This window comes from Polypterus senegalus, chromosome 5 (assembly GCF_016835505.1).
Source record: "Polypterus senegalus isolate Bchr_013 chromosome 5, ASM1683550v1, whole genome shotgun sequence".
Taxonomy (NCBI): Eukaryota; Metazoa; Chordata; class Cladistia; order Polypteriformes; family Polypteridae; genus Polypterus; species Polypterus senegalus.
Window position 1 is genome coordinate 100207062 of NC_053158.1, and position 288358 is coordinate 100495419.

Consider the following 288358-nt stretch of genomic DNA (forward strand, 5'->3'; position numbering starts at 1 on the left):
CTTTATTTTTAAGATTTTTCCACTCAGGACACCAAATACATTCATGCCAGTATTTCTTAAGTACGAGTAGTCTGTGTTTGCTGTATTTAAAATGTAATGCATTCTCCTTTTCATTTATTACTGGTTAGTGTCATAAATGTGAATGCCTTTATTAATTCTTCTTGTTTTTGGGATGATTACTATTAAAACTTATTATTGCTCTCTTTTTTCTGTTGTAATAATTTCTTATTGTCACCTTTCATGGGCGCCATAGCTAGCAAAGCTGACTGTATGCATGCAATATCATCTGATAGTTATGAACACAAAGAAATTATTAAGGCTTGTTTCGGAAAAGAACATTTGTGAGAACTTTAAGTGACAATTAGGGCCTGGTGATATTGACTTAAACTGATATTGCAATAAATTTGACCCAAAATGTGCTGTTAGGTTATTTCTTGATATGCTCTTAAAACAATCTAGAGAATGAAATCAGCTCCATGTAGATATTTTTCAGACAATAATATTATGAAATATTTGAGAAGAAAATGTTTATTTTTTTCAAAATGTAACAATTTCATGAACAAATGTGCCTCACGGAAACAATTAAAAAAACTAATATTTTCGTTGGTTGTATTGCATTCAACACCTTGGCTGCTTTGCCAGTATCTGTGTCACTATTACCTCAGTAAATGTTGCTTTCTATGTTTTTGTATGACTATTTTTATATAAGGAAAGACAAAACTCTTGTTTAATTATCATGCTTATCACAGACATTATTAATACGTGTATATATTGTGACTGGTCTTCCGGCTCGGTGGCTCCTTTGCTCTGTATTCCTACAACATGAACATTGATACTTTCTTAGCTGTGAGCTGACTTTCTGTGAAATAGTAAACCAATGGCAAAAAACACTGCTGCCCTTCGAAAACTCTCTCCTGAACAGTACACAAACACCCTCTTAACCAGCCTTTTGCTGGAGCTTTGCTCTCCTACTGTGTGGCATACTTAAGAACATTTACAAGACTGAGCCCTGACCAGTTCAATTACACACTCTTCTGTCTTCTCTCCCCAGAGACTGTGTCTGCCCCAGCTGCGCTTCTGTGCAATTGAACCTGCTCGACAAAGAAGATTTTCTGTTCTTTTAAGCTGAAGGGTGGAGATAGAGCTGAACATTTGCCTGTTGCTACTTGTGCGCTTGTGTGCCGAAAATAAACTCTTGTTGAATAAACTCTTCCATCTGTTCTTGACTGTTCAGCAATAAAGTCTGATCTTCCTGTTTCCTGTGCAACTTTATGAGCCAAGCTCGACAATATTGGTATTATATATTGTTAGAAAGAAGACAGAAACACATAAAGGTTTGGGGCAAATAGGGTCAAACCTTGTGTAACTGAAAGAAAAAGAAGCGCATTGTACAAATGGTATTAGCAGAAAACGTCTTTCTATTTACAAGTCTAAATATTGACTTCTTAACCTAGCTTCCACTACTTTGTCCCATAACTTCATGCTGTGGCTCATCAATTTTATCCCCCTGTAATTATTACAGTCCTGCACATCGCACTTATTCTTAAATATCGGCACCAGTACAATCCACTCCTCAGGCATTCTCTCAATTTCCAAGATTCCATTAAACAATCTGGTTAAAAACTCACTGCCATCACTCCTAAACACCTCCATGCTTCCACAAGTATGTCATCTGGACCAACAGGCCTTTCCATTTTTCATCCTCTTCATAGCTGTCCTTACTTCCTCCTTGCTAATCCATTGCACTTCCTGATTCACTATATCCATATCATCCAGGCACTTCTCTTTCCCGTTATCTTCATTCATCAACTTCTCAAAGTACTCTTTCCATCTGCTCAACACACTCTCCTTGCTCATGAGTACGTTTCCATCTTTATCCTTTATCACCCTGTCTAGTCTATCGGTACAGGTCCTTTTCTCCCTCCTTAGTGTCCAACCTCTCATACAACTCATCATACGCCATTTCTTTGGCTTTCGCCACCTCTATCTTCACCTTGCACCTTATCTCGTTGTACTCTTGTCTAAGTTCTGCATCTCTCTGACTATCCCAATTATTCTTTGCCATCCTCTTACTCTGTATACTCTCCTGTACTTCCCCATTCCATTACCAGGTTTCCTTTTCCTCCTTCCTCTGTCCAGATGTCACGCCAAGCACCCTTCTTGCTATCACCCTTACTACATCTGCTGTAGTTACCCAACTGTCTGGTAACTCTTCACTACCACCCAGTGCCTGTCTCACCTTCTCCCTAAACTCAAGCTTGCAGTCTTCCTTTTTCAACTTCCACCATTTGATCCTTGGCTCTGCCCTTACTCTCTTCCTTTTCTTGATCTCCAATGTCATTCTACAGACCACCATCCTATGCTGCTTAACTACACTTTCCCCTGCCACCACTTTGCAGTCTTCAATCTCCTTCAGATTGAATCTTCTTCAGAGGATGTAATCTACCTGTGTGCATCTTACTGCTCTCTTGTACATCACCCTATGTTCCTCCCTCTTCTTAAAATACGTATTAACCACAGCCATGTCCATCCTTTTGGCAAAATCCACTGTCATCTGACCTTCTTCATTCCTCTCTTTGACACCATACTTATCCATCACCTCCTCATCTCCTCTGTTCCCTTCATCAACATGTCCATTGAAATCTGCTCCAATCACCACTTTCTATTCCTTGGGTACACTGTTCATCACTTCATCCAACTCACTCCAAAAATATTCTCATCCATCACACACCCTACTTGCGGGACATATGCACTGATAACATTCATCATCAGACGTCCAGTTTCCAGCTTCATAATCATTACTCTGTCTGACACTCTTTTCACCTTCAAAACACTTGACATAGTATTCCTTCAGAATAACCCCTACCCCATTTCTCCTCCCATTCACACCATGATAGAACAATTTGAAACCCCCTCCAATCCACCTGGACTTACTCCCCTTCCATTTAGTCTCTTGCACGCATAACATATCAACTTTCGTTCTCTCCATCATATCTGCTAACTCTCTCCCCTTACCAGTCATACTGCCAACATTCAAAGTTCCTACCCTCATTTCCACTTTCTTTACCTTCCTCCTCTCCTCCTGCCTCTGGACACGCCCCCAACCCCCCCATCTTCTTTTCCTTCTCCGGCCAACAGTAGGCCAATTTCTGCCAGCACCCTGTTGGCTAACAGTACTGGTGACAGTCATTATTAATCTGGGACTCAACCAATCCTGTATGGAAATTTGGATTGCTGTCCGCATATTGATTTGACAAATTTTTACATCAAATGCCTTTCCTGACGTAACCCTCCCTATTTATCCGGGCTTGGGACCGGCAGAAAGAAACAGTGGTTTGTGCATCCCCTGTGGGTGGGTTATTTTAAGGTACAAATTAAAGAATTGAAATTGCATTTTGAAATATAGTAAAGTGGCTGTTATCTCTTTCCTCCTGCTGCTTGTCTGCTCATACACTATGCAACAGAAAATTTTATAGAACTTTGCCTAGCAGAGACTCACTTTGCGAGGTGGTTCCGCAAGTGCCTAGATGGCTCCTTCTTATGCAGTAATGTATTTAAACTTTAGATCTCAGGTTCTTAACCCAGGGGGTCCGCGAGGGTCAGATAAAAACTAACATTTACATTCATTATACAGTCCGGTACTGTTGATTTAGAGTAGATGTAGTAGTAATAGTAGTAATGGTAGTAGAAAACGTAGTTGTAGTACAGGTAGATCTGTTTTAAGTTTCACATTATAATGAGTGGCCATTACTTTTTGCATAAAAAGGAATATTTTTTTGATTGTTTACTTTAAAGTTTACTAATACTTTGTGGATGTAATATATGGATGAGACAATCAAATCTTGATAATTAAAGTACATTATATTCACTGCATGCAAAGTTGTGTTTATGTGAATATTTCTGGGAATTGGGTTCCATAGCTTTCATCAGATTCTTAAAGGGGTCCATCACTCAAAATAGGTTAAGAATCACTGCTTTCACTTCCATTCCAGGTAAATGCAAACCATTTCCAAAGAGCTGAGCTAGAACTACTCAATTTATTTCAAACTCTTTCTTTTCTGATCCTTGCTCCATTGTTTGTTTTTCTCCCTGTCTTTATTTTCACCAGGCAATATGGGCGGAGTTGATACTATCCTGTTTAGAAAGAGCGGTGGAAATTGTATGGGTTTAATTTAACTAGCGGGAGAAGTTGTTTAAAATCAAAACTTCTAAACATTGCAATATTGACTTTTGCATATTGATTATTCTTAAATGCAGAATTGAATTGGAAAATTCAATATATTGCCTAGCCCTAATGCCAGTTAGTCCTTGGCATTAGGACTTGGCATTGGAATTGCTTCTGATTTGGTCAGACCTATCTAAGTATTGAGAACATCACTGTACCAACTCCTACTTGTTAAAAGATTCCTCTTTTGACCTAAATTTGGATGAAAAAGTATTTTGGTAGACTTCAGTTAGTGGAAAGCTGCAATTTCATATGTATTTTAATGTTAATTTGTTGCTTTCAATTTTGTGGATTAAACAAAAAAAAAGTCAAGCTGTTTGTTCATAATCTGTTGCAACCGTACTAAAAAAAGATAAATTAAGTATTGTTCATTCTTTCAATAGGACACTTTAACATAAAATCACTAAAAAGTACACAGCACTCTCAATAGCTAATGTCCTCTTTTCTTCTCAAAAGGGCACTGAAAAGGTTGCCATGTTAGGTCATAGACATGCACATGCACATTACTTTCAAGGGAAAAATTCATAAAATATATTAGACAGTAGTGACTGAATTTTTCAGAAGAGCTGCAAAGAACAGGTACCAAATGCTTTGAAAAGCTAAATTCTTTGACAAAGTTTCTTTATGCAGTTTCAGCATTTTAAAATGACTGCTGCATTGTTTTATGTGCTAACATGAGTGGGGTGCTTTACACAGTTTTATTTTTGTAACCTGTTTCTTGTTATTTTCCGGCATAGAGACAACATACTAGAATGATAATGTGGATCTGTGTGGTAAATTAGAAAATAAATCTGATGTTGAGTAGTAGTTACACTTAAGCTTTATGTGACTTTAGCACAACACATTTCATAATTGTAGGGATTACATATTATTATATATTTTAAGAGAATGATGTGTAATGCCAATTGAAAAGATATATTCCTGAAATAAATACCATAGCCTAATTTAATCCTAAACTTGTTTAACTTTGTTTTTCAATTATTACAAATGAAAGTGTAACCTGTCATTTAAAGATAACAACCATCTTTTTTGCCTCATGAATCACTCTAGAAGAATACTCAAAAATACAGTAATTAACTGTTTTTAAAATTTGCATGTTAGTTTCTGTACTTTGGAGTATGGTAACATTTTTGATTTATAATTCAAAATACATGGTCATCACCACATTCTAGTGTCTGTTTCTGTATGTACCCCACTCCTCAATTGGTGATATCCTTTAACATACAGGTCAAATTCCATTACAACAAATTTTCAGGGACCTAAAAAAATATTTTTTATGATTTCATTTGTTGTAATGAAAATTTTGTAGTAATCAGATTCTATATTTGTCGCTATAGTGCTTTGTTTAACTTGTGTCCAGGCACTTGTAATCATTTCAATAGCTTCTTTCATGTTAATTTTCATCTCTTCCTGTCTACAAGTTATGCTGATAAGAATTTTTCTCAGCTTTTCCTTTGCGATAATACATTTTCAGGGTGCGAATGATGCCCAAATCCAATGGCTGAAGCACTGTAATTGGGTGGGGGGAACTCAACTCGAACATTATCTAAATGTAGAAGCATGCTGTGAGCAGCACAGTTATCAATCAGAAGCAGAATCTTCCATTTCTTCTTCTTCATATTATGAGGTTTCTGAACTCTTTTTAGAGCGCCGCAGAAGCAAATCTGAGCTGATCACAGTCGCAATATCGTCGATGGGTGATGCAAGGAATATTATATATGCATGGAACAGTATTATTTGGCCAGTAACCTGGCCACGACCCTGCCTGACTGCTGTGTCTGTGTACAGGAGATTTGTAGATCAATAAATAACTGTGCTGTTCCTGTTTCAAGCTGAATAAAGCTGGTTTTGCTAAAATACTGAGACTCAGCATCATGTTTTGGGGTGTAAGACAGTGATTCACGCTTCACAATATCCTTGTCAAGTTGTCGCTGGCAGTTTCGCAAAATGTCTTGATTCATTCAAACTAGTTTGCTTTATACTCACAGGGAAGGAATGTAACATGCTTAAAACACCGAGAACTGCTCGACTTGCCAATGATGAGAGGAATAACTTGTGATAATAAGGCAACACAGACATCATAAAGATTTGGGGCAGCCACCCGTATATTGTTTTCCCGGCTGCAAAAGTTAAGTTTATGAAGCACAATGTGCATAAAACAGAGTACAAACCAGAACTGATCATTACAGACAAAGATGGAGGCTTTAAAGGCCAGTAAGGGAAGTGACGTCATCAAAAGGGTTGGCATCGGAAGTGATGTCTTCTGGTCCGGAAGTGACGTCAGCAAAGTGACCAGCACCGGGAGTGATGTCTTCTGGTCCGGAAGTGACATCAGCAAAGGGGCCAGCACTGGAAGTGATATCTTCTGAGGCACCGAAACTTTCCAGGATTTCCCGGAAAAGGTCTGTAGGGAACTGAAAAAGACAGTCAGCGCACTCCACCACCCCCTGGTCGGCTGTTTTATTACAACTAGCCGACCCGTGGTGTAGCATACGCCGCATACTTATTCATTGATTGGTGAACACTTCCTGAAAGACACAGTTGTCCAAATGGGGTGGGTTTGAGGATACGACTGTGAAGTGAATGAAAAGATGGAACTCTGGAGAGAGCAACATACAATTGTTCGTGACTGAAAACTGGTTTTGGCAGATAGAGGCATATCTTTTGAAAGTTTGGTCCTGTGCCTTATTAATTGTCATTGCAAAGGCTAATCTAACAGGAAATTGTCTCCGTGTAACAGTAAAAGGCAAATTTGAATCTGATGGGGTCAGGGAAATCTGGGGAATAAGGACAGTTTCTGAGGTAGGAGCTGTGATAGTTTTACACTCCAGTAAATTGCGGTGAATGCTGGTAACAGTCAGTCTAGTGCCATTACAGAGACCTCTTGCTGGCATGGGGTTTCTGAGAAGCATGACGACTGAACCAATTTTAATTTTGAGTTTATGCAGAGGCATGCCAGTGGGAGTAAGACTGTTAAGAAATTCTTCAGGGAATGAAAGTTGATCTGCGGGATCGTCTGTGACGATGGAGTCAACGCTGGTGAAAGTTACTTCGTTGGTAGGGATAAATTTCAGTACTTGTTCATTAAGGTGGAGTGAGTCTTCGTTGGTGATGCTTAATATAGCTCGCGTATTGAGTTGTTCCGGAGTGACAGTTGAAAAGTCAATGTCGCCATATCGTTGTTGAATGGGATCAGAATTAAAAGGAAAACAATGTGAAGGTAATGTTACAGCTGTTCCGTTTTTCCCATCTCCAAAATCGAGGAGCCATTTTGCGAAATGCTGTTCATGAGGAAGAGCCCTCATATTTGTCATCAGTGTAAGTACATGCATGTGACGTCACAAAGGTTGCTTGTTAATGCAACTGGCGACAGTAAGTGTTCGGGAGCCACGCATAATGACGGGGAATATTTGTCAGAAATCTCCACCCAATAGTATTGTTTTCCCTCCAAATGGCTGTGTGTCACCCGTGAAGTCACGTAATAACCTGTCAACTGCCTGGAATGCGTATGCATGTGTCATTGGCGCCTCATCCCATATTATCAATTTGGATTGCAGAAGATGTTGAGCGTGCAGCGAGGTAGGTTTGTTCCACATGTTGCAGGTGGAAGTAGTAGTCAACTTCAACAGTATTTTAAAAATGGAATGTGCAGCTATTCCTGTAGATGCTATGGTTGTAGGAATGTCTCCCCTAGCTCTGATGGTATGAACCAGGGTTTTGTAGACAAATGTTTTCCCTGTTCCTGCAGGACCATCTAAGAAGATGCATGTTTGTCGCAGATGGGAATTGCTGTACGCAGCATGTAAACATGTGTTTGGTGAGGTGTTAGGGGCAGGCACATGAGCAGGCAGTGCACATGCCTCGAGAGCGAGGGTGGGTGCGGGAGGAGGGTTAGAGTTGGAGGATGGGGCTCCGTCGTGTGTACCCCATGGTTGTGCTTCCCATGGTTGGGTGACTTGGTCAATTATATATATAGATTACTCAGGCCCTTTAGTTGTCTCCTCCTACGTGTGTGACAAACTGCATTTTTGACTACTTCAAATGCAGCAGTTCACACACGTTTGCGCTGAAGCCCAAGGTTTGCAACCCGATATTTTTCTTCTATTTTTGCTTGCTTTTCAAGAAAGTTGACAATGTCGATGGTGAAATTCCGAATTCAATGGAAACGTCTTTTTTCTTTTTGCCAGAATCGAGAATCACAAAAAGTCAAGTTTTTTTTTTCTAATGTGAACTGTTGTCATTTTTTCGTGTCTCCCATTTCTATAGGAGGTTCACAATGAGTTAAATTTGTTGACGAGCAATAAGCAAAAGGTATCACTGAAAACCACAGGAAACAAAAAAAGGCAAAAAAAAAAAAACCCAGTATGAGAAAAGTTTGAAGAAAGAAAAAGTTATAATGTCTTTGTTCAGGGATTGTTGTGCACAACTGAGCTGCGACCACAGAACAAACTGCTCTGTGAATGATTCATTCAGGCATTTCAAAGTCTTTTGGGCACTGTTGTAATGAAAGTATCTGCTGAATGTATTTCGTAGTAACAAGATTTTTATAGACTCTGTCTTATGGGGAAACTGTCCGGACCATAAAATATTTCATTGCAATGAAAATTTAGTTGTAAAGATATTTGTTGTAACAAATTTTGACCTGTGTATAAAGTTATTGTCTAAAGTTAATTTATATGGGTATAGTGTACCTGAGTCTCAGTTACTCCATTGCAGAATTAATAAATTTGTGGTGGAACAAACTGAATTAAGGTTAAGGCTTGGTCTTGAATAAAATTCGTTTTTTTCTGTCTCAGTGTTCTCACCATTGTTTAGATTTAGTCCTGACAGGTCTTGAGCACCCTTAGATTCAGTCTTGAATCAATCTCAAACCTGTTGTGGTCTTGGACTCGACAAAAGAAAACACACTTTCAGAATGGTGGTAGTTTAACAAATGTACAATCCCCTGCAGTTTCCAAAAAGTCTCAAAAGTAAAAAACAAACTTTAAAACTGATGACCTAATACAAGCAGCTCAGTCCGTGCCTGATATAAGAATGTGAACAAGCACAGATAAAGTATTGAGACAATGTAATGATCCCAGTATAAAAGGCAGTCAGAAAATAAAGTATAAAATCAAAGTAAGTATTGTTGTTATGATGTGAGATGATCTACATCTGGCTCCTCGATGGTGTCAGAACCGGCTTTTACTTGGGAGGACAGGAAGGGGCAGGTTTAGCTAGTCAGGAACCAGAAGTGATGTCATTAGGGGCATGGCCTTCATTTGCTGCTTCTGAGGAGAAAAGGCATAAAGCAACAGTGCCAGCCTCTGGTCCCCCTGAACCGTCAGGTCATGTCTTTGAGAAAGTGCATCGGAGTTGGAGTGGAGAGAACTGCAGCAATGTAAGACTTTAAATTTAAATGGCTGGAGGCTCAAAAACCATCTAGTGACTCTATGATTCAACTCTTTAAAAGTGCATGGTCAGTGGCAAGAGTGAACTCACAACCAAGAAGATAGTACCTCAGCCAATGTATAGCCCATTTAATCGCCAGTGCTTCTCTTTCCATAGCAACATACCTGGTTTGCTTGTCCAAACGATTCTAGCTCAGCAACATACAGGTGCCAATCATAAAATTAGAATATCATGACAAAGTTGTTTTATTTCGGTAATTCCATTCAAAAAGTGAAACTTGGATATTAGATTCATTCATTACACATAGACTGATGTATTTCAAATGTTTTTATCTTTTGATTTTGATGATTATAACTGACAACTAATGAAAGTCCCAAATTCAGTATCTCGGAAAATTAGAATATTGTGAAAAGGTTCAATATTGAAGACACCTGGTGCCACACTAATTAACTCAAAACACCTGCAAAAGCCTTTAAATGGTCTCTCAGTCTAGTTCTGTAGGCTACACAATCATGGGGAAGACTGCTGACTTGACAGTTGTCCAAAAGACAACCATTCACACCTTGCAAAAGGAGGGCAAGACACAAAAGATCATTGCTAAAGAGGCTGGCTGTTCACAGAGCTCTGTGTCTAAGCACATTAATAAAGAGGCAAAGGGAGGGACAAGATGTGGTAGAAAAAAGTGTACAAGCAATAGGGATAACTGCACCCTGGAGAGGACTGTGAAACAAAACCCATTCAAAATTGTGGGGGAGATTCACAAAGAGTGGACTGCAGCTGGAGTCAGTGCTTCAAGAACCACCACGCACAGACGTATGCATGACATGGGTTTCAGCTGTCGCATTCCTTATGTCAAGCCACTCTTGAACAAAAGACAGCGTCAGAAGCGTCTCGCCTAGGCTAAAGACAAAAAGGACTGGACTGCTGCTGAGTGGTCCAAAGTTATGTTCTCTGATGAAAGTAAATTTTGCATTTCCTTTGGAAATCAAGGTCCCAGAGTCTGGAGGAAGAGAGGAGAGGCACAGAATCCACGTTGCTTGAGGTCCAGTGTAAAGTTTCCACAGTCAGTGATGGTTTGGGGTGCCATGTCATCTGCTGGTGTTGGTCCATTGTGTTTTCTGAGGTCCAAGGTCAACACAGCCATCTACCAGGAAGTTTTAGAGCACTTCATGCTTCCTGCTGCTGATGATTTTTATGGAGATGCAGATTTCATTTTCCAACAGGACTTGGTACCTGCACAAAGTGACAAAACTACCAGTACCTGGTTTAAGGATCATGGTATCCCTGTTCTTGATTGGCCAGCAAACTCGCCTGACCTTAACCTCATAGAAAATATATGGGGTATTGTGAAGAGGAAGATGCAATACGCCAGACCTAACAATTCAGAAGAGCTGAAGGCCATTATCAGAGCAACATGAGCTCTCATATCACCTGAGCAGTGCCACAGACTGATTGACTCCATGCCACGCCGCATTGCTGCAGTAATCCTGGCCAAAGGAGCCCCAACTAAATATTGAGTGCTGTACATGCTCATACTTTTCATGTTCATACCTTTCAGTTGGCCAAAATTTCTAAAAATCCTTTTTTTGCATTGGACTTAATTGATATTCTAATTTTCCGAGATACTGAATTTGGGACTTTCATTAGTTGTCAGTTATAATCATCAAAATTAAAAGAAATAAACATTTGAAACACATCAGTCTATGTGTAATGAATGAATCTAATATACAAGTTTAACTTTTTTAATGGAATTACTGAAATAAATCAACTTTGTCATGATATTCAAATTTTATGACCGGCACCTGTAATGTAGTGTTCTAGACCATCTACACTCTGTTTCAGCAAACCACGAAGACCTGTGTTTGAAGAATCTATCTGAACAATGAAAGGCAGAGAAAAATTAGCAGCCAACAAGATAGGTGCAGAAGTAAAGGCCTGTCTCATGTCACAAAATGCAGTTTCAGTGAGGTCAGCCAAGGGCAGAGCCCTCTTGTAAAAGTGAGGTACAAACTGGTTTACCTGATTACTCCTGAAAGGCTTGAACTTACCACTTGGTTCACAGATAGAGCCAGTTAAGTATAGCATTAAGCTTGGTACACCATAGACCAGAGATGAGCAAAATTCTTCCTGAAGGGCCATAGTGGCTGTAGGTTTTTGTTCCAACCCAGTTGCTTAATTAGAAATCAATCCTTGCCAATCTCAGTCCTTATTTAATTTCATGGCATGTTAATACATTAACTCTGCCATTTCAGGTAATTCGCATATCCTTGATTTTTTATTCCTTTCTAAGGATTTTATAAAAATGATTTGAAGTCCAAAATAAGCAATTACGGTTCAAAATCTTAATGAGTGAGAAAACTACAATGAAGTAGAAGTCTCACTTGAGCAATAAGTGTTTCTTATTAAGCAATTGGGTTGGAACAAAAACCTTCAGCCACTGTGGCCCTCCAGGAACAACTTTGCCCAACCCTGCCATAGACGGACCATACCACCTCCTACTTACAGCCTAAATACTTGGCTACAAACAATCTGAAATGGCACTTTTTTGGATTAATTTGAAGCCCTGCATTACATCACTGTGAGAAGTAAAGCCTGAACATGCTGCCTATGTTCTTCCTATTTACTGGAATAGATAGATAGATAGATAGATAGATAGATAGATAGATAGATAGATAGATAGATAGATAGATAGATAGATAGATAGATAGATAGATAGATATTTTATTAATCCCAAGGGGAAATTCACATACTCCAGCAGCAGCATACTGATACAGAACAATATTAAATTAAAGAGTGATAACAATGAAGGTATAACAAACGGACAATAATTTTTGTACAGTATAATATTAACGTTTAGCCCCCCCCCCAGGGGTGAAATTGAAGAGTCGCATAGTGTGGGGGAGGAACAATCTCCTCAGTATGTCAGTGCAGCAGGACAATTACTGCAGTCTGTTGCTGAAGCTGCTCCTCTGTCTGGAGATGATCCTGTTCAGTGGATGCAGTAGATTTTCCATTATTGACAGGAGCCTGCTCAGTTCCCATCGCTCTGCCACTGATGTCAAAATGTCCAGCTCCGTGTCTACAATAGTGCCTGCCTTCCTCACCAGTTTGTCCAGGTGTCAGGCATCCCTCTTCTTTATGCTGCCTCCCCATCACACCACCGCGTAGAAGAGGGTGCTCATCACAACCGTCTGATAGAACATCGGCAGCATCTTATTGAAGATGTTGAAGAACGGCAACCTTCTAAGGAAGTATAGTCGGCTCTGTCCTTTCTTACACAGAGCATCAGTATTGGCAGTCCAGTCCAATTTATCATCCAGCTGCACTCCCAGGTATTTATAGGTCTGCACCCTCTGCTCACAGTCACCTCTGATGATCACAGGGTCCATGAGGGGCCTGGGCCTCCTAAAATCCATCACCAGCTCCTTGGTTTTGCTGGTGTTCAGTTGTAGGTGGTTTGAGTTGCACCATTTAACAAAGTCCTTGATTAGTTTCCTATACTCCTCCTGCCCACTCCTGATGCAGCCCATGATAGCAGTGACGTCTGCAAACTTTTCCACGTGGCAGGACTCCAAGTTGTATTGGAAGTCCAATGTATAGAGGCTGAACAGGAACGGAGAAAGTACAGTCCCCTGCGGCGCTCCTGTGTTGCTGACCACAATGTCAGACCTACAGTTCCCGAGATGCACATACTGAGGTTTGTCTTTAAGATAGATGTTATCCAGGTAGGCGGCACTATATGCGTTGTGAGGTTATAGCACTCTGTTCACCAGACATTGAAAGGTAGCTGTTGTCCTGTATAACCAGAATGGGAGGACAGGATACTGCCAGTGAACACTAGGGGTGCAAAATGCATGTTTTCCTCAGTAGGTTCTGTGGCAATACACTTTTGTCTTGATGATGGAGGTCAAATATCATGCCTTTCCGAACTGCTCATGGAGTTCGTCCACTATCAGCATCAGATACATATTGAAGCAGGAAACTTGATTAAGCAAACGGAAATCACTGCAAAAGCACCAGCTGCTGTCAAGCTTTGGAACCAATATAAATGGACTGGTCCAGGTACTAAAACTTTCCTCGATCACTACTAGTTTTGCTTGACTTCATTTTCCACTTCTGTGCCATTTACTTCTGGGAGTCTATACGTGTGTTCTTGGATGAATACTCCCGGGTCAATAATGATATCATGCTCAATCAGAGAGATCCTACCTGTTTTTCATTAACCACTTATGGGATGGACAGGATGGCTTTTTTGAGCACCCATCATTGTTTGAGTGTCGAATTGGATCCGAAAGGTTGTTTTTGAGAACAAAGTAAGAAAGCGGTTGACTGGTTGTAGGGACTGGCTGCCTGTTCCTTCCATAGTTTCAACAGATTTATATGATAAATGCATTTGACAGATCGACAAATGTTTTGTTTAACTATATACTCAACCGGCCCCTTTTGCTCTTTTATTTTGTAAGAGCTTGCCAATAAGCCAGTAATTTGAAATGAGAAGTGGGTATCAGCACCATGACACAATATCAGGGAGCAAACTCACAAAGCATCATGCCATGGTTATAACTTCTGGCTTGTGCTGATTTTGCATGCTCCATATTAGATTTTAGTATGAATCTAATTTTTCCAATTGTATTGCATAACTGTGTGATATACAGTATTCTAGGATATTTATGGGTGGGAGTACCCCACTTTTCCATCCTTCCTTTAGTATATCCAATAAACCCCGGGGTTGTCACCCATATAATAATTCAAACATTGAAAAACCAATTAAGGCTTGTGGGACTTCCCAGTATGCAAATACCATTAAGGGTAGCAACTGATCCCTGTTCCTACCATCCTCAACAACCACCTTACAAAGTATTTGTTTGAGTGTCCGATTAAACCGTTTGAGGATGATACACTGAGGTCTTAAGGTGCTTGATATTGAGTTGTTTGGCAACCTCCCTGTATATCTCCAAGGTAAAAGGCGTCCATTGATCTGTTAACTCTTTTAAGGCTAATTTTGTTTTTTGTTTCTTTTCTCCCAGGGCTGAATATTTTTGCAAAAACTAACTTTTTTTAAAAAAAAGAACACAAAGAAATTGTTTAACATATCAAATCAACACAAAATATTTACTTTTGACAAATGTTACTGTCTTGCATGTTGTACGAGCCTGCATACCATATGATTTCACATACATATCACATACATGTTACACATTAAAGTCCTGCAAAGTATGATATTGCTCAAAGCAGCCAATTGCATGTATTGCCACATTGCACTGCTTACAATATGTGTTGCACTGGTGTTTCCTTTTCAATTGTCTGTTGCTGCACTTTCTCACATATATTGTTAGTGTGTACTGTAGAGAGACAAGTCATCCATTTGACATCATGCCATACCACTGCCACCAAGTTTTCTACCCGCATGAAAACCGTATTGTCACCTCTTTTCATCTTCATCATGTCTGGCTTTAACTGTGAAGGCATGTGTCTCCTGTTCACCCTCACTGTGCCACAAGATACAATTTGCTTCTGCTCTTTTAGCTCCATGAACAATTCTGGTCATGTATAAAAATTGTCCATGTACACAACATGACCCAAATGTTCATAGCCCTAAAGCAGCTCCACACAAACTGACTTGTCAAGGGATAGTTCTCTCTTTGAAAGACATACTTTCCTGTAAATGTAATTACTTTCAGGCAGAAACCAGTGTTTGCTTCTGCCAGTACAAAATCCTTTATACCATACTTTATGGGCTTGTCTGGCATATATTGGCAAACATGTAAATAAACATGTGTAGGGTGCAGCAAATGATGTCCGTCTGTCTGTGTCCGGGTCAAGGTTCACAGTGGCGTAGTTGGCAGGATGCTCCGTCTGGTGCAAGACGGGGACCTGCAGTGAAAGAATATTTTTCTGTGGATGGCCCGGCGCAGCAGCGGACCCCACACACCCGCCGCGCGCGAGTGCGCGGCACAACCCCGCGGAAGCGTTCACCCCACGGACCACCACTGGTCCGCAGAATGGCCATGTTCCTCGAGTGCGGAGGAAGGAGAACGGGCTTTGCCAGAGTGCAGCGGGCTCCGAGAGTCACGCTGTCGGGAAAGACGGCCGGGCCGGCGTTGCGCAGAAGGCCACAACGAGGCAGGGGCCTCGAAGTGACAGGATCCGGGAGGTGAGTGCCCTGCCCTGCAGTAATCAGCCCTTCTGGGTCAAGCTTACCTTATTTCCCACAGGCAGGGACGATCCAGATCCGTGTCCGTGGCAGGAGCACGCCGGTCCACAGGCTGTCGGCAGCGTGAGGGAGGCACGCCACCACACCTGGAGAAGGGGAGATAAGATGGCCGCGGACTGGAAGTCCCACCCGCTGACAGGCACGGGATTGGCCGGTGTGTCTTGTGTGCCCGCCAATGACTGTACAGAGGCGGGACCAAGGAATGTCAGTCTCGTGCCTGGAAGAGACCCAATTGGGCCAGAGGGAGTGGCCCACAGGAGGCAGATGACGAGTGCGGCTGATGGACAGGTAAGCCCACCGACGTCTGTCTCCCTGTTCTCGCTGGTGGCTCTGCGCGAGCTGAAGGAGTCCCTTCGGCCCGCAGAGTCACCTTTATTACAGGTGCTACATGCTGTCTCCGTCGAGTTGGAGAGGCTGAAGGGGAAGGCGGTCGCGTCATCGGAGACGCCGTTTGGTACGGAGGAACAGCGCGACGCTGGAGCCTTTGGCCGGGAGAGTATGGCGGGGAAGATGAGTGTTGCCCTCCCCGTACAGCATGAGGGAGGATTTGCCGAAAATGGCCGTGACATTAATAAGAATGATCGGCATCAAGTAGGCAATCCTCCAACAGCGGACACGGCGGTGCAGGCTGCACACGAAGTGAGGAGAGTGAGATCGCATGGGCTGGCAGGACAGGGGCTGATGAATGCCCTGGGTCCTAGTGCCCTGTGCTCCAAGCCCGCGGCAGTCTCCTGTCGCTCTGCAGGGACGCAGACAGGGCTGGATTTGAGCTTTCACCATGCTCAGACCCAGACCGTCAGAACGTCCAAGAGGAAAAGGAGGAACCTAGGGGTGAATGCCGGTTCCTCCAATAGGATGGGACATGTCGCTGGGTGTGCACGTCCAGTGAAGGGCCGTCCTCTGCGGAGGCAGAGGGAAACCCCTGGGCAGGTGGAGAAGCCGCCTGTGAGAGCTATCCTGCCAAGGATAACCGAACGGGCATGGGACCTGTGGCGGAGGAGCTGAACACGCAAGTCGCGGGCTGTCGGTATGGGGGGAGAGCACTGCCGGTACAGAGACCGGTGGGACGCTCGGTGTGGGTGTCCAGGCAGTGCTTCTGGCCCTCCCTTTTGTCTTTTTGTAAATCATTGGGAACCTGCCTTCCTGCAATGGGCTGCTCCAGGAGAGAACTCTCCACCAGAGATCTGATGGTGCCCCAGCTGGCGGGGACTGTGGAGGCGAGAGCGATGCAGACCAGAAGGGCGCGTCAGCCTCGGAAGGGGTGCTAAAATGGGGCGTCCCAGGGTGCTGTGATGGACCCTGGGTACGTAGTAGGACCCACTCCGGGGACATGCTGCCCTCTCGGGATGTGTCGCTCAGACCGACATATCTTCGCTGGCAGTGGGGCTCTGTCGCAGGTGGCTGGGGGTGGAGCTCAGCCGGGATGCCCAGGAGGACCGGAGGAGGGATTGTACCTCCTCCAGACCGCGAGGGGGCAACTGTCCTGGTTGTATTGGGGGCCACGGGTAGAGGGCTTGGAAGCCCAACCCTGTAGGGGCCCGTGGCCACCGCCAGGCAGCGCCCCGGTGCCTGAAGAAACCAGGAGCCCAGCACTTCCGCCACACCAGGAAGTGCTGGGGGGAAGAAGACAGGGGACACCAGGGGGAGGGCTTCCAGGTGCGCAGCCGGCACTTCCGCCACACTGTGTGTGTCTGCGTTGGAATGCCGGGAAACAGCTGGAGCCCATCTGGGTTCCTATATAAGGGGCCGCCTCCCTTCATTCAGGAGCAGAAGTCGGGTGGAAGAAGGACGGAGCTGGAGAGAGGACTAGAGGCGGCCAGGAGAAAGGCAGTTGGACTGTGAGGCCTGGACTTTGGGGGATCGGTGCTGGAGGCACTGGGTTGTGCACTAATTGAACTTGTAAATATAGTGTAAATAAACGTGTGTTGGGTGCAGCAAACGATGTCCGTTTGTCTGTGTCCGGGTCAAGGTTCACAACATGTTGATTCCACAATGTCAAGCAGGGGCTGAACTTTATACATGGGGTTATAGTCTGGCTCACCCCTTGGGATATGCTTCTGGTTATCACAGAAGTGAATAAAGCTTTACAGTAGCATGTACCTATCAGGTGGCATAACCTGTCCAAAGCCACCAGGGGACAAAGCACATTTGGACCAATGCTTCCTGAAGTTATCTCGCCAGTCTAGTCCCATCTCTATTTGTAATGTCACAAAACCAAATCTCGTCTTTTGTTTTGGGTTTCCACTTTGAAAAATGAGAATGCGGTGCAAGTGCAGCCTGCGATTCAAAAAATTGCTCTGCATACCTGTTTGTCTCGTCTGACAGTAGCTGAAAAGCAGCTTCAGGAGAGAGCAGCCTGAAGTAGTCCAGCGGCTGGTAATCTGTCGTGTTGAACAGCAAGCCATGCTGTCTTGTGAAGTCCGGTAGCCAGTTTGGCTCCCACGGATCAAGGTCTGGGTATTCCTCCCACACGAACCTTGCCTTAGGTCCGTCAGCTTTGTGAATGCACTCAGCTGGCAGCCGATCAGCTGGGGTGGCATTGCTGGTGTCTGATCAGCTGATGCCAGTTCCTCACTCTCTTGCTCGATCTCCTGATCACTGTCAACAAAATCAATTTCTGAAAAATCAGAGTCTGACTTAGCGATAATGCTCACAACTTCGTCTGCTGAGTATTTTTTTTCTGCACTTGATTCGCACCCTTGTGAGATGGCGATGCCATCTTGCCTTTGTTTACATTTCATAACTCACGCACACGCAAGGATTAGAGTCAATGAGTCTAACATTCCTCCAAGCAGAGAGGGAATGCCTGTCATGTAACAGTGAGTTTTGTCGCTCTTAACAGCTGATTGTCTCTCTCTCCATGGATGTCGACTTTTGTTGACATGCGCCCTCAACCACTCCTGTCAACAAAAGTCAACATCCGCCCTAAAAGAGTTAAGACCTCCTTAGGGATGCCAACCCATGTGAAGACCCCTACCAGTTCCTTTGTGATGTTTTTGGAATTGACTTGTCTTGGGGGGGAGCCTCTGGGTATTGTAAGGCCAATTGTATGTACACCCCAACCTGCTCGAAAGGAATGTCTATTAAAAAGATGGTAATTAGAGGAGCACGATCCTTTCTAGGAAACTGTAGCAGTTGACATTGTAGACAAGAAATACATTGATTCCCACCCAATAAAAGCAAAGCTTTATTCTTTCAAGCATCTCATCAGTGCTATAATGACCGTCCAGGATATGCGTGTGAGCTAGCTTACAGATCTGACGTTGGTAAGGCCTGGACACTAGCAGAAGTAATCTTACCTCACACTCATGTTCTGACACATGATAAAATAAATCACTTTCCGGCACCGTGGAGCCTAGGTAGCATAAGATGCGTGGTATGTTGTCCGTTAACTAGAACTACTGCATTTTTGGTAAACATCAGTGAGTCATCACTTTACTGCACTCTTTTAAAAGAGGCTGGTGTTTGCCTAAATTGAAACTGAAGTTAAGAAAGGGGATCTGATGTGACCTCCCTGGGTAGATTTATAGACAACATCAGCTCTCTCATGGCCTCCCTTAGGGCATCAGAGCGGGTCAGCATAATGTCACTCTCGTCATACTGGATGCCCATGTTATCCTACTCTTGAACCAGCATTGTATACGGTATGGAGACAACTTAAGATATAGGTTCACCATCTATTACTAGGCCCATTCAGTCACCTGGGGCCTCATGTATGAATGTTGTGTACGTTGAAAAATTTTACGTACGCCCATTTCCAAGCTCACATCGCGATGTATAAAAACTAAACTTGGTGTAAAAGCAAAGGCACACTTTCATGCCAGCTAAATCCTTGGCGTACACAAGTTCTCCGCTCGGTTTTGCAAACTGGCAGCACCCAGAGTCAAAGCAATGCTATTGTTCCAGTGTGGTTTCCCTTTCTTTTTCAGATCCACATCCCTGACGCCGCTGTATCAAATACACTGAAATTAATCTCATATTGCTTATTAGTTTAAGGCATCTGATTGTAATTAACCTGTGACAATATAATGGTCCATGGAATGGCCAAATTATTCAAAATACCATAACTGCTTTAGTGTTGTTACTCTCACTGCACCACTCAGAGTATTTATCCTACTGTATCTGAGTGTGGAATTGCAGCTCTACAGAAGCTGGTCAGAAAGAGAATTACCGGTATATAGCATCAAACACACGCTGCCTCAGCCATGCACACAGTCTATTTGAACACTCCCATACAGCAAACGCTCCAGAGCCTTTCCTGTAGGGACCTCGCGGTTCAGAAACAGTTTCATCCCAAGAACTATAAAGGCACTCAATCAGTTCATCAAGTGCTCCTTTTAGAACTGTTTGTACTTATAAGTACAATTACCTCACTGTAAACTTGTGATACAGTTATAATATTGCACAACCTGAGCCACTTTATAAAGATTGTATTTACATATGATGACAATATCATTTTTAATATGAAATGCAGCAAAATATGTTTATTACATTGTACAGATAAAATTTTAGCATCATTTAAATAATCTATATCGTTTATAATTAAACATGTGATGACACGGTGTCGCATTGATAGTGACAAGCTGGCGCTCCGCACAGGGATTGTTCCTGCCTTGTGCTGTATTCTTGCTGGGATTGGCGTGACATTGGATGGACAGATGGACAGAATAATTAAACATGTGCTATGAAGATATTTGAATGGTCCTTAAAAGTTTTGAAGAATCAACGTTCTAAGCTTACAGATGGCTTGACATCTATTACATAGCTGATTGTGTGGCGATTAGTTACTTGGAGAAAGAAAAGGAGGGACAGGAATTTGGGGTTAGTACGTTTGAAAGAGACAGTACTGCTGCAATAAATTATTTCATCAAAGGTTGCGCACGGCGCAACAAGCATCTCGTGGGAGGCAGGAACAATCTCTGGAGTGGGCGCCAGTTATTCACTATCACTGCACCACTGTGTTCCCATGTTTAATACATGCTTTAATTCCTATAATTATGAAAATGATATCAAGCAAACATATCAGTATTTAAATTATTCAGAGATTGGATTGGATTCTGTGTCCTGTTGGAGGAAGAGAAAGCCCGTTTTAAGAATCATGTAGTGATTCACACACACAGAGCACATAGAAGAAAGCATAGAATACAAAGCATTTAATTTGCTACTTTATGGTATTTGAGAAACTAGTAAATTAAATGATTTTAAGATGAAGTTTATGATGTTCTACTTTAATGACAAAAAATAAACTGCGTGATTATAATGGAAATTTTGAGATAAAATTGACATTTGAAGCTTTTTTTCCCCACTGTGTACCTATATTTTTCTTCTTTTCTCTGTACCCTAAGAAGCTTCCACATGACACTCAGACTCCTTTTCACAGTGACTTCTGATATCTGACAACTTCTCTTTTATTTCGGGCACTGTGTGACTTTGTGAACTTGAGCTTTCGAGTTTCTCCGACACTCTATGTCTCTCGATCAACTTCCTTTTGTTGTTTATACCACTGTTTAAACCAACAAATAATATGTTTTTCCTTGCCTCCACTTGGTATTTGCTGAAATTCTTCTATTTTCCCCCGTGCTTTTGCCATTGTCTTATCACAGAATGCTGAACTTAAGGGCTAGTTATATTGATTTGCATATTCAAAGAGGTGTAATTCTGGGAGGAGATGGGGTGGGGACTCAGAAGCATGCACATACATTACTTTTCACACTGACCTGGATTTATATAGTGGAAGAATGTGAAAATTGGCGTACACGTATATTTATGCATCTGGATTATTTTGTGCTTATGCACATTTCCGCTGTTGTCCATATGCCATGTTTTACTGTGAATTCTACGCACAGCGTTATACATGAGGCCCCAGATGTGTTTAGTGCTTCTCGCATTTAATTTGAGACCAGTCCTGCTACAGTATAACTGGATAAGGAGAATTATGCATAATTGCAGCCCTCAAAGAATGTTTTTGCCTAAGAAAGTGGTTATACAGGAAGTAGACCTGTACCATCCAGTTTACCCATCGATACAAGTTAGACTGGTCTTTCTGGTCATCCACAGCACAAAACGGCAAGTTATAATTAAAACGTTACTCCAGGAATCAAACAGTGCTGTAACTTTATGCCCATTTACCACCACCACCACCACAACTGTATGGAAGGGACAAGGGGTTAGTGAGAGCACAATACTTTCCTCCTCGTGCCCAGCTGCAGTCCATTGGTTCATCAAGGTGAGGACAGTTGGGTACAGTTTGATCCAGTTCACTACACTTATAACAACAAAGACTTGTGTTTTCTTTTTTGGTTTACTCCTAGGTCCATGTTGTGATGGGTTGGCTGTGTTTTAGTGCCATATCCCATCAGGGGCTTAGGATGATCAGCAGGCTTGCTTTGGTTTCCACGAGACTCTCCATATTTTTCCAGGCCTGTCTATTGGCAGGTTGGGTGAGAAATTCAGGGAGGGCATTTACCAGGAAGTCATATGTTATAATATCCATAATCTTTTAGAAGTTATTGATTTCTGGCTTCAGCCACTGGCACATATTCTACCAAAGATCGAATGCATGGGAGCATGACGTTCACTCTGGGTTAAAATCTCACTCCAAATTGCCTCGGCTGCTGATTCATAATCTTCATCTAGCTCTAAGATAGGGATGGAGCTGGTTTTCACTAGGGAGGACAGGAAGAGGAGGGAACTATGGAATTTATAGTTAATATATGATAATAATAATTTGTTCATATACATTGTGGCCCCCGGCCGGGCTTGTGCCTCCTCCAGACCGCGAGGGGGCGTCCGTCCTGGTTCTGTTAGGAGCCACGGGTCGAGGGCATGGAAGCCCTACCCTGTAGGGGCCCGTGGTCACCGCCAGGCGGCGCCCCGATGCTGGTTCATCCCGTGTGGCCCTCGGCCGAGGATGGAGCCCGGCCAGGACGCCTTAGAGGACCAGAGGAGGGCGTGTGCCTCCTCCAGACTGAGTGGGCGTCCGTCCCGGTTATGCAGGGGCCTCGGTAGGGGCTTTGAAGCCCAGCCCTGTAGGGACCCGTGGCCACCGCCAGGCGGCGCCCCAGTGCCTAATTGTCCCGGGAGCCCGGCACTTCCGCCACACCAGGAAGTGCCGGGGGGAAGACGACTGGGGAGACATGGACGGCTTCCGGGTGCGCAGCCGGCACTTCCGCCACACAGGGGTGTGGCCACCGTTAAGTGCCGGGAAGCAGCTGGAGCCCATCCGGCTCCCCATAAAAGGGGCCGCCTCCCTCCAGTCAGCGGTGGAAGTCGGGAGGCAGAAGGACTGAACTGGAGAGAGAGGACGGGAGGCGGCCAGGAAGGCGGCCAGGAAGGCACAAGAAACTGTGGGCCCTGGACTTTGGGGAATTCGGTGCAAGAGGCACTGGGGTTGTGAGTGCACGTGTTATTGGACTTGTATATATTGTAAATAGTGAATAAACAGTGTGTGGGTGCAAAACATGTCGTCCGTCTGTCTGTGCTGGGGCCAACGTTCACAACATATATACACTCACCTAAAGGATTATTAGGAACACCATACTAATACAGTGTTTGACCCCCTTTCGCCTTCAGAACTGCCTTAATTCTACGTTGCACTGATTCAACAAGGTGCTGAAAGCATTCTTTAGAAATGTTGGCCCATATTGATAGGATAGCATCTTGCAGTTGATGGAAATTTGTGGGATGCACATCCAGGGCACGAAGCTCCCGTTCCACCACATCCCAAAGATGCTCTATTGGGTTGAGATCTGGTGACTGTGGGGGCCATTTTAATACAGTGAACTCATTGTCATGTTCAAGAAACCAATTTGAAATGATTCGAGCTTTGTGACATGGTGCATTATCCTGCTGGAAGTAGCCATCAGAGGATGGGTACATGGTGGTCATGAAGAGATGGACATGGTCAGAAACAATGCTCAGGTAGCCTGTGGCATTTAAATGATGCCCAATTGGCACTAAGGGGCCTAAAGTGTGCCAAGAAAACATCCCCCACACCATTACACCACCACCACCAGCCTGCACAGTGGTAACAAGGCATGATGGATCCATGTTCTCATTCTGTTTACGCCAAATTATGACTCTACCATTTGAATGTCTCAACAGAAATCGAGACTCATCAGACCAGGCAACATTTTTCCAGTCTTCAACTGTCCAATTTTGGTGAGCTCTGTCTTGTATTTATTTACCAGGAGGCATTCGTTTGTCGCTTTCTCGTTTATTAAGAATGCAGTGAAACAGTATACAACTCCATGTGCTCCTTTGCGCACATGCCACCTAACAGTCCCGACCCAGTTTTGCTGGTGCCTGCAACTAGAAATATACCTCAGTGAGGCCCCCTAGCGGGTGGATGATATAACACATTACCCAGTATACAATACCCTGACAAGCTTGTGCAAATTGTAGCCTCTTTTTCCTATTTGTAGTGGAGATGAGTGGTACCCGGTGGGGTCTTCTGCTGTTGTAGCCCATCCGCCTCAAGGGTGTGCGGGTTGTGGCTTCACAAATGCTTTACTGCATACCTCGGTTGTAATGAGTGGCTATTTCAGTCAAAGTTGCACTTCTATCAGCATGAATCAGTCGGCCCATTCTCCTATGACCTCTAGCATCAACAAGGCATTTTCGCCCACAGGACTGCCGCATACTGGATGTTTTTCCCTTTTCACACCCCACATCCCAGAAACTGAGCAGATTGTGAAATACTCAGACCGGCCCGTCTGGCTCCAACAACCATGCCACGCTCAAAATTGCTTAAATCACCTTTCTTTCCCATTCTGACATTCAGTTTGGAGTTCAGGAGATTGTCTTGACCAGGACCACAACTCCTAAATGCATTGAAGCAACTGCCATGTGATTGGTTGATTAGATAATTGCATTAATGAGAAATTGAGCAGGTGTTCCTAATAATCCTTTAGGTGAGTGTATATAAATGAAGCCGTAACAGAGTGAATTATTAAACATAAGGAAAAGGACTGACGGTAACACAAGGGTTAACTAAATGTAGCTTAAAGCTTAAGCGCATGAGGTTTTCCTCATCTTAAAGAAACCACCAACTTGATTTTCCAAGGTTAGAATGTGCTAAGATCAATACGAGAATCAGTAGAAAACCCTTATCAAAGGTGTTGTTCAGATTAATGGGAGAGTTGACAGAGTCAGAAAACACTGTTAGTTAATTGGGTGTGGTAATAAAGTCCTTTATATTAAGATTCAGATGTTGTGATGTATTAGATGAGGTAATAGTAATAGAAAAGTATACAAGCAGATGAATTGTTTAATTGAATGCTCACTTCATGAGCTGAGACATTTGTGTATACTCTATGAAAATAAAAAAAAAAAGTTTTTATTTTCTTCAGGACTCTGTGACTGCCTTCTTTGAAGACAGAGAAACATTTTTTCCATGACAGAACCAGAAGTGATATCATTAGGGGTGTAACTTTTCATCACCGCTTCTGTAGAGAGAGGAAGAAAAAAGACATTAGGCAACAGCACCAACCCCTGGCTGGGAATGTAATTATATTTATATGAACCTTTAAATTGTCTAAGTATAAGTGTGTGACACAGAATTTTCTATTTTGTGTACAGTTCACAGATCTTGTGGTTCAGCTGCCCTGCAGTTCAACAGTGCTGAAGAAGACAACTTTGAATTCTTTTATTTTCCAGAAACACACGACTGGAGTCAAATGAGTGAAGATGTTTATCACATACAGAGTATTTCATTTTTTATTGACTACAGTATATCACAATTCCAGTGGGTCAGAAGTTTACTTATACTTTGTTGATATTTGGTAGCATTGCCTTTACATTGTTTAGCATAAGCCAAATATTTTGGGTAGCCTTCCAAAAGCTTCTTACAATAAGTTGCTTTAATTTTGTCTCTCCAGACAGAACTGGTGTAGCTGCAACTGGTTCATAGGCCTCCTTGCTTGCACCTACTTTTTCAGTTCTGCCCACGAATTTTCAGTTGGATTGAGGATAGGACTTTGTGATAGCCAAGCCAACACCTTGACCTTGTTGTCCTTAATTAAGCCATTTTGCCATAACTTTGGAGGAATGCTTGGGGTCAATATCCATTAGGAAGCCCCAGGTGAATGGATTACAATCCTGACCAAGAAAAAGGAATTTTTCTTTCCTGGAAAGGAAGTTCTAGATGGATGGACAGGCATTTCGACCAGATGCATCCTGTCTCGGAGAACAACCCTGTCAGGGTGTGCCACCAGAGGGAGCTATAAGAACGGTGCACACTTCGAAAGAGGTTCTGCCAGACCTGGAAGTATGGCCAGGCTGTAGTCATCTGACACCAGAAGCACTCTCGAGTACTGAGATAAAAGGAGCCATCGAGCCTCATCCAGGTGAGCCAGAGTCGGGTGGAAGGTGGACAAAGCTTGTCTGGAGGAGAGACGGAGGAGTTATTATGGAAGAAAATCTATTGGAGGTGAATGAAAATCTGTATGAGGTATTGGATTTAAATAAGCCACTTTATTGAGGTCTTTTGACAGAGTGATTGCATTTGTGTTCAGGGTTTGAGGAACTGCAATGCGCTGTAGTGTTCATATTCGAGATAAGAATTGTTTTACTGTGGATATATGTGTCCTTCGCTGTTGTTTTGCGATTGATTTGCACTTTTTGTGCCAATGTGCGTTTTTCTTTAGGATACAGAATGAGTCTTCTTCCATAGTGGTATGATGACTATGTGGTCCCATGGTGTTTATACTTGTGTATATTTTACAGATGAAGGCATAACCTTCAGGCATTTGGAAATTGTTCCCAAGAATGAACCAGATTTGTGGAGGCCCACAATTTTTTTTCTGAGTCCTTGGCTGATTTCTTTTGATTTTCGCATTATGTCAAGCAAAGAGACAGTGAGTTTGATGGTAAGCCTTAATGTACATCCACATATATCACTGGACATAGAATTCATAACACTGAAGTGCAGACCTTTCTATCTGCAAAGGGAATTTACAGTTGTGTTCCTCATCATGGCTTATATCGCTCAACAGGCTAATTTCAAGCTTTGGTTGGCTAAACTACACAAGGCTACGAACTGTCTGCAAAAAATTCCTCCACACAGTGTGTATATCTTAGAAAGCAATTTTATTCACTCCAGCCTTAAAACTGTCCTCCAAAATTTTATCAGTTCCTTGATTCCCCAAACAGGGGGATAGTACACTGGATCACATATACTGTAATGTACCTCAGTTGCATCAGAAAAGCAAAGAGCATTTGTAAAGATCCAACCCACCCCGGCCATAGCATTTTTACTCCTCTGCACTCTGGCAGGCACTTCAGAGACCTGCATGCCTGCATTACCAGGCTGAAGAACAGCTTTCACCCCAAAGCAATCAGCCTATTAAATGCACAGCGATCACTGCTCTTTCTATAACAGAAACCACCAATGGATTGAGCTGAACATCTGCATCAACCACACATAGACACATACGTATATATGACCCATGTGGAACTCATGGCCATTACATTGACTGTAATGTTCACTGTGACTTCATTTATTATTTACCTGTTTATGCTTACACAGTTATCTTTACTTTTACTCTATGTATACTGTTAATCGTAACTGTGCTTCTCATATTTTAACGTATACTTTTAAATTTGTGCTTCTTGTACAGTAATGTCTGCTCATATATAACTTTAGCTAAGGCATCTATAGTCTTGCTCCAAACAATATTTCATTGTATTGTCCAGTGACAATAAAGGTATCTTACATCTTACATCATCATTTTAATTCCAGGTAGGATAATTGACAGATTGTCAGATTGTCTAATTGCCTAAATTCTTGAAATCATTTTCTGGAATTTTCCAAACTGTTTAAAGGCACAGTTAACAAAGTGTATGTAAACATGTGACCCAGTGGAAATATGATATAGTCAGTAAAAAGCGAAATAACCTGTCTATGAACATTGTAGGAAAATATACTTTATCCTTGCACAAAGTAGATGTGTTAAATTATATAAAATCTGTGGAGGGGTTATTAAGTGAGTTTTAAAGAATTCATCCTAAGTGTATAGTAAACTTCTGACTTCAACTGTAAATCTAGGAATGTGCATATATACCTTTCATATCCAGCTAAGATATAAAACAAACATAGTATGCAAAGGAAATCAGACATTATTTATGATTTTTAACATCCAGCTGTTCATTATCAAAACTTGTTCATTTTAGACAAAACTCTGTCCCTTGTCATTGTATGTATGATGTATGAACTTTCTACCCATGTCTTCCAGTTCTTCCAGTTTTCAACGCACAATCCGCAAAAATGTGTGGTGGGTTAATCTGCAACTATAAATTAACCTGTGCAAGTGTGAGTGTCAGTGTTTACGTCTGTATGTATGTACTGTACACCCTGAGATGGACAGGTGATCTGTCCAGGATTGGTCCATGCCATGTGGTCAGTTTACCAGAACAGATAAAGCACCCTGACGTTTACCAAGGTTGGTATGAAAATGTTAAGTTACTTTCATAATTTTTACTAAGTGAAAGGCTACCTACCCTATAGTAAAGAGAAAACTCAATACTGGCCCACATTGATTCTAAAGATTTCCCTATTTAACTTGTGGTACTCTATTTCAAACAGTTGAAATTCAACCCACCATTGCTCATTTGAATGCATATCTGGTGACTGGTAACACAAATGAATTAAAGTAATATTCCTTTTATGTTCCTAAAATCTTTTTTCTAGTAATATCTTTGGCTTTGAGTTAGGTGGGTACACCTGCTATTATGGAAGCTTCACCTTGTAACCCACAGGCCCTAAATCAGCCCCAGAATCCTTGATTCAGGTAACAAACTAAACAAAGCCATAATGATTTAGTTATTTAGTGAAGTCTAGGAAAGCCAATATCAACACCTTGATAAACCATTCAGAATCCACCGCAGCTAAAAATAAACTACATGTTTAAAGATAGAAACTATGAAGTCTATTACAAAAGGAGAAAATGTATACATTATGTCACATGAACCACAAATACTGGTGCATAAAAATACTAAATAAAGAAGAAGGGAAAAAATACATGAAGTGTAACTACGAGTTACGTATGCAGACAGACTACAAAACAATGATGCTGAATTGGAGAGGAAGATAAACATCCAGCAAATCCCAAGATAGACAAGTGAAAAGTCGTATCAGTAATCCTCTATGGCGTACTCTCAGAGTCACCCCTGCACTGTGGGTGGGGCCCATGGTCAGGTGACTGATGAGGGTTTGTAGACCTCCACAATTCAGTGGCTCCGCTGGGTAGCCCATTGGATTGCATATTTTGTTGCTTGGTTTAATTGACTTAAATTCAGATAACTCCTTCCACACTCTAGTCTTAAACATGTGACACTGTGTAACATCACTAATGTATAATGGAAAGCAACAACCTCATCAACAGAACAGAACTCTGCAGCCTGATTCTTCAGATTACATAATTGACGGTCATCTATTGTGATAGTTTTCGATTAATGAGTAGACAGATCAAGTAAACACCAGTAAGGAGCACAGAAAAGAAAAAAAAGAATGCATGAAGAAGCAACTTTTGCTGCATCTGCAGGTGTTTTTAGAAATCTAAACTTGTCAAACTTCCAGTAAGCTAGCTAACACTATATCAATTGCCACTACACTAAAGCTAGAGGTTTGCTGGAGTAATGGAATAGTATTATGTGTAATAGTTTTGACATTAAGTGTTTAACAAATATCTGATATTACAGTACCCAGCTGACACATGGTTGAGGATTATTTATTACCGCCATATATATGTTTTAAAGGCTGGTAACGTTAGTTGGCATTTGAAGTGCTCTGAGTGTTATAGCATTGATAACATATTTGTAAATTTCACACAGGTGGCTCTTTGACTTACTAGTTAGTTAATGACTGAATTGTGGGAAAGCACCAGGCAAGGAACTCTTTTTTTTTTTTTTTTTATTAATTTTATTACAATCCATACAAAGCAATCAAGATTTTACAAAAAGAAAAATTGAGTTAAGAACAGATCGATCCCCACCCCTGAGAGAGAGAGCAAGCCAAATAACGTTAAATTTAAGGCTTGTAAACATACCTAATTTAAAAAGTCTCTGTGCTTTATGAACTTATTTTAAAATATTACTGATTAGATCCTGCCATGTTTTGAAAAAGGTCTGTACAGATCCTCTAACTGAGTATTTGATTTTTTCCAATTTCAAATAATATAACACATCGGTTTCCCACTGACTTAAAAGAGGAGAGTTTGGATTCTTCCAGTTTATCAGAATGAGTCTGCGTGCCAACAGTGTAGTGATTGCAATCACGATTTGTTTGTCTTTCTCCACTTTAAACCCTCTGGAAGAACCCCAAACACAGCTGTTAATGGGTTAGGGGGGATTGTGAGTCCAAGGCTGTCTGACAGGTAATTAAAATTTTTGTCCAGAATAATGTTAATTTGGTGCAGGCCCAGAACATGTGACCTGTTGAGGCTGGGACTTGGTTGCAACGTTCGCAGGTTGGATCATGTCCTGGAAACATTTTGGAGAGTTTTAGTCGAGACAGATGTGCTTGATATATAATTTTGAGTTGTATAATTGTATGCTTTGAGCATATGGAGCTTGAGTGAATTCTCTGCATTGCTACTTTCCACTCCTTTTCTGATATATTAATTGAGAGATCTTTTTCCCAGTGTCCTCTTGGATCTTTGAAAGGAGGGATTGTAAAAGGATTTTATATATTGTAGAGATGGAGTCTAACTCCTTGAAATTGAGCAATAATTTTTCCAGCATGGTTGAGGGTGCAAGATGAGGAAAATCTGGAAGGTTCTGTTTAACAAAGTTCCTGATTTGAAGATAGTGAAAGAAATGTGTAGCTGGAATGTTAAATTTGGAATGTAATTTTCATAGGATGCAAAGACCTTGTCTATATAAAGATCTCTAAGCAAGTTAATTCCCAAATTTTTCCAGATATTAAAACTGCATATGTTTGTGAAGGTTGAAAGAGGTGGTTCTCTTGCAGAGGTGCCACAGATAGAAGCTTCTCCGTCTTAAAATGCTTTCTACATTGGTTCCAGATTCTAAGTGAGTGGAGCACAATTGGGTTATTAGTGTATTGCGATAGCGTGTGTTTATTGGAGCACAGAGCAAGGAATACAAAGAAGTACTGCAAGATTTTACTTCTATTGCGGTCCAAGCCTGTGTATGTTCTTCTATTTGTGTCCAGGTTCTTATCGCCTGTATATTTGCTGCCCAGTAATAAAACTGGAAGTTAGGTAGAGCCATGCCACCTTCTGCCTTTTGTCTTTGTAGGGTCGCTCTTTTGATGCGTGGATGTTTTGAATTCCAAATAAATGAGGTTATTGTTGAATCTAATTGCTTAAAGAATGATTTATTAATGTATATTGGGATGTTTTGAAATAAAAAAAGGAGCTTAGGAAGAATATTCATCTTAACAGTGTTAATTCTTCCAGCTAGTGTGAGATGAAGGGTTGACCATCTATGCAAGTCTTGTTTAATTATTTCCATGCAGAGTGCGAAATTTTGTTGATAAAGAGCTTTATGTTTACGTGTGATGTTTACCCCGAGGTATTTAAACTGTTCTGCAATGATAAAAGGTAGGGTGTCTAATCTAATATTATATGCTTGAGAATTCACTGGAAAGAGTACACTTTTATTCAGATTAATTCTGAGACCAGAGATCTTTTGAAATTCTGTGAGTGCTGCTAAGACTGCAGGCACAGAATTTTCTGGGTCCGATATATACAGTACCATGTCATCTGCATATAAGGAGATTTTCTGTTCCAGTCCTTCTCTGATAATCCCCTTTATCTGATATAGTTGGTGAGTATATTACATTAAACAGGCGTTGAAGATTTGAAGATAAGTGTCTGCCCCTAATAAATCCAGTTTGGTCTTGTGATATTACAGAGGGGAGCACTTTCTCCATCCTTCTGGCTATGATTTTAGAGAGTATTTTAACGTCATTATTCAGAAGTGAAATTGGTCTGTATGATGCACATTGTAATAAGTCCTTATTTTGTTTTGGAAAGACAGTGATTAGTGCTTGGCGAAAGGTTTGTGGAAGAGATTGGTTATCTCTGGCTTCTGTAAATGTTGCTAATAGGAGGGAGCTAGCTGAGCGGAGAATTTCTTGTAAAACTCTGCAGGGTAGCCATCAGGGCCTGCTGCTTTTCCGCCTTGGAGTGACTTTATAGCATCTAGTAATTCTGATAACGCCAGAGGTTTATCAAGTTCCTCCACACTAATAGCGTCTATTTGTGGTATCTGTAATGTATCCAGAAATGCATTAGATTGTGTATTGTCTTCTTTAAACTCAGTAGTATATAGGGATTTATAGTAGTCTCTGAAAGTGTGCATTATATTTTTGTGTTCGATGATTTTATCTCCATTAGTGTTAGTAATTACCGAGATTGCATTGCACTTCTTGCTTGTGAATTTGTTGAGCTAAAAGCTTATTAGCTTTCTCTCCATGTTCATAGTAATGATGTCTGGATTTGTAAATTAGTTGTTCAGTTTCTTTAGTTGTCAAGAGGTTTAATTCTGAATGTAGAGCCTGCCTCCTCCTATGTAGAGTCTCGCTTGGTAGTCTGGCGTGTTCTTCATCTATTTTAGTAATTTCGCTTTTTATCTCTGCTACTTTCTTGGCTTCGGATTTATTTCTGTGGGAAAGATATGAGATAATCTGTCCTCTTAAGAAGGCCTTAAGAGTTTCCCAGAGTATTCCTGCAGAGATCTCGGGGATGTATTTGTCTCTAGAAAGAATTTGATTTGTTTGGATATAAATTCAGTACAATTCTCGTCAGCTAATAGAAGCGGGTTGAGGCCCATCTGCGTGGTGAGTGTGTGGGGCTTAGTAATTTTAACTCCAAGATCATAGGTGCATGGTCAGAAATAACAATAGCATCATATTTGCAAGATTTAATCTTAGGCAAGAAGTTATTGTCTATAAAGAAGTAATCAATCCTTGAGTAGCAATGATGTACTGGTGAGTAGAAAGAATATGTTCTTGAATTTGGGTTTAAAAACCTCCAGGGATCTGATAAGTTGTGATCAGTTATAAACTTTGTAATTATCTTTGCAGTGTTAGATACTGTTCCCCCTGTGGAGGAAGTCCTATCTAAAAGTGGATTTAAAACACAATTAAAGTCCCCAGCCATTATAACTTTATGAGTGTTCAGATTGGGAATGGATGCAAATAAATTTTGTATAAATTCCTTATCATCAACATTAGGTGCATAAACATTTATCAAAATCATTTTACAGTTAGATAAGTCTCCCATGACCATTACATATCTCCCTTCAGGATCCAGTACTACATCTGATGCTACAAATGGTACTGTTCTATGTATGAGAATTCCCACACCTCTAGTTTTCTTCGTAAAACTAGAATGGAACATTTGGCCAGTCCAGTCTTTTGCAGCCGGAACTGATCCTTGCTTAGTAAGTGGGTTTCCTGTAAAAATACTATTTTAGCATTTAGACCTGTTAGGTGAGAGAGTACTTTCTTTCTCTTTAATTCGTGATTCAGGCCTTTAACATTCCAGCTTACGAAGTTAACTGTCCCATCATGGAGACACTGATTCTGAGTTTTTGATGTCATTTTATAGTCTTAACTGGAAGTGAGACATCTTTTGGTCTTAATTTCCTATTTCCGCTAGAGTTGTTGCCATATAGCTTATTATTATGTTGGTAGTAATAATTATAAAGATTGTGAGGATAGATTAGGTATAGATCAGGCCTGCTCTCTTCCTCTCAGGCAAGGAACTCTAACTTTCAAAAAGAACTGCTCAGATGAATTTCAGTTATTGGTTAATTTGATTGGCAACTAACATTACTGATTTAGTTAATGCCTTATTGCTATCTGCTGTCATTGGAAGGACAAAATGATGTATACATAAATTCTTAAGCATACATGTTAATTTTTTAAATATCAAAGTATTCAGCTTCATTTTGAGCCTATATTTACTGTATTAAGTAAGTTTATTAAGCAGGTTCAGTAGTAGTAATAGTAGTAGTAGTTTTAATTTTATTATTATTATTTAGTATTTTTTACAGTAGTAGTAGTTCTTGTATTTTATATTATTATCATTATTATTATTATTATTATAATTATTATTAGTAATAATAGTATTAGTAGTAGTAAGATTAGTGGTGGTAATAAAATAGTTTTTGTTATTGTTGTATCATGTCACAAGTGATACTGTTGGCTATATTATGTAACAACGAGTAACAGCATATTGATCACCTGGACCATTATTATTATTATTATTATTATTAGTAGTAGTAGTAGTAGTAGTATTAGTAGTAGTAGTAATAGTAGTGGTGGTAGTAAAATAGTTTTTGTTATTGTTGTATCATGTCACAAGTGGTACTGTTGGCAATCAAATAACAAAGAGTAACAGCATATTGATAACCTAGACTATTATTATTATTATCATTAGTAGTAGCAGTAGTAATATTGCTAATTAAGCCTTCATTAATAAAGAAAACAAATCAACTGGTATATCATTGCCATTAAATACCATTGGTTCCCTCCAGATTGCATGAGCAATCTGCAAACTTAAGATCATGAAGACTTACATGAGGTCATAAGAACATAAAGCAGCTTGGCTATTTTTAGCATCAACTCAGACCTCACACATAGAAGATGTCTTATGATGAAATTATAGATGACTTTGCCCTTCAGAAAATGTAGATGTGAGCTATTTTGATATGCAACATAGAGACTGAAAAAACACCTAAACATTTAAATTCAAATTTAGATTATTTTAAGTTATAGTTACGATTGTGATGTGTGCTTCGTTGTTTATTGTTTTTTATTTATATGTTTATTGTTCAAATTAAAACTGTTATAAAAAAATACTAATGTACTGGATTCAGGGAGGGTTGAGGTCAGTGGGGGCAAAACATTTTGCTAGGAGCGGCACTGCATACTGTACTGTAGACTTTAGGGGTAGATGTTCATGCCTTGATAAGACACTGCTGAATATACAATTCTTCACTGTATGCTCCGTTCCTTTCTCTGTCAGCTCTCCAATAAAACAAATGATACCTGCTGGGTATATACATAGGACCTTTTATATGACATATCCTTTACACAAACTTTCAAATGATAATGAAAACGTTAACAACAGGATCAACAACAGTACTGAGATATCATAAGGCATTTATTTGCTGCTTTACTTATTTAAAAAAGAGGTGTAACATGCATCACAAAAACAAACTTTCAGTGTTACACAACCAGACTGTATTGTTGACACATTGTAGATTCAATATTTTTGTTATTTCCACATCCTCCTATCAGTATGATTTACCAGAAACAGGGATTAATTGGTGCAGTAGCTAATTTCTTAGCATTATTTAGGTCAAAGCAAAAGCAGTTTTTGTTTTTCCCCAACATTGCTATTTGTGGCTGGAGACAGGTGTTGATATCAAATACAGTAGGCATTTCTGACATATGACAGCTGTGTGGTTCTTCATTGTCAATCAATAAATAATGACAGACAGGATTGTTACAGTAGGTTATATGATCAGTGAAAGAGTCTCCTCACCCTATCCTTATCTCCTAATAGCCGCGGAAACTACTTTTATGTGCTATATTGCCAATCACCTTCTCTTTTGGTTGTATGCTATTGGAAAGTGTTGTCTGAGCAGCTGAATTGTTTGCTTTCTCTCCATGTGCTAATCTAGAGGTTACTAACTTCAGATAAATCATTACTAAGGAAGGCTCAAGACCAGTCCAGTACAGCCAAAGCTGCTTGAGCCTGACATCAGTACAGAAAAAAGTCAGCAATGCCAAGTGATCAGTGGCCACCATTTAGATGGATCCCAAGAGAGGACTCCTGTCTTTGTGAATTCTAGGTCCATGGCCAAAGAATTTGATGGAAAACTGTGGAGTTCACTACATTTATGATGGGATGGGAAGAACTGATATAGCTGTTTGAAGTCCTGTCATATGATAAATCCTTCCCAGATCATCCAGTTTTTTTTTGTTTGTTTTTTGAAATTTTATTTATTTTATTGCAATCATTCCATACAAATCAATCAATTTTTACAAAAAGTAGCAAATCGACCTTCACCCCTGAGAGAGACAGCAAGGCCAACAGAGTAAAACTTAAGACTTGTAAACATACCTAAATTGATGAGTTTGATAAGCCAACAGAGATGAATGGAGAAGACAAAGAAATACAGAAATAATTGCTTCCTCTGTGTTTTAAGAGCTTATTCTAAAATATTACTGATTAGATCCTGCCATGTTTTGAAAAATAATATATACAGATCTTCTGAGTATTTGATTTTTTCCAATTTCAAGTAGTATAAAACATCGGCTTCCCACTGACTTACAAGAGAAGAGTTAGGATTCTTCCAGTTTAGCAAAATAAGTCTGTGTGCCAAAAGTGTGAATGCAATCACAGTTTGTTTGCCCTTCTCCGCTTTAAGCCCATCTGGAAGAACACCAAACACAGCTGTTAATGGATTAGGAGGGATTGTGACACCAAGGCTGTCGGAAAGGTAATTAAAAATTTTGGTCCAAAATGATGTTAATTTGGTGCAGGACCAAAACATGTGACCCAGTGAGGCCGGGACTTGATTGCAGCATTCGCAGGTTGGATCTTGCCCTGGAAACATTTTGGAGAGTTTTAGGCGAGACAGATGTGCTCGATTTATAATTTAGAGTTGTATAATTGTATGCTTTGCGCATATGGAGCTCGAGTGAATTCTCTGCATTGCTATTTTCAACTCCTTTTCTGATATATTAATTGAGAGATCTTTTTCCCAGTGTCCTCTTGGATCTTTGAAGGGGAGGGAATGTAAAATAATTTTATATATTGCAGAGATGGTGTGTGAGTCCTTGAAACTGAGCAATATTTTTTCCAGCATGGACGAGGGTGCAAGATGAGGAAAATAGTGCAGGTTCTTTTTAACAGTTCCAAGTATGAGTGAGTGAAGCACAATTGGGTTATTACTATACTGCCGATAACTTGCATTTATTGGGGCACAGAGCAGGGAATATAAAAAAGTACTGCAGGATTTTAGTTCTATTGCGGACTAAGGGCCTCATGCATAAATGGTGCGTACGCACAGAAATGTTGCATAAGAATGTTTCCACATTCAAATCTCGATGTATAAAAACTACTCTTGGCATAAAGCCACGCACTTTTCCCTGGTACCTCATACTTTGTCGTACGCAAGTTCTCCGCTCGGTTTTGCAGACTGGCAGCACCCAGCGTCAAAGCAGTGCTACTGTTCCTGTGTGGTTAGTCTTTATTTTATTGACATGGCTTTATAAATACACTGAAACTAACTGCATATTGTTTATTAGTGTAATACATCTGATTGTAATTAACTTGTAACAATATAATGGTCCAGGGAATAGCCATAGTATTCCAAATACCATAACTGCTTTAGCGTTGTTACTCTCACTGCCACCTTCTTCTTCTTCTTTTAGCTGCTCCCGTTAGAAGTTGCCACAGCAGATCATGTTTTTCCATATTACTCTCACTGCACCACTCTGAGTATTTATATCACTGTATCTGAGTGGGGGGAATCACAGCAGCAGCTGATCAGAAAGAGAATTATCGGTATACAGTATCAATCACATGCTGTCTCAGCCACGGCAAAACGTTTCAAAGCCTTTCCTGTACGGACCTCGCGGTTCAGAAACAGTTTAATCCCAAAAACTTTAAACACACTCAATCAATTGCTCCTTGTAGAACTGTTTGTACTTATAAGTACAATCATCCCACTGTAAATTTGCACTATTTATAATATTACACAACCTGAGCCACTTTATAAAGCACGCATTTACATATGATGACAATATCATTTTTAAGATGAAGTGCAGCAAAATATGTTTATTATATTATACAGATAAAACTTTAACTTCATTTAAATAATCTATATTCTTCACTGGGACTGGCGTGAAGGATGGATAAATTAAAGATGTACTACGAAGATATAGTATTTCAATATTCCTTTAACGTTTTGAAGAGTCTGAGCTTTAAGCTTACAGATTGCTTAATGTCTATTACAGAGCTGATTGTGTGGCGATCGGTTACTTGGGGAAAGAGAAGCAAGGACTGCAGAGGCGGCCATGTGAATATATATTGAATATAAAACAGAAAGAGAAAATAACAACACAGCTAAAAACGCAGCGGGAAATTTCGACAAAAGTTAAACGCATGTGTCATGAGCACGAGGTGGCTATGCAGTGTCCGCAACGGACGTGGCCATCCACCGTGCATAAGATACCATATTGAATTGGCGGGCAAAGAGGCCACCGATTCTTTCTCTGCCAAGGAACGCCACAAGCTTAGAGCCACCCATGAGTACTGCTGCAATAAATAATTTCATCGAAGGTTGTGCACAATCACTGCTCCATGAAACCCATGTTTAATAACATGCTTTAACTCCTATCATCATGAAAATGATATCACGTATACATCTCAGTATTTTAGTTATTCAGAGAGCTGTAATATCATGAATGTAATGGATTCTGTGTCCAGCCGGAGGAAGAGAGCCAGTTTAAGAAACAAGTAGTGATTCACACACATAGAGCACATAGAAGATCACATACAAAACAAAGCATTTAACATGCTACTTTAATTACGATGTGATTTGAGAAACTGCCTAATTAAACGATTTCAAGATGAAGTTTATGATGTTCTACTTTAATGACAAAATAAACAACATGATAAAAGTGGAAATTTCGAGACTGAAGTTAATATTTTGTGCTTTTTCCCCACTGTGTGCCTTTTTTTTCTCTGTACCCTAATAAGCTTTCATATGACACTCAGACGGTGGACTACGACTCGCGTTTTCAAGGCGACTTTGATATCTGACAACTTCATTTTAATTTCTGGCACTGTGCGACTTTGTGAATGTGAGCTTTCAAGTTTCTCCAACACGCTATGTCACTCGATTAACTTCCTTTTGTTGATTATACCACGGTTTAAATAAATAAATAGTATGTTTTTCCTTTGCCTCCACTTGGTATTCACTGAAATTCTTATATTTTCACCATGCTTTTCCCATTGTCTTTTCACAGAAGGCTGAGCTTAAGGGCAATTAATATTGATTTGCATATTCAAAGAAGCGTAATTCTGCGAGGAGTTGGGGCGGACAGAAGTCGTGTGCATGAGCGTTACTTTTCACTCTGACTGGGATTTATGGACCGGAAGAACGCGGAAGTTGGAGTACGCATACATTCCTGCATCTTGATTTTTCTGTGCGTAAGCACATTTCGGCTTTTGTGCTTACATCATGTTATAGTGTGAATTCTCCGCATGGTTTTATGCATGAGGCCCCAGGCCTGTGTATGTTCTTCTATTTGTGTCCAGGTTTTTATAGCTTGTATGTTTGCTGCTCAGTAATAAAACTGGAAGTTAGGTAGTGCCATGCCACCTTCTGCCTTTTGTCTTTGTAGGGTCGCTCTTTGGCTACGTGAATGTTTTAAGTTCCAAATAAATGAGGTTATTGCTGAATCTAATTGCTTAAAAAATTATTCATTGATGTATACTGGAATGTTTTGAAATAAATAAAATCAACCCACTTCTATTAGCAGACAAGAATTGTACAGAATTTATATCCAAACAAATCAGTATCTTCCTAGAGACAAATACATCCTCAGAGATTTCTGCAGGAATACTCTGGGAAACTCTTAAGGCCTTCTTAAGAAGACAGATTATTTCATATCTTTCCAACAGAAATAAATTAGAAACCAAGAAAGTATCAGAGCTAAGAAGCGAAATTACTAGAATAGATGAAGAACACGCCAGGCTTCCAAGCGAGGCTCTACATAGAAAAAGGCAGGCTCTGCATTCAGAACTAAACCTCTTGACAACTAAAGAAACTGAAAAACTAATTTATAAATCCAGACATCATTACTATGAACACGGAGAGAAAGCTAATAAGCTTTTAGCTCAACAAATTCACAAGCAAGAAGTCCGCAACGCAATCCCTGTAATCACCAACACAAACGGACACAAAATTATCGACCACAGAAATATAATGCACACATTTAGAGACTACAATAAATCCTTATATTCTACTGAGTTTAAAGAAGATAACACAATCTAATGCATTTCTGGATACATTACAGATACCACAAATAGATACTTTTAGTGCGGAGGAACTCGATAAATGTCTGGCATTATCAGAATTACTAGATGCTATAAAGTCACTTCAAGGCGGGAAAGCAGTAGGCCCTGATGGCTACCCTGCAGAATTTTATAAGAAATTCTCCACTCAGCTAGCTGCCCTCCTATTAGCAACATTTACAGAAGCCATAGACAATCAAACTCTTCCTCAAACTTTTCGCCAAGCATTAATCACAGTTTTTCCTAAACAAAATAAGGACTTATTACAATGTGCATCATAGAGACCAATTTCACTTTTGAATAATGATGCTCAAATTCTCTCAAAAATCATATCTAGAAGGATGGAGAAAGTGCTCCCTTCGGTAATATCACAAGATCAAACTGGGTTTATCAAGGGTCGACACTTATCTTCAAGTCTTTGATGTCTATTTAATGTAATATACTCACCAACTAAGTCAAACACCCTAGAAATATTATCATTGGATGCAGAAAAAGCATTTGACATGATTGAATGGAAATAACTTTTTACTACATTAGAGAAATTTGGGTTTGGCCCGAACATTTGTGCATGGATCAAACTACTGTATACCAATCCAGAAGCTTCAATTTGTAACAACATTTGTTCAGACGACTTTAAACTAGAACGCCCCTTGTCACGCTGCTGTTTGCAATCGCCATTGAACCACTGGCAATACACTGTTGAAATGCTGATCAGATAAAGGGGATTATTAGAGAGGGACTGGAACAGAAAATTTCTCTCTATGCAGATGCTATGGTACTGTATATATCAGGCCCACAAAATTCTGTGCCTGCAGTCTTAACACCACTTACAGAATTTTAAACGATTTCTGGTCTCAGAATTAATCTGAATAAAAGTGTACTCTTTCTAGTGAATTCTCAATCATATAATATAAGATTAGACACCATACCTTTTATCATTGCAGATCAGTTTAAATACCTTGGGGTAAACATCACAAGTAAACATAAATCTCTTTATCAACAAAATTTCGCCGTCTGCATGGGAAAAATTAAGCAAGACTTGCATAGATGGTCAACCCTTCATCTCACTCTAGCTGGAAGAATTAACACTGTTAAGATTAATATTCTTCCTAAGCTCCTTTTTTATTTCCGATCATCCAGTTCTGTTCTACTGACATTACCATAGAACCAACATGCAGTATGAGATGAGGGATGGCCATCTGAAAGAACTAATGTAGCAGTTTGACGTCCTGCAATATGATAAATCCTTCCTAAATCCTCCAGTTCTACTGACATATCCATAGAGACAACATGCAGTGTAGGATGAGGGACGGTCACCCAGCCTCTATTGTGTGAACTACAAAACAAAAATTAGAAAACAACCTTCTTGACAAAATGGCTAAGCAAAACTGATGAGCCCAAATTTACCAGAGTGTTGAATTTTAACCTCTGTCTAAAAGTGTTTAAGAATGGTGAACAAAATACTAGTGTACATACATTAAGACATGAATGGTTGTAGGAAATTGCTGCTTTGGAAGGATTCAAGGAGAGAGTGCAATATTTCATTACTGGTATCTACAGGGAAACATTTATATTTTTGTTTTTTAATGGCAGAAAGATAGAATTGATTCAGATAAGGACTGGATATGCAGTACCATTACTCTCTGGTGTAAGGAAAAGTGGGCACTTCCCACTGCCAGTTTAACACAAGGCCTGTTACGACAGCAGATTTAACATGGATGCAGAAATCCAGCAGCAGCATCCCCACCTACATTCTTGAGTGAATGGCTGAACGCTGTACTTCATCTGAAACAAAGGAGTAGATCAGTGTTGATCTGATGCCTTTGCTGTGACTCCTTCAGTCAAAAAGGCAGACGTGTAATTTAGGTTTATGATGAACTGAATTCTACCAGGATGTGATCCTATAGGTAGGTACTGGTTCTATAACTGGAAATTACTTTGATCCAATCACCAGAGGTTACTCCTTCCATCAAAACTATCTGCATTCATCTGTCTATTTTGTTTAGGGGAGCCAAAAAGCTGACAAAGTTCTCTCTGAAAGCTGGGGACCTGAAAGATGATGATCTCTTGTAGTTCTAAGATCCACTCTTCCAAGCCAAGTTCTTTGCAAGCAACTGAACTTTGTCTGAGTAGACTGAAAAAAAAAAACTGCAGAGGACAATAGCAAAGAGCCTAACAGCGAACTGAGAAAGGCATCATCACTCCATCACACGATGAACAAAGTAGCATATAACAAAGACAAAGAACAGTCCTCTGCTAGAACCCGGGGTAACAAAAGCAACAATTCCACATAACATTGAACATCATCCTTAAATACTTGGTATCTTAACATTGTTTAACTGTGCTAAGATAAATTAGACCTCTAAATAGCCAGTAACCAGGTAGCTGCCTTTGTGTTACAGTATATGTTTATCTGTTTCATCTGTTTTGTGTCCAGTCCTTCATTTCAATATATATTGTTACCACAAGGGGACACTAATGAGCCCCAAACCAAGGGCAATAATAATGCCCAAGCACAATTCTGGGTTCAAATAAAAGACTTTTATTCACTTTCAACGCCTTCTGTACACAAACACCAGCCCAATACACAAATACGAATTTCTCCTTCCTCTGCCAGTTGATTGTTGCCCAAGCACCCTAAGAGGCTTCAATGAATATTAACTACATGGATAGCTTTAAGCTTGTTTCCCTTTTCACATATTGGTTTTAAAGTTGGTTTAAATTTTTTTAATTTTCTGTAATTATTTTTTTTTAAATATAATGAGAAGCCAGTCTGCTCCAATTAGAAGCTGTTATAGCTCAAATGTATGATTGTGAATTTTATTGAAGTTTCAAACAACTGGGGAATTTTGTTTAATAAAGAAAAGCACTGAACATTCTGTATAAAAACAGCAAGGTCAGCATTATCTGTTATTTTACTCATTGTGTTTTAGTTAAGCCATTTGTATTTTTGTTTTGTTAGCCATGTCACTGCAGTAGGCCATGCTTGTTTTTTTTTTTTTAGAAGTGAATCTCATTTTTCCCGGAAGATCAAAGTTACTCCCTCCTGTTTTACAACCAACACAAGGGCACTAAAGCTTATTATTCCTTTCCTCTCTCTTTCTCTGTCTCTTCCGCATGCTCTAATGTAAATACTAATCATTCTTGCTACTGAATATGGCTTTCAATCTCTAAATATTCTGCTTTGTTTGAACAAATTATGAATGTAACAAAAATGTATGAAAGTTTAAAATACCATGACGGAGATTAATAATCAGATGCATTAGAAAATATGTGCTGTCATCTATATATTAATCAGCTAAGTGAAAGAGAACAAAAGACCTGTTCTAGTTTTGGCAAAACATTTAAAATAAGTGTCTGAATTTCATGATTAACTAAACGCAAATGGATTAAATATGATATAATATTCAATTAGGAATTCATAATCAATACACCTCTATATCATTCGCATGTAGTGATGCTATTTTTTAAACACCTTCAACCCTTAATTCAAGGTTATATCCTGGGCAATAACCTGGGATAAAAGAAATATGTGAATGAGGAGCTCTTGGAAACATGTGACGGTCTATTTTTACAAACTGATTTAGTAGTTAAATATTATTACCGGAATGAGTAAAGCTGATGTATATTTTATGCATATCTCTCAGAGTAATGCACATAAGAATTTTAATCAGATATTGGGTGAATCTGTTTGACTGCCTTGCCAAATGCCTTCATTTCCCAACAATGCCGGTGACAAAGTGATTGATTTAGTAATATTGTGCACTTTTTCTTGGACTAAGTCACAGCTGTACAGTTTCAAGGTAATGCTCTGTACTCTGTAATGAACTGATCATGAATTGATCAACTAAATTATGGATTAAGCTATCCATTATAAAAACATACCCATTCCAATTCAGAAGCTATGGCCTTAAGCACAGTCAATACCAAATTATGAAAGGTTCTCACACTGCTTGCTCACACCCACCTCACCCAATTATGGATCCATGAGAGCTAGTGAATGCCCCAGAAGCACCAGCTGCAAAGCTGAAATCAGAATTGAATAATGTTTGATCTATTACAGACCAAAGATGCTCTAATATGCATTCAAACTAATATCAATAAACTGACATTATTTAATAAAACATGTATAGTACATCATTGGCATATGGGTGTAAAACTGCAATACTGTAACATAAACTCAAAATCCAAGTTGACAATGACAGGGCCAGTCTGCTGGAGCTGTGAGGTGGCAGCACTAACCATTGAGCCAGCCTACGAGAAATATTTTGACAAATCAACATCTTATTGTATTAGAAGCTAGAGTATTTAGTTTCATTGGTTCCCACTTTTTGCAAAGTGATGCCAGAGATAGCCCATGTCTCTTTGTTATGGCATTTCTTTCTTTACAAAAATTCTTGAACTTTCGTTTGTAGCAATATTTTCCTATTATTTTTTATTACCATATTTAAGTTAAATAATAGAGTATGTTTTGCACATGCGGTAGGAAGAGCAAATACAGTTAGGTACAATACATTAGATAACTATCTTGATTCTCCTGGGAACACTATAATACGTATCTGCTAGAAATGATGGATATATTCATACACATCATATACTAAAACTTAAATATTTCAAATTAACTGGTCAGATGGTCTGTAATTTCATGCTGTTTCCCAGTTCTTGCCCGTCCATGCAATCTGTTCCCAGGCTAACATTCTGGTGGCTTTTAACCACCCACCTCTTCACACAATACCAAACTGTTTATACTTTTTCTCATTTAGTCTCCAGTCTCATCATCCCTGAAATAACTGTACTTTTGTTAATGTTACTAGCTTGCTAAATGAGCCTGGCATGTACGGCGGAACTGAATGTCTTGCACTAAAACAAAAAATGTTATTCTTGATTGCCTGCTAGAATTGCACTGTATCATAATTTTTACAACATAGTATTGTTGCTGTTGTTAATAATAGTAATAACAATAAAAATGATTAGAATAAGAATAACATGGTGGACTACCAAATTAGCTTCAGCTCTAGCAAGCCCTGAACTAGATTAGGAAAATTGAAGGGACTGATGGGCTACAATAATGGTAACACTTTAGAACAGATGCTTTAAGAACTTGCTGTACAAACAACATTTGTTAAGGTCTTGGTACAAAGCATTAACTGACTAATAGATGCACCTTCATATTTCCTATTCTAAAGTGTTAAATTGATAAAAGTAATATTAAGAAGAATAGATTATTATTATTATTATCTATTCATCTTCTTCTTTTCCTTCTTATTGTGATCAGCACAGCTATATCATATATTTCCGACTTCCTAGTTTGCAGTTTTTGTATTCAGTGTGCACACTAGTTTTCTCCATATACTTGGTTTCCTTTCTACATCTTGGTGATTTGTGTGTTAGATTCATCAGTATGTCAAAATTCCTCCACTAGAAATATAGGAATCTGTGTGAATGAATTTCGTAATGATGTTTCACTGAGATGTTGATGATCAACCAGAATGAGCTTCATCAGTTACACTTGTTCTTCCCACTTTAAACCTTTATATCCATTTATAAACGTTTTGTTCAGTGATGCTGTTTCATTTCTGTACTGAGCCAACATCATTTGGTGAATTTCAGTAGGGTTCACTCCCTCTGATCAAAGAAGTCTCACTATGGTGTGTTGTTCAACAATGGTGAAATTCCACAGTGGGTCGTCCATCTTCATTTGACTTCAACTAGACTATTGGCAGAGCATGGTGTGTACCCATAAGCCATTGTGAACATGCTGTACGGCATCAGCTTCTATCCGTTGCGGTTACAGCTTCATGTTCAAATTGCTTTTACTTTTTGATTTATCCACATATCGATAAAAAATTCACACTCTGAAATACAATCTATGTAAACAAAATGGATTATTATTATTATTACTATTATTATTATTAAATAACAACTTACTGCAATTGACACAAACTGTTATTGTTGTTTAAGGTTGTCTTATTTAGAAAGATATTAAATATTGCATACAATATTGTACATATTGTACTATCAAACTTCCTTTAAAGTGGTAAATTAACTTTGTATAATGCTGTGGAAACATATTTTATGTTGCTCCTGTTATGAGAAGTCAAGCAAAATGACACTTTTTATTGGCTAACTAAAAAGATTACAATATGAAAGCTTTCAAGGTACCTCAGGCCCGTTCTTCAACATTTTGTCAAGCACTCCTGGGATGTTTCACTTCTGCTCCAAGATGTTTTCCATAAGAAGACTGTAATGCTCTCATGGCGTTCAGTGAAGTCCAATAGCATTAGAAATGGCTTTGTAACTCTTGCTAGACTAACAAATTTTAACAACTACTTTCTAGTTACTTTAGGAATTTCCTGATTGTGGCATTTTGTGTTTGTTGAATGTTTATGCTGGAAACTTGACTGTGTTAGCAGGGTCAGACTAGAAAAGGTTTATGTTGAGCGGGGCTAGCTTCAATCACATCTGGCTTTGTCCAAATCAACTGACTCTAATTACACATTTAATTTGATTGATATAACTATGGGTAATTGCAATATATTCAGTGTCAGTTAGTATAATTCATTAAATAATAAATATATTAAAAAGTAGATATTTGCTAACTCAGGTGCCCTTTGTCTAATACTAGATTTTGGTTGAAGACCTGCAGACATTCAAAGTTAAAATTTTACATTAATAATCAGGAATGGAGTAAATACTTTACACAGCACATGCAAAACACATGAATGGGACACTGGTCATTTTAATACAAGAACAATTTAAGGGAATGTTCAAAAGTGACACAGAGGGTGTTATAGCCTGCATTTGTACCATGGTCCATTAACCTGTGAGGAACCTATGGTAAACACTGTAGCAACTTTCTGCTTTGAATATTTCTAATAGTATTAAAAATGTAAGATTTGCATTTATTGGCAGAGATAAATGGTATACAGATGAAGAACACCTGCTTCTTATTGAATTTTATAGCTCACATATGGGTTATTTTTCAGTGGATAAAACCTCTCATCTATCTATCTATCTATCTATCTATCTATCTATCTATCTATCTATCTATCTATCTATCTATCTATCTATCTATCTATCGGTAATAAATAGTTTAACTTGTTATGCTAAAGATGACAGCTATATTGTTAGCAAAGAGTAAAGCATAACGGTATGAGCCAAGCTGTTGAGATATGCTTATAAAAACATATAGTCATTGCAGTAACTGATATTAAATAAGTACCTAAAAGTTTAGGATGAAGTGAAAAGATTTGGTGATGCACACAATGAGTTTCGGCCTTCTTTTCTACAGTGCAGGCAAGATATAATTACCAATTGTATCAGTACATAATTGACTAGGAGTTTTTAACATTAAAAAAATCAAATGTTTTAGTGAGATTGAATGGTGTGGAAATTAACAAGTTGTGATGGGCCTGGCTAACTGTAGTGCTGCAGACAAGAGGAAAAGTAAACAGTAGGACATACAGTAGTGCAAAATTTCTCACGCAAGGCCCATGAGTAGCGACATCCATCAACGATTCATCACTCACATTACACTAATAGGGCTTACCAGTAGTTATCATTTTAAATCGTTAAGTCACCAATAATTTGGGAAATGATCAGGTATATAAATTAGAATCAACTGCTACTCGGTTTCATGAAATCAGTAATAATATCAGTCTTTCATTATTTAATAGCAGATGGTATTACATATTTGCTTGAACACACTGATATTTCCTAAAAAGATAATATTTTTATGTGAAAATTTGACTAGTCAGAAGAAATGCTATCTGGGAATCTCATGCATTTTTCATTTTCATTTTACTCAGATTTTGTGAAGGGTTTCCGTTTCCCATGCAAACATCTAATACTGGATGCATGTGCTACATGACCTGCTGGCCGTTGGCCAGGAGAAAGCGGAACGATCGTAACAGTCAAACAAATAAGTTCAGGTTTGTGGCCTCTTTTATGCTCTCAAAAGTTAGTAGGTGATGTACTGAATGCTAGTGATGATCTCAAGTTTTTCCCAGCTTGCATTAAAGAAAAGCAATCTTTTGGGTTTCTATCACATAGCAAGAAAGAGCTCCACAGGAGATGGGGTGCATTTGGGCTCCCTGCCTTTATCTCGAGTACATTTTGACAGCTCCCTAGAGAGAAGGAGTGTGATTCCTGGCACCAATAGGCTAATTCAATTTTCTTCAGCTGCAATTGCCTTGTCAGAATATTCATGAGGTGGGGAATGAGTACCGGTGCCACAGGCATACAGTGCCGGCAGTTAGAGGAAAGGAGCAATCAAAGACAGGACTTCTTCTGTGCTAAAGGAGTGGGTTTCTTCTTCAGAGGCAGTAAAAAAGCTTGTCTCTATTCTTGTGAAGCCCTGATCTTGTCTATACTGTAGCAGCAGTGGCAGAGCAGGCAGTGTGCATGTGTATTCTCGATTTCTTTTGTATTTTGATCATTTTTCCTGCTACTTTTTTCATTTTTGTGGGCTTACTTATTACTTTTATAGAGCAGTGTTTAATACACACTGTGTATTATTTAACTGCTCTTTACAACTCAGCTGCTTTTTTGGAGGATGGAGTGACACAAACTTTTCTGAAATCAAAATGATAAGAGGAAAACAAGGCAAGAAAATTGCAGCACATCAGTAAAAGTAAGTGTACTGTATTCATTTTACAGGCCTAAGTAATTGATTACCAGTGTGAATGAGGTTTTTTAAGTGAACTGAAAATATACTTCATGCAGCAAGAGTATTTCTGCATTAAATTAATTTTGTTTTTTTCTCAGTTTTTGCCTTGCTACCGATCATGCAGAATATTTTCATATAGGCTTAAACCTTTCATCAGCTGTTCCAAAAAAGTGATCCTTATTATGGTGACATTAAACATTAATGGTCTTATCTAATGAATGTTGAAAAGCAGGTCTTTATACAGCCATGAGGTGTGTGAAGTGCTTATGGCTTCTTATATAATGATACAAGTTGCATTCTTAATCTGTCTCCTTCATCTGTAAAATGAGTTGTGCTTGGTCATTGTTAAATTAATAAAAAAAACTTTTTATTTTTAGTTTAATGTTTATGATCTGGTTGCATCCAGGCTTTTTCAGTGTGCCAAGTTGTTGTATGTAAGTTTCAGCTTGAAAAACCTGAGGTATTTTTCTATTACTTATTTCTCCTTTCTGGTACTTGTGACTTGTGGATACTTTTATACTGTGTATATTCTTATACTAAAAGCCTTATTACAATTTATTATTATTTTGTTTTTATTTGACAATATGTAATTGATTAAACAGCTTTGGTTTGGCTAAGTAATTAACATATTTGCTATATTTTCATATTCTGCACATGAACATACCCCACATTTATTTCAGATTAATAAAGATGGTTGTTAAAGTATACTCTGTGACTCCTAGGGCTGTCAGTAAGGAAAAAGTAAGTTGATCTCAGGCTTTCTGCTCTCTGCATTTATACATCACCCCTAATCAATACATGCAACAGCCTAGGTAGTGAAAAACTAGCTATTTGTACAATTATCAAATGCCACGTACTTGGGAACAGAAAAGAGTTTTTTCACAGTGAAATTAGAGAAAGGGTCCGTCTGCTGGCAACCTACACAGTAACCAAGGCAGCTGACAAGAACAAAAGCCAACAGGGACACTGTTATTTCTATTTTTCACCCTTTGAATCATACAGCCTCTGCCAACCACTGTTTTGAACAGTGGATAAAGATTTCATTGTGTGTTAGTGTGACTAGAATTATTAAGCATCTATTTGTACAGTCTCCAGGGGACTATCTTTAACCAGTTTCTGTGTTGTTGGGGACTGGGCAAATGAGGATTGTTCACTGTAAAACTGACATGATGTCTTGGGAAAAGAAATGGTCCTCAAAAAGTAAAAAAGGAAATGAAGGAAGTAATAATAAGAAAAAAAATAACAATGAAATGTTAAACTTAAAGATTTTTCTTTCTCATCAAAATGAACTGCTTTGTTTGACAACTTTCATAGGCACAGAGGCTACTGGAATATTACAGTACTTGCTTGGATTTGCTAGTTTCCGGAAAACAAGTGTCACACCATGATCCCAGGGTTTATGCAATGAGAGTAACTGGATATTTAATAAATATCTCAGCAAAATATTTCTTCTCAAACATTTGTGAACAGGCAACAGCTTTAGGTAACGGGGGTAAATTCAGGGTGCATTAAGGCTAATGTACCAGACATTTCTGTACTAGCTACACCTGCAAAAGACCAACTTTATCACTTTATCCTCAGGAAACCATCAGACAGCTGAAGAGCTTTGTCATTAAATAATGGACTGCATAACTGATGGGAATCCTTCCAAATGAGGGTGTCTTTGTCTCTCTCACTCTCTCTCTTGCTGTCGCTCTCTTTTGCTTTTTCTCACTCTATGATTTGTTCCAAAAATGAATGTGTTACGTGCTTAGAATGTAATAGCTCTACTTATCAGAGTAATTCTCCTTGCTAGGCTCTATCTATCTATCTATCTATCTATCTATCTATCTATCTATCTATCTATCTATCTATCTATCTATCTATCTATCTATCTATCTATCTATAATTTTTTGTAACAATTGCTTTTGCATATAAATCCAATGAATCAGTGTTTATTTTCTGTATCTCCTTTTTAAATTCATCAAAATAAGAAAGTATAATAAATGCAGAATATAAATTTATTAAAACAAATTAAATACATTAATATTCTTAACTAGTATAAAATATTAATATCTAGCTTTCCTATATACTACTCTATATATATATGTATCTGATATTCATATTATGAAAAACAAATTAAATGATAAATTGAGAAAATGAATTGCTCATCTTAAGCTATATACATCACTATATGTCATTAATTTTCTAATATGAGAAGCATGATGTATCTGTGAACTAATACACATGTATACATTATACATGCACACACACAAAATATTTTTCTAGACAACTGCACTCCATTTTGTTGATAAAACCTCCTGTTATCTATCTATCTATCTATCTATCTATCTATCTATCTATCTATCTATCTATCTATCTATCTATCTATCTATCTATCTATCTTGTGCCATTTATTAAATTTGGCAATTTGCATTGCAACTTTAAAAACTTCTTCACAGAGTTTTAGGGTGTCACAGCATTACAACCACGCATGAATGGGACACTGGTCAGTTGTAGGATGCACCCACACTTTAATACAAGAACAATTTAAGGGAAGGTTCAAAAGTGACCCAGAGGGTGTTATAGCCTGCATTTGTACCATGGTCCATTGACCTGTGAGGAACCTATGGTAAACACTGTAGCAGCTTTCTGCTTTGAATATTTCTAATAGTATTAAAAAATGTAAGATTTACGTTTATTGGCAGAGATAAATGGTATACAGATGAAGAACACCTGTTTCTTATTGAATTTTACAGCTCACAAAGGGGTTTTTGGGTGAAGTGAGCTATCCCATTTAATGATGGTCATTAACAGATTTAGTACCTTGTGCTGACTGGATTGACATTTTTATATGTTTAGTTCCTCTGCTGGTTGTCGACCAATAGCTACTTCCTGATTCTAGGCTGTTGTAAATAGTGGAAGGACAAGAAAAGACATTAGTGTAGGAAGAGCTTGAGTGAAGTCCCGTGTCTTTTGGTTGATCAAGGTCTTTTTAGTTGAGGACAAAAGTGGAGAAGAGTTAGGCTGCATTGTAACTCTTAACTGCTTCCTCTATACACCTTTTACATCAGATCATGGAAAAACAGACGCTGCTTGCACATGTATATCTGAAATGGACTAACACCAATTTAGGGCATGTTTCCTGTTAATGGTTAGTTCCTGTCTTTAGCTGCAAGGATTGGCTCCAGCATCCTATAACCCTAAACTGGATAATATGGTACATGATACATTGCATAAAAGACTAATAATTAATCAACAGAATATTAATATTTAGCTTACTCATTTGATACTTTGCTTTTGGATTTTGATAGCTAATTAATGGTTTACAAATTCTACTTTTGTTTTTTAAATATAGTTTCTGATTTGTATTTCTATATTGACTTTTCAGATTGTACTTATTTTCTGCTCTTCACCTGTAGGCAGATGTTCATCAGTGTTTTGCACTGACTTGTTTAAAAAATGTATATTCTGATGTTAGAGCTACTACTTCACATGCTATATGCTTGTATATGTATTCACTGTCTGCACTAAAAATTTGATCATGTGCTTTAATTCCTGGACCACGCTTCCAGGTTACAAATCCATTATCAAATTATGGTCACTTAGGTAACAGAGCATAATGATCAGTTAGAAATTAATTCCAATTGATTTTCCCAGACTTACTTCTTGGCAGTATTTTAGCAAGCCATAACAGAACCAGTTTTTGAAAATAAACCTGGATGTAAACATGATGCATTTCTCAAAGCCAAAAAAATCTCTTTTAAAGAAGATAGAGACTAAAAAAGAGAGTGTGAGGGCTCTACTAGCTAAATCCTCTCATTTATTGTCATGCATCCTGGCTCTCCTCACACTTCATTAGCTTTCACTAGGAACTCAGGAGATGTCATGTAACAACAACACTAATGATGTTTAAGCAAGCACAAGCCTAGAATTTCAAACAGGATTTCTAATTATGTTACCCAATTGGCCCTGTTCCTGCTTTGGAGATGCTGCAAATGTTGTACTTATAAGAAGTACCCTTGTCTTCCTAAAGAAAGGGTTAGTTTGAGACCAGTGCCTTATTTATGCAGCAGATTTTTAAGGGATTTGTACTGCAATAAAAATCTTGAATATATTTTTCAAAATCTGCTTTGTGAATTAGGATTACATTATAAAACATATAAAGTGCCTATGTACTATAAGCAATATTCTATAATTCTTCATAATAGACTAACCCGTTGTTTCACATGTGATATGCTTACTGTATGTCAAGCGCATTCATTCTTATTAAGGTAAATTAAGAAAAAAGTATACAAGCTAACATTCTTTAAATATAAATATAAAATCCTCAAAAGTTTCTTATAAGTTATAATAATTTAATTCATGTATTGAATAAAAAGAGGGATAATCCAGATGTTTTGAGCCTGAAACATAAAAGCAGTATTCTATGATGCCTTCTTATTAATTGGCTACAGATTAGCTAAAGTGTTGTAAATATGTGAATTACAAGCTTCTAGCATTTGTGGTTTATAGTTTACATTTCTTGTTTCAAACATTGAAAATCACAAAAATGTGCTAACAATGGCATATGTGGGGATACATGTTAACTTGTCCATAATGAATTTCCTATGCTTTATTATTCTCTAGCATTATAAATTCAATTATAGCAATGATATTATATCATTCTTTATATAGTATATTGTATAGTGTATATATTGGGCACAAACCTGATTTGGATCAAGCTCTGAAAATTAACAGGTGGACCTGTAATAGTAAAAATTGTGGAAGAAGCACTGAAACTTCAGACAAACAGCAGAAAAGACCAACATTTCAGGCAGTTAAGTGCTCTGAGCCTGTATTAGTTGGAGAAAACTATATAAGAGTAATGAGATATATAAGATGGCAGCTTGAAAGTATCTCATGACGGTGTAGTGAATATTTAAATTGTAATATTCATATTGCTAGAACAGCAAACACACTTAGCAAAGATGGCAAAGTTTAAAAAAGCAAAACAACTTTTGTATTTTTAATCTTAGCCTTTTTCCAGACTTGTAGGATTTTGTATGATTTCTTTGTCTATGAAGATGGAAAGGTTGTTTTGAGGGGATGCTGCTTGCTTTTTTGTCCAGTTTCTGATTTATCATGTTAGAATGGCTAACTTTAAAGCTGATTAGTTAAGGGCAGGATGGCACAGTACTGCAGTGGTAGCCCTGCTGCCACATATCAGGGAGACTGGAGTTGGAGTCCTAGGTGCTCCCTGCATGGAGTTTGAATGTTCTTCCCATGCCCACATGGGTTTTCTCTGGGTGATTCCTGCCTCAGTCCAAATACATTCAGGTTAAGTGAACTGATGTTGTTCAATCAGCCCTAGTGTGTGTTTGTGTGTGAGTTTGTACACTCTGAAGTAGACTGGCACCCTATCCAGGTGTTGTTCCTGCCTTGAGCCTGATACTTGCAAGATCAGACTCCAGCTTCCCCCATGACTCTGCTCAGGATAAGCGGGTTTGTAAAATGGACAGATGAAATGAGAGAAAATGACTGTCCTGTCACCTGAAATTAACACCATTTTGCTAGTCAAAATAAGGAGAATATCACCTTAAAATGGTCACATCTCTAAATGTCATCTTATTATAAATAGACTAACCTTTGCAGAAGATCGTGCTTAGTGTGGAGTCAAGATGTTTATTTGCTACCTGCTTTTTTAACATGGTTGTTTCTGCTATTCTCTTTTGAAATGTGGCAAATAGGGCTTTGCCCAATGTGTAGTTTGTCCTCCATAAATTTCCTGTGTTTATTCGTGAATGGTAAATTCAAGATCTGCACTTGTCCATTAACACTATGAAGATTTTCCTCTAATGACCTACGTAGTGTGTTAATGTACAGTTTCACAACTATGATGCATTCAGGAGCATGAAAAGATCTTTTTATAGACTGAAAGAGAGTTTTTTTCACTATATGTATTCACTCATAGTTCAAACACAACATCTCTACATGTACCAATCCACTTCCTGAATCCACTTTCAATACAAAGACATGGGAAGCTGTAGCTTATTCCAACATTTGTCACAAGCCAAGAACCAATCCTGACAGGGCCTAAGTTTAAAGAGAACAAATGGTAAAAGATAATTTTAAGTGAACTAAATGCATCTATACAAACAGACAAAATTAAAAAAAATAATAAACAGTTGAATTGCTTCAGCTGTTTTAGAAAAGTGTAACGATACTTTACAAAATAAAGACATTTTATTTACAGTACATGATTCAAGATCACTAATTTTTTTATACAATTATTTTAAGTACATGTAATTTAGGACTTGACAAGAAAACTATACGTCAGTACACAAACACAGTATTTTCTATAGTATTTCACTGTAAATTTCAGTACCAAAGCTTCCTACATGTACAGAAAAGGTCTATCACGCCTACACTCCCTGATTTCTAATCTATTTCAATTAAGTGATGTCAAACCCAATGAAGTAAAAGACATTTTAACACTAATATACTGTATAGATACACAAATATATGCAAGGAATGAGCAATAACCTATCTATCTATCTATCTATCTATCTATCTATCTATCTATCTATCTATCTATCTATCTATCTATCTATCTATCTATCTATCTATGAAAATCAAGGACATCCTTTAGTGGAGGCTCACCATAGCATGTCTGCTTAATTTTAACAGAACAGGTTCTCTTATTACTTAGATTTATTCACATATAGTAGCTAGTAAACATTTCAATCTCACCAATGAGCACTCAGATAAAAGGTACATTCTACCAATACCTCTCTGACTTTAAAAAACATCCAAAAGTCATTAAAAGACTTGTCTGAATTTCTTGTAAACTCTTTCTATGTAAACTGCTATCAAAAAACAAAACAAAGCTAAATGATACACATGATCTCGTTTTCTAATTTGAATGTGCTGGTGTAAATGTACAGTGAATCAAAATAGAGTATAATAAATGTAAAATGTAAATGTATTAAAACAAATTCTTCTTCTTTTTTCGGCTCCTCCCGTTAGGGGTTGCCACAGCGGATCATCTTCTTCCATATCTTTCTGTCCTCTGCATCTTGTTCTCTTATACCCATCACCTGCATGTCCTTTCTCACCACATCCATAAAACCTTCGTTTACACCTTTCTCTTTTCCTCTTCCTTGGAAGCTCTATCCTTAGCATCCTTCTCCCAATATACCCAGCATCTCTCCTCTGCACATGTCCAAACCAACGCAATCTTTCCTCTCTGAATTTGTCTCCCAACCGTCCAATTTGAACTGACCCCCTAATGTACTCATTTCTAATCCTATGCATCCTCGTCACACCCAGTGCAAATCTTAGCATCTTTAACTCTGCTTCCTCCAGCTCTGTCTCCTGCTTTCTGGTCAGTGCCACTGTCTCCAACCCATATTACATAGCCTGTCACTACCGTCCTGTAGACCTTCCCTTTCACTCTTGCTGATACCCGTCTGTCACAAATTACTGCTAACACTCTTCTCCACCCATTCCACCCTGCCAGCATTCTCCCCTTCACCTCTCTTCCACAATCACCCATTACTCTGTACTGTTGATCCCAAATATTTAAACTCATCCACCTTCACCAACTCTACTCCCTACATCCTCACCATTCGACTGACCTCCCTCTCATTTACACACATGTATTCTGTCTTGTTCCTACTGACCTTCATTCCTCTCCTATCCAGAGCATATCTCCACCTCTCCAGGGTCTCCTCAACCTGCTCCCTACTATCGCTACAGATCACAATGTCATCAGCAAACATCATAGTCTACGGGGACTCCTGTCAAATATCATCTGTCAACCTGTCCATCACCATTGCAAATAAGAAAGGGCTCAGAGCTGATCCTTGATGTAATCCCACCTCCACATTAAATGCATCCATCGCTCCTTTCGCAGACCTCACCACTGTCACACTTCCCTCGTACATATCCTTTTCAACTCTTATGTAATTCTGTGCCACTCCTGACTTCCTCATACAATTCCACAGCTCCTCTTGAGGCACTCTGTCATATGCTGTCTCCAGGTCCACAATGCAACTCTTTCTGGCCCTCTCTAAACTTCTCCATCAACTTCCTCAGAGCAAACATTGTATCTGTGGGTGCGCTTTCTTGGCACGAAACCATACTGCTGCCCACTAATTATCACCTCACTTCTTAACGTAGCTTCCACTACTCTTTCCCATAACTTCATGCTGCGGCTCATCAATTTTATTCCCCTGTAGACACTGCAGTCCTGCACATCCCTCTTATTCTTAAATATCGGCACTAGTACACTTCTTCTCCACTCCTCAGGCATCTTCTGACTTTCCAAGATTCCATTAAACAATGTGGTTAAAAACTCTACTGCCATCTCTCCTAAACACCTCCATGCTTCCATAGGTACAGTATGTCATCTGGACCAACGGCCTTTCCATTTTTCATCCTCTTCATAGCTGTCCTTACTTCCTCCTTGCTAATCTGTTGCACTTCCTGATTCACTATCTCCACATCATCCAACCTCTTCTCTCTCTCGTTCTCTTCATTCACCAACCTCTCAAAGTACTCTTTCCATCTGCTCAACACACTCTCCTCAATTGTGAGTACGTTTCCATCTTTATCCTTTATCACCCTAACCTGCTGCACATCTTTCCCAGCTCGGTCCCTCTGTCTAGCCAATTGATACCTGCCCTTTTCTCCCTCCTTAGTGTCCAACCTCTCATGCAACTCATCATACGCCTTTTCTTTAGCCTTCGCCACCTCTCTCTTCACCTTGTGCCTTACCTATGTTCCTCCCTCTTCTTAAAATATGTATTCACCACAGTCATGTCCATCCTTTTGGCAAAATCCACTATCCTCTGACCTTCTTCATTCCTCTCTTTGACACCATACCTACTCATCACCTTCTCGTCTACACTGTTCCCTTCACCAACATGCCCATTGAAATCCACTCCAATCACCACTTTCTGTACCTTGGGTACACTGTTCATCACTTAATCCAACTCACTCCAAAAATCTTCTTTCTCACCCATTGCACACCCAACTTGTGGTGCATATGCACTAACAACATTCATCATCACACCTCCAATTTCCAGCTTCATAATCATTGCTCTGACTGACACTCTTTTCACCTCCAAAACTCTCTTGACATACTGTTCCTTCAGAATAACTCCTATCCCATTTTTCCTCCCATCCATACCATGATAGACCAATCTGAATCCACCTCCAATCCACCTGGACTTACTCCCCTTCCATTTAGTCACTTGCACACACAATATATCAACCTTCCTTCTTTCCATCATATCTGCTAACTCTCTCAGCTTACTAGTCATACTGTCAACATTCAAAGTTCCTACCCTCAGTTCCACTCTCTTTACTTTCCTCCTCTCCTCCTGCCTCTGGACAAATCTCCACCCTCTTCTTCTCCTTCTTCTTCTTCGGCCAAAGGTAGCCCAATTTCCACCAGCACCCTGTTGGCTAACAGTACTGGTGGCGGTCGTTGTTAACCAGGGGCTCAACCGATCCGGTATGGAAATTTATATTGTTGTCCACATATTGATTTGGCAAATTTTTACTCCAGATGCCCTTCCTGATGTAACCCTAACTATTTATCAGGGCTTGGGACCGGCACAAAGAAACACACTGGTTTGTGCATTCCCTGTGGCTGGGTTAAATGTATTAAAACAAATTAAATACATTAATATACTTAACTAGTATAAAATATTAATATCTAGCTTTCCTATATACTATATATATTTCTGGTATTCATAGTATGAAAAACCAATTAAATGATAAAATTGAGAAAATGAATTGCTCACTGAACTGATGCACATGTGATTATTGGTGCTTTTATGTTGTACATAATAATAATATAATATATAATAATAGTGTTGTATATAAAATGTGAGTTTTTCTGTTTTGTCTTTCAAAGCTCATCTTAAGTTATATACATTACTGTATGTTATTCATTTTCTAAAATGAGAAGCATGATGTATGTATGAACTAATACACATGTATACATTATACATACACACACAAAATATTTTTCTAGACAACTGTACTCCATATTGTTTATAAAACCTCCTAACAGCTTTTAGGGACACAGGATAAACACCTATTGTAGCTAGGAATCTATGAGTTAAAATTAGTACTAACTGTAATATCTATCTATCTATCTATCTATCTATCTATCTATCTATCTATCTATCTATCTATCTATCTATCTATCTATCTATCTATCTCCATTTATTAAAGTTGACAGTCTGCATTGCAACTTTAAGAACATCTTCACAGAGTTTCAGGGTGTCACAACATCACAAGACTGAAACCACACACTGGTCGGGATGCACTCACACTTTAATAATACAGGAACAATTTAAGGGAATGTTCAAAAGTCACACAGGGGGTGTTTTAGCCTGCATTTGTACCATGATCCTTTAACCTGTGAGGAACCTATGGTAAACACTATAGCAAATGTCTGCTTTAGATATTGCTAATTGTATTCAAAATGTAAGATTTGCAGATGTATAGATTGGCAGAGATAAATGTAAGATTGTAAATGTAAGATAAATGTAAGATTGGCAGAGATAAACGGTATACAGATGAAGAACACCTGCTTCTTATGAATTTTTCCGTGGATTGGTTGTGGTCTCATAATGTATGTGAGGAAAAAACAAGTTGCTTCAAAATTTAAAAAAATAAAAATGCAACACAGCCTGTGTTCAAACATTAGAACTGCTGATCCTGCCAGGTAATGACAAGCCCTGAGGTTTGTTTCAAAAAATATTTTTTGTCTTTTGCAAGCAGTTTATATAAAACAATTTTAATGTCCATGCATGTGAAGCACACACTGCTGCAGTTTAAAACATAAACAAATATGAATATAACTTGAAATTAATTCAAAAAAGAAACAAAGAAATTGCCTCATAAAACATTCTGCACATGAAACAGGTAATTGTGCCGTTCATCTGTGAGGATAAAAATTGCATCCCAGAATGATGTTTACAGCAGGGTGGACGCATTGCCAAAAGGCAGAAAGTAAACAGGCCCAGAAGCCTGCTGGGTTTGAGATGAAGCCTGTCTGCTCAGCTGTCAATGGGATCTGGTGTTTGTTTAATGGTAAAGTCAACATCTGGCCAGACATGGGTAAACATCCTGAATTTGCTTCCATGGTGAGCATCTTGTTTTTATTTTGAAGAGTTGCATTTGTGTTGTTAAAACCTGCTCGTTGAATTCTAAACGTTCATAAATAATGTAAAAAAGAATTGTAAAAATAAAATAAAATCCAATGAAGCAAGTCAGGATTATATTTATATTAGATTGATCATCCCTGTAAGAATTATATAAAGTTTGATGTGGTTAGCACCCATTTCAAGCTTCAGGGCTAATTGGCCACATTTATAAGATGAAAAAAGAAAACTACCAAGACAGAGAAGCAAACTGAAGGAACACAACATGCTGTAAAATCTTGTCTCTTAAATAAGTGTGGGTTCAAAAGTTTGCACAATACTAACATTTACCATTAAGAGGAAATGTTTAATTACAGTATACTACTTTTCAATAAACAGCAGCCCAGCCTGCTTTGGATGAACATGAGAATACTTATAAAAACATATAATACAAATGAATTCATTAGTTTACAGTGCTATGATGACTGGCTGGCTTAGATAGATAGATAGATAGATAGATAGATAGATAGATAGATAGATAGATAGATAGATAGATAGATAGATAGATAGATAGATAGATAGATAGATAGATAGATAGTATTAATTTCTGCAAACTGAACTGTGTATTTGTCTCATTATCACATGTCTTATGCTACTGATACTGCTACTGACCTGGTAGAAAATAGATGATGGCTAAAATGTAATAAAGAGATCACATTAACAATCTCTTTGTGTAAATTAGTTGTTAGCTTTGTGTACTCCGAACCCCCCCAATTGGTCCAGCAATTATATAAGCTCTTGGGTGGATACTGTCGTTTGCATCACAGATCAATACACATTTTCAATAGTTCATATTAAATTGCTTTCCACTTCTTTCATTTTCAGTCTCCAACACTCATTAAGCATTGTCACAATATGCTTTTATAAAATCATTTTAATTATCCTCAAAAATGCCAAAGAATTACACAAAAGAATAAAAATAATGATTATAGAGTAGTCATAATGAGACATTTTAAAGGCTTATTGTCGAAGGTATGAAGGAGCTCAAGTAGCGTTTCTTGACACACTTCTGCTGAATAATTCATTGCCTAAATAGTATTAAAAGATAGTGTGCCAGAGACATGATCTGCAGCCTTTCATGTTGTTATTTTTTATTGCTTGGTTAGAGATTATTATTTACTCTTCATTTCTTTATTTTTTGAGTGTCTGATTCAATGATTTATTCAGTGACTTTGTCTTTTGCATCCATTACTCAACAATGATGTTTTTTCTGATCGTGTGTGCACATGCAGAAGCACCTCACATTGAAATATTTTGTGTAAGATCAAATCTAGACTTTTTAAAAGAAAAATCTTATGTTTAAAAAGAGACTATTCTAGAGATAAATTAAGATAATTTAAGGAAATTGACAAAAACAGGCCTACTGACTATATGGTTTGTTTACCATTTTAATTTTGGAAAATGACTATCGCAATTTAGTCTTAGGACCCTTGTTTATATACTGTATATGACTGGGATTTTATTTGATATCTAAACTATAATCTATACTCACAAATAAATAATACTATTCGAAAATGACACCACCAGTCAAATAAGCGATCTTGTTTTGTATAGCACTCTATATGTATTCTACAACAGAAAAACAGAAACTTGAACAAAATCACAACCCAGATACTCGCCCACTAAACTCAGTTATCATCACCACCAATACTACTCTTTTATGAGTAAAAAACAAATTCTAAAATCTGTGTACATGCAGGGCTTTATTGGAAATGGACCCAAAAAACAAAGACATGCAGGGAAAGTGGGTACAGAAGGTCTTTACGGCAGAAAGAATAGCGCTGGAGCGGCCACTGGAGGGGGCTGCCCTTTTGCTTTTGGAGAGAGGAAATAAAAACACAGTATCTCTAATTGACTCTGACAGTTGACTCGCTGTCAGTCTTAATGATTGCACAATCTTACTGGAAAAGAAGAGATTGTCATGTAAGCGTGAATACTTACAAAGTGAAAACTATATCAAAAACACAACAGTCTAACTGTGTTGCCAGGCAATTCCAAACAATTCTCAATAATGACTGAAAGCTTTGCTATACAAAATAAATTCTGTCCAACTTAACTCATGTTTCTGTGAAAACTCCTGGGAACCTGCTTGCCCTTTGCATACAAGATGGTCCACTTAGTTATCTTTTGGGCTATATTAGATGACTTTTGCTATTTTTGTGCATACCCAGTATTTGCAAAGAATAAAAATAGCCTGGGAAAGAGAGCAAGCAAAGAAACTGTCAGAAGTGATTTAAGACCTAGCAACTTCTTCATTACCTCAAACATCTCTTTTATGATCAGTAAAGCTCACCAAAGTGACTAGTTACATCTGTAGGCCAAACACGAATTATGTACAGTTTGCCAAAACCAACAAGAATTATTTGTTTCTTACTTTGTGTACTGTATAGAAATCATGCATGCACATGCATATGCAAAAGAAATCAGTTAGCATCTGAAAAAATGAACAAAAAAGGACAGTTGGTGCGTTTTATTTGTATGCAAAACAGCTTTTGTAAAATGAAACTGGAGGTTTAGCACATCTTAAGTCACTCGCAAGAAAAACATTGAGGGGGTCTGTTCAGTAGGGGTTGAATATTGTGCCAATGTGCATATATTAAAGCTTTTGAAACTAAATGGAACATTTCTCCAAAAGGCAAATATACTGTTAAGCATTGCAGTTTATTAAGTTTGCATTTATTGCTACTATAGAGAAGCAAATACTTATTTGTGTTATTTAGTAATTATTGTGGCTAATTATTAAGAGTTCTGAATAACAACCCTTTTATGAAACATACTGCATGTAAATTTTGAAAACTTTAGCAATAAATTTGAAATGCACAATGCATCAACCTGGAAAGAAGATAACTAAATTACCACTAGCAATACCTTTCATTAATAGTTGACTAGTTTTAAAGGTCCTTAAGTGTGTGGGTTTCAGTTTTTAGATCAGTTAACACTTTACTTTAGGTAATGCAAAAATGCATGTAATGCATGTATCAATGCCTTAACAAAGGCTTCTTTTGGTCTTGATAACACTTATAAATCATTAGTAGATGTGTTTTTCATTTCTGCAGTGTGGCATATTGACGTGATGGTAAAATGACTTGTTAATATGAAGGATTTATGGGTCTTATACCACTTCCTCTTTGGGCCGCTCCTGTTAGAAATTGCCCCAGTGGATCATTTGTTTTCATATCTTCCTGTGGTCTGCATCATGCTCTGTCATATCCACCACTTTCATGTCCTCTCTCACCACATCCATAAACCTCCTCTTAGGCCTTCCTCTTTTCCTATTGCCTGGCAGCTACATCCCTAGTATCCATCTCCCAATATACCCAGCACCTCTCCCTTTCCTCTCTACCCTTTCCTCTGCACATGTCCAAACCAACACAATCAATCTCACCTCTCTAACTTTGTCTCCAAAATGTTCAGCTTGAGCTGATCTTCTAATATATTATTCTATTCCTCATCATGTTCATCACACCTAATTCAAATCTTAACATCTTTAACTCTGCCACCTGTTTCTTCCATATATACTCTACACTGTTGATCCAAACTATTTAAACTCATCCACCTTTGCCAACTCTGCTCCCAGCATCCTCACCATTCCTTTGGCCTCCCTCTCATTCACACCCATGTATTCTGTCTTGTTCCTACTGATCTTCATTCCTCTTCTCTCTAAAGCATATCTCCACCTCTCCAGTGTCTCCTGAACCTGCTCCCTACTCTTGTTACAGATTGCAATGTCATCTGCAAACATCATAGAGTACCGTCTAATCTCCTCTGACAACTTGTCCATCACCATTGCAAATAAGAAAGGGCTCAGAGCTGATCCTTGATGTAATCCCACCTCCACATTAAATGCATCCATCGCTCCTATCGCAGACCTCACCACTGTCACACTTCCCTCGTACATATCCTTTTCAACTCTTATGTAATTCTGTGCCACTCCCGACTTCCTCATACAATTCCACAGCTCCTCTTGAGGCACTCTGTCATATGCTGTCTTCAGGTCCACAATGCAACTCTTTCTGGCCTTCTCTAAACTTCTCCATCAACTTCCTCAGAGCAAACATTGTAAAAGGGCTCGAAGCCAATCTCTGATGTAATTCCACTTCAACTTTAAATGCATCTGTCACTCCTACTGCAGATCTCACCACTGTCACATTCCCTTGTACATATCCTGTACCACTCTTACATACTTTTCTGCCGCTCCCAACTTCCTTATATAATGCCACAACTCTTCTCTAGGCACCTAGTCATATTCTTTCTCTAGGTCCACAAAGACGCAACACTACTCCTGCTGGCCTTCAACAACCTCAGAGCAAACATTACATCTGTAATGTTCTTTTCCAGCATGAAATCATACTGCTGCTCACTAATCACCACCTTCCTTCTTAAACTAGTTTCTACTACTATTTCCCATAACTTCATTCTGTGGCTCATCAATTTTATCCCTCTGCAGTTACTACAGTTCACACTTATTCTTAAAAATTGGTACCAGTACACTTCTTCTCCACTCCTCAGGCATCCTCTCACTTTCCAAGATTGCATTGAACAATCTGGTTAAAAACTCTATTGCCATCTCTCCTAAACACCCATAGTTATGTCATCTGGACCAACAGCCTTCCCATTCTTCATCTTCATCATATTATGTCCTTACTTCCTCCTTGCTAATCTCTTGAACTTACTGGTTCACTATCTCTACATCATCCAACCTTCTGTCTCTCATTCTCTTCATTCCTCAACCACGCAAAGTACTCTTTCCATCTGCTCAACACACTCACCTCACTTGTGAGTACATTTCCTTCATTATCCTTTATCAACCTAACCTGCTCCTGATCTTTCCCATCTTGGTCCCTCTGTCTAGTCAAATGGTACAAGTCCTTTCCTCCCTCCTTAGTGTCCAATCTCTCATACAATTATATCATACACCTTTTCTTTGAGTCTGCCACCTCTATATTCAGCTTACGCCTTATCTCTTTGTATTCTTGTCTACTTTCTTCATCTTTCTGACTATCCCACTTCTTCTTCACCAATCTCTTCCTCTGTATACTCTCCTGTACTTCCCAATTCAACCACCAGGTTTCCTTCTTCCTCTGTCCAGATATCACAACAAGCACCCTTCTTGCTGTCTCCCTTACCACTTCTGCTACAGTTGCCCAACTATCTGGTAACACTTCACTGCCACCCAGTGCTTGTCTTACCACAATCCTGACCTCCACCTTACAGTCTTCCTTTTTCAACTTCCACCATTTGATCCTTGGCTCTACCCTCACTCTCCTTCTCTTTTTGATCTCCAGCATCATCCTACAGACCACCATCCTATGCTGTCTAACTAAACTTTCTCCTGCCACAACTTTGCAGTCTCCAATCTCATTCAGACTGACCCATCTGCACAGGATACAATTCACCTGTATGTATCTTCCTCCACTTTAGTATGTCACCCTGTGTTTCTCCCTTTCCTTAAAAGATGTATTCACCAAAGCCATGTTCATCATTTTCACAAAAACCACTACCATCTGACTTTCTTTATTCCTCTTCTTGAAACCAAAACTACCTCATCACCTCCTCATTTCTTCTGTTCCCTTCACCAACATGTCCATTTAAATACACTCCAATCAATATTCATTCTCCCTTGGGTACACTCTCCACCACTTCATCCAACTCACTCCAGAAATCTTTCTCATGCATCTCACACCCAACTTGCAGGGCATATGCAGTATTCATCATCACATCTTCAGTTTCCAGCTTCATAATCAACACTGTATCCAACACTCTTTTCACCTCCAAAATAATTTTAACATATTGTTCCTTCAGGATAACACTTATCTCATTTCACCCACACCATGGTAGAATAATTTGAACCCACCTCTGATACACCTGGCCTTACTCCCCTTCCATCTGGTCTCTTGCACACACAATATATCAATCTTCCATCTCTCCATCATATTGGCTTACCAGTTATACTGTCAACATTCAAAGTCCCTACCCTCACTTCCACTCTCCTAACCTTCCTCCTCTTCTTCTGCCTCTGGACACGCCTTCTACATCTTCTCCTTCAGCCAACAATAGTCAAATTTCCCCAACCACCCTGCTGGCTAACAGTACTGGCATTGGCCATGTTAACTCGGGCCTCTTTTGATCCAGTATGGAAACCGCTACTGTTTTCTGCATATTGATCTGGCAAAATTTTACACCAGATTCTCTTCCTGACATAACCCCCTGACATATCCTGACTTAGGACCTGCATGAAGAAACACACTGGTTTGTGCATCCCTGTGGCTGAATTATTCACAGTACTATATATGTAATAGTAAGAGAAATGTGTCTCAGTTAATCCACTTCAGAACCCTCCAAAGGAAAGCTTTGTTAGTAGGTCAAATTACAGAGATGAATAAACATTTTATTGATGCTTTGTAGGTGTTATGAAGACCCAAAGAAGTGTTTGTTAAAGTCTTGTTAAATAATAGTAAATGAGTAATAGATGCATTTTTGTAGTACCTAAACTAAAGTGTTACCTTTAGATCAATCACTGCAAATCTAATCACACCCATCAATCAATCATATCCCTCAAACCTCCCTGTCCCTTGATCTACCCTCTTAACCTCCACTAGATTCTAAGGGCTATAATTCTTCAGTAAGCTCCGGGATGTAATTTTCTTTCAACTCTTCACATGAAGCTTTACGTGACAACTCATTGATCACAATGGCTCGATAAGTACATGGCAGCTTGTCAGTTAAATAGAAAAAAGTAGTGACTTCTAAACTTTCTTCATGGCAACAAATAACTGAAGAAGATGATATAAAAACTAGAACTTCATTTTGTTGTTGTTTCATATAGATATTTCTAATGGTATACATCTACACATTGACTTTTTTAAGGATTGGTCAAGTATCTTTGAAAGACAGTATAAATTTGTATTGTTTTCTTTTAAAATTATGTCTTGGACCAAACCTAGAGATTACAAACTGTCAAAGTGAGTATTACAAATTCCAGTATAACAGTGCAAACCTATTATCTGTTAAATATTGCACAAGCTGGGAGTAAATTGAACTCTTTTTGGGTACAAGTACACTGAAGTCACTTAAAGCAATTTAACAGAAAACAGTACTCTTTTAGCTATTTAATATCAGCTTCCATCTTTCCACTTGCTACAGAAAGCTTCATGAGTTAAAATTTGATTTGTGATTAGGCATTTCTAATTCAAAGAAATGGATATGCTGTCAAGAGGTGTTTTGCCTGAAGAGGTAAACATAAGAAATTGTACAAATAAAAGCAGTCCAATTAGTCCAGGCTTCTGCAGGTAGGCTTACAGATTTATTAAATAATCTTGGTATCGTATTCATTAACATCAATTGCATGACATAGTTCTGTAATTCACATTTTCATGATAGGTTCTTTCTTATTTCTATCTTGAACTATTTCTGTCATTCACACCATAGCAGACTTTCATCTTCAAAAATTTGGCCAAAAGCTTCACAAGCTGTTTGCCTTTGGTCATACCCCCAAATGTTGTTTGCTTTGGCCATACCTCCAAATGTTGTTTGCTTTGGTGATAGAGTCTTCTGGCAGTCACTTCAGCTGTTTTCATTTTTTGCTTATTTATTTAAATGTGGCTCATTGTGTTTCATCATTCCTTACTCACTTAGTCTTTCTTGTTGCATTTTTATTTTTGAAATATTTTCATTTGCTTACTGTGTCAAATTGTCTTTATGCCTTTTGATTTTGACAACATGTTTCAGTTTCACTGTGATGGGCTGGAACCCTGCCCAGGGTTTGTTTCCTGCCTTGCACCCTGTGTTGGCTGGGACTGGCTCAAGCAGACCCCCGTGACCATGTAGTTAGGATATAGCGGGATGGATAATGGATGGATGGATGGGTTTCAGTTTCACACCTTGCTGGTGTTTGTGACTCATTTTTGACTTGTTTTTTAACTGATCACCTACAGCCTCTTTCTCCTCTGCACGTCAATATCACTAATTTCGATATGCATGTTAGTGAAATCACATCTTGGCTGTTTAGCCTTCATAAGGTGTGTGACTGAAAAGGAAAGACCATGCTGCACATATAAGACGGAAAGGAGGAAACAAAGCTTGAGGAGATGAATGAAGTGAAAACCCCAGTAGCCAATTTAAGGTCAGCAAATAAACATAATATGGATAAAAGTGGCCATATAGGAGAAAAAAAGGAATACCCAGAGGAAATCCCACATTAACAACATACAAACTCCTCACAGACAAAGATCTGATGTGGGATTTGAACCCAGGACACTGGACCTGTGAAATAGCAATGCTAGCCATTGTGCTTCCATGTACCCTAGTAACAATATGCTATACACAATATATGTGTATAATTCTTGTTGATAATTATTTCAAACAGCTGCCATTTGTACTGTTAAGTATATTTTTTTCAGGTTTGCCTTCTCATTGTGAATGTTTTGCATTGTTGAAAGTCTACTTTCTATTCTGGCAGAACATAAGGACATGAAAATAGAAACCCTTTCGAAAAACAAATCAATTTATATCATGAAGAAGCAATTAACTCCTGCCTTTTAAATGTCAATCAGCAATGACATTCATGTCTATATTTAAAATTAAATCTATGTTCATTGCAAATTACATTAATTTTAATCAGATTGGTGTTCCATATTTATCCGTACCTGCTGTAGATTCACATTTCTCACAGATTGCAGAAGACTGATGAAAATACAAATTTAATTTCTGGAAGTTTTCAAATAATAACTCTTTATGTGGTCTTGGAACCGACTGCAACACGGTGCAAGTGATATGAGACTCACACTACCTCAGTAAATGAAATTGCCAGCTTTATAGAAAGTAGGCCTTGAATTGTTTACTTTCACCTAAAGCGAAGCTTGTCTTGTCTTATTTTTACATATGTTAATTTATATTTACAAAATGAATAAAGAAATTAAATAAATGGTGATATTTCTATGCAAATCTATAACATTTGTCTATAAGAGAAACATAAATACCCAGTTCAAGAAGATAAATCTGAAGAGGTCCTAATGTTCTATTCAGAACTCTAGAGTACTTTAGGCGTATCTTACAGCTTTCAATGATACAGTGTATTCTTCATAAGAAGACTGGAGTTCAAGAAGGAATGTTGTTAAATTTCTACACCCACTCACAATTGAGTCTAAACTATAATAACATAATAAAGTAACTGCTCGATATTGTCAGGATTACACAAATAATGATTCATTTTTATTATCTGATCTATCATTTTTCTTTTATTTCGGCACTATCATATTGTTGCTATTTTGTGTAATTATTTCATAATATTTGCTGCCATTTAGTGTATTTATTTTATCAAGGTTTGGGTCTCTATAATGCTCCTTGGTAGTCTGGCACATGACCCATATCCTGTCTGACCCACGATATTATGATGGTCGTGCTATAAAGGTTTCTTCCATTTTTTTTCAAAACCCTACAAGGGTTTTTTTTGGAAGTTTTTTCTTGTCTTCTTAGAGAGTCAAGGCTGGAGAGCTGTCAAGAGGCAAAGCCTGTTAAAGCCCATTGCGGCACTTCTTGTGTGATTTTGGACTATACAAAAAATAAATTGTATTGTATTGTATCGTATCGTATTGTATAAAAGATGTCCGTGTGCATTAAACAGCATCCAAAATTTGTAGAGAAATAAAGGAAAGATTTCCTTGTAATGGCATTGATTTTTAGCACTCTTCTTGTTAGGAAATTTATGGTTTCAATTTCAGTTTTGTGTTTCAGTTCAAATTTACCACTATCCCACAAACTTCACACTGGATTCCATCTTACCTTGTTTTGACTTTGTTAATATATTTAACTAACTTTTTGTAATTATTTTAAAATCTCTGACAATTAAGTTAAAGTTTCAATTAGGATTTGTGTAAAAACCTAAAAATCATCTTAAATAGGTGGGATTACTGGGTTCCCTGGAGTGGTTACATGAAGAAGCTCTAACCTAATTGAGGTGGGATTATGTCAGTGGTAGACATGCAGTGGAAGATATAAAAAGTAGCTCAAAAAATTAAGGGAACACGTAATCATCAGAGTCTAACACCAAGTCAGTTAAACTTCAGGGATATCAATCTGTCCAATTAGGAAGCATAAGCAATTGTGAATCAATGTCACCTGATTTGGTGCAAATGAAAGTGACAACAGATGCCACTTGAGGGGGAACAGCAAGACAACCCACCAAAAAAAGAATGATTTTGCAGGTGATGATTAAGTGTTCCCTTAATTTTTTTGAGCAGTATATACATCTTCCACTGTCTGGGGTGAAATAAAGTGTAGGCAAGGTCACTAAATAAACTTCTCTGTAGCAAATCCAAAAGCTAAAGCACTAACTTGATAAAGAGCATTAGCCAGTAAATAATGTTCCTAAATGCAAAATATTTCAGAATGAAATATAGCTAATGGTCTTCCCCTGTACAAATGGGGAATATTTGAAAAGCTTTGCAATGATAGGTTTATTGGTAAGGAATTACGTACTAGACAATCACACAAAATTAATATTTCTCTGTTTATGTTTCAATATTATGTTCTATGATTATTTTGCACATTTGTATTCACTGTAATTATTACATAATTTGTCCGCAGATGTGGAAATGCACTTGCTAAAAAATACTGAAACAATCTGTTTATTCCTAACTATTGTGGAGGAGAGCCTTTATTGTCATTATGGCCCACTGCAAACAGACAGTCTATTGATTAAAATCACTCGCAATCTATCCTGAAATTAACTAAATTGCTCTCTCCTTACACTTCCTGTCTAATTCTTCTCTAGTTTTTCATTTTGTTAGTGTCCTTCTCACTACTGGTTTCAGGAGGTGATGCCTGCAGCCAATTCAGGTTGAAAAGGTGGTCCACCTTGTGCCACCACAAAACGATTTGCTGTGTTTTACAGCACAGTCTCAAGAGCATGGAGGAGATACGAGGAGACAAGCCATTAAACAAGGAGAGCTGGACAGGGCTAAGGAAGGGTATCAATCCAGCAGCAGGACCATTATCTGCTCCTTTGTGTTAGGAGGAAATGGAGGAGCTCTGCCAGAGGCCTAGAAAATTACCTCTAGCTGTCTACTGCTGTGCAGGATTCTAACCAAGCCATCAAAAACAGACTCCATGAGGGCCCATCATCCTCTAGCAGGACCTGTGCTTACACCCCATCATCGTGCAGCTCGATTGTTACTGGCCAGAGAAGGCACAATTGGTAGGTCTGCCATTGGTGCCCCGTTCTCTTCACAAATGAGAACAGGATCACATTGAGCCACATGTGACAGATGTGAAAGAGTCTGGAGATGCTGTGTTGAACGTTATGCAGCCCTGAACATTATCCAGCATGTTCGGTTTGGCAGTGGGTCAGTGAAGGTCTGGGGATGCATACCTTGGAGTGTTGTATAGACCTCCACATGATAAGCTATGGTACCCTGACTGAAGTTAGTTACTGGGATGAAATCCTCAGAGTCATTGTCAGACCTTATGCTGGTGCAGTGGGCTCTGGGTTCCTCCTGGTCTAGGACAATGCCAGGCCTTATGTAGCCAAAATGTGTTGGAAGCTCCTTGATGAATAAGGCATTGATGCCATTGACCAGCCTGCACGTTCCCCAGACCTGAACCCAATTGAAAACCCCTGGGACATTATGTATCAGTGCGTCTGACACCACCAAGTAGTGTCTCAGACTGTCCAGGTGCTCACTAATGCCCTGATCCAGGTCTGGGAGGTTGGGAGGTAATCACCCAGAACACATCTGCTGTCTCATTAGGAGCATGCCCAGACAGTGTCAGGAGTGCATATGGGCACATGAGGACTATACACTATACTGAGTCACATTATAAGTTGCTGTATTGAAATTCATGCTAGCTGGATCAGCCTGTGATTTGAATTTTTTACTTTGATTTTCAGTGTGATGTTGAATCCAGCCCTCAAGGGTTTGGTCATTTTGGTTTCCATTTACCATTGTTACATCATTTTGTTCTCATCTAATTACACTGGATTACTCAGTAACGATTTTCCACTTGAAAATTTCATTCATCGAGATTCAAAGTGTGATTTAAGTGTTCCCATTTTTTTTTTGAGCAGTGACTACACACTACATTAAAACCACTGTTAAATGAATTATGTTTTTTAGGGTTTCCTTCTAACTTTTTTTGAGATTTAAAGATTTTGCTTTTCTAAATGTGATGTACACAAGCCTAGTTTTGAGTTTCAGGACCAGACTTACTTTGTACTTTAAGGTCCTCTTGCAGTTTTTAGGCCTGTTTTTGAATTTGTGTTTCAAAAGTTCATGAGCATGAAAATTAAAATAACAATGACAACATTTCTACAGTAAATTTTCACACAAACAGTGAAGCTCAATGTGCTTTGAAAATGTCAAAGAAGTAGTTAAATGTAAAGGAAAACAAATTAAAATAAAAAAAATAAATAATGCACACTTACAGAGAGATGAATTAGACAAACAGATTCCTTAAATATAGAATTGTTTTTATTAAGTCTCTACATGACAATAGTAATCTCTTTAGAAAATAACAATTTGCAGAACATTAGTTGTTTTAAATTTTGTAAACATCACCCAGGAATTATTTTCATATTTTTTGATATGTAGTGTTCAGCAAAAGCTCAGTATGAGTGAAAATTGTATTCATCACTATTACCATCTTTGTCCATCCTCTGTTAGTTTTATTAAATATAGCATAACATGAATATTACCTATTAAAAATGCTTGTTCCACATCGCAAAATAAATTCCCAAAATTTTAGTTGATAAAGTCTTATCTATCTTTGAGACAAAATGTTACCTTCAACAGGTAACATATATACAGTATAGATATCCAGTGCCACTACTTCACAGATCCAGTGTCCTGGTTTGAATTCTGCACCTTGTCAGTGTCTATGTGTAGTTTTGTACATTGTCACAGGGTCAGCATTGGTTTCCCTTTAAATATTGTGATTTTCTTCCCATACTCCATAAATGTGCATGTTAGGTTAATTAGTGATTCTAAAGTGGCCCTGTGCAAGTGGGTACTGCAATAAGAAAGATCCATCAAGGACTAGATCCTCCTAATCCTAGATACTGCTGGGAGAATTTTCAGCCTTGATTAACCTAAACTGGATCAAGTTGGTCTGAGAATGTTATGGTCATTTGTTAGAAACTATCAATTGGTCTTTTATCACTATAATGAATTATTATGTTAGCTATCCTGATACTATTATGAGTTGTATACTGATTAATACTTTTCTGGAATGAAAACTAGAAGATGCACGTTCAAACTAAATGGACCCAGTTTCTCTACTTTTGCCATGAAGCATATTAATGCATACATTTTAATATGAAAAAAAAAAGTGAAATCTGAATAACAGCATTTTAAATCTTGCAAAGTTATGTATCACTTTTCACTTTGAATATTACACCAAAGGGCATTAACAAAGAGTATACAATTGTTCAAAAATGTTCAAGGAGGCATGAGTTAAGTGATTTTATTTCAGTGTTTATTTTAATTATAGGATGTCGTAAGTACAGTGTATCAAACAGAGGAGCTTCTTAATGTAAAATCCTGCACAATGGAGCTGGAAATTAAAATTGTACATATTACTGTTATCATATTTATGTTCACCCTGGAATTAATGAAGTCATCATTCATTGTAATTTGGATGGCATAAAGTATAATTTTTTTAATGTAGAGTACTGCTACTGTACAAAATTTGCAATCTGATCTCCATTGTACTGGACATCAACATTATTATTAAAGTTCTGACTTTTTTATTTTATGACCCTTACCTCTGCCTGCCTGAAGAATAGGAGGGAAAAAAACTACATTTATGAATTATAAATGCTTGGTAGGAAATTGCTTAAAAATGAATCGAGTATTACTTTGGATGTGCTTATCTAAAAAATGTTATTTTGGCAAAGTTCTAGGCTACATCAATATTTCTCTCTTGAGTGCTTAAGCTGGTCAGTTCTGGATTAATTAGGTTTTTGAGGCTCAGAAAGAAGACATTTATGTAAAAAATTACAATAGTGTCCTCATATTAATAATTAAATCTCACTGCAGATATATTTTAAAAGTAGTAGATATACATACATATTTTTATCAAGGATGGCTCATATATTAAAATCCAATTAAAATTCTACATAATTGAATCACTTGGCATTGACAGGTAAAATCCTTAATAATAAGATATTATGTAAAACACCTTATCCAATACTTGTAGTTACTACTTTTCAAATTCTTGAGTTATACGAGGCAAAGAAAAAAAAGAGGCTCCAAAGCAGCTGGTAATCTTCCGCAGAGGAACACCTCCACAGCTATATAAGCTATTTAAAAATTTGGACTTCATGTTTGTATGGCTTTTGTCAAATAAATCCAATTTCCTCCCACAGAAAAGACAAGCTAATAGTTTAATTAGGAAGTGTAGGTGTGAGTGTGATTGTGCTTTATGATGTAGTAGAACCCTATGCCAAATTTGTTACCTACCTTATACCTGCTTTTGCCAGAAAACTTCTTATTAATTTGGGCATGAGTTTCCATTACATACTGTATTAACTCTAAATGAAACTCAGCCGTGCTAAAATGAACGTTCTGATGTGAGATCAAAAACTTCTATTATAAATACAATTTTAATCAATTAGGATAGCTGCTTAAACTTTAGCAGTTCAGTTCTGTCTTCATAGGTTGACTGGTCAGAGTTAACCTGTTTTGCCAAGTCAATAATTTCATCAGGAAACATAAATTGATTGTGAACATATATAGTGACCAATTGTTCATAGTTTTCATTCTCTGGGGGTGAATCAGCCATAGAGAAAAGACATTTTCAAACAGCTTTAAAGTTTACCCGTACAGCTGCACTCAATAGCACGTAAGTCATACATGGCTTTAAAGCGAGCTCACTTACCCAGTATTTTGTTCAGTCTCCCATGCAGACAGCCTGCAGCTCCGCTTCTGCCTCCCTTCAACTGAATATGTCCAAGGAAGACACCTTTGAGTTCTTTTAATCTAAAGGAACCGCCGATGGAGCAAAACAACTAAGAAGTTGTCAAGTTTGCTGTGTGTTTGAATAAGGCTCCAATACTGAATAAATCTACCATACTCTTTCATCAAGTGACAGAATAAAAGTCTCTTTGCCCAGTTTTCTCCTAGCTTTGTTTTGTGCAACTCAGAGGCCTAAATGCAGCAATACTGATTTATATCCTTGGGCCTTAAAGTATAGAGGAGCCATATTATTTAAGAAGATTCCATGCTATGCTACCAGCAGTTATTTTCTTGCACATCAAGCACTAGAAATTATAATCCTAAAAGTAAAAGCATTCAATTCATTCCTTGGGCAGCCTTAATGTGCAGCCTGTAAGTGTCATAGCTGTTTGAAATAAGTTAAAGTAAAACCCTATTCGGTGTTAGCATTTTATTGTCAACCTATGGCTATGGTAAAATAAAAAAAGTTATATTATCAAATAATACAAAGAACACATGACACATGTTTTGCCCTATTTGGGGCTCATCAGGTGTATGTACCTTACCTTCCCCTTGCGATGAGCGAAACTCGGACATCAGCACCTGAGGCAGAGACTCTGACATTGCACCATGTCTGCTGGTTTGCTTACTTGACAGAGTGTAGATTGGAATATTATATCCATAGGTCGGATCACAATCTGATTATTTGGGTGATAACCTACCAGGTAAGGGGAAGCAAAGGAGCGCACAATTAGGGAAAAACACGTGTTGTGTACTCTTTGTATTATCTGGCAGCTACAGTATAACATGTCTATAATCTGCTTCTCACAATGGAGAGGGCTTGGCAGTTTTTGCCGACTAGCCGACCATCCACAAGTTTTACCTGGTAGGTAATGACCCAAATAATCAGAATGTAATAAGACCTTTGGATATATACACATTGCATTTCTTATACAGTATACTGTATATACACACATTGCATTTCTTTTCAACAGATGGAATTAAGAGAGCTTACACTAATTCTGACTTTTTGATTATTTATATTTCATATTAATATTGTTTCTGTATAAAGACAATATTTTGCATAAAGAATCTGAGATCGATGCCTATCAGTTCTACCAAGCCAGTGCTTGCAGTATGAGTTAGATTATAATGAATGCATGGATGCTTCACAGGTTTCATGTTCCTTTCATGTTTTCCTCTGTTTTGTTCAGATCCTTCCTACAAGAAATTGAACTCCCCATAAAATGTAAGCATTAATAGTTAATGGAAAGAGATACCAAAGGACAATACAGTCTGTGGCGGCCTTTGTTGGTGATCACTCTTACATTTACCTTTTCAAAAATGCCATGGAGCAAGCTTTAACTATGTCATCTTGTGTTGGCAAAAATTGCTCTCTGAAAGGAGCTTTATTCACACATCACTGACTTATTAGAATATGTCAGCCATATTAAAAAAAAAGCATCTATTTATTTTTTTAACCACTGAAACTAACCACACTTTCTTTTGGTGTGTGAAAAAATCTTATTCTTGCATCAAAATTTAAACATTAATACATTGCTTTATATTGTAATTGATTGGACTATAGTCTTACTGATTTATAATTTATATATCATTACTCATCTCTCTGTCCATTATCTAAACCAGCTTTCTCCACAACAGGGAACAACAGGGCAATTTTTCACAGTATTTCGCTCAAGGCAGGACCAATTATACAAAAGACATGAGTGCACATCATAGCACATTTATGCATACATCTTGAATCATACTTTAAAATTGTACTTTCACTAGCATTTGAGAATATTTATGTTAATTTTTTTGTAAATTAACAAAAAGGTGTAATGAAGTAACTAATGAACTAAATGAATAATTTTTATTTGCACATATTCTTTGAAATATTTTATACGAATACGTAGTCATGATGGTACTGGAGCCTATTCTGTCCACATACATTCAAAATCAACAAAAACAGTCACCATGCTGTGATTTCACCCCTGGCATATTTGTACCAGTACCAGTTTGATTAATCATTTTGTAAAAGACATTGCAGTGATATTTACAAGATATGCTTCTATTTAGAAAGTAAAGTTCTTAAAACTTTACTGGGACAGAGCTGGATAAAATATACACAGTTCCCAAATGCAGTAGTTTGCAAATGAGAAAAATATGCCAAGTACTCAAATTCTGTTTTTGCAGTACTGTAAATGCACTTTCAGAAATGTGAGCCTGATGGGAAGGGGGCTGAGGGGTGTAAACTACACGCAACATTTAAGAGACTCAGATGTTCAGAACATGCCGTTCTCAAACCACCCTAAGCCAATTCAGGGTTAAAGTTAACTAGGGGAAGCACTGAGCTTACTCTCTAATTCAGACAGAACTAGTTTGGAATCAACAATTAACTTAACCTCCCTGTATATTTGAGATCCATGAGGCACTTTCACTAAGCACTGTGGCCCCTCAGCACTAAATCATTTTTTTGTCTTTTCATTTGCCATGTACTAATGAGAAGAACAATGAAATGCTGGCATTTAAAACTATGGTCAAAAGTTATCTGCCTTCTTTCCTACACAACAACATTTCCAGTAGAGATTGTGTGTGGTTAAACGTTTAATGTGAAGCTGGAAACATTGCTGGATGGAATTAAACATCATGTACATGCAAATTTGAGTGTTAAACAACTAGTAATTAGCTGACTTCTTGCAAAACCTAAACATCTCCTATATGGCTTGCTTTGCCTGGTGTCACTTTGCTTCTATATTAATGAGCTGATAGCTGCAATGTTTGTTGCTCCTCATCTTCCCTTTTTAACTTTCCAGGCTAGTATCCTTGCCTCTATCTCTTCTTATTAATTTATTAAGCTATTGTGCACTGTGGCTTCTTTAACCCCCATGATTAAATTCTAGAACATTTCTAGAATTATATCCGGGGTCATGGTGGCGTCATGGTGGCCTTAATAAAGCCTCGGCAGGTTACAATGCCCTGTTGACTCAGTTGCATTTCACAACTGATCGTTTTTCTTTTTTTTTTTATTAAAAAGGATCTGGAGCACATTATTTCTCTAATAGACGGAATGCTACTCTATAAATTAAAGAAGACGCAGTAGTTCCTGAGTTTCTGTAATGCCATCTGTTAGATAAGAATGACAGTCTACCCTTGACCAGATGAACAACGTACACTAACTCCAGGGCACTGAGCACTTCAGACAATATACGCTGCCAGCTACAGTTCTGTTGGGTTCTTGCTGCTTCATTTGCCTCATAATCCATATTATCCATTACAAGAACTTTATAATATAAAAAAGGACAGGACTGGGTCTGAATTAAACACTAAATGATAATCGCTGGCAAGTCTAACAGCTCACAGATCTCTGTGTGCTCTATAAGGAAATCCATTCTCCCTAATATCACTCATTTATCTTCTGCTCCAGATTGTGAGAATATAAATCTCAGTGGAGATCAGATCAAACATTAATATTAACTTGCTTCTAAAACTACATTTTATTTTATTAAAACTCTGAACCAAGGTTTTATTTGCAAAGATAAAACTGATAATAAAAAAGGCTGTTGATTTAGTTCTTTTTTCTCTTTTTTACTTTGTAACACTTGAACATTTCAGGCTTGCACGTTAAAAGGAATAACATGGATCATCTTCAGATTTTAATTGAGAAATATTGTTGTGGGTCAGAGCAATTCTGGATATTCCAAATTGCATAGCTGCTGAACTGGTGAAATTCATAAAGCAATGATACTTAATTGTAATTATACAGTATGTATCATGGCTAATCCTGAAAAACTGCACCCAATAAACCAATCAGATAAAAATGATAATGATAGTAAAGACAACTCAACAATCTATGCTTGACTTTTGTTGGAGGCAAAATTAAAGAGAATGATGGAAAATGTAAATGAAACAATGAAACAAAATATACCGGTGGGCTCCTACTGCTCCTTCCTGTCAAAAGGAATTTAATTACTTAAAGGATGTTTAAATATTAACAATGTTATTAAATGAGACAGGGTTACATGTACCTATCATCATGCACTATGCTTTATTGTTTAAGCTATCAATATTTTATTGGCAGGCAAGCAAGGGAGAGTTGTACTTTTTTACTTCTTGAGAAATTAACCTCATAGTCAGTTCAAAGAAGATTCATAATTAAAGAAAAACCTTTGCATTTTTTAAACTTGCCTTCTGTTGCTTTTCTTAAAAGAAATGCTTCACATTTTCAAATGGTTGGATATAATTATAATTTAAGCTCTAATTGTTTTTAATAAACTGTAAAAACCATGACTCTGTTTGGTTTGTGCTGTAGTATTATCTTAGAAAGCTGGTAGCCAGCTGTATATTAACATGTGCTGATGCTTCTCTAACAAGGAGCTTAAATAAGCACATTTTATTAAAAGGCCTTGTGAGGGTACTGAAAAATTTAACAGACTGAGTTTTATGTGGATGTTATCTTGTGTCAGATATTTAGTGTACAGCATAGACGAAACTTAGCCAACTAATAGTGGCTTTTAGTTATTAAAACGGGGCCGATGAAAACATACAATAGAATGGATGAGTGCATAACCACGGTTTCTGTAGTATATGTTAGAAATAGATGATTTATGAATTTCACAGGCTTGGAAACACTATTCTTCTTTAATAATTACATTAGCAGTTATTAATTCTTTCAATGCTGGCTTTTTTCTTTAGAAAAACATGCGTTTTGTGAAACCCATAAAAATTCTTTCTTTGCTAATCAAATTGCGCAAACCATAGATAGATAGATAGATAGATACTTTATCAATCCCAAGGGGAAATTCACAACATACAAGTTTCTCTGAGCTTGTACGAATATTCTCTACACTTTATATATGATAACTTTGAACTGTATAAAGTCAGTTGTGTGCATTGGTAAGTCACACTTTTTGCAATATGTTGCCCTGCTGGTGCTGTTCTTTGACTGTTACTACAAACTAAACTACATTGTCTTGCTCATATTTCATGTGCATAGATGGCTGGAAATGACATTCAGTTAGTCTGCTTCTTGGCAAGGGAGAGTAATGGAGAGTATTTGATACCATGCTGTAAGGTGAATGACTGTTGTCTCAAATCTCCGTTTATGTAGTGGTCTTTGCTGCCAACTAGTGGAAAAAACCAAGCAATCCACCGTTGGCAACTTTTGTCCGCATTTCGAAACAGCTGCAGCCTGCCTTGAAGGAGTTAAGGATATAAAAATGCACAAACATCAAATACCTTGATTTAGGGTTTACAATTCAATCTGTATTCATACATCCTTGCCCATTATTGTAGTAATTAAAAAAACAAATCATAATATTCTCAAACAGAAGATGTGTGTTATATGGTTTCATTTGATCTGGATTTTTCTATTAGAGGTCTACTTGACGTCTCCAGTTACTGTTTCTGACCAGTTTTTTGGCCAGGGCTGAGAACACTGCAAAATAATTAAATAAACAAAAATAAAATGGGCAGCAAAATATGAGTGGTCACAGCAATTTGTGGGTTTTGTTGCAATCTTTGATTTTGATCTCTTCATGTTTTCAACACTGAAGACAGCTTCAGAATTGGTGTTTGCCCAACTGCTGCCATTTTATTTTAAAACAAAAGCAGAGATAGACTGTTAATCCATATCTCTATCTCTGGCAAATCATGAGAAGTTGATGTTTTATTAAAATCCTCTATCTCCTTCATGGAACATAAGTCTTTAACAAAAAGATTTCCATCACTGTGTACCATCTTGAGCTAGATGTTAGACTTCATCCCAAGAGTAGCCTAACTTGACTAATTCCCAGTGGACGTCTCAGCACCAGGCACTATTGGGCTTTCTTGGTTTAAATTATAGTGGAATGTCATCTAACTTTGGGACAGCTTGGGAATGCATGATGGATTTAGTTTCATGATGTAGCTAAACTAGCAGTGCCTGCGTATCTCCTGTACAAAGCTCTAATTATTGTTCTTTAACAGACATTGATGTTGCAGGCTAATATATTTGAAGATGTTATTTCTTTGATGTGCACCCTTTTTTTTACATTCTTCTGGATTTGAATGCTGTCCTAAAGGAAAGCACAAGGTATTTGTTGATATGTCCCTCCTTTCCAGTAGTCACAATGTCAGTTTTTTCATGGCAGTACAACAAATGTTTGTGAGTTCTACCTTCTACCTTTGCTATTACCATAGTACATCTCAGTCCTAATAGAGAGAAGGACAAAAAAATGACAACAAAAATATCTGACTCAGAATTATGAATGCATAATAAATTTTGTTCTTAAAATCAACAATCTACAAAGAAAACCAGGGCACAGCAAGCTCACCAACCTAGTTATTTGAACTGACATGGGAGGAATTAGAGCAGGATAATGAGTTGGACCAACATAACTAATTTCAATGACTAACAAACCATTGGTACTGGTATTCCTTTCTGTAATTTGTGCAACAAATTAAATCAAGCCATGATTATACACCAAACTGACAGTCCCTGAAATTTTGCCACAAATCACCTTAGATATATTCAAATTGTTGAAGTTGGTTTAAACTTTGACATAACAAGCACAGTGACACACATGGACTGGAGAAGACACAAAAGGACAACAAGAAATGTAGCATAGCATGGGACTGAGCTTATAATGCATGTTCTTGCCCTATGTTGTGTATTAGAATTAAAAGTAAACCTTTCAATGTGATCAATTAAGTTGCCTTAAGTTCATGAGTTGCCACAGATTCTGTATCATTTTCCATTTGAAACGAAAAAATAAATAAAATAAACTCTCTATGAAGGATTATCAATCAATTAATCTTAAATAAAAATATGCTATGTGTGTAAAGCGTGCCAAGAAAAGAGTCTCACTTTGAGCATTCCAACCCAGCACTCTAAGACATGTTAAACTAATTATGAAACTGAATATAAAACCTGCTGAATAAATATGATAGATGATCACTGTCATATAATCTAACTTCAAATGGAAAATAAAGCAAAAATTCATGTGATGATCAATTACTCCTTTTCAATTCTTATTTCTCCTTATTTGACAGATGACTAATGTTTAGCACAGCTGTCTAACAACCCATATGCGTATGGGCAGAATTCTGGGTATAAAATAAAAAGTGCATTTTTTTCACAATATGTTTTGATTTAAAGTGTTGTTTCATTTAAATGATAACGAACAAGTACAATTCTAGCTCATATTATTACCATTTATTTGCTCATATTTTTAAATGACAGGAAGGCCAAGTTGAAATACTTTCTTAGCTTGATAACATAGTTTGTTAGAATAAAATGTTAAAGTGTAAGATAACTTTTCAAAGAAAATTACAGAGATGCCTAAAAAATATATAATATTAATTAATATTGTAAACTAAATACAATACCTATAAAAAGTCTTCAAACTCCTTATATGTTTTCACATTTTCTTTTATACAACATTGAATAAAAATGGATTTCACTATCTTTTTTTGGCACTGATCAACAGAAACTCAACTCTTTAATATCAAAGTGAAAACTTATCTACAAAGTGGTTAATTCTAAATGTAAAACACAAAATAACAATTGCACAAGACAAAAGACAACTCCAAACATCTTTGAAGAGTGGATTGAAATTGCACAAGTCAGGGGATAGATATAAGGAAATATCTGAGTCACTGAATATTATGTAGAATCCAGTGAAATCAGTCATTAAAAGATGGAAGGAATATACCATAGCGGTGAATCTGCCTAGAGCAAGCCATTCACAAAAAATCGGGAGTTGTCTCCCATAGACCTTCTCGTATACTCAGATATTGGGATGGGTATTTGAGGAGCAAACCGCAAGGCAATGATTATATTTTCATATTATGTACATTAATGAACCATCAACAATAAATCAAATCAAATTATTATAAGAGTAATAAATTGGACTCTGCAGCAGCATGAATAAAAGGTAAAGTACCACTTCAGTTAAAGAAAATAACCCAAAAGTTGATAGACATCTATGTTTTATACCTAATACTTGTATCCACAATTTGGTTGACCTAAGTGAAAGTGTACTCAGGTTATTATGTTTACATACACGCACACACACAGACAGAAACAAAAACATAATTCCAAAAATTGTATTTTTGAACTCAGGAGGTCTAAAACGTCGAGATTCATCAAAATCTTGAAAAGGAATTTTTGGAGGATTCCAATACTCTCCCTATAGTTCATAAACGAGTAAGTCGGGAAGGTCTAAAACATCGAGATTCATCAAATTCTCGACATCAAATCTTTGGACGATTACCATATTTTCCCTATACTTCATATACGAGAAAGTCTAAGTCTAAATCTAAGTGATCATGCAAAAAGAAGACTAGTGAGGGAGACCACCAAAAGACTTAAATTTTAAGGAGTTGCAAGCTACTGTGGATGAGATTTTGCACACTGTGCATATAACAACTGTTGCCCAGGTGCTTCACCACTGTTAAAGAAGCACATGGCATCTGTGGTAGTTTTGCCTCGCCACTGACAGACGCAGACACAATGTTCCAAAAACACACACTTTTAATTATAAAAGTCCAGCACACAACACAGTGCCCCTGCACCAAACACCTTTCTTCCCATCCTTTTCTTTCCCTTCCGGACTTCTCCTACCACCTTTCCACTTCTACTCCCAAGCTTTGCCTTCTTCCTCCCGACTCGGCTCTCTCCGTTGGATGAGGCAACCTCTTTTATAATCACCCAGATGTGCTCTAGGTGCTTTCTGATGATTTTCTAGCGGCACTTCCTGGTGTGGCGGAAGTGCCGCATGGGCAACCGGAAGCACTCCGGGTGTCCCTGGAATCTCTTCAGCCAGCACTTCCGGGTGTGGCAGAAGTGCTGACACCCAGGGCTTCACAATCCTCCGGGCGACCCCCTGGGGTTGAGCTTCCATGCTCCGTTCCCATGGTCCCCATACAGACCAGGGTGGCCACCCTCTAGTGGCCCAGGGGAGGTATAATTCCTCTCCTGGTCCTTCTAGGTGTCCTGGCCAGTAATGGGTCCTGGCCGTCCGCCACATATCTAAGCTACAGATTGCCAAAAAGTACATGAGAGACTCTGAAGTAACCCGGTAGAAGGTTCTATGAGACCAAAATTGAGTTTTTTTGGCCATCAGACTGAACATCATACTTGGTTTAGGCCAAACACTGCACATTATAAAAAAAACACACCATCTCCACTGTGAAGCATGGTGGTGGCTTTATTGTGCTGTAGGGTTGTTTTTCTACAGCAGGCCCTCGAAGCTTGTGAGAGTAGGGGGTAAAATTAATGCAGCAAAAAAAGGGAAATCCTGAAGTAAAACCTAATACAGTCTGTATGAAACCTGTGCCTGTTTTCCTGCAAGACAGCAACCGAAGGCATAAAGCCAAAGCTACCTGAGGAATGTATTAAAAACAACAATGTTAATGTCCTGGAGTAGCTGAGTCAGAGTCCAGATCTCAATGCAATAGAGAATTTGTGGCTGGACTTGAAAAATGGCTGTTTACTCACAACCTCCATGAAATCTGATAGAGCTTGAGCAGTTTCGCAAAGGTAAGTGGTGAAAACGTTCAGTGTCCAGATGTTCAACATTGATAGTGACCTGTGCACACAGCCTCAAGGCCGACATGGGTAACAAAGGTGAATTGCTTAAATACTTTATGTCGTGTTTTATGTTTGTAATTAGCTTAGACCACTTTGTAGATAGCTGTTTTTACTTTCACGTTTAAGAGTAGTTTTCTGTTTATCATTGTTAAAAGAGGCAAATTAAATCCACTGTGATTCAACATGGTGTAGCTGTATTACAAAAATTGTGTTAATTTTAAATTACCAGTCCGGGTGATGGTCCGTGGTGCTGTGCTGAAAGGTTGAACAGTTATTTTGATTTCTGGGCCCTCCAGTAGGAAAGGCATCCTGTTGAGAAAATGGTATTTAATTCTGAACTTCAAATAAGGTCATACAGCACTTTGTAGAATACTTTCCAGATATTTTATAGTGAGATACAAGTTGTTGTTGTTTTTTTTTAATTAATCTACAAAGTATAGTAGATTTCTGTGGAATTAAATGGTCCAATGTACCGCTGAGTTATTATGGACCAGTACCATATCACATTCCTCTTTGTCTCTTCATTTTACTTAAGTTTCTTTTGAATTGAAAAGATCTCATTCTGTTTTAACACCACCACCACAACATAAATGCACATTAGATTCTTAATATATTTTGATGAAATCCCTTTTATTTTTTTGCAATTCACACAACATTAGTCTTTGTATTTTGGTTTTATTTAAGCAAATATTCTAATAGACTTGTAGGATATCTGCATAAAAAGTGTTTGTCATGCTGATTAAGTTTAGAGCTTAAAAAAATCAAGTCAGAAAAAAAAGTTTGTAACAAATTTCATCGGAAAAGGTTTTTAAATTTCCTTACAACATAGGAAGCAAAAGTTTATTCTGATAGGTAAGACTGGAAATAATAATAATGTCAATCTAACATTAGACAAACTTATGTGCACACTAATGCACATCTATACAGGACCACTTTAGAGTTGCCAATTAATGTAGCACACGTTTTTGAAATGTGGAAGAATATCTGGGAACCCCAAGAAAATATATAAAAACACAGCAGGATTTTTCAAACTCCACAAGTGACACAGCTAAAGGCTGAACCCAGACCTCCAAAACCTATATAGGTAAACAATTCAACCAGATTCACTACTCTACCCTATTCATAGATAATGCAATTACATTAACTTACTTGTGCCATGATTAATTGGATACATGTTTTTCATTGATAACTTAAGATTGTTTTACTTAGTTTAAAGAAACATGGTGAATCAATTTCAGCATATACATGCTGAGTATTTACTGTATTTCTTTTTAAAGCAGCAGGTGACTGTCACACTTATTAAGCATCCCCCAGGAGACTTAATATGGCAATGGCTTTGATCAAAAGTGTTTTTTTGTTTAAACCTCATTTTAGAAGTGTTATTGATTCTGCTGGGATCATTCTTTGTGAAACTTTTATTATACTCAACTGATCATCAGCCAGCTTGAGGATCAAAAAAAAATAAAAAATCAAACATGCATTATATTGAGAATGTTAACCCAAAATGACAAACATTGTTAAAAAGTGAAAAGGGAAAGATTAGAGCCTTGTTCAAAAATAGCTGAGGCTCACAGGCTCATATACTGCAATTAATCTCCCAGTGTCTGCTTCTGTGTGGATAATTAAATTTCCACCCTCAGTCTCTGTCCTGTACTGTTAATACACATAATTAATTTCTCTATTTTGAAGTCAGAATGTTCTTGGTTGATTAATGCTTTAAGAGTAGTGGTGGATAAACACAATAATTTTTCTTTGTACTTTATAAATATATATAAATGGTGAGAAAACAAACAAATACAGAAACAGGGTTTGGAGCACATCAATGACCCCATATAATGAAAATAAATGAAAGCAAAATGATCCTTATTACAAGGGCAAAAAATACATCTTTTTAGACTAGAGCCCAATACAGAACTAATTTAAAATAGTCAGACTTCCGGTTATATGGATTCCAGACAGGAAGAGGCAGGTCCAAAAAGAGCAGACAATGGAAGTGACGTCAGCAGTGGAATGGCCATTTATCTTCTGTTCTGTAGAGGGAGGAAAAGAGAAAGCATTAGAATAAAGTGCTAACTCCTGGTTCAGTGGGTAATCAATATCACCAGAGCTCTTAATCTGCTTTCCAAGCACAAGTGTGACTATATATATATATATATATATATATACTGTGTAATATATATACCTATATATATATATATATATATATATATATATATATATATATATATATATATATATATATATATATATATTGTGAGCTGGTGGGCTGATCGCTCCCCAAGAAGATACAGACACCCCTGGGAAAACCACAACCCCTGAAAAACAGACTACCCTCACATTGCTCCTTACTTTCTCACTTGCGCTATAACACATAATACAAGCCTCGCGTGGTACTCCGCTAACTTAAAAGCCTTGTGCAACGCCTGTCAGTTTTGGAATTGATTGTTTGCTTTATCTCTCTCTCTCTCTCTGACATTCTCTGCTTCTAGTGGAACTGTCACCTGACTTGTCATGGAGCACGTTTAAGCTTTTGAAAAAGAAACAAATGTTTGTTTGCAGTGTTTGAATAAAATTCCTGTTTTCTACAACCATCTGTGTCTCTGTGCAAATCTGTGACCCAAGCGTGACTATATATATATATATATATATATATATATATATATATATATATATATATATATATATATATATATATATATATATATATACTGTATATATATATCTATATATATATATATATATCAGCAGGTTAATGTGGCATGACACTTGTATTTACATAACTACACCCTGTACATTAGCACTGATGACTCTTTCATGCATTTTTCCTTTTCTCTAAACACATTTACAAGAGGAAATGCTCTTTTAGTGCATCTAAAAAGGGAATTCCTGGCTAACCCAAACAAAAATATTTGTTAATTGTCATAGAATTTAATAGTGGTGACTCACCACTTGAAAATTCCCCTTGCACGTCATTGTTCCTAGTTATTTCTGACCTCCCACATCAAAAAGATGTTGCTATTATTAGAGTTTCTCAGTGAATCTGTGAGGAGTGTCAAAGGTTTTATTTAATTTGTCCTATAATATTGTCAATAATAAAAAGACAAGGACTAGAAAAATCACATTGCCTTTTGGAATGGAAGATCTCTCCTAATTAAAGCTTGTTCAGCTGACTTTTTCTGTATTTCATATATCATTAGCCCATTCTTAAATACTGTGTTCTTTTTATAATATAGTGAAATGAGTAGCTAGAATGTATTATATGAAACATACCACTTTTCCCCTTTGAATGCAAACTTTACTTTAGTTAATTGCAATAAAAACATTCAAATCTATTAGTTCTGCTTCTGATAAAAAAGTAGACCATAAAAAATTCACAATCCAAACAGGGATCTGTGCTGCAATGTTAAACTGGAGTGTAGTGATGACAGTGTTATATTAAATATAATGTTAGCTCAAGTGTATCTATTTATACACACCCATACACACACAAAAACATAAACAGTATGTTCAAATGTATATACAGTACTGAGCAAAAATCAAAAGCATTTTAGGTAGGTCACATAAATATTTGTCTTAGGTAGTTAGTTTATGTTTTCTGGAGTAGTTTGTCACTAGAAATGAGCATATTTTAGAATATCAAACATTCCTAAAGCAAAAATGGGAAGCAAGACAGAAACTTACAAAGTAATGGACCATTTTCCAGTTAAAATCATGAGATTGTTGTAGGCATAGAGCCCAGTGCTTGATTAAGCAAATCTAACAAACAGATGCTAATGATCAATGACATCATCTGTAGGTAGACACCAAAGTGATTAACTAAAAGAGAAACAGCTGTGTAGAGAAAATAAAACTGGGCAAAGGACAACTGTACTAACAAGGTGAGGCTACTGTTGATGTAGCATTTTAACCTGCAAATTTCACACCATTGCAAAAGTGAGCATAATGAGAAGACACAAGTTGGTCACCCTGAATCATCACGGTCTATCTCAAGCACAAATTTTGTAGAAAATTGATGCTTCCAGATGTGCTGCTCAAGTTCTTCTCCATAAACTCAAAAATGGGTAAAGCAGAGGAGTAGAAACGCAGTGGTTGTCCATGGAAACTGGGCACAGCAAATGAGAAATACATCAGCCTTACTCTCCTTCAAAATTAGAAGATGTCCATTAATGCTTTTAACTAAGAACTTGAGAAGCTACCAGGATTTTGGTTCATCCATCTACAATCTGCAGACATCTTCATGGAAGAGCAATGACCAAAAAGCCATTTCTCTGAGGTGGAAATAAATCCAAACAATTCACCTACACACAAAAACACAAGCACTGTGATGAAGAAAAATGGTAGCAGGTACTCTGGACACACAAGTCAAAATTTGAAATGTGTGACTCTAAGAGCCAGAGAACAGAACATGGATGAATGACTGTGGACAAAAGTGAAGCATGGTGGAGGCTACCTGCATGTTTGGAGACTGCATTTCCACAAGCGTAGTTGGTGATTTGATCAAAATTGGTGGCCAGATTCTTGTTCATCTGGCAATACCATAAGGAAGGCAGCTGACCAGTCATAACTTCATTTAGCAGCTTGTAAATGCACCCAAGCACACAACTAAAATCGTAAAAAGCTATCTGCAGTGAAAAGAGGAACAGACCATCCTTCAGCACATGCTTATTGCCCCACAGAGCCCTGATATCAATATCAAGAGCCCTAATTTCAATACTAATGTGCCAGAATGGCATTACTCGCTGAGACAGAAGGGGCTAAAGGGGCTTGGAATGGCCAAACACACAAGAGTACCTTCAGAAACTGCATGCAAGTGAACCTAACAGAACTGCTGATGTTTATATGGCAAAGGGTGGTCACACCAAATATTGATTTGATTGATGTTTTTTTGGTTACTGCACTTTCTATTTTTGAGAATATCTTCCCTTTACAGCATTTGCCTGAGAATTGCGCAAGTATAAATGCAAAACTGTTGCATGAGCATTTTTAAAGCAAATACATTTTTTTATGTAAAGTTGGTGCAAAGCAATACAAGCATTGTGTATTAATATACCTCATTCACTGTGAAGCAATACTGATACTTGTTTTCATGCAGTTAGTTTGTAGTGTTTTGCTTTGCTTGTTCACAAAATCCATTTCCCAGAAAATATCTTCTACTTCCATGCACAGTACCTAACTTTTTAAAAATGTGAGTTATTTCATGAAATATCTATTTTGTGAAATGACTGAAAATGTCCAATAAGGCTTCCGACAATGGATGTTTAACACTTTCAGTTGTTATTCTATTACTCTAGCTCCAAGGGCTAATGGGAAGGTGTTCTTTAAGGTTTATAGAATATTTTGGGACCATTTGAAACCTGAACATTTTAACATTGATGAGAACTTTCTTAAAATCACTTAATCTAATTTAAGGTAGTGGCAGATAGCAGAAGATCCTGCAATGCATTAAACACCTCTGAACCGGTCATTGCAAAACCCAGTCACGCATACACCTTTTTTTGGAATCGTGCATATGCCACACAGCTTGTTGGCAAACTACTAATGCAGTAGGAAAGAAGTCATGCTCATTCTTGTTTTGTGTGTCTGGTTACATTTTTGTGATGATAATTATTTAAAGTTATGTTTATCTGCTTGAGTGTGGTGTGATATTTGATTATATTGCCACTTGCATCGAGACTCAATATATAAGTAATCCCTAAAAAGTAATCACTTTATCTTTTCTATAACTAAGCAATTGCCAAAACAGACTGTTAGGAAGTGTGGATTCTTTCAATGTCTGCACTTTAAGAATGGACTATGACTGATTAGGATGGGGTTCATACATTTTAAAATAGTGGGAAATAAAAAATTGCTGTTAAGTTGTAATCGTTTTAGTTAGCCAATAATATGTGTCATTTTGCTTGACTTTTCACTACATTTGTAATAGCTAACACGGTACAACACCCTAGTACTACATGTTTACATCAAGATAAGATTGTGAGCAATATGTTTGGACAGTGACACCATTTATAGCTGGGATGGAGAAGGGGGATGTCTCCTACAATCCCCCATTATTTCTACCTGTTTTTCAGGTTATGCAGGTCCAGGTTGAATGCACACCAACTAGTCAGCCAATCTACCTCTATTTGATATAAGCACCATTTGTGATAATCAAATTGTGATGGTGTTATTGTCAAACTTTAATAATGTTACAGGCTGATCAATGAAAGAACAGTTTTGGTAAACTCTGCAGTCCTATTAGAATGGATTTTTTTTGCTATCATTATATATTTTATATGGAGGTGAAAATAGCATGTAATATAGATAGATAAGGCCTCACATATACATTGAATAGCCTACAATCAATGGATCCTGATTTGTAGTCAATGTAGTGTACAATTTCACTTTTTTTATTAAACCCGTTATATAGATATCGACATGACAGGTTCATTACAAATTTGTACTTTAAAACATTCCTACTACAGTACTTGTAAATGGAAAGTTTGTTATATCTCAAAAGAAAACAGGAAATGTGATTTTATGTTGGTGTAATAATATCTTAAAGGTAATCTGTGCATATAATGTTGTTTGTGATCTGTGTAATAAGTGAGCCTACCTCTTTAAGAAAAAACAGAAGATGTGTTTTACGTCAGTGTATTAACTCCTTAAAAGTAATGTCTTTGCGTATGTGAGTTTTGTGTAGTACAGTAAGAATGCTGCATAATTTGAAGCCAGAAGAGAGAGAGTAAAAAAATACCTGTTATGGCATCCATTTGAGCAACAGAGCATTAACAAGCAATTTGACAGATAAAGAGGTGTACCTGTGTGCACAATTAATTATTAATTTATATGTTATTTGTTAATAAAGAATGTTTCACTCTAAAAGGTATAAATGAATGCTTTGCGCCGGTAGCTATTGAAACCATCTGAATTTTTAACTATAATCTGACATACATTTTTGACCCTACCACCCACTCCTGTATCCAAATTCATATATGCCCAGCTTAATCACCACCTTGAACAGTTAAGATTGACATATGGATGGGTGCCACTTTTGTACTTGTTCTTAAAGATTACATAGTACATGTACTCTTTCATTTACAGTGGGTACGGAAAGTATTCAGACCCCCTTCAATCTTTCACTCTTTGTTATATTGCAGCCATTTGCTAAAATCATTTAAATTAATGTTTTTCCTCATTAATGTACACACAGAACACCATATTGACAGACAAAAAAAAAATAATTTTTGAAATTGTTGCAGATTTATTAAAAAAGAAAAACTGAAATATCACATGGTCCTAAGTATTCAGACCCTTTGCTCAGTATTTAGTAGAAGCACCCTTTTGAGCTAATATAGCCATGAGTCTTCTTGGGAAAGATGCAACAAGTTTTTCACACCTGGATTTGGGGATCCTCTGCCATTCCTCCTTGCAGATCACACACTGAGGAGAGGCAAGACACATGACAGCCCACATGGAGTTTGCTAAAAGACACCTGAAGGACTCTGAAATGGTGAGAAATAAGAGTCTCTGGTCTGATGAGACCAAGATAGAACTTTTTGGCCTTAATTCTAAGCGGTATGTGTGGAAACAACCAAGCACTGCTCATCACTTTTCCAATACAGTCCCCACAGTGAAGCATGGCGGTGGCAGCATCATGCTGTGGGGGTGTTTTTCAGCTGCAGGGATAGGACGACAGGTTGCAATCGAGGGAAAGATGAATGCGGCCAAGTACAGGGATATCCTGGACAAAAACCTTCTCCAGAGTACTAAGGACCTCAGACTGGGCCGAAGGTTTACCTTCCAACAAGACAATGACCCTAAGCACACAGCTAAAATAGCGAAGGAGTGGCTTCACAACAACTCTGTGACTGTTCTTGAATGGCCCAGCCAGAGCCCTGACTTAAACCCAATTGAGCATCTCTGGAGAGACCTAAAAATGGCTGTCCACCAACGTTTACCCTCCAACCTGACAGAACTGGAGAGGATCTCCAAATCCAGGTGTGAAAAACTTGTTGCATCTTTCCCAAGAAGACTCATGGCTGTATTAGCTCAAAAGGGTGCTTCTACTAAATACTGAGCAAAGGGTCTGAATACTTAGGACCATGTGATATTTCAGTTTTTCTTTTTTAATAAATCTGCAACAATTTCAAAAATTCTTTTTTGTGTCTGTCAATATGGGGTGCTGTGTGTACATTAATGAGGAAAAACATTAATTTAAATGATTTTAGCAAATGGCTGCAATATAACAAAGAGTGAAAAATTGAAGGGGGTCGGAATACTTTCCGTACCCACTGTATATAGGTTACTGGTGCCTGTTTTTTTGTGCTTTGTATATTATTTTTCTGTTCCTGTTATATGTTTTGTTATACTACATATACATTATATGTATATATATATATATATATATATATATATCATAGAGGTCGTATATACTGTATATGTACTGTATATATAGTGGTCGTCCAAGGGAAAGACAGTCTCAGCAGAATCAATGTTAGGGCGTTGTTCGAATGATAGAGGAGCTATAAATAAATGGGGGGAAAGGTTTAAAGATTTTTTACACACTGAAAAGGAAAGAAGGTAAAAGACACAATGCTTCATTAGGTGTGCAGCTGAAAAGAAAATAGTAGGCACCATATATAGGATGGAAAAGAGGAAACAAAGTCAGTGTGGATTAAAGAAGTGAGAGGTGAGAGTAGGTGTTAAAAAGCTGCCATTAGAGAGAATAAATGAAGAGATTACAAAGTTAGTCTGTCATGACCTGACGCAGTATGTGAACAGAGGCCGAAAATTAGCCTAACTTCTTCTGAATTTCTTTGGAAAGTGTCTATGAAGCCCTTCGAAGGGACAGAAACAGAAAGATCAGTGTGGTCATGATCAAGGGATGTGGAGTGATTAACAGTAAACTTCGTAAGGACTTTCATCTTAACAGCTTGAACATACTCCCTGAAACAGTCTTCGAGCCATCTCCTTGTTTTACTTATGTAGATATATATTTCCAGTAAATAAAACTAAACTCAATGGTTTAATAGCTGTGTGAATTTGTCACTGTGGCCCATTTTTCTTGTGCACATTTATCGCCACACATTTCTTAGTGTGGTTTGTCATTTGTCTTTCTACCTGAAATTCACACTATAACAAACAAAACACATTTCAATCTGCACAGTACAATATTCCAGAAGGTGTATTCCAGAATATTCCAGAAAAATCTGAAAATGTGTTTCAGAATCTTTGCTGCTTGCCCAAAAACATCTGAAATCCAACACCCTAGTGTAGCAGGCTATTGCTGCATAGTTCATAAAAGCTTGTATGACTCTTTAGAACCTTTGGCGTAGGCATTTCAACCCCAGTGCATTAACCTTCATGAAAATTAAATGAATCTTGTGGTGCCTACCTTCCAAATTTTATCTTGATGTCTACCCTTAAGACCCAGTATTTAAAGTAAGATTTAATACTCGCTTCTTCCTTTCGACATTTGATACTACCTTGTCTATTTGTCATATTTTTCTGTGCCTTAATATGCTTACATGTTGGCATTTCTTTAATTTCATTATCTATTTTTTGTGTTATTTAATTAATTGTAAATTTTGACCTTAATTTCTTGGCAAACTGGCAAATTTCTGAAATAAAAGCAACCCTACTGTTAGCTTTCCAGCAGAAAAGTCTATCCTTGAAATTCTCAAGCTTTCATTTCACATGTCCCTGGCGGGTGCCACTGTGTCCTTAGGAACTTCCTTAGCTTAACCCCTTTGACTTTGTTTGTAAATATACTGTTATTTTTAATTAACTTAAAAATCAAAAAGTAATATTTTCTCTGTGTACCATGAATACTCTTCATCGTTTGGTGTGCCAGCCATGTTTTAAATCTGTATCTGATCAAAATAAACTGTACCCTTCAGGCAAATAGAGATATAATGCATGCCAGTCTAGCTTGGGGCCAATTTCAAGCATGTTTATAACAATTTTACATTACAATGTAGTATTTGCAAGCAATGCTTAAGTTATCAAGTATTAAGTCTTATGTGCGATTTTTATTTTTAGTACTAAAATAATGTAATGCTCACGTGTTAACATAGGTTAAAGCAATGTGCATAATTGTTGTTGAATGCTTAGACATAATCACGTTTAAAACAGGAAATAACACACTATATGTGGTAAGACAAGACACAGGAATCATTGACACTTAGCATTTACTGTATGTATGCATTTAATATCTTCGTAGATAGTGAGTCATCAAGGGTGATTTCTTCAGATCTTTAAAAAGTAATTATTTTCGCGTGTACAGTGAAATTCTTATTAAAATATTTACTTTAATTCTTAGAACATGCAGCACTTCACCACTCTCTGGCACCAAGATTAGTCAGTAAAACTACCTTACGCAAACGTTTTTTGTCTTCCTTTACCTGAAAAATCTCAGAACAGATTTATCATTACCAATACAAGTTATATCTAACAGATAGTATTTGGATTACAGAGGAAAACGTACATAACTAAGACGAGACTCCACACAGGAATCCCCATCAAGTCTATGAATTCCTTCTTTTGAGTATTAAGCATGCTACATCATGAAGCATAGTTTGAAAAATTTGCTAGAATATGTCATGGAGCAAAATTTTGAAAATTGAGCAATAAAATAAGAGGAAAGGAAATTAAATCTATACAGATTCACATGTGAGCCTTGTGCTCATCTTATAAATAAACGTCTCTGTGTCTGTCCAGTCTGGAAGTGAGAGGTGGAGTCTGGGTAAGGGCTCCGCCTCCGAGGAGACAGAAAACTTGCTTAGCTGCTAATAACTTAAACGAGGCCAGCATGTCAGCAAAACGAAACCTTACACGAAAGACAAAGTCTCTTATCCGCTAATTTCGACAAAATGGTATCCCTTTACTTTTGCTACGGCTGCTAATACACAAGCGATGCGAACACGTCAGTAAAATGAATCTTCCTAGGATAGAGATGCCCAGAGTAATTCCTTTCAATTACCTGACATCTCTGCATTTTCATTTTTTTTCTGACGATTTTAGTCCTTTCTAGGACTCCGGGCTTTTTACAGCATGGGCTTACACAGCTAGTATCTTTATATCTGCTGATCATTTGACAGCAATCCATCAAATGCATTTAAAGATATTAAGTATAGCATAAAAAGGCTGCCAATTATTCATTCTGTAAATAAAATTACTTTTTAATGTCAGTTGAAGCTGGTCCAAGAAGTCTTTTTGCTCAGGCTATTATGTAGTCACTAAACTAACAACTAATCTGATTAATCTTTATTCAGTAAAAAGTATGTCATCCATACCAATATGAACACAACTTCTTTAGATGCGGTATTAAACATTTTAGTCCAAAAAGAGGCCAAGCACTTCAAAGACGTATTCCTATCAGTGTGTTCTCTAGCAAAGTATGAATGTGTTGGAGTTAAAGTTACTTTACGTTTACTAGAGGAATGATTATGTCACAGAGGATGTTAGTAAAAATTCTTAAGCTGTTGGTTTGAACCAGAGATAATTTGGGTGCTGCAATAAAAAAAATGTATCTTCATAGCCAACTTGACCTATATGTTTTAGTCGAGTGAGAAACAATGAGGAATACAACACAATACAATACAATACAGTTTATTTTTGTATAGCCCAAAATCACACAGGAAGTGCGGCAATGGGCTTTAACAGGCCCTGCCTTTTGACAGCCCCCCAGCCTTGACTCTCTGAAAAGACAAGGAAAAACTCCCAATAAAAACCTTGTAGGGAAAAATGGAAGAAACCTCGGGAAAGGCAGTTCAAAGAGAGACCCCTTTCCAGGTAGGTTGGGCGAGCAGTGGGTGTCAAAAGTAGGGGGTCAATACAATACAATATACACAACAGAACAATTCCTTAAGACAGCATAATAATAAAAATTTTAGAAGTACGGTTTAACAGTAGATGATATGACATAATTAGGTTTGGATATTTTTAGAGTCCTGGAGACCTCATCCATCTAGCTGCCTCCCCATTTGGCCATGCCACGGCTGAAACGTTGCTCCGATGAAAGGACCCCTCTTTCCCATGATTCCTGTGATCCTCCATCAGGGATGACTTTACCATAGGCAGGCAAACAACTTGGCAGGTGGGCCGTGGCACCAATTGCCACATTTGGGTACCGAGAAAAGAAACTGAATAGGTGAGGGTTAGTATCCAATTATAACTATCATGTTATTTATGTTTTAGTGCTAATGACTAACAACAGAGATGCAGTATGTACAGTTAATCAGCAGCTCTAGTCAGGATATGCTAAACTGAAGTAGTGAGTCTTCAGCCGGGATTTAAAGGCTGAGACTGAAGGGGCATCTCTTATGGAAGCAGGAAGACCATTCCACAGTTTAGGGGCCCTGTAACTAAAAGCTCGACCTCCCACTGTTATTTTATTAATCCTTGGAATCCTAAGCAGACCGGCATCTTGAGATCTTAATGTGCGCTCAGGTTTGTAAGTCATGATAAGTTCAGACAAGTAAGCCGGACCTTGGCCATTTAATGCTTTATATGTTAAAAGGAGGAATAGTCGAGTGATAAATGTTACAGCGCCAACCCGGTCGTCCCCATTTAATTAAATACAAACCTAAAGCGAAACAGGCTCTCAGTGGCGCAAAATAGAAATCAAAATGAGGAAAATAAAGAGTCATCAGGCTTGATAATAAGGTTCTTTGTAGTCACAATATAGGAGGTCTGTCTTGCGGTTTGCTCTATTCACAGGGTGATGCCTTCTTCCGGCGACCCCGTGATTTATAGGTGGGGACTAGAAGGGGCAAAGTCAGTTGCCCTCACTTGGTGTCTTCTCAGCACTGAGAAGGGAATAGAAGAGGACATGATTAGCGCTAGAGCCCCCACTCAGTGTTGTTAAGTACCACAAATAAGGGTGAGCCACTGACACACATGCAAGACAATTTACAGCAGAAAAGATTTCCTTACAACCCCAGTAAAAATTAAATGGGATACAAAATAAGTGTAGAAAAATACAGTAGGCATGGTATTCAGAGAAAGGGATCTTATCAAGTGGCAAGCAAACAGTGAATAGCTTTAGTAGTGTACAGTATTATAATTATTCATCATGTATAATGTTACATTAGAATTGTTGATCTGTGCAGCACTGCACACATTTAATAAGAACATAAAGAACCAAAAGGGCAATAGTTGACTGTTTAACTCAATTGTCTTGTCAATTTATTACTGATCCACTTATACTCCATTTTCCATAACTACAATTGTACTTTAAATTTAGAAAAAGGTTCAAATAGTTAACCTAGAAAACCAGAAGCAATAACATTCCCTGCAGTTAGAGGAATTTCTCTTCATGCATTTTCTAAACTAATAATGTTAAAAGTTCTTACATAGTTACTGTAGGGCCTGTCACTTTTTATAATACAAACAGGAAAATCTTGTACAACATTAAAGCCATATCTTTTTCATGAAATGGGAAGGCAATCCAGAGTTTCTGAATCCCAAGGTAAGTTTCAGAGCCTCAGTCCTTTGAGTCATTATAGGTATGAGAAATGAACAAACATCTTATGAAAGTCTGCCATTGTGCACCTGTGACATGATAGCATTTCTATGTCAGGCTTCATGATGAAGTAAGACAGCCACACATTTACCGTGGATCATTTGCTCTGACACAGCTGTTGATCTTGGGGATTACTGTTACTGATGTAAAAAAAAAAGCAACAGAAGTACAGTAGCTTCAGGCATTAGTAGAAGACAGCACTGGGAAATCTTTTTTTGTTGCTCAAGCTTTTTTTGATATATTTTTTAAGACAGTCTCTTTTTCTAAAAAACCAGAGAGGTAAATGTAGGTCATGTAGTGTATCATATCAATTTTTGGCTACTGAAGGTACAGATAATTATGCATGTTACAAGAAGTAGGTTATGTAGCTTTGGCAATTGGTGAATATTATACTGTATCCAACTCTATGATCTAAAAACTCTGTATTATGCAGTTGTATAAAGAACTATTTTGAACCTTCCAATACTCAACATTATGATACTGTTGATAGTTGTTTTTTTAAAAAAATCTTAATGTAAAGTGTAACATGGCAGTACGACTGCAATGTTAATGGCTGATTGTAGCAATCTGTGTGTTGGCACACAAGTAAGAATTGTATTTTACTTTGCTATGTCTAGGTGACAATAAACTTGAGATTCAATCCATCTACTGTTTTGCAAAACTGATACTAAAATTCACTTCGCAGGCAATTTCACAATTGTGAAGCACGCTAAATTTTTTTTTAGAGATTTTAAAGGTTTCATGGAGCAGATAACAAGAAATAATACTCTGTAAAACCTTGTCCACACTTCTGTGTTATCCTGAGTACTTTTCTGAAGTTGTGTAATTCATGTTAACCATTGCACATCTGTCAAATCAATTCTCTTATCCCTGTCATTCACATCATCACCGTTGAGCACAGTATTTTTTTAAAAAATGCAACATGCTGCACATTTTCCACATGAAGACACAATAAAACACCCCATTGTGAACATTCCTGTGTTTTCTCTGCAGGAAGCCACTGACCCCAGCCCTGCCACACTGTACCGTTAACAATCAACCACCCCAATTCATGTTTTTTGTCTTCGTCAGAACAGCCAAAGAAACACAAAATGGTCTGTTTGAGCTTCAAGTTTCTTTTCTGTTTCCTATGCATGAATAACACATCTGATGGCACAACAACATGTAACAGGAAATGAGCCCTGTGATTTTTTTTTTCTCCCAAAAGATCTTTATTTAAATACTAGGGGGTTGACCCCGCTCGCTTTGCTCGTCAACTCCCCAAACCCCCGACTTCGTTATGCTCCAGCCACTTTGCGTCTCTGCCTCTCGCATTTTGAAGTGTGGGCTGAACGCACGCTAAGGAGATGCAGTCGCTCCTCTGAAACCCCTCTTAAATGGTGATACAATGGGAAACAAATACAGTTTTTTTTTACCTCCTCTTTGCTCGATCAGCTGCTGGCTTACTGCTGATGCTGCCGTGCCACATGATCTGCATCTCGCACGACACTTCGAACATTTAAAAACCTGTACAGCAGCTGCCCTACTCTTTGTCTTTTATTTCCGGCCCTGGGCGTGGTTAAATCTCTTGGCACAAAGACTTATCTAGCAGGATGTGAGTTCTTGATATTTTTTAGTTTATAATTTTAAAACGGAATAAGAATCTGAAAATCTAACAATATCACATTAAAGTTTGATAAATTATAGATTAAACATATACTGTATATGTAGGTTTTAAAATAAGCCTAATTTAAAGCATGACAAAAAACGTGACATAAAAACATCACATAAAATCATTGCACTTTTAGGCTTAGGATTTTATACATACAGACAGACATATAGACTAAATGACAGACGGCCACATGCATGTAAACACTTCTTGACTAGAACTAAATGCCTTTCATCTCAATGGCGTAAATGTAGCTGGACATGAAACATAATTTATTTCACAATTTTTACTTCACTTGCTTGTGTTACTTCAAAAAATGCCACTTTGAAATGCATGTATCCCAAGTACAAATAGCAAGTAATATAAGGAAATTTAAATGATAAATAAATATTAAAACTAAGACTAGAGTATACTATAATACAATTTGAATACTCTTTTTTAATTTAATTGTGCATTATCTCAATAAATTATAAACTGCCAAAAATACTTTGCAGTTTATGCAAAAATATGTACAGATTTATTTTGAATTTTTTATAGAAAAACCACAAAATACAATGTTTACTGATCTGGGTGTCACTACCCTAGTTGTTTTTATCTGTTCTAAACCTAACATATTAAGGTTACTTGCAAGTTAACTCACTTTATTCACCCATTTTCAATTTGGGGTAGATACACTCATGTGCTGAGTGCCTCTGCAACTCTGAGAGCAACATTTAGAGGTAATAATAATGAACAACAATGCAGGTCCTTGTATTACAAATTGTCTGCAGTGCAATTTCACAATACTCTTATAATCTAAACTCTGATGAATTGTCAAAGACACATTAGGGTGTAATACTATGGTTCTATGTGGTTAAATAACTCAGAGATTGTAAGTATATACTAATGTTGCCTACTCATTTCTAGTCCTCCATAAAAAGCAGGAAAAGAAAAATTAAGAAAAGACAAAAATGAGCCTTTTGGTTGTAGTAAGTAGAAACACAAAAATCAAAAAACAACAAATTATAGTCGATTTACCAACAGATCATGGTGCTATCTTGAAGAAGAAAAACAAATGAGATGAATGGCAATCTTAAACTTGCTTTAATTACCCGACCCAGCATGACCATTGTGTCAAGATTTACGTAACTTATTTTGTGCCATTTGCTTTTATTTATTTTTGACTTTCTTGTTTGGACATCATTATTGGTTCCACTTTGTGATACCCATCATTAAAATCCCACCCATCTATAGAGCCCGCACTGTATGTGACATTTGGGCAGCTGTATTACCATAAGGTCATCTCATGTGTTTAGTTTCTGTTCTTTTTGCTGTTTTTTTTTTTTTTTAATTTAAGATCTCATTCAAAAATTGTTTGGTTTTTATGAAAAACTCAGATTTAGCTCATGGTTTATTTTATTGCTACCTTATATTCAGATTCTGCCTGACTTTTCTGGATCTTTCAAAGAAAAACAAAAAGACATTCTTCACTCTGTTTCTTTTTTTCCCTATTTCTTTTTACCCTTTTCCAGAGTAGTATGCAGTGCAACCACTTTCTTATTTAATATTTTATATATATATATATATATATATATATATATATATATATATATATATATATATATATATATATATATATATATATATATATATTGAACTTAGATAAACTAGGGAGAATGAGGACACACAACAAGGTTGGGTGAAAAATCTGCAAAGTGCTTTTATTCCGTGCAATGTTCAAACAATAAATAAAGTGTGGTGCATTCTGCCTTAAATAAATAATCCTTGATAAAAAGTGTTCTTTGTGAAAGTTAAAATCACATTAAATAATCCAAAAATGGTTAAGATGAGAATTTTAAATTAACAGTTAGGACCTGTTCAGCCCCAGTGCCTGTTTCCATCACTATGACTCCTCTGCTCAACCTTCAAGGCCTGCTTAGCAGCAGGAGACTCCTTCCAGCAAGTGCAGTCTACCATTAACTAGTTCTTGTCCCCATCGCCATCCCTCAGCATCTGCAGGGACCCTGCAAGGATTCCTCCTCCCTTCTCCCAAAATTGTTCCTCGGCACCTATGAGACCTTTTGGAGTGGTTGTGAGGTCCTGCTCCCTGGATGTTTAGCAGAAGAGACCCTACACCCAGAGCATTACTGTTTTGCATGGGGCACCGTGCCTTTTCCCAACAGCACCAGCTCTGCCTTGATCCTGCAGTACATCTTTCCTCGCCTTTAATTTTGCCTCTAGCTTTCTTTCTTACTCTTCTTGAATATCTTCTCGTTTCCTCCTCTCTATTCTACTCAAGCTCCTTTTATCCAACCCATGGAACATCAATGAGGAAACCAGCCGGGCTGATTGTACCTTTACTTGCAAGCACAACCAGCCAATTTCCTTAAAATGTTTCTGGAGTCTACACCCACAGAGCCTAAGCTGCACTGTTTTTATTTAAAAACTTACACACTGCCACAGACCCCTTACTTACTTCATTACAGGATCCTGCCTCATATGCACTGCTTCTCTTCTAGCCTCTGTGACACTGGAAGTTGGTTAAAGAATAAATAAATGGATGGGAAAATACATTTAAGTACTAACCAGTGTGGAAAACTTGTTATCAAAAAATTTTATCAGGCTGAAGGACTACACATTTCTCTAAGGGACTACTTAGGCTCTGTGGAACTGTGTTACTTTATTCTTATTGATTTTAACTTATTTAATTAAAGTGCACTGAATAATTATGTAACCAACCAAGAACAAATTCTACAGAGAAATGAAATCCTGTAACATACTATTGGGAGAGAGCCAAGTGTAACAGAAGAAGCAAATAGGATCAACTTTATATGTGTTCCTTTGCATCAATCAAATGTACATTACAGTACTTCTACATACTGTACATGCCTGCAAGCTGGCTGAGAAAGAGGAGATTTAAGTCTTTTTTCATAGAAGCTGTAAAAGTGTTGTTTTACAGTGGTGATAATATAGTAAATTTGTTACAAATATAGTGGGAGTATGTGACATTTTGAAACACAGTGCTTTAGATAAATATAAAGATAAATAGATAGGGGGATACTTGGCTCTTTACAGAAGCTCTTTAAATAAGTAAATAACCACACACGTTGGTCTCAACACACACACCAGAAAATCTATAAAGCAAAAAAATGAAAAAGAAAAATATCTTTTGACTTGGCTGTCACAATCACAGTGAGGCATTATCTTCTTATATAATACGCTACCGTGGCTTTCCACTTGTCTGTCCAGGATTTTAAATCACCTGTAGCTCACAAAATGTTTGAACTATTGACCTGAAGTTTGGCACACATATACCACGTGACCCCTACTGTCCGCTTTCCGGGTGATGATTTTTATTACTTTTTTATTTTTATTTTATTTTATTGTAGAATCAACTCTTGGCAGTGCACAGCAGGGCGGTCGTGCGGCGCGTGCATACAGGTGCTGATCTTATTCCTACTACCTTCACTTCCTCTTCCTCTTCATATCTTAAATCATTCTTGAGACAGATTGAACACTTAAGTGACAGCTTAAGAGAAAAATTAAGAAAAACGTACTGAGAAATTACAACACAAAAACTGAGTTATTCAGTTTTAACACAGAAAGATGCTGATGAAAGAAGAGAAGAAGTGGCCCGCTAGAGTGGAGAAAACAAGAGCTGCTCAGGAAGCAGCAAGTGCATCAACCTTTGAGCAAATGAATGCTAAACGTACAGAGAAAGAGTATGAAAATTATAAATCAAGTGTATTCACTGTACGTTATCTAGCAGTATGTCGTTACTGGTGGATTCATAATGCTGTTGGTATAAAGGACCCACAGTAGCATTTCCTGACACACTGCTGCTGAATAATTTGCAGTGTGTCACAGAGAGAATGTGGAACATTGTTCATAATGGCACTCAGTTTTGTTTTAATTCTCTCCTTTGCTACTACCTCCAGGGAGTCCAGAGGGCCTCTCTTGAAGTGATGTTACCAGTCTAGCACACCACAGCATAGAAAATCGCACTGGCCATCAGAGAGTTATAGAAGATGTGAAAGATGGCATTTTCCACATTAAAGTGACCTAATGAAAAGGACCATGCTCTGCTCTTTGTGATATAGTTCCTCTGTGTTCCGAGACCAGTCCAACCTGTCATTAATGTGTACCCCCAAGTACTTGTAGGAGTGCATAACCTCTACATGCACTCTCTGAATAGACTGGACATAGAGGCTCATTGGTGCGGTCAAAGTTAATAACCAGTTCCTTTGTTTTGCTGATGTTGCAGATGATTCTCTTTGCACCAAGAAAAAAAACCCTATACTCTGTCTCATTCTCTTTATCAATACATCCCTAAGTACAGAATCATTTGAGAATTTCTATAAGTCATGACCTGGTGTTATTTTTATAGTCCGAGGTGTACAGCATGAAGAGAAAAGGAGAGAGGACTGTTCTTCATGTTGCTTACATCCATTTCAGAAACACAGTCATTGAGTCTAACAAATTGTAGTCTGCCCAACAGATAGTTCATGATCCAGGAAACCATAGGCTCATCCACCTGCATATCTCCGAGCTTACCCCTTAACAGGGACGGCTTGATGATATTGAAGATGCTGGAGAAATCTAAAGTGTACTCCTCACAGTGATGTCAGCTTTGTCCGGGTGAGAACATGCTTTGTGGAGCAGAAAGATAATCCTCCATTCCAGTTTTTCTCCAATAAGCAAACTTTAGTGGGTCCAGGTAGTCTACCAGAAGACGACTAATATAATCTAGGAACAGTCTCTCAAAGGTCATCATGATGTGAGGTGTGAGTGCCACTAGTCTGTAGTCATTAGATGAAGAAGTGCCTACCTTTTTCTTTACTTGCCTGAATTACTTACAAAAGCCCACAACAGCTAATAGCCTTCCTGAACCAAACAGAATGTGTATTACTAGACTCATTCTTTACTTTGAAATGTACTGGTTGGTCATTTGTGATGATGTCTCACAGCTATATTTTATAGTCACTGTCTGTACAGAGATCACAGATTTGCTAGGTGTCCTAGCATTATATTCATGTTCACTGGTTTCCTCCTACATCACTAAGACTTGTGTTTTATTTTTTGTTTTGGTGACTATAAATTGACTCTAAATTGATTATAAATGAGCGTAAATGTGTGATTGCACCATCCAAAACAGACTGTGTTCTTCTTTTTCTGGTTTTTAAATGCATTGTCATAGGAAAGACTTTATGCATATACTTAGAGAATGCCAGCCCAAGAGATTTTTTAAATTTGTCTTCATATTCAATGTTTGGATATGGAGCAAATAAATTACACTTAAGCTTTTTTTTTATCATTTTTAAAATACATTTATTTTACCTAAATTGGTGCTTTATAAGCCAGTGGTACTTATACAAGTTATGATAGTAGTTTGTAGCAGAAGTGATATACTAAAGAAAGACTCTAATTCATCCAGGCTTTTAAAAGTTAATAATTTATTATTATTAAACCCACACTATGAGCTAAGAGTGAGTGATGTTTAAAATACATATTTTGTTTATATAGCTTAATAAATCCCATTCCATTTCAGACAGTGAGTTGCTTTTGAGATCTGCTTTTGTCTGCCAAAATAATTATAAATTGCTGTTGCACTTGATATGAATTATAATTGTCTTGCCAAGAACAATTGCATGTGTTACTGACAAGTCTCATAAAAGATTGTCCTTTGTTCTTACTTTATCTTTATTAGAAGTGTATGCAATAATTACTGCTTACTTATTTTCTTTTTTAAAAGATTTCTTTTTCTTTATTAAAATAATTTTCTTATCAACACATGGGATGGGTTGATGCAATGATTAGTGCTGCTGCATTTGGTGAATTCTCCATATTGTATGCCATGACTGGTTACATTTCTCTATGATTTTGAAATTGGGATTAAAGGATTCTTCAAAAGAATAAAGGGATCTATATGCAGAAGAATGTTTTTTGTAGTAGTAGTAGTAGCAGTAGTAGTACTATGGTCATGTATACTGAGTACATATAAATTCTTAATTTGCATGGTAGGACCAACGGGTGGCCTGTTGGCAAAGTGGCATTCGTATCCTGAGTGCTCCAAGCTTGGAGTTTGTATGTTATCTCTGTGTGGTTTTTATCCAGCTGCTCCAGTTTCCTTCCACAGTTCAAAGTTAGGTGAATAGCAAGTTAGGTGAACTGGCGATAGTAGATTTCCTGCAAAAAGAGATATGTCCTAAAATATATGGCATAAACGTGTACAGTAAACTGCTTGGTTAGTTCAGTTACTTTGACTTCATGTTGATGCAAATGCTTCTAATACTGTCATGTTTCTATCATTGGTTGGCTTTGTAGCCATGGTAGATATTTCTGTTGTGTATCTGGCTAAAAAGAATCTTTGTAATTCTTTAAAAATTAAATCTAACAGCACATATTGCTGCTAACACTGTAATCCCTGCTGCCCTAATGCATACATAAACAATTAGTGGCATCTATTTTAAGATTATTCTGTTTATAATTTTCCATTTTTCTCACAGTTCAACCTCCAGTCATCCCATTGTTCTGCATCCTAGAGATGAACACTCCAAACTCTTAAAATCTTAATGAAATTCACAAAAAAAGGATATACTTTTGGTTAGTTCTTTACCATGTTTGGCTTGATTTTTCATACAAAAGAAAGAAAATTTGTTCCCTCACATTTTTATGCAATCGTTTTTCTCAACCCACTGAATTAAAGCTGAAAGTCTGCACTTCAACTGCATCTGAGTTGTTTCATTTAAAATTCATTATGGTAATGTACAGAACCAAAATTAGAAAAAAGTTGTCTCTTTCCAAATATTTATGGACCTAACTGTAGTAGATTTCATTTATAGAATTTGAGGTAAGGAAGTTCTGCTTAGTAATCATGGAATCAGAGAGTGGTGATTTGTTGCATGTTGATCAGCAGACGTAAGTAAGAATTTCACTGTACTCTGTGTAACAATAATGACCTTGTAAACACTGTAAACCAATATTTAACCATAAGAAGTGGCACATGGCAAATTATTAGGTTAATATGCTTCTAATATATCTCAACCATATACAAGACATTGTACCACAAGATGACTCTATTTATATTTAATGCAATGTCTTTTCATTTTTTAAATCTAATTCAGTTATTAATACAAGGTGGATATTGCAGAAAACTATTGCATGAATCCCTTATATGTACTCTGTACTTATTACTGGAATGAAACAATCCCTTTTGGTGTTTTCTGTGCCTTGTATAGATAAAATGAATTGCTACAGATTGTACATCAGATGACGAGAATGAGTCAGAATAAATATAAGACAGAAAGAGGCCTCTGCTTAAGAAAGATGCCTGCCATATTGCTTCAAGCTAGTATCTAATGTGTGTGCCTAAATAGGAGAATGTGAAAGATGGCAACAAGTGCAGTTATAGCTTTACTTGACAGGTAAAGTAAAAAAATAATTCAATGTATCTTAACACGGATTCCACTGCCCTAATCTCAGATAAATTTTGACATACTGTAAAAGTGAGTCAAAGTAATGCATCTACTTTATTAAGCCATAAAGCCCTATTTCTTAGTGGACTGTGCCTTCAATGACTGAAATAATTCCTTTTTGAAAAGAATATGTTTCATGAGTGATGTTTTTAATGACAGCACAATCTGATCTAAAAGGAAAGGCAGGCAGTATGAGGCAACATACTGTACAGTGTGGAAAGAGTTCAAGAAGAGGAAAAGCACAGAGCTGAGATGAATAGAAGCAAATTGAGTAGTGATGTAATTACTGAGCTGCAGTTCTAGCTGACTCTGCAATTACACAATTACGTATTAATGCAAAGAGTCTTTTGCAGAGGCACTTTTGCTCCCATTGAGTCCAGTATTGCTTAATGTAATATTCAATTCTGTTGTTTATTATTTATCACCAGAGTATATATTCTCAAAGTATACTGAACATATTCCTTAATTCTTAATATGTGAGACTGAAATTTTGACTTTCTCCTAGTGCCTGTATGGATTGTCTTTTCACAATCATAGTGACATGCATGTTAGGTTGAATTCTAAATTTGCCTTTTGTGTCAGTGTGTGTGCGTGTTTGTGTGTAGCTGATTGCATATTTTCCTGGTGGCAAAAAAGAAAGAAAATATAAAAGGAGAAAAACAAATGTTCTCTCTCTGACATATTTTTAACCCTTGTTCCATGCACACTAGTGTGTCAATTCCAAGCAATGGTTGATATTGACAAATTGCTTAAATATATTTGGAGTTATGAAGAACAGGAGCCAAAAAGCAAGGAGCTGAAACAGAAAAAGATTGAAAAGAGTTTGTTTGGGCCATCACCTTCGTAACTGTGTAAAAATCAGCAAACCAGAAAATTGTGACACAACCTCCAAATCCTTTCCTACTGCTACCATACAATCAGCACTCACAAAGCTTAAAAAATGCTGGGCAGCAATATTTTACAAGAGAAGACATTTCATGTGATAGTGGCAAGGAACACAGAGAGGAGAACAACATTAGCTAAAGGAACCTATGGTAGAAAGCATTTATTTCTCGAGTGTGAAGTCAGTTAGATTTTCATTTCTAGTCTTATACATAAATGTCTACACTTGGAAGTGTGTGTGTTTGTCTGTACGGCTTGGATGTGCAAGGCTACAGCATAAAGCTCAAAGAGCCAGCAAGCCGCTAATACACAAGCGAGGCGAGCACATTGGCAAAATGAAACCTGCGAGGAGAGAGAAACTCACTTACCTGCTGATAGACAACGAAGGCGAGCACGTCCTCAAAATGAAACCGCCGAATCTGCATTTCAAATTTTCTGGATATTTCAATACTTTCTAGGAGCCCGGGCTTTTTAAAGCACAGGCTTACACAGCTAGTAATTATACAGCATCATAGACCTGAAGGTTTAACATTATTCTATGTTAAATTCAATAATCACATTGCCTTTATTCCCAGAACATGTGCAGAGGTTTGATGAACAATACAATAAAGCAGAGTTTTTTAAACGATGGGACCATTTTGGGTCACGAGACATTTCTAATTGGGTCACACCAAGTAAAGAATTACACACTTCTCATTAAGGTCAATGACAAAGAATTGTGAGCGGCACATGCATGGCTGAAACAAACTCCCTGTGGACGTAATTCAGTAGCATTTCTCCAAAGGGGACATCCCCCATGCACGACGAATGGTGTCAGTTTTCAAAGGGGGTGGTGAGGGGACACCCCCACCCACCCTTTGGGAAGTTTGGAGGAATGGGTCATGAAAACAAACAATAGTAAAAATGGGAGCACAGGAAAAACAGTTTAAGAACCACTGCAAAAAAGGGGTTTATATGTCATGGCCCTATCAACTAGGTCCCAAATAAATATACTTTACAATATATATATATATACAGTACATATATAAGATGTGTTCACCTAAGATTTTGAACTAAACTAAACCAAATTAACTTTGATGGTTTCAAACTATGCTGTCAGAAACTGATGTTGTTTGATCATTTTACTGCAGTTTAGTGCTGTTTGTCCTGTTTATTTCCTTAGACGTTTTTCATCGTAAGAAGATGACAACATCATCTCGCTCACTACTGATGATATTTTGTGATGAATAAGTTATTACTATGCATGTCCTTGAACATGAAATCACAGGTGGCAGGTAATGAGTTTTCTTGTACTTTTTCCCTTCACCATGATGTGTTGAAATTCAAGAGTTTACCTATCATTTTTGACCTTGGCATGCTTCTAATTATGTCTCATTATTTGCTTTAAGTAATTGATTAGATAGTTTTTTTCTCAATTTTGATTAGTTAATAGGCTGCCTTACTTCTTCTTCTCAATAAATAACCATTTATTACAGTTTTATTTTCCATTCACTAGATCATATTATTTTCTAATAATAGCCTCTCAAGATATAAATGAAATACACCCAATTCATCATCACACAGCTTTGGAGTTCTTTTGGAGCCTTCAGCTGAACCTCACAGGCATAGTCACCATTTTCCTAGTACCATAGCACTACAATCTCATACAGTGTTCTTATTATATATTATAAGCTTGACAATCATTGAGCAGGCAAACATATAGAAGAGAAAAAGGACCATTGTTGACTAAGTGAGCTTCAGTTTTTCTAACTTGTAATCGTTAAACAGCACCACAGTATATTAAAAAAGGAGAATTGTTTTAGAGAGTAGACGATGCCTACCTTTGATGGTAAAAAAATCACATTATTGCCACATGTATTTATTACAATCATCTTTAGCAATGGTTATTATTAATATTGAATACTGGATTGAAAGGGGGTCCTGGCAAAATAAATTTTAATTTTTACATGTCATGAAAGATTAAAGTTGTTATTGTCATTGTTTGCTGTCAACAGTATGATCAGGTTCAGTATGTAATGTAATCAGATACTATATCACCTAAAGCCACTTTTTATAGCTTTGGCTTTTATTAGCTCACTTCAAAAAATGATATGCCATCTTTGGTCACGTCTGACGGAAAATGTGCCACAATTACTCTTCATGCAGCTGTGGGCAGTGTCTGGATTGTGTGACACTCGTTTTTGTTCCATTTTTTTTATATTCTTACCATTATGACATTATGACAACAGTGTCATTGTGTGTGTGTCATTTTCTGGGGGGAGAACCTCCATTTTATGTTTTTGCTTAAATGGGTGCCACTATTTTGTGTGTTTGTTAACTATGATGCTCTTTGTTGCTAAACATGTGAAGCGCATCCTGTATGATCTGTGACAACGCTACTGTAAGTAATGACTTAGTGACAGCTTTTGTGTTTTTGACCAATCTGTTTCATTTTGAATCCTGGTTGAATCTCTGGTTTAGTTTAATAAATACAACTAACCAACCCGCGGCGTACCATACGCCGCATAATCAGACCGATTTTTTAATGATTTTTAAGCACAGGGAGAAAATTAACATTTGAAAAATCAGTAATGTAATAAATCAGCAAGAAAAGCAACATTGTAACAATGCACGGAACGAACCAACACACAATCAACCCTCATCGCGCCTTCTCCTGCCAGACGGAGGGATGCGAGTGCACTGTGCTCAGGCGCGGAGTGTGGAACGGCAGGAGAGGAGAAGGATGTCCACTCAGCTCCATCCGTCATGCTAGTCTGCTGATTTCTCATTCAGTATGCACTGCCCGCTCATGTGCCCACCTCCAACTCGTCACTGGACTCGCGGTCGTCTTTACACAGTCCAGATGCACCTGTGACTCACGTAAACGTTTCATTGCTCTGTGTGGTTTTGGCTGCTTTTCTATATATAATCCACCAAGACATCCGACCACGGTAATCGCGAGGTGGGAGGGGGGTGTGTATAAAGGGTAGGGACGCAACCAGTGGGAGTGTATGAGTCGCACTTAGTGGGAATTCCACGGTTTGCAGCCCGAATGGGGTTCAATGGCTTACCCACGCCTCTCTGCGCCTGGTAGACACACGCGCAATCTCATGCATAATTATTAATTGAATGCTAAACACTTCTGGAAAGACACAGTTATCTAAAACGGGTTGGTGTGAGAATACAATAGTAAGTGAATGAAAAGATGGAACTCTGGAGAGAGCAAAATACAACACAATAGTGAACCCGCGGCATAACAAACGCCGCATAATTATTTATTGATGGTTGAACACATCTGGAAAGACACAGTTGTCTAAAAAGGGAGGGTTCGAGGATACAACAGGAAGTGAATGAAAAGATGGAACTCTGGAGAGAGCAACATATAATTGTCCGTGAGTGAAGAAGACGCATGTTTCTCGCGGATGCGAATTGCTGTATGTAGCGTGTAAAACAGTTTGCTATGGTGCACGCAGTCATGCGTCATAACCGAAAACTCGGTTTTTAAAGACTGCTTACTTCATTGTGTTTTAACCTCAGTTGTAAAGGATTGTGTTAAGGATCCCATGCGATACCCCTCGCAAACCGTTTTACACGCTACATATGGCGATTCACCTCCGCGAGAAACATGCCTCTATTAACAGTCAATGTGGCTCCGAGGTGCCAGGATTTGGTGGATGTGGCTCCTTCCTGCATGCACCATAGGTGTCTTACTTGTTGTCAGTGAATCTACGCCCCTTCCGGCGTGCTTTCCATGGTTGTCTTTCCTTAGTGAATTATATATATAGATATTAATAAAACCACTTGATGTGTACTTGAAATTTTATGATACAGAATGGATCATCCAAGGGACTTGTAAATAAATGAAAAATGAAAATGAATTTTGCTTTAAGGAAAAACCAAAAGAATAGTCTTAATCCCAATTGGGATTTGAATACCAACAAGACATACTTGTATTCATATTAATCTCTTTTTTTCTTTTTGGGTAAGGATTGAATGGTGAGTATTTTTTGACTGATTCTGAAGCATACTTGTATTTAATGTACTATTATTATTTGTTTGATTGAGGTTATCCATCCTGTGGTAATGATTTGTTTTCAAATAAAGGGAAAAAAGACACAATCATCAAAACGGAACCAGAAACCAAACTCATTATTCCAGAAAAAAGAAAAGTCAAAAGGTTCACTGGCTAAAAAGCCATTCTATAACTATGTTCTAATTCTCTGCTTACCAAGGTGTTTTTTTTTTGGACACCAGCATTAGTGCCTACCACTTTTTATAATGACAGCATAATGACATAACGTGTTGCGTGTTGCAATGTCAAATGTGACTGGCATCAATCATCCATCCATCCATTATCAAACCTGCTATATCCTAACTACAGGGTTACGAGGGTCTGCTGGAGCCAATTGCAGCCAACACAGGGAGCAAGGCAGGGAACAAATGCCGGGCAGAGCGCCAGCCCTCCGCAGGGCATCAGTCATTGTTACCAATAATACAGAAGAATGACAATGCCTGCAAGAAAAAAAAAATGTAAACATGACACCATAAAAATAGCAATACAAATTTACAAGCTGAATTTACTATTCAGGAAATAATAACCGTGCAAGAAATCCTAAACATGTCAATTAGCTTATCTAAAAAATTTTATATTTAGATGCCAAAGCTTTCTCATCCTACCTTAATGTTGGACCTTAGCAAAAAGTTGTTATTCTAAGTTTTCCAAATTTTGGCAATGATTTTTGTCCACTGGTAGCCATGGGTTCCAGATTTTGGGCAGTTATTGACTGTAAAGGATTTCCCACCAAATATTGAAAATGATCATTATGTTTGTAATTATGTTAGTTTATCCAAATACTTTTGAGCCACAGAAAATAGGGAGACAATGTATAAAAATGGCTGTCATTTCTAAATGGCTCATACGATACTTTTTGGTAAACCCCTTAAATCAAAGCTGAAAGTCTACACTTCAGTTCCATAATGATGGCTTTATTTCAGATCCAATTTGATGGAGTACAGAGCCAAAATCTGAAAATTGTGTCACTGTCCAAGTACTTAGGAACCTAACTGTGCTTCCAGCAGCATAATATGGTGAAGACTAACTCTTTAGGAGTGAGTAATTAGTATAATACTTCAATAAGGGCAACACCTAAGTACAGGAAACTGCAATTATAAATGTGATGATACTTACAACTCACAGAGTACACCTAGGACTATAAATATAACACCAGGTCATGTCACTTGCAGAAATTTTCTGATGGTTCTGCAGTAATCACTTGTCAATGACACTTGTCAATGCGGTGCATTGACAAAGAGGATGAGACAGAATATGGGAGTAAGGTGGAGAACTTTGTTTCTTGGTGCAAAGAGAATTGTCTACAGCTCAGGATCAACAAAACTAAGGAACTGGTTATTGACTTTTACCACACCAAAGAGCCTCTGTGTCGTGTCGCAATTCACAGAGTGGATGTGAAGATAGTGCAGTGTTACAACTACTTGGAGGCTCAGAACAATGAAAGGCTGGACTGGTCTAGCAACACAGAAGAACCATATATCAAAATGACAGAGTAGACTCTTTATACTTAGGAGACTGTGCTCCCTTAATGTGGCTAGTGACATCTTTTACATATTGTATAACACTATGATAGCCTTTGCAATTTTCTAAGTAATGTTTATGGAGGTCTACTGAATCAACAAGCTAATTAAGAAGGTAGGCAATTATGTGATGTACTCTTCACCCACTGAAGGCAGTAGAGGAGGAGAGAATAAAGACAAAGCTAATGGCCATTAACAATTTTATACATTGTCTCTTTGACACACTAACATTAAGTGTTCATAATTAGATTCATTATCCTGTCCATTACACACCATAACATACAGTAATTCCTAATCTTTTATTCTGCAGCTTCTCAAAAAATGGTCTTTCACAACTTCTTTATGCCGATTATGTACTAAATATACTAGAGGTATAGAAGGTTTCAAATGTAGAAGAAGTGAAATATGTTACCAAGTGCTTATTAGTTCAATGTTTGTAGTTCTAAAAAATAATGAAAATGTAAAGAAATGCCAGGTACTTCTCATTTCAGCAAATAAAAAATATTATATCATTCATATATGGTATAATATAATTTATTTTGTAGTTGCTGATTAGCTGATTTTAGCAATTGGTTATTAAAGCAAATGTGTAAAAACATTAACTATTGTGTTCATAAGAATTTCTTATTAACGCTTTGAAATCACTTATGTTTTTTTTTTGTGCAACACATACTGACTCTCCAGTACAAGAAACCCCCACATATACCATTTGACACATCTTGATGTCTAGTTATGGAAGACGTAGACCTTTCCCCCCATATTTTTGTCCATTTACAGCCAAAAAACCCTAAATTTTAGGCCATGTACACCCAAATGATAAAGAGTAAACCAATATGTGTCTTAGGCAGTAATGATCAAAAGGTCTTGAAATTGTATATAACACTTAGACGCAGTCAAGTAGTGTATAAGTAATGTGAAAAATCTCCAAGAAAGCACACAAGTGTATAAAAATACTACATCAGATAAGATTGTCTAAAACTGTATACAGTAGCTTGGTGTCTAAGAAGCTATTCTTGAAAGTACCATTTGTTGGTACGCACCCTGCTTCTGACTTATCATGCACCCCTGAACAATTCACTTAGCCTTTATGTTTTCCACTTAAAAAATGCAATAACTTTACTTGTAATGAGCCATAGGATGAGATGTCCAGTATACAAATATAACACAGCATGATATGACATGGCATGGAATGGAATGGCATGACTTTCTCAAACCTGTTTAATCCAAGTCAGGTTCATGGGGTGGTAGAGCCATTACAAGTTATTTTGAGTGAAGGGAAAGAACTAGTCTTGGATGCCAGTCCATTTCAGCACCTACCCATGGGAACAGTATTTGAGTAGCCAATTAATCAAGCAGACACATGTTTGAGGTGTAGTGGTATACAAAATAGAGTACCTAGATAAAATTATGACTAGGCACTATAAGGACATGTAAACTCCACACACACACAAGACATAGGTTGGTAATACTAATTTCTGCACCCCCCAGGGTAGACATTTGTTTTATGAAATGTTATTGTCTGTAGTGTCAGCATGACATTGGAGTGGCACATAAAGTGGACAGGCAGCCTGTAAGTGTAATATGAACTGTAAAAATGTTTTGTGTTATAGATCACAGTTTGAGATTAGATGTTTGCCAGTTAATTATTCCGATTTTTGTGTACTTCTTTACATAACAGTGTCAATTTTTTAATCAATATATTGATAGATCATTCCTTTATTGTCATTTTAAATTGAATAGCATATTAAGGTAATATATGGAACGCCACACAATAATGCAATAGTGTTTTAAAGGTTTTTGGGTTAATGGTTATCTTTATATATAACACGCTACTGTGGCTGTCCGTTTGTCTCTCCAGGATTTTAAATCACCTGTAGCTCGCAAACCGTTTGATCTATTAATCTGAAAGTTGGTACACATATACTATGTGGCGTTTACTATCCACTTTTGTGGTGATGATTGACCTCCAACGTTATTCTTATTTTTATTTTATTTTATTGTAGAATCAACTCTCGGCAGCGGCCATCAGGGCAGCCGTGCAGCGCATGCGTATGGGCCCTTTTCTCATTCCCTCCCATCTTCGCCGTCACTTCCCCTACCTCTTCATATCTTAAATCATTCTTGAGGCAGGTTGAAGACTTAAGTGCCAGATTAAGTGAAAAATTAAAGAAAACGTACAAAGTAATTGCAACACAGACACTGACTTGATCAGTTTTAACGTGAATGATGAGAGAAGAAGTGGGCCACTAGGGTGGAGAAAAGAAGAGCTGCTCAGGAAGCAGCAAGAGCATCAACCTCCGAGTAAACGAATGCTAAACATACAGGGAAAGGGTATGAAAACTATGAATGCTCAAGTTAAGTGTTTTCGCTGCACGTTATCGGGCAGTGCGCTGTTACTGGTTTAAGTATAATATTCAGAAATAATGTGTTTTAAAATAAGAAAATCATTCCCATTAAAAACCTTGTTTAACCCTATATCATCCATATACTGTATGCAAAAAAACACAGCACAGTCTTGCAAAGTATCTTTTGAGTATTCTTGCTTTATTCTCATTTATCAGCAGAGTCTTCACTTGTATTGCATAAATGTAATTTTCATGCACTGCACATCCATTTTTATAAAGATCTGCTACAGAATACATCTGATTACCTTTAACTATCTTCCACTATTACTAGTTTTATGATATTAAGAACCCAGGTTTTGTTAATTTGCTTGTGGCATTAAATTTAAAATATAGAACATAACTAGACTAAAACACAAGAGATATTGAGGTTCATATACCTACTGTATTGTAGGTCATTGCTTTAAGACAAGTTTGCATGATACTTGATAGAAAAAACATGTATAAAACAAAACAAAGTGCCCATTGTGGATATACTTCAAATGTGTTGCAGTTGCTCAGCAGTCCAAGCCTTTCAATTATTTGTAATCAGCATGACAGCCAATAACAATCCTGACTGAACTCAAATTCAATTTTCAAAAGCAGTAAAATGGTAAGACTAGTCACAGTTTCTTAGCTTACAGAAATGTAATGCTAGCATGTTGAGCAGGAGGTTACAATTTCAAAATCCCATTTCTTTTAACTTAAACAGAGAAGGATATCATAGCAATATATCATGACAAAGCGTTTTTAAATTCAAAGCTGGCCCAAGAGCATAGTAAACTGAGAATCTGCCTGAGATACATTGTACATATACTGTAGATCATTTGTGATGATTAGTTTCACAGTCAGGATTTTGATTAAGGCATGATTTGACACCTCACATGCTCATTTGTATTAATCCATAAGTAATAGCACTCAACCTACTTAGGAGAGTATAACTTGGAACTTTATTGTTTCACTTAATTTTGTATTGTATATAGAACTTCTAAACATTTACACGTAGAAATAATTCTGCACTTGCCTCAAATAGGAATCTTTATTTAACCAATTACTGTCTTGTAGGGCTACTTTTATGTGAGCACCATCATGCATATTATAGAGAAGGTAGTAAGACTGCACAACAATATATTACAATTAAAAAAGGGTATTAAATGCAAGGGGTGCACAAGTTCATTTAAATAACCAAGATTAGCAAATACAATGTGTACATCAAAAAGGCAAGCATAAATGTTCAAATTTAAATGCTAAAGGTAAATTCATTCATTTTAAGTGTTAAAATAGTAATGTTTGCTATTCCAACAAAGGCAGACAGAGAGTACACTAGAAAGCTGAAACAGTATTTATTAATAGTCTACAGAGACAATCTTCGAGATCACTTGAAAGGAAAGTGAGAGAAGTACTCAAGTGCCTTGTGGGTGTAAAAAAAGGCAAAGAACATGGGGGATGCAAAGTCAAAGGCTTCGTAGGTTAGTAACAAAGTTTCAAAACATCCAAGACGAATGCCAGTCTTCAAATTGCGAGAGTTAAGCACAAGACAATGGCTAACCAACAACAGATACCCTAAAAGACTCCCAAAAGTGGAACCACATTTTCTTATATAATGTTTAAATTTATGTTCTGGCAAATCTCTCTAAATTTATGTTTCATTATGAAAATATGTTTAAACATAGTATGTTGATGTGTTTAGATTTTAATATTCATCCATTTATATTCATACACAATGGGTCAGGTTAGGTCTGCAAATTTTCCAAATCACTGGAAAACATGAGGACACCAGACAGTGAAAACAAAATGCAAAACTTTATAGGAGAGGTAATGGAAGGTCTCTCAAGCTTTGAGAAAGCTAAACCTCAATGTCAGCCATTTAGAAGGCTTATTGGATGCTTATTTCAACATTCTAGAAATGAGTTTTAGCTTAAAAATTAACTGACTAGATGAATCCCCCGACATCATGTGCATATAAATTTATACAACTTTGGTGTTCTTCACTTATTTAGGAAGGCGTTTTCCCACTAACAAACGTGTCCTTATTACATATGGCAAATGTCGCTGAGGTTGTCCGATACACAGCTCCACACTGACTGTATCCAATCTATTTCAGGGGTATATTGTCAGCTGTTTCAGCAGGTCTTGTTCTTGGGACTTCCTCCATTTTCCTAGTGAAAAGAGAAGCCTCCGATAAGCCCCAGTTCAATTTGTTCTGGCAATTATTGTAGAGCTCCCACTGTGAAAGAAGCCATGCTTGTTGGTGCGGAATGCCACCCAGTCTTGTGGGGGCCTAACGAAAGGCACCCTGCCTTTCTGAGGACTTAGTCAGGCATGCAAGGACAGATTGGCTGGGGCACGAACCAGTCACATCCTATTGAAACACTGCAATAGAGTGAGCACAAGAAGAAAAGGCTGCCAAATGAGAAAAAAGATATTGAAAAGGACCAGGAAGAAAACTATATTGAATTGATCGAAAGAAAAAACCTTTTGACCATCTGGCCCAGTGGATGATATTGCCTTTATCTGTGTTTTAGTGCTCCAAATTGCTCTGTCAAAAAGGCTGAGGAATCCTGAGGCGTGATGAAAAACAAGTATATCGAACAGAAAATTTACTTTAAATGAAAAGGGATGGAAAAGCATATATTATTTTCAATATGAACAAAAATTTTGCATAAACGATTAAAGGATTTTGCTTATTTTTATCTGCTTATGCTGCATCTAATGAAACACATTATTTAGAGTTGTTTAAAAATCTATTAAATTGTTAATATTATTTGTAGGTTCGATGAGAACAAATGTTACTGCAGAAGAAGCAATAATCTAATAAATATACTGATGGATTATTACACTTAAAAATACAACCATGTGATACATATTCACTAACCTTCACAGCATTGCCATTTTCTACATAAAAGTCTAGGTTTGTAAAATCTGCTCCATCAAACCAAAGAATCTTTTTTCTTTTTTTAGCTAAAACATATGAAAGGTATCACAATGTGGTTAGTCCTGCTGCTTCACAGATCTGGGGTCCTTGCTTTGAATTCTACACTAAGTTGTTGACAGTGTGAAGTTCCAAAGTTTCCTGTAGCTTTGCGTTTTCTTTTAATTCAGGCAGTGAGATTTTCCTCCCACAGCCCACAGTCATGCATGTTAAATTAATTGATGATTCTAAATTGGCCCATTGTAGCGGTGTGCCTGAGTGGAACCCTGCAACGGACTGCTGCCTCATCCAGGGTTTAGTAATCCACTTAAATGAGTTCCAGTCCTTCATAATCCCAAACTGGATTAAGTGGGTTTGACAGTTTTATTTTACTGTTCATGCAAAAACCTACTTATATTTTCCTATGAAGGTTATTACCAATTAATTTAGAGTCATTGAATAAATTATTATAAATTATTAAATTATTTTAAATGAATAAATACATTACTATAAATTAAAAATGATTATAAATTAATATTTACTCTGTCATTTTCTGAGCCTATAACAACATAGAATCATTTGGGGATCAATTTCCATCTCAGTAGTATCAGGTGCAACCCAGGAACCAGATCTGGTTGGAGTGCCAGTCCTTGGCAAGACACAGTTAGATTCATGTCCACTCTTACATGTACCAGCCCAGTTGAAAGCCATTCAACCTAACATACATGATTTTGCAATGTGGCAAGGAAAAAAATTAAGCACATCCAAAAGGTAAAACATCAACACATCATGAAGACAGTGACCAAGTCTGGATTTATACTCAGGACTAGGAAGTCTCGAGGTAGCAGCTCAATTAGTGAGTGTCATATTTTATTTAAAATTTCTCTCTATGTGAGCATGATAAAGGTACTATGGTATATAACAAACAGTAAAGGATACAGCTTGCGCCTCCTCCAGACCATGACGGGGTGACTGCCCTGGTGGCTATGGGGACCATGGGTACAGAGTTTTGAAGCTCAGCCCTGTAGGGGCCCGTGGTCACCGCCACGGGGCACCCCAATGCCTATGGAGCCCTGGACCTCAGCACTTCCACCACACCCGGAAGTGATGGGGAGAAGAGGATCGGGGACACCCGGAGTGCTTCAGAGTGCGCAGCTGGTACTTCCGCCACACTGGGGAGTGTCTGCGGAGGCTTGTCAGGAAGCACCTGGAGCTTGTCCGGGTGTGAATAAAAGGGGCCGCCTCCCTCCATTCGCTGGCTGGAGTCGGGAGCGAAGGTCTTGGAGGAGGAAAAGAGGCAGCCTGCAGACTGAAAGGGGTAGTGTGAGGCCTGGACTTTGGGGGAATTTTGGGGGTTTGTGTGCACTTTGTTGGAAATAGTGACTGTAAATAAATGTGTGGTGGTGTGTAATACGATGTCTACCTGTCTGTGTCTGGGGCTCGTTCCACAACTCACATATAAGTTGGGTTTTGAAACCCGAAAAATCTATCATTAAATCAGACCCCGACTTGTACGCCATTTTTAACATCTTCTTGCTTTCTCAGACACATCGAATTTTGTTGCAGCAGCGCAGTTACCAATTTCTTTTGCGACTTTTAATTTAAAACCAGCTTCATATTTTCTTCTGATCGAATGGTCCATTGTAGATAAGGGATGCTCTTAAGAAAAAGGTGTATGGTGTACGTCGTTTCAGAATAGTTTGGGTATTACCATGTGGTCACGTAGGCACAATACATTGAAAAATAAGGCAGTGTGCTCCGTGGTTACTCTCTCAGGTGGGCATTAGCGTATCATAACCTCTTGGACCAATAGCATGAGTTTTCCACATTTGACTTATATGACCGACATTATAAAATACTGGAAATTATACGGTAAAATCTAGCCCCGACTTATCCGCGGGAGAAATTAAAAGCAAATATATACGGTAATGCCTAAATATACTGAAGCAGATAAGCTGCTCAAGATCCAGTGTTCTCACAGTAATTATTACTAACAATTATTAAATAAAGTGGGGACAGTGCAAAGGTTATATCAGTGCTGTCTCTCATCTTCAGTCACTAGAGAGCCTGATTGCTCATAATTGGATCTGCATGTTCTACCTGCTCTGTATGCATCTACTCCCAGGTTCTTCACCTTGTTTTCTCATCCCATTAGTTGGATGGCCTAAATTTTCCTACTGTTAAATGTGAATATTGTTAAATGTAAGATACCTAGGTTGAATTCCTAACCTGGCCATTGTCTTTGTGAAGCTCTGCAAATGTTTCTAGTGCCTGTATAAGTTTATTCCAGGTACTTTTAAATTTACCTACTGTATATCTCCTGATTGGCCCATGTTGAACTTATGAGCAACTTTACCTTGGTTGTCTGGGAATGTACATTGTCATAGACTTGCTTTCCATTTAGAGTTATTTTCTGCATTGCTTTTGATGCTAGAGGACTCCTTGGGATACTGTGTTGAGTTAATCAGATTCCAAAAACTGGGTTATTGGATGGATGAATGGATGCATGGATAAATAATGCTGGGTCAGATAAAGCAGATATCAATGGATGAGTTACAGTTATTCAGCATTGTCCTCTACAACTCCCCAAGTTAGAAATATTTACTATTGTCATTAAGTCCTTCCAAAACAAAGAAAGCATTGCTATCAAAAAGTAATGAATACAAGTACTACAGTAACTACTTAATGCTTTCAAAAGGAAGTATTTTTCAAAGTGAGATAAAACCATCATATAAATGCTAATAGCCATTTATTATTCAACGAATACAGCAGTGTGTTATAATTATTTACCATTTCTGATTGCACACCCTTGTTTTTCAAGACAAAGATATCAGATCAAACACACAACAGCTAATTAATATTTACACATAAGTCCCAAGTCCATTACTGAACACACACGCCTGCAACACCTTGTATCAGAATGGATGTTAATAATCAGTTCCTGATCTATAAATATAGTAATTTGCTTTATTATTGTAAGTAATTACTTTGTCAGCTGCAATCCCCTAGGGATCTGTGAACAAAGCTATTAAATTGCTGCTAATAATGATGAATTAATTATTAAATACACTGATACGCTTTTTTAGCTTGTCAGCTACATTACTCTGGCTCCATGAGCTGAAGCTTGTCGAATCAATGCTGAGAATTCTGGACTAATTTTAAAAAACAGTGACAGCTTTCTTCACTTCATGGTGCTGTAAAACATGTGGCTATTTGCTAACATCTCACTTGTCTGCAAGTCTCTTATATTGTTCTGTCTTTCTGGCACATTGTTATTGGCATGTGATAGAAAAAAATAAATGAAATGCAACCTCTTAGTCCTTTACACTTAATTGAGCTGGGCAGAGAAAGTCGGCATGGTACTGTAGTTACCTTATACCTTAGCAGAGGTAATAAAGTTAGTGAAGCTGAGAAATACTGTATCTCAGGATGTAGCTGTAAATGAGATGCCTTTAATCTTTCACGTGAGATATGAACATTAACAATTTAATAAAAGTGCAAATCCCTCTGATACAACACATTTTCCAGTGCAACTGTATGCATATCAACAAGCACTACTGGTATTAACAGCTACTCTGCCAGCATGTCAGTGTTATTTGGCACTCTCTTAAAACTTATACTTTAAAGTTCAGCTTTTATTGCTGTAAATCCCCTTATACAATCAATAGTATATTATGAATCTTATTAAAATGTATGAAGGATGCTTGCAAGCGAGTATTCCTTTCATTTCTTCTTTGCTGCTAAAGGAAATGACTCTTCCCAACCCCCAAATCGTAGGATGGCTTTATTCACTTGCAAATACCTAGACATGAAATGACTTGCTTTGTCTTCAGAGCCCACCCATCAGACTGGCGACCCATCAGTGTCTCTTTAGTGGCCAAGCCCCGATACCTTGCGCTACAGATTGCAGAACTGCATCCCAGCGTCAAAGCTGCCTTTTATTACCAAGAAGAAAAAAAAAGGGAGCTCTCTCTCATTGGCTCTCGCAGACTTGCTCACATAAGCACTCTGCGATGTGTACAGAGCATCCAACTTTTGAAAATAGTAAAGTTTTGGAGATGAAGGTGTCTTTATCTAACTGAGATTTTATTAAAGCCTGTTGGGGGGGGAGGGTGCTTTAGAAATAACACATCAAAAACTAATCTAGGAAGATTTAGCAAGGGATACAAAAAAGGTAAGGCTGTTTTTCTCAGACTTCATAAACAGGTTCCTAGCTAGCAGAGTCATTTGCTTTTTAAATGCCAAGCTGCCTGCTCTGCTTTGATGTTTGCAATAGCAAACGATACTAAACAAATAGGGGAAGGACAAGAATAAAAATGTCATCATGGAATTTTCAGTTTTAACTAGCTTTTAATTAAAATGTAATAATGCTAGCCATCTGCCTTTGCAAGTTGGAAATGCAATTCTATGTATAGTGAATACTCCATATATACTGTACATGTCATATACTGAGCTCTTAGCATCACAGAAAGCACAAGGTGGTTGGTAGTGAATATATTGCACTATATATGTATATGTATGAATGTGATTATACAGAGATGTGTTTGACTATAAGTAAATAAATATACTGTACATACAGTATGTGTGTTTGATTGTGAACTAGGGGTTGCCAGACTGTAAAATAGAATAACCTTTTGGAGTCAAATTTAATATATGTGTATGGAGAGAATTTTAATATATACAATTCTTACGTAATTTAAGTATATATTTTAATGTACTGTATGAGGTCAGATTTGACATACGTGTGATTCAGTATGAATGTGTTTATATACATAGACTTTAGCCTGAACAGTACATCCTACTTTTAACACATATATTTTTTTCTTATGACTGTAGTATAGTAAGGGGTAAAGATTAAGTTATTTGATTTCAAGAATCACTTAAAACAACTATTTCAGACTGGAGAATTGAATGGGGTTTTAGTTTTTAACAAAAGCTGGTTATTCTTATGTTTGCCAATGTAGTGCACCTTGTACTTTTTGAAATATGGCTGTATACTGTATGTGGTGCTGAATTACAGTAAATGCTCTGTGTTGGACTGAGTGATTAACTAAAATAAATTGTATGCAGTTGTCAATATATGTATTTTGAGAACATTTATATTTAATAATTAAGATCAAAGGCTAACAGTTTGTGATCCTACAAGATTCTAAGCAAATATGCTCAATTTTCCATATTACTACTTCTGCTTCTACTGAAATCTTAGCTTAGCTTTTCAGAAAATCTGAATAGTGAACAGAAATTGGTTGGTAAAACTGTGGGAGATGCTGGGATGCTCTTTGTGTGCCAAATGACAGCACCAGTAAAATCTCCCCATGATATTCATGCACAGTGACAACACTGCTATGCACCAGTGGGTGACATGAATACAAGTTCATTTGAGTTAATTTCTTCATAAATGATGCTGCTCTTTCATGTTAGTCTTTCGCTAATAAAAGAAGGCGGAAAAAAAATGGAGTGAATGCACAGAGAGAATTTTTCCTGCCTCTTCCACGTGATGGGTAGGCACAACGACTCACTGGAAGGCTGATCATCCATGTCTAATCTGCGGTCATTTGTAGCTGGCATTTCCTTTGGATTTAGTGATGAGCTGCAGAAAAAAGTATTAATAATAATTTTGCCTTATGTACTGAGCCCACAGCAAAGGAAGCTGACAGTGACTAAAATGAAGAGAAAAGAAAAGGTGTGAAAGTTCAGCAGTTTCTGCTTTCTTTAGAAATGTATATGTGGAATCTTACAACATAGAGTGAGGATTTAATGTGCCCAAAATGATCAATGAAATGCATTAATGTTGTTCATATGTGTACTTTTGCATTGTTCAGCAATCTCTTACACTTGATAAAATAGTGCAGAAATGACAAAGATGGCAAATTTTACTGTTTCTTGTTTATACACAATCTGCACTTTCAGATTATTTTCCCCTTGTTGTTTCTTTTAATGATTGAATAGTGTCCATGGTGGGCTGCCTGACTTTTACAGGGTGGCGCAGACCACCAATCAGTTTCAGTTGAGAGGACCCTTCATAGATTCCGGAAAGGCTGAAAAGTGCCATTAGTAACTAGCGACTGGGAAACATCTGCGGCCAGGGTGAGAGCACAAACTGTTATCCTAGGCAACGGGGCGAGAAGCGTGAAGAGGGCAAACAAAGAGTTGCATGTGAAAAGACTTCATTTTGTGCTCCCAAGGTCAAAGATATGAACTGCTTCCATGGTGGCAATATTCTTAACCATGGGAAATTGATTGCAGTGAACAAATTAGGCATGACAGGATTTTAATGTTTTTAAAGGAGTATGTTTCTAAAGCTGCAGTGCTCCAAAAGCTTTTTTTCATTCTAGGACAGTTTCCTTTTTAGTGTGTCACCTTCAGAGACACAGCAGAAATCAACACCTTAAATAACATAGGATTACATTATTGTTTAAAAAATAGCAACTGGGTGCATTTGACAGTTTGTATGTGCTATACATGCTGTGTACATAGAATTGTACAGCAGTCCATTTTTTTACTAAAATGTGTTAATTACACTTTTACATTTTCAAATAAATTTTTACTGGATACATATTTTCCATATGATTCTCACTGAAAACTCTATCTATCTATCTATCTATCTATCTATCTATCTATCTATCTATCTATCTATCTACTACTTGTGAAATTAAATAGACAAATACATACATCACAATACTTAGATGTATTTGTAAGAAAATAAATTAACTTTAAGTGTTTCTTATTAATTGCCAATTACTGCATTATAACACTATCCTGATAAAAAAAAATCCAAAAGATGGGTATCCCATTCCTGATGCATTTTCTGATGCTACTTTTTCAATGGGGAACCATGAGAAGCTAAACCCCATACAAGCAGCATCAGATTCCAGGCAAGGACCCTCTTGTAGATATGTCACCAGTGCACTCACACTTGCTGTAGGCTATAAAGAGTAAAGTACACACAAACAATGTCTGGGACAGGAGTCACACCTATGTCCCTGGAGGTTTGAGATAGCAGTACTGCCTACATCATACTAAATAAAAGTGTTCATTTTTGTGCTGAACATAAGCGAACATTCAAAACTGTTTGTTACCTGGTTGTCTTGTTATTAAGGTATTATTACTGCTCTCTCAGCCAATAAGCATTTTGGTATTCTGTTGAGCTCTAGCCAGACATTTATAATGATTACTTGGTTAAAATCAATGCATGAATGTATTTCAAGTTATGATTCTGAGTGGGGAATAGAATATCCCTCTATCAATCCATCCATTAACAGAACCCACTTAATCCAACTCCTGGACAAGAGAAAACTGAATACTTCCCTTGTAGCACTACATACAAGGCAAGAACTATCCTTGGACAGGGCATCAGTAAGATTTAGACTAACCAGCAGAAGCCCCTTTAACTTTTAATCTACATAGACTATATATAGAACATATATTTGCACCATAAATCTATTTACAGTGCAATTCATTCTGAGATAAAGCAACAAATGTTGCATTCATTTATTAGTTAGCTTCATTGCAAAACATTTCCACAGATAACTGTTTATTTTTTATCTGAAAATCCCATAAAGGTGTCTTAAATTGGTACTTTAAAAGGTCAACAACTGAGTTTTAATTTGAAAGATATTTCTTTCAATACGGGTTTTTTTTTCGAACTATATAACTACAAAAATTAGGGACATTTCTGTCAGGTGTACGGAATACAGTGAGGTACTTATTCACATGTGCTAATTAGCATATACAATAACCCCACTATTCAGCACCAAGAGTAATGAGTATAACTTCCATACTTTGAATCATTTGTCTTACTGTTAAGTAATTACCTTACCTTGAAACGTCTGTCTTATTTATCTGAAAAATCTCAGAATATTAACCTTTACGTTTTCGGATTTAATTTTTTTTAAAACTGCTCTTTTTCATTGTCATTTTTCATCTACAACTCAAGACTTGTAATCCAAGCCTGGCTTAAATTAGCTAGATCATTTTAGCTTGAACTCATAGTCTCCAGCATGTGGAACTGATGCAGGCAACGTGAAATCTACTTAGCCTAAGTGTATATAAGCAAAAAGATGCTGAGTAAGAATGTGAACAAAATAACATCACTATTTAGAAAAAAGAATATTCTATTGCTAATGGGCCTGATGCTTTTAATATATGGCTGTTGACTAGACCAATAAGTAGTTGGACATTAAATTTAATTTAATTTATTCTTATGAAACACACACTCCATGAGACAGTCTTAGAGCACATGCATACATTGACAAACATAAGAAGAAATAGTAGCAAGAAGTACATTTGCATGCATACGTACAGTACATATGTACATACTGTACATACTCATGTAAATGTACATGACAAACTCAACAAAATTGCTTCAACAAGTCCTTGGACCACCTGAGCCATTGGAATAGCTGCTATGCACCTTCATGTAGATTCTAAAAGAGCTATTAACTAGAATGCGGCCCTATTCTTAACAGAGAAGTTCAATTACTTGGTGTTTTATTGAAAATAACAGATAGTCTTGTCTTAGGTGTTATTTCAGAATTTCCTATAAAGAATCTACTGGACTGAAACACAATATCTGTATTGTGATTGCCTTTGGTTTACATCTGCAGTTTTCAACTTTTTTGACTTGTGAACTTGCAGAAGACTTAGAAAATATTTGTATACTGGAGAGGTGGAAAATAAACTAAACTTATTTACTCTGTATCATAATTTATCCAACCAGTATATGAACTGGAAATAAGTATCGGTATTTTCTTGTTAAGTCTGAATAGAGTGGACATTTTACCATCCATGTTTACTAGCATTAGAATGGAGACTGAAGTTTCCACTCTCCCTGGGAGGCTTGAGCACCCAGCTATAATACGGTTCAGTCAGAGAGCTGTTCCCCTTGGAGTTTCAAGCATCCAGACAGAACATGACATACTTTTTCATTTGAAATGTTATCTAACTAGTGTTCACATTGTCTAAAAAACATGATTTGGGATTTCCCTGATTTTCACGGACCAACAAAAATTTTCAACTGAGTGGTAGTGGTCGATGGGCTGGCAGTTGGGAAACAGTTATATCACTGTGTCTTTCATTAAACCATGAATCCTATTATTATTATTATTGGATAGAGTTGGCATTACCAGGAACAATTTCACTACCTTTAGGGTAGAAATTCTTCGCCATCGATTAAAGGTAGCCACAGAGAATTATATTCTGTTTATTGACCTTTGCTCTCTAATGGAATAGTATGATCTTAAACATGCCCAGAGAATGCACCACAGCAGAGCCACCAGAAACCTTCACTATGAAATTATAAACATCTTTTGGTGTGCATCTTATCTGCTTTTCCAAAATTGTCAGGATGACACAAGTAGTTTTCCTTTTAAGTTGTATAATGTATGTACACTTTTTACTGTTATTTCATCATTTTGTCATGATTTTACAAGATTATTTTTCCGTTTTATATATTAGTTTGTATGGGCATCACTATTTTATGTTTTTAGTTTTCTTTGGTGTCACCATTATGAGTGTTCATGGAGTCAGTGACATCATCTCAGCCATGTTATAAAAATGGCCACATGTATTAAACATTAAAAAATAAAGGAACAAATTAACAACAAAAACTTTCTTCTGTAGCACTATTTTTGGCTAGAATTTTTTAATCGTTTCATTTCTGACTTTGAAATAGGTGATCTCCCTAAACTCCAATGCTCCATACATTGACTCTCAGTGTTACTGACTGGCCATGTCTGATTTCACATCTGTCATGCTCCAATTAACTGCTTCTCAGTTAATGAATTCATTCTGTTTTACCTTTTAAGATCATGTTGGCAAACAACACAAAGAACAGTGCATTCTTTACACCATTTTACCAGTAAAAAAGGGAAGTAAAGTAAGGGAAGTACAGTATGCATCACAACCTGACTGCAGTATGTTTCTCTGTGCTATTCTCAATGGACTGTCCTTAATGAAATGCCCCTCTCTTGCTCAAGAACTTTGCACCTTTATCCATCAGATGATGATATCCTTCTTTTTGAATTCATAACTGCCTTAGTCACTTTGCCATTTGAAACATCAGCAAATTAAGCAGTCTATATCACTACAGCTGCATAATTATGTCAGAACAACTTTCTGTATCTTAAAACTCACTGAGATCTCCTATTCAAGGCATTTTGGGAAAAATAATGTGCAGCTGGGCTGACCAGAATTCTAAGCATGATAAGATTTGTGAGATATGGCCTGGACACAGACAAGCAGACATCGTTAATTCACCCACGGCATATTTATATACAAATATTATATACAATAAAGTGCACACACAACCCCCAAAGTCCCCCAAAGACAATGCCTCTTTCACTCTTCAGGCTGCCTCCAGTCCACTCCTCTCCGCCAAGAGCTTGTCCTCTGCACTCCCAAACTCCAGCCATTGAATGGAGGGAGGCGGCCCCTTTTATACACACCCAGACATGCTCCAGGTGCCTCCCGACTATCTTCTGCCGGCACTCCCCAGTGTGGCGGAAGCACTCTGGGTGTCCCTGGTCTTCTTCCCCCCAGCTCTTCTGGGTGTGGCGGAATTGCTGAGGGCCAGGGCTCCAAAGGCATTGGGGTGCCCCCTGGCAGTGACCACGGGCCCCTATAGGGTTGAGCTTCCAAGCTCAGTTCCTGTAGTCCCCAAAACCACCAGGGCAGTTGCTGTCATGTGGTCTGGGGGAGGCGTAAGCCCTCTTCCAGTCCTCCAGGGCGTCCCAGCTGGGTACCACCCCCAGCCACCTGTGACAGATGTTAATTGTGTAATTAATTTAATGACCATACTTGTGAACAATATATATTGTTATTTCCTTATTTTACTCAATTTTTCTTTTATTTTGTTATTTATTTGTATCCGTAACATCAAAAAAGCTATGCATATTAATAGAATACTACAATTTTCTACATGTGCATTTTATCCCATGAACAATTATTGACATTTATGCTGTAAGACATTGAAGCTCTGGAGTATTGAATCAGCACATTTGTTATGTAGTACTTATCAAAGGATTAAAGCTTTTGAAGGTTCATATGCTTTGTTATCCTGCACAGCAAGTCATTTTTATAAGAAGGAATAATCTTTGTCCTTTGTTCTAAATAGTCAAATAGTCAATTTTTTTTGTCTGTGCAACTGTCAAGCACATATAACACATAATAAATGGACTCACGTAAATAGATAACTCTGATTAACATTGAAATATAATTTTTCAGCCATTAGACATACAAATCAGTTCAATTTTAAGCAAAATAATGTTTAAAATAAAATGTAGCCTAAACAGGTAACATATGTTGTGACTCTTCCTTAAATTATATTCTTAATCAAGATGCAAAAAATGGGGCGGCACGGTGGCGCAGTGGTAGCGCTGCTGCCTCGCATTAGGAGAGTTAGGTTTACTTCCCTGCGTGGAGTTTGCATGTTCTCCCCGTGTCTGCTTGGGTTTCTTCCGGGCGCTCCAGTTTCCTCCCACAGTCCAAAGACATGCAGGTTAGGTGGATTGGCGATTCTAAATTGGCCCTAGTGTGTGCTTGGTGTGTTTGTGTGTGTCCTGTGGTGGGTTGGCACCCTGCCCAGGATTGGTTCCTGCCTTGTGCCCTGTGTTGGCTGGGATTGGCTCCAGTGGACCCCCGTGACCCTGTGTTTGGATTCAGCAGGTTAAAAAATGGATGGATGAAGATGCAAAAAATGAGAAAGAAAATTACTAGCCAGGAGCATCATAAAATTGGTAGCAACAACTAAGTCAATATAATTTTTATTCAAAGAAGCTCCATTATCATAATTATTATTCACCCAAAGACAGATTCATCCACTTTTCCCAGTTTCTTTATTTCCATGGTGGTTTGCTTGATGTCAGTACCTGATTCTGATAACATTAGGTGTTATTAGGCTCCTTTGATCACTTGGTTTAATTTCATCTGACCTGCCTTCACATTCTTTTCTCAGTGGAGTTTCTCCTATTTCGAATGTCTTCAACTTATTTCTCTTTCAGTCTACAATATTCTACAGTAGGGATCAAAATGCTCTGTCATTGCTTAGTTGGAATGGTCTACTGCATGTGTGTCACATATCATCACCCCTTGTTATTCACCATAGACATAGCTAAATTAGATGCATCCTTCTCCTCCTGACACCTGAAAACCATCTGTCATATCTACAGTATATTCAGCAGAAATATAAGAATTTCTCTATCATCACCTTCAACTAAACAGAAATCATGTCAAACACCAGCAACAAGAATACAAGATCTGGTTAATGACTGTAGAAATACATGAGTGAAATTCGTACTGTTATTTTTCCAAAAGCTTCATGTATGATTGATTTGCACATGTACATTTCTTGATGAATAATTTTGTCCAATGGCACATTAAAATGAGCTATTTTTTAATGTTAACCTGATCAACCTACGTAGTTTATTTTTTTGTGTATACTTATTTTATGCCCAGTTTCACTTAAAGTCTACTGAATGTGATTTAAATAAAAATGTTTGGAAAATGGATGGATTAAATAAAAATCTATCCGTCAAAACCCTCTGTTTTAATTGTAAGGTTTCAAGTAGAATACACATTAGAATTGACTGCATACTACTAATCATCCCTTTCTGGGATGCTGATTCCTTGCAAGGTACACTCACACTCTCTCAAAACAAGCCAACCTACAGCTATCACTTACATTTTTGAATGTGGACACTATAGACCCCATGTGCGGACAAGCTGTAATCAGGTTGACAATTGAACACAGGTTTTTAGAAATGTAAAACAGCAGTATTGATATATTCATCCATCTGAACCAATTTATTCTATGGCAGAGTGCTGACAGCCATAGGCAGTCCCAGTAAATGGATGCCAATCAATCAAAGGATTTGAATACAGTAAGAAAGACTGACAGATGTTAACATGAATCTTACTTGAAGGAAACCGGGGTGTCCAAATAAACTCAAACATGGGGAGAATATGCAAACTACACAAAAATTGGGATTTTGGAGTTAAAAGTAAACACTACACCTCCATTATCCTCTTAAAAGTAATAAATAATGTAAGCAAAAAAGGCTAATAACATCAATAATAAAAGTTAAAGCTTACAAGAATATCCTGTCTACAAACATGGTCAGATCTAATATGAAACTAATGAATCTTAAGCTTCAGGGCCCCTATTCCTGGAAGTGCCGCAGAAGCGACTTTAATCCTCATTGCTTAAACATTTTTGGGTGTCTACTGTATGAGAAAGGTTTTTAAAACCCCTACATGGGGACGGTGACTTGTCCTGGAACAGCACCACAATAGCATAGGTATGATTCCTGTCCCAGTCATTATTTGTGTGAACTTTACACATTATAGCCTAGAGCATGTGTGAGCACAATGGCGTCATATCTGTAAGTTGGCCACCATAAAAGTTCAAGCTTCAGTGCCCCAAAAACATATGTCCGCTACTGTTTACAAATAGGCAGTCTTGGAAGACAGACAGAGAAATCAGTATATACACAGGCCTATCCTTTATTCTAGTCAAACAACACCTCAGCTATTTCTAGTATACTTTTCACATATCTACAATTAAGTTCCTGTATTTCATTACTTCAAAGCTTTTCATGTTGAGATGTTGTTGGGAAAGGTCAAGACAATTGAAAGTACTCACTGAATTTCAACTAATACATGCTAAAGGAAAAATATAATTAGCATTTTTCCAGCATCTTGAGGGAGCTGAAGTGTAAAAGAGTTCAGTAAATATGAGTGCTTGTTTTGTATTATTGTTTGTTTTTCTGTATATCTCATTCCCCACACTGTTTCATCTATCATTGTTAATTGTTTCTCAAGACATTCTATTGTATTTATTTAAAAGATGCAAGATCCAAGGTCAGCTAAGGTCTAGAAATGATACTTTATTTCTCAGTTAGAAATCAGGCATTGTATGCGGATGCATTGGCATTGAACATTTGCTTTGAAGGTGCTGTATACTCTCATAATACACTTTTGATGCCTAGTGTGAAATCGCCTTTAACAACTCACTTTGGAACAACTAACACACCATTCACACTGGATCAAAGCATTGAAAATAATAATCAGAATGATTTCACAGCCACATACAAAGGACTGAAGGAAACCAGACCAAAGGCGAATTTTAAATTCAGACCATAGTTTAAAGTGAAACAAGGGATAGCAAAAGGTGATTACAAAATGTTACCAAGGGTGGTCTGTCTTGTTAAATATCTTTAATGCAATTCTGAGAAACACAATCTACAAAGTTGTATGCACCATTATTGGATCCAAGATTGTATTTGTTGATTACGCATTAGGGACTTTTCCCTTTTAAAAACATAGCAGTGATTGACTCCTTTAAAAAAAGATGTTCAGGGATTTTTTTTTGGTGGAAGGTAATTAGGCAGCATGTCACCTCACTGCAGAAGTTAAAATGGATGAACGCAAGCCGTGACCTTAAGTAAACTCTATGGCTAATCGCACTTCATTATAACAAAGGCCCTCTTGAATGCTGAGAAAAGGCTGCTAATAGAGCATCAGCATTCCTCTGGTCAGTATTGCTATTTAGACACTGAAAAAGGGGATGTCAAGATGGACTCCCTAGGGAATAATGAAATAATAGAATCAAGGCACATCAGCTCCTGTTTAAACAATGATTAACTGGTTATTTAAATTCTAATTTGGGGTGCAATATGTTGTTTGTTGAGTATGTACTGAGAAATAGCAATTGAATGCTTTATTTTCTATTTGTCTGCCACCTTTATAATAGTATATTGTCTTAAAAAAATTACATTGGAAGCAGTATTTTAACTAAATACATCTTCAGGAGAAGCAGAGGCAGATGGCTGTCCAAACAAGCCGTCCATGTCTCATAGCTCCTTGCTAGAAGAAACTGAAAGAGAATATGCAAAATGTGTGTGTAAATGTGTTCATTTACTTTTTTTCTGCAACCTTTTTGTCTAGAGCAGTTGATCCAACACATGTTTATGGGCATTTAAAATGAAAGGGGCACTTAAAAGAAGATTAGATATGACAGTGATCATGGCCAGTACCTTTTAACTGCATATCCATTGCTTGTATGAAAAGATATTTAAAAAAAAAAAATTAGCTACCCCTACGCTTCCCACACTACCAGAGGATGCTCCTTCACCCATATCCCAACATAGACAGACGTGGACACAAGTCTTGCCACACAACACAGCTTTATTACTGTGGGGAAGAACTTTTGTCTTGTTCCACACTGCATCACAGTTTCCAAGCACAAAACACAAGGCAACACAGTCCTTCTTTCTTCCTTTCTCTTCCTCGTTCCGCCTCCACTCCTCCTCTGGCAAGCTTTGTCCCTCTTCCTCCTGACTCTGGCTCTCTGAGTGAAGTGAGGTGGCTGCACCTGGGAGCATTTCAGGTGGCTCATCAGCGTTATCTGGAAGTACTCCAAGGTGTGGTGGAAACCCAAAGTAGGGCTCTGCAGCTCCCCCTAGTGGCCCCCATGGACCCCAACAGGGTTGCAGCGAACTTCAACTCCCAGCTTGCCTTGCAAGAATCTGTGGAGCCAGAGCAACCCAGGGGCACTGCCCTCTAGCACTCAGGGGGAGACAGCATCCTGTACACATCGGCTCCCTCAGTCCTTCTCATATATTGTCCTCCCAGCTGGAAAAGGACCACGGCTGTCCGTCACAAATGTTAAAAGCCTACCAGATCATTTAATTCTGAGCCCTTGTACACTAAGTGTCTTCTAAAATTTTCCACAGAAATTATTTCATATATTCAATAAATTCTGTCATGTTTTGCTGTTGTCCATGATATGAAATATAGGAAATAATGATATATGAAGGGGTCACATGCTTTGTGGGTGTGTTATCTGCAATCTAATATATAAAGCTAAATATGTGTTTGTTTGTCTAGTATGCCAATCCTCACCTTGAATCTGTAAACCGCAAATATTTGCATTGATATCCCAGGATAAGACCATAGGCCATGCCTTATTCCGAAATGTAATTGCAGTGATATCTTTTTAGGGACATGCCAATAAGAGGCATTTTTGGGACATGGCATGAGTGTGAAAAGCTGCTTACCATGATGATTTAGTTAGTTAGGCCAAAATGTTTTCACCCTGTGCAACTGATTTAGTGACTACACCTATACCTGCACTTTACTCCACCTTAGGCAGTGTGGGCTGCCTGGCTAGTTAATGATATTTACAATATGTAGTGTAATCCTCAGAGTTCAAAAGAAGATATGGTAGACATTTGTTGGGCTTATCTTATACATATAATCTACACAACTAATACATTTTAATAGCACAATGAATCATTGACACTTTGAGCCTTTTATTACATTTCAAAAAGTAGCATGGTGGAATAAAAATATACATAACTAAAAACCCAATCAGCACGTAGATAATTGTAGGGTGTATTGAAAGAGATCCTGTGTAAGTGTTGTGATGAGCCAGTATGTTAAAATGATGACTGTCCACTTTACTAGAATACAGTTAATTAAATACATGATTGTATTTGTTTTTAAATGCTACAGCTATACACTATTTCATTATTTTTTTTAATAAAATTTAGGCTTGGATTATAATCTGACAGAGTCAAGTGTCAAGGTGTGCCAGAGCATCACAAGAATGCAATCACACACATACTGACATCAAACTAATTTAAAGATGACAATCAGTCTAAAGAAAATAGTTAGGAGGTGGGAAAAAACCGGGCTACCAGAATGAACTGACATTGACATAAGGAGAACAATGACAGTCAGATTATGAATCCAGGACCACTGCATCACTTTATTCTGTCTGCAATATTCATCTGTTTGTCCACTTTCAAGCCTGCTTTATTGTATTGCAATACAATATTAAAATTACACAGTGTTAAAATTTCTAAACCCAGTTAATCCATCTTAGGGTTGCAGGACACAAAGCAAGAAACAGCCTGGGACAAGACACCAGCTCATCATAGGGTCACTTATTTACACACACTTTGCCAATTTGTAATCACCACTTAACCTGACCTGTATATCTATAAAAATGTTAAGGGAACACTGGACACATGGACATGTTGAGCAGACATCACACAGAAAACATGTGAGCATAAGATTAAATCCTAGAATCAACTGCCCCACTTAGTACAACCACCCAGTGGAGCCCTTAGCTTGTTAAAAATTCAAATTGTTTTTTTATTTCAAGTCACACTAAATCACTAGACTATAGACTATTTATGTGTCTGCAACAATTGCCTTCCAGTGAATCTAGCCCAAAAAACCTCAACAACAATGTATACTAGGTTAAATTCACAACTAGGTATATATTACATAATAGAGTTAGAGTAGGGCTGTGTCAGTGGGCATCTGGAAAGTTAAAAAAGTTAAAACGTTAAAGAAAAGAAGGCAAAAGGCAATATTTTGGATGTACTGCATAGCCTTCATCAGGGGCTGCACACTTCAACGTAGCATGTACAGTATATGACATAATAGGTACAGTAAAATTCACTAAAATGTGCAGTAGATGTCAGAAGCAGTTTTTCTATTAATTAAAATCATTAAAAAAACTAAAATTATTTGTAGAATTTTCCTACTGATACCTTAGAATGCCTGTGACATTTTAGTTATGCAAATTCTGGCAAAGCATACCAGAGCTTTTCCTTATGTGTGCAGATTTCTCTAACATTGACATGAACTTGCCTCACTAAAATATCTATCCTTCCTTTGCTAATGACTAGTAGTCTTGATCGGCAAAATTCACCAAAGTGTTTTTCAAAGCAAATATGCTGTGTTTGCAGGAGACCTTGTTTGCCAAATATTTTCCTGGAAAATCACCATGTGCCAGCTTACGAGAACATTTTTTTTCCAAGTGTCCCATGATGTTTTAAGATCATTGTCAATGTGGCTGTCGCTGGGTGACAAGAACACAATAAAATAAATCAATAAATAAACGCATGTGACAGTGCTGCGTGATACTTACCCCTGTCTGTAACTGCACTCATTTTACCAAAGGTAAACCTTGTTCTTCCACTCACAGTTGTTTCAAGCTCCCCCTCTCACTAAATTAAAAACACAAATAAAAATTTAAAAAATTGCAGCATTTTCATTTGAGGGGTATATTAGCTAACCATAATGACAATATTACGAATACTGTCACTGGTTATATAATACTCTTCCTGTCAGCACTGCATGGCTCATTATGCATGAAAATTAGCCACATGCTCAGCTACGATCCAAAAACAAGCCTTAAAGGAGCCCATCCGCTACCCTCAACAGAATACACAAGACATGCTATGTAATAATCAATACAAAAGATTTATTACTGTTTTACAAGGCGTTTCTTTGCTTTTGATGAAAGTATTTGCACAGATAATTTGGAAACAAAACATAACATTCTAGCTGTGCCTGGTGCTATATCAAACAATGCAACAAGCCAGTCCCATGCTTCCACTTTATGGCATGTGTGCCCCAAGAGTGGAACTATGTCAGTGCCATGATCTACACTCACCTAAAGGAGTATTAGGAACACCGTACTACTATGGTGTTTGACCCCCTTTCGCCTTCAGAACTGCCTTAATTCTACGTGACATTGATTCAACAAGGTGCTGAAAGCATTCTTTAGAAATGTTGGCCCATATTGATAGGATAGCATCTTGCAGTTGATGGAGATTTGTGGGATGCACATCCATGGCACGAAGCTCCCGTTCCACCACATCCCAAAGATGCTCTATTGGGTTGAGATCTGGTGACTGTGGGGGCCATTTTAGTACAGTGAACTCATTGTCATGTTCAAGAAACCAATTTGAAATGATTCGAGCTTTGTGACATGGTGCATTATCCTGCTGGAAGTAGCCATCAGAGGATGGGTACATGGTGGTCATGAAGGGATGGACATGGTCAGAAACAATGCTCAGGTAGCCCATGGCATTTAAACGATGCCCAATTGGCACTAAGGGGCCTAAAGTGTGCCAAGAAAACATCCCCCACACCATTACACCACCACCACCACCACCACCTTGCACAGTGGTAACAAGGCATGATGGATCCATGTTCTCATTCTGTTTATGCCAAATTCTGACTCTACCATTTGAATGTCTCAACAGAAATCGAGACTCATCAGACCAGGCAACATTTTTCCAGTCTTCAACTGTCCAATTTTGGTGAGCTCGTGCAAATTGTAGCCTCTTTTTCCTATTTGTAGTGGAGATGAGTGGTACCCGGTGGGGTCTTCTGCTGTTGTAGCCCATCCGCCTCAAGGTTGTGCGCGTTGTGGCTTCACAAATGCTTTGCTGCATACCTCGGTTGTAACGAGTGGTTATTTCAGTCAAAGTTGCTCTTCTATCAGCTTGAATCAGTCGGCCCATTCTCCTCTGACCTCTAGCATCAACAAGGCATTTTCGCACACAGGACTGCCGCATACTGGATGTTTTTCCCTTTTCACACCATTCTTTGTAAACCCTAGAAATGGTTGTGCGTGAAAATCCCAGTAACTAAGCAGATTGTGAAATACTCAGACTGGCACCAACAACCATGCCACGCTCAAAATTGCTTAAATCACCTTTCTTTCCCATTCTGACATTCAGTTTGGAGTTCAGGAGATTGTCTTGACCAGGACCATACCCCTAAATGCATTGAAGCAACTGCCATGTGATTGGTTGATTAGATAACTGCATTAATGAGAAATTGAACAGATGTTCCTAATAATCCTTTAGGTGAGTGTATATTTGTATTTACCTATTGCTAGTTGGTTGCTGTTTGTTACATTTTGTTAATGGTATTCATTCCATCTGCATCTTTTGTTGTTTGAGGCACAGTTGTTATCACTGCTGCCTCACAGCTCAGATCACATATTTAGCCACCATAATCGGTCCAGCATAGTTGGAATATTTTCCAAAAGCCCTCAGGTATACTTAAAAGACCATTGCACCATTATAATCCACTCAAAACTAGTTCAGTTCCTCCTTCCCCACTGATTTAAACTGGCTAAATTCTGGAGTTCAGTGACGTTCGTAAACATTTTTGTGATTTTGCCAAACTCATGGTAAAATTAACTCTGTACAGTTTGTTCATCAAGGATGATTAGCAAGATGTGCAACTTTGTGTTACAAAAATGAATCAAATTATGGGATGCTGGTGTCTGGTCTGTCTTGATTGGCTTCAAATCCTTATGATACCCTATGACATCTTTGTTATCTGACAAAATAAGGACGTATAGATTTAATAGTAAAATAAACGGAGAGCCTTGCAACTGTTTGCTGCCTAGGGAAATAAATTGACTATGAAATGCCTAAATTCAAACAGCAGGACTTCAAGATTTGAATCAAATAATTTTGAGGTGAAAAAGGAGATACTAAAGTGATGCAGGAAAAACATGCAGACTACATACACTGCACAACTTGAACGCAAGACTCTGGGGCTGTCCAGGAGCAGACTACAAACCACTTCGTGGTCCAGTGTTTTTTAGATAGCACAACTTATCTGTTCTTTCTGCACTATGACTCTGCACTTCTTTCAAACAAGAGCACCAGACTGCTGGTTTCTTTTACACAAACTGGTGGGTGAAGATCAAAGTTGCATTCAGTCCCATTCTGATTAACCTAATGACTTGTGCTTGATGCATTTCTGATATTTATCTACAGTAATCCCTTGCAATTCATGAGGTTTAAGGGCATAGGGCTCCCATAAATGCGAAAATCCATGAATATGATTTTAGCCCATGATTACTCTATATTGTAAATTCAGTCAGTCAGTCAGTCAGTCAGTCATTATCCAACCTGCTATATCCTAACACAGGGTCACGGGGGTCTGCTGGAGCCAATCCCAGCCAACACAGTGTGCAAGGCAGGAACAAATCCCAGGCAGGGCACCAGCCCACTGCAGATATTGTAAATTGCACTAATTTTGATGTAAAAAGTTGCAAGAAACATGAGATAAAATGAATGCTGTGCAATCACATCACGTGTGTAACACTGGCTATTGAGACCAAGATATGTAGCATCCCCCAGACAAAGTTTGTAGTCTAGCAGTTCCCTTACTTATGTGGACCCTAAGATGAACTTGTGGGTATATTTATGGTAGTAAATGACAAACAAGATTAATATTACAGATATAAAAGAAATCCAAGAAAACACTATGTACAAAACGATAAACACACACAACACAGTCTAGTTTCAAAAAGACACCACCAATTGTGATCCTGCTGGCTTGGTATTTCCCACTTTTGTACCTAGTGCCCTCATCTTTCACCCAGCAAGCTTTGTGGCAACCACTGAAACTGCTCAATGACACAGTGCTCCCCAGGTTGCTGGGATTTTCAGGTAATTTAAGCAGCTGGGCTACAGCATCATCTGAGTTTTTATGCAATGGGTCCCAAAACTTGCAAAATAATTTCCAATTAATTATTGACAACAAATCCGCGAATAGGAAGATCTGCTAATCAAAAACCTGCAAATTGCAAAGGCTGACCTGTACTTTCTTTTGTTTCATATTACTGTGGATACCTTTAAGCAGGCAAATAATACTGAATTTTTGTACTTCTTTGCTGGCTTGCACTACACAGCCTTGACTGGTAAAAACTAGAGGTGGAAGTGCAAGCGTGCAATTAAAAAAAAAAAAAAAGTCCTCATTTTAACTCCATTACTACATTGGAAATTTCAGGTTACACATGTGAATGCAAAACCAAGGGCAGAACAAGAATACTGCAGGGCCAACAGAAATACTGCAAATGAGCTGGTAACACATCTGTGGCACCCTGCATGAAGAGAATTTCACATACTAGAAAAAGCAATAAAAAATGATGGGAAATTGAAAAAAACTGCTTAATATGACAAAGCTTAGGGTTATTATAAACATTTTAATAGGAAGTTAAATTACAGGGGAAAGCTTTTTTTTCTATTTTGCACATCTGGTAGTTTGTGCCCCAGTGGCCCTTAATAAAGGAACTGCCACAGCTAAGAGTGACAAATGGCAAGTGAAAAAGGTAATGATCGAAAGAACTAATCTCATGGTAAAATATTAGGTACAGTCTGCTCTACTCAGTGCCTTCATAAATCACTCAATTGAATAAAAAAATATAACATTCTCAAACTTACTTAATTTATTTCAGCAATGTAGCCAGTCCTAACAGCACTGGACACAAGGTAGACAGCAAGCCTAAACATGCCACCAGCCTATCATAGGGCCAACTTATACACACACACATACACACCCAATGCCAATTTACATAGGCAATCATACTAACATACGCATAACTGGACATGCAAATTGAACCTAAGATGTTACATCAATATATTGATGAGATACTAGTGCTAGCCACTGTGCTAAACAAAAATATGGCATATGAATTCTTAAACCAGAAGAACTTCGATTGTATACCATGTGAAATTCTTGCATTCTTTTATAGCCAAAATAGAAAATCAATTGAAGAAAGAAAACAAATAAGCTTTGAATGGCCACAATCTTTTATTTATTTATTTATTTTTGTAGCATTCAAGGCTTTTGTTCTGTGGTTCCTAATGTCATGTTCAAGCATCACAGTCTTTTTTTCTTTCATTGCTTTCATTTTCTTTTGGAGGCCTGTGTTTTATTACAAGTTTCTCTATAATCTTCCAGGGTCACTCCATTCTGTCTGATGTAGGGGAGATCCTTGGCCACATTTCCCATTAATGATGCCTCCTACTTGCTGTCTCTTTACTCCTATCTCATTTTTCACATTTTAACATATGATGATCTACAGTCGTGGCAAAAAGTTTGGAGAATGACACAAGTAATGGTTTTCACAAACTTTTCTGCTTCAATGTTTTTAGATCTTTTTGTCAGATGTTTCTATTGTATACTGAAGCATAATTACAAGCATTTCATAAGTTTCAAAGGCTTTTATTGACAATTACATTACGTTTATTCAAAAAGTCAATGTTTGCAGTGTTGGCCCTTCTTTTTCAGAACCTTTGCAATTCTCCTGGCATGCTGTCAATCAACTTCTGGTCCAAATCCTGACTGATGGCAGCCCATTCAATGCTTGGAGGTACCAAAACATCCTCCGAGAGCAACTTCTCCCAACCATCAAAGAACATTGTTTAGTGATGAACAATGCCTTTTCCAGCATGATGGAGCACAGTGCCATACGGAAAAAGTGATAACTAAGTGGCTCAGGTAACAAAAACATCGAAATTTGGGCTCATGGCCAAGAAACTCCCCAGACCTTAATCCCATTGTGAACTTGTGGTGAATCCTCAAGAGGCGGATGGAAAAACAAAAACCCATAAATTCTGACAAACTCCAAGCATTGATAATGCAAGAAAGGGCTGCCATCAGTCAGGATTTGGCCCAAAAGTTGATTGACAGCATGCCAGGAGAATTGCAGAGGTCTTGAAAAAGAAGGGCCAACACTGCAAATATTGACTCTTTGCATAAACATAATGTAATTGTCAATAAAAGCCTTTGAAACTTATGAAATGCTTGTAATTATACTTCAGTATACCATAGAAACATCTGACAAAAGATCTAACAACACTGAAGCAGCAAATTTTGTGAAAACCAATATTTGTGTCATTCTCAAAACTTTTGGCCATGACTGCATTATTTTGTTTTCACCAATGGTTGAAAATTATTTTAATTGTGTCATAATAATGTGCATCTTGTGAGATAGAATATTTTTGCTTGTACAAGAAGAATATTCAAATGTGCAGTGACTCACATTATACTGGAAAGTTAAGGAGTTTCTCATACCATACTGTTTATCCATGTAGCGCATGTGAAATTTGCAAATTGAGGGCAGATATTTTCATATATTGGCACTTTAATAACCCGGTACTTGTGATGTGCCAGACTAGTAAACATGTAATTTACAGTATGCCTTGCTTAAAGAACTGATGAGCACAGAAATATTATTAGAGAAGAGCATATCTAGTAAATCAGTAAATCAATAACAATGATGCATATTCACGTGTAAGACAGATGAATGAAATGTCATTTTATATTTATTCAGCTTATTGCTTTCCAATTTGGTAACTTGAAGCTGATATTTAATATTGTCTTCTCTCCTAGGAGTGCAAAGAATATCGTATTCAAAGAAGACATCTTCCAAAAACTGATCCACTAAACTGCAAAGCGTTTTGCTTCATTTACAACCTTTTCCTCTTTCAAAAAGGAGCATTCTTCTGAAAATTCACGCCGCTTTGACATTTTCTTTCTAAAATGACCAACAATCAGTCTTTGAAAGCCACGTTTCTCATGTGTACTGCAATTCTAGCAAGTGTACTGCACACTACTAGCAAGGCCCTCACATTGCAACCGAATGGAGAGCTAAAAGGTCAAGTGGAAAATGTTGACAGGGCAATGCATCACTTAAGGGTGAAAAGAGGCTGGGTCTGGAATCAGTTCTTTGTTCTGGAGGAGTATACCGGCTTGGAGCCTTTGTATGTTGGCAAGGTGAGTCTGTCATTTTTGATTGAGACTGTTTGCTGTGTAATGCTAAAAGTGTCAGACAAACAAGTATAGACTGATGTCACTATAAACTGTAAACTTGCAAGTTAAGTATATCAAAGCATAAGTCCTGATATATGTTTTTTTAACCCCACTTTACACGTTCTTTGGTTTCCTTTAAAGGATTTAAATAATCTTTAGACGTAAGGAGTACTGTAACAGATTTTTAGCATATTCTGTACTGTTATTTAAACCTACACTCTCACATACTGAAAATGCAATCCAGGTGATACAAATATCAATGAGAAGTGCAAGTAAATTAAAAGTATGACTTTAAAAGAACTTCACAGGTATCTTTCTAATCTAATCTAATGTTGTGTGCAACGTGTACCATGAAATTCATAAGGACAATTAGTACTCACAGAACTAAAATTCAGAGATTTCTTTCATGCACAGGTCATAGGGTTCCTCAGTAGCTACCCATACTGTTCTGCTAGTACGCACTTTGAATATATGCAGAACGTACCAAAAGTACAGATTATCTAACGTTTTCAACATGATAAATAAATATTTAAACAGCAGGAAATCTCTTTAGAAAATTGTACTACAGAAAGGCCCAGGGAAGTCATTGGTTTGTACTGTTTTAACTGTCAAAATGAGTCAAGTGATGTGCCTTTTGTCAAAAAAATGATGGTGATACTGCCACAGCACTAATACATGGATAGATATTGTTTATTGAAAACCAGTTTTAGGTGCTAGAGCAATATTCTAAATCATTCCCTCCCATTTTAATCACTACATAATGTCCTATACATTAAGAAGATAACAAAATACCACAAGAACATATTTATTTTGTGACAGATTCAGCCACCCCTAGATAGATTGTCAATCTATCACATGTCATATTCTTGAACACACTCACACTTACTAATACCAGGTCTCTTCAGAGCTTCCAATTAAACTACCTTGCAATTACATGGACAAAAACCTAAGCAGTCACTGAAATAATGTGCATACACCTCAAAGACTGAAATCTGGCTTGGACTCAACCCAAATCTTTTGAGCAGTGAGACAGCAGCTCTAACCACTGTGCCACTCTAAATCTAAAGATTCCATTGTAAATTTCTAATTGGAGTGCTGTGTACCTAATGCAGAAGTCCATCAGACATTTGCTCTTCAGCAACTGGCTGCACATATGCATTTCATACACAAGCATCCCTATCAAAAGACTCAAGAGTTCTCTAATGGAAATTTCTTGCTTCTTTTCTATTTTATTTCATAAATCATAAGTCAATAAAGATAAATGTATATATGCATAGCAGCTGTTATGGTTAGAATGTAAAAATAAGATCCTGGAAAATCATTTTGGAGATGTCAACAGGAAAAGCTGCAAGGGTAGTAGATGCTTTACAGTTGGCTATGATTTGATGTAACAACAGTTGACAAGCTTCTTTGAAACCATAACTCTGTGCTTGTTCTCCCTGAGGGAAACACTTCTTAGCATGGCAGTTTTAGAACTATAGCTTCAGGGAGTCCCAGTAGCAGATGAAAAAGAACAAGGTAATTGATAGCTGTGCTGTTATCATTCTGATAGGTTTGGACACTTTCTGACTGGTTACAATTGTAAATCTTTTAATCTTTTGAAGGCTTTCTTTTTAACACTGAGGGTTATCATTAAGTAGAATTATGGAGACAGCTAAGATCTAGAAAAATTCAGAGGAACTGGAAGTTATTCTCTGGCACCAGAACAATGGTTAAACTTTATATGGGTTTTAAGGGGTTGCCAGGCATCAAAGACAGTTAAAGCAGAGGAAAATTATCTTCAGGCTGGCCAGAGGCAGTAGATTTATACTACCATGGACATGCCGGGCCCTTAGACCAAATACAGAAGATATTTAGCACACAAGCATTTGTCTATAGAAAAGGAAAAATGTTCCTTCAAGGATCATGTGGAGCACTGTAAGTTACTTGGGGATGCCCTTGTAGAATTCCAATATTTCATCCCATAATTAACTCCAGGTTGTTTAAATGGTGTTTAAAGATGACTCCAAGTTTGTAGGGTGGTGGTGGTGGCGGTATTGAGTTACTTAAGTGAGCTGGTTGAGGATACATGAGTGACTAAAGAAGTAAAAATTCTGTTTATTGTGTTACCTTTTTAACTGACATAAGAGTCCCAGTACATTCCTCCTGGAAGTCTCTGCTGCCAGGAGTGTCAGTGATAAGACATAGTTTCCCTGAAGATCCTTATCTGGACCTCATCATACATTACCTTCAGTGTTCTAAATGACTGAACATATATGGAACTACTGCCCTGTGGTATGAGCAACAATAGGTAAGGGATCCTCCAACATGCACCGAAAGACATAATTTCTGACTCCTCCAAACTGGAAGTCCACTGATGTTGATGTATCAGTTGGTAAATTGAGAAAGTTGGGTTTAGTTACACTTACAGTGGAAAGTTCTACCTGGTGGGTACAGTAGTATAAGTAGATACTCATTTTTAGAGCACACAGCGTGTAATATTAATAGTTTTATCACACTACCTTACATTTAGTGCACCCTTTGCTGCTACTACAGAGCTCACAGTTGATAGCAGTGTATTTAAGACCCACAAATTCTATTCCTGATTCTTACTATTTAGCAATATAATATTCACACATTAATCATAACAGCCAATAGAGGTCTGTGTGTCTGTACATAAGAAAGCGTACTTTAACAATAAGAGATTTAATATTTTGGCTGCATGAGCTTGTACATATCATACTTACAGTGCCCAGTTTCAAGCCTTTAAAAAACAATAGACAGACAGACAGACAGATATAGATAGATAGATAGATAGATAGATAGATAGATAGATAGATAGATAGATAGATAGATAGATAGATAGATAGATAGTGAACAGTAACAAATGTACACCTTTTTTCTTTACAGCTTCATTCGGACATGGATAGAGGTGATGGGTCTATCAGGTACATCCTTTCTGGAGAAGGTGCTGGCACAATGTTCACTATTGATGACAACACTGGTGACATTCATGCAATTCAGCGGCTTGACAGAGAGGAGAAAGCCCAGTATGTTCTCCGTGCACAGGCAGTGCAGAGACAGACTGGCATGCCATTGGAACCTGAGTCAGAGTTTATTGTTAAAATTCAAGACATTAACGACAATGAACCCCAGTTCCTGGATGGACCTTACAGAGCATCTGTACCTGAAATGTCAATGACAGGTAAGGTGAAAGCAAAACAAAATTTCAAAAGTTGCTAAATCTAATCCTGAACTATCCTGTGCATTGACATAGGCTTTACGGTCTCCCAGTTGCAAGGTGTTTATTATTAGGTGATAACACTCATAGATTTTATATAGAAAATAAAACCTTGTGTGGAATTATATACCACTGGGAAATATCCCTGGACAGAGCATCAGTCAATCACAACTCAAAAAAACAATTACACTTACACAAAAGCCAATTTGGAAACTCCAATTCACCCAATCTACATGTCTTTGAGGATGTTGGAGGAAAATCCATAGAATATTTCCTTTAATGATCCTATTCATTTTACTCATGTTTTCAATAGGAGAGCACCAAACATGTTTCCGTCATCCCACAATTAAGTGCCAAAAATGATTATCAAAACATAGTTGGTTTATCAAACATGAAAAACAAAGTATGTAGTCAATTACAATTGCAAAAGATATCATTATGACATACTGCACTTTTAAAATGGCCTCCCTATTGTCTCAGCTTCCAAATTCACTACAGAGTCTTCTACTCCCTTCTCATGTGGGTAGCATCCTGTGTCTACTTTTGATTTTGACGCTGGTCTAGAATGTCTCAGGGTCATCACACAATAGTTCTCTCTGGCAGACATTATGACCACAGCATCTCTGAGTTCTGACCCCTAAAGAGCTCAAACCATACAGCAAATGTTATGCTGTTTTCTCTCTGTACTGGAAAGCTGGGTAAGTCTTGTCCGTTGTGATATTTAGCCCCTCCTGCAAAGTTCTGTGATGTTTAATTGTCCATTGAAGGGCTAGGAAACTTTGGCTTGTATTGTAATTCCATGTTCTATAATAGGCAGATGTGTACCACCTATTCCACCTAACATCAATTTACTGTCCTTTAGTTGGCCTGGAGGACTTACAGTTTGTTTCTGGTAATGTTTTCATATGACAGAGTTTTCTTGTAGACCACCTGCTGCATCTATAGAGATATGTGGTCCAGTTTTCCCATTGTGACGGGCGGCCAGGTCCCATGCCTGGCTGGGACACCCCTGTTGCATATGTTCCGGGGGAGCAACCATGGGCAGCTCAATACCTCCCCCAGGATGCTTTGTGGCAGCCTCCCTGGTGATTCCCCAACCTCCTGCATGGCTCATTGGGAGATGGAGTCCTCCACAGCCTGGTTGGGAGCTGTGGTGGCCGCTAGGGGGTGCTGCCTGGATTCAACAGCTTGGCTAGACGAGCCTTCAGCCCCACCCAGGCTATAAAATGGGCCAGCCACCACCACTTGGGGTCCAGAGTCGGGAGGAGGAGGACTGATGGTAAAAGAAGAAAGAATTGTGTTGTGGGTTTTTTGTGGTGTTTTGGGACTGTGTTGGACTGTGGGACACGGGGAAGATGTGCCCCATGGCTGAAGAGAACATAAAAGTCTTTGTTCATTTTATACGTGCCTCCGTGTCCATCTGTGTCGGGTCAGGTGCCTATATAGCGCCTTTGTTACACCATGTTGGCATGAAGAGCACTTTTCCCATTTTCCAATGTGATTTTCTCTCTTTCTACGGGCCCTTCTCACATCCTGTGCAATCTGATGCTTTTTTATGTACATATAATACAACATGAAATTCATTCATATTTCTGTGTAATGATTATGTCACATGAACAATATATGAATAAATCCCATAACAGCTAAAAAGTAAATAAAATTAAAAAGTATAAAATTAATAGTATCTAAATATTAAGGTTCAGGGTGGAAGGGTATAATAGTGGTTAGTCACATATCCAGCCTTCTGGGTTTGAACCCTGCACCTAAATGTTCTCCATTTTTCCTGTGCCTCTGGGGGTCTTCTTCCCACATCCACAAAGAAGTTCAAGTTAGGCAGATTAGCGATTTAAAAATGACACAGTCATATGAAAAAGTTTGGGAACCCCTCTTAATTATTTGGATTTTTGTTTATAATTCGCAAAGCTTTCAAAGTAGTAACTTTATTTTTAATATATGACATGCCTTATGGAAACAGTAGTATTTCAGCAGTGAAATTAAGTTTATTGGATTAACAGAAAATATGCAATATGCATCATAACAAAATTAGACAGGTGCATAGATTGCGGCACCCCAACAAAGATATTACATCAATACTTAGTTGAGCCTCCTTTTGGAAATATAATAGCCTCTAGACGCCACCTATAGCCTTTGATGAGTGTCTGGATTCTGGATGGAGGTATTTTTGACTATTCTTCCATACAAAATCTCTCCAGTTCAGTTAAATTGATGGCTGTCGTGCATGGACAGCCTGCTTCAAATCATCCCCTAGATTTTCGATGATATTCAAGTCAGGGGACTGTGACGGCCATTCCAGAACATTGTACTTCTCCCTCTGCATGAATGCCTTTGTAGATTTCGAACTTTGTTTTGGGTCATTGTCTTGTTGGAATATCCAACCCCTGCGAAACTTCAACTTTGTAACTGATGCTTGAACATTATCCTGAAGAATTTGTTGATATTGGGTTGAATTCATCCGACCCTCGACTTTAACAAGGGCACCAGTCCCTGAACTAGCCATGCAGCCCCACAGCATGATGGAACCTCCACCAAATTTGACAGTAGGCAGCAGGTATTTTTCTTGGAATGCAGTGTTCTTCTTCCGCCATGCAAAGTGCTTTTTGTTATGACCAAATAACTCTAGTTTTGTCTCATCAGTCCAAAGTACTTTGTTCCAAAATGAATCTGCCTTGTCAAAATGAGCATTTACATACAACAAGCGACTCTGCTTGTGGCATGAGTGCAGAAAGGGCTTCTTTCTCATCACCCTGCCATACAGATGTTCTTTGTGCAAATTGTACTGAATTGTAGAACAATGTTCAGATACACCATCTGCAGCAAGATGTTCTTGTAGGTCCTTGGAGGTGATCTGTGGGTTGTCTCTAACCATTCTCACAATCCTGCGCATATGCCGCTCCATTATTTTTCTTGGCCTGCCAGACCTGGGTTTAACAGCAACTGTGCCTGTGGCCTTCCATTTCCTGATTACATTCCTTACAGTTGAAACTGAGAGTTTAAACCTCTGAAATAGCTTTTTGTAGCCTTCCCCTAAACTATGATACTGAACAATCTTTGTTTTCAGACCTTTTGAGAGTTGCTTTGAGGATCCCATGCTGTCACTCTTCAAAGGAGAGTCAAAGGAAAGCACAACTTGCAATTGACCACCTTAAATACCTCTTCTTATGATTGGACACACCTGTCTATATAGTTCAAGGCTTAACAAGCTAATCCAACCAATTTGGTGTTGCAAGTAATCAGTATTGAGCAGTTACATGCATTCAAATCAGCAATACTACAAGGGTGCCCAAATTTATTCACAGCCAGTTTTTCATATTTGATTTTATTCCATACAACTAAATACTGCTTCACTAAAAATCTTTGTTCGGAAAACACCGCAGTACTCAGATGTTCCTAGGAAATGAAAGACATACTATCTTTTTTGTTGAAAGTAGAGTAAATTATTATGCAGGATGAAAGGGGTTCCCAAACTTTTTCATATGACTGTATATGTATGTGGGCTTGGTGATGGACTGGAATCCTGGTATTGTTTGCTGCCTTTAACCCAATCTGCTGGATAAGCTCTATGACCATAAGTTGGATTGTATGGGGTTTACAAATAATAATAATAATAATTCTTTACATTTATATAGCACTTTTCTCAATACTCAAAGCACTCTTCACTCAGGGAGGACCCAGGGCGTGAACCCATTATCTCCTTACTGCGAGGAAGCAGCACTACCATTACACCACCTGCATTGAATGTTATACTATAGTGTTTGAGTTCTGTTGTGTAACCCATAATGCAGTAACTGTGAAATGCAGACACTTATTGTAAACTAAATTCATAAATCTATTTCCAAATACAAACCAATTTATGGATGACAGGTATTCAAAAGTGATACAGAAAAACATCAATCAACAGCACTAAAAATTGAATATTCTACTACAGATCAGTATTAAGAATGCTTGATCAGTTTCCAGTGGTTGCAAAACTGCACCACAAATATAAGAAAATAAACCTTATTATGAAACTCTTTAATTATCGTCTATAAATAATATTTGAGTTACATTACTTTCAGTTGCCTATGCAGTCCTTTACATAATTACAAATGCAGTGCATATAATATATTTAAACTTATTCCTAAAAAGGAACACTCTTCCTTTAAATAATCAGCCAAAGTAGAAAAAAAAATTAAATCCAGCACCATACAAGCTGTTCAGCTGACAATTCAAGACACAAAGATCTGACATTCTTGACGAACTTTTGCAACAGCCTTCTTATAATTGTGATAACGTTGCCTTATAATGAGTGTGCTGGACATACATAAGTTAGAGGTGTAAATTAAAGACAGCCAGCCCAGAAAAGAGAAAATCATATTCAAAAAACTATTATTAACTCTCTTATTACTGTCATTTGATTAGTGCAATCTTTTCCATTTCACTACAAGGCTGTGCTATTTCACATTTTCCTCTCGCCTTATCTTGACTATGTGAACTCATGTCATCACTCACCTGTGAATTGCTTCTGACACTTTAGCTACAAGGGAAGGCCACTGCTTCTGCTTGCTTTTTATATTTTTTCAGAATAACTTTACAATTATTTTAACCATCAGAGGCATTCTTTGATGTTGTGGAATTATGCACACCATCCCCTGCTATCTTGAACAATTTGATAACACCTAATTCTTCCGGATTTCATGCATTTCATGTCCTATGTGTGACTGGAGTGTCTTCTTTTTCTTTATTTTCCTCTTTACCCATTTCTGTGTGTGGGTCAGCTCTATCTATACAGCTCGGACCTGCACCTCGCCCCCAGTCGGACCCCTTTACTTTACATCTTCTATTTTATTCACCCACCTCCACCTCGGCCTCCCTCGCTTTCTCTTACCCTGTACTCCCATTTCTATCCCTTTTTTGCCCAGATATTCATAGTCTCTGCTTATCACATGTTCAGATCAATCAATCAATCAATCAACATTTATTTATATAGCACATATTCATACAAAAAAAATGTAGCTCAAAGTGCTTTACAAGATGAATAGAGAAATAGAAGACACAATAAAAGGTAAACATAAGTCAACATTAATTAACATAGAATAAGAGTAAGGTCCGATGGCCAGGGTGGACAGAAAAACAAAAAACTCCAAAGGCTGGAGAAAAAATAAAATCTGTAGGGGTTCCAGACCAAGAGACTGCCCAGTCCCCTCTGGGCAATCTACCTAACATAAGTCAAACAGTCCTCTTTGTATTTAGGGTTTTCATGGAAGGACCTGATGATGATGGTCACGTAGACAGATCACTTCAAAGTATTTTCTTGTACGTTCTTACATATATCACTCCTACTTTTGTTATACCTCTGGTTATGTCATTTCTCATTTTGTCTTTCTTTGTAACTACATACAGTAAGTACATCCACATCAACAGTGGCAGAAATGTATTTTTGAAAGAGCCAGGTGTGGACAGTAGAGGGCACTGTCGCTCCTCAAACCCAGCACGTAGACACTGAAGACACAAGTTAAAAGCACTAAGAGCGTGTTTATTTTTGTCAGGCTCTTTACAATGCTCTCCACTACCACAGCCACAAGTAAGCAGACAATAAAGTCCACTATTATTTTTTCTCTCTCTCTTCTTTTCTTTTCTCCTCTACCCTTCCCAGCAAGCTTTGTCCAACTTCCACCCGACTCTTGCTCATCGAATAGGTTTAAGGCAGTCCCTTTTATATTGGCCAACCCGGAAGTACTTCTGGCCTGCCAGCACTTCTGGACTAAGCGAACACCTTGTCTCCCATGGTCCTTCCACAACACCCCCTGGCGGCACCCACAGAACCCAACAGGGCTGAGATACAGAACTCCAAATCCCATGGTGCCTTGTGGGAATCTGGGGACACCACTGCACTCCAGGGAAGCTGCCATCTAGTGTCTCAGGGGAGGTAATGCCTTAAAGAAGCATTCCATATCCTGGGCGTCCTTGCCAGGTTGGGCTCTTACAAAGCCTGGCTCTCATAACACCAGACACTATTAATGGTTGGCAGTGATGGCACCTTATTATGTTCATCACATAACAAGCATCCAGTAGTAACACTACTGTGCCAAATTAGCCATTAGCTTTGAACTGGAGTCTTAATCTAAAAAGAGGTACTCGTCAGTCAGTCAATTTTATTTTTACATTCACAGAATACACTAAAACTTGTCCTTTTATATAGAAAATAAGCATTCATTTCCAAATAAGCAGAAAAAGGAAGAACATTAAATAGCATATTATAATCATAGGCTAAAGCGTACTGATCTGAACCGTACTGTGATACTAGCCCATACGAGGATCAAGCAAATGTGGCATTATTGGCACATGCTCTAACTAGCTGTGCTAACTGCCTAATCTTTGTGGTCTTCTTTCATACAATTGCTAAATATGCCACATAGGAAATTATGCATGTTTTCTTTGATACCTTTTAAAGTCTGAATGCTACACTATTCTTCTATTAAAGTTTAACATACCTCATTTAATTGATCAACTTTCTGGGTTAATTTATTTTATTACATAATAGCTCAGTTGCAACAGATGTAAGACAAGAGTCAATCCTGGAAAAGACACCTTTACATACTGTAGCTGGGTACATCGACACACCAGACACGTGTAGTGTAGCATTGTGCAAAAACAGACCAACTTACCCATTGAAAACCAACACAAACATGCACACAAGTGAACTGAAGAGGTTCTTGAAGCCATGAGGTACCATCATGAATCATGGTACATGGTTAAACACGCCTTGTTACTAAAATGCAATTTTTAATTTTTTTTTAGGAACCTCTGTTTTACAGCTGACCGCTACTGATGCTGATGACCCAACGTATGGAAACAGTGCCAGGGTTGTCTATAGCATTCTGCAGGGTCAGCCTTACTTTTCTGTGGAGCCAAAAACAGGTATTTATATACATGAAAATACTCTTTCAAAAAAGTTCAGATTAATAATGTTTCTGTAGTATATCATTATTGAAAACATTCCGAAATAAAAAGTCAGAATAGAGCCATCAGGCTAATGCTTGTGAAATACACGCAGTCTTCACACATGTATGTGCATATCTACACCAATCAAGTAGCCATCTTTCATTAGTGCCAAATGTAATTAATCACAGAAAGATTAAACAGCGTATCTTTCAAAAATTACTTTCATGCTGTTTTGTCATAGACTTCATAGTATTGAACCAGTAAAACTTTTTTATTAAAATTCACTGTTTCCTTTCATATTCAACGCAAATTAAAAGGATAAATGTGAAACTAAGCAGTTTCAAACAATACACTATAAGTGAATTTCATTCTACAAAGTATTTAACAGCATTTTTCAAATTGTCTGTTTCCACTTTTTTACCTGAAATAAGGTAATAAAAAAATTAACAGTTTCCCATATCATTAAAGGGATTGTTTGTTGTCATTTCTATAATGTAGACCTAGGAATCAGTAGCACTTGAACAAAAAAAATGTTAACACTTTAATTTAGGTACTGCATCTATTACTCATTTTCTCTCATTTAACCAGACCTTAACAATTGCTTATTTTGGTCTTCATAACACTTATAAAGCATCAGTAGATAGATGATTCATCTCTGTGCAGTGTGGCACATTGACAGGATGGCAAAATTACTTGTTAATATGAAGGATTTACAGGTCTTATACTAAATATGTAATATCAAGAGAAATGTTTCTCAGTTAAGACACCTCAGACCACTCCAAAGTGAAGCTTTGTTGTAGGTCACTTTGCAGAGATGAACAAACACTTTACAGATACTTTATAAATGATATGAAGACTTGTTAAGGTCTTGTTGTATACTGTAATAGTAATAGATGCATTTCTTCCGTACCTAAAGTGTTACAAAAAAATTAAAAAACAGGGAGGCACAGTGGTGCAGTGTTGCGCTGCTGCCTCACAAACAGGAGACTGGCATTCCTGCCCCAGTTCTTACTTTGTGGAGTTTGCATGTTCTCCCTGTGTCCACATGGGTTTCCTCTGGGTACTGGGTACATGCAGGTTGGGTACATTACCATTGCTAAATTAGCCCTAGTGGGTATGTGTGTGAGTGTGCCCTCTGATAGACTAGTGTCCTCTTCAGGTGTTGTTCCTGCTTTGTGCCTGTTGTTTGCCTTTATAGGCTTCACCCACTCCACAAGCTGCACCAGAGAAGTGGGTTAAGAAAATGAATGAATGGAAATATAAAGGATTCTTGAATGCTTTAAACTGCTTGCTGAAACGCAATTAATATTAAAGTCAGAACTCTAAGAATAAACTTAAAAAGCAAAGTTGTCTGTAAGCATGTCGGGAAGTATCAAACCAACAAAGCAGTCTACCAAGGATATTACATTTTTAATGTCTGAAATCTTTTCTTGATCAATCTTAATTAGTTTTGATTAGTATTTAATTTTATCGTTTTTGTGGTGATTATATTGCACACATTTTGAGTTTTATTTTCATGGTTCTGTCCATGTTGCTCACACTTAAGGGATCCATTGCCAGTCGGTTTGTCTTCAGATCTTTCGGTCAATTTTATTTAAGATGGCGGCAAAGAGAAATAAGCATTCACGTTTTGGAATCAAAATACTTAAATAGGAACCTTTGTGTGTGACCCTGTAAATTAAGCAAAAGATTTCTGGTTTGAATTTTGACTTTGCCTTTGATTCACGTTTTGAACTTTTGTATTTTTTTTTTGGTTTTGTCCTTTGGTTTCATACATTGCCATTCTTGCTTCACATTTTTTTTTTACATAACTGTCATTTCAGTGTCCAGTAATATTCTTTTTGTCATTTTAGCCAAGGCTTTCTTAATGTTATTACAACAGAATTGCCAAAGCTAACTAGAGAATCTGCATGTCACTCAAAGTTAAACTGCAATCTGAATGGGTGATGGTGAAAATTGTATTCACTAAGCACATCCAAGAATGGTCATTTCTTAAACACCATAATCTGATTTCAACAAGTTTTCAACAACAGCTTTAATTGTAATGGACGTGATCTATTGTTTACTCAAATTTATACCCAATGTTTCATAAATTGCTTTTCCAAAGTCACAAATCAAATGAAAATTTTAGTTAAGAATAGTTAGATTAATGCACACAATTATTTACACGTATTCTTTTATTTTCTAAACTCATTTATTTCCTATCTTTGCTATCCAGGGTGTTGGGATACACACCCACCACAGAGTATACTCAGATGCACGCCTATATTCACTAAAACGGAGCAAGTCACAATTTGAAGGCAGGAATCTAAAGCTGTGAGGCAGCAGACCAAGTGCATGCCATTATTGGGATTATCAATGTTTAAGTAATTTTCAGATATTTTACTATTAAGAATTAACTTTAAGATTAGTATTAGTATAGCCATAAGTATTCAACCCATTTCCTTTAGCTGATGTCTCCATGAGAGGAATGTAGTGATGTAGCACTGGCAGAAACCAACCCAGAGAAAGCATTGCAATCCACCATAGGGCTCACACGCAAGCACACAACCTGCGTAAGGTCTCTCTGCATCTATTTACTGAATCCACATACTCTGATGTCTGGATCAAAGTGTAGGATAATACTTGATCGCAAGGCAGGAGCCAACCCTGAAATGAATGTCAGTCCACCAGAGGGAACACTCATATGAGTGCAGTGTCAGTTTAGTATTCAGTTAGACTAATAAGCACTGTAAAAACCAGGGGACACCTTTATGAACATGGGGGACATGCAAGTTCCACACAGAGAGGCTGGGGTTCATTACCGCCAGCATAGTAAAGGGGGAAACACTAAGCTCTGCACCGTAATACCATCTAACAGACACTCTATCTGTCATGTAAACACAAATAATATAAGAAATGTCTACATGGCATTAAAAAGGTGCTTTTTGTATCAGGTGCAGTAATGTTTAAAACATCTTAGGTTTGACTTCAGGATTTCCCAAAAACTAAAGGTTCCCAATCAGGTTGAGTTAAGGTTAAAAGTTTCTCTTTTAGGTAAGCTGCCTGACAGAAGCCAAAAGATGGCCACTGGGAACAAAAATTAAGTTAGGGTAAGAAGAACGTACCGTAGATGATGAATGTTTAGGTTTGGGCACGAAAGTGTCCTAGGGAAAAGTCTGGGGCAACATAAGTCACCTAAACAAAAGATGATTTCCATCCACTTTCTTAACCTGCTTAGTCCAATAATGTGTTACAAAAACTCAAGAGATCAATCATATTTTAATATCTCTTTTTTCTATTTTTTTATTCAGTTTTTGCAAAAGTATATAGCTGCTTATTACATTTTAGACCTTTTTTCTCCTGTACTGTCACACACTCAAATTTCTTTATTTTTATTGTAGTAATACATGTAATCTCCCAAACAGAAAACACAAATTATGCAATTTTAAATATGTTTTTAATACTGCAATGTACTAAAGCAAATTATGCATTTTTTAGAAACGTCACTCAGGCTAACTACTCAAACCACAGTCAATTACCCTAGCTGCAAAGACACTGACTTATACTAATAATCATTTAAAAACACATTTCTACATTTCACATTATGTTTACTTGTTTTGTTCACTTTCTGACAGATCTTTGCTGCTTTCCCTAATATTTATGGACATTATCCCCTTTTATGCTTTATATCATACACAGGAATTAGGAGCTCATTCATTAATTTTTACATTCTTATTTCCCTAAATTAGTAAATTGTGAATGATGCTTCAGATAACTATATAAATACATCAATGAGTTTGTATGTGAAAAAAGTAATAAAGTCATTACTTAACTTAAGCTTTAAAACAGTTTTGTAGACTGGGTCATGCTGCCACCAAGTGGTTGCTTTCCAGTATTACATGATAATATATTTTACCATTGAGTTTGAATGAAATACAAAATCCAGGAATGCATTTATTCCGTCATAAATAGAATAATTTGTAATGCAACATTTTAAATTTAGATTTGCTATATGAGAAAAACTTGCCGTACTGAACCAGTTTGAAGCATTTAATTTGCTACTGACTATAGCAATTAATCAGATGAAAGCTACAGTATACAGATCAAACGTTGTGCCTTTCACCTTGTAAAAACCTTTTTTGTCCCATTTCAATTAACAGAATACTATACATGAAAATGTATGTGGCCTTTTATCAAAAACAACAATAGCTAATTATGAGAGTTAAATATTTAATATTTGAATTGTTTTTACAGGCATCATCCGAGTGTCTTTGCCCAACATGGATCGGGAAGCCAAAGAACATTATGAATTGATCATTCAAGCCAAAGATATGGGGGGCCAAATGGGAGGTTTGGCTGGTACCACAACTGTCAATATCACCCTCAGTGACGTCAATGACAATCCTCCTAGATTCCCACAGAGTAAGTTAATTACAGTCTTTCTCTTGTACCCACAACCCACACGGCCAAATTCTTTTTCTGAATGTATGTAGCACATGCCCAAGCAGCACTTCTAGCCTCAAAATGTTAAACTGCAAACTTCTTCTGGTTGCTTTCTTTCAAGAGAGTAGGAACGCAGCGCTAGTAGCTTAATTTTAAATACTAATATATAATTCAAGACTAACACAAGCAATTTGATACAAGTAGCAAAAGAACTACTAAAAAAACAACATTCTGGATTTTCTTTAATTAGTTCTACTAAACAGACGATATTTCAGACAGTTAACAATTTCTCATTTGAAAACAAATTCCTGGAAGCTCTCCTTTGTACACAGCATATTATTTCATGTACAGAGATTTTATATATATATATATATGTATAAAACTAAAGCAGCTGAGGTCCAATCACAACAAAGGAATAAGAAATTATAGAGAAGGCGCAAACACAATTAGACATGTATAAACCCAGATTTGAATTAATTCTGAGGAATCCCCACAGTGAAGTTGTCCTGTAAAATCCCTGAGTAACCTAACATAGTATCCTTACATAAACCTTGGTTCAACTACATTCTTGATCTCTGGAAAGCACTTAAAGGCCAGGGAGTAATAACTGCTCTTGAACTTCCATCCCTCTAGTTTATGCAGAAGAATCTTCATATTCCATTTTTTTATTTATCTCAAATCATCTAGAAGTCTGAGGAAATACTTTTGGATGTTCACCAGGCCCTTGTGGACATGCTTTTCTCTTGAGCCTTTGGTAAACTTCTAGCATAATCCTCCTTTCAGAATTATACACTGTCTCTACCATTTCATTGCTAGATACATATTATATAAAATATATTCAAGGAAATTGTACTGGAAGACTTCCATACTTTTGTATATACTGTGGATTCAGGAAGTGTTCACCCTTCAAGTTTTACACATTTTGATTTGATGCAGCCTTGTGAAAAAATATTTACATTTTTTTCCCTTATCAAGCAACACCTAATACCCCAGAATGACAAAACAAAAAGTATTCAGACCCTTTAGTCGTCAACTATGTGACTCAGTATTTTGCTCAATGAGATCTTTGAGCCTTGTAGGAAGAAGTGCATCCTTGTTTCCATAATGAATGTACATCATCTTTTTGTGATCTGTGTTTAAGATCAAAGTAATTACAAGATGTTTGCTGGATAAAGTTTATCAATGCCTTTGGAAATGTTTATAGATCAGGAGGGTACACCTAATATTAGGTATGACCAGTAATGTATGTATTAACCACTTACTGTTATGCAACAATACATTAACAAAGGCTTCTGTTGGTCTTAATGGCACTTACAAAGCCCCAATGAAGTGGTTACTTATGTATCTCTGAGCAAAGACGCAAACTAAAATCACTTTCTTGGCTTAAATGAGAGACAATATGTCTCTTGATATTGTTACTTCAGTATACGGCTTGTGAATCTTTAATTAATGCTTAATCAGATCAAATGAGGCACTCATGTTCAAATTAACTTTATCAGTGTGTCATTTTATATGTCATATTTCACAGAAATTAATAGATATTTTACTGATGCTTTATAAGAGTTTTTAAGAGCAAAAGAAGTTTTTGTTAAGGCCTTCTTGCATAACAGTATGTTACTAATAGATGTAAGTAATACCTAACATAAAGTGTTACTGACTAAGATTTTTAATTCATATTTAAAATGTGTCAAGTGTTTCGCACTTGGTGGGCTGCAGGGAATTTAATTTGTTAAGTTTGTTGTGTGTGAGGCTTCTTTCAAGGTAGACCAGATATAACGAAGAATTGATTTATTCATTTAGCCAGGATATCAGCAGATCCATTGGAAATGATATATTTAGAGTCATTTTCTTTACTGTATATAACATGGTTTCTTCTTCTCCTTTTTGTAAACAAGAGCTTTACCAGATGAGTGTTCCAGAGTCCGCTCCAGTTGGCTCTGTAGTTGGAAGAGTCAGAGCCAAAGACCTGGATGTGGGAATCAATGCTGAGATGCGGTACACCATCATTGACGGAGATGGGAGAGACACATTTGACATTAACACAGACCCTACCAATCAAGTTGGAATTATTACAATAAAAAAGGTACACTTATGAATTTGTCACCTTTTTTATAATTGATGATAACAGATTTGCTCTCCATCCTTGGTCAATCATACAGAGTCTATCAAGTTGCCTTAAACTGATCCCAAAAAAGTAAAAATATAAATAACGAATAAGGGGTAGGAAACAAAATAATCCAAAAACACATTTATCACAGTTTTGGACCATTTATGGAAATCTGTGTTATAAACATGAGACTTTTACAACCATGTTGCTTTATTTTAAAAGCTGCTTAAATAAACACATCCATCCATTATCCAACCCGCTATATCCTAACTACAGGGTCATGGGGGTCTGCTGGAGCCAATCCCAGCCAACACAGGGCGCAAGGCAGGAAACAACCCCCGGGCAGGGTGCCAGCCCACCTCAGGGCTAAATAAAGTACAGTTTTGTTTAATAGAGAAGTTAAATTGGTGTACTTTATGGTTTAGCCAAAAAGTTAACTTCTTAAATTAACCAATATGATCTTGATTTATTATCTGACTAAAGAATGTTTTACAAACTGTATTGTGTGTATGTAAATGTTTGAAGTGTGTTCTATCTATGAGTATCTATGCTTTTTTAAACTAAATAACTCACAATACAGTAAAACAATCTGCAGTGCATTATGAATATATGAAACAGGAACATCTTCAATTTGGAAAGCATATGTTTCAATTAAATTGAACTTATATTAGGCTTCATCTAGTTTTTCTTTTTAGGGTATTTTACAGTTTTAATATAACTTGTCAGCTCCAACTTGGATAGATGTTCATCTCTCAGAGACTGGAAGTTAAGTTTTTAAAATGCCTTGAGTTGAAGGAATTTTAGACCTTTGTTTTTAACAATGGACTGCTCTTTTATAGCAGTTTAAAGGTTGTATTCATAAAACCATTTGTAAGCTGCCTTTTTTACTTGAATATTAGTATTATTATTATAATAACACTGTATTAAATGCAGAGCTAGTAAGTGCATTATAAACTGTAATGGATGTTACTTTGAGTCTTGTCAGTTAATAAAGTCTAAATGGAAATATTAAATGGTTTATTGTAAGAGATAAACTAAATTACAATCTTTCAAATGATCTAAGACATCTGCTTCTTTATTATATTGATGGTAATGAAAAATATTACATTGTCTGCACAAGTAACCGGTTTAATTAACATAATAACTATTGCTTAAAGAAATAATAATAAATTATACCTTAACAGTTTTAAACTTCTTAAACCAGTCCGGGGTCTATGCCTATTCCAAATAGGAGCTAATCCTGGAGGGGTGCCAGCCCATTGCAACGCACAGTAACATACACACCCATACAATTTAGTGTTATTAGTTCACCTAAGATGTGTGTTAGTGAGTGAATCTTACAAATAGAATTTATGTATTGTGTAATTGTCTTAAGAGGATGAACAGTCATTGTGACAACAGAGACAAAATGTTTAGAGCACTAAGGGAATTTTTAGCTCATCAGTGAACATACCCCAGAAAAGGCACTTTTTTCTGTTTTCTTCAATTAAAGTTTTAAATAAATGTCTGAGGTGAAATATACTACTCTGATCAAACAGACTAGAAAGGTACTGCTGTGACATAGACTACCCAAAGTAATTCTTTTTTCCTTTATTTGTCTTATTACAGCCACTTGACTTTGAAAGCAAAAAGAGCTACACCTTAAAAATAGAAGGGGCCAATACACATGTGGACTCAAGATTTCTGAACAAGGGTCCTTTCAGTGATGTAACCATTGTACATATCAGTGTGGAGGATGTTGATGAGCCCCCAAAATTTGACTCCAGCTCCTATTATGTCGAGGTGGCAGAAGATGTGGAGATTGGCACGGTCTTTCAGATTGTATCTGCAAAAGACCCTGATATATCCAACAATTCAGTTAGGTAAGTAACTAAGCTATGTTATAAATCTCAGGATACACAAATTTAAGCCAAATTCTGTGCAGCAGAAAACTCATTCCCTTCCTTTACTTATTCTAATATAAAGCAACTATAACTCAGAAAAGTCCAAATTAGCGTAAGCTGTCCTATTTGGGGGGTTTATAAGAAATTTAATGATTTACTGTATTTCTTGAGGTAGAAGTAAATATTAAACAATTATGATTGAGTCATATATTTGAAATATTACAATGTGTGCTTCATTTTAAATGCTTAAAGTCTAGATATATCAATGATTATAAAACTGAAACTATTGAAATCGTCAGAAAATAATTGAAATGTAGAGATGTCAGGTAATTGAAAGGAACTACTCAGGGCATCTCTCTCCTAGGAGGATTCATTTTGCCAACATGCTTGCATCCCTTGTGCATTAGCGGTGGGAGGAAAAGTTAAAGGGATACCATTAGCAGCTAAATGACTTTGTCTTTCTTCTGAGGTTTCGTTTTGCTGACGTGCTCGCCTCACTTGTGTTATTAGTGGCTAAGCAAGTTTTCTGTTTCCTCGGAGGCCCTTACCCCAATTCCACCTCTCACTTCCGGGCCGGACAAACAGACACACTTCCACACGTAGACATTTATATGTAGGACGTCTGTCATTTTTCACCTACTGGTAGAAAAGCATTGAGGGCTAGATCCCTAGTAAAAGATCAAAAATGTAAAATCATTCATAATCACTGACCTTTAAATAGTCTAAAACAATTGGCCATTTTTAACTTCCTTGCAGCAGCTCAGAGGACAGGGCCAACAGTACAGAATTAGATATCAAAAATATTATTGTATTCATGATCAGCATCTTTAAAATAGCATAAAATGACTATCCACATGCCTATATTACCGACTCCCATTTTTTTTTTAAGTTTTGTAAATAGGAGTAAATTTGACCCATCGTCACCCACTAGGGGGATGATGTGACATGCACAACTCCAAGTCCTTCTAGTAAATTCTGCTGAAGACAATTGTTGATTTATACATAACTTGAGCCATTATAGCATTAACAAAGTTTGTCAGATGGTGTGATACTTTGAACTTTCTTTTTCAAGTCTTTTTCAAGTACCTGTCAATAAGCATTAGCAATAGCCTGAAATAAGGTTTGATTGTTTTAAACTTTATTGATTCTGAGAAATAATAATTTTTGGCTGATGGTTGCATCTAAAAAAACTTTGAAGACAGCAAGGTCCTATGCACTTTGAGTGCTGTCTATACAGCCACATGACAGAAATGTCAGCCCACATTCTTGTATATTGAGCATGCAGGCCATTTACTGTTAGAAAAATACTTTAAATTAAAGTTGTATTCCAAGAGGAATAAATACACACTATATTTCTGTGCATACAAGTCTAATACAGTATTTACACCAAACAGTTTACTGCAGTCCTGAGTAAGCTGGGCTGGTTTTGTATTTTACTGTACAATAAACCATATAACACCATACATGACAGTAGACTATAGTGCACTTTTTAGTTGGTTTATTTGACTGGATGCTTATTTTGCAATTTTTGCTTTTTCAGTAAAAAAAACTATGAGGCATAATAAACATATAAAGGCAACCTAACCTTTGATACAGGAAACCGTGAGCAGATTAACATAAAACATTGTTATCACTTCTCCACTTTGTCTCCTTGAATGTCAATGCACATCATTCCACATACTTCTTCATTCCTTGGAAGAAGATGCCCTTTGGCTTCTCCTGAAATTAGTTGTACACCTCTTTCTTAACCTCATCATCAGAAGTGAGACTGTGACTGCTTAGATCCTCTTTAAGTGAACCGAAGATGTGATAGTTACATGGTGCTAGATCAGGACTATAAGGGGAATTTGGAAGATGTCCAAACCACAGCTGTTGCATTGCCTCCATTGTTGTGGCTGCTGCATGGAGATGTGTGTTGTCATTGAGCAGCAGGACTGTTTTGGGTCACAACCTCCATGTGATGTTGCTTGTGCAGATCAGTAAGCTGTTTTGCCCCAAGTCATCATGCATTATGGCATATGCAGATCCATAGCTGATATCTAAATGTGCAGCAACAGAGGACAGCATAATCCCTCGATCTTCTCTGATGAAGGCATTTGCCATGTCAATGTGGGCTTGTGGGAGCAATGTTCCAGATCAGATCACTTGTTCTTCAGTCTGTCAGACTTTCTATTTATTCATAAATGTACTGCACCAATATCCTTTGTTGAATTTCAACGGGTTTCTCTTCCCCCGCCCAAAGAACTGTCACTATGGTGCATTGATCAACAATGGTGCAATCCTGCAAAGGAGTGTCTATTAGTTTCAAATAGACTAACAGCAGAGCGCTGTACTGTGTGTGTTCAAGCTATCCATAAGCCATTGCAAATGTGTTGTGTTGTGTCAGCTTCTGTCTGTTGCTGCCACTGCATAATTTTCAAATTGCCTTTGTTTTTGATTAATTTTTGTATTTCATAATTATGTTTTTTAAAAATCATTAACAAAACAAAGGAGAAATAATTTCATTAAAGACCAAAGAAACCATAATATAGATCAGTTTTTCTTTTTTATTGTGACTATGATTATCGTAACATATCATAGCATTTTCATATCTACTTAATCTATTTGACAGTTACCTATCTCAGCAGTGCTAAGCGCAAGGTAGGATCCCACCCCAAACTGGACACCAGCCCAATCCAGTACTCTTTAATGCAGCCAGTTTTAAGTTATTAATTAACTAAAGAAGCACATTTTTGGGATAAAAAGTAGAGTGCCCAGAGAAAAGTACAAATGCTTAGGGAGAAAATGTAAACCACACCGGAAAAGTTACTGGGCATCTAGTCCAAATCCTTGATTCTGGTTGTGTATCAACAGCAGCAACTGCACCACCATGCTATCTTAGTATTGTTACATTTCATTGAAACAGATTCTGTGTTTCTTTAATGGCATATTTTAATCTATCTATCTATCAATGTAATTATAAGGCAGAGCAAAACTGCTTATCTAAATTAACGTAATTAAATGGCTATACTATATATATATTTGTGCATGTTAAATAAATTATTATATGTTTGTCAGTTTCTTTACAAATTTTCCATATCCTTCATAAAATCGAAATTGGTCCTGTTCATTATCTCAATAAAACATCTGAAGCTGATAATATTGGCTTTGACCAGTTATGGTCATGTGAAAAAGAATGAATCCCTCTTTAAATTCTGTGGGTTTACATACCATAACATAACTAACAATCTTCTAGTTTGTTAAGTCAAGTCAAAGTCTAGGATGGTGTGGCATGAGCTTAAGAAAGCTGTGCATAATTGAGTTGCATCAATCACTGAATTGAATTAACATTTAAAGAATGGTGAATCAAAATTTCTCCATTACAAAGTACAACATCAATAAACTCATACAGAGAATGATTATTGCTGTAAAATGTGGTTCTTCAAGCCACCGAATCATGGGGTGTGCTAACTTTTTTTTATTTTAACAAATAGCCTTATAATTATGTTGGCTTATTTTTGTTAAATAAATAATAACAATATTATAAACACATGCATGTTAGGTTAATTGATGCCTCTGCATTGTTCCAGTATGAATGAGTTGAGTGTTTGAACTGCAACCATCCAGTTCACAGGCTATTGCTCTTCCAGGTCTGTTTGAAATAAGTGGGCTATTTGAGTAATAAGATATAACAGTTTTTTGTCTCTGAAACCACAAGATAAAAAAGCCTTACCACTTTAGACTGATATTCCTGTTCACAAGCAGAGCTACTGTCCGTGGTGTAAATACCATACACTTCTTTATACTGAATTATTAAAAAGCTTTTTTTTTTTTAAATTAACTAATAATAAAGTGCATTATCATGTCACAGCTTAGCTCACCAGCCGCAGTGCTCAACATTTTCCTGAAGATGGCGGTGTTGGCAAGCAAAAGTGTAAGAATTGAAAGAGAAAGGAGGTCTATCAGAGTGTTAACAAAGCATCCTAGCATGAAGCAGCAGTGCCTCATAGCCCAACACCAGTGGCAAGCTTTCTGTCACACAGCTCCTGAAACGGAAAAATAAAGAAACAAGCTCTCTTACTACACTTAACAGAATCAGCGCAGCCAAAGTGTTCCACAAAGCAGGATAGAACAACAGTATTTAGAATTCATCAGCATACCTATATATCTTATAATGAAAAAAATATAAAAGTATTATGCTATTAAAATAGTATATGGAATTATTCAAGTTACTTTCTAAAGATGGTTGTTACTGTTGAAGTGTAAAAATATGGGTGCTGCAATGGATTCCTTTTTTGCATTATGCTACATGCTTCCTCCATTTTAATCAAGAGCAAAGGCAATTGGACGTAAATGAATCCTAGCAAAACAAGCTTTTCTTGTTGTTCCTAATAAATAAAACTAGAATAAATCTAGAAACAGCAAAGCAGTGGACAAGACAAAGTGGCAAATTCATTTAAGTTGAATGGTACATAAATCAGATTTGTTCATTCATGTAAAGTCATGCAGTTCTTTTTTCACTTTAATCTTAAGATTCTACTTTTACAACTGTTTATCTGGTTCGAAATTTTAAGTTTTTTCTACTTTTATGATGAATTGAAAGTATTACCTATAGTGAATCAAACTTGTTTGGCAAAACTGGAGCACTTTACACTTCTGGTGGATGATTTTTGTCTCCATCCTCTGTGATGTATGTGTCATACTTTCCATTCCTTCTGTCATTACATCAAACATCTGGTGAAAACATCATCTTTTATTTCAGAAAAAGTTATGTTTACTTGAAAAACATAGTTTAATTGGGATTTTTAACTATGACATATCCTTAATGTGAAATCCATGCCTTTAGTACATCTCAGATTGACTATTACAGAACCTGCTTTATCCCTTATTATGAATTCTTGTGCTATTCTAAGGCACACAAACACCTGTAAAACTACTGCATCTATGTTAAAATGCACCTCGTTCATGATCTGATTATATTGGATGAGGCGGAATACAAAATAAAATGACCTTTCACATCTTCATCTTTTTTGGCAGGTATTCTATTGATAGAAGCAGTGATCGTGGAAAGTATTTTTACATAGATCTCACATCTGGAGCATTGATGCCTGCTAGGCCCTTGGATCGTGAAGAAATCTCTTGGCACAACATTACAGTTCTTGCTGTGGAAATGAGTAAGTAATAATTATCTTATATATAATCATCTACGCATGGAAGTGTGTGTGTCTGTCTGGCCCAGAAGGGAGAGTTGGAGTCGGGCTAGGGGCTCCACTTCCGAGGATATGCAAGCAAGGCCAGCACGTCAGCAAAAGAAAACATCCAAAAAGAGAGTCACTTGCTTATGTGCTATTACAGAAGCGTGGCGAGCACGTCAGCAAAACAGTATCTCTTTTACTGTTCCTCCTGCAGTTAATACACAAGAGAGCAAAATGAAACCTCTGAAGAAAGACAGTTGCTTAGTGGCTACTGCACTCTGATGATTTCAATAGTTTCTAGGACCCTGAGCTTTTTACAGGGCTTACACAGCTAGTAAAAGTATAACAAACTAAGGTGCTGTGCTTGTTTTCTTGGAAATCCATGTTTGTTGATAGACTTTGTTATACTTATAGGACTTAAAATTACCCAGCTTTTATAGATTTTATTTTTTTTTCTTTGAAAAGAGTTTTGACAGCAGTAGTAGTAGTAGTAGTTGGGACTGTGCCTTAAATAATTCCACCTGAGCCAAGGAACATTTTTAGCCCCCAATTCATATCCTTACTATACTTACACTGGAACACAGGTATCATAATAGAATACTGCCATGATGTAGTATATCTTAAAAATAATAAATAATAACATTATTTTCAAAAAACAGGCAAAATAGGTCATTCAAACAAAGACATTTTTCATCTCTTCTCTTTGGTTTTCTCCATTAAAAAGCTATTTTTATTAAGTTTTCCAATTGTGACATTGAACGTGAAACAAAACTGTTTTGCTTATCCCACATGCTCCTCGAAATACCTTGGCGATTACAAACAACAAACTTAAAGTACCTGCCTTTTGTAATTGACAACACATGAGGCAAACTTAAGAAACATTTATCAGACATTGTACCTGTGACTGACACCTTAATAATGTTCCAGTAATTAATAAAATGATAATCATTATATACAAATTACAACATGTGAAAATCAGGAAAAGGAATACTAATATCATGTGCTGACATGCAGCTTTGAAATGTGATGTGGCAAAGTTGTGTGAATTAAGAGTTCCTAGAACTATGAAATGTAAAATTAAAATCTTTCATACAATCTTTAAAGGCAACATAGAAATATGGCGCCATGTATGTAATTCTTATGGTTCATACATAACTGTTATTTTTTGTATCATTTTTTCATGTTAAAAAAAAATACTGCATTAAAATGCCCCATTTACCAATGTGCTGGCGATGACCTTGTCACCTTTCCCCACGAGCCAGCCCTGACTAGTAGTATTGTCACATGGAAAGTAACATTTTCATGTATAGGGATAAAGCTTTCGAGTTTTCATGAGATTACTTCACAGTAGAAGAAGGCTCTCAGCATGCACAGGTGATGGTCCAAAGAAGTCAAAAATATAATAGTAGAAACTGAAAGTCGCTTTGTTAATAATGAGCCTAAATTCGGTTTTTATTCAAGAGAGAACACGTAAATACAAGAAAGCTCTCTTAACAAAAGAGAAGTGCTTCCTTAATCATACATATTGAATTTGGGCTACTGACTTAAAACATTATAAACACGTATTACTACCCTGGAGAACTGTGAGGCATACAATAGTTGAACACACTTGAAATATAAATGCATTGTGCCGCTGGCATAGTCAGAGCTTAGGCTGGTAACAGTTTAATACACCGTATATAAAACTAGTACTCTGATGAAACTGGGAGTGAGTAAAGGCACAGAAACAAAAAAAGTGACTATTAGGTGCAGTTTACAAGAAAACAGGAAGCTTCTAAAATATTAGCTTAAATAATAATAATAATAAAATAATTAAAACATGTTAACTTTAATTATTGTTAATAATAAAGCCATTGCAATGTTACAAGTAGGGCATGGTGGCAAAGTGGTCAGCAGTTTTCTGTTACTGCTCCAGGAGATTGGTTTTGAATTCCAGTCTGTTTATTGTCTGTATGGTGTTTTGTGTTCTTTCTGTGTGTGCATTTTTTTCCAGTAATTTCATTCATAATTCCAAGGACTCATTTTAGTGTAATTGATCACTCAGAATTGCCCTGGTAGGAGCCAGTGACATGAATGTAGCTGGGTGATTGTGCCTTGCAATGGGCTAACTCTTCTGTTCACCGTTGGCTTCTGCCATTCATTCATCAGAAAAAAAAAATCAACTAGTATTTAAAACAATTAAAATTTCAATCATTGTTTAATTATTTAAATAAATAAGTATTTAAAATCACTCGGCTGCATAGAAGTCATCCTCTCTGCTTAGATATGCTTATACCATTCGTTCCATCAGTAAACAGGACCCAGGATCCTTCAAAACACTTTATTGCAGTGTCTGCTGGCAGGAATGGGGAAAATCTCTGTCATGGTAATCTTGTAAAATTTTACCAAGAAAATGGGTGCCAAGACAAAGTGAATCTTAATAGTTTAAAATAGCAGTAGTGAGCAAATATTTTGATAGAGTAATTTAAAAATCAAAACAAGCAGAACAACTAATGCTAGTGTTTATTTTGCCTTTTACAGGACAATATGATTAGAACAGAGAAAAACTGCCGCACTTGTGCAATTTCACTTTATTTTAATATAGCACTGTGTAGTACATAAATACAGTATAATATGCTCAAAATAAAGCACAAAACAAAACTGAATAAAAGCACAAAACGCCATGCAAACAAACACATACACATTAAGCACAATGCTCATACAGACATTCACACATATCCTGCTTTCATTCACAATATCATTCTTTAAATAGATTAAATTCTTTAGTTTGGTTTCCGTATGCAGTCAAGTAGAAAATGTCATGTTTAAACAAGGCTGAAGAATATTTGCTTTTGCTGGTCAGATAGACAGAACATTTTTCACACATAAAGCAATCCGATTTATTTTCACATATTTGTTGATAACGCTTGAAATATAATGTTAAGTGATATTTGTGCTTATCTCGTTTGTTTATCTAGCTGTACTGTATATATAATCTGAAGATGAAGAACAATAACTGTGTGCCACCACATAAAGTAAATTTAAGCCAAAGACTGTGCAGAAAAATCAATGTTTATTTTATAAAGCACAAGTCATAGAGTACACCATCAAGAAGGTGCTTTATAAAGCAAACAAAACACTCTTTCAGAATAAATACACAAAATGCAACATCATTACAATGTAAAGTTACATTGCTAGAAACAAATGTATCTCAGTAGACATGAGCTGATAGCACAGGGCAGCAGATTTAACCATATGAGATGGCACAAAAAAAAATTCTGTCCGAGTTAAGTACAGTTGTTACATAATTTTCAAAACAGAGAAAACAGTTTCTGGTATAGCCCAAGAGAAAAATGAAATATTTAAAATGTGTGTTTTTGTGTGTGGTTTGAATGTGTCAGGGGATTGAGCTTTTCAAAAGGCTTAGGAAAAGAACTCCAAAAACAAAAAAAAAAATTGGAATGGAAGGCTGACATCACAAAATCTCAATTTTTGGTTGATATGAGGCAAGCCAAGAAGACATACAATCAGAAAAATTGAAATTATTAGTTTGAAGACTTTTGAGCATAAATGATTTCTGTAAAGGGAGTGCTGTAGTCAGGCAAGTTGTGTACTAATGTGTGGATAATGTTTGATTTACAGTATATTAGCCATCTGGCAACAGCAGCATTCTGGTCTTGTAATTGGTTGATATTTTAAGCAGGATGTCCATGAAAAGTTAACTGTAGTAATTTAGTTGAGAGGTGATGAAGATGTGCTAAACAGGAAAGGTGGGTCTTCATAAATGTTCAATAATTAGAACATTTGGAAACATAAAATGAGCTTATAATGACTAATGCAATGTGCAGGTTTACATATGTGTTTCATAGAATTCTGTTTTGACTTTTTCAATGGGATTGATTTCACGGATCACCTTGCATTCAATGATATACAGAACAATCACAGATTCATCCAGATCTGTGTACTTACCATACATTTATTACCATATCATAATCAACTTAAAGCCATATCAGCACCCCTTGAAATTAAAAAATCCAATAAAGTAGCTGCTCAAATACTGTATTTTGAGGTATCAAAAAGCTTAAAGGAGACACAAGACTATTTACTTTTATGTAGCAATAATGAAATGAAATCTAAAAAGCTTTCAACAACTCCTCTTATAGAAAAAGTTCATCTTTACTAGTTTCATGTAAAGTAACTCAGTGGGAGAAAAATGCCTTATTAAGGGTAGACAGAATTAAGATGATGAGGAAGCAGTGTCCTGAAAGATCTCACAATCGATCCCATCTTGTTGTTACTCTCAACAGTGTTAGAGAGGATTTGGAGTAATTGCAAATCCTTAACAATCTATTGTTAAGGCCATTCCTAAAATATATGTTTTAGAGAAGCAAAGATTTCATGGCAATATTCATAATCTGGGTCTTGTCCTGGACATACAGTATTTGGATAATCTAAGTCAACATGTGTGCATGCTATGTACAATTTGAAGCTGAATTAAACCATCTTTTTCACAAATTGACATTATTAATATCTTGTTAATGGCTTAATTGCATTTATTATGTGAGATTTTAATTAAAGGTCCATCTCTGAAAGTTTCCTTATATCTTCTGGAGTTGCATACTTTAGGTCTGGAGATATCTTCATCATCTCTATATAGTATAGTGTCAACCATACACATTGATGAAAGATTAGATAAAAAAATCATGTTGCTTTTAACTTTCACATTATAAAAGTAGTTTCCTACAGGAAGATTGTATTTGCTCAAGTTTAATTGCTCAAAGTATGCAAATATGGCATCAATGTAGAAGTCCCAAATCATTAAAATAGGATGGTGGAACAAAATAATTGCACTGACCGGACTGTTTATCTATGCCTGAAATGTACCGTATACCCTGTGTAGGCTATTCCGATGAAAAATATTCATTTTATGACAAACTGCTGATTTGATCAGTATTTCTATTCCACAATGAATAGATTAATTTAATGCAGAACATTTTCTTTTTTTTACAGCCAATCCATCACAATTTGGAACTGTGTCTGTTATGGTTAAAGTCCTTGATGTTAATGACAACCCCCCAGAACTGGCAAAGTACTATGACGCATTTGTTTGTGAGAATACCAAAGCTGGGCAGGTAAAAATAATAATAAATAAACTTTTTTTTTTTCTTTCAAAGTGAGTATATACTTTTGCAATTGTTTGATAAAGACTTAATTAATATTTTTTGCAATGAAAAGTAGCCATAGCTCCACACACCTCAACAAAATGACTTGTATATTGTTTATAGTTAACCACAGTATGCATTTACTGTAGCTCAGTCTTTGTTTGTGGTTTTAATAATAAATAAAAGAAATAAACTCTGGAAATGTCCTTGAGTTACCCATCAAGTCTCTGGACTTAAACCCAGTTGAACATCTCAGTAGAGATCTAAAAATTCCATCCATTGATGGTCTACATCCAGTCTGTAAGAGCTTGAAAGGATCTGCAGTGGAGAATGGTAGAACATTCCCAAATCCAGGTGTGCAAAGCTTGGGGGAGAGTCTAAGCTGTCAAAGGGGCTTCAACTAAATACTGAATAAAGAGTCTGAATGATTGTGCCAATGTGATAGTTCAGTTTATTGTTTTTAATAAATTTTATTTTAAATAACACTGGGGTATCAGTGTTGCATTGATTATGAATTTAAAAGAGTTTAGTATAAGGCTGCAAAAAGTCGAGGGATCTGAATACTTTCTGAAACCACTGTACTTACCGTACAACAGTGCCCACAAAATCACTCAGTAGCTGTTACGTTTATCAGTAAGTTCATAATCCATCAAACAAAACTAACTTTGTCTTTTGAAAATCAATGCTATGTTATGCTATGAAGGAGAAACAACTGCACTGTGATCATAATGTGCACTTTTAATTCACAGCTGATTCAGACGGTTACTGCTGTGGACTTAGATGACCCTCTTGCAGGCCAACATTTCTATTATAGCCTGGCGCCCGAGGCAGCTAACAACCCAAACTTCACCCTCAGAGACAATCAAGGTAATGAAATAGGATAGACGGCATCTTGTGTTCTAATGCCACCAACGGCATGCCCTGTTTCTGAATTGTTTTGTTCCCAAACATGTTCATTTCACTTAGAGTTAATAAAAATAAGACAATAGGAACATTAGAAAAAATTGCTTTGCCTTTTGAAGTATTTCATTGTTATTTTAGGAACACGGTAGCTTTGATAGGAATGTATTATTTAAAATGTCTACTGCTTTAAAATATTATTTTAAGATGTTCATAATTAAAAAAGCAATTAAATCCCAAGCAGTCATGGCAGTTTCATAAAAGGGGTTCATATTTTAAGGAATATTTGAATTTTGCAGAGAATTATCTTCACCTTTTGAACCAAGTTAATTTCTTTCAGGCACACTAATTTAGTCCTTATCAGTTTTAATTTAGAGTACCCCTTTTCACTGGCCCTTATAATCATTTTCTGTGGCTCTTATAATAATTTTATTCACATCAGACGGATGTGTCTACAACATTAGTTTGCAACGAATGTATTTTTAAGCTGTCACTTTAGAATATAGGCTGCCTAACTGTATCTTTTAGCCATTTACTGGCACATAAGTACTTTAAAAAAGGTTTTATTTGTCTTAAACAGCAATGTATGACTAATTGATTCATTCTAGCAAGCTCTTAAAGTTGCTAATCAAAAAATGTTACCATTTTTACATAATTTTGCTTTTTACCAAAGACAGTTTTGGCATGAATATTCTTCAACCCCACAGTCCTGAAATGGAATAAGCATGAATGAAAGTGCAACATTAATTTTTGCATATTAAAAGTCTTTCATTTTCCCTTTTTCAAAAGAATGTTTTCTCATGCAACAAAATGAAGCTATTCTATAAAATGTCATGTAATGTATTGCTTATTCTCTCTATATAAAATATTCTGACAGCAAAACTCACCTATTCTGTTTCAGACAACACTGCATTTATACTGAGCAGGAGAGGAGGGTTCAGTCAGCAGGAACAGAGCATCTACTACCTTCCTATCCTCATATCAGATGGAGACCAGCCCATGCAGAGCAGCACTAGCACCCTCACCATCAGAGTGTGTAGTTGCGATACAGATGGGAACGTTATGTCTTGCACGGCAGAACCATACACGCTTCCTGTTAGCCTGAGTAGAGGAGCTCTAATTGCCATTCTTGCCTGCATTTTTGTGTTACTTGGTAAGATTTTAAGATTCTTAAGTCCCACTAATATACTGTATTTTATTATTAAAAGAGGTGGTATGAAATTAAACTCTAATTACCTTGTAACAACTCTACTCATTCATTGTCTTAATCCTTCTGGAAAAACACCCATCCACCTATTTTCTTAACCTACTACTTCCATTACAGGATCAAGGAGTTCTGTAGCATATTCAGCATATTCTGAAAACGTAAGACACAAAGTTGAAAATGAGACTGGATATTGATAGTTTGTCATAGAGCAAACGTAGTTACACATTCAGGCCCACACAAAGCAAGTCAACTTAAATCAACAGCATGTTACAGGTAGGAGAGGTCAAATTTAACAACCATAGCTGCTAGATCGCAGTGCCTTGAGGATGTCAGATTACACAACCAGAACTAGGGAGATGATAAAGTCTATAGCTCAATTTCAGATTTTCCAAGAATCATATCCGTTCCACATTATGATATTCATTTTAACATGCTGCCTGACAGCACTGGAGCCTGCGTGAGTGCTTTCCAAGTATGGCTAGTTCTTTTTGAATAATTTTTTCATTCCGTTGTGGCTTAACTAACACAAGACACCAAACTGATGAGCCTTTCTTCTGTTTGTGCAGCACAGAAAAATGGCTACATTCTATGCATTGTACCTCCAGACGAGTGCTCATTGGTTGTCAGCTCTTGCACCCACACAAAGAGACCCAACGTCCAAAAATCATACCTGATGCAGACTGAACTAAGTTATTGGGAATGTCAAGCTGCATGGCTTATAGTCATAGAAGTGTGCCATGACTGGCCCAGACTTGCTAGGATTATGTAAAGACTACAACTGAAAATCTCGCTTCAAAGAGGCTTTAAAGGGTACAGACAAACAGCAAAATCGATGACTCACCTAACAACTGATATAACATTGCAACATTTTCTTCATATACGTTTCAAGTTTTAAAAAGAAGATACACCCTGGTTCTAAAAATTACATATAATTGTTGTCAATCTATTTTATTGGTTATGAGTATGAATATACGTATTTATTTACCCATTATAAGTTAGTTTTTACCAAAATCCTAATATATGCCCTTCTGTAAAACAGACAATAAATTTGAACATTAAGTTCTATTAATAGGCTACATGTTCCATTTAGAACAGGGGTTCCCAAACTTTTTTCATCCCATTTACCCCGTGGCAACAATTCAAAAGTAAATTTCCCCCCACCCTGTTTTGTTCAGTAATTTGAATTTATAATTCTACCATAATAAAGCAATCGACAAAGGGGAGACTTTAAAAAACTGTTTTTAACATTTTTATCTGTAGTTCAAATAACAATAATATAATAATAGCACAAAATAATTCTATTTCACAAACTAGACATACTTCAAATTTTCTACTCAATCTCAAATTTTTTGAGCACATTTACCTGCTGAGTAGAAAAAAAATACCTCTGATTTAGAACATAACTGTGTTTAAACTGAATACAAGACAGTTAGCCACTCTCTGTATGGGTTTTTGGTTGTTTGCTAGTAATTACTGTTATTAATGGCCAACTAAACATACATAAGGCCATTTTACATCCTTTATTCAGCTTTTAAGATATTTTGTATACAAGGAACACTCATATTTGTGATCACATGATTTAGCTGTAAGTACCATAGTTTAAAAATGTTTCAGAATATTGTAATGAAGACTGTGTTTATCCTTAGCACCTAAAGTAACATATCTACCATTTAAGATCAATGCTCACTCTCACATTCTCAGCTTTGCCATGAACCATGCTTCTATCTGGTGGTGTTGTCTATAATAGCAAACAAACAAAGGCAGAATCTTAATTGAAAGGGGAAGACTAAAGTGATCATTTTTAATTTGCTTCTGCAAAATGTAAATACATGTATATCACAGGAAAAGCATCACTCCATGAACTGGTAATTTTTTCTAAATTGAACACATCACTTTTAGAATGGCACTTAGCATATAGTTGCCAGTACTTGGGGGAGGAAACTAAGTAACTGAATAAGTAGTTTGGAACTGAGATCTAACAAGACATAAAGATTAGTGATGAGCGAGCATGCTTGGCCGAACATGTCTTCGGCTCGAACATCGCTATGCTCGGAGCCTGACGCTACTCGAACGAGCACCACATGTGCTCGTGCGCCATGCTTGAGTCTCCGCCCCGCACGTTTCGTGGGTTGGAGACAGCCAGTCAAGGGGCAGGTAAGTACTGCCCTCACTGTAATGCCAGTAGCCATGTCAGGTGCTGGCATTACAGTGATTGGCTGGCCGGAACACCTCATCGGGTGCTAAACAGCAAGCACTTGCATATAATGTTTTAGAGCATCAGCTCACCTGCAGGAACTGGCATATAATGTTTTAGAGCGTCATTTTTCCTGTAAATTGATTTTTTTGGGGGGTTTTGGGCATGTTTTGTCAGTCTGTAAAAGTGACGTACAACTCGGACAAACTGGTTCCCAGCAGCGTCTTGGGAGTCCAAGATGCATCCAGTCATCGTCCCCATGCTGTTCCCGGTCCATTTGGGTGGTGTTTTTGTCACTTTCTAACCTTTTTCAATGGACCAGGCACCCTCCCCTCTTCAGAGCAGGGGGTGCCTGGTTGTCTCCCATTGACTTACATTATACTCGGGTGCTCGGTAGAGCATACGAACATCGAGATGTGTTTGGACCGAACACCCGAACACTTTGGTGCTCGCTCATCACTAATAAAGATGAGTGCTTTGATCCCAATACATTAACAGTTATATTCACAAAATGTAAATAATATCTCTTCTTCTTCTTCTTTCGGCTGCTCCTGCTAGGGGTCGCCACAGCGGATCATCTTCTTCCATATCTTTCTGTCCTCTGCATCTTGTTCTGTTAGTAAATAATAGCTCTACAAAGAGAAAAAACAATGAATAACTGTGTATTAATATATACAGAACCAAGCTCCAGGTCGGGAACATGCTCTGATTAAATTTAAAAACAAAAGCTTTAAAGATCTGTTAAAGCTCCATGGTCCTAATTAGTTTCTCAAATAAGTGGTTTCCATCCTTAAATGCTCTAAAGACTTTTCTTCAGATAAATCAAGATATCTTTCTACTCTTATTTTTTTTTATTTTGTTATTGTTGTTTTCCCAAACAATAACTATTCCTTTTTTGCTAATTCATAAAATGATGTTGTCTGTTGCCCCCAAGGTTTTGTATATCTAGTTTTTCAACAAACTAGCAGAGTTGTATCTTGCCCCAATTAAAAACTTGACAACACTTTGGTCTATTCATTAAAATGACATCAAACATCGATGCTGACATATAGTAATGACAACAGCAGCATAGCAGTTGTTTGCAGCATACAATGATTATCAAAACATAAACCGTGTGATGGAAAGAACCAAATGAAATGTCAAAAAAGGAAAACTGACAAACAATGTGCAAAAATACTCAGACACCTAGAGATCTTCAGACATCGTACCTTATAAAGTTAGCATATCATCCCTCTGATGGGAAAAAAAATTGAATCAAGAGGCATTTTTTAGATTTACTTTACCCTTAAAAGTTTGCCTTTTCACCCAGTAACCAATATAATGCTGCTTAAATATCTCTAAATTGTTTTTGACTTTTGTATAATTCAAATATTTTGTCATTTTGATTCAACGTATAACCATCATTTTCTGTTTTTAGTGATGATTCTGCTTATCCTTTCACTGCGGAATTATAAGAAGAAACCCTACTTAACAGATGAAGAGGAAAATGTGCATGAGAACATTGTGCGCTATGATGATGAGGGCGGGGGAGAAGAGGACACAGAAGCCTTTGACATTGCTGCCATGTGGAACCCCAGGGAAGCTCAGCTCTCTAAGATCAGACAGGACATGGTGCCCGAGATTGAAAGTCTTTCGCGCTACGTTCCACAGACCTGCATGGGAGAAAGTAATGTTCACAGCTATGTACTTGCCAAACTCTATGAGGCTGACACAGACCTCTGTGCTCCCCCTTATGATTCATTACAGACCTATGCCTATGAAGGGGAGGGGTCTGTGGCAGATTCCCTTAGCTCTTTGCAGTCAGTCTCTACAAACAATGACCATGACTACGACTACCTTAGTGAATGGGGTCCACGCTTTAAAAAGTTGGCTGATTTGTATGGTGTCTCAGAGGCGAATGATGTACTGTGGTAACCATTTGGCCAGCAACACCAGATCTATTCTGCATATTACAGAAATTTTGCAAATAATAACTGTGCCCTCATGCCTGTAGGGTGTCTATGACTGAGAACTCAAAGAGCGGTCACAGTTGCAGTTCAAGGGGCATTCTTCAAAATTTCATATAATTCAAAATAAAAAAAAATGAATATGTGAAAACTGAGATGTTCGGATTTTTAACATCATACAATAAAACAATTGCCAAGATTCTTCAATGGAGGACTTCGGATCTTGTGATAAAAATGAGCACGATCAACTGGAGAGTGACGCAATCTAATGGCGCAGTGCTCACTCAGACTAACCCTACAAAATGGAGGAACAAGGCTCAGCAATGTGCTGCCTAGAAAATAAATACATTATGCTTGATATTGCAGTTACTACTTGTATGTCTTGGATGGACCCTTACTTTAGGTCTGCTTAGAGATAGACTTATAGTAGTTGTATCCATATGACCATGTCAACTTCAAAAGAAATGCATTTCTTTTTATATTTCCATCCTGCTAGAAGGTTCCAGAATTGAGGTAAAACAATTCAATTCTGTGTAAACAAATAGGTTTTCATTTGAAATGACACAGGATTTTCAACCTTTATGCAACTAGATAATCCTTTTGACAACACATTAAAATATAAAGAAAGTTTTTATAATTTGATTTATTTTTACATTTTCAGATTTCATTTAAAATATGATAAGCAATATGTACTGTATATGTAGCTTACAAGTTCCATTGTAGAAGACTGAACCACTTATCAAACCCTGTGTTTATTGGTTTAATTTGAACTATAAATTGTATACCAGACATAATTTAAAAAATGTATATATATATATATATATATATATATATATACAAACATATATATGTTTGTATGTATGTATTTGAACTCACAGGCCTTTACAGTGACTCTTACATAGATTATGGAGTAACATTTTTTTGATAAATAGACATACAGTATGTGTTTCAAAGAAGAAAGCAACTATACCACATTATGTTATTTTGCTTGTTGTTAATGAATCCTGAGAATTTAATTATTATAATTATTTTTAAGAAACAGGTAGCAAGAAAAATTCTTTATTTTCAATTACAGTGCATAATGATAAATTAAACTAGTTGAAAATGAAACCTGCTTGTTTGCACAGTTACCTTGATTTTATGCTGAAGTGCCAAATGTAAAATGAACCTTCTACTGGAAAGCCAAAAAAGTAAAAGAAAAAAAAAATCAGACTTTAAAGATGGCTCAGTAAAGTTTTTTCTCAGTAATGTTTACAGGGGAAGCCTACTTGAAATAAACACAGTAGCAACAGTGTTACATGTATTTAATTGTACAGTAAATACCTTTTGTATATTTGGAATAAACATAAAGACTTTTTGTTAATAAGACAATTGTTCTTCATTTCTTTCTTAATTAACAAATTTTCAGTACTCATCTTGCTATGGTTCAAAATACCTGGGTGCTAAAAAAAAGTTAATAAAGAATACAAGGGGAATTTTTGGGAGCTCGGGTGCCTGAGGCAAAATGGTGAAGTCTAGAATCATTCTAAAAACTCTAGTATATAACTATGGTATAGTTTACATTGTAGTATCTTCAGGAATTGCTAGTTGCCCTTGAAATCTTGCTGATATTGGAGTAGAACGTTTTGCCCTTCCTGCATGCCAGCTTTTTTAAGTTGGCTTTTACATCATACAAGAGGGACAGTGATCTTATTTGCACCCCAGGTCACAGGGGTCATTGACATTAGTGTCATTAAATGCATCTGAAAACCACAACATCTTAGAGTTATTACATTACATCAACATAAACTTCTTTATACGCAATTGGTAGGCTACAATTGGAGGAGTCTAGGTTTGCGAAAGTGGACAGGCAGATATTATGTTTGAGGCTTTGAAGTCAGCAATATTTGTTGTGGCCACTAATTTAAAATGTAATACCAGCAAGAGTGTCTTTCTAGGCAGAATGGAGTGAGTCCCTAGTTATTTATTTCTTGGATCACAGAGATTGAAACTCTTAACCAATAATCATAGATTACCAATAACTGAGAGTCAATTAATAAAGCCAAGTCCATATTGAGATCCCTACAGGCTCATCAGTGACTGGAGCATCTTAACAAAGAGTTGATCATACATTTAAAAATGCAGCATTTGGACATTCAATAACCTTTGGTGATTTCAGCATGTGGAACCATGATTGTTTCATCGAGCTGTTTGGGTGGGTGGGCGTCACTCCACTGTGTCACTTTATAACACAGGGGACTTAACTTTAGTGCATTCAGAATCTGGACACTCAATCATTTTATTGAGAATGAGGTTGGGGGGTGTAAGGTGGAGTGGTAAAAAGGCCCCTTGCCCTCACAGGTCCCGTGGATATGCATGCAGAATGTCTCGATGGATGATCCATCCCTGGATCAAGAAAATCTTCATTAGAGAGCAAGCAAGTCTTTAACACTTAATCAGAAATGTGTAAGTCTTAAACAAAACATTTATTTATTATTTTTAAAAAGAGTCTTAATTTTTTTTACATAATGTACAGACAAAATCTGTGTAGCTACAATGCTCATTTTCTAACATGGCTAATTCATTTTTAAGTTGGTCAATGATAATGGATAATTCAAACTCCTTAGTTAAACCAAAATGTATATCTTTGAAATATGGGATGTAAGCCTGAGAAAACCCAATAGAGACAAGGAAAAAAATTAAGATAATTCCATCCAGAGACTAACTGTAATGGAACTGGGGCTCAGAAGTCTATAATTTATGTCATTGGGTTGTACCTGAGGTAGGATATTGTCTTTCCAACTGACTTGGCATTCTGTAGCTTAACCATGGTATTCCGTTTCCAGTGTTTTCAGTGTTGTTCACCACTTTCATAATATTTTAACTTTTAATAACATGACTGCTATCCTCACTCCTACATAAACAGTTCTGATGAGTCTTATATACTGCTCAGTACTCTTTTCCTTCTCCAACTCTACCATATCTCTTTTCCTGGCACTGTATCATAGGCTTTCTCAAGGTCCACAAAAGCATTCGGCTAAGATCTTTCCATCATTCTTTGATTCTTCATTAAGGGTGCTGCTTACTACAGGGGGGGCCATTTATATGGATACACCTTAATAAAATGGGAATGGTTGGTGATATTAACTTCCTGTTTGTGGCACATTAGTATATGTGAGGGGGAAAACTTTTCAAGATGGGTGGTGACCATGGTGGCCATTTTGAAGTTGGCCATTTTGGATCCAACTTTTGTTTTTTCAATAGGAAGAGGGTCATGTGACACATCAAACTTATTTTGAATTTCACAAGAAAAACAATGGTGTGTTTGGTTTTAACGTAACTTAAACCAGTTTCTCTTTGTTTACAGCCATTGACATGTCGCAGAGGTTAACATGTGAGGAGCGGATAGAAATTGTGTTGATGTCTGGTGAACGCAGTAACCGGGTCATTGCAGCAGATTTCAATGCAAGACACCCTACAAGACCACCCATCTCCCATGCTACAGTTAGCAAACTGCTTGCTAAGTTTCGTGAAACTGGTTCAGTGTTGGATTTGCCAAAATGTGGACGCATGAAAACTGTCACTAATGAAGAAACATCAGTGGCTGTCCTAGCTTCATTCAGCAAGAGCCCACAGTGTAGCACTCGCCGCATGTCACTGGAGAGTGGCATTAGTCGAACATCCCTTCTGCGGATATTAGCTACTCACAAATGGCACCCTTACAAACTCCAGCTACTGCAGCATCTCAACGAGGATGACCCAGATCGGCGCACTGAATTTGCAGAATGGGCAAAACAAAAATTGGAACAGGACCCTCAGTTTACGCAAAAGATTTTGTTCAGTGATGAGGCAAACTTTTATGTGAATGGTGAAGTTAACAAACAAAACCACCGCTATTGGTCTGACACTAACCCACATTGGATAGATCCCTCCAAGACTGTTGGAACAAAAAATTGATGGTATGGTGTGGTATATGGGGTACAAAGATAGTGGGGCCATTCTTCATCAATGGAAACCTCAAGACCACTGGATATGCGAAATTGCTACATGATGATGTGTTTCCCTCTTTATGCACTGAAGCTGGCACGTTCCCTGAGTTTTTCCAGCAAGATGGTGCACCACCACATTATGGGTGTCAGGTCCGAGCATTCCTAGATGAACAGTTTCCTGGAAAGTGGATTGGTCTTCGTGGGCCAGTTGAATGGCCCCAAGGTCTACCGATCTGACCCCCTTAGACTTTTATCTTTGGGGTCATCTGAAGGCAATTGTCTATGCTGTGAAGATACGAGATGTGCAGCACCTGAAACTACGGATACTGGAAGCCTGTGCTAGCATTTCTCCTGCGGTGTTGCTATCAGTGTGTGAAGAGTGGGAGAAGAGGGTTGCATTGACAATCCAACACAATGGGCAGCACATTGAACACATTTTATAAGTGGTCAGAAACTTGTAAATAACTCATGAAAGAATAAAGTTAAAACCAAGCACACCATTGTTTTTCTTGTGAAATTCCCAATAAGTTTGATGTGTCACATGACCATCTTCCTATTGAAAAAACAAAAGTTGGATCCAAAATGGCCGACTTCAAAATGGCCACCACCCATCTTGAAAAGTTTTCCCCCTCACATATACTAATGTGCCACAAACAGGAAGTTAATATCACCAACCATTCCCATTTTATTTAGGTGTATCCATATAAATGGCCCATCCTGTATTCTGAATTAACCATAGCAATGAATTAAAAACTCATTTGAAGTAATTGGCTGTCAACATTTTCCTGAAACCTATCTGCTCTGAACAAATCTCTATGCTCTAATAAACTGTCTTTAATATGAGGCTTATTCCCAGCATAGGCAGTGTCTACTTAAGACACAGAGTACAGAGAAGAAAGTTTACATGGTATGACACTAGAGGGCGCTGTCGCTCCTCCAAACCCACAGACAACACGTCCAGACACCAGGTAAAAGTACCAGAAATAATTTTAAGTTCTTCAATAATGTGCACAAAGCACCTCCACCTCCACAATACACAATAAAACACAATCATCAATACAATAAATCCTCCTCTCCTCCCAGCAGCTCTGTCACACTCCCTCCCAACTCCGGCTCAGCCTGCTGGGTTTCCCAGAGTCCTTTAAATAGTTCTTGACCCAGAAGTGCTCCTCTCCTTCAGTCCCCGTGATTCCACATCACTTCCAGGTCAGATAAAGATTTATATTTTTCTTCAGCCCGAAAGTACTTCTGTTCTTCCATCCTCGTGACTTGGGAGTACTTCCAGGCTATACGGGAAATAAAAATCCCCTTGTCTTCCTTCAGCATCCCACAGTGGCCCCCAGGGTCCCCAACAGGACTGTGAAACTGAACTCCATCTCCCATGGTGCCCTGCGGGAATCCTGGGCACTTGTATGCTGCAGGGGAGATGCCATCTAGCGGCCTGGATGTGTCAGCCGGGATGAGCTGCCAGCCGTCCATCACAATGGATAGAAAAATCCATCTTAGACTCTTGTTTTGAAATAGCATTAGAATTTGTGTGGAGAATAATTCTTTAAACAAAGGACTCTTTTTGCAGTATCTGTGGAATTTTTCAGTGATGCCATGAATGGTGGCTCCAGTTAAGCAAATGTGTTTTTACATCCTTAATAACTGAATCTCCAATAAGTAAAGTTTTCAGTTCAGTAAACTCAAAACATAATCCAGTGGGTGCTAGGAGGTCCTGGTCGACTATTGGAGTGGTATAGCAGAGAGGCCAACTATTTTTATTAGACAAACTGCAGAAAACAAGGTGCCAGACAACACAGTTAAAAACGTGAGACTCCGGATAGCAAAGGCCTCAAGACTCTATGAACAGCATGAAGACAGAAACAGAAATTACAGCCAAGGTATTTGATGTAACCAAATATAGTTTGAATGGGTATTGGTTGGTGGTGCACACGTAATAGGTAATTTATTATATGATGAATGTAATATAGTGGGTTGGGCAATGACTGACTGACTGAATATAACAATAATAATAATACCCAAGAGTGTTGCTACTCCCTAAACAGATCAAGACCTAACAATGCCTGACATATATTTCTAAGTTCAATATGTTGCTGTTGAGCTGTGTTGTTCATTTTTGTATCAATGATTTTAAATGAAAGTCTTTTACCTCAGGGGTGATTCTTATTTATCTCAATGAGTAGTTATAGATAATTTATCAGTTGTGATGCCATACCAAGAAACAGTATAGTCAGGATTCTCGGCAGAAAGCAATAACATTTAGTCAAACAAGCATCTTCCTCAATTGTGTACAAATAGAAAATTACATCTCGAAGCTCAGCGTATTTTTCATCTAACCCTACTGCACTCAAAACAGCCATGAAAAGTAAGATTAGAAGAATTAGAAGTTGTCAGAGGCATTCTAGGGTTTGATGTTTGCAGTTTTCTCCTATCAGGTGTCTGCTAATTGTTTCTTCTTGTTTTGTTTAAAATAGTATATTTTAAAAGGCTTATCATTTTTGTTTCCTGAAGTCTCCCTCTATCTGTTAAACAGTTTTGCTAAACAGATTTAATCCAGATACGTTTTCAAAATAAAAATTGAGAGTCCACACCAATGCACAATGGTAACTGATGAACAGCTTATTGAACTCTGAAGTGGAACTCCAAAGTGGTGATGCTGGTGTAGATGCCACACAGGCTGGACAGGCATCCCAGCCAGGAGACGGAGCAGACCAGAAAGGATAGACTAGAAAGTATGGACAGACAGCCCATTAAATAGAGAAGGAGTTGCTGGAGGTTTTTTATTCCCCCAACATGCTAGATGACAGCAGCCCTGGAGGTCGGTGCACAGTAAGAAGCCAACAGGGCTGCTCTGCCAGACTACATATCCCAGCATGCCAGGAGTAAGTAGAGGGCATTTCAAAAGCAGGACATGGACGATAACAGAAGGGGTGGACAAAAGAAAGAACTCGATCAAAAAGTTAAAGAAGAAAAGATTGGTTTTCAGTCTAAAATCATATTTTGCGAAGATAAAGAAGGGAATCTGATTGGAGACCAGGATGGGGTTCTGAAAAGATGGAAGTAAAATTTGGATGATGTATTAGGTAAAAGGAAATTAAAGATGTGGATATGATATTGAATTGAATACAAAGCAGAGTGAGATGGGAAAAAGAGAACAGCTCGTAGAACTGATAGCAATCCCAATAGTAAGAAAAATAAGTGCTACTAAAGTGATAAACAATAAGGCACCTAGAATAGATTGGGTGGCAGCAGAACTTCAAAAATATGATGGAGATACTGTATATTGGAAAAAACACATCATATGATTGATGAATTTTGAGTAAAGAAAGAGTTGTCAAAAAAGTGTGGGAATTGAGAGGTATATGTCCCATCCCAAGAAAAATGACAAATCACTTTATGAGAATTCTATAGTTATCATTCTTCTAAATACTGTATGCAACATGCTCATAAAAGTAGCAAAGAGGTTTGAGCCTCTAACAGAAAATATCCTGGGAAAGTACCAATGTGGTTTTATTGGTAATAGATTGACTATAGATCCAATTTTTATACCCCATCAAATTCTGGGAAAGTGCTACAAGTTTGACATTAATCTTTGTCAATTTTAGGTTGTTGGTTGGCTTGTGACACAGTGAATAGACCAAAAGCTCTAAAAAGAATGTGGTGCTCCAGATAAAATAATATGCTTAATAAAAGTTACCTTGAAGAACACTAAAAGTCTGGTCAAGGTAGAAAGGAGGTTGTCCAATAGCTCAGAAATAAAGTAAGGTCTGCGAGAAGTGGAAATGCTTTCAACAATTCTCTTTAACTTGGTGCTCAAAAAATCATGAGGTAGGCAAATGATTTAGACATCAAATTAGACACCCAAATAATCATAATAATCATTCATATATTTGGAAGAAGAAGCAAGGAGCATGGAATTATAAATGAATTCAGAAACAAAAAACCTAAAGACATGGTTATGTTTAGGGAGCTAAAAGATGAACATGATGAGAAAATAAGATTAGGATAAAAGGAAATTGAAAGAATTGGGGAGTTTAAGTACTTTGGCACATTGATCACTAATGAAAAACTGTATCAATGATTAAATGAATGATAAAATTAAAGCACAAAGCACTCGTGCATATTTTTTAAGCTAAGTCAAACAGTACATCAAGAAAAGTTCAAACTTATAAAACAATAATAAACTTATTGTCACAACCCCAACCTATTGTCTGATGCTTGGACACTAATTGCAAGGGAGGAAAACCTTCTATGGGAAGATAGGAAAGAGAGATTTTGAGGAAGATTTATACAGCTGTGAATATAGGCACAGTGTGGAGAATAAGAACCAATAAAGAACTGCAGAAGTTTATGGAGAACCTGGAATACTGGCAAAAAAAAGGAGATTATGTTGGGTAGGACACATTCAAAGGATGCCAGAAGTATAAGTTTGTGAAGGTTTTTCAGGGCAGACCAGGAAGAAGACCTTATAGAAGAAGACTTAAGTAAAGAGGGTTGGATGATGTGAAGGAGGATCTAAAATGAATTGGGGTTTTGAGGTGTAGGATGAAAGTGGAAAACAAAGAAGACTGGAGACTCCATCGTCGTTCATAGGCTGTAGCAGCGAGGGTCGTGATGATAATTTATTCATTATATAAAGGGTGCCACATATACTATTGCTCCTTTGTTAGTTTGTGTCTCCTAATTGTGTTCCTCTGGAAATGGGTTGCCGTGGGTTTGCCCCAAAATGGGGAGATGCACTTTTAAGGAGATACTTAAAAGTTCTATCGGAGTTTGCTAAAAGACACGTGAAGGACTCTGAGATGGTGAGAAATAAGATTCTCTGGTCTGATGAGACCAAGATAGAACTTTTTGGCCTTAATTCTAAGCGGTATGTGTGGAGACAACCAGGCACTGCTCATCACTTGTCCAATACAGTCCCCACAGTGAAGCATGGCGGTGGCAGCATCATGCTGTGGGGGTGTTTTTCAGCTGCAGGGACAGGATGACTGGTTGCAATCGAGGGAAAGATGAATGCGGCCAAGTACAGGGATATCCTGGACAAAAACCTTCTCCAGAGTGCTAAGGACCTCAGACTTGTCCGAAGGTTTACTTTTCAACAAGACAATGACCCTAAGCACACAGCTAAAATCACGAAGGAGTGGCTTCACAACAACTCTGTGACTGTTCTTGAATGGCCCAGCCAGAGCCCTGACTTAAACCCAATTGAGCATCTCTGGAGAGACCTAAAAATGGCTGTCCACCAACGTTTACCATCCAACCTGACAGAACTGGAGAGGATCTGCAAGGAGGAATGGCAGTGGATCCCCAAATCCAGGTGTGAAAAACTTGTTGCATCTTTCCCAAGAAGACTCATGGCTATATTAGCTCAAAAGGGTGCTTCTACTAAATACTGAGCAAAGGGTCTGAATACTTATGTGATATTTCAGTTTTTCTTTTTTAATAAATCTGCAACAATTTTAAAAATTCTTTTTTTTGTCTGTCAATATGGGTTGCTGTGTGTACATTAATTAAAATTAATTTAAATGATTTTAGCAAATGGCTGCAATATAACAAAGAGTGAATATATATATATATATATATATATATATATATATATATATATATATATATATATATATATATATATATATATATATATATAGATAGATAGATAGATAGATAGATGTGTGTGTGTGTTTGGAAATTCAAATTCAGCTAATAAAAAAGGAAATGTGTGATCCACTTTCATCTTTCTCAGCAGATAAGCATCTCACATCTGATAAATTGTGCTTTGAAATATATTTAGAGTAACATTACATAGAAAATTAAAAGCCATTTGTCAAATCACACAGAAGGACTATAATGTTATTAAACAAAAGCAGAACCCAAATCTTTTCCTGTGGTGTACTGGAAACGATTGTATAGCAGACTTAAAATGATTCATATACAATTCTTCATTTGAATAGACATTCTTCAAGAGAAGTTAGTAAAGCACAAAACAGCTGCAACTAGTAATCAAACAGCACATTATGTTCAAAAGTGTCAATGGGGGCAAAGCAAATCAAATGGAATTGCTGTAGTTAAAGAAATTAAAAATATTCCAGTACTTCATTGTTAGGATTTGAATACTTTAATTGTTGGGGATGTTTGCCAAAGATGTCTATCCAATCACCAGTAAAAATCTTTAAAAAGCTCCCTTGGATGCCTATTACAAAAGATAATGGGGATGGATGACTGCTTTGTAAAGCTTGAATCCACATGCTTTTTATTTGTCTTGTCAGTCAAAACTGAAGATTTTAAGTTAGGCATGACAAAACCATATGTTTGTAAAGCAGGAGAAAGCTTGTGTTATAAGTGTAAACTCAGCAACATATCAGCATTACAAATTGTAGACATAATAATTTTATGTAATTCATTTTTACATATATATTTGCAATTCAGTTAGTCAACAAAGCAGCTTAATTTTCTCTAAGCCTGGGCTGATGTAGATGATCAGGGAAGGAAGTCATTCACATCGGGAGCATGACATTGTGAGAGGGTAGGCCTACATCTCATCTGAGAAATACACAGGCAGGCTGATGTTCCTCTGAATGAGAGTTTAACCAGTTCCCTTTCTACATACTACAGTGCAACAGTGAAAAACTGGACTGGAGAAAAGGACAGGGGTATTACCAGCCTGGACAGACTGGATCAGACCCTCCTGCCTTTAAGTTAGTTTCACATGGAACCCTTCTCTACTAGGATTGTCGAAGTATCATAATATTTCAATGTTAGAACTCAGGTGTTGAATCTTCCATAGGCTGTGATTTATAGCACAATGACATTCCTACAGGCAACTCGTATACTGTAATGCTATACAGTAATTCTTTTTGGTTGGGAGTGGGGTGGTTGGCGTTCATATCTTTGCTCTGTGCACATGTTTTTCTCTACCTTGAGTAACCGATTTTCTAGAAATTTCTTTTAAGGTGGTTGACCTTTGTTTGGACTCTTATTTATTTATTTTTGGCTATGAGCTTTTCTTCTCTTTTTAGATTGGTTGTTAATTTTTGAGATTTGCTTGTCATCCCTACCTTTGTCTTAAAGGTCCTTCCATGTTTGCCTGTTTGATATTCCACCAAGGGCTAAACCTTAACAAATGTTCATTTTATTAAAATGATAACTACATTGTGCAAGCAATGACACATAATATTTCAATTTGTACAGTACTGCAATGGTTTTTGGCTTGTGATTGTACTCTGTCAGTTTACCATATTAAAAATACATTAAAATAATATGTACTTTTTCATTATTTTCGGAATGATGACTGAGCTGTAACCCTTTAGCCAAGAACTTTTTAGTTTTAACCTTATTTGTTTCTTTTAATTTTTGTAATTATTACTATTTTTATTTTTGTTGTTATTAACTTGTGTAATTAATTTATGACATCATCACACTGTTTAATATTTTCTCACTGGACAAATGGGTGGACAACAAGGAATACTGGGTGCTAAAACTTTGTTCACATTTTTGTGTTTTCTGTGACTGTGTAAAATGCAAATAAAAACAGAATGCAATGATTTGTGAATTATGTAAACACTATATTTAATTGATAATAGTACAAAGGCAACATATTAAATGTTGAAACTGAGAAAATTCATTGTTTTTTGATATGTTACTCCAAAACCCTGTATATATTGTTCAGCATTAATAGTGCCTTCCCAGATGTGCAAGCCCCCCATGCTGTGTGCACAGATACTGGCATTTTTGTGCTCTGATAACAAGCCAGATGGTTCCACTTCTCTTTAGCCTGGAGCCATAATTTCCAAAAATAATTTTATACTTTGATTTATAAGACCACAGGACAGTTTACCACTATACCTCAGTCAATCTTAAATGAGCTTGGGCCCAGAGAAGGTGGCAGTATTTCTGTTTATATAAGATTTCTTAACTTTGCATGGCACCATGTTTCAGGCAGGGGTTCAAAGTTATGTTTTTGATCATTTTGTGCCATTTATTCATGTTAATGTTTCTTTTCTATATTATGTACATTATTCATTGTTTTTGTATATGACCATAAAATGCCTTGGTTATATCTCATGTGTTTTGTGGGGATTCTCCAAGAGGCGGGGCCACTTGCCAATCACCGCCAAGAATTGACCATCGCTCTGTAAGTCCAGAGCATCTCTCATAGTTCCTGGCAATTCACTTTGAATGTGTTAGGGAGTGGAGTGTTTACTTGTTTACTTGCTGTGCTTTGTAACTTTTATGATTATTGAATTTGAAAAAGCATCTTGGACTACTGAGCATTTTTGGTTAAAAATAAGCCTTTTATTTTATTAGGCTTCTTTAAGGACCTTTTTGGTTCTAGTCAGTTTTGACGCTAATTCCCCCTATTGCGTAATTTTGGTAGAATGTATGGGACTTATGTACTATTGGGACTCCCAGTTCATAGCATATGATAGAGTATGAACTTGCATGTGTGGATGCTCAAGACAAAGTGTTCCTTTGGCTTGAGTCTGCTTTTAATATCTGAAAGCCGGAACATTACAGACATCCAATAATGATTTTCATCCTTTTCCCTTATTTACAGAGATTTCTCCAGATTCTCTGAATCTTTTAATGATACTATTTACAGAAGATGATGAAATCTCTAAATTATTTGCAATTTTATGTTGAGGAACATTATTCTTAAATGGTTGCACTAATTGCCTGTGCAGTCTTTCACAGAGTGGTGAACCCCTTTCCATCCTTATTTTGAGCCACGCACTTTTCCACGGTACCTCATGCCTTGTCGTATGCAAGTTCTCCGCTCGGTTTTGCAGACTGGCGGCACCCAGCGTCAAAGCAATGCTACTGTTCCTGTGTGGTTACTCATTATTTTCCTGATGCGGCTTTATAAATACACTGAAACTAATTATAAACATATTGTTTATTAGTGTAATACATCTGATTATAATTAACTTGTAACAATATAATGGTCCAGGGAAAAGCCATAGTATTCCAAATACCATAACTGCTTTAGCATTGTTACTCTCACTTCTCCTTCTTCTTCTTCTTCTTCTTCTTCTTCTTCTTCTTCTTCTTCTTCTATTTCTTTCAGCTCCTCCTATTAGGAGTTGCCACAGCGGATCATCTTTTTCCATATTACTCTCATTGCACCACTCGGAGTATTTATATCACTGTATCTGAGTGTGAATCACAGCAGCAGCTGATCAGAAAGAAAATTATCGGTATACAGCTTCAAGGACACGCTGTCGCAGCCACTGCCAAACGTTTTAAAGCCTTTCCTGTACAGACCTCGTGGTTCAGAAACAATTTCATCCCAAGAACTTTAAATGCACTCAATCAATTGCTCCTTGTAGAACTGTTTGTACTTATAAGTACAATCACCCCACTGTAAACTTGCACTACAGTTATAATATCGCACAACCTGAGCCACTTTGTAAAGCGCGTATTTACATATGATGACGATATCATTTTTAAGGTGAAATGCAGCAAAATATGTTTATTAAATTATACAGATAAAACTTTAACTTCATTTAAATAATCTATATTCTTCACTGGGAGTGTTGTTAAGGATAGAATAATTAAAAATGTACTACGAAGATATTTCACTGTTCCTTAAACGTTTTGAAGAATCGGCACTAAGCTTACAGATGGCTTAACTTCTATTACAGAGCTGATTATGTGGCGATCGGTTACTTGGGTAAAGAAAAGCACTTACTGCAGTGACGGCTACGCCAATGTATATTGAATATAACACAGAAAGAGAAAATAACAACACAGCTAAAAACGCAGCGACAAATTTCGGCAAAAGTGAAATGCTTGTGTCATGAGCACGAGGTGGCTATGCAGTGTCTGCAACGGACGAGGCCATCCACCGTGCATAAGCTACTTTACTGACATTGGCAGGAGAAGGAGCCACCGATTCTTCCTCTGCCCAGTGCCACCACAAGCCTAGAGCCGTCCCTGAGTACTGCTGCAATAAATTATTTCATCGAAGTGAAACACATGTTTAATAACGTGCTTTAACTCCTATCATCATGAAAATGATATCACATATACATCTCAGTATTTTAGTTATTCAGAGAGCTGTAATATCACGAATGTAATGGATTCTGTGTCCAGTTGGAGGAAGAGAGTCGGTTTAAGAAGCAAGTAGTGATTCACACACATAGGCACATAGAAGATCAAAGCATTTAACGTGCTACTTTAATTACGATGTGATTTGAGAAACTGGTTAATTAAATGATTTTAAGATGAAGTTTATGATGTTCTACTGTACTTTAATGACAAAATAAACTACGTGATTAAAGTGGAAATGTCGAGATTGAAGTTGACATTTCGTGCTTTTTCCTCACTGTGTGCCTTTTTTTCTCTGTACCCTAATAAGCTTTCATATGACACTCAGACAGTGGGCTACAACTTGGCTTTTCACGGCGACTTTGATATGTGACTTCTTTTTTATTTCCGGCACTGTGCGATTTTGTGAACGTGAGCTTTCAAGTTTCTCCAGCATGCTATGTCACTCGATCAACTTCCTTTTGTTGATTATACCATGGTTTATTTGAACAAATAGTATGTTTTTCCTTTGCCTCCACTTGGTATTCGCTGAAATTCTTATATTTTCCTCCATGCTTTTCCCATTGTCTTTTCACAGAAGGCTGAGTTTAAGGGTGATATATATCCATTTGCATATTCAAAGAGGCGTAATTCTGGGAGGAGTTGGGGCGTTACATAAAGCGCGTGCACGAGTGCTGATCGGGATTTATGTAGCGGAAGAACGTGGAAGTTGGAGTACGCACAGATTCCGGCATCTGGATTTTTCTGTGCATAAGCACATTTCGGCTTTTGTGCTTACGCCATGTTATAGTGCGAGTTCTACGCACGGCGTTATACATGAGGCCCCTGATATTTTCTGGGAAATTCACTGTGAGGCAACTTAGAGGAAGATTTTTGTGTGTGGCCAATGTGACATCACAGAGCTCTGTCAGCCATGTGCAGAACTTTCACCTATTCATACTGTAAGACTGCTACCCAATCTGCTTTGAACATGCATGTTGTTATGACCCAATCCAGTCAGATTTACACTAAAAAAAATACAACAAACTTGCAGTATTGTTTATTTGAGGGATACATTAGCTGACCATAATGAGAATATTGCCACAGGATCCCTATGCACTCACTTTGTTAACTAACTGCTGTGCAATACCATGTGGCTAATTTTTCATGCATAATTAGCCATGTGCCACAGCTACCAGTCAAAATAAGCCTTAAAGAAGCCATCCCCTTTCCAGAATCAGAAAGGATAATAATAATAATAATGAACAATTTATCACTATTTACAAGGTGTTTCTACCTTTTTTGATGGGAGAAAAAAAGTGTGAAGTATCTCCACAGATAGATCAGAAACAAAATGATGCTTTACCTGTGCCTGAAGTCATGACTTCCAACAAAGGAAAAAGCCAGTCTCATGCTGCCGCTTTGAGGCATGGTCAATGTGTGCCCCAAGGTTAAAATTTGGTAAATGCAAAAAAATATATATATATATAGATATATATTGTGATAAAGGCGCTATATAGCGCCCGACCCGGCACAGACTACGCAGAGGCACATGTTCACACTCAAGGGTTTTTATTTTTTTTCTTCAGCCGTGGGCACACGTCTTCCCCATGTCCCACCGGCCCAACACAGTCCCAAGCACAAAACCCACACCAAACCAACACTTTCCTGCTCCACCACTCCTCCCAGGCAACCTCGTCCTCTTCCTCCCGATTCTGGCCCTGACTGCTGGGAGGCAGGCCCTTTTATACCCCACCCGGTAGTGTTCCAGGTGCCTGACCAGCTGGTCTTAATTGCACCTCCGGGTGGGGCTGATAAACCGTCCAGTGTGGTGGCTGGTTCTCTGCAGCACCCCCTAGCGGCCTCCCAATCTCCCAACGGGCTGCTGTGGTGGACTCCATGTCCCATGGAGCCACGGGGGAGATTGAGGAGGGATCCACGGCCAGGGAGACTGCCCCCAAGTGCCCCGGGGAAGGTACTGCAATGTCCATGATGGCTCCCCCGGGATGTATGCAGCAGAGGATGCCCTGAAGGACCGGAAGAGGGTCTACGCCCACCCTGGATCATGTGGGGGCCACCACCCTGGTTGCTTTGGGGGCCACGGGTGGAGAGCTTGGAAGCCCAACCCTGTAGGGGCCCATGGTCACCGCCAGGGGGCACCCCAATGCCTGGGGAACCCTGGACCTCAGCACTTCCGCCACACCAGGAAGTGCTGGGGGGAAGAGAAGCAGGGACACCCGGAGAGCTTCCAGGAGAACAACCAGCACTTCCGCCACACTGGGGCATGTCAGTGGGAGATTGCCAGGGAGCACATCCGGGTGAGGATAAAAGTGGCCGCCTCCCTTCATTCGACGCTGCAGTCGGATGGAAGTAGGACGAAGCAAGAGGAGAGTGTGGAGGCAGCCCGAAGAAAGGTATTGTGTGGCCAGGTCTTTGGGGGGTTTGTGTGCACATTAAACTTTCTAAATATTGTAAATAAATGTGTGGTGGTGGAAGAAACAACATGTCTGCCTGTCTGTGTCTGGGCCACGTCCACTATATATATATATATATATATATATATATATATATATATATATATATATACTCAGCAACAAAAGAAACGTCCTCTGACTTTCAACTGTTTTTACTTTCAGTAAACTTAATGTGTAAATATTTGTATGAACACTAAAAGAGTCAACACCATAAGACATAAACTAAAAATGTTTCACAATGTGTCCCTGAATGAAGGGAGGCTCAAAATCAAAAGTACCAGTCAGTATCTGGTGTGGTCACCAGCTGCTTGAAGTACTGCAGTGCATCTCCTCCTCATGGACTGGACCAGATTTGTCAGTTCTTGCTGTGAGATGTTACCCCACTCTTCCACCAAGGCACCTGCAAGTTCATGGACATTTCTGGGGGGAATGGCCCTAGCCCTCACCCTGCGATCCAACAGGTCCCAGACGTGCTCAATTCCTTCGACGATAAACACAAATCCGTCCATCACCCATGGTGAGATAAAACCGTGACTCATCAGTGAAGAGCACTTTTTGCCACTCCTGTCTGGTCCAGCGAAGGTGGGTTTGTGCCCATAGGCGGCGTTGTTGCTGGTGATGTCTGGTAAGGACCTGCCTTACAACAGGCCTACAAGCCCTCAATCCAGCCTCTCTTAGCCTATTGCGGACAGTCTGAGCACTGATGGAGGGATTGTGTGTTCCTGGTGTGACTCGGGCAGTTGTTGTGGCCATCCTGTACCTGTCACGCAGGTGTGATATTCGGATGTACCGATCCTGTGCAGGTGTTGTTACACGTGGTCTTCCACTGCAAGGATGATCAGCTGTCCTTCCTGTCTCCCTGTAGCGCTGTCTTAGTGCGGACATGGCAATTTATTGCCCTAGCCACATCAGCAGTCCTCATGCCTCCCTGCAGCATGCCTAATGCACGTTCACGCAGATGAGCAGGGACCCTGGGCATCTTTCTTTGGGTGTTTTTCACAGTCGGTAGACAAGTCTCTTTAGTGTCCTGCGTTTTTAGAACTGTGACCTTAAATGCCTACTTTCTGTAAGCTGTTAAGGTCTTAACGACCATTCCACAGGTGCATATTAATTAAGTGATTATGGTTAATTGAAAATGCATGGAAAACATTGTTTAAACCCTTTACAATGAAGATCTGTAAAGTTATTTGGATTTTTAAAACATTATTGTTGAAATACACAGTCCTGAAAAAGGGACGTTTCTTTTTTTGCTGAGTATATATATATATATATTCACTTATTGCTAGTTTGTGGCCATTTGTTGTATATTCTTTGTCGTATTCGCTTCTCTGTGTCTTTTATTATTTGAGGCACAGTGACGCAGTGGTAAGCACTGCTGACTCACAGCTCGGATCACATTTTTGACCACTATAATCAGTCCAGCATTGTTGGCAGATGCTTTCTTAGCCCTCTGGGATACCTTAAAGAACACTACACCATTATAGTCCATTTAAAGCTAGTTCAGTGCCTCTTGCCTGTTACCACCAAACACAATTTATTTTGCAAATTTTTTTGAAAAACAAAATCCCAGTCATGTATTTTAATATGATCTTGTTTATCATGGTACCGGAGAGTGACAATGTGTTTTATGTTGGCCAGTCATGCAAGTTGGAATTGCACTGTACCCTGTATACGAGTAAATGATATTACTACAACTACTACTGCTTCTTCTGCTACTACTACTACAGACCATAACACTAAAATCCTTGAACTAAAGCAAAGTCATATAGGTTTAGTTTGATTACAGTTTTTGACAAAGACTTTTGAGAAATGTTTTGGTTTTTAAAAGAAATTGGTTTTGGCTTATGTGCCGCTAAATTGACCTAAATCCTCAATGACTCTTTTAGGCTGCCCTAAAACAAAGCATGGCATTGTGTCACTTCATTTTTAAAGTCTACTTGGAGCTGCACTTTCTCAACCTTCACAATAGCTCCACATTTTGTATGCAATTCCTATCTGCCCATCTTCATCTCTGGCTTACACTAACTTTAGGTATTTAGCCATTTTCACAAAATTTGGAAGTGATGTAAATCTACTTCCTGTTGTTAGCCAGTAATGATTTATTTTTGTTTCAGCTCCCACCATTCACTTCCAAAAAAATCGATTTTAACAATGTTAAAAAAAATAAAACACTGCACAACAAAATAATCAAAAGTGGAGAAGAGCTATAACTATGTCATGGAAGACATACAATTAAAGTTTGTTAATTTTCTTGTGCCAGTATTCAAACAGTTTCAGTTTTTTTATTTTTTACATTAGCTCTCTCTGTTTTGATTGACATCAATATATTGTAAATAAATGAGGTAAATTAGCTGTAAGCTTATAAATTAATGTTCTCGTATCAAATGCTTACCTAGCAGCCATTTATCTTCGTATTGTTTCAAAGGTATTTTCATTGCCTATGAATTAATAAGTTCCTGCCATAAAACTCTCAAACATACAGCATTAAATGTGTTTTGCTTCATATTGTTAGTCAGTAAAAATAATTTCATCATATTGGTCTTATGTTGTGTATACTCACCAGGAGCAGGTGCCCTCACAGTCAGACTCCATTGAGAAGGCTCCCAGAGTGCTGTTTTCCCTCAGCGCTGACTCTCACACATTCACTCAGAGACAAGCATTTGCCCTTTCACGGGCTCATTTTCATGTTGGTAGGATAGTAAAGTTGCTCCTCGTAAGACTCAGTAAACTTTAGGTGCCAGCTGCCACATTGTACTATATAACAAAAGTTGGTTGGTGATATCTTTTGATGCTTTAGATCCATTTTCTTCATCATGCTTCATCAGTCAGAAAGCTGTGAAATTTGTAGAATTTGAGCACAGAGAGACACTACAGGAGCTCTTGTTTTATAATTCTATTATTTTTTTAAATAGCTAGAAGAGAGTTTTTCCATCAATGACTCCACTCAGAAGAAAAAATACATACATATGAAAAGTCATTATTGTGCTCTAGTCACACCTTGAACGTGGCAATTAAAATTAAGAAAAAAAAAGAAAAGCACCAGAGGAGGGTTTAGCTCTAACAATTTTGTTTCATGGAAAAACATCTACTTTAATGCTTCCAAGTAAAAGAATTTACCCAGATGTTTAATATTGCTGCTGCATTTTTCCTCAGTGTTTTTTGGATTCTTCTGCCTGTGTCTTGCCTGCCTTCTGTGTTTGACCTTTTTTTTTTTGGATTCCAGACTATAATTTTAATAATGCACTTTACTTGCTTCATTTTGTCGTTGCTTCTCTTCTGTCTGCTGTTTATTCATAGTCTAAGCTGATGTCTGGGGTTCACACAGAATGAAGACATGACTCCTACTCCATGTAATGCCACAAAATATTAACCTTGTGATCACTTTCATATTTGATCCTGCAAGGGTTTGCTAGTATTATTACAAGCAAACAATGGAAAAGAAACACTTCAATGCAGAAAAGAAGCAACATTAAAAGCACAAAAGGCACAAGCAAAAGTACTGTAAAACATCATGATGTCAAATTGCAGAAAAATTATAGACTTTCTTTGAAAAATCAATCAAAAGAGGTAACAGCCTTACAAGTCCTGTTTTTGCAGAGTGGGAAAGCAGCTGCAGTGACATCAGACGTTCGCTTACCTGGCATCACGCACAGCAATGCATAGTCACTCCCCTTGTGATGCCATGATTATGGTTATATTGTTGCCCATAATCAATAGCAATAGCAGTTTACCAACTGGATAATTTTAAACATTAAGACAGAAAGCAAACACAAACAGCTAAACAGCAGGAAAATGCACTCAACCAGCTAACACAGATGACATTATTGCGCTGTATGAGCCACCAACTGCAGAACAATCTATAGCACTGAAATTCAATTAAATACAAAAGCAAATTACAAGCACAATCAATAATTATTACAGCACTGTGATTTATGCTTTGTTTATGCAATTCATGGATGGATGGATATTGCAGTGGTAGTGCTGCTGCCTTGCAATAAGGAAACCAAAAAGGTCTTAGGTGATATTTGTGTGGAACTTTCATATTCTCCCTGTGTTTGTGTGGATTTCATCCTACAAACCAGAGGCATACAGGTTAGGTAGATTGGCGAGGCTAAATTAGCCCCTGAAGCGTGTATGTGTGGGTGTGCATAATGTGTGTGTGTGTGAGTGTCTGGCACCATCTCCAGTTGTTCCTTGCACCTGATGATTACTGGGATAGGGTCCCACTGGCCCACAACCCTGTCCAGAATAAGTGGGTTGAAAAAATAGATGAATTCAATTTACTGCTGCATGTCCTTATTTTATACATACATTTAGCTGGTATTTACACATACTTATGAAATTTGTAGCTGTACCAAGCAAATGAGACACTATTTGAGTTACAGAACAAGGGATTTAGATATATAATAATGTGGACAGAAATTAGAAAAACATAATTATAATCACATATAATCATAATATGGTCTTGTGTCACTTCTTGGACTAATGTAAATAATTTGAACATTATGATAAAAAAGTGTTATTACTGCCTGTTTTGTCACATCTTTAACATTTTTTCCAAAGCAAGCCACCCCGGACATATCTGAGGAGACGCATCCTAAGCCTCAGACAAGAAAGTAAACTTTTCACCTGCTGTAGCAGAGACTTTTGTTTGGTGATTTCAGTGTGCTTCCATAACATTAGTATTAAAAGTAATGGATGCCAGCCCATGTGTGCTGTCCATTGCAACCTTAATAAACATTTGCTGCTATCAGATAGAGAGATATTCCCACACATGCTGAGGTGCCCATGTTACCATTTCTGCTCAGAGAACGGCACTTTTTTATTTTTTGACGTAGCAAGACTGTTCTATAAATAATACACATTTCTGTGTGTATTTGGAGGAATAAGACTCACAGCATAATATCCTATGAGCAGGTATATTAATTTTTACTATCCTGATTAGATGCCTTCCATCTTCATTTAATTGTTTTTACGCAATAAGCTCCTTAGTATATTAAATCCATCTACAGTAAACATTGTATGTCAATGTACATATGTTTTACCACATGATAAGAAATTAGAAGGTGCCAGTGTTTGAACTTCTGTTCCCTAGCAACCAAAATGGGTTAAGTATAATATTGAAATATCATCTTTAACAGAGGAAGAATAATTAGATCATAAATACCTCTGGAAGTCCTGCTGCATTTTGTTTGAAATCATTAAATACATAAAAACGATGTGTTTTTGATCAATACTGATTATATTAAAACACAATGCTCTGAAGAATCATTCAAGGTCTATCTGAAAAGATTGTTTTGACATGACTGAATTATAAGTAAACAAGGTTAATGTGATTGTAAATTATAGTATGGGTTAAAGTATAACTGCATGTATAATGACAGTTTGACATTAAATCTTTGTGTTAGCATTTATCGTTTTACCAAGTCTCCAAGACAGTGGCAGCACTACAGTATGGTTTGCTCAGGCGTAAATATTACTTGTTCTGTCTGAAGACTGAAAGAAGAAAAGAACAAAACTTTAGAACAGGAAATTCATCTTAGACAAAAGTTACAAATTGGTTGGTAACCAATAAATACTAAACCTGCAACCAAGCCGAAATGAGAACCAGAATACATAGTAAAACCAAGGAACTGGTTATTGACTTTCGATGCACCAAAGAGCCTCTAAGTACAGTCACTATTCAAGGGGTGGATCTAGAGGTGGTCCACTCCTACAAGTACTTGGGGGGTCCACATTAATGACAGGTTGGACTGGTTTTGGAACACAGAGGAACTATATGAGAAAGGGCAGAGTACACTCTTCTTCTTAGGAGACTGTGTTCCTTAAATGTGGGAAGTGACACCCTTCACATCTTCTACATTTCTGTGATGGAGAGTGCAATTTTTTACACTGTGGTGTGCTGGGCTGGTAACACCGCTTCAAGACAGGTCCACTGAATCAACAAGCTAATTATAGGACACACTCTGGACCCCCTGGAGGTAGTAGCAAAGGAGAAGATTAGAGCAAAGCTGAGTGTCATTATGAACAATGTTACACATCCTCTCTCTGACAAAGTAACACTGAGTACTTTCAGCCAACAAATTATTCAGCAGAAGTGTGTCACAAAACGCTACTGGGACTCCATTATACTGACTGCAATACATCTGCATAATACCTCACTGTGACTGCGACAGCCAAGTCTGAACTTTTCTCTCTTGTTAATTTTCTTGTCTTATGGTCTTTCGACGAAGTGGTGGCTCTGGAGCTAGGAATCTGCACTGGCAATCGGAAGGTTGCAGGTCTGAATCCTGTAAATTCCAAAAGGAACTCTGCTCTGTTGGGCCCTTGAGCAAGGCCCTTAACCTGTACTTGCTCTGTCCTGGTTATGACGCTAATCTGCATCCATCCCTGCATGTAAGGCCCTCCAACCTGCAGGAAAAAACTTGGCGGTTGGTGGCAGAATTGGCACTCCAGCCACCATAAAAAAAAAAACTCACACTGTTCTACTCCATCTGAACTAGTGTGGTGCTGAGGTGTCACCCATTGCATGGCTGCACTCGGGTCCTAATCTGGGATCCTGAGTTGGTTTGTCATGTGGTGGGTGTGGCAATGCGCTGTATCAGCGTGTGCTCCTAACCTCTCTCTCTAATAGTCATTCTGGTGTTTATTCAGAGAAAAGTGTGTGTGTGTGCATTTATTTATTTATTTACTTACTTATCTACCGTTTTGTGTATTTATTTATTGAACAAGCTTCTGTAAAAAAGGTAAATTTCTCCGTGAGGACAAATATAGTTCTATCTTATCTTATCTTCAAAATGAAATGCTAGTTTTCAGTCACCAGAAATCTAAAAGTAACATGCACAAATATCTTTGCATCATCTCACCTCATTTTCTTAATGACTTTTCCCATTGAGGGTTGCATTAGCAGCAGGTCAGGCCAAACTTCCCTTTCTCCAGTTGCATATGCCAGCTCTTAGTGGGGAATTCTCAGGTATTACCAAAACAGTCTGGCCATATAATAATCCAGTATGCCCTGGGCCCTCTGCCCAGTTAGATATGTCCGGAGAAGGTCTAGGGAGAGCCACCCAGTGGGCATCCTTGAAAATTGTCCAAACAATCTCACCTGGCTCCCCTTGATCCAGGGAAAGACCAACTCTACTCTGATATTCTGAATGATGTAAGCTTTGTGGCCCAGAGAAGAAAAACAATTTCAGCAGCTTGTAATTGTGATCTCATTCTTTTGATCATAAGTGAGGACAGGGATGTACGTAGATCATTCAGTGAACCTAGAGTTCACCCCAAAATGGACTCGCCACCTGCAACCCAAAGGGGGAGGGTCAGGCAAGATTCCAATGCCCTTTAGTGGCAAGCAGTGGCAGAAAAGACCTAGACTAACAAAAATCTTTGTTTTTTATCTTAGTCATAGATGATAAACAACTGTTATTTAAAGTGTTGTGTCTGTGATGTCAGAGACCCTCACACCACCAGCAGCAGCATCCTGACGATGGGACTTACATGGTGGTGCCCATAAAGAAAGCAAAATAGCATCATAGTAGCATAAAATAATAATGAAATAAAATTTCCAGAAGCTGTAAAGACTACAAATGCTCAGCCCAAAACATTCTTTGATTTCAAAAACTCTTGAATGCATGTAAATATTTTAAGAAAAAATGTATTACACCCTGTAATAAATAAACAGAGTAAACAACATAAAAAAGTGTTGGGGAATGGTCCCATATATTGCTTGATAGCAAAAGTTGGCCAAAATAGATGAAAAAAACATCCAAACATTTGACAAACAACTGGTGTGTAATGGTGGCTTTTATATGGGACATAAAATGGATTCAGGAAGTGATGAAAAAGGAAGTGACATCATCAGATGGGTACCGGAAGTGACGTCATCTCGGAGGGACCGGAACTGAAGTCATCGCCAGGAGCCGGAAGTGACGTCATCCCCAGGAGCCGGAATTGTTGTGAATGATGGAGTAATAGCTGTCCCATTCTCTGAATTATTGTTTACGTTGTGAGTACTTTTTTTAATTGTCTTCTTTGGTTCTATAAGGTCAGAGAGAGAGGCATTAGTACCGTGAAACAAACCCCCATCAATTGTTACATCGCTCACCTTAGGACTTGGTGACTGCTTCCCAAGCGCACGTGTGCGACAACCCATAACATATTTTCAAAGTGAAGAACTAATAATATCATCTAAAAAGTAAAAGGTGTCATTTTGCTTGACTTCTCTTTGCATCCATAATGGCTAGCATGGTACAACACCCTAATACTAGGTACATCGTGCAAATCTGAACATGTAGTGATTGGGGCTTATAGACTTAATAAAAAAGATGTTAAGCGTGCTAAAAATTCTGTAAAGCAGGCCAGGCCTTCACTAGCCTGCCATGATCCGGCCTCGTTCTTAGCAGCATGCTCCCAAAGCACCACAGGCTGGTTTCAGCCAGTATAGGCCTAATGAGGTGCTAACTTTTAAATATTAAAAAATATGCAAATGCCCCCAATATCAGAAAATGAAGAGGAAAACAAATTATAGAAAAACCTCTGGTCAAGCTAAAATTCAAAGCATGTTCCTTGAATATATAACAATGTATTAAAGAAAAAAGAGAGTAACAAAAGGCAATACAGACTAAAGGGCAGAAAATCCAAACAAAGCCAAGAATCAAAAAACTGAAACTGATCAAAGCATTAGGCCAAAACCAATAAATCCAGTACTAAAAAGGAATCCAAATTACAAACTTAATGCCCAAGCTGTTAAGCTTTTTTAAGTTTCAGCTTTAATGGTGTTGAGGCCAGTTACCACAGCTGCCTAATTTGGTGGTCCTGCCACTTAGGCTCCACATCCATTAAACAATTTAAATAAGGCACACAAAGGTCCCATCCACAATACTACTTTTTTGTTTAACTCTTTGAGGGCTGAATATTTTTTTTCCAAAAAACATCTGTTGCTGTGTGCTGTGGCTGCTGTTGGCACCTGTTTGGCATCTCTGGCAGCAGCAGCTGCACAAGGTCAACTCAATAGCCAGTAGGAACGTGCAGCGGGTCAGCTGCCTGGCTGTCTTCACATCACAGATGGGCGAATGTGGCATTCACAATGTAACACAATCTGGTTTGCACCTGTTGTCAACATAAATGGCAGTCCTCCCACGCAAACGTTGCCATAGGTGCGTCAGCTACATGAACGTTTTGAGCACCATGATCAGCTGGAGACTGATCAGATGATGCCAGTACCTCACTTTCGTTTTCGATTTCCATCTCCAGATCACTTACATCAACATCAGTGTCCAAGAAGTCGAAGTCTGATTCAAAGATAATACCCAAAATGTCATCCACGGAGTACTTTGCTTTGCATATTTGCTTTGGTCTCTCGCCAGATGTCGATGCCATTTTACAGGTTATTTGCTCTTTGGTACTCATGCACAAGCACAGGGAATCAAAGGCAAATCAACAAAACTAACTTTCCTTCTAGCAAAGGAGAGTCTAACTAAAATGTAACAGCGAGTTTTGTCATAGTTTACAGCTGATTACCATCCTTTACTTTTGAATTTCAACAAAAGTCAACATCTGCCCTGAAAGAGTTAAAAACACATTTGTCTTTGCTTTCAACTTTCATCTACACTTCACAGGCATTTTCAGCCCATGAAACAAATATGTTTTGCTCTCCAGAGCTGAAAAGTCAGCAGACATTTCAGTTTTTCTGGAAATGCAGACTTCAATTATGATCTGGTTTGTTTGTGGTTATTACATGGCTCTTTGATTGGATTTTACTCGTTATAACATTTCCTTCCCCGATTGGTCACACCTCACAGAAGAAAAACAAATTCCAACATAGTGGACACAGAAGAATTGATTCCATTGTGCTTGTTTTTCTGCTTTCCTGTATGCATCTAAATTGCATTTTGTACAGTTTAAGTACTGCATACATGGGCAAAAATAAAAATTATTTGTCAGTCACTACAGTTTTGTGATAACTTCCTTGACTTTAACATTGCTTCAAGGATCGCTGGTTTTGAAAAATGCAGCACATACACTGTGATTTTTAGAAATCGCATTTAAGTGACTATTCACACTGCACTAAAGTTGTGCTTAAATTCGGGCCAACTCAGAAAATCAGCCAGTGTCTGCAAACTGGGCTTAAAACCATGCCAAAATTTTGCACATAGTACTCTCGTTTTAAGACTCTATGCTGCATGCATATCTAGTGTACGCATATGTATTTTGGTTGTTTAAGTGTGGATGAAAATAATTTCCTGAACGGTCTAAAAATGCCAGCATGGCAGGGATCATTTTTGTTTAAAAACACCACTTTTAAATGAAAACATAGAAGTGTATACCCCCTTTGACCCTGTAGCTAGGATATACGTAGTGGGTTGGATAATGGATGGATGGATAGAAGTGTATACGTAATGTAGAAGCCAGACTCCGGGCACAGACAGAGAGACACCGTATGTCCAAGACACACACGTTTTTATTATACTACTGTCCTGCACACAACACAGTGCTCCACACAGTATTCAGTCCTTCTCTCTCTTTCACCGCCTCTACTCCTCTCTTCCCAAGCTTCATCCTCGTCCTCCCAACTCTCGCTTAGGAATGGAGTGAGATGGCCTCCTTTATAGTGCACCCAGAAATGGTCCAGGTGTCCCTTGATTAATATCTGGCTGCACCGGAACCCCGCTCCTCTTCTGACCCGGAAGTCCTGCGTGTCCAGACTCTGGAGCTGTCCAGGTGCCCCCTGGCGTTGGCCACAGACCCCACCGGGTTGAGCTTCTAATCTCCAATTCCATGGCCCCGATGTAAACCAAGGGGGCTGCCCTCTTGTGTCCCGGGGGAGGTACTCCTGGTAGTATGCCCATTCCCCCGGTCTTCTCCTGAAAAGGGCATCCCGTCCGGGCAGGATCCTCGGCGGTCCATCACAGTAGCCTAAGACACAGACACTTAACATAATACAAAATTCAAAAATAATTAATAAACAATACCATATCAAATACATAATATACATACTGAACAAAAACAGAATTAATATCAAAGGTTGAAAAATAATAATTAAACAATAAAAAGATTAAACAAACAAGTCATAAATGAAATAAAATCAATCACTGCTGTATGTGAGGGTAAAAAATGAATAAAGCATAAAGATTAAGTGTGCCGAGGCTACCTTCACTGAAGAGTGCTACTAAACTGAATAGTAATATAAAAATCGTAATAGAAGAAAATTATTTTAATTAGAAGCCTCTTTTGATTTAGCCTATGATTATATAATGGTCTGCCAGTCATGGGAAAATGTATTCAATAGATTGTTTTTCATTTTTAATCAAGCAACTTGCCGAGGAAACACAGAGATAAAAGTCTAAAGCATATATTCTACAAGAGGTGGCTACAATCGATACATAAAGTTAAGTTTCAGTAAAACGCTTTAAAGTAAGGGTGATAAAAAAATATTTATTACATTAATGCAGGGCAAATTCAAAGAGATCAGTATTAGTATTTTTTGGTATTTGGTACACTGTATTAATCCCCAAGGGGAAATTATAATATGAGCCAACACTGATATTTGTTAATGATTATAAACTTTATGTTAATACTAATTTACAAGGAACAGAGTCCTAAACTTGGACTTCATTGACAGTGTTAGACCTGTAGTCCATCAATGACAGACAATAGTCTTCAACTGCCAAACCTAACAAAGTAGGCAGTGCATAAACGTGGGATTAAAATGTGATTTATTTCATACACCCAGATGGGTAACTACAACTTGATTTGCTGGCTGGTGTCAAATGCTTCGATGTAATGTGACTTAATGGGGTCTGGTCTAAAGGGGGCACAGGGGAATGATTTTGATGTGACACAAGCACATGACCGTTTTCATTTTTCCATTCCCAGAGGGGAAGATCGTAACCAAGAAGAAGAATCCTGGGTTTGCCTGCAATCTGGCATCTCCCATTTCTGAGATATAAGAGCAAGATGGCTTCAGTTATCAACCAGAGCGCACATCTCTACAGCTGCAATCTTGTAAAAACCTTGCATTTTACTAGTGCTTTTCAAGACATACTTACGGAGTGGCTGATTGATCATGTAATACAGGTATTTTTCATTTTTAATTTAACTTATAGCTGGTTTTGATCTAGTGGTAGGAAGTAAAATGACTTGATCCTAAATAAATCCCAAATATAATGTACATGAAAATGTTCAACAAGAGATTTTTGAAATGGCGACTCACCTGTAAGAAAAAAGATTAGTGATGAATTGATGAGAAATGAGAGTAAATATGTCTTCAAAAACAAAAGAACTGTATATGATAAAAGTAAGAAACTGACTAGTGAGGAAATTTTACATTTCACTTTAGCTGAGAGTCTGGAAAGCCTATAAACAGATGCAGTCCCAACTAAAATATATTTGCTATTGTGCAGCCTTAAAGAGTTTTGAAAGTGTAATATTGAGGAACCCCAAGGTATATAAATTTACTGCTTAGCAAATCAGTTGATTTTAATTTTGGCAGATTAAGTGAAGAATGAAAGCTTAGATGCAAACTTGTATGCCACAGCTCAAATGTTGTACAGGTTTTTATAGGGATCTGTCATCGACAATGTTTCAGGAGCGCATGCCAGTTTATAGGTTATACTGTAGACTTTCTCTGGCATTATTACTGCCACTTTTATTATTTTATTGAAAAAGGTGTGTGGCCAAAAAGTCACAGTTTCATTTGTATAAAACTAAATGATTAGGTGCTACATTTACCCTATTACTAATACTTTTGACACATATAGTGTATACTTTTGTTTTTGACAAATTGGACCCCGCTAATTACTTACTTGCTACTTCAACAACCCAAGCAATCTTAGATTTAGATGACTTTCAATCCAACTTACTTTAGCGTTGTCAATGTAAAAGTAAAACAATTTGAGGGATCTCCCACATGCGGAGGAGCATCGAGAGGAGTCAGATGAGGTGGCTCGGGCATCTGATCAGGATGCCTCCTGGACGCCTCCCTGGTGAGGTGTTCCGGGCACGTCCAACCGGGAGGAGGCCCCGGGAAAGACCCAGGACACGCTGGAGGGACTATGTCTCCCGGCTGGCCTGGGAACGCCTTGGGATTCTCCCGGAAGAGCTGGAAGAAGTGGCGGGAGAGGGAAGTCTGGGCCTCTCTGCTTAAGCTGCTACCCCGCGACCCGACCTCGGATAAGCGGAAGAGGATGGATGGATGGATGGATGGGATCTCCCACATGGTTAATGAAGGACGTGTCACTCATTCACACACGTGAGAGTGGAAGAAGCAGGAAAATACAAATGACAAAAAGGTGCATAGTGAATACCAGTCAGTACCCTTATAGCTCTGTTGCTCTAGCCCCCCAAAAATTATTTCAGATAATACCAATCTTTATTAGCTTGCAAGCTCAGTACCATTTGGCTTTTACTAATGATACAACCAGAGCTCTCTGAAATATGAGCAATCAGAATGCTTACATAACCTCATTAAACTCTCAGGCAATGTGCTAGAATAACAGTTTTTTTAAAGTCAACTTAGCGCACCTACTTGTATCATAATATTACCGTTGCCAAATAAAGTACCAGTTAATCATTAAAAGCTGATATTTTTCTACCTAGATTTACAAGATCAAAAAATGGAAGATTTAATATATGCATGTTATTTCACACAATCTCTTTATGCAGTAATAGCACACTTTGAAAACAGAAGTCTAATTGTTTATTTTTTAGTGTTATGAGAAGATAAGAAAATAATCTATAACCATAGCTACTATAACCTTATACACCAACATAATGCACACAGCTAATTTTTTAAGTGAGCACCCTTTGTGTTTCTTCTCTAAAACTCCAAATTTTCTTGTAATAGCTTCTGTTTCAGATCAGCTCTGAATGTCTGCCTGATTTTCCTATAGGTTAGTAGGAAACATGCCTAAATAACATCACTTTGAATGCTTTTTTGCAGACTAACCCTAATGATGATTACCGTTAATTCTTACGGCATTACAGTATGTCTAAGCAAGATTGAGTGCAGTTCACACTTAAAATTTAACTGTGCAGATTGACAGTCCCAAATTGTATTTAAATTATTTCATTGGTCAATTCAGAAGATAATAAAGTTGTTTTCCAAGGTGATTTCCATCACAAATCCTATAATGTTTCCAAATTTCCAGACAGCAATTTATTAATTTAGCCCTCAGTTGAAAATAGAAAAACTTTTTTTTTAAACAATGACACATACTCATAATTTCATATTCTATGATTCGTCATGTGCCAAAGAATTTTTTTGTGTTAAACCATTAGCAAACTTAATTGCAGGAGTACTGTTAAAACTCACTGGTTAAACAAGCTGTTTCTTCAGTTGTATGATTTCTCCCAAAAAAATATGCATCTAAACCAGACTATTCGTGAATTTCATTTTACTGTCTGCACATTGCTTCTGTGATTAGATACAAGAAGAGTATGCAGGCAAATTCAGCCTGTAACGCAAGTGAGGAGCTTGTTGAGACTGTTTGAGAGTGGAGTACTAAGAGAAGGGCAACTTATCCTTTTACAGAAATGAGATCAATGTCCGTATTTTTAAAGCATCTCTGGAATTGCAGTAAAAGTTTGACTAGAATAAGCATTTTTCCTACTCCAGAGTAGGACAGGAGAATTGGTTACTGCTTGACCTTGCAAACATCAACATCAATACCCAATGGGATCAACTCAAAATACAGTCATAGCAAGTGTGAAGGCAGTGGTTGGACGCCAAAGGAGGTGGCATAAGGAACACTGGATATAAGACCATTTGTGGATGATCACTGAGAAGTTTTACCACCTATTAGACCAAAGTGTCTCAGCTGTAAGGTTGACTGGAGGAAATGGTGGAAAAAGAAAGGCGTTGAAGCTCAAAAAGCAGTCATCAAGAATGACAGAAAGACATTATATCATAATGTTTATGAACTTGTAGGAGTAGAAGCAGCAGAGGCACCATGGAAGACAAGAATGGTAAAATCCCACTGACAAGTGAAACTCTGACTGCCTGGTGGATAACACACTCAACCAACCACCACCAATGGCAACATGTGATATTGAGGCGTTTCCTCTTACTCTGGAGTGCATGGTGGACCTGGGTGAAATTACAAAGGATGAAGTCCAGATGACAATACTGGCTGTGAAGAACAAAAAAGCACCTGGTAGAGACCAAATGTCGACACAGCTACTGAAGGTTAGAGAATTCAGTTTCACCTGAGTGGCCAAAGAACATAATTGTTAAAATACCAAAGAAAGATGATGCCATTGACTGCAAGAAGTGGTGAGAGATTAAGCTTCTGTCAGTTCCTGGAAAGGTATTCTGCATCATTGTTTCATGCTGTGAATTGTCACCAAACAAGACATTGAGTTCCAGAATTATCAAGGCCTTCAACAGAATTCTTCACCAATCCCTATGGAAAATCCTTTATCATTACAGCATTTCTCAAAGTTACATTAACATTAAACTTAACGTACTTTATCAAAGGTAAAGAAACATTCATGGACCCTTCCCATCACCCTTCCTGTTTACTACTGCCATGGATTTATCCATGCGAATGTTGACATGTGGTGTGCGAGAAGACATCCATCTCAAAGATCTCAATTTCACAGTGTAATGTGCTGGATTTTAAATTGTAGATACCTATTTTTTATTTCTTGCTCAAAGAAACAATATGAACTAAAATACAGGACACTCACAGGGGCAAGTGACATCAAAGCATCTTCTTTTCCTGAATTGTATTAGTAATCAATCACATTAAAACATCTGTGTAAATAAAGCAGAGCATCAAGAAATGGTTGTGATGCCTCAGCTGTATTGATTACTTTATAAATTACGAACAGATGGACGCCCTACAACTAGAAATTAGCAACTTAGTTTACAGCTTAGTAAAGGAAGGAGTTTGGAAGTACTTAAGAGATCAAGGACTTTGAGCAAAGACATTCATCATATGGAAAGCCAGCCTATCAATGTGCATAATATCACATATCACAAAACCCCACATAGAATTTTAAAATAAATATGGCTTGTCTGAGGGACCAGAACAAGAAAACAATCACGTCAAGAAAGAGAGATTACAAAAAAGATGTCCGAAGAGGATGAAGGCGACATTAGAAAAGGAGACAGAGAAACCTTTGATCTGATTTTCAGCCAAAGCATCTCATGAACGACATTGATTGCTAAATCAAAAGTCACCCCAGGTCAAGCTTGTAATCCCTGACATTCTTCATAAGTTTTTTCTAAAGACTATATACAGTATATCCAGAATTTGCTATCTACATTTTCTTTTATACTTTCTTCTACTGGTATTATTATTCTTTTATAAACACCACATTGCCTTTACACTTCTGTACTTTTTCTTTATATCTAGCATGATTGAAATACTAAATTGAAAACTAAGGTGCCTGCATGGGGAATAACTACATTACTTGCCCATAGGGTTTATCAAGGCTAAGAGGTCACTCCTCGAAAGAAAAGACACCTGCGGTAAATGCAGGGCATATAGTTTGGTTAGTAGGTGGCATAACCAAAAGAGTTGCAATTTTAACTGCATCACAATGACACCCGTATGTTTGTTAGTGCTGGTGATAGTAAGTTCTTAAGTAGAGACTCCTATAGAATATTGTGATATGTATTCACCATTATCTATTTAATGATATCTATGTATGAATGAGAGGGGGTTCCAAGCAGAATATTGCAGGGTGACTGACAATTAGGCTTTCACCTGAGATTTTGTCTACAGGCTCCCTATGTGTATGTGTATGTGTAATAATCTTAAAGTTTGAGAGTAGATCAACCTAGCAATGGACTTGGGAAGTCCTTAACCCACGATAATCTGGAGTGCTGCATGGCCCAGTTAGCTAAGACACAACTGGTTCTGCAAAATATGAACACCTGGCTTAAACAAGAGGGTGGCTTGATCATTCTATGACTAAACAATAAGAAGACAAAGGTTATGGCAATAAATTGAACCACCAAGATACACATCACATCTGGAGGAAAGGAAGTTGACAAGGTAATCAAATTCACCTATCTGGGTAGCACCATCACAAAGAACAGTGGTGTGGATGAGGATGTATGCCGATGGAGGAGTCCAACAGAGGCAGCATTTATCAATCTATCTATCTATCTATCTATTATCTATCGTGGCGGTAGGGGGCACTAGTGCTCCCTTGAACCCTCAGGTACAACTCCAGACACCAGGTAAAAGTCCAAGACTTTTTATTTTCTTTTAACACAGTACACCAAGCACCTTCCACACTACTCATTAATTAGAAATCAAATTCAACACTATAATCACTCCTCCTCGCCCAGACACTTTGCTCCTCTCCCAGCTCAGCTCAGTGTCTGGACTGGCCCATAGTCGTTTTATAGCCCCTGACCCAGAGGCGGTCCTGTCCAATCAGACCACAGTTCCTTATTCCTTCCGGGTCAGGGCAAACAGTCCTTTTCTTCACCCCGGGAGCACGTCGTTCCTTCCCGTCACGTGACCATGACGTACTCCCGGGTCATAAGGCACAAAAGAGCCCATAAGTGCCCCCCAGCGACTCCTGGTGGCCCCCAAGGTATCCAGCAGGGCTGTGTATAAACACTACAAAGTCCATAAGGTCCTGCTGGACCTTGGGGCACGATGCTGCTGTCGGGAGAGCTCCTCCTGGCGGCCTGGGGGTGAGGACTGGCATGGGAAGCCGGCAGTCCTCCACACTATCTATCTATCTATCTATCTATCTATCTATCTATCTATCTATCTATCTATCTATCTATCTATCTATCTATCTATCTCAGCGAATCCTCCTGTTACAGTCATCAATGTCGACTGACCGTGTGGCAAAGTTGCAACATTATCATAGCATCACGGTGCCAACAACTTTATACACATGTGAAACTCATCGTCTCAATGTGTTCCCCCAACAGCAACTGCAACAATACTTGGCATCACCTACCTAGACTGCATCAAGGCCAATGAAGTACTTCTTTGGTATGGTCTTCCTAAACTGGATGACACAGTCACTGGTCGTTGAATGCACCACATCCTTAGGCCATCCAATTATCAAATCCCCAAGACAGCAATGAACTGGAAACCAAGAAATGGAAAGCAAAAGCAGGGCCACCCCTTCAAATACCTGGAGGTCAGCCAGCTGCAAAGACTTTAAAGGAGTTGACATTGATTGGATAAAAGGCGTTAACTATTGTGGCCAGTCATGATTGTTGGAGGAAGTTTGCTGCTCTATGCACCAAGCAATGTGGGAAGCCCTAAATCTAAGTCTAATCTTTGATACAGTACCAACAAAAAATTCTAAAAAATAGAGCACTTTTCAAAAAGGTATTTTTATTTTTGCTTTTGATATAATGTTCGCAGTAATATTTATTTAAAAAAATCCACTTTGATACATCTTTTAACGCCACTTGAAACGGCTACAAATTGATTTATTTAGAGATCTCTCAAACACTCCACTTTTCAGAATGTCTGTAAATGGTAATTTGGTGTGTCACTGCCATTTAAATACTTTATAAGGAATGAAATGTGCATTTGATGCCAGCTTGAGGGATGATGTGAGCAAAATAGCTTAACCAGTCGATCAATATTTATTTTATATTGCAGCTTCCTTATTGAATAATAATATAAAGGGAAGCACTTATTTTAATAGGAGACTCTTAAATGGAGTAATCAAGCCATCTGTTCTTTTCATAGAAAAGACTATTACAAATGACCTTATAAATTGGGCGCAGTTCAGTATATAAAAGTGTTGAGTCAAATCGGTTTTGTCTATTTAAGAAAAAAACAAACCACAGAAATATGTAAGTCAATCAATGTTTTCCTTATTTAATTCCTTTTGTTGTGACTGTCAACCTAAAGCAAGTGGACAAATTCAACTGACACAGATACAAAAGACTGCAGCATCTAAAGCATTTTTAAAAAAAAATCCTAAAAAAGAATCCATTTCTTTTTCATCATAATATTGTCATTTACAATATCTTTCTATATATAAACACTGTCTGATATGATTTATCTTTATTATGCCTTTCAATCAAGAAAAGCTGAAATTTCAATAAAAACATTCTTGTTTTTGCTCTGTACACTAGGGTGGAATGGTGTCTCTGAGACTAGGGATCTGTGTCGGCATTCGGAAGGTTGCCAGTTTAAATCCTGTAAATGCCAGAAGTGACTCTACTCCGTTTTTTTCCTTGAGCAAGGCCTTTAACCTGCAGTTGCTATGTCCTGGGTATGACATCAATCTGCATCCAGCCCTACAAAGCAGGTCCTCCAACTTACAGGGAAAGTTTTGGAGTTGGTGGCAGGACTGGCATCCCAGCCACTGTAAAGAAAACCTCACACTGTTCCAATGCGGTGCTGAGGTGTCACCTGGGGCACTCAGGTCCCAGTCCAAGTGATTTGACGTATGGTGAGTGTGGCAACACGCTATCAGCGCATGCTCCCAACCTCTATACACTGCAACTTTGAGAATGATCATGTGCAAACAGCTATTTTTTTCATTCTGATGTTTTGGATGCCTCTGTCTTTAGGCGGCCATGGTCTTTCAGTGGATAGCGCAGTACCCAATATTTAACATTTTTGCTGTCTTGAACTTCAATCATAGTCCAGTTCCCACCACATTCTGAAGAGCTGCATTGTACAGTTTTGTCAATGTTGGTTGATAAAGATATATGAGGTAAGAAATTTTTCCAAAAATAACAATTGTCTATTTTATTTTTATTTTTCTAATGTAGTTTGCTGACCAAAAACTGCTGTTTGGATTCTTAGCATTACAGGACCATAAGCAGCCTGTAATTTGAGTAAACATAGAAATAACAACACTGCTGAACTGAACCTGAAGCTATCAGGATTTGTTCATTTAAAAGGTAACATAGATGGTCTTTTTGAAGAACCACAAACCCAAAGAGTACTGTTTGGTCAAAAGATTTGTAAGTGTTGCTACTCTGACACCTCCAGTTATTTTCTAGTTGTTGTGAGATTGTGTCATGAATATTCTTAATATGAGAAGTCAATGTGACAGGAAGCTATAGTAATGAGAAGTTGGTTCAGTAGCAGTAAGCATGATGTTTCTGTTTGCTAAGATATTCCTTTTAAGTGAAATTATTTTGTAGTAATTTATCTTTGTTTCAGTGACTTTAGATACTAAATTGCTGTCAGTAATTCTGTTTTTGCTACCAAGTTTTAGATTCTGTTGAATCCGGAGTTGTGTCTTTATACTTTAGCATATTAAGTGCTTTCAAGTTGGCCTACTTCTTGCAAAGTAACAGTTACCTTTTTGATATAGCTACTGTAAATACCTTTCTCAGTTGTCAATTTCTATTGAGATGTTTCTGCAACCATGTAATTATATTGAGCTTTCTTCTGTTGAGCTGTTAGTAATAGCTGCAGGCTAAAATAAAATGTTGCTACATTTACTTCATATTTATAATGTCATGATTTTATTTTCAGTTGCACACCATTCATATAAGACATTATCAACATCATGTGTTGGTTCTGAGACTAATTGTATAGAATTGTTTACCTTGTTGGATAATTGGATTGGAGACTTGAGTATGCTAATACAGTTGGGTGTATTAGTAGTGTAGACATTTTCAGAAGCCCGAGCATTCTTATTGCCGTATCCTGTTGTGAAGTTGACAATGTATAGCGCCCAACCCGGCACAGACCCACTCAGAGGCACATGTAAAAAACATAAAGACTTTTATTTTTCTTCAGCTGGAGGGCACGTCTTTCCCGTGAACCCACCAGCCACAAAACAGTCCGAAAGCACTTACAGCAAACCACAATAACACTCCCGTTTCGAACCACCACTCCTCCCTGGCAACCTCATCCTCTTTCTCCCAATTCTGGCCATGAATGGTAGTTGCCAGTCCTTTTTATAGCCCACCCGGAAGTGCTCCAGGTGCATGATCACCTGTTCCGGATTGCACTTCCGGGCGGGACTGTAGAGTTGTCCAGGCTGGCTCTGGGCTCCATGCAGCACCCCCTGGTGGCCACCCCAGATCCCCACAGGGTTGTTGAGAACTCCATCTCCCATAGAACCCTGCGGGAAATGAAGGAACCATTGTCAGCCAGGGAGGCTGCCACCAAGTGTCCCGGGAGAGGTACTGAGGAACCCATGGCTACATTAGTAGAAAGGGCCTGCCACACCTGTATAAAATAAAAAAATATTTTCTGATGAATCAAAAGAGTTTCCTTCACTTATTCTATAGTGAACAAACAGTAGCTAATATTTACCATTTTTTGAATCTTCAGATTAGTTGAACATATTTCTTAGAATTTAATACATGTATAAATCACTTCACTTTAAATTGAAAGGACAAATAAAGTTCTGTCTAATCTAAGTTCTATCTACTTGACTGAAGAACATGCTTAAATTAAATGTATCTGGTAAAAATGATGGCTAAAGATAGTCTGAAATGACTTAAAAAACTTTAAATGGACAAAAAGCTACCTTTAAATAGACACTTATGTATTACATATGGTCAAGGAAATAAACTTATTTTCACTAATAGCTCAGGCACATTTTTTGCAATTAATAAAACAGTACAATTTATTTATGACATAACAATAACAGAAGATGGATATATGCAAGGATGGATAGATAGATAGATAGATAGATAGATAGATAGATAGATAGATAGATAGATAGATAGATAGATAGATAGATAGATAGATAGATAGGCCTTCAGCAGTCGTGGCGATACTCCATCTGGACCTACTGCTTTTGCTGGCACAAAGTCTCCTGAGCTCTCTGCTTATGTGGGCTACTGTAATTGTGGGTGGGGGGAAACTCTCTCCTATGCTGGTACTGTATCAGCAGAAGGATGGGTGGAGGGTGCAGTACTCCGAGGTGAGTGGGTTAGGGTGTTCAAACCTGTTGAAGAAATTGTTCATCTGGTTTGCTCTCTCCACGTCTCTCTCAATGGTGGCACCCCGCTTCGAGCTGCAGCCAGAGATGATCTTCATCCCATCCCACACTTCCTTCATGCTGTTATTCTGCAACTTCTGCTCCAGCTTTCTCCTGTACTGCTCCTTCGCCACCCTGAGCTGGACTCAGAGTTCCTTCTGACACGCTTTAGCTCATGCTGATCACCACATTTAAAAGCCTTTTTCTTCTGGTTCAAAAGGTCCTTGATGTCATTTGTAATCCATGGCTTGTTGTTAGCATAGCAGCGTACAGTTCTTACTGGAACTACAATGTCCATACAGAAGTTGATGTCAGTAGTGCAGTCAACAACCTCCTCAATGTTCTCACTATATGATCCCTGCAGGATATCCCAGTCCGTAGTTCCAAAGCTATGTCTCAGAGCCTGCTCTGCCTCAGGGGACCACTTCCTGAATGAATGTGTGGTTGTAGGTAGCTCCCTCAATCTTGGTTTGTAGTGAGGCTGAAGCAGAACCAGGTTATGATCTGCTTTCCCAAGCACAAGCAGCAGGGTGGTGCTGTATGCGTCTTTAATGTTTGTGTACAGTAGGTTAATAGTGCTATTATCACAAGCGCCTCAGGGTGCTGTGTTTGTAATTTAGCAACAGTGGAATGGATAATGTCACCCACTATCTCCATGTCCACCCAAGGAGGGATGTAAACAATAACAACAATGATGTGTCCAAGCTCTCTGGGCAAGTAATAGGGATGCAGACTTACGGCCAACAGTTCGATGTCCCTGCAGCAAGTGGAGAATTTGACGTTTACATGTCCAGAGTTGCACCAACTTGTATTCACATAGAGAGCGAGTCCTCCTCCTTTCCACTTACCGCAGGTATTTGCGTCTCTGTCTGCTCTAACTGTACTAAACCCGGGTAGCTCCACGTTAGCATCTGGGATGCTAGTTGTTAGCCACGTTTCACAAAAACACAACAAACTGCATTTTCTGACATTTTTCACCAGCGCGGACAGTTCATTGATCTTATTTGGTAGTGAGTTCACATTTCGCAGGATCACAGAAGGCACCGAAGGCTTGTAACGCCACTTTATTGCAAGTTGAGAAAAGAAGCTAACACACTGGTCATCCTGCACACACGATCAAATGTGCAAGCTACTGCAAAACTCCGACTATCTAAGAGATCTAGTAAGCCTTCCAATTTATATCGACTAAAGAAGGAATTTAAAAAAAAATTGTTGGTTATGGGCTGGATGTGGAATTGAAAGAAGATTTTTTAATTCTCACAATGTCACAATCAAGTGCGCTTGTCTGATCTGACAAACTATCATTGCTATTCCCTTTGCACAGCAGTCACACTATCACCATTCTTATAAACGGCTGTCACAGTGAACACTCGTTGCGCACCACTCCACTGCTCAATTATAACTAATGGCAAGAGGTTCTAAACAAGATCGCATTCATCCCAAACAACTGCCAAAGCCCCAACATCTAGTTCCAAAATATTCTTGTTTCACCCTGTATATATGTGTAAATATAGATAGATTTAGAGAGAGAGAGAGTATCTATATGGTATTTTGTGTAAATATCATTTACAGGGGGAAAAAATAGAAAAGAACTTCCAGGCAGCAGCAGAGGTCAATTTCCATTCATATATTGTAAAGTATATGATTCATACCTCTTGTGGTCCCCGGCTGGGACGCCCAGGAGGACCGGAGGAGGGCTTGTGCCTCCTCCAGACCACGAGGGGGCGTCCGTCCTGGTTATGTTGGGGGCCTCGGGTACAGGGCTTGGAAGCCCAGGCCTTTAGGGACCCGTGGCCACCGCCAGGCGGCGCCCCAATGCCTGCATATCCATGGAGCCCAGCACGTCCGCCACACCAGGAAGTGCTGGGGGGAAGAAGACAGGAGACACCCAGACGGCTTCCGGGTGCACAGCCGGCACTTCCGCCACACAGGGGTGTGTCCAAGGGGGAATGCCGGGAAGCAGCTGGAGCCCACCTGGGTTCCCATTTAAGGGGCCGCCTCCCTCCAGTCATCAGTGGATGTCGGGTGGAAGAGCTGGAGAGAGGACGGGAGTCGGCCAAGAGAGAGAGGCACAGTGACTGAGAGGCCTGGACTTTGGGGAATCGGTGCAAGAGGCACTGGGGTTTGTGTGCACTGTAAATAGTATATAACTGTAAATAAACGTGTGTTGGGTGAAATACGATGTCCGCCTGTCTGTGTCCGGGTCCCAGTCCACACTCTATATTGAGTCATGGTGAGATCGGCAAATGTGGTCATCTGATAGTTGTATTAATTAGTTGTACTGTTACAAGCATTGGTGAAATTTTGTTGCCATTGTTTTACCTCTTGTGAAAGACGCCCGGAACACAGACAGACATGGACTCAGAATGTCCCAAATGTTCCTTCTTCCTCTGCACAGCACAATGCACTGTCCTTAACAGCACACACAGTGCACAAACCAACAAGAATTATCATTCATTATCATCATATCAATTATTATTTCTCTTCTCTTTTCTTTTTGCCACTGCTGTCTCCACTCCTCTCTTGCAACCTCTGTCCTCTGCCACCCGACTCCGGCTCTCTGAATGGAGTGAGGCGGCCCCTTTTATAATGCCCCCTGATGGCCTTCCTGCAGCACTTCCTGGTGTGGCAGAAGTGCTGCATGGGCACCCAGAAGCACTGCGGGTATACCTGTTTCCTGTTCTGGCAGCACTTCCTGGTGTGTTGCAGTGCTGCAGTCCATGGCTCCAGAACCATCCAGGAGCCCCCTGGCGGTGGCCACGGCCCCCTACAGGGTTGAGCTTCCAAGCTCCGTGGCCCCCATGCAATTCAGGGGGGCTGCCCTCTTGCATCCCATGGAAGATACTGCCCCTCTCGCAGTCCTTCCCTTCTCCAGGTGTCCCAGTGGGGCAAGGTCCCTGTTCAAGTATCACACTCTGTTGTCTGTTTTTTAGGGAAATCAAAAATCCAAATGTAATTAAAACCGCAAAAAATCTTTATGTTCCAAGAATAATTGAAAGACAGCAAGTGTACAACAGCCAAAGATGTAATAATAAGTAGCACGTAATAAATGTCTAACTTCTCAGTGTTCACTGGGAATGTGTAAGGCCAGAACATTGGTTATACCTTTACACTTGATGGCAGCACATACGCTGGTTCCCTGTTCACCAGTAGTTGATTGGGAGGGAGATGGGTTAGGTTTAGAAAATGTACTGAAAATGGTGTGTAAAACAGTCACATAAAGCAATGATCAGTAATGGGGATAAAGGATTGTTTCACCAATAGAATATAATCTGCTTTCTAACTGATGATTCACAGTAATATCTAGCAAGCAAGCCTGTTAAAATTTCTGGTTATGGTAGATATGCATAAGACAGCTACAGTAAATCATAACTGAAGGACTTAGGTGTATTTCAGACCTGGATGAAGAACTGGAAAATTATATTAATTTTAAAGAAAATGATATGAGCAAGTACAAAGGAAAAAACTTAGGATATGAAGAGATTCATCACAAAATTTGGAAAATACGAAATTGTACATTTTAGGACCACTGTTGTAGAAACGTCTTTAACCAAGAATCCCATGCTGTACTAAAATTATATTTTAAACACTAGTTAATACTGTCCATGGCTGGGATTGGCTCCAGCAGACCCCCATGACCCTGTGTTTGGATTCAGCGGGTTAGAAAATGGATGGATGGGTGGATATTACTGTCCAGCATGTTAATATATATGTTTTTGTTTCAGAATTTGATAAACACTACTTTCCTTTTCGTATTAGCCACTGTACTACTATAATATCCAATCTTAAGTTAAAGTGAAATGTTTCTCTTCATTTTGTTTGATTTTTTCTTTGAATTTTGCTAAAACTTTGAAGCCAAACATACATATACTTTAAAATCTTTGTGTTATTTTAAGGTTTTCATTGTGTGGCCATGTTATTAATTTTTGCTAGGCATGGTTCCCATAATATGCAAAATAACTAAAGAAGTGGAATGTTTTAACTGCAGAAATATTCATAAATATGAAGGAGCACCTAGTAAAGGTGATTACAACAGTTTCCTTATGATAATATTTTAATAAGTACTCAGATCCATAGATTGAAACCACTGTCTACTGAATTTCCCACAAATCATACAAAACAATATTTTTTACACGGAAATATTTCATATAGGGCAAGTAATGTAACTGAATGGGTTGTTCTCACTAAAGCTTTTATTTTTCAAATATTATCATCTGTTTCAGATTGGCAATTGTAGTTTCCTCCTTAAATTTGATAAACAGAGGTGCATTTGCTTCAAGTTAATTTGTACGTGTTTCATTTCTAGTGAGTTCTTTACATACTCTTTTTGGTGCAACTTATTGCTCACTATTTCTTTTTTAAATTTTTTTAAATTGATTTTATTATAATCATTCCATACAGATAGATCACTTTTTACAAAAAATAGGATTGAAAACAAAACAACCCAACCCCCACCCCTGAGAAAGACAGCATGGCCAATAGAGTAAAACTTAAAGCTGGTCAAAATACATAAATTGATGAGTTTAATAGGCAGATAAAAAAAAAAGAAAAAAAAAAGAAATGCGAAGAGAATTATTTCCTCAGTGCATTAAGAGCTTATTCTAAACTATTATTGATTAGGTTTTGAAAAAGTTCTACACAGATCCTCTAGCTCAGAATTTATTTTTTTCCAATTTCAAATAGTATAACACATCAGTTACCCACTGACTTAAAAGAGGAGAGCTAGGATTCTTCCAGTTTAGCAAAATAAGTCTACGTGCCAATAGTGTAGTAAAGGCAATCTCAGTTTGTTTGTCCTTTTCCACTTTAATCCCATCTGGGAGTACACAAAACACAGCTGCTAGTGGATCAGGAGGGATTGTGACACCAAGGCTGTCTGAAAGGCACTTAAAAATTTTTGTCCAGAATGATGTTAATTTGGTGCAGGCCCAAAACGTGTCCCAGTGAGGCTGGGACCTGATTGCAGCGTTCGCAGGTTGGATCTTGCCCTGGAAACATTTTGGACAGTTTTAAGCAAGACAGATGTGCTCGATATATAATTTTGAGTTGAATAATTGTATGTTTTGCAAATATGGAGCTTGAGTGAATTCTCTGCATTGCTACCTTCCGCTCCTTTTTTTAGATGTTGAGTGAGAGATCTTTTTCCCATTGTCCTCTTGGATCTTTGAAAGGGAGGGACTGTAAAATAATTTTATATATTGCGGAAGTGCTGTCTGAGTCCTCCAAACTGAGCAATATTTTTTCGAGCATGGAGGAAGGTGCGAGATGAGGAAAATCGGGAAGGTTCTGTATGACAAAGTTTCTAATTTCAAGATAGTGAAAGAAATGTGTTGCTGGAAAGTTAAATTTGGAATGGAATTGTTCATAGGATGCAAAGATGTTGTCTACAGTATATAAAGATCTCTAAGCAATTTAATCCCAAATGTTTTCCAGATATTAAAAACTGCATATGTTTGCAAGAGTTAAAAAAGGTGGTACTCATGCAGAGGTGCCACAGATAAAAGATTCTCCATCTTAAAATTCTTTCTACATTGGTTCCATATTCTGAGTGAGTGAAGCACAGTTGGGTTATTAGTATATTGGTGATAACTTGCATTTATTGGGGCACAGAGCAGTGAATATACTTTAAAGAAGTACTGCAGGATTTTATTTCTATTGCTGACCAAGTCTGTGTATGTTCATCTGTTTGTGTCCAGGTTTTTATAGCTTGGGGGACATTTTTTTGTACACTTAGTGGTTCCATTAGGCACCCATTGTTGGGACTGGGAATAACAAGTTAAAAGGCTGTCTGCAGGATGTGGGTATTTGCTGTATTGCAAAGGAGTCACCACTTTGAAGTTTTTGGCTTGTTGAGATTACAAACAATACCAAGTTGTGATAACAGAACTGCTCCTTCTTTGGAGGATGTCTGTATTTACCTGACTTGGAAATTAACATGTTTGACAATATTGGCTTCTAATCAGCAGATCTGTACTCATTAATGTTTGGTAATAATACATTTTGTTAACTTGTGTTTTCATTAATTGTTAAAAGAGGAGAGCTAGGATTCTTCCAGTTTAGCAAAATAAGTCTACGTGCCAATAGTGTAGTAAAGGCAATCTCAGTTTGTTTGTCCTTTTCCACTTTAATCCCATCTGGGAGTACACAAAACACAGCTGCTAGTGGATCAGGAGGGATTGTGACACCAAGGCTGTCTGAAAGGCACTTAAAAATTTTTGTCCAGAATGATGTTAATTTGGTGCAGGCCCAAAACGTGTCCCAGTGAGGCTGGGACCTGATTGCAGCGTTCGCAGGTTGGATCTTGCCCTGGAAACATTTTGGACAGTTTTAAGCAAGACAGATGTGCTCGATATATAATTTTGAGTTGAATAATTGTATGTTTTGCAAATATGGAGCTTGAGTGAATTCTCTGCATTGCTACCTTCCGCTCCTTTTTTTAGATGTTGAGTGAGAGATCTTTTTCCCATTGTCCTCTTGGATCTTTGAAAGGGAGGGACTGTAAAATAATTTTATATATTGGAAGTGCTGTCTGAGTCCTCCAAACTGAGCAATATTTTTTCGAGCATGGAGGAAGGTGCGAGATGAGGAAAATCGGGAAGGTTCTGTATGACAAAGTTTCTAATTTCAAGATAGTGAAAGAAATGTGTTGCTGGAAAGTTAAATTTGGAATGGAATTGTTCATAGGATGCAAAGATGTTGTCTACAGTATATAAAGATCTCTAAGCAATTTAATCCCAAATGTTTTCCAGATATTAAAAACTGCATATGTTTGCAAGAGTTAAAAAAGGTGGTACTCATGCAGAGGTGCCACAGATAAAAGATTCTCCATCTTAAAATTCTTTCTACATTGGTTCCATATTCTGAGTGAGTGAAGCACAGTTGGGTTATTAGTATATTGGTGATAACTTGCATTTATTGGGGCACAGAGCAGTGAATATACTTTAAAGAAGTACTGCAGGATTTTATTTCTATTGCTGACCAAGTCTGTGTATGTTCATCTGTTTGTGTCCAGGTTTTTATAGCTTGGGGGACATTTTTTTGTACACTTAGTGGTTCCATTAGGCACCCATTGTTGGGACTGGGAATAACAAGTTAAAAGGCTGTCTGCAGGATGTGGGTATTTGCTGTATTGCAAAGGAGTCACCACTTTGAAGTTTTTGGCTTGTTGAGATTACAAACAATACCAAGTTGTGATAACAGAACTGCTCCTTCTTTGGAGGATGTCTGTATTTACCTGACTTGGAAATTAACATGTTTGACAATATTGGCTTCTAATCAGCAGATCTGTACTCATTAATGTTTGGTAATAATACATTTTGTTAACTTGTGTTTTCATTAATTGTTAAACCCAGGAAATTTATATGTGCCATTGTTTAATCCGATTCTCCAGAACTGATAATAACAGGGACTGAAGGAGATTTAAACTTCTGAGCAGGAGATGGCAGTGGAAGGGACGGTCCACTGAGAATGCTGCCAAGACATTTGGACAGAGCACTGGGACTCGTAGGCAGACAAGGGTCCCTGGATGGCATGACCTGAGGCACAAGGACGGCAACACTTACTTCCAGGGAGGAAGAGACAGCTCCACAAAGAGACGCCGCTTGTGGGTCCAGCGAGAGAGGGAAGCCACATGAAAGGACCAAGCAAAGCTGGCAGACGAGAAATGAGGCATGCCTAGTTCACAGCAACACTAGGAGCCGAGAGTGGAAAAAAAAAGAACGACGAAGAGACGCTGACAGGGATTCAACAATTTGACACAACTTATGTTGGGAAACGAGTGTCCGGTGAACAGAGTGCATCGGTGGACAGTTGAATAATTAAGTGTTGGAGTAACACAGTGTGCAAACTGGACTCTGCACCACTAAAGGTTGTATCCTCCAATCCTTGTTTTTAATGGACTTTTAGAGTGTGGACTGTGTGCTTTCCTTTCTAAAAAAGGAATTTTGTTCCTGATATTGTTAGATTTAGTTTATGTTCATTTATCTTTTTAATGTACTTATTATTGTCTTGTGTAATATAAGTTACTGTTGCTTTTCCTGAAATTACTGTTGTGTCTTTCATTGTGTGTTTTAAAGAACCCTGTGTGCTATTTTCTGTAAATCTCAAGAGTTCCCAGTCTCTTAATAAAACTGGGTGGCGTAGTCAGATATGTTAACGGTGTTTAAGTTAGTTTACCTGTAAGTGTGACCAGACACCTGTCACATATGTTTGCTGCCCAGTAATAAAACTGAAATTTGGGTAGAGCCATGCCACCTTCTGCCTTAAGTCTTTGTAGGGTCGCTCTTTGGATACGTGGATGTTTTGAGATCCAAACAACTGAGGTTATGGTTGAATCTAATTGCTTAAAAATTGATTTATTGATGTATTTTGGAATGTTTTGAAATAAAATGAGAAGCTTAGGAAGGATATTCATCTTAACAATGTTAATTCTTCCAGCTAGAGTAAGATGAAGGGTTGACCATCTATGCAAGTCTTGCTTAATTTTTTCCATACAGACAGCAAAAGTTTGTTGATAAAGAGCTTTGTGTTTACTTGTGATGTTTACCCCTAGGTATTTAAACTGATCTGCAATGATAAAAGGGAAAGTGTCCAATCTGATATTGTATGCTTGAGAATTCACTGGAAAGAGTACACTTTTATTCAAATTAATTCTGAGACCAGAGATCTTTTGAAATTCTGTGAGTGCTGTTAAGACTGCAGACATAGTATTTTGTGGGTCTGATATATATAATACCATATCATCTGCATATAGAGAAATTTTCTGTTCAAGTCCTTCTCTGATAAGTCCCTTTGTCTGATAAGCATTTCGACAGTGAACTGTCTGGTACCACATTCTAGTTTAAAGTAGTCTGAACAAATGTTGTTAATACAAACTGAGGCTTCCGGATTGGTATATAGTAGTTTGATCCATGCACAAATATTCGGGCCAAACCCAAATTTCTCTAATGTAGTAAATAGGTAGTTCCATTCAATCATATCAAATGCTTTTTCTGCATCCAACGATAATAATATCTCTGGGGTGTTTGACTTTGCTGGTGAATATATTACATTAAACAGGCATCGAAGATTGGAAGCTAATGTCTGCATTTAATAAATCCAGTTTGATCTTGTGATATTACTGAAAGCAGCACTTTCTCCATCCTTCTAGCTAAGACTTTGGATAGTATCTTAACATCATTATTCAGAAGTGAAATTGGTCTGTATGATGCACATTGTAATCAGTCCTTGTTTTGTTTAGGAAAGATGGTGATTAATGCTTGGCGAAAAGTTTGAGGTAGAGTTTGATTGTCTCTAGTTTCTGTAAATGTTGCTAATAAGAGGGGAGTTAGCTGAGTGAAGTTCTTATAAAATTCTACAGGGTAGCCATCAGGGCCTGCTGCTTTTCCGCTTTAAAGTGACTTTATAGCATCTGTCTGCGCCAAAGGTTTATCCAGTTCCATTGCACTAAAAGTATCTATTTGTGGTATCTGTAATGTATTTAGAAATGCATTAGATTGTGTGTTGTCTCTGAATGTGTGCATTATATTTTTATGGTCAATGATTTTATCTCCGTTTGTGTTGGTGATTGCTGGGATTGCATTGCGAACTTCTTGTTGAGCTAAGAGCTTATTAGCTTTCTCTCCATGTTCATAATAATGATGTCTTGATTTAAAAATGAGTTGTTCAGTTTCTTTAGTTGTTAAGAGATTGAGCTCTGAATGCAGTGCCTGCGTTTTCCTATGAAGAGCCTCACTTGACACCTGGCATGCTCTTCATCTATTCTAGTAATTTCGCCGGTTAGCTCTGATATCTTATTGGTTTCTAATTTATTTCTGTGGGAAAGATATGAAATAATCTGTCCTCTTAAGAAGGCCTTTAGAGTTTCCCAGAGTATTCCTGCAGAGACCTCTGAGGATGTATTTGTGTCTAGGAAGAAACTGATTTGTTTGGATATAAATTCTGTACAGTTCTCGTCTGCTAATAGAAGTGGATTAAGACACCATCTGCGAGATGAGTGTGTGGGTCCAAATGATTTTAGCTCCAAGATCAAAGGGGCGTGGTTGGAAATAACCATAGCGTCATACTTGCAAGATTTAATCGTAGGCAAGAAATTATTATCTATAAAGAAATAATCGATTCTTGAGTAGCAGTGATGCACTGGTGAGTAGAAGGAATATGTTCTTTAGTTTGGGTTTAAAAATCTCCTTAGGGGTCTGATAAGTTGTGGTCAGTTAAAAACTTTGTAATTGTCTTTGTTGTATTAGATGTCATCCCCACTGTGACAGAGACACCTATCTAAAAGTGGATTTAAAACACAATTAAAGTCCCCAGCCATTATAATTTTATGAGTGTTCACATTGGGAATGAATGTAAATACATTTTGCATGAATTCCCTATCAACATTTGGTGCATAAACATTTATCAAAATCACTTTACAGTTAAATAAATTGCCCATGACAATCACATATCTCCCTTTAGGATCAGATACTACTGTATATCTGATACCACAAATGAGACTGTTCTATGTATGAGAATTCCCACACCTCTAGTTTTCTTTGTAAAGCTGGAATGGAACATTTGGCCAGTCCTGTCTTTTTGCAGCCGGAACTGATCCTTGCTTAGTAAATGGGTCTCCTGTAAAAATACTATCTTAGCGTTTAAACCTGTTAGGTGAGAGAATACTTTCTTTCTCTTTAATTTGTGATTCAGGCCTTTAACATTCCAGCTCACAAAGTTAACTGTCCCATCATGGAGACATTGATTCTGAATTTTTGATGTCATTTTGTAGTCTTAACTGGAAGTGAGACAGTTTTAACCTTAATTTCCAATTTTCTCATGAGATATTCACATGCAGCTTATAGTTACGTTGGTAGTTATCATTATAAGGATTAAAATAATAGATTAGATATAGCTTGCTCTCTTTCTCTCACCCGCTTATCCCGCACCCTCCCACCCCCATTTTGCCCCCATCTGAGGCTGGACCCCACTTCACAATTTCCCGTTCCTCTGACATACCTAGAGACAGAGCACGTCCAAAACAAAACAAGCCCCCCAGCAGCGGCATTTGGAGATTAAAAAGTAGAGATATCTATTGCCGATAAAGTCTAAATACAATAAGCATAAAATATAATCATTAACAGACTATAAGCATACAATATAATCATCAACAGTCTTGAAATATTAAGACAGTAAACCCAGGGAGTGATGTTAAAAAGTGGCCCTGGATAAGCATAGTAAACCCTAATGCAATAATAACAATTATAATAAACCAAGGGTATGATGTTAAACAGTCTCCTTTAGCATAGCTAAAAACAAACCAAAAAAAAAATCCTGCTTTAATTTCTTCCACACATACGCCTACAATTATAATTAAATCATAAACATAAACAAAAAGTGTCCGAGAAGAGAAAAGGACGTATAATTATGGTGCCCGTATCATTGCAAGCAGATCAGACAGTAAGTAATATCTTCTCGCTATACCATGACTGGATGCGACTCACTTTTGTATTTCAAAAAAGCATCTAGATCAGCTTGCTTAATTTCTTTTCTGCTTCATCCATGGAAGAGAAGATATGATATTTGTCTTGAATTTCCACTTCCCGTTTGGCAGGATACAAAAGGTTGTATCTGATATCAGCTTTCCGTAACTGCTGTTTAATGTCGTAAAAAGCTGCACGTTTAGCAGCTGTTGAGAGTGAGAAATCAGGGAAAATATGAATGTGGTTATTTTCAAATATAATCTCTTGTTTGTGTCTGAGAACTGCCATTACTTCAAGCTTAAATTGTAATATCTCGAAGCTGACAATTAAAGACCTAGGTCTAAAGGTATTTGATCCATGTATATGATAAGCTGCCGCTATCTCGGTATCTGATTTAAAGTCCTCTCCAATTATTTTTGAGAATAATTCAGTTACGAATTTCACTGGGTTTGGACTTTCATGATTCTCAGATAGACCTTCGATTCTAATATTATTCCTTCTGCTTCCATCTTTCAGAGCCGCAAGTCTGTCTCCGAGTTTTTTGCATTCAGAATTTGCAGCTGTAGCTTTTCCATCGGCGTTAGATGCCAAATGTTCCACTGATTCAATTCGAGCCATGAATGTCTGTTTATCGTCTTCCAGCTGATCGGCAAGTTCTCTCAGTTTAGACGCATTTTCCTGAATGTGTTCCTCAATTTTTCTCAGCATATCTTTAAAGACTGCATCAAAACGATTATATATACATTTTTCCAAGTCTTTATATTCCTGCAACACCTCCTGCAGCTCTAGCCGCAGCTTCTCGTTAGTCTTGAGCAAGCCATTTATTTCTTTCTTCATATTTTTCTGAATGTCTTTCTTGAGCTTACTCGTGGCCGTGGCTAATTTTGTGATCATTTCCTTCAGTTTGGACAAATTGTTTTGGCTTTTGTGCTCAAAAAAAGTGGCAAACCTCGCTACAGCCGATGCTTCCGGCTCGCGAACATTAGATGAATGCGCGGACTGCAAGGCCATCTGTAGTTTCAAGTGATCTTCTGGAGTCGGCGAGATATCGTGACCTGCATCACTTACACCTTCTCTCCCATTTTCACTTTCGACTGGAGATGTTGCAGTGGAGTGGGTTCCTCGGAAGTCTGTGCTTTCGCCTGCCTGCTCCAGGTCAGTCTCTGAAAGGCCGTACCTTATACTGGTGCCTGATGCCTGTCTAGACTTGGGTGTTGCTTTAAGTTTCTTTTCCATTTCTTTCTGACTGCCTTTCTTGTTACTCATATTTATATATTGTAGTAGAAACTCCTCGGGTTGGGTAAATACAGGATACTTTGGGATAATGAGAAATAAGAGAAAAAATAAGCCGCTGCTAATGGAGCTCCTGTCCTGCGGTGGGTTGGCACCCTGCCCAGGATTGGTTCCTGCCTTGTGCCCTGTGTTGGCTGGGATTGGCTCCAGCAGACCCCCGTGACCCTGTATTCGGATTCAGCGGGTTAGACAATGGATGGATGGATGGATAATGGAGCTCCGCTTCAGACGTCCATCCCCCGTAACAGATGAGACCAATTTATGCCCACTATTCCTAATCTGTACCCTTGTCTATTCTCCTTTTTTCACTATATAACAACATTTAATTTGTCAATTTTCTTTCTGTATATAATGATTTTAACTCTCTTCTATTTCCTGACACACTTTTTATTCTCCTTTTCACCCAAATTAGGCTTTCTGTAGATACTTTGTGTCTATACTCTGCCTATGGACATGCTGGGCATTTGGCCAAGCATTCATTGTACATCATTCTTTTCACTGCTAATGATTTATGTGATGTTGGCTAAATAATTGGTTAAAAAGAATTCTATTACTTAGTGGAAATGTTAAAGCAGTAGGTTTGTTTAGAAATGATGTGTACAATGAAAATTTTATAGTCTGTTGTGAAACACATATTGTTTAAAGCCAGTTGCTTTCCCAATTCTGTTAAACTGAGGAAGTAATAAAGCTGGTCTGGCAGCTCTTTTTAAGGTTTTTCATTAAAATAATTATTATTTTCACACCATAAGTCCCAGAAACACAACTGATGATCACTGTGGGGTGCTCAGAAAAACTAGAGGAAGAATTCACATTTCATCCATTACATATTTCGATAATAGAATGTATGTTATTCACAGTCTTATTAGGAATCCAACAGTCTTAATCCACATTAGTTATATAAAAGTTTTAGTAGGGCATTTTAATGAGTTTTACAATCCCACAACTCTCTTTTGTGGTTTATTACTTCCGTGAGCCTTAACAGTGCTTAGCTCATGTTGTTGGTACAGGCTTAGGCTCTTCTTCATACAATAAGTACATACAGGTATGTCAACGAGCAGTGTTCTTCATTTCAGGTATCCCTTTATACTACTGCAGTCAAGTGACTGAAAAGGGTTGTTCTATCTCTCTACTTTGTGATGCCAAGAGGGCTGTCCTTGAGTCTAAGGCTTCTAAAGACCCTTTTTGCTGATCCTGCTTTTTGGTCTTCACCTGGAATAGGAGGCATCAGGAATTCGTGTCCAATTTTCTTGGTTGAAATGAGAAAAAATATTTTTTCTGGATTTCATTTTATAGAAATGAACGATCAGATCTAATCAGTAATAGCATGACAAAAACCTGACACTGACATGCAATGAGAACCATATTGCTATTAGTATCAGTAAGTCAACAGTAAGAAGACAGATTAAATAGATCACTCAGGTAATTAATTATCACTTTAGTGTTTGGCAGTGCTGGTAATTATTTAACACAATTAACAAGACATCCACAATAAAGCACCAAATTAATGTAGGTTTGATTGGGGGATCTCAGTTTTCCTTTCCAGCCAGGACATCAGAAATACGAAGAGATCTGTAAAATTTATTAACAAGGTTCATCAATCAGCAAAAGTCTATATTAAACACTCACTTTCTCTGTTGTGGTCTGGTCAGGGAAATAAACTTATTTTCACTAATAACTCAGATATGCTTTTTGCAATAAACAACATAGTACAATTTATTTATGACATAGTGATAATAGAAGATGGTGTGATAGAATGTAGGGTGTCAGCAAGCCCCAAACCCCTGAATACGAGTCCCGGGTTCAAATAAAGATGTGTTTATTAAATACACCTCCACAAATTTGCATAAACACAAGTAATTTCTCTCCACAATAACTCTCCTTACAATTTTTCTCACCACCGCCCTGCCCTTCCTCCAGTCAAGTGTTGCTCCACGTCCTTCCAGCTCCAACTCAACTGGATAAGGGAGTGCGGTCCCTTTTATTAAGGACTCGGGACTACTTCTAGTGCCAGGGCTACTGCCCGGTCATACAGAAGTCTCATTTATTAGGGAGTGCATTTCCCTGCAATGCCCCCTTGTGGCACCCACAGACCCCAGAAGGGCTGTGTTGCCGGACTACAATTCCCAGCATGCCCTACTGGTTCTATACTGGGGACCAATATCTAGGGCCACTGCCATCAAGCATTCTGGGGGTGTAACATATCCTCTGCGGTGTCTTTAATAACTAATGGGTTGTCCGCCCATCCCTTCTTGCCATCTCTTCTAAGTCTGGCTCCATCCTCTCTCCTGGTCGGGATGCCCTTCCAACCCATGTGGCATTTACAATGGATATATGCAATAATAGATAGATAGATAGATAGATAGATATTGATAAAGGACAATAACAAACAATACAAAAAATTATATTATGAAAACTTAAGCTTTTTTTGTCCAATAGAAACAGGCACATAACTTATGAAACACTTATGTGATTAAGACAGATAAATTCTTTAGCTACTTATTAAGTATCTGTTGCCTGCACCATGGCATTCACTCTCAGCTAGTCTCTGTGCTGGCTTACTTTCCTCCACACAGATTCTACACCAATACTACACTATAACAGCTGGCTTTGTCCTAACTACTAGGTTCTAATTAATACTTCTGGGAATAAAAGTAGGTGTACTTATACTTCTGATGTAAGCAACGCTTTGTAACTTTCCTTGTCACCTTCCTCCAGGAATGTGGAAGAGTCTTTGCCTTGCCGCTTTTTTTGTTTTAGGAACTTATCTCCTTCACTATCTTGGTCACATCTTCTGGTTGCAGTACTGCAGTTTCTTGTTGAGGTTCGAACCCACTGTTTCGGTCCTCTTGCTATCAAAAATATGTCTTCTGCTCAATCTCATTTTCAGCAAGACAAATGTGTGGTTGTTACGTATATCGTCTCTCTCTATGCTCTCTGCACTTGCTAACCCTCAGAGAGTTTTGGAATAATGGCAACCTCGTCCAACTCCAGGACAGACAAGTCCACCCTTATAGCCCAGCACAATTGCCCTTCAGAGTAAAGAGATTGCATCAAACTCTTTTACAGCCACACTCAATAGACTATAGAGTCTGGCTATGTACAGCCAAAGTTATGGCCAGGTTGAGAATAGCGAGTTTGACAAGAAGAAAGGAGATCAGAGTTTTACAAGGGTTTTTAAAGTAAAGAACAGAGGTCTTGCAATTGGTAGCAATTGAAATCATGGGTGCACATAAGCCTATTCTTTTTGGTTGACAGTTGGTGGAAGGTTATGTCCATCAAGGCTTCCAGATGTTGAGTTATAGCTTTTTGTTTGAGCTGAATGTTTAACTAGTAGCACAAGGAGATGGCTCTGAGATGTCACTTGTTGATTGATAATTTGTTAACAGATAAGGAGCAGAGGCTGCATTCCAAATAGAGGCCCAGTCAAAAAGAGATAGCTTGCTAAGCCACAGATTTGTTTTTTAGCTTGGCAAAATGGATAATGCCAGTCTATACTACAAAACAATGAAAATTGTTAAATGTTTCAAGGTAATTGTGTAGTTATTCTGTATTCACTATTCTTTGACACATATTTTATTAATGTGTTATACCTACGTGTTCTATTGTGTTACGAGATAACCTATGGCTTGCAGCTGACATAAAAGGTACCAGCTAATCTCTTAGGACCCTTTTCTAGATGGGGGACAGGAAGAGATGTCAAAACCAACTATGAAACTGTTTTAGGTAACCTCTTACCTGTCTTGCTGTTTGTGCTGAACTTTATGTGTTTCATCAGTAACACTTTAGGTATTGCAAAAATGCACCTATTGCTCATTAACAAGACCTTAACATACACTTCTCTGGGTCTTCATAACATTTACAAAGCACCAGTAAAGTGTTTATTCATCTCTGCAATGTGACATACTAACAAAATGTCACTTTGGAGTAGTCTGAAATGGCTTAACTGAGACATTTCTCTTGATATTACATATGCAGCACAAGTAATTTTACCATCATGTCAATTTGTCACAGAGATTAATAACCTATCCACTGATGTCTTATAAGTGTTATGAAGACCAAATTAAGTCTTTGTTAAGGTCTTGTTACAGATGACTAAATGAGTGTTAGATGCATTTTTGCAGCATCTAAACTAAAGTGTTACTAACGTATCATATTTTGGGTGTAACATTCATTAAACTTAAAATTCCCAACTTGTTTCTCTCTTTTACTTGCAAGTGAATGTCTTTGTTTTAAATTAGGTCAGATATTTTGCATTGCCAGAGTAGCAAAGAGTCATGCAAGCAGAGTATATCTAATTGTAAACCAAGATCCCGCAAGAAAATGCAGCAAGCAGGGTGCCTTTGCTTTCTACACTATGCCTACAACACCATCAGTGTAGTTCAGCAAGCAGAGAGAGAGTGCACTTATGAGGTTTTACTGAAATGACAGCTAAAAGCTAAAATCACACTAGCCCTCACAAACCACCAGGGATGTTCATTATTTTAAAACCAAAAGCAGTAATAACCACATTCACATCCCTGTCTGGATGTGCAATACTATAGTGGGTTTTATTATATTAACTTCACAAAGGATATTCTTTGGTTATTCATTCTTTTTATTCCTTTTTCAAATACTAGGGGGCTCTGCCTCCTGCTCACTTTGTGCGCCAACCTTCGTGTTTAGTTAATCAGATATACAATTTTAAAAGCTTGTTTTTTTCTTTGGAATTGTTTCAATTTCATTATTTGCACTTTTACTTTAAAGCTTCAGTAAAAACTATATTTGGAATTACCTTTTCTTCAAGATAGCATTGAATTTTGATTCTGTTTCTGGACTTATAATGTGACAACATAAAGTATAACTTGCTGTGAGTGAATATCGTTTCTTTTTCTTTAATAAATAATCTGACTTTTTCTAATGTTTATCCCTGTGATTTGTTAATTGTCATAGCAAAAGCTATTCTCACGGGAAACTGTAAACATTTTAATACGAATGGCATATCAAGATCTCCTTTGGTGTCTAATATTATTTGCAGAATATATACCACATTACCATTCTTTTTGCCTGTTAAAATTTGCATTGCTTCTCCATGATCATAAATATACACCTGACCGAATTGTGTTTTCTTCGAAATTTAACTTGTCTTTGATTTAATTGTTCCGGGACACAGATTCTCATAGCGTATGGTCCATTATTGTGTAAATCTGCGTTTTGAGCATTGAATGATGCAAAGGTGAAAAGATTATTGTAGACTCGTATATTTTGCCTGTAGTGTTTGTGGATTCTGCGGTGGGCTGGTGTCCTGCCAGGGGTTTGTTCCTGACTTGTGCCCTGTGCTTGCTGAGATTGGCTCCAGCAGACCCCCGTGACCCTGTATTCGGATATATAGAGCAGGTTGTGAAATGACTGACTGACTCTGGATTTCACTTTCCACAAACATCAAATCTTTTAATTTTTGCGGATACGCCTCTTCATTGTGTAGAAACACTACTTTTCCCTGATGGCAACATGAATAAGACGATCTACAAGTCTCAGACTTAAACTTGAAAGCCTTACAATATTTCCGTACTTCCGACATATCACTTATGTCCATATATTTGATCTCTATTTGACTTTCCGTTATTTCACCGAGTAATAATTTCTCTTTGTTTGTGCTAATGCGATCTTTACTATCATTTTTTTGATATTTTAGAATTTTTCTGCTTTTATATTTTGTAACTTGCTCTGTATGTTTATCGCGCCTACGTTTTTGTGTCTTTTGAATTCCACTGTTTTCATTATCTCTAACCAGCAGTGCATGTGTTTCGCCCCCTCGTTTTTGAACCTCTGTATGATGTTTTGCTTTGTTTTCTACTCTTTGTCTTTTATTTCTGACATCGCTTTGTCCTGCTATTTTTTCAGTTACACCTGGGGCCTCATGTATAAACAGAGCGTACGTATAGAAATGTTGTGTAAGAACTTTTTCACGTTCAAATCGCGATGTATAAAACCTACACTTGGTGTAAAGCCACACACTTTTCCACGGTACCTCATACCTTGTCGTATGCAAGTTCTCCGCTCAGTTTTGCAGACTGGCGGCACCCAGCGTCAAAGCAATGCTACTGTTCCTGTGTGGTTACTCCTTATTTTCCTGACGCGACTTTATAAATACACTGAAAATAACCGCATATTGTTTATTAGTGTAATGCATCTGATTGTAATTAACTTGCAACAATATAATCGTCCAGGGAATACCCATAGTATTCCAAATACCATAACTGCTTTAGCGTTGTTACTCTCACTGCACCTTCTTCTTCTTCTTTCAGCTGCTCCCGTTAGGAGTTGCCACAGCAGATCATCTTTTTCCATATTTCTCTCACTGCACCACTCGGAGTATTTATATCACTGTATCTGAGTGTGAATCACAGCAGCAGCTGATCAGTATACAGCTTCAAGCACAAGCTACCTCAGCCACTGCAAAACGTTTCAAAGCCTTTCCTGTACGGACCTCGCGGTTCAGAAACAGTTTCATCCCAAGAACTTTAAACGCACTTAATCAAGTGCTCCTTGTAGAACTGTTTGTACTTATAAGTACAATTACCCCACTGTAAACTTGCACTACAGTGATAATATTACACAACCTGTGCCATTTTATAATGCGTGTATTTACATATGATGACGATATCATTTTTAAGATGAAATGCAGCAAAATGTGTATTATATTATACAGATAAAACTTTGACTTCATTTAAATAATCTATATTCTTCACTGTGACTGGCGTGAAGGATAGAATAATTAAACATGTACTATGAAGATATTTCAATGTTCCTAAACGTTTTGAAGAATCTACGCTCTAAGCTTACAGATGGCTTAACATCTATTACAGAGCTGATTGTGTGGCGATCAGTTACTTGGAGAAAGAAAAGCAACGACTGCAGGGGCGGCCACGCCAATATATATTGAATATAAAACAGAAAGAGAAAATAACAACACAGCTAAAAATGCAGCGGCAAATTTTGACAAAAGTTAAACGCTTGTGTCATGAGCACGAGGCAGCTATGCAGTGTCAGTAACAGACGTGGCCATCCGCCGTGCATAAGATACCATATTGACATTAGCGGGCGAAGGGGCCACCGATTCTTTCTCTGCCCAGGGCCGCCACAAGACTAGAGCCGCCCATGAGTACTGCTGCAATAAATAATTTCATCGAAGGTCACACACAATCACTGCGCCGTGAAACCCATGTTTAATAACGTGCTTTAACTCCTATCATCATGAAAATGATATCACATATACATCTCAGTATTTTAGTTATTCAGAGAGCTGTAATATCACAAATGTAATGGATTCTGTGTACAGTCGGAGGAAGAGAGCCGGTTTAAGAAGCAAGTAGTGATTCACACACATAGAAGATCACATACAAAACAAAGCATTTAACGTGCTATTTTAATTATGATGTGATTTGAGAAACTAGTTAATTAAACGATTTTAGAATGAAGTTTATGATGTCCTACTTTAATGACAAAATAAACTACATGATTAAAGTGGAAATTTCAAGATTGAAGTTGACATTTCATGCTTTTTCCCCACTGTGTGCCTTTTTTTTCTCTGTATCCTAATAAGCTTTCATATGACACTCATTCAGTGGGCTACAACTCACCTTTTCACGGCGACTTTGATATATGATTTCTTTTTTATTTTTTCACTTTTTTACTGTGCGACTTTGTGAACGTGAGCTTTCAAGTTTCTCCAACAAGCTATGTCACTCGATCAACTTCCTTTTGTTGATTATACCACAGTTTAATTAAACAAATAGTATGTGTTTCCGTTGCCTCCACTTGGTATTCGCTGAAATTCTTATACTTTCCCCCGTGCTTTTCCCATTGTCTTTTCACAGAACGCTGAGCTTAAGGGCGATTTATATTGATTTGAATATTCAAAGAGGTGTAATTCTGAGAGGAGTTGGGGCGTTACATAAAGCGCATGCACGAGCGTTACTTTTCATGATGACCGGGATTTATGTAGCGAAAGAACGTGGAAGTTGGAGTACGCACAGATTCCTGCATCTGGATTTATCTGTGCGTAAGCGCATTTCAGCTTTTGTGCTTATGCCATGTTATAGTGTGAATTCTACGCACGCCGTTATACGTGAGGCCCCTGGTCCGTGATGATTATTTTTCTTTTTTTTGAGTAATAATTTCCATTTGTTTGCGCTGTGATCTTTGCTATCATTTTTTTTGATACTTTCGAGTTTTACTGCTTTCATATTCTTTAGCTTTCTCTGCATGTGTATTGTGCCATTGTTTTCTTTTTTTTGAGCCTTTCGAATTCCACTGGTTTCATAATCTCTTATCTGCATTTTTTTCTCTCCAATGCTGTTTTCTTCTTCATTTAGTCATTGACGTTTCATCTGGAACGTATTGTCCTTATACGCTTTATATGAGTTGAGAGCAGATGATCTGTGTCAGCTAAAAGCCTTTACACGACTTAGAGTTTATTTGGAAATGGTTGTAAGTAGGGCATGACTTGCAAGAATCTCATGTTCCCTGTCCTCGCGAGACGGTCCTGGGACAATCATTTGGCACCAAGTCTCGTGTTTAAGGTCCCCACGAAACACTCCGTGCCCAATCTCTTTCATCTAGCGGGTCTTTTAAGTGTCTTCCGAGAAGATCACATCTTGTTTCCCTGGTCTCCCTTTTTTATAATAGAGAGATTATTGTTCATATTATGTTACTTCTATTTTTGGTGTTCTCTTTGTAATATTTATGTAAAAATATGATTTGTGTTGAAATTGTGCTTACTAATAGTGTATTCACATTATATATATTCATTTTCTATGTTATTTGCCCTGTCTCCAGCATATGGAGCTAAGGGGGAAAGTCCACCTAATGATTCAGCTGTATAAGAAGAGAAACTGAAATTCACATCAGCATTACATTTTTTAATCTTCAATTACTGTTTTTGTGATTTTAAATTTCTGATTTTAGACTGCTGGTTTTGACCACTGTTTTCATTAACTGTGCTGCTTCTAATTTTATGATTCTTGGCTTTGTTCACTTTAAGGCAATCTCTTTTTCCTATTGTTTATTGTTTCTGCCTTGTTTGTTGAAGTCCTTTATGGATCATTCTATTAAATAATCAAATATAGTGGAACTTTGCTTGTGTTTGTCCAGGACTATAGGTTTATTAATTCCTTCTCCAAAGCTGCTAAGGCTAAGACCTCTTGGTGGGTCTAGACGTGTTAACAGGGTAGGTCTGGTTTTGAGGCTGCACCAACTTAGTTGTGGCAGAAATCACAATAACATAACCATGCATTCAGATTTTTCAATTCCCTTAGCTCACTGGATAATCTACTTTTTAGATGAGTGTTTTATAAAATAAGGGCAAATTGACATAAAGACACAATGCTCACCATGAAATAATGATGGAGGATCCTCTAACATGAAATTAAATTCTTCTAACACAATCCACATTCCATATATATGTACTCAGCTTGTGATATTCCCAACTGCCATTGTTTTTTGAGCCTAATTACAGCTTACAAAGTTCTCAGCATGTCGTAGAGAGCATGCTTAAAAAGGCCTACCACCATAACGTGGGTTTTAAAAGAGTCCAGGCAAAGCAAACTATAAAAGAAAAATTAGTTAAAGTTGATATATTTTACGTAATGCATTTTTCTTTTTTAGTAGTTTTTAATATATCCATATTCTACATTCCTCATTTATCTTTAGGGATTTCAGGGACCTGCAGTGGGTTGGCACCCTGCCCAGGATCGGTTCCTGCCTTGTGCCCTGTGTTGGCTGGGATTGGCTCCAGCAGACCCCCGTGACCCTGTGTTCGGATTCAGCGGGTTGGAAAATGGATGGATGGATGGATTTTTGGGACTTTATGTGTTCTGGCTGAGTATTCTGCTTGCACGTTCTTATTCTGCTCTTAAAAAATAGTAACAGTTATTATCTCCTTTACTGAAATGTGTGATCAAGTTTTGTTCCCCTTCTTGTATATTTTTATTAATTTATAGTTATTTTATACCATTAGATGCAATTTCAGATCCAAGTACTTTGTAAATAGAAATGCTTGAAAAATGAACACACACAAACACACTATGTATTACCAAATGTAGTATAGAATAACAATACAGTAAAAAAAAATAGCATAAAATAAAATTCAAACATTATATACTAAGTAAATTTGGCTTGAATTCACTTTAGCCACTCAAATGCAGTGTTAAAAATAATAATTGCCAAACAGTGAATATTTCAGCCCAAGAGAACTAAAAGCTCAGTCATCATCTTTGAAGCTGGCTGGTACGTGTCTCATGGGAATCCAAAACAGTCCATCAGCTACAGTATCAGGATCAAATCTGAGAATCTGTAGCAGCTCACAACCTTCACAGGTATTAACAGGGACCTCTAAGTCTCTCCCAGGATTCCAAACCTTTTCTACATCTAATACAACAGCAACTATTTATTTCTCGTATAGCACAAAATCACACAAGAAATGCCTCAATGAGCTTTAACAGGCCTTATTGTTTGACAGACCCCCGCCTTAACTCCTACGAAATCTTGAGAAAGGCAGTTCACAGAGAGTCCCCCTTCTAGGTAGGTTTGGTGCGCAATGGGTGTCAAAAATGGGGTAAATACAAAACACAAAACAGAGCACGAGTAATCATCTTCACAGAGCTAGATGACCAACCTATCATTGACAGCTCAGAAATAGAAACAGAATACAGCGGCAGGAACTGCTTTATTCTTGCACAACGCTCCTCACCAAGAGCAATAATAATGCTCAGGGCTAGGCTATTAGAAGCTGGCATTTGAGACACAGAGAGCTGCTTCACATCAAACTATCAAGAACTTCTCTTTTAATCTTTGTTGATCTCCCATTCTAAATGGATGATTGGCAGCGGTAAGCCATCACAAAAAGGATCTTTACTCTGAGCTATATGGAATTTTTTTTCTGCTATAAAGCAGAAGCATTGCTAACTAAAGCACCACAATGTAATCGTAAAACGTAAACAGTTCAAAATATTTTGTAAATGTTATCTGTATGTTATACAGGTTCTGAATTAGCTGAAGGTCAACTGCCCAACCAGAAAAACAATTATTATTAATTAATAAGTAAAGTTATTGAAGTTTTATAGCCCCTTTTTATTTTGCTGTTGGCATTATTTTTGCTTGAGTCATTTATTTCAAAACATTTTCTGTGCAAATGGCCCTTTATGTTACAGCTATGATTTCATTTTCTGAGTCATACAATGTCATTGACAGAGTGTACCATTACAAGCAGCTCTAAAGTTCATACAAGGTTACAATGCAGTATCGTAAAATAAACTCAAACACAATAAAAATTAAAACAGCAAAATTCAAGTAGAAACGATACATTTCAAATGAACATCCATATCTTTAATTCAATAATAAATTAACATTTATTTTATGTATTTATTTTAAAATTGAAAATTATTGAATACATACTTTTCTATATTTACCCTATGCATTTCATTTAATCATTTCAAATTATATCAAAATTTTGTCCACATTGAAATTGTTAACATACAGAAATAACCTTATTATTTATCTTTAAGTGAAACTATTAAGATGATTATTTTTTATAATTTTATTTTCAGTCAAACAGCAAAAATATTGTTAAAGCATCAGGAATTCATTACTATAGAGACAACATTTCCTTTTATACACAGAATGTTTTTATGGATTGTGATGGTGGTATGGTTTAATTCAACTTAGACATTAGAAAATCATAATACGATAAGTCACTATATAACAATGTCAAAGTAATAGTACAGTACATCACATCTCTGGTCAAATGTCATTCAGCAGCATAAATGCAAAGTTTAATTAGCATAGGCTTGGATGTAATTAAGCAAACTGTAAGTAGAGAAAGAGAATAAAGGAAGATGTACAAAGGAGCAAGACACTGAATAGGGAACAGGAACCTGAGATAACTCTAATAACAGTTTCTATATTAACATTAGATGATGCAGAAAAGAAAAGTTTTTTTCATCCTCTTTAACCTTTCAACAGTGTCCCCATCTCCACTCTGTTATATGTGTTGAACTTCTTTGTTCTGATCTCTATATACTCAATATTCTATGCCAGATTCTGCTTAAAGTTAAAGTGCTTATTAATTTTATAGAAATGTACTCAGTGGCAACTTTATTATTAGCCAGTGAAGTACTGGTTAGAACCCTGTTACCTCCAGGATGGCCTGAACTCTATGAGGCATTAATGCAAAGTCACCCAATCCTATGCGTATAACACACACTGTGTGTGGGGCCAGTGTGGACCAATGTGGGGGGCTTGTTGAGGGTTTGCAGATCTTCACGATTCAGGAGCTCTGCTGGACAGCCAATCAGATTGCACATTTTTGTCACTTGTTTGTTATACTTGAGTCAGATAACTGCGCCCAAAACCCTAATCTTAACCATAGTGTAACTGAACATATTGCGTAACATCACTAATGTATAATGTAAAGCTACAATCTTCTCAGCAGAATGGTTTGCTCTGGAGGTCTGCTTCTTGACTCCGTTGGGGTTGCAGCTGTTTCATGAATTGCCAAATAATGTCATTAACAGTTACTTGTGATAATTTTCCATTAATGAGAAGAGAGACAACTTCATCTCAACACCAGTCAGGAGCACAGGAAAGAAAAAAAAAAGCATGAAGAAGAAGCCTGCGGTGGGCTGGCACCCTGCCCAGGGTTTGTTTCCTGCCTTGTGCCCTGTGTTGGCTGGGATTGGCTCCAGCAGACCCCCGTGACCCTGTAGTTAGGATATAGCAAGTTGGATAATGGATGGATGGATGGATGAAGAAGAACCTTGTGTTGTTAGAAATCTAAATTTGATTAGCTTCTGGTTAACTAGCTATTATTACATCTTACTAGTTATTATTGGCTGAATCATGGAAAAGCACCACACAAGCAACTTTGACATACAAAAAAAGCAATTATCTCAGAATAACTTCAATTGTTGGATAATTTTATTGGTAGCTAACATTACTGACTTAGTTGATGCTTTATAGCTATCTGCTGTCATTGGAAGGACAAAATGAAGTTTAGATAAATTCAGAAGTGTAGGTAATACATCAAGTCAAGCTGGGGATCATGCACTGATACAGGACTCTAAAGACTTGGGCTATTGTTTTTTTGCATAGATATTGGGAGCACTACACATCCCTTTCCAGCAACCTCATGACCCCCCATGCTCTCCCAATCTGTCTACTGACTTCATAGGAAGAGCCACCAGAGACATGAATGTCACTGCCCAGGTAAGTAAACCTCTCGACAAGGTTGACACTCTCTCCGCAAACAGACACACTGCTGATTGCTGTGCCCAAGAGGTCATTAAAAGTCTGGATGTTGAATTTTATTCAGGACACTCGCAAGCCCAGTCACTCAGACTCCTCGCTCAGTCTCTCAATCGTCTCGATCAGAGCTTCCATTATCTCCACGAAGATCACAGCATCGTCAGCAAAGTCAAGATCCGCAAATCTTTCTTCACCAACAGATGCCCCACAGCCGCTGGATCCCACGACCTTGCTCAACACCCAGTCCATACAAGCATTGAACAGAGTAGGCATGACAACAATTTTGGAAGGATCCCGTGAAGTCTCAGGATGTCCCACAGGGAAAATCGTTCAATTGACTTGAAGGCTTTATGATAATCGGCAAAGGCTGCAAAAAAACTCTTCCGATATTCTCGCTTACACTTTATGAGAACCCTCTGTGCCAGGATGTGGTCGATGGTAGACTTCTTAGGTGTAAATCCAACCTGCTCTGTTCGTTGGTAGGTGAGGAAGTGGTCACAGATCCTATTAAGGATGACCCTAGCAAGAACCTTACCCAGTACCTAGAGCAGTAGTATTCCCCTGTAGTTGCCGTAATCCAGGCAATCACCCTTCCCTTTCCAGATAGGGACGACAATAATATATAAACCTCTATAAACAGGTCGTGGGGTCACTAGACCATAGATGGTGTGCCACTTGCTCACAGATTACTCTAACAAACGCCTCCTTATCTGCCCTCACATCCCTCACAGCCGTCCTCAGTTCCTGGTACAAAGCAGAGTTGCCTGCGAGATGAAACAGTTCCTTTTGGGAACACAGGCAACACCAAGACAACCCTCAGCAACCTTCTGTGTATTGGTCGAAAAGTCTCCTACATCACATTAGGATTGGCAGTCGCACCCAAATCTGCAACTTCCTCATATAAACTGTTTGCAAACTCATTAGAAACAGCCTGATCTTGGAGTCTAGCCAAGTCCGGCCTCATAGGTGGTAATCTACTAGACCTAAACTGGATCTTCAGAGTAGAAACAAGTCACTGGTCAGAATTCACAAACTGGGCACTTCTGTAAACCCTGAAGTTCTGTAGGCGCCTTCAGTGTGTGGCTACGATGATGTGATCGATCTCCTTCACCTCACCCCCAGCATTGGAGTAGTAAGTCCCACCATGTGGCTCAGGGCAGTGGTACCAGGATCCAACAATCTGCAGCCCCCAACCTTTTGCAAAGTCAAATAACTTGGAGCCACTTTCATCATGGTCACCAGACCCATTGGGACCAACACTATCCTCATAGCCTGCCCTGTCAGTGCCAGTTCTTGCACTGAAGTCACCCATGACCAAGGGAGTGTCATCTCACAGGCACCCATCAACCACCGAGAGAAGTTGCGAATACAATGTCTCCATCACAAAGACATTGCTCACTGTGGTTGGAGCATACAATGAAACAACAAACAAGGCACCCAAAGAGCGCCTTAATCTGAGTCTCATAATGCACTCTTTGAAAAGAATGTCACCGGACACCATCGGGAAGAGCCGATCTGCCACTGCAACAGCTACTCCATGAATATGACAGCCATCAGAGTGACTGAACCAATAAAAGGTGTACCCACCTACAGAGATTAGGCCAGTCCCAGGTTTGTGTACCTCAGAGAGTGCCACCACTGAAATAGATTTTTACAAAGCTCCTCCGACAGCAGAGAAAGATGGTTGTCTTACCGGAGAGATAAGACGTTCCACACGCCTACCTGGATGGGCCGCATCAAAATAGGACCCAAGTGCTGCCATACAGTGGGAGATGCCTCAGCACCACACCAGTTGTCGTTTCTGCACTGTATGGAGACAATGTTTTACCAGTGTTTTGGCAGTATTTTGCCTTGAGTTTTTAAAAATAGATTGGGAAAGTCAGAAATGGTCAGATAAGTGTTAAACATCCAACAACAATCCATTCTCAATCTATTCATAAACACTGCCTGCATATTGTGCAGAAAGCTTTCTGTGAATTTTAGCCCCAGGTACACATTCATATTCATAGTCGGCCAGGAAACTGTGAAAAGGACCAGGAAATGGAAAAAAAATTTAGAGAAAGGCTAGGAAGAAGTATCGAGAAGTCAAAACAACAGTGCACATAAGCCATATTGATATCCAAAATCAATGTCAAAAATATATGAAATAATTTTGTGAAAAGGAGTAATTTAACCCCTTGTATCTTATTAGGTGGTGAATCTCTGGGTCCGGCTGATTTTGCTTGCACAACTTCAAGTCCTTCTGATCATTTCTTTCTGAAGAGATGTAATGGTTTACTTATATCGTATAGGTATAATTTACTGCACAATATATGGTTCAAAAATTGCCCACAATTAAGATTTTCCTGGTCTAAAAAAAGATAAAAAAAAAAAAAGATATGTGATGGCATAATAAGAAACAAAAGACTCACCCACTGGCATTCTGTGTAGCAAACAATTGCCTCTACAGGCTTTTCCATTGCACTTTCATTTGTATCGAAGGAGCTCTGTCTCTCCTCAAGCTTCCAGTCAATAAATGACATCTCCTTCTGGATTGCTGGGCATTTATTGACCTGGGAGCAGAAGGGGAGGAGTCAATTGCCCTCCCTGGGTGTTTTTTTGGCACTGTGGAAGCAAAAGAAGAGAACATACTTAGCTCTCTCTCAATGGTGGTCTTACATACCCGGGAAGAACCTGAAGGAAGACTCACTGATGCACATGTGTGACAATGGCATTTAGCAAATAGGCTCCAGGGTTTAGTACTACTGTTGCCTCATTTCTGCAGGAGGCTTGGTTCAATTCTCTGCTCAGTCACATCACACCAAAGTGTATTTCGGATTAAGTTGCCTCAAAACAATCCTTGTGTTAATAAAAATGGTGTGTGTGCTTCAATGTGCTATACAGTGTCTCTGAACACCATCTAATGTTGGCTTCTGCCTTCAGCCAAATGCAGTGTAGATCTTCTCTAGAGGTTCATGGGCCTGAATTGTATTAAACAAGTTCAATAAAGAATGACAGTGTTTTAAGAATAAATATATAAATGGAAATTATCATCACGTTGATGGAGATGTTTTTGAATTTGAAACAAAACATTAAAAAGCACATTTCATGAACAAAGCTTGAAAAGAGGTAGACAAAGAAGTGCAGTCATTTGGAATACAGTTTTAGAAGATTCGAAAAATGTTCTCACAAGGGCGCCTGAGGATCACCTTTCAGGCTCAAACAAAACAATATACACCGGGACACTAACAATATCGTCTCTTTTCTCCTCTGTAGCTGATAGAAGCCACCCAATGAGGGAATCTCAGCCACACCCACACTCAGTTAAACCACACCTCTTCCTGTCTGGACGATATAAATTTGTAGACTCCTGGAAGGTGCCATCTCAGGAATGCAGACCTACTTGAAGGAGCTAATAATTTTGAGAAGCCGCAGAGACTAAAAAGGCATTTATTGCACCTGATTTCCATTGTGCCACTGCATGCTAATTTTTTGTTCTTTGGTTTGGACACTGGCAGGGTAACCTGGTTGGCACTGCAACCTTTCTTTGGTTCTCCACTCCCTCATTTGTATGTCATAATATACTGATGGAAAAAAGAAACAGTAATTTCTAGAATAAAGAAACTCTAGTTGCCAGCAAAAGAGCCTATACAGTGAAGCATCACAGTCTTGTCAAGCACATTAATGCTTTTTAAATGTAAGTTTACTCGTTGAGGGCTAGGTGGAACAATCCCTAGTCAGGTCACTTTTAAAAAGGTCACAGAAAGACAGAAGCCACAGTTACTGGGTTTTCTGTGCATTCTATAATGCCTTGAATGTCCCCAGAAGCAAAGTAGATGGTGTCATAAAATTGACTCCGGCTCATAGAAAGGTTTTGGGCAGCCACCCATATAATTGATTTCCTGGCTGCAAAGTTGCTCAAATAAATACAGCACTGATGTGCACAAAACCAAGTCCAAAACACAACTGAGGGAATAGGGAAAAGGTGGAGGCTTTTAAAGGGGAAGACGGGAAGTGAGTTTAAAGGGGCCGGGCTCAGGAAGGTCTTCAGCCATAGGTTCGAGCTTGGACGTGACATCACAGAGGCCGGAGCCGGCAAGGTCTCTTTCCATAGGCTCGGTCACGGAAGTGATGTCAAGAGGGCCAGGTGGGATCTCCTGTGAATGGCCTACAGGAAGGGGTGAAAAAGAGTCAGTGCACTCTGCCACATCCCAGTATGACTTGGAATTGCCCTTACTCAAGCCCTTTAGCTGCCTACCATGCTCACGTGTGTCACAATGACCATATTCTAGTTGCGGGCAGGCATGTTATTTGCCAGACATTATGGATTAAGCTATTTAACTGTGACCATAATGCAAGCCAAGGTTTGGCAGATTTGTAGAACTGATCTATTTGCCCTAAAGTAACCAGACAACAGACTGGTTTATCTTAGATAGTCTTTCAGATCTGCAACCCATACAGCTACTGAAACTGCCAGCAGACACACTGACCCCAATGGTTACAGGACACCGAGGAGCCCGGTCCATCCTGCTGGTCTCATAGCAAGGCAACTTGTCATTGGCATTCTTCTTACACCTCCTATATGACCTAACCCTAAGCAAAACAACACCAAATCATGCACACCTATCACAATTTTCCTGAACACGGAATGCTGATGTGCAGGTTCTGCCCCAGACTGCCTTCTCTCTCCTGACTGCAACCTTATAGAGCACTTTTATCTGGAGACATAACCCACTACCTGCAAATGAAGTGCAATTGTGTGTGCAGAAATTGGCTAACATCTTGCAAATGAACATTTAGAGGCTCATTGGCTCTTTAGGCCAGTGAAATGAAGTAGTGGTGTCTACAAGAGATACAGTATTCACACAAGATACTGTAAGAATGTTACACATTTATTGTTTGCCTGTTGATTGTGTTGTTCTATTATTATAATTTTTAATTATTCTTGTATTGAAAGATGAAATTACATTCCCATACCGTGTGCTGTGTTTTTTTAATCAGTTTCTATGTTCAGAAACAAAAAATCACATTAAACAGAATCATGTTAGATATCACAGAAAAAAAAATAGCAGAAATAAGCTGAAGGTGAATGGCAAAATGATATTTTGATGATTTCAAAAGCTTGATTGCATGGTGAAGAAGTAAAGAACAGGGGCTATTGACAAAGGCAATGAAGACAGAATAGAAAAGAATAAAAAATGAAAATAGAATGGATAAGAGGGATGTAGCTGTGGACAGTAGATTGCTTTGAACATAATAGATACTTGTGACCTGGCATTAGAGACAGAAAGAGGTAGAAAAAAATGCCAATAATAAGCAAAGATGACACATTTTGAAAATTGAATTTTTGAGGAAAATCTATGAAAAAATAAAAATGTAAAAGTAATTTTGATTAAAGACTGTGCATTAATAATATAGTGTTTCCATGAATCTGTTATATAAAAAGAAACACATAAAATTAAAATAGTATTCTTATTTTTGTTTCCAATATGGAGCTACAGTGATTAGTGGTGCTGCTTCACAACCCCAAAGTCCTTGGTCCAGATTTAGGCCTGGGCATTGTCTGTGTGCACAATACTCATTGACTTCTCTTCTCCTCCATAACAACCAATACATGTCAGTTAAATGGCAACACATCAGAATCTTTGGTGTGTTAAAATTATTTTGGTTCTTTTTCATTAACATTTTAAATTCTTGAAGAAAATAATTTAAAAAATACAGCTCAGCTTTTATAAGGATTTCACACTCTAAATGATGTCTAGTTTTGACCCATAATGAAATGTTTGCCCAAACAATCAGCTCCTAAGTTTATTGGTTTGTGGTTAAGTGCATTGAATATTATCAATGATAATGTTGTTTTCATGAAAAGATCTCTTCAATGGTCCTTTAAATCTAAACAGGCATGGTATAAAGGAGGACTGATGTCCTGAGCAGGATTGGCATCGACCTCCTGTAATCCTAAATTCTTTAAGTAGGTTAGAAATGAATAAATATATTTCCATCCATCCATCCATTTTCTAACCCGCTGAATCCGAATACAGGGTCACGGGGGTCTGCTGGAGCCAATCCCAGCCAACACAGGGCACAAGGCAGGAAACAATCCAGGGCAGGGTGCCAACCCACCGCAGGAATAAATATATTTCCAAAGCATAAACAAAAAAATGTGATTTTCTAAAAAAGATGAACATTCAGCATATTAAATTTAAGATGTAATTGAGGAGAAAAAAAGTGTAAATAAATAAATAAAATATTCCTGCCAACTCCTGTGTGGCACTGAATTACTGATTTTCACCAGATGTACTTTTTTCACACCCGCCAAAAGGTTGCTAGAAATGTGACACTAGTTTGACATAAGACAAGGAAAAGCTTTATAGTTTTGAAACTCCAAAAAGCTCATCTAATGATATAATGGTGAAATAACAGCGAATGGAATGTATTTTAGCAATGTACAAAAAACTTCCTTATAACATTTTCTGAAGCAAGTTACAAAGCCAGGAAGATAAAACTAAATAGGAAAAGTAATCCTTAAACATACAAGGTTGAACTAGAATGTTACAATTAACTTTTAACAGAGGCCATTAAGTTTGAAAAAAACATAAATAATGTACAATGAGCACATGAAAAAAAATTTGGTTTTCAACCTTACTGTTGTATCCCCATATATAGGGTTAGAATCATACTCCTCTGCTCTATAATGAGTCTAAAGAAAGCTACATGCTTCAGTTTTGTATTATTAAGATCTTAGAGGAAATATATATTTTTAGGGTATACAGTAAAACACACAAGGTACTAAAATCACTTAACTCAAATGTGAACAATAACATTTCAGTAATTTCAGTTTATTTTTGTATAGAGCTCTGCACTGAGTGCACACACAGAGTGCTGGGACAAATTCTCAGGTAAAATGCAAGTATAAGTTTTACAAATTAATAAATACAGAATTAGTACAAGTAAAGACATAGATTAGTTTTAAACACACCGAAAAGCAAAGAAGTTTGAAACTGATTAACATAAATGCAATCTAACAATATCAGTTCATTAATTAATTGTTGAACTATAGCCAGTTGACAATGAAGGATAGGAAAACAAAACCTCCAGTCAGCAGCATCTATGGTGAAAGTAAACCTTTAAGGTCAAGTATAAGAGAGAAAGTCCAATACAAAGTCAGACATAGTCATAGTCTTGGAGACCCCTAGTAGAGCCTGTCCTGGGCTCTCCAATCTACTGACAGAATCTTTAATTCAATGATTCCAATATTCCCAGCATTTCAGGTAACTTTTCCATGGGTAGGAGAACCACTTGGCAATAGGAAAGTGGTACCAAGTGCCACATCAAGATACTGAGAAGAGGAACGGAATAGTGCAAGGTTAGTAACACCTTTAAAATGTTGTATCACTTATTTTTTTGCACAAATGGCTAACAAACAATGATGCAGCATATTCAACTAATAAGTAGCTCTAGTCAGGGTTGGCTAAACTAAAGTAGCGAGTCTTCAGCCTGGATTTAAAAATTTACACTGAAGGGGTACCTGTTATATAAGCAGGCACATCATTTCCATAGCTTTGGGGACCTGCAAGTAAAAGCTCAACTATAAGCTACAAAAGTAGTGAATTTTAATTGTATGTTTTTGTGTTCTTTAACATTGTTACCTAACCCTTTTAATTTTACATAAGGAACTGAGTTCCCCAGGAAAAACCCAAGCTCTAAGAATACTGTAGATTAAACTTCTAATATAAAGGCTAAGGGACCATTTCTGTAAAGACATAACAGTTTTTTATGCTCATCTTATATTTGACATGTGTTTAAAAGGGCTTCCTATAACATTTATTTTCTTCACAGTATAAAGTACCACCATCACCAGATTGAGTGAACATAACATTGTGGTATAGCGGGTCCGTGGCTTTGTAAGCATTGCCTGTTTTTAAAAAAATAAATTATTGAATGACCGGCTTGATCTCCGTGGGTGTGTGTGCTCGCACAGCTGTGGGATGTTAGTGAAGTCACTGGGGCAAGACGCACCTCCACGTGAGGGTGTGGTGTGTCCAAATTACTTCACCGGCTTTCTGCAGTATGTGATTGAGATGCTGCGCTCACAGAGGCATTTAGGGGGGAGCTGGCATGGAGAAACGAAGGAAAGAAAGACTATGCCAAAGGAAGACCAATTGGGAGGAAAAAGGAAGAAAGACAGATTAGAAGGTTAAAGAGAGCAAAGAAGGCAGGGATGGACGAAGATGGTGCAGGTGAATGAGAGTGAGTTAAGGCAGACAGTTGAGAGGAAGTCCCTTGAAGAAGCATGAGGTGGATGCTCAGGAGCTGAAGAAGGCCACTCCAGTTGAGTAGTTATTGAGCTGTAGTGACTGAGGCTCTTCTTGGTTGGAGTGACTCTGTGTAAGGCCAGAAGAAAATCAGTGGGAACTGCAGGGGTATTTGAAGGCTCAGTGAGGCATCCACTGGGTGGAGTCATGGACCACAGGGACACAGGCCTAGCAGCGGGAATCGGAGGCTTGCTGTGGTGCCCTGCTGGGGCCACAGATGGCAGCAGGGGCCCAAGCCTAGGAGCACCGTAGAAGGTTTGCTGAACTGCCGATTAGGCGTCTCCTTGGCTGCAATGACCCCTTTGGGGTTAAGTTAAGTAGACTTCCATTTTATGGGGTTGCAGCACTGACTGAGTTTTTTTTATTTTCTTTTTATATAATTTTATTGATTTTTTTATTGAAATCACAAATCATTCCATACAAATAGAGCAATTTTACAAAAATAGGATTGAAAACAAATCAACCCCCACACCTGAGAAAAAGAGCATGGGCAGCAGAATAAAATTTAAAGCTAGTAAAAATAAGTAAATAGACAATTTTAAGCGAGACAGATGTGCTTGATATATCATTTTGAGTTGAATAATTGTATGCTTTGCGCATATGGAGCTTAAGTGAATTCTCTGCATTGCTACCTTCCACTCCTTTTCTGAGATGTTGAGTGAGAGATCATTTTCCCACTGTTCTCTTGGATCTTTGAAAGGGAGGGACTGTAAAATGATTTTATATATTCCAGAAATGCTGTCTAAGTCCAGCATAGAGGGAGGTGGGAGGTGAGGAAAATTGGGCAGGTTCTGTTTAAAAGGTTTCTAATTTGAAGGTAGTAAAAGAAATGTGTTGCTGGAAAGTTACATTTGGAGTGTAAATGTTCGTAGGATGCAAAGACGTTGTCTGTGTACAGATCTAAGTGATTTAATCCCAAATGTTTCTCAGACATTAAAAGCTGCATATGTTTGCGAGGGTTGAAAAAGGTGGTTCTCGTGCAAAGGTGCCACTGATAAATGATTGTGTATCTTAAAATGCTTCGTACATTGGTTCCATATTCTGAGTTAGTGAAGCACAATTGGGTTGTTAATATTTTGGCGATAATTTGCATTTATTTAAAGCAAAGAATATAAAGAAGTACTGTAGGATTTTATTTCTATTGTGGACCAAGCCTGTCTATGTTCATCTATTTGTGTCCATGTCCAGATTTTTATAGTTTTTATGTTTGCTGCCCAGTAATGAAATTGAAAGTTAGGCAGAGCCATGCCACCTTCTGCCTTTGTAGGGTCACTCTTTGGATACATGGATGTTTTGAATTCCAAATAAATGAGGTTATGGTTGAATCTAATTTCTTAAAAAAACTATTTATTGATGTATATTGGAATGTCTGCGGTGAGCTGGCCCCCTGCCCGGGGTTTGTTTCTTGCATTGCGCCCTGTGTTGGCTGGGATTGGATCCAGCAGACCTCCATGACCCTGTAATTAGGATATAGCGGGTTGGATAATGGATGGATGGATATTGGAATGTTTTGAAATAAGAAGAGAAGCTTAGGGAGGATATTCATCTTAACAATGTTAATTCTTCCGCTAAAGTGAGATGAAGGGTTGACCATCTATGCAAGTCTTGCTTGATTTTTTTCCATACAGACAGCAAAAAATTTTTGATAGAGAGCTTTATGTCTACTTGTGATGTTTACCCCCCAAGGTATTTAAACTGATCTGCGATGATAAAAGTGAAGGTGCCCAATCTAATATTGTGTGCTTGAGAATTCACTGGAAAGAGCACACTTTTATTTAAATTAATTCTGAGACTAGAAATATCTTGAAATTCTGTTAATGCTGTTAGGACAGCAGGCACAGTGTTTTGTGGGTCTGATATATACAGTGCCATATCATCTGCATATAGCGAAATTTTCTGTTCAAGTCCTTCTCTGATAATCCCCTTTATTTCAAAAGCATTTCGACAGTGAACTGCCAGTGGCTCAATGGCGATTGTAAAAAGTAGTGGTGACAAGGGACATCCTTGTCTGGTAGCACATTCTAGTTTAAAGTATTCTGAATTAATGTTGTTAATACAAACTGAAGCTTCTGGATTGGTATACAGTAATCCCTTGCTATATCGCGCTTCGACTTTCGCAGCTTCACTCTATCGCGGATTTTAAATGTAAGCACATCTAAATATATATCACAGATTTTTCGCTGGTTCACGGATTTCTGCGGACAATGGCTCTTTTAATTTATGCTACATGCTTCCTCAGTTTGTTTGCCCAGTTGATTTTATACAAGGGACGCTATTGGCGGATGGCTTAGAAGCTACCCAATCAGAGCATGTATTACATATTAACTAAAACTCCTCAATGCTATAAGATATGCATCCCGCGCAGAGCTTGTTTGCTTGTCTCTGCCTCTATCTCACCCTCTCTGACATTCTCTGCGCCTGACGGAAGGGCTGTGAGCAGAGGTGCTGTTTGCACAGGAGCTGTTTGCCTAGTGGATACGGACACACCTCTAAGAAATGCCGCTTTATCGCGGTGCTTGCAAAAGGACACTTATTGATTTTTTGATGGTTTGCTTTAATCTCGCTCTCTCTCTCTCTCTTTGACGTTCCATGCGCCTGACGGAGGAGATGTGAGCAGAGGGGCTGTTTGCACAGAGGCTGTTTGCTTAGAAGATACTGACGCTCCTCTAAGAAATGCCGCAGCAAACTTAAAAGCACACGTATTGATTCTTTGATTGTTTGCTTTTCTTTGCGAGCGCTCTCTCTCTCTCTCTGAAATTCTCTGCTCCTGAAGAGAAGATCCATTTGCATTCTTTTAATTGTGAGAAAGAACTGTCATCTTTGTCTTGTCATGGAGCACAGTTTAAACTTTTGACTAAAGGGTGTTATTTCATGTCTAGAGGGCTCTAATAATGTTAACAGTGCAGGGAGAGTTTATAAGGGCTTAAAATATATAAAAATAACTACACAAACATATGGTTTCTACTTCGCAGATTTTCATCTATCGCGGGGGGGTTCTGGAACGCAACCCCTGCGATCGAGGAGGGATTACTGTACAGTAGTTTGATCCATGCACAAATGTTCAGGCCAAACCCAAATTTCTCCAATGTAGCAAAAAGGTAGTTCCATTCAACCATATCAAATGCTTTTTCTGCATCCAGTGATAATAATATCTCTGGGATGTTTGACTTTGTGGGTGAATATATTACATTAAACAGGCATTGGAGATTGGACGCTAAGTGTCAGCCTGTAATAAATCCAGTTTGATCTTGTGATATTACTGAAGTTAGCACTTTCTCCATCCTTCTAGCTAGGACTTTGGAGAGTATCTTAACATCATTATTCAGAAGTAAAATTGGTATGTATGATGCACATTGTAATACATCCTTATTTTTTTTAGGAAAGACAGTGATTAATGTTTGGCGAAAAGTTTGAGGTAGAATTTGATTATCTCTAGCTTCTGTGAATGTTGCTAATAAGAGGGGAGCTTGCTGATTGGAGAAGTTCTTATAAAATTCAGCAGGGTAGCCATCAGGGCCTGCTGCTTTCCCACTCTGAAGTGACTTTATAGCATCTAGCAATTCTGATAGTGCCTACGGTTTATCCAATTCTTCTGCACTAAGAGCATCTATTTCTGGTATCTTTAATACATCCAGAAATGCATTAGATTGTGTCTTGTCTTCTTTAAGCTCAAAAAAATATAAGGATTTATAGTAGTCTCTAAATGTGTGCATTATATTTTTATGGTTAACTAGGGGGCTTTGCCCTGTGCTCGTTTCGTTCGCAAATGCCTGTGTTTGGTTAATCAGATATACAATTTACATTTTTTTTTCTTTGGAATTGTTTCAATTTCATTATTTGCACTTTTACTTTAAAACTTCATTAAAAACAATATTTTTTTAGACACATTGTGACAACGTATAACTGCCCGTGATTGAATATTGTTTCTGTTTCGCTAATAAATAATCCAACTTTTTCTAATGTTTGTCCCTGTGATTTGATTGTCATAGCAAAAGCTATTCTCACAGTAAACTGTAAACATTTTAATACAAATGGCATATCGCAATCTCCTTTGGTGTGTAATGTTATTCGCGAAATATATACATTACCTTTCTTTTTGCCTGTTAAAATTTGCATCACTTCTTTGTGATCATAAATATACACCTGATTGAATTGTGTATTCTTTGAAATTCAACTTGTCGTTGCTTTAACTGTTATAGATATAGATTCTCATAGCATATGGTCCATTATTGTGTAAATCCATGTTTTGTGCATTGAATGATGCAAAAGCGAAAAGACTTTATTGTCTACTCTTTGCCTTTTATTTCTGACCTCAATTTGTCCTGCTGTTTTTTCAGTTACACCTGTTTCTGATGATTAATCACCTTTTGTTTGCGGTAATGCAATCTTTTCTATGTTTTCTTTGATAATGTAGTGACTGACATGATAAAGTGTCACAAAAGTTTTACTTGAGCAATCGCTGACTTTGTAACCCAAAGCACAACTTTCTAGCACCCTCTCCAATCCCTCGTCCCCCACGTCTCGTCCCCCCCTTACCGCATCAATCAATACCCCCGCTATCAGTCATCCATGGTGTACTCTGCCCTCCCTCAATCGGACCTAACAGTCACTTAAAACCAAAAAGGCCTCAACCTGGCTGGGACGCTACAATAATTTAGAATTTTACTGCTTTCATATTCTGTACCTTTCTCTGCATATGTATCGCGCTATCGTTTGTTTGAGCCTTTCGAATTCCACTGCTTTCATAATCTCTTATCTGTCTTTTTTTCTCTCTAACGCCTTTGTGTCTCTATTCTCCGTATAGTCGTTATACGCTTTATATGTGTTGAGAGCACAGGATCTGTGTGCACTACGTGCTTTTACACGACTGAGTGTTTTTTGATGGGTGTGCTCTTATATGATATCTTTTGTAAGTAGGGCATGTCTTGTAAGGATCTCATGTTCCCGCGAGACGCTCCGTGGCAAGTCTCTTTTGTCTTGCAGGTCTTTTAAATGTCTTCTGAGAACTTCCGAGAAGATCACGTATCGTCCCCTTGCTTTTGCCTTCCAGGATTTTTTTTTATAATAGAGAGATGATTTTGTCTCAGTTTGTGTTGGTGATTGCTGGGATTACATTGTGAACTTCTTGCTTGTGGATTTGTTGAGCTAAGAATTTATTAGCTTTCTCTTCATGTTCATAGTAATGATGTCTTGATTTTAAAATGAGTTGTTCAGTTTCTTTAGTTGTCAAGAGGTTGAGTTCTAAATGCCGAGCCTGCCTTTTCCTATGAAGTGCCTCACTTGGACACCTGGGGCCTCATGCATAACACTGTGCATAGAATTCACACTATAACATGGCGTAAGCACAAAAGCAGAAATGTTTGTATGCACAAAAAATCTAGATGCATAAATCTGTACGTACGGCAACTTCCTTATTCTTCAGCTCCATAAATCCTGGTCAGTGTGAAAAGTAACATATGTGCACGCGCCTGCTGTCCCACCCCAACTCTTTCCAGAATTACGCCTCTTTGAATATGCAAATCAATATAAATAGCCCTTAAGCTCAGCCTCCTGGGAAAAGACAATGGCAAAAGCACGGGGGAAAAATAGAAGAATTTCAGCATATACCAAGTGAGGCAAGGAAAAACTTACTATTTGTTGGTTTAAAAAGTGGTATAAACAAAAAAGGAAGTTGATCGAGTGACATAGAGTGTCAGAGAAACTGGAAAGCTCAAGTTCACAAAGTCGCACAGTGCCCAAAATAAAAAAGAAGTTGTCAGATATCAAAGTTGCTGTGAAAAGGCAAGTCATAGCCAACCATCTGAGTGTTATATGAAAGCTTATAAGGGTACAGAGAAAAAAAAATAGGCACACAGTGGGAAAAAAGCACGAAATGTCAATTTTAATCTCAAAATTTCCACCTTAATCATGTAGTTTAGTTTGTCATTAAAGTAGAACATCATAAACTTCATCTAAAATCATTTAGTGTACTAGTTTCTCAAATCCCATCGTAACTAAAGTAGCACATTTAATGATTTGTTTTGTATCTGCTCTTCTATGTGCTCTATGTACGTGAATCACTACGTACTTCCGGGCTTTCTCTTCCTCCGACAGGACACAGAATCCATTATATTCATAATATTACTGCTTTCTGAATAATTAAAATATTGAGATGTATACGTGATATTTTCATGATGATAGGAGTTAAAGTATGTTATTAAACATGGGAACATGGTGACGCAGTGATTGTTGCTGCTTCACGCAAGATGCTTGCTTTGCCGTGTGCGACCTTCAATGAAATAATTTATTGCAGCAGTACTGTCTCTTTCAAACATACAAACCTCCAATTCCTGTCCTTCCTTTTCTTTTTCCAAATACCCAATCGCCACACAATCAGCTCTGTAATAGATGTTAAGCCATCTGTAAGCTTAGAACGCCGATTGTTAATAGCTTTTAAGGAACATTGAAATATTTTCGTAGTACATGTTTAGAAGAATACAGCATGAGGCAAGAACAAACCGAGAATGGAGCGCCAGCTTCTTGCTAGCGCTGCAACTTAAATTAAGTTAAAGTTGTATCTGTACAGTATAATAAACATATTTTGCTGCATTTCATCTTCAAAATTATATCGTCATCATATGTAAATATGCACTTTATAATATGGCTCAGGTTGTGCAATATTATAACTGTATCGCAAGTTTACAGTGAGGTAATTGTACTTTAAATACAAACAGTTCTTCAAGGAGCACTTGATGGACTGACTGAGTGCGTTTATAGTACTTGGGAAGAAACTGGTTCTGAACCGCAAGGTCCGTACAGGAAAGGCTCTGAAGTGTTTGCCGTATGTGAGCAGTTCAATAGACAGCATGGCTGAGGCAGCATGTGCTAGATGCTGTATACTGATAATTCTCTTTCCAATCAGCTGCTGTAGAGCTGTGATTCCCCACTCAGATACAGTGATATAACTACTCCGAGTGGTGCAGTGAGAGTAATATGGAAAAAGATGATCTGCTGTGACAACCCCTAACGGAAGCAGCTGAAAGGAGAAGGTGCAGTGACAGTAATAACGCTAAAACAGCTATTGTATTTAGAATAGTTTGACCATTCTGTGGACCAATATATTGTTACAGGTTAATTACAATCAGATGCATTAAACTTAAACAATATGTGGTTAATTTCAGTGTATTTATAAAGCTGCGTCAGGGATGTGGATCTGAAAAAGAAAGGGAAACCACACTGGAACAGTAGCACTTCTTTGACGCTGGGTGCCGCCAGTCTGCAAAACAGAGCGCAGAACTTGCGTAATACAGGGTATGAGCTACCATGGAAATGTGCGTGGTTTTACGGCAAGTTTAGCAATTTGAGTGTTGAGACTGGCTTACACAACATTTTTGTTTATACTTGAGGCCCCTGGCATGTTCTTGATCTATTCTAGTAATTTCTCTGGTTAGCTTTGATACCTTCTTGGTTTCCAATATATTTCTGTGAGAAAGATATGAGATAATCTTTCCTCTTAACACTAGAATTACCAGAGCCTACGAAAAAACTCGTAATTCCGTCCCACCTTAAACTGCTTCTTAAATCCCTTCACACCTCTCCGCCAGCGTCCTTTGTCTTCTAAATGTGCTGATAAAGAGAAGCTAGGAGCAGCCGGCTATTCCATCCCCCCACCAATTTAGAACGTGCACGAACTTCAGCTTGATTGAGTATCTGGGAGTGAAGTGGAGTTTTAGAGTGGAAATAATAGATCGTTGTTTGGAACACACTCATTTCATGTCTGTTCCGTTTCTACAGTAATCTGTGTCAACACATTGTTAAAACAGAAACGTTTTTTATATTCTAGTAGTAGATGACAAAATGTAGGCATAAACTATATAGTGTATGAAGCCTGAAGTCCAAATAGCAAAGAAACATTTTCACAAGAATAACACAATTGCGCTTTTATTCAAAAATATAACTGCAGAAACAAACAGCCGCCTTAACATGCGACATTCACAGCAGTTTATTGTAACTGCCTCCGTGGTTCAATAGACTCAGCCCTCGCTTGGGAATCAAGAGGTCATGAGTTCGATCCTGCGCCCCTCCGTTTTGAGAAGTAAACTGCTCTTAGTCTTACTATCTTAGAATAAAAGCATACATTTGATTTCAGTCTGTAACAGCTGGAGCAATTTATGATCCTTGTAAAGGTTTTTTATTCACTTTTCATTCTCTCAGTCGCGTTCAGAATCAATCCATACAACCCCATCTGACACGGCTGTTTTCACTAAAGACGCGCTATAGCTCTGCAGTGTACCACGATGCATACTAACGCCCCCCACCAACCGGGTTCTGACACACAAACGCTGGCGAAGCTGCCTTCGTATCTCACCGTCACTTGCTTTTCTTTTTTTTCAGTTTTATTGAGTGTTCCTGCCAGTCCCCGCATGTTGCTGTATGCTGTTTCTTTTGTACTCCAGGACATGCAGAGGAAAGAATGGTAAAAAGCAGTAACTTCGGCGCTATATGCAATCATCAGACACTCCCCATCTGCCCGTGTCGTTCAAACACAGGAACATATATTGGTGTAAAAGTATAACAAAAGTGCACTTTTATTCAAGTGCACTTTTTCCATCGCCTTTTCCTGTAAGAAGCAATGTACACACTTACAACTGAAAAAAAAGAAAAGCAAGTGACGGTGAGATACGAAGAAGGCAGCTTCGCCAGCGTTTGTGTGTCAGAACCCGGTTGGTGGGGGGCGTTAGTATGCATCGTGGTACACTGCAGAGCTATAGCGCGTCTTTAGTGAAAACAGCCGTGTCAGATGGGGTTGTATGGATTGATTCTGAACGCGACTGAGAGAATGAAAAGTGAATAAAAAACCTTACAAGGATCATAAATTGCTCCAGCTGTTACAGACTGAAATCAAATGTATGCTTTTATTCTAAGATAGTAAGACTAAGAGCAGTTTACTTCTCAAAACGGAGGGGCGCAGGATTGAACTCGTGATTCCCAAGCGGGGGCTGAGTCTATTGAACCACGGAGGCAGTTACAATAAACTGCTGTCAATGTCGCATGTTAAGGCGGCTTTTTGTTTCTGCAGTTATATTTTTGAATAAAAGCGCAATTGTGTTATTCTTGTGAAAATGTTTCTTTGCTATTTGGACTTCAGGCTTCATACACTATATAGTTTATGCCTACATTTTGTCATCTACTACTAGAATATAAAAAACGTTTCTGTTTTAACAATGTGTTGACACAGATTACTGTAGAAACGGAACAGACATGAAATGCGTGTGTTCCAAACAACGATCTATTATTTCCACTCTAAAACTCCACTTCACTCCCAGATACTCAATCAAGCTGAAGTTCGTGCACGTTCTAAATTGGTGGGGGGATGGAATAGCCGGCTGCTCCTAGCTTCTCTTTATCAGCACATTTAGAGAACAAAGGACGCTGGCGGAGAGGTGTGAAGGGATTTAAGAAGCAGTTTAAGGTGGGACGGAATTACGAGTTTTTTCGTAGGCTCTGGTAATTCTAGTGTTAAGAAGGCCTTCTGGGTTTCCCAGAGTATTCCTGCAGAGACCACTGAGGATGTATTTGTCTCTAGAAAAAAACTGATTTGTTTGATATAAATTCTCTTTCTCATCTGCTAATAAAAGTGGGTTAAGATGCCATCTATGAGATGAGTATGTGGGGCATAATGATTTTAGCTCCAAGATCAGAGGGGCATGGTCGAAAATAACAATAGCGTTGTACTTGCAGGATTTAATCGTAAGCAAGAAATTGTTATCTACAAAGAAATAATAAATTCTTGGGTAGCAATGATGCACTGGTGAGTAGAAGGAATATGCTTTTGCGTTTGGGTTTAGAAATCTCCAGGGGTCTGATAAGTTATGGTCAGTTACAAACTGTGTAATTGTCTTTGCCGTATTAGTTGTCATCACCCCTGTCGCAGGAGACCTATCTAGGTCTGGATTTAAAACACAATTAAAGTCCCCAGCCATTATAATTTTATGAGTGTTCACATTGGGAATGGATGCAAATACATTTTGGATGAAGCCCCTATCATTCACATTGGGTGCATAAATATTTATCAAAACCACTCTACAATTTAGTTTGTAGGACTTTAGGAGTTTTAAGGACAGCTTCCTGCATTGTGTTTTTAACATCAGGATACTTACTAGATTTTAACCTCCATAGCAACACTCATTTTTATAGGATTATTTTTTTATTTATTGAAAATTTTGAGCATTGCACTTTTTGGACACTGACTTTTGAATTGTTTTTAATAAAAGCACTGGCAGTATTTTACCAACCCCTTGCTATGTGTTTGTGTGTCCTCATTCCCTGACTCATCTTCGGGTACGTTATTGATGGTAGTGGTAGCAGCTCCCCAGAACAACACGGTTAAAATTAACATGTATAGAATGCTGTGTCCATCGAGTCCATTTTTAGTTGATCATTATGAGAAAGAAAGAAAGTTTTAGAATAGAAAGAACACAAATAATATGTTTAACACCAATCGTTGATATTTTTACAAATGATTTATATCAAACACACAAAAACTGCAGATAATATTCATATACTATGTAGAAATCCAACTTTGCTGAAAAATGCAGAAATATGAACATTTTAGAAAAATGCAGCTTCATACAATATAAAGTCTTATCTTTTATATCCATCCACCATTTTAACAAACCCATTATAAAAAAAAATTAGGTTGAAGGGAGATCTAGCATACTGTATCTCAGCAACATTGGGTGCAAGGCAGAAACCAACCCTGAGCTAGGCCCTGTTTTTTCACAAGACAAGCTCATACCCCCACACATAAACTTTCATACCAGGAATTTACAGTCACTATTGATATACTGCAGTACAATTAACACCAGAGTACCTAGAGAAAAAAACCATGTGGACATGTAGAGAATTCCACACAGGCAGTAATAGTTTCTTTGGAACTGAAAAGCAACAACACTAACAATATCTCTATCACCTCACTGCAAACTTTTGTGAATAACACAATAATCATAACATTCTCAAATCCATTTAATCCTTTTTAAAATTGTGGGTGCCAATCCTGGCAGTATTAGGTACGAGGCAGGAAGCAATCATGAAGACAATGCCAGTCTGTCGCATGGTCAGCTCACACAAACAACTTTGCTGACACTAACACAGGGCTAGTTTAGAACTGGTAATTAAACTGACACACACATCTATGAGAAGTGGAGGAAAACCCAGGCAGATAAGGGGTGAGTAGGCAAACTTCACACAGACAAGAAATAGGAGTAGGATTCAAATACAGGAAGCTGTTTTTTTTATTCGCATGACTTTTAATCATGACTAGTACGTATTTACAAATTAATACTTAGACTTTGCAGGTAGTCTTTTGCAGAGGATGGAAATTGATGTAGGACATGTAATTCACCATTAAATCTCCTATTTGGACAAGTGTCTAATAGAGTGCTGAATTGTCTGCCTGTCAGCTTCACAGTCGCACAATGGTGTTTTTGTGATGCCCCATTTACTCATCAGATAACCGCATCTTTCTTTTTCTTTTCTAATTCTATTCATTAGTACCCATTCGCATCTTCTTAGCACAAACCCAGGCACTTGGGCTGTCAAATTGCTAATCAGGTGGGCATTAATGAGGTTTGCAGCAATCTATCATTTCTCTACCAAACAGAATTCATTGTCAGTCAAAGCTGGGTCTACTATCCAGGATGGTTTATATAAATGAGGTTCAGAGGTCAGGTAGATTTTGAATCTCTTCAAGTAATAAAGAGTTTGCAAACTCTTAATATTTGGTGAAGTCATGTATGATGGCAACTTCATGCCTTATTTTTCATGGTGTTATATTGGTTAGCTCTGGTAGCCAAGCAAACTGGGTTGATTCTACTGCTCCAGAGATAAGCTACATTGCATAGTTTAGCTGAATGTCAATTTTGGATACGTGTGTGCTGTGAAGCCACACGGGTGTGCAGTATTCAGCGGTTGAGTATACCAGAGAGAGTGTTGCTTAGTGTTGTCTGTGCATCCATACCCCAGCCTGATCCAGCTGACTTTTGAACAATGTTGACTCACGAACTGATTTTCTTTTCAACTTTTTATAGATACAATACAATTTATTTTTGCATAGCCCAAAATCACACAAGAAGTGCTGCAATGGGCTTTAACAGGCCTGCCTCTTAAAATCCCTCAGCCTTGACTCTCTAAGAAGACAAGGAAAAACTCCCAAAAAACCTTGTAGGGAAAAATGGAAGAAACCTTGGAAAAGGTCATTTAAAGAGAGATCCCTTTCCAGGTAGGTTGGGCATGCAGTGGGTGTCAATACAATGCAATACACAAAACAGAACAAATCCTCAATACAGTATAAAATTAAAAATTTTACCAGTACAGAACAGAATATAACAGTACACGATATCACATAATATGACTTGGATTTGTTTAGAGTCTTGGAGACCTCAGCCATCAAGCTTCCTCCCCCATTTGGCCATTCCACAGCTGAAACAGCTGGGCCAGCCAATCCGATGAAAGGACCCTCTTCCCATGATTCCTGTGATCCTCCATCAGGGATGACTTTACCATAGGCAGGCAAACAACTTGGCAGGTGGGCGTGGCACCAATGCCACATTTGAGTACCGAGAAGAGAAACAGAATAGGTGAAGGTTAGTACCCAAATTATAACTATCATGTTACTTACGTTTTAGTGCTAATGACTAACAACAGAGATGCACTCTGTATAGTTAATCAGTAGCTCTAGTCAGGATATGCTAAACTGAAGTAGGGAGTCTTCAGCCGGGATTTAAAAGCTGAGACCAAGGGGCATCTCTTATAGTAGCAGGAAGACCATTCCACAGTTTAGGGGCCCTGTAACTAAAAGCTCGACCTCCCACTGTTATTTTATTAATCCTTGGAATCCTAAGCAGACCGGCATCTTGAGATCTTAATGTGCTCAGGTTTGTAAATCATGATAAGTTCAGACAAGTAAGCCGGACTATGGCCATTTAATGCTTTATATGTTAAAAGGAGGATTTTGAAATCTGCCCTAAACTTAACTGGGAGCCAGTGTAAAGATTTAAGAACTGGAGTTATGTGTTCATATTTTCTTGTTCTTGTAATAATTCTTGCAGCAGCATTTTGGATTAACTGGAGGCTGTATAAGAACAGTTTGAACAGCCAGTGAACACCGCATTGCAGTAGTCAATCCTACTAGAGATAAATGCATGAATTAATTTCTCAGAATCCTGTTTATTTAGAAAGGCCTTAATTTCCTAACATTTTTAAGATGGAAAAACATGTTTTGGACAACTTTGTAATATGCGCTTTAAATGACATGCTAGAGTCAAAGATAACTCCTAGATTTGGGCTGATTCAGTAAAATTAATGGGATTCCAACTGAGTTAAATGATGACAAAATATTGCTGTGATCAGCGTCATTCCCTCCAACAATTAACATCTCTGTTTTATCTGTATTTAAAGACAAGTAGTTCTCATTCATCCATTCCTTTAATTCACTAACACAACTAATTAAAGACAACATCGGAGAAACTTCATTTGATTTAAATGAAAGGTATAACTGGGTGTCATCTGCATACAGTGAAAATTAACATTATGTTTCCTAATGAGAAGCATGTAAAGTGAAAACAGTAAAGGTCCCAGTACTGAGCCCTGCGGACACCATATTGAACTTCTGTGTATAATGATGGAGTACTGTCAGCACATTTCTGTACATATTGGAATCGATTTGATAAATAAGAACTAAACCAAGCAGCACGGGCCTGTAAGCCCAACATCATTTTCTAGCCTGTGCAGTAAAATAGAATGGTCAATGGTGTCAAATGCTGCACTTAAGTCCAACAACATAATTACAGTGGAGTTTCCTTCATCAGAGGATATCAGAATGTCATTTACAACCCGTGTTAGTGCCTTTCTGTACTATGACCAGTGCGAAACCAGACTGGAATTTCTCAAATAAATTGTAAATGTAAGGTGTGACTGAAGCTGACTGGACTACTTTTCTAGTATTTTAGAGAGAAACGGTAAATTTGAAATAGGCCTATAGTTATTTAGTATGTGTGGGTCTAGGTCTGACTTTTTAAGTAATGGTTTAATGACTGACACTTTTAGTGCATCAGGTACTGTGCCATGCAATAATGAACTATTGATAATGTTTAGAATAGGCTGCAAGAACATCCATTGCACTTTTACTAGTTTTGTTGGCACTAGATCTAGGGAACAAGTAGTGGGCTTCATTTTAAAAATTAAAGTTAAGACTTCCTGCTCAGTTACAGGATTAAAATTACTAAAGTGCTGAATGCAATGTGAGCAGGGTCTGCTAAGCTAGTATTTGGTTTGTACTGTGATGCTGAGATCTGGGATCTTATATTTTTAATTTTCTCATTGAAGAAGTTCATAAAGTCTGTACTGCTAATATCTGTTGGTATTTTGCACTGTTGATCTGAATTCCCATTTGTTAATTTAGCCACTGTTCTAAACAGTACCCAGGATTTTTATTATTGCTATCTATTAATGTAGAATAGTATTCTGAGCGAGCTTTAAAGAGGGCTTTTTATATTTTTAACACTCTCTGTCCATGCAATTTGAAAGACATGTAGCTTTGTTGTTCTCCATCTGCGCTCCAGTTTTCGACACTCTAATTTAAGAGCTGAAGTGTTTTCATTAAACCAGGAAGAGTTTCTATGTGCTTTGATCACTTTTGTTTTTAGGGGAGCCACTGTGTCCAGAGCATCTCTCAAGGTCACATTATAATGTGATGTTAGCTGATCTAAATTGTTTTCCACGTTTACATTTGATGTTAACTGATCTAAATGGTTTTCCACAATTACACTCGACTTACTCAAGGTATCTATAAATTTTGAAGCAGAATTACAATCTAGATGTCACTGTCTTTGTTTTAATCTGTGAGTGCTTGGCAAGGGCAGAACTAAATCAAATGTAATTAAGTAGTGATCGGAAATAACTTCATTTAATGGAGTAATATTTAAATTTTGAATTTCAACTTTGTAAGTTATAATTAAATCTAATGTGTGGTTATGATTATGAGTTGGACCTTTGACAATCTGACAAAATCCTACTGAATTTAACAAATAAGTAAAACATTTGCTAAAAGTGTCAGTTTCCACATCAATGTGTACATTAAAATCCCCCATCAGTACTACGTGATCATAATTTATAGCCAAATCAGATAGAAGGTTGCTAAATTCAGTCATGAACAATGAATATGGCCCTGGTGGTCTGTAGACTAGCACTATAATTGTGTTGGAATCTGTTTTAATATTTAAAATGAATGCCTCAAAGGATGTAAAGTCGCCTAAATTTTTAGAGTGATTTGCATTTTGTTACAATGAATTATTCCAAGGCCTCCTCCTCGACCAGAATCTCTAGACTTATGAAGGAACGAGTATCCATCTGGTGATGGCTCAGCTAGGGAACAGTGTCACATTTACTAAGCCAGGTTTCAGTAAGAAGACACAGATCAGATTTTGTACTTAATATAATATCATTTACCAAAACAGCTTTAGTGCCAAGAGAGCGAATGTTCAATAAACAGCATTTAAAACTGCATGGTTCTTTCTGAACTGTGATATATTTTTGTTTTAATTTGAAGTAAATTTCTATTACAGATGCCCCTGGTGGAGGGTCTGGTTTTATCCCTTGGTCTAATTATACATCTTATTTTTTGGTTATCAAGTAATTTAAGGTTTGTATCAAGACTAAATTTACTGGATGCCCCACAACAGGAATTATGGGTAACAGCTTCAGGATAGTAACAGGTGGGATAAACAACAGATGTTGTTTAAATGTGAGAGTTCGGTCTAGTATGACTCCCAGATACTTTGGATTATTGACATGCTGAATTTGCACAACATCAAGATGTACTGTCAGTTTTGTGCATGTACTGTGTGGATTCAAAATGAACACACATGGCTCAGTTTTCATGAGGTTAGGTTGAAGGTACCACCTATGGAAGTAGTCATTTAGCACTTGTAAGTCTTCCTCGAGGATATATACATTCAGTGAATGATTTTGCCTGGTATGGTAGAGCTCGGTCATTGGCATACTGGAACTGTTTTCCTTTTGTAGGAGGTATATCTGAGATGTACAAATTGAACAGTATTGTGCTAGTAGACTTCCTTGTGGAAGCTCATTGTTTAGCTTATGCCAGTAGCTGTTTCTTTCTCCCAGAAAGATTTTGAAAAAACAATCATCGAGAATGTTGTTGAGCAGGTTGAAGAGTTTGGTGCATGGGATCGTCTCCATAAATTTTAGCATTAGCCCATCACACCGTACTGTACAGTGTCATAAGCTGCAATAAGGTCCACGATTACCACTTCTGTTTTCAGCTGACGTTGATACCCTGATTCAATGTGTGTGGTAAAGGCCATTACTTTTTCCGTGCAGCTACTTTTTTTTCCCTGGAACCTGCTTGCATTACGGTTATTATTGTATCTATTATGGGTTGGATTTGTCAAAGTACTAACCGCTTCAGTATTTTATAGGGACTGCTTAGGAGTGACATGGGTCCAGACAGGGCGTGGTCCAATCCTATCTTAGCCATGCTTTAATATCATAATAACTTTAGTTCATTTGAGAAGTTTGGTAGTTGCCCTGTTTTCAGTGTATTGTTGAACAGTTCAGCTAACCATAACTTTTTTTTAATTACAGAAACAGAATTCACGAGGCAGCACATCTGGGCATGTACTATTCACATTACATGTAATTTACATTAAATGAAATATCGTAATCCTTATATATAATTTGATACTATCCATATGTATGGTGTTCGCATCAATACCCTGTATGTATGGTGTTCATGTCAATACCTTGACTCAATACACTTTAGAACCATGCAATGGCACTCTGCCTCTGTAGTTAGAACATAACGTGGCAAACGCAGATGCAGTATTGCATTATTGGCTAAGAATGTTCGAATGCTTCAGTTATGTCGCTGGACGGCCGAGTATAGTAAGTCGGTGTTGGTTCGAGCAGATAACAGTAAGTTCGGTTGGTTTTTGGAACGTTGGTTTGGTGGGGCGTACTTTCCAGGACTAACATCATCGACTGACTAAAACCCTTCGACAGCTCTGGAACCGTAAGTAATTTAGAATGTATCGCCATTTGCTTGGTAAGTCGAAATCTATCTTTGGGCAGTTCAGTTTTGGCATCCGTCCTTCTGACATCTATTGGCAAACTGAGTAATGACAGCTGCGTATTAACAACAGTCGTTGTTAAAATTTTACCCAATCTCAGATCTAAACTGACCAAGCCAACATAATTATTACTCCGACTCTGATTAGAGTCGTAAAATATGGTTTGTTTTGAAAATTTGTTTGCTGGAAAAAATCAAATGAGGTGCGCCGAACAACTGAGTCCACGTCTTGCAGCCCCGTTTAGACAGGAAGCTCTTCATTACATTGGCCAAAAAGGTCTATTTTAAGCACAAATCAGTGCCATGATAACAAAATCATTTCAAGGACTTAAAAAAACAAATAATTCTTTGCAGATGCATTTGAATGTTCTGTCCAATAAATCATAAACAAGATTGGAGACAATCCAATATCCACACTGAACAGTCTAGATGTAATAAGAAGTAAGTAAACACAACTCACTCCACAAATATAGCGCCCAAATGGCACTGGCAGCAATGGTCTAGAACCTCAAACTGTTGTAGCACCTTCCAGAAGATACTGTGGAATAAACAGTCATAAGTTATTTTACAAATTCAGAGAGCACCATGTAGATAGGATTGACAAATTCCCATGACTCCTCAAATGTCTCTTCAATGCTTATTGATTGACCCACTGTTTGATGGCCAAGATGGAATCCATATTGCATCTGCAAAATATGAAGTTGAAGCATCAGCCATGTGTTCTAGTATACAAACGTAGACTTTTCCTGAAAGGCCAAGCAATCTGATCTCCTAAATATAGGATTACACCTCTCATCTAACTGTTAAATATTGAGGCACTGTCCCAACCTTCTGATCAGCATTGAAGAGTCACATTAGCCAAAATATTCAGAAATCCATATTCTGTGTTTTCAGCATTTCTGGTCAGGTCTCATCTACCCATAATGTTATTTTAATTACTGTTAGAACCTTAGCCACAGAGACAGACCCAACCCTATTCAATGCTCTGTCACTCCCTCCTCCAATGACGGCATTTTCGCTGGGTATAGGAATTCTAGAAAGGCTCCCTTACCCTCTTAATGGTATTTCCAGTTTCTCTTACTGAGAATAGCCTGGACTACATCTGTCCACCTATATCATCAAATTTCATCCAAAACTCTTTTGTCGTGGCTATACCCAACTCCATGCACACATGTGCTTTTACTATAGTGCTGCCATAGATATCACATTTTTATTTAGCATGCCGGTACCTCTCAATCAAATGTGGACAAGCTCCTTCTAACTTTGTATGGAAGGCCTTTATCTTTAACCTGGCAGCTTCCCCTACCATTGGTTCACAAATGGATCCTAGTTTTACTAGCATGAAAGATATCAGCTACCTTTAAGTTGTATCTCCTTTAAACTGCCACCACTGCTGAGGATTAATACACAGTCCACTCAGGCTGTGCACTAGAAGTTGTTCCAGAGGTGGAAGAACTTCTGAATAGTTTATTTCCACTAGTCATTCTCAAAACACAAACACAAAATGGAAGCAATCTTGGGAAAGGTAATTCAGAGAGACTTCCATGTACGTTAGGCATGTATTGGTGTCAGAAAATGGGGGAAATATAATATACAAAACAAAGTCAATCATAGATCTTTTGCCCAAGGTTCTCAAATTTGTCATATACAACCCCTATTCCAATGAAGTTGGTACGTTGTGTAAAACGTAAATAAAAACAGAATACAATGATTAGCAAATCCTTTTTAACCTATATTCAATTGAATACACTACAAAGTTCAAGCTGATAAACTTTATTGTTGTTTTGCAAATCTTCACTCATTTTGATGCTTGCAACACAGTCCAAAACAGCTGGGACAGGGGCCTGTTTACCACTGTGTTATATCACCTTTCCTTTTAACAACACTCAATAAGCATTTGGGAACTGAGGACACTAATTGTTGAAGCTGTGTTGGTGGAATTCTCACCCATTTTCACCCATTCTTGCTTGATGTACAACCCATGCCAAGGGCACTAACATCCCCATACCATCACAGATGCTGGCTTTTGAACTTTGCGCTGATAGCAATCTGGATGGTCCTTTTCCTCTTTGGCTCGGAGGACACAACGTCCATGATTTCCACTTTGTATCAGTCCATCTCAGATGAGCTCGGGCCCAGAGAAGCCAGCTGCATTTCTGGCTGTTGTTGATATATGGCTTTCGCTTTGCATGGTAGAGTTTTAACTTGCACTTGGAGATGTAGCGACGAACTGTGTTAACTGACAATGGTTTTCTGAAGTATTACTGAGCCCATGTGGTAATATCCTTTACAGAAGGATGTTGGTTTTTAATGCAGTGCCGCCTGAGGGATCGAAGGTCACTGGCATCCAGTGTTGGTATTCGGCCTTGCCGCTTATGTGCAGAGATTTCTCCAGATTCTCTGAATCTCTTGATGACATTATGGACAGTAGATGATAAAATCCATAGATTCGTTGCAATTGTACGTTGAGAAACGTTGTTCTTAAACTGCTGGACTATTTGCCCACGCAGTTGTTCACAAAGTGGTGAACCTCGCCCCATCCTTGCTTGTGAACGACTGAGCCTTTTGTGGATGCTCCTTTTATACCCAATCATGACAAACACCTGTTTCCAATTAACTTGTTCACCTGTGGAATGTTCAAAACAGGTGTTTTTTAAACATTCCTCAACTTTCCCAGTCTTTTGCTGCACCAGTCCCAGCTTTTTTGGAACGTGTTGCAGGCATCAAATTCAAAATGAGTGAAGATTTGCAAAACAACAATAAAGTTTTTTCAGTTTGAACATTAGATATCTTGTCTTCATAGTGTATTCAATTAAATATAAGTTAAAAAGGATTTGCAAATCATTGTATTCTGTTTTTATTTACGTTTTACACAACGTCCCAACTTCATTGGAATTGGAGTTGTATTATGGACAATGCATGACTAGCACAGAAACACAGCAACAACTGACAATCATTCCTCTTTATCATGCATCTCCGGGTATCTCCATCATTTCCCCACAAGAGCATCTGTAGACTGAGGACAGTCTATAGGTGGTACTCTTTTGAACCCTGAAATCAGTTTATTAAAAAAAAAACTTCAATAGCTGTTCAGTGCATACATATAAACAACCGTCAACGTTTCTGTAAGTTAAAAATTCATTGAGATGAATCTCTTGTCCACCAAGCAGCTAGTAGCAGATAAAAGCTTTTTATATACAATATAAACAATTCCCAGACACATATAACTAAACTGAAAGTTTATGACAGTATAGTTTTAATAAAAAATGCAAACATACTGTAGGTTAAACCAAGCCTTCACTTAGCAAATTATTTTATTGAATGCAAAGCAAAATTATGAGATTTGTATGGTCTCAAATACACATAAACCTATTAGGAGAAGCCAATTGATACCTGAAAATGAGGTAGCAACAATGAATTTAAGCAAGAGATGCAACACTAGATTGCTGAGGCATTGATATAATTATTTAGATACATGTTTGATAGCAATGTGGCATATTTAACAAATGAATTTCTGCAAACTATGCAGGATTTTACTAATTGGATGTTCTCATATACACATATAGACTTAGCTAACCATCCAGCAAGCTAATAGATCACAGAAAAAGACACAACATATCACTGTTTTAGTAACAGTTATATAATATGCATGGCATGCACTTGCACATCCTTCTAACGTAATTAACAGAGTTCGTGTCATGCTGTACTTGAAATGGTTTAAAAGGACAGGCTGCATAAGTGTTGGAAAAATGCAAGAAAAAGTCTGAATTAGTGTAAGCTGTTATATTTTAAGTTGTTTATAAGAAATGGAATAACTTGCTTCAACAGTTATAATAAACAAGAATAGTCGTGTTAAATATTTGAAATATGTGTGCTTCAATTTAAATGTTGAAAGTCTAAATATTCTCGATTGTAATAGACATTTGTCACTTTTCACCCTCTGATAGAGGTCCATAGAGGGCTTGATCCCTAGTAAAGGATCAGAAATGAAAAATAACATCATATATACTGAATATATATAATCACTGACCCTGAAATAGTCTAAAATAATTCCTCACAAACATGTTTGAAATTGGTCCTTTGTAACCTTCTGGGAGTGGCCCTTAGAGGGATAGAACCACCAGTAAAGATTCAAATATCAAAAATGTTATATTTATGACCACCACCTTGAAATAGCATAAAGCAACACTCCACTTGACTCTATTACTGATTCCAAATTTTTTCGAGGTTTGTGTGAAAAAGGAGAAACTTTGACCTCTCATATTCCATTAAGGGCTAAACCCATGAGGTTGGTTAATTTGTCATATGACACTTCAAGTTGTTTTTGCTGAAGACCGCTATTAGTTTACTTTTATCATACAAGTATAATTTCTTGCATAACATATGGCCAAAATAAGAGGGTGTTTTTTTCAGGTCAAGAGGGACAAAAATAAGGGGCACCCCCAAAAAGGTCCTTGCCTTGCATAACTAAACATTAAGATAGTGAAATTGTATACCATATGTTGGGATTTTCTGATACCACTGAGTCAGGAGGTGCAGGTCAAAGGAAACTGAAGTGATTTCAATAAGTAGTAAACATAATAATTCTTACGAATACAAAAATTAATGTCTGTTTGAAATGACATTTTAGGTATAAAATTGTACAAGTGGAGAACAAATGCCTAGATGTTTGCTCACAAACTGTTTTATTTGACTATCTTTTAGTGCACTTGGCTGCCATTCAATACACTGCCGATACACAGTGATGCAGCCCTTCTTTAGCTCCTTTTTTATTCAGTTATGTTTAATCATATTCATCCCACTTGATTATTTTTTCTTTAATTCATGAGGAATAGGCCAAAGACAACATGAACCTCTTCTTTACAAGTTGCTCCTTTTGATTTGCTTTCATTTCACAGCTTTGACAACAAATTACTTCCATCACCACTAGATGCTCTATATGTATGTCATTGTGCATGAGAATTTCTTTTTAAAGACTAGGCTCACATGCCATGTTGGAAGATCCTGCCATACAGGAAAATGCAGCATTTTAGTCCTTGACATAAATGAGACGGATATAACCGAGCCTGGGGGTATATCAAATGGAATGCACCATATTGTGTGTCATATGTAAACATCTTCTTCTGTTCCGTGAGTGCTGATCAGAGGATATGAAGAATGAAGCTGAAATCACCTTGCTGAAGAATTTTAAAGAACTACTGAAGAGGTGCTCTAGATATGATATAACATTTTTTTTTTTTAAAAATATCACTGTACCTGTGTACTGCCAATCGAACCTTGCCTAATTACACTTTAATGTGTACAGTAAATGTTAGTTTACTAAAATGATCTTGTCTTACTTTCTAATGCAAAATGCTGTAATTACTAACTAAAGAGCCCTCTGGTTTTATTTAATTTCTGTTTGACATTATACATCAATAGTTATAAAGAACAATTTTAGATGAGCTTCCATGTTTGCTTTAAAACAGTTTAAATTTGCATTGTCAAATGAAAAATCAGTATACTTTGAATATATTATTTGGCAGAAGCCTTTATCCAAGGCTACTTACAACATTTTACATTAATTTTTAGATTACATTAATTTTTTTCCAGTATGGCAACACAGAGTCAGAAACAGAGTTTGAACCCACAAGCTCAAGGTTCAGTCAAAATCCTTAACAACTACACTACACTAACAAGCCAAACAGACTTCACAGTAACAGTGCTCAACTCAGTCACTCTCTGTGATTCTCTGCAGTAAGACAATAGCCTGATAGAGATTAACATCATGTGATAAAAAAATCATCAATTTACCTGTCAATTATTCCATTTAGGTCATTCAGCTTATACTTACGCTATTTTTCATTTCATACCTGAGGAGTTATGACAGTCTACTTATAGTTGTTCCTTACTCATTTCATCATATCCAATGACTCCCACTGCTACTTTACCAAAAATAAACATCAGATCAAAGAACCAAGAGCTCTGTGAAACAGATACAAAGATATTTTTTAAAATGCAGCCTATAAAATCATCCTGTTTCAATTACTAAAATAGCCTATGTTGTGTTAAATGGTACATCTTGCGATGCACTTAGACACATCACAAGTGATGTTACCTGTGGACATACTTGTTCTACTCAGAGGGGATTGCTTGCTCTGAGTTATAGCTTTACAAATGGTATCAGCTACTGTTCTGTTGTGCATCAACAATGGTACTCTTCTTCCAGCCCTTTTTCCTTGGCATAGTTGACAAGCTGAGGATTCAGTCTTTCCCAAGCAAAAGATGTTCGATGGACTTGGAAGCACGTCATACACTGACTGTATCAGGAACTTCAGGCACTGTGGCTCAGCTTTCCACAACTTGCCCCAGGTGATGTTGCGGTTCTTTGAAATATCTTAAATGTAGCTAGGGCACAATAAAGGATTCTTAATTTTTGTTTCATAGGATGTCACTCATTCAACTAGTTTCCCATTTGTTTCACAGATGTTGAATGAACACTTCAACGTGAGCCATGGATTCAATGTTGAACAATATGGCATCATCAAATGCTCCTCACAGAAATACTGATTTGAATGTAAAATGGGTGTAATTTAGTTCAGAAGGTGTTTTAATATGATCAGCTAAAAGACTTGATTGGCAGTGAAGAGCAGCTGGATGTAAATTATTTATTGTCCATAAGGTGTAGGACAATCACCGCTGCTTTTTTCAAAAATCAGGAACTACTTCACTATCTGGTGACCATTGAAAAAGCCTCTGAAAGGTATATTAACTTTCAGTAGTACCTTTACATTAGGGGCAAGATGGGCACTGCCTTCCCAGAACATAGTGTTGTTTAACAAAAATGTAATTTATAAGTGTCTGAATAATTTAGCAGATTATTAAAATGTTTAGTATGTTTTTCTAATTTAAATGATTTGCTCAAAGCAATTTCTTATCTAGAAAAATGTTTCCTTTTAGAGTTTGAGAAATTTTCTTTGTGTTTGGTTGCTTGTGCAGACCCTCTGACCCCACAGAATTGTAATTGTGACAGTACTAAGTGTATTAGCTATTCACTGCAACATTTACTGAAAAAATATGTATTTCTTTTAATGCTGACCTTTTGATGGTTGTACTGTATGACAAAATAATATGTTTATAGATATTTCTTTTCTGGGATTTTCTATGGCATTATTTGTCTGACACTTCACGTATGCTACTAGGCTAATATACAGTTAGGTCCATAAATATTTGGACAGAGACAACTTTTTTCTAATTTTGGTTCTGTACATTACCACAATTAATTTTAAATGAAACAACTCAGATGCAGTTGAAGTGCAGGCTTTCTGCTTTAATTCAATGGGTTGAACAAAAAGATTGCATAAAAATGTGAGGCAACTAAAGCATTTTTTTAACACAATCCCTTCATTTCAGGGGCTCAAAAGTAATTGGACAATTGACTCAAAGGCTATTTCATGGGCAGGTGTGGGCAAGTCCATTGTTATGTCATTATCAATTAAGCATGTGGAAGATTTTGGTGTGAACAGACAACATGCGGTCAAAGGAGCTCTCCATGCAGGTGAAAGAAGCCATCCTTAAGCTGCAAAAACAGAAAAAACCCATCCGAGAAATTGTTACAATATTATGAGTGGCAAAATCTACAGTTTGGTACATCCTGAGAAAGAAAGCAAGCACTGGTGAACTCAGCAACGCTAAAAGACCTGGACATCCACCGAAGACAACAGTGCTGGATGATCGTTGACTCATTTCCATGGTGAAGAGAAACCCCTTCACAACAGCCGACCAAGTAAACAACACTCTCCAGGAGGTAGGCGTATCGATATCCAAGCCTACCATAAAGAGAAGACTGCATAAAAGTAAATACAGAGGGTGCACTGCAAGGTGCAAGCCACTCATAAGCCTCAAGAATAGAAAGGCTAGATTGGAATTTGCTAAAGAACATCTAAAAAAGCCAGCACAGTTCTGGAAAAACATTCTTTGGACAGATGAAACCAAGATCAACCTCTACCAGAATGATGGCAAGAAAAAAGTATGGAGAAGGCATGGAACAGCTCATTATCCAAAGCATACTACATCATCTGTAAAACACAATGGAGGCAGTGTGATGGCTTGGGCGTGCATGGCTGCCAGTGGCACTGGGACACTAGTGTTTATTGACGATGTGACACAGGACAGAAGCAGCCGAATGAATTCTGAGGTGTTCAGAGACATACTGTCTATTCAAATCCAGCTAAATGCAGTCAAATTGAATGGGCGGTGTTTCATGATAAAGATAGACAATGACCCAAAACATACAGCCAAAGCAACCCAGAAGTTTATTAAAGCAAAGAAGTGGAAAATTCTTGAATGGCCAAGTCAGCCACCTGTTCTTAGCCCAATTGAGCATGCATTTCACTTGTTGAAGACTAAACTTCGGACAGAAAGGCCTACAAACAAACAACAACTGAAAGCCGCTGCAGTAAAGGCCTGGCAGACCATTAAAAAGGAGGAAACACAACATCTGGTGATGTCCATGATTTCAAGAGTTCAGGCTGTCATTGCCAGCAAAGGGTTTTCAACCAAGTATTAGAAATGAACATTTTATTTCCAGTTATTTAATTTGTCCAATTACTTTTGAGCCCCTGAAATAAAGGGATTGTGTTAAAAAAATGCTTTAGTTGCCTCACATTTTTATGTAATCTTTTTGTTCAACCCACTGAATTAAAGCTGAAAGTCTGCACTTCAACTGCATCTGAGTTGTTTCATTTAAAATTCATTATGGTAATGTACAGAACCAGAATTAGAAAAAAGCTGTATCTGTCCAAATATTTATGGACCTAACCGTACATATCTTTAACTACCCTTGCATACATGGATACATATCCAGTACTCCCTTCTATCTCATACATCTCCACATTTCTTACTGAGGAACTCTATCATATGCCATATAGATTCTCCTGCTATAGATGATATAATGCCAGCTCATTCTTTTGGTGAATAATCCCTGGCTGCTGTAAGTTGTCTAGCGCTGTTACAATAGCAATGTACATGCAGCATTCAACTGTCTCTGAGTTGTTTCACTTAAAACACATTGTGGTAATGTACAGAACCAAAATCAGAAAAAAGTTGTCTCTGTCCAAATATTTATGAACCTAACTGAATTGTGAAATGCAGTATTTCCTGCTCACTGCCTCATGTAAGTTTTACAAAAAGCCATCTTCTTGATTAGCCGCACTACAACTGCAGTCCAGTCTTCCACAGGCCCTTCCTTTCCATTCAAATAATCTTTTCTCTACCTTGTCCACTGTCTGCATATTCAAGTCGCTAACTCCATTTAACACTGCGTACTTTGGGTCAGAGTCAACACCCACTGCACTCACTTTCACCAGTGGCTACATATTTTTTTCTAGTAGAATTAACTACTGCAATGCTGTGTTCACTTGCACAGTACAGCTTAATTTAATTCAAAATGCTACTGCCAGAATTATTGCAAGACCCACAAAGTACAAACACATAATTCCAGTTCTTAAGTCCTTACACTGGCTCCAGGGTTAAGTTTAGGGCAAGTTTCAAAATCCTGCTTTAAACATACAAAGTATTAATTGGGCAAGGCTCTTCTTACTTATCTGAACTTATTACTTTCAGACCAGAGATCATGTTAAGATCTCAAGATTCCAGCCTGCTTATGATTCCAGGGATTAACAAAATAATGGTGGGAGGTTGAGCTTTTAGTTACGAGCTGTGGAATGGTTTGCCTGCTATTATAAGGGGTGCCCCTTCAGTCTTAGTTTTAAGATCCGGGGTGAAAACTCACTACTTCAGTTTAGCATACCCTGCCTAGAGCTGCTGATTAGCTGTGCATATTGCATTTCTGTTGCTCATCATCTGTACTGAAATATAAGTAATACGATATTTACAATACAATACAATACAATACAGTTTATTTTTGTATAGCCCAAAATCACACAGGAAGTGCCGCAATGGGCTTTAACAGGCCCTGCCTCTTGACAGCCCCCCAGCCTTGACTCTCTGAGAAGACAAGGAAAAACTCCCAAAAAACCTTGTAGGGAAAATGGAAGAAACCTTGGGAAAGGCAGTTCAAAGAGAGACCCCTTTCCAGGTAGGTTGGGCGTGCAGTGGGTGTCAAAAGAAGGGGGTCAATACAACACAATACACAGAACAGAACAAATCCTTAATACAGCATAATAATAAAATTTTAGAAGTATGGAGCAGAATTTAACAGTAGATGATATCACATAATAAGATTTGGATATTTTTAGAGTCCTGGAGACCTCATCCATCAAGCTGCCTCCCCATTTGGCCATTCCACGGCTGAAACGTTGCTCCGATGAAAGGACCCCTCTTTCCCATGATTCCTGTGATCCTCCATCAGGGATGACTTTACCATAGGCAGGCAAACAACTTGGCAGGTGGGCCGTGGCACCAATTGCCACATTTGGGTACCGAGAAAGAAACAGAATAGGTGAGGGTTAGTATTCAATTATAACTATCATGTTACTTATGTTTTAGTGCTAATGACTAACAACAGAGATGCAGTATGTACAGTTAATCAGCAGCTCTAGTCAGGATATGCTAAACTGAAGTAGTGAGTCTTCAGCCGGGATTTAAAGGCTGAGACTGAAGGGGCATCTCTTATAGAAGCAGGAAGACCATTCCACAGTTTAGGGGCCCTGTAACTAAAAGCTCGACCTCCCACTGTTATTTTATTAATCCTTGGAATCCTAAGCAGACCGGCATCTTGAGATCTTAATGTGCGCTCAGGTTTGTAAGTCATGATAAGTTCAGACAAGTAAGCGGACCTTGGCCATTTAATGCTTTATATGTTAAAAGGAGGATTTTGAAATCTGCCCTAAACTTAACTGGGAGCCAGTGTAAGGATTTAAGAACTGGAGTTATGTGTTCATATTTTCTTGTTCTTGTAATAATTCTTGCAGTCGCATTTTGGATTAACTGGAGGCTGTATAAAGAACAGTTTGAACAGCCAGTGAACACCGCATTGCAGTAGTCAATCCTACTAGAGATAAATGCATGAATTAATTTCTCACAATCCTGTTTATTTAGAAAGCGCCTTAATTTCCTAACATTTTTAAGATGGAAGAAACATGTTTTGGACGACTTTGTAATATGTGCTTTAAATGACATGCTAGAATCAAAGATAACTCCTAGATTGCGGCTGATTCAGTAAAATTAATTGGGATTCCAACTGAGTTAAATGACAACAAAATATTGCTGTGATCAGCGTCATTCCCTCCAACAATTAACATCTCTGTTTTATCTGTATTTAAAGACAAGTAGTTCTCATTCATCCATTCCTTTAATTCACTAACACAACTAATTAAAGACAACATCGGAGAAACTTCATTTGATTTAAATGAAAGGTATAACTGGGTGTCATCTGCATACGAGTGAAAATTAACATTATGTTTCCTAATGAGAGATCCCAGTGGAAGCATGTAAAGTGAAAACAGTAAAGGTCCTAGTACTGAGCCCTGCGGGACACCATATTGAACTTCTGTGTATAATGATGGAGTACTGTCAGCACATTTCTGTACATATTGGAATCGATTTGATAAATAAGAACTGAACCAAGCGAGCACGGGGCCTGTAAGCCCAACATCGTTTTCTAGCCTGTGCAGTAAAATAGAATGGTCAATGGTGTCAAATGCTGCACTTAAGTCCAACAACATAATTACAGTGGAGTTTCCTTCATCAGAGGATATCAGAATGTCATTTACAACCCGTGTTAGTGCAGTTTCTGTACTATGACCAGTGCAAAAGCCAGACTGGAATTTCTCAAATAAATTGTAATGCGTAAGGTGTGACTGAAGCTGACTGGCGACTACTTTTTCTAGTATTTATTAACTTGTTCTCTCCATGTCTGCTAGTTTTCCTCCCACAGTCCAAAGACCTGCAGGTTAGGTGCATTGGCGATTCTAAAAATTGTCCCTAGTGCGTGCTTGGTGTGTGTGCACCCTGTGGTGGGCTGGAGCTTTGCCCAGGGTTTGTTTCCTGCCTTGCACCCTGTGTTGGCTGGGATTGGCTCCAGCAGACCCCTGTGACCCTGTAGTTAGGATATAGCAGGTTGGATAATGAAGGGATGGATGGATATTTATAAACTGTTACTAACCCTCCCTATTTTGTTTCTCTTGTCGGTATCCTCATGTGGCACTTTTTTACTTGCCTATAGAAAAGTCATCTCAGATAAAGGAGCACTGGAATCACATAGAAGAGTCCATTCATTAGACTGGCCAGTCCAGCATTGACTCAGCTGTATAATGGCCAGTAGGGGGAAGGTGATTGGTTGACGAGGTCTTCAGGACTCCAGCTATGTATGGCTTGTCTCTGTCTCCTTTTCAACAATCTGGCCATGGTTCTACATTAACTGATGGACATCTATTTTTTATGTTAATTAGTTTTTACTTTGTTTTTGATGTATTTTAACAAATCTCTACTCTTTTATGTGATAGTTCTGTATTAATGAGTAGTATAATCTATTCTTGCATTTTCCCTTGAGAGTTATTGCAGCTCTCTGTGCCTGCACTTGGTGAGGTGGCAGTGATTGATTGGCCATCTAGCTCTATGAAGAGGATTACTCTTTTGTATGTTGTATTTACCCCATTTTTTGACAACCATTCCAAACCCAACCTACCTGGATTGGAGTCTCTCTCTGAATTGCCCTTCTCAAGATTTCTTTACTTTTTTTTGTTCTTGGATTTTTTTCTTGTCTCCATCAGGCTGGTGGGCTATCAAAAAAACAGGGCATGTTAAAGTCCATTGGGGCATTCCTTGTGTAATTTTGGACTATACAATAAATTGTTGTTCTCATAAGAGCTAAAAGTACTGCAGTTTAAGTGCTTCGTCATATTTTTTACTCATGCTTAAATCTCTCCCTCTCTCTTTCTCTTATTTGCTCACACACACCTACATTTTCTCTGTTTCACTCCTTTTATGCCCAGGTTCTCTGGATGGCTCTGGCTGTTTTGACAATCAGCATACAGTAAGTCCCACCAGATTTTTTACACCAAAATAACCACTGATATTTGCTATCTGTTATCTATAGTTATTACAATTTCGATTTGAGAAGAAGCAGCTGGAATATCGCTTACTTCTTTTAGCCTTTATTTGTCCTATAATAAAAATCAGGAGTCAGATGAGGTGGCTCGGGCATCTGATCGGGATGCCTCCTGAACGCCTCCCTGGTGAAGACCCAGGACACGCTGGAGGGACTATGTCTCCTGGCTGGCCTGGGAACGCCTTGGGATTCTTGGGAAGAGCTGGAAGAAGTGGTCGGGGAGAGGGAAGTCTGGACTTCTCTGCTTAAGCTGCTGCCCCCGTGACCCGACCTCGGATAAGCGGAAGAGGATGGATGGATGGATGGATGGGTAAAAATCATTGATTGAGGATGAGTTTCCCAAAATCATGTCGTAAGGTTTAACAAACAGCTCAACAAGGGACATGCATAATTTACAAGCTCCTTTTCTCAGGATTTTCCAAACCAAGGCTTAATAAGCCACGCCTAAACTAGCCTACAAAAAGCATCTCTGGTCAACAGAAAAGCAATCAATTGGCAATGCTATGATTATATGCTGTAATTTTTGTTTTTGGTCTTTCAAGAGAATAAATGGTAATATGAAGTAAACATGACATCATAATTTAATAATAAAACAGCATAAAGCATACCAATAAGCACAAAACGTCATATCTGTTGTTTCCAAGATGAACTGAAAAGAAACGACAGGCACCCGCTGTGAAAGAAAGTTACACTTTTATAAAGAAGAGCTTGTCCTTCATATATGAAAACGAAACTTGGTGGCTAATTAAGGCAATAGTGAAAAAAAGAAAAAGTGAGTTTAGACAATTAAGGGAATAACTGCTTGCATATCACAACCTAATTTTTCTTTCTTTTACACACAGACAGCACTGGACGGCTTAGTAGTGATTTTAGAATTGTTGGTGTATATATTTGATTTATACAATCTGTAATATTTCCACAACTCTTCAAATGAAGTAAATAAATTCCATTGCATATTAAAGATTCCCTTACTACTTTGGGCCTTGAGTTTATTTTTTTAAATATATAGGAGTAACTCAAGTACAGTGGGATGAAAACAAAATATTTTAAGTAGAAACTCATACAAAATATATATATATATGTAAACATTATATTGATGATGGTCTCCCTAGCATCCACACTTGCCTGGTATGAACTCTAAGGGCATTTGCTATTTCCAGCCTCTATACACACTTTTAGCAAATACAGCCATTACAAAGCAGCAAGTTTGACGTGAAAACCTGATGCTACCCAACCTGGGGACAAATAAAGTTCTGTCAGTCTAAGACAGCAGAAGCACATTTTTCATTATGTATGCCAATATCCATACCTTGTATTCTACCATGCTACAGCTTTGCTGATGTGCTGCATTGTATTGTTTTCCTGCCACTGGCTGTGGGTTAATAATAATTGTCAACAGGAAGGCACAAAGAGGATATCTGCTATCACCCAGTAGTCACTCAGAAACAAACAAACTCATTCTTTCTTACCTCATGACACAATGCTGAAGTGACCCGCAGATGATTAGATTGTAGATATACTCAGTACACTTTTCCACAATATCTGTAATGTACTGTACTTTCAATGCAGAGAACCTTTATAGTAAGTGTAACAAGTCTTCAGAAGGTTCAGAGTATGTGGAAGTATCAACTAATTCAATGATTTAACTTAATAATGTGTGAATGTTGGGTTCCTGATGATGATCAGAGACACCCACAGAGAATTAAACAGATATCTTTCTCAGTAGATTTTCTTTAATGAAGCTGTACTACCTTTCCTTAAACTCTCCTGTCCTCCCCTTTTCCTTTGTTCTTCATCTCTCCATAGTCAAGTGAACACAAAAAATCTCCATGAAAGCAAGACTAGCCAAAGCATTAGAACACAGATTCTTCAAACTTTAAATAAAGAACACAGAAAGATTATTAGCTAATGCTGTACATATGTGCTTATCAAAAGCAGGAATAATTGAAATTAATGTAATGGTACCTGTAATATATGACCATACTAATGTGTTAATGCATTTCATCGTGAAATTACATCATCTCACATATACATTTTAGTATTGTAAATGTTCACAGAACTGTCATGATGTGAGTTTAGCCTGCAAAGTCTGCCAACCCTTATCTGTTGCTATGGTTGGCAAAAAAGGTAGCAAGTTGGCAAATAACAAGTACACAGATTACAAAGGATTTAAACCTGTCAATCCTCATAAATTAACAATTGATCTTAATAATGAGTTTATAACATTCTTAGCTTTGCAATGCTTTTGGGAATTGTTTTCTTCTCCTCTGACTTGTCCCCACAATTAATTAGATTATTTCTTTATAAAGTAGAAGTTTAATCAATTAATTACGCGTCTTCCCTTTGTCATTAAGGATTATTAAGGGTAGACTCATGGTGAAAAATGTGAAATTTAAAATTAAATCTACAACTCTATAAAGTGTGTAGAAAGTAAAGGGATCTAAATTCTTTCTGAATGCACGGTATAATGCCACACATGCTTATCTGAGGATCACCATTTAAGCTCTTCCCAGGTATGCAATACCACCTCAGGCCAAGAGGAAGTGCTGCAGCTAACAGGCTTGTCATGTTGTTCTTCCATTGTCCAGAGAAAATACACAGTGAGAGAAATTGACCCCATCCCTTCTGGTATCAGGGTTTTAAAAGGTACGACTGACCAAATGGAGGCATCTTTTGATTTGGGAGATGATCTAAAGAGAGAAACTCCTAATCCTGAGTTTACATCACCTGGAAAGCCTGACGATCAAGGCCACTTTGCTATGTGGCTGCAATTTTGTTATTGTTTTCACACCATTGTGTGTGTCTTTTTTTGTTTATAAAAGAGTTGTATAAAATGGGTAGAGCTATACTGGTACCGCAAATTACATTTTGGCTTACTGTCTTCTCTTTTCTTGACGACTATATATATTCACACACATACACACACACACATATATTATTGTACTGCTTGGATCCCCTCTTGCCTTCAGAACTGCCATAATTCTTCATGCCATAAACTCAACAACGTGCTGGAACATTCCTCAAGGATTTTGGTACATATTGACATGATAGCATCACTCAGTTGCTGCATATTTTTCGGCAGCTCATCCATTAGGTGAATCTCCTGTTCCACCACATCCCAAAGGTGCTCTATTTGGAAATGGTGACTGTGGAGACCATATGAGCGCAGTGAACTCATCGTCATGTTGAAGAAACCAGTTTGAGATGATTTGAGCTTTGTGACATGGCAGGTTATCCTGATGGAAGTAGCCATTAGAAGATGGGTACAATGGGGTCATAAAAGGATGAACATAGTCAGCAATAACACTCAGGTAGACTGTGGCATTTAAACGATGCTCAGTTGGTACAAATGGGCCTAAAGTGTGCCAAGAAAATATCCCCACACCATTATACCACCACCACCAGCCTAAACCATTGACACAAAGCAGGGCAGAACCATGCTTTCATGTTGTTGACGACAAATTTGGACCCTACCATCTAAAGGTCAAAGCAGAAATTGAGATTCATCATACCAGGCCACAATTTTCCAATCTTCTGTTGTCCAAATTTGGTGGCCCCGTGCAAAATGTAGCCTTAGTTGCCTGTTCTTAGCTGACAGAAGTGGCACCTGGTGTGTTGTGCTGCTGTATCCCATCTGCTTCAAGATTCAATGTGTTGTGCATTCAGAGTTGCTCTTCTGCATACCTCGGTTGTAACAAGTGGTAATTCGAGTTACTGTTGCCTTTCTATCAGCTCGAACCAGACCTTCCATTCTCCTCTGACCTCTGGCATCAACTTCACTGGATATTTTACTTATTTTGGACCATTCTCTGTAAACTCTAAGGTGGTTGTGTATGAAAATCCCAGGAGATTAGCAGTTTCTGAAATACTCAGACCAGCCCGTCTGGCACCAACAACCATGCCATGTTCAAAGTCACTTTAATTGCCTTTCTTCTCCATTCTGATGCTCAGTTTGAACTTCAGCAGGTCATCTTTTAATTATCAAGAAACAACAATATACTAAATTCCCTAACAGTTCACTCAATATTTTAAATTGATACTCAAGACCATGTTATGATTTAATAAACCTTTACATCTACTTAACTAAATTATCAGCAAAACAGTTAATTTCAGCCTCCAATTTAGCAGGATACTTTGGTAGAGTTTTGAGATTTTGTAAGCTAAAACAAAACAGAAGTCTTACAAAATACAAATTTATCTCTTGCTAAGAGACTTTGTTATAGTAATTATTTAAGAAGCATCTGAAAATATTGAGTATTCTTTAAAAAAAACTTAAGGAATGTTTAGAATAATGCCAGCATGTACCATAAAATAAAAGCTTAGGAGAAATTAAAATATTCTGTTAACAGATTGGTGCCATTTCAGAGCCGTGAATGCAGCGCATTGCCAGGCAAGGTGGTGGACACGTGTGTGAGAATGATTGAATCAGCCATGTATTCCTTTACAGGCATCTATTTAAGTATTTTGAAATTATTTGACTTTAAGGACTCAGCTTTATATCTAATTGCACACTGCAAGTTGTTATTATGAGTACCCCTAGGATGAAGAGCTGACTAATTTAAGATGCAATTATTACGTGGTTACATAAGTCTGCTGCGCTGTCTGTTCAGTTGTAGTTTGTGCATTTTTTAATCTTCAGCAGCTTCTGTAATCTGAATTTGGCTGAAGTGATATTATAGCCAACATCTACAGAAAAGATAGGATGGGAGCATCGCCTCTTTACACTGAAATTGAAAGAGAAGGGATATCCCAGTTTTCCACTAGATACAATAGATAGATAGATAGATAGATACTTTATTAATCCCAAGGGGAAATTCACATACTCCAGCAGCAGCATAATGATAAAAAACAATATTAAATTAAATTAAATTAAAGAGGCAATAACTTTGTATAATGTTAACGTTTACCCCACCAGGTGGAACTGAACAGTCGCATAGTGTGGGGCAGGAACGATCTCCTCAGTCTGCCAGTGGAGCAGGGCAGTGACAGCAGTCTGTCGCTGAAGCTGCTCCTCTGTCTGGAGATGATACTGTCCAGTGGATTCTCCATGATTGACAGGAGCCTGCTCAGCACCCGTTGCTCTGCCACGGATGTCAAACTGTCCAGCTCCGTGCCTACAATAGAGCCTGCCTTCCTCACCAGTTTGTCCAGGTGTGAGGCGTTCCTCTTCTTTATGTGGCCTTCCCAGCACACCACCGCATAGAAGAGGGCGCTTGCCACAACCGTCTGATAGAACATCTGCAACATCTTATTGCAGATGTTGAAGGATACCAGCCTTCTAAGGAAGTATAGTCGGCTCTGTCCTCTCTTGCACAGAGCATCAGTATTAGTAGTTCAGTCCAATTTATCATCCAGCTGCACTCCCTGGTATGAATAGGTCCGCACCCTCTGCACACAGTCACCTCTCACTAAAGTGGAAAGCTACTAATATTCCTATAAGGCCAAACGAAAATATTGCTTCATAAATAAAACAAGCTAATGAATTTGATTGTCATTTGTTTTTGGTAAGAGAAATGCTAATGACTCTATAGAGCATTGCGTAAGATGTACTTTTCTAACAAGAGGTCTAAATTTAAAAAATAAAGTTCCGCACATTTTATAAAAGCTCTAAACCTATCATTGCCCCAGTCTCTCATGACTGGTAAACTACTATTAACATTAGCGCTTATTGAGAAAAGGATGGCATGATGTTTTGCATGTTTTGCATAGACGTTTTATGCCATTTTTAATATGTAAGCTATAAATAGATCAACAGGAATCCTACTTGTTCTTGGTCTTAAAATAAGAATTTTTCAGATTGAGGTTTCCAAGGGTATCAAATACTGCTTTTCTTCACAAGTCACTATTATCTATCAGTTTACAATAAATATATCTTATATAGAAAAGGTGCTTACCTACAATGCAGTAGTTGTATTTGAAAGTTAATGGTAACTTAAGAGGTGAAAATCCACAAGAAGTAAAAGTAATAGGAGAACTATAAATGGAAAAACATCCGTACATTACCAAACCTGCTTAAGCCGTTTCAAGGACACAGTGACACAAGCCTGTCCTGGTAGAACAACATACAAGGAACAAACTCAAGATGGCACACTGATCATTGCACGGCTCCCTTATACATTACATGGGGCCAAGAAACATCGCATAAACAGCTTTGCAATGCGGTAGGGAAACCATAATGTGCAATCTGTGTTGAATAAAGTCTATGCAATCTGGCTGCTTTAAGAATACAGCCTACTACAGACTATTTTCCATTCAATATAACCATGGTCAAGGGCCAAAAACAATTATATTCTGAGGTTTTCATTTTGCTTCTTTGCAAATCTTTAAGATGCTATACTTTAATACCTCCAATTACTGAAACCTAATGTGCTAGCAGTGGTATCAGTGGTAGGATTGTAATGAGTACAGAGTACAATGAAATGCTGACTTCCATGTCAGGCCAACATAAAACATGCAAGTTTTGTTAGGCAAAACCAATGTGCTTATTTCATTTCTCCACACACCAGGCAAATTTAACTTCAATGTTACATAGTCTATAAATCCATTTTATTTGCACTTTTTATTTTCTGGTTTGGAAATCTGACACTACAAACTATTGTTCAATTCTGTGTCAACAGATGTGTTGGTGAATGCAAAGAATTTGCTTAGCATCCAAACTGCTGAACTACATTTCAGGGTTCTAAGATGCGAAAGCCAAGAATTCCTCTCTGGTCTAATTGGCGCTGCTGCTGATTGCCTGTTAATGGCTACAGTGGAGCCAGAGACTGAGGTCAAATCAGAAATGACAAAACGATCTACAGTAAATGAAACAAATCAGTCCAATTTTCAGTTTGTCTTCAGGATGTCAGCACAATCCTCCATTTCAAGTACTTTCCCAAACTCTTTTTTGGCTCATGCACTCAGCTGCTAAAGGTGTGCATGTTAGGTTGTTTGGTGACTCAAAATTGGTCACATTTGAGGATGTGTAAGTGTATTTATGAGTATGCCTATGACGAGGCAGTGCCATACACAGGTTAACCTCCTGTCAACAGTCTGTTGTTATGGGGAATATGACTGTGACTTTCTATTCATCCATCCATTTTCCAACCCGTTGAATCCGAACACAGGGTCACAGCGGTCTGCTGGAGCCAATCTCAGCCAACACAGGGCACAAGGCAGGAACCAATCCTGGGCAGGGTGCCAACCCACTGCAGGACACACACGCCAAGCACACACTAGGGACAATTTAGAATTGCCAATCCATCAAACCTGCATGTCTTTGGACTGTAGGATTCTGTAAATAAAAATGATGTGCAAGAAAATGGATGGATGAATCTTT

At 37.8% G+C, this 288358-nt stretch overlaps 1 protein-coding gene across 2 annotated transcripts; it reads left to right on the forward strand.

Annotated features, from left to right (window-relative positions):
* Positions 1-48230: 48230 nt before the first annotated feature.
* LOC120529397 (cadherin-20-like) lies at positions 48231-179521 on the forward strand. 2 transcript variants are annotated; one of them, XM_039753157.1, is made up of 13 exons: positions 48231-48530; positions 108904-109015; positions 142611-142994; positions 145920-146214; positions 153049-153168; positions 157429-157596; positions 159513-159700; positions 161333-161586; positions 166624-166760; positions 171771-171892; positions 172672-172789; positions 173724-173975; positions 177641-179521. In XM_039753157.1, exons 3-13 carry the CDS (start codon positions 142761-142763, stop codon positions 178135-178137), a joined length of 2385 nt encoding a protein of 794 aa, XP_039609091.1. In that variant the 5' UTR covers positions 48231-48530; positions 108904-109015; positions 142611-142760; the 3' UTR covers positions 178138-179521. The 2 variants fall into 2 exon arrangements, with proteins under 2 accessions (XP_039609091.1, XP_039609090.1); XM_039753156.1 differs by lacking the exon at positions 108904-109015.
* Positions 179522-288358: the final 108837 nt, after the last annotated feature.

Coding starts and splice junctions, on each gene's coding strand:
- LOC120529397 (XM_039753157.1), top strand. CDS start 142,761: ATGACCAACAATCAGTCTTTGAAAGCCACGTTTCTCATGTGTACTGCA. Junction 142,995..145,919: donor AGCCTTTGTATGTTGGCAAG/GTGAGTCTGTCA, acceptor TTTTCTTTACAG/CTTCATTCGGACATGGATAG. Junction 166,761..171,770: donor AGTTCTTGCTGTGGAAATGA/GTAAGTAATAAT, acceptor TTTTTTTTACAG/CCAATCCATCACAATTTGGA.